We start from the raw sequence: 288,358 nt of genomic DNA, 5'->3' as shown, positions 1-288,358 counted from the left end.
CTCACCTGGAACCCTCAAGGGAATAGAAAAGAGGAAGGCCATGAAATACCTGGTGGAGAGGCCTCAAGGCTGACTGCAAGGAGATGGGTTACACCCGAAGTCAGATTGAATGAAAAGCCAAGGACAGAGATGGCTGGTGAGTCCTGGTTGATGGCCTATACCCCAGAAGGAGTAGTAGGCATAAGTAAGTAATGCTTGTTGTTGAATATTGCTGCTACAGTGCAGTGCTTGACTCTGCTGGTAAAAGGGTGGACTACAGACCAAAATATATGGAGACTAATGATTGGTGTCAGTGATTCTGGAGTTAAAGTGTAGCAGACTATATGTTACTCCAAATGAAGGTGTCTACTGGCACTTGTGTTAACAATCTTCTCTACTGTCCCATACCTGGGACTTCTCGCATCCCTATGAATGAATATGGTTGTTGGGGTGTGAATGATGTACACTTGAAGGACTGTGGTAATTACAGAAATTAAGTTGAAGGAAACCCAAAATGGTGGTCTCCTTTTGTGAGAAAGCATCTGGCTTGATCCTGTTTCCTTTTCTCCATATGCATGCTTGGTGCCCCTTTGTATTTTAGGGGCCTAACTCCCCTGTCAGAGAGTTTTTCTCTGGGCTTGGCTTTGCTTTGCTGTGTGAACACACAAAGCCTTTTACTAACAAGGAGGCCCCACAAAGCTGCATCTTTTGTGGAAAGGAGAGGATAAACATTCAGGGCCCTGCAACAGTCCATTACTGCAGAGACCTCAACTGCTGCATCTGTGGTAAAAACAATGAAAGGGGGCTGCAAAAGCCCAGAAAGGAATCAGACCTAATTTCCAGACTATACTCAAGGTAAGAAGTGAGAGCCAGGCCTCCTGGTCAATAAAGGTCATCTCAAGAACAGAAAGTTCCTGCAAGTTGCTCTATAGTAAAAGAGACCCCATTATGATAAGGATGTTGGGAAGCAGCAAAATATCCCCTATGCTCCTTCCTTTGAATTCAGAAGCTTAGAATGTGGCCCCACCTCTCTGATATATGTGTCCTCCATTGGATGATTCCCACTTATCTGAACTTCCTTTGATGTAATTTCTTACCTTGGGTGGGTCACAGGGTTTTTTTTAACCGTTGGCATCATTCCTCCCACTGACCCATTTCCACTGGATCACCATGGTCTCAATTTATCCCCAGTTACAGTTTGAAGGGGGATTCCAACTGCAACAATGTTTTATTTGATGCTCCTTTTCTCCTGAGGGTCCTTTTTGCAGTTAGAGGGGCATATTATCAAGGGCAGTATCGTCGCTTTAGCTGCACTTTTTGCCGCTAAAGCGGCGATATTCTAATCGCCCTATTAGGAAGGCGGTGCTAACATGCATTAGCGCATGTAAGCAGCCGAATTCCTAACGCCATGCATCTTAGCGATATACATCGCTAATGAGATGCAAGGTAGGCGTTCCCTCCTAGGACAACATGTGTAATGCTCGCTAAACCAACATCGCGCTATTACCAACGCTGCCCCTGAACAGCGAAGCGAAGAGAAAAGGCGCGCTAAGCCCCCATTATCGCCGGATTCTAACGCCATAATAAAACCTGACTTGTCATTAAAGCCTATGGGAGGTGGATTGTATGTTAAGTCCACACTCCCCAATTACCAAGCTTGACATTAGCGCTGTGAAATCATCGCAGGATTTCACACGCTAATGTTCAGTATCGCAGTCTATCACAGGATTTCACATCGCCTGTCAGCTAAGCGTTGCTAATACGCCGCTGACACGGCGATGAAATCGAGGGATAGCCGGCGATAATCAAAATCGCAGACTGTAGATAATATGCCCCAGTGTGTTTCGAGTCCTGCACCCAGAGCTCCTGACAGGCCCTTGAATAATTAAACCCCAAATCAGTCGTGCCTAGGAAAATGACTTGCACCCTCAATTGAATCGCCAAAATGTTGCTGTAAAACCAACTACCAGAAAATTATGATGGTAAGTATATATCGATAAGCATAAATGTACTGTCCTTAACCCCACAATTACATACCTTGATGATATATAAATTGTGAAGATGTATTTATGTAATTCCGTACACCATCTCTGATGGGAATGCCTCTGTTTGTCTCAATAAATAAAGAAGATGTCAAGTAAGAGGGATGGTTAACATTTTTATTACATTTCCGAGTATAGCATATTATTATGTATATGTTTGACTTCACCTTTCTATTACTCCTCTATGTAATGAGTGTATCAAATGGTAGAGGTTATATTTAGAGTGGGGCTGGGTATCCAGAGCAGCAATGGCTAAAATGCTCAAACCAGGTGGGCTTTGAAAATAGGCCTCCGATGGCTCCAGCTCACTGGATAAATGCCTTTGGGAATACAAGGCCAGTCTGTCTCTAGATGTGTCTTGTGACACCATTAACTTGTTAAACTTATAAAAACATGAAGTGTAATTTGTTTATATAATGTGAAATAGAACCACTACCACGACATCCCATTGGGATGTATGATATTACATCCCATGCAATTACAACGCATGCCTTTACCATGCAATGCCTTTACCATGTAATGCCTTTATCACACATATACCTTTACCACACATGCCTTTACAATGCAAGGTAAGTATGTACAAGTTAAGTAAAACCCCTACGTGTGTGTGTGTGTGTGTATATATATTTGGACCATGTGATTTTGGATTAAATCTTCTGCTTCTTGGAGTCTGTGCCTGTGTGATTTGTCTTTGCTGGTAACACTCTGGATTTTCTATTGACATATATATATATATATATATATATATATATATATATATATATATATATATATATATATATATATATATATATATATATATATATATATATATATATATATATATATATTTTTTCTTCTAATGATTGTATTTAATTTTTTATGGATCCCCCCCCCCAATCCCACCATTTTTTAATTATTGTACATTTAAATATTTTCATAATGTGGGAGACCCCTTAAACCCCTCATTTTTTAAATTATTAACTTTTCCACCCTATTCCCTTACCAACCCATAAACCATAAAAAAAACCTTGCCATCCTCTTCCCTTAGTCACCCTAAACCCTAAAATTACCCTTACCACCCAATACCTTTGCCCGCCCCTAAACCCTAAAAAACTCCCTAACAACCTTAAACCCCTACCCACCCCTAAATCATAAAAATACCCTTAACACCATATGCCCTTACCCACCCATAAACTATAAAACACCATTACCACCCTATTCCTTTACCCACACCTAAATCCTAAAAACACCCTTACCACCAGTACCCTTACTCACCCCTAAATCCTAGAAATGCCCTTAACACCCTATACCCTTACCCACCCCTATACCTTAAAACACCATTACAAGCCCAATACCGTTACACCCTTAATATATATATATATATATTTCCAAAACTTTCAGCACTCATTATGAGAACATTGGGACCGAAATGAGTTATTTATCTGGCAGGCCATCATGGTGCTTTCTGGGATTTGAAGTCCACCAATGTGGGCTTCAATAATGCTCCAATTAGAAGTCGGCCCAGCTGAACTACAATCAATGGGTTACCAGCAGAATTATTTAAAAGCAGCGTTTGGAGCCAAAACTGGTGTGAAGGCATTTGATAAAGACAATTACTGTCGAAACGCGTCATGCCATATTTCCTGCAATAAAGAATCTTCTTGATGCCCCCGCTGTGTCCCTCCGATTGCTTCCGAGTGAAGAGGTCGAATATTGGATATATTTGCGCGCTAGCCCCTGGCGCGCTGAGGTGACCCGTCCAAAGAGTGTCCGGAGATTCAAGGGCAACAAAGAAAGGTGACTCCAAGGTGTTGGATTTCTCCGTGACCGCCGCATCCAGGGATCGCTAAAGACTGCTGTAAATGCACAGTTCGTGACTTCACGGAGAGATGGAATCACTGCATAGCTATCTCCGGCTTAGCGAGACTTGGAATGATGTGGCAGAACGTCTGGGGGCAAAGGAGGATGAATTTTGCAGGGACATCGGGTTTGCATCTACATGCGCACAGGCAATGCTTTTAATTTCCAAAACCTTCAGCACTCATTATGAGAACATCGGGACCGAAATGAGATATTTACCTGGCAGGCCATCATGGTGCTTTGTGGGATTTGAAGTCCACCAATGTGGGCTTCAATAATGCTCCAATTAGAAGTCGGCCCAGCTGAACTACAACCAATGGGTTACTAGCAGAATTATTTAAAAGCAGCATTTGGAGCCAAAACTGGTGTGAAGGCATTTGATAAAGACAATTACTGTCAAAACGCGTCATGTCATATTTCCTGCAATAAAGAATCTTCTTGATGCCCCCGCTGTGTCCCTCCGATTGCTTCCGAGTGAAGAGGTCGAATATTGGATATATTTGCGCGCTAGCCCCTGGCGTGCTGAGGTGACCCGTCCAAAGAGTGTCCGGAGATTCAAGGGTAAAAAGAAAGGTGACTCCAAGGTGTTGGATTTCTCCGTGACCGCCGCATCCAGGGATCGCTAAAGACTGCTGTAAATGCACAGTTTGTGACTTCACGGAGAGAAGGAATCACTGCACAACTATCTCCGGCTTAGCGAGACTTGGAATGATGTGGCAGGACGTCTGGGGGCAAAGGAGGATGAATTTTGCAGGGGCATCTGGTTTGCATCTACATGCGCACAGGCAATGCTTTTAATTTACAAAACTTTCAGCACTCATTATGAGAACATTGGGACCGAAATGAGATATTTACCTGGCAGGCCATCATGGTGCTTTCTGGGATTTGAAGTCCACCAATGTGGGCTTCAATAATGCTCCAATTAGAAGTCGGCCCAGCTGAACTACAACCAATGGGTTACCAGCAGAATTATTTAAAAGCAGCGTTTGGAGCCAAAACTGGTGTGAAGGCATTTGATAAAGACAATTGCTGTCGAAACGCGTCATGCCATATTTCCTGCAATAAAGAATCTTCTTGATGCCCCCGCTGTGTCCCTCCGATTGCTTCCGAGTGAAGAGGTCGAATATTGGATATATTTGCGCGCTAGCCCCTGGCGCGCTGAGGTGACCCGTCCAAAGAGTGTCCGGAGATTCAAGGGCAACAAAGAAAGGTGACTCCAAGGTGTTGGATTTCTCCGTGACCGCCGCATCCAGGGATCGCTAAAGACTGCTGTAAATGCACAGTTCGTGACTTCACGGAGAGATGGAATCACTGCATAACTATCTCCGGCTTAGCGAGACTTGGAATGATGTGGCAGGACGTCTGGGGGCAAAGGAGGATGAATTTTGCAGGGACATCGGGTTTGCATCTACATGCGCACTGGCAATGCTTTTAATTTCCAAAACTTTCAGCACTCATTATGAGAACATTGGGACCGAAATGAGATATTTACCTGGCAGGCCATCATGGTGCTTTCTGGGATTTGAAGTCCACCAATGTGGGCTTCAATAATGCTCCAATTAGAAGTCGGCCCAGCTGAACTACAACCAATGGGTTACCAGCAGAATTATTTAAAAGCAGCGTTTGGAGCCAAAACTGGTGTGAAGGCATTTGATAAAGACAATTGCTGTCGAAACGCGTCATGCCATATTTCCTGCAATAAAGAATCTTCTTGATGCCCCCGCTGTGTCCCTCCGATTGCTTCCGAGTGAAGAGGTCGAATATTGGATATATTTGCGTGCAAGCCCCTGGCGCGCTGAGGTGACCCGTCCAAAGAGTGTCCGGAGATTCAAGGGCAACAAAGAAAGGTGACTCCAAGGTGTTGGATTTCTCCGTGACCGCCGCATCCAGGGATCGCTAAAGACTGCTGTAAATGCACAGTTCGTGACTTCACGGAGAGATGGAATCACTGCATAACTATCTCCGGCTTAGCGAGACTTGGAATGATGTGGCAGAACGTCTGGGGGCAAAGGAGGATGAATTTTGCAGGGACATCGGGTTTGCATCTACATGCGCACAGGCAATGCTTTTAATTTCCAAAACCTTCAGCACTCATTATGAGAACATTGGGACTGAAATGAGATATTTACCTGGCAGGCCATCATGGTGCTTTCTGGGATTTGAAGTCCACCAATGTGGGCTTCAATAATGCTCCAATTAGAAGTCAGCCCAGCTGAACTACAACCAATGGGTTACTAGCAGAATTATTTAAAAGCAGCATTTGGAGCCAAAACTGATGTGAAGGCATTTGATAAAGACAATTACTGTCAAAACTCGTCATGTCATATTTCCTGCAATAAAGAATCTTCTTGATGCCCCCGCTGTGTCCCTCCGATTGCTTCCGAGTGAAGAGGTCGAATATTGGATATATTTGCGCGCTAGCCCCTGGCGTGCTGAGGTGACCCGTCCAAAGAGTGTCCGGAGATTCAAGGGCAAAAAGAAAGGTGACTCCAAGGTGTTGGATTTCTCCGTGACCGCCGCATCCAGGGATCGCTAAAGACTGCTGTAAATGCACAGTTTGTGACTTCACGGAGAGAAGGAATCACTGCATAACTATCTCCGGCTTAGCGAGACTTGGAATGATGTGGCAGGACGTCTGGGGGCAAAGGAGGATGAATTTTGCAGGGGCATCTGGTTTGCATCTACATGCGCACAGGCAATGCTTTTAATTTACAAAACTTTCAGCACTCATTATGAGAACATTGGGACCGAAATGAGATATTTACCTGGCAGGCCATCATGGTGCTTTCTGGGATTTGAAGTCCACCAATGTGGGCTTTAATAATGCTCCAATTAGAAGTCGTCCCAGCTGAACTACAACCAATGGGTTACCAGCAGAATTATTTAAAAGCAGTGTTTGGAGCCAAAACTGGTGTGAAGGCATTTGATAAAGACAATTACTGTCAAAACGCGTCATGCCATATTTCCTGCAATAAAGAATCTTCTTGATGCCCCCGCTGTGTCCCTCCGATTGCTTCCGAGTGAAGAGGTCGAATATTGGATATATATATATATATATATATATATATATATATATATATATATATATATATATATTACCTACTGGCGGTCGCCATTAGGTAGTTATAGTTAGGACCGTGTTTCCATAGGAAATCCGCAACATTCTATTTTGAATAACTTTGGCGCCGATTGACGAATCCTGGAGAAATTTTCAAAATAGGTGGGGCGCTCCGCTCTGCTCCTACCCTGAAAGTCTCGGGGGGATTTGTCAAGTGGGGGCTGAGAAAAAGGGGGGTCCCAAAACGTGTTTTCCCCATGTATTTTTCCATAGGACATTTAGTCCAAGCTACAGCCCGAACGGCTGAAGAGAATTACTTGAAATTTGGCAGAGAGGTAGTCCTCAGGTCAGGGATGTGCCTTTTGTAGGTCTGGTGTAAATGAGTTCAGTATTTGCAGAGAAAATAGCATTTAAATCAATATATATATCTATAGGCGCGCTCCGAGCGCGTACGGTAAGCTTACTGTACGCGCACGCTGCCCTGCGCGAGCTTAATTCTGATTGGTGGTTACATGACTGTAAAAATTCGAATCGGTTGAAATCAGGAAGTGTCGGCCTCCAGTTTGTGTGTCTCACACTGATAAACAAAGGAGGAGAACGTGGAAAGGGGGCAACGAAGAGAGTTGCAGACCCCCTAGCATTTGTCAGGGGGTCCAAGAAGGTCATAAAAGTATGAAAAATAAATGTAATTTTTTTTTTTTTAAATCGCGTGGTGCGCGTACGGTAAGCTTACCGTACGCGTACGGTAGAAAAAAAACACAATAAAAAAATAGAAGTAAAAAACAAATTTAAGTGTTAAGATATTAGGGGGCTCTAAAAAGAGCCGTTGTGTTTATGAAGTGTTTTTTGGTACCTATAAGTAAGTACCGATGCAGAGTCTAAAGTTCAAGAGGAAGGCTCTGTTGCCTTCATCAGTGAAATGTACACCGTCTCCTCTATAAATGCCTTGCATGTTGTAACGCAAGTTGTTGTGTTATATGGAACCCATACCATAGTCTCTGAGGAAAGCAGAAACAGATTTGTTGACGTGCTTTCTTGCTTTGTCAATCTGTGGACAAAATTGGTTGGACCAGTTCCACTTTTGCCTTTGGCATATGTTAGAATATACAAAGGCAGATTGAGGAAAAAGCGACATCAATTGTACAAAGGTGTCCTTAATAAGCATTTCCAGACCTACACCAGTTAAAGTGCCTAGGTCATTTCCACCACAGTGCACAATAATAAGGTTAGGCTGTGGGAGATGTTGAAAGGTTTTCACCAAAGGCAATAATTGGTGCCACTTTAACCCTCTCTGACCAATCCCTTTAATGTCTACATTTGGCAAAGCAAGGTCTCTCACCATACCTCTGTTTTCTGCATACTTTTCACTCCAGAAGACATAGCTGTGACCTACAATCCACACTGTGAACATCTTTCAAGGAGATCTGGATGCACTCAGAAGGTGTCTTTCAGTAGAATGGCAATATGAAATGAAAGACAGTTGTAAAATGGAGGCTTACATACTTTTTTTAAATAAAAATAACTCATTGGCTGATTCAAATCTTTTTACAGTAAAAAGTAGGCTGTATGTGTACATTTGTAGAAGCATGTTTTGTATTGGTTCAGAAAATTGTGTTCCCACAGAAGATTAGTTTGGATTTGCTGTTAGGTTGGACAGGTGAAGCACTCTTGCTCTTTGTATTTGAAACATTGTGTGCTGAACTTCTGACCTCTCCCCTCACAGCAGTGTTCCATGAGCTGTTGCTATGGTAGCAGGCAGAAGTCAAGTTGGGGGGAAGGGTACATTTGGAAAACGGTTGAAGTTTTCAACCAATAGAAATGTGTGATTTCATTTGAAAAAAAGTGGGAAGCACTGAGATGTGTAATTAACATGTATATGTGTGAAAAAAGAGAGGGAAACATTGCCATTTACTGGTTCTGGAGAGTGGAGAGAGGTGTAGAGCTCTATTATTCTGACTCTGATAGTCTGCTGTTTGAGTGCCACATTTCTTTCTCAACTAACTAATTTTAAAGGTGAGTGATGAGTTTGAGAGGGGATGTATGTGGTGATTTTTTATATAAATATTAGAATTGTGATTCTTCTTTAAAAGTTATGTTTTACATTTTGTGGTTTGGGAGATATTTAAGTGTCTTTAACTAGTTAAATATTATGGAGTGTGTTTTTACCATAAGTTAAGGTGTACTGGTATCACTGAGGAATACTGTTTTGTGCCTAGAATCAACCCATGAGACTGTGTGCACACAGGAATTGTTGTTAGAGATTTTAATAGTGATGATCCGGTTCTGTAAGAATGGCATTTGTAGGAAAGGGGCAGCTTTCTTTTTGTAAAAATGATGGTTTCCATTCAGCATAAATCAGTAAGACACAAATGGGAGGCAAATGCTAACACATTTGAAATTGATATCGCAGATTTTGCTTCTAATCATGCAATTGCTGAGCTTGGTCATACATATACAAAACTGCAATTAAACCTTGCCACACATGTACTTTTACATACATTACTACAATGTTTAAGCTGTTATGGATGCATGCATGAATATGTCTCTTGCAACTGAAAATACACAGTCTGCATAAGCAGACTGTTAGCACACACCCAGCAGTTTATCCTGTAGAATCATGCTGAGTATTCACAAGTGAGTGGTGTTTCAGGTAGCAGTGAGTAACGCTAATACATTCAACATCACTAAGGCTGATTTCTTTTGCTGGAGTGTAGTTAGTCACCAAGGTCACACATGTTCATGGTCTCAAAAAGCTGTTTGCACATGTGCTCTTTTCTGTATCTGAAAACTGTAATGAAAATGTATGCGACAGTTAGAGTACTTAACACTTGCAGAAAAAAACAGTAGTAAGTGTGCTTTGAAATTGGCAAGCAAATTTCATTTTCTGCCTAAAATCACATAAAACAGTAGTAAGTGTGCTTTGAAATTGGCAAGCAAATTTCATTTTCTGCCTAGAATCACAGCATGAGTCTGTGAGCACACAGGAATTGTTGTCAGAGATGTATTTCGTGTCACTCTGGCTCTTTTTGGATGTATCCATGCATATGTCTCTTGTAACTGAAAATACACAGTCTGCATAAGCAGACTCTTAGCACACACCCAGCAGTTTATCCTGTAGACTCATGCTTAGTATTCACAAGTGAGTGGTGTTTCAGGTAGCAGTGAGTAACGCTAATACATTCAACATCACTAAGGCTGATTACTTTTGCTGGAGTGTAGTCAGTCACCAAGGTCACACATGTTCATGGTCTCAAAAAGCTGTTTGCACATGTGCTGTTTTCTGATTCTGAAAACTGTAATGAAAATGTATCAGACTGTTAGAGTACTTAACACTTGCAGAAAAAGACAGTAGTAAGTGTGCTTTGAAATTGGCAAGCAAATTTCATTTTCTGCCTAAAATCACAGCATGAGTCTGTGAGCACAGAGGAATTGTTGTCAGAGATGTATTTCGTGTCACTCTGGTTCTTTTTGGATGTATCCATGCATATGTCTCTTGTAACTGAAAATACACAGTCTCCATAAGCAGACTCTTAGCACACACCCAGTAGTTTATCCTGTAGAAACTTGCTTAGTATTCACAAGTGAGTGGTGTTTCAGGTAGCAGTGAGTAACGCTAATACATTCAACATCACTGAGGGTGATTTCTTTTGCTGGAGTGTAGTCAGTCACCAAGGTCACACATGTTCATGGTCTCAAAAAGCTGTTTGCACAGGTGCTGTTATCTGTATCTGAAAACTGTAATGAAAATGTATCAGACTGTTAGAGTACTTCACACTTGCAGACAAAAACAGTAGTAAGTGTGCTTTGAAATTGGCAAGCAAATTTCATTTTCTGGCTAAAATCACAGCATGAGTCTGTGAGCACAGAGGAATTGTTCTCAGAGATCTATTTCGTGATACTCTGCTTCATTTAGAATTGCATTTGTATGAAAGTGGAAGCTTGTTTTCTGGAAATGTGATGGTTAGCATTCAGCCCAAAACAGTTTCTCAAATAAGAGGCAAATGCTAACATATTTGAAATCAACATGGTAGATTTTTCTTCCACTCTTGCAATGGGTCATGTAGTTGCTACATACAAAAAACTCATATTAACCCTTACCACACATGTAGTCTTACATACATGTTTACAGTGTTTAAGCAGTTATGTAAGGGTCCATTCAAGTCTCTCTTGCACCTGACAGTAGACAGTCTCCAGAACCACACTCTTAGCAGAGAGCTAGCTGTTTTTCCTGTACACTCATGCTTACTAATCAGCACTGTGTGGTGTTTTAGATAGGAGTGAGGAACGCTAATGCATTGAACATCACCAAGGATCATTATCTTTGCTGGAGTGTAGTCAGTCAGCCAGGTTACACATGTACATGCTCTGAAAAAGCTGATTGGACATGTGCTCTTTTCTGCCTCTCTAAACTATAAAGAAAATGTGTCAGACTGTTAGAGTAATTAACAGTTGCAAAAAAAAAAGTAAGTGTGCTTTTGAATTGCAAATGAAATATCGTGTTCTGCCTAGAATCACACCAAGAGTCTGTGTGCACACAGGAATTGTTCTTAGAGAATAAATTCGTGTTGGTTTTGTTGTGTTTTTCACTTGTAGGAAAGGGGTAGATAGTGTTATAAGATTTGAAAAGATCATAACAAATATAGTAATATATTTAAATTACAAAAAGGTATTTTTTTTTAGTTTCTTTCAGGTATTGCTGCAGAGCAGTGAAGGAAATATAAGATGCCTATAAAATCAAGAAAGCGAAATCAACAGAAAAAACATGTATATTTGAAGACAACTGGAGGACCCAAGTTAGTTGAAGATGTTCATGTTGGGAAAAAGAAAAAGTCTCCTGGTAAGCAGACAAAGGAATTCTTTAAAAATATATTCAAAAAAAGGAAAATTTTTAAAAATGTCCCCATTGGAAAAACTGTTTCAAGTAGAAAACAACAGGACAATAATGAGAATTTACTAAATGCTAATGTAGAAGCACAAGCAATAAAAATTGACTTGAAAAGAAAATCAGCATTTAAAGAGATCCGTAGGAAAATGTTTCAGAGAAGAGTGATGTCCAATTTGCTAAAGGATGTGAAAAAATATAAGAAAAGAGCTACATTTTACAAGAGAAAAAAAGATATTGAAGCCATTGTAGCTAAGGCTTTATAATTAAAAAGAAAACTATTCATTTTAATTTTGAACAGGATGCGTACATTAGATAAAATGGTCAATGTAATGAAGTCACAAAGCAAAACGAAAAGAGTAGTGAAAAGAAATAACTTTTGTAAAGTGTTTTTAGTAAAATGGATGCATAGTTCAAGTTCTGAACCATTTTTTAATGAAGAGAGTTATTTTCAAAGTAATAGTTTGTTGCATGCAGTTGACACCAGTGGCCGAGCTTATGAAGTGAAAGATGGTTGTATAATGGAAAAGGAGAAAATGGTTCCAAGAAATGAGGAAAAAGTGATGGCGGCTGAGGTTATGGGGAGACGTCCTAAAGCCCCAGTGTACACTTGGAATTGTAGTAGTATTTGTACTGTGCGACAGGAATCTATTGATAAATTACGTGAGTTTCTAAGAGAATATAGTAAAAAAAAGTGTTAAACAGAAGATTAAGGTGCTTCAAAGACTAGATCCATGCAGAGTGAGAGAGAAATTTATTAACATTTCAGCATACATCCTCTTCATTCAAAAGAAGTAATGGCAAACACCATTGATCTGTTTCAAATGAAAAAAGCCAAAGGAACTCCCATAAGTGTATGGGAGGAGAGCTTGGAAGCTCGTTGTTTTCCCCAGCTGTTTCCTACAGGAGAAGGTGGACGATACGATGAACGCCCAGTGCAGATTCCTGCTTCTGAGTATCGGACTACAAGATTATATGCAGAAGATCCAAGATTTCGTCAAAGTATTCCATATTTATTCCATCTGTTATTTGAAAGTGACTTGTCTGCACTATCTTATGCAGTAAACCACATTTTAAAAAGTGGGACACATCTACATAATGTGTCTGCTAAGGATTTTATGAACAAAGTGCAGCAGCGAGATGATCATTTGGAATCACAATTGATTAATCTGATGGCTTGTCAGCGTGGGACGAATGAATATTGGTACCGACGCCATGGAGAATTGAAATGTATGTTACGGAATTTAGGAACTCCTACATGGTTCCTAACCCTAAGCTGTACCGAGTACGCTTGGGATGATTTACTGGATTTTCTAAGAGAGGCAAATTCAAACATTAAACACATCGAATACAAGACAGCAGGAGAACTGTGCTCATTGGATCCGGTTAATGTTTGCAGATATTTCAATCATAGATTTGAGGCTATGATGCCCTTCATCTGCAATAAAAAAAATCCACCTCTTGGAGAAGTTGTGGATTTCTTTTGGAGAAAAGAGTACCAAGCAAGAGGTGCTCCTCATATTCATATGCTGTTGTGGATCAAGGATGCTCCAAAATTTGGAACAGATGCTGATGAAGCAGTGTTATCTTTCATTGAAGAATATGCAACATGTGCTATACCTAAAAGCACAGAAGAGAAAAAGTTAAAAGAGCAAGTTTTACGTTTCCAAAGTCATCGGTGTGGAAAATACTGTCGACGAAAGTACAAGACCAAAGATAAATTCTACACAAAATGTCGATTTGGATTTCCTAGACCTGTTCTTTCAAAAGGAAGAGTCAACAGTTTTATGTCAGCTGTGCGACATACTATTACAAGAAAATCTCCCAAAAATACGTACAACCTAAGAAGAAAAGAAGAGTCAAAATATATAACTGACTACAACCCAGTCATTTTATCCATGTGGAATGCTAACATGGATATACAGTATGTGGCTGACAATTCTATTGCTGTTGCTCGGTATGTCACATCTTACATCACTAAATCTGAGAAAACGGAATTGAAGGAAATGTGGGAAGAGATTTCTCACGAGAAGACTGTCAGTAAGAAGCTGTACAGTTTCAGTTTAAAGATGTTATCACATCGAGAAATTGGACCCTACGAATGTTCAGATAGGTTATCATCTGCAAGTCTGTACTCGAAATCAAGAAGAATAATTTGGGTCAGTTTAGGCCTTGCAGGAATGCGAAATCGGGTACTGAAATCTGTTGGAGAAATTGAATATTTGGCCGAGAACGACCCAGAAAGTACAGATATTTTGAAAACAAACATGTTGGACACATATTACCCGAAAAGAAGTCATCATCTTGAGAACATGTGTCTCTATGAAGTGCTGCAGAACTACATTTTTTCACGGAAAGCCACAGAAGACATCAACAATGGAAAATATAAAGTCATTGGTGAGGAAGGATGTTTGGTGAAGCAAACACAAGGAAGTTTGATTAATCACAGGAAGCTGAGTTGTGACACTACTGACAAAATGGAATTTTACTACTTGGCACTTTTACAGCTGTTTAAACCATGGCGTTCAGAGGACGAACTACTTGGAGAATTTCAAAGCTATGAGGATTCATTCAATGCATGTAAGGTACCATTGAATGCAGTATTTTCAGGAATTATGTCCAAATGTTAAACGAAGAAATTGAACAGGAAGCTACAATTGCAGCTGAAGGAGCCAGAGACAGTTCTCAAGACAGCCAGAGTTCTGGAACGCTCAGTCAAGATCCACTAGGACAGCCAATCTTAGAAAATGAAGCTGCAATAGCCATGACTGAAGTGGAAACGGCTATGAATCAAGCTCAGGAAGATTTAATAGACTTACCAGATTTGGAACAACAACTGAATGAAGAACAACAACAAATTTATGAAGAAGTCAGAAAAAAAAATTGATCACGGATTACTACATGAAAATAAAGAGTGCACATGCACATCATTTGAACCAATTAGGTTGTCTGTGAGTGGACAAGCTGGAACTGGGAAAAGTTTCTTAATTAAAGTCATCAGAAGCCACCTACAGCAAAAAACTGATTCAAATTTATCTTGTGTTGTTACTGCTCCAACTGGGTTAGCAGCATATAATATTAAAGGAATTACTCTCCATCGCTTGCTAATGTTACCAGTGGAGCATGAGAACAAAATAGAATATCACAAGCTAACTGGCGAAGCATGTTTCGAAGTTTCAAGAGTGTTGAAGAAGATGCAAGTTCTCATTGATGAGGTAAGCATGGTATCAAACTTAATGCTTGCCTTTGTGCATTTAAGAATGCAGCAAATTCTAAAGAGAGACTATGACGTGTTATTTGGTGGAAAACATGTTATAGTTTTTGGGGATCTTCTACATCTTACTCCAGTTAAAGGACAACCAGTGTTTAATACTGTGACACATGAGGACACGAAGAAGTCATTAGGAAGCATTGGTAATGCGAATATCTGGTCATTCTTTGAGTACAAAGAACTCACTACCAATATGAGGCAAGCAAACGATGAAGAATATGGAAGTATTCTGAAAGATATCAGAATTGGACTACTCACAGAAGTTGGCAGAAAAGCATTACAGAGTCGGTTGCTACATAATTTATTTCCAAGTGAAGAAATAGTTGCAGAGAAAATATACAAGAACATTGCAGAAAAAAATACTGTAATCTGCTTAATGCCAACACTACGTGAATGCTCAATATTCAATGAGGAACTTTTGAAATTGGAAAAGGAAGAGATTAAGAAAATGGAAGCAGTGGACAAAATCCAACATGAAAGAATTACTATTACATTAACAGGCGAACTGAAAAATAAATTGGATTCTCTAGAGAAGAACGTTTCGAAAACAGCTGGATTAGAAAAAAATCTATATCTTTGCATGAACTGTCGAGTATTTTAAGGAGAAATTTGGATGTTGAAAAAGGTTTAGTAAATGGAGCTATGGGTAAAGTTGTGGGTTTTGTTAACTACCAGAAAAAAGAAGGAATTGAGTTTTTAAAAATAAAATTTGATCAGATTGAAGAGGTAAAAGACATTAGTCGTTGTTCAGTTCGTTTTTTGCTTGTGAAAGACTTATATGTACGTAGGAAGCAGTTTCCATTTTCTTTAGCATATGCTGTAACTATTCACAAGTGTCAAGGATTAACTGTTGATAGTGCATTTGTAAACATAGGATCTACCGTGTTCAAAGAAGGTATGGCATATGTTGCTTTGTCACGAGTGAAAACATTATCTGGTTTATTCATGATAGACTTTGATGACTCAAAAGTTAGTGCAGATGCAAATTGTGTAAAGGAGTATAATAGATTAAGAAGAACCTATGCTCCTCATTTAGGTCAGTATCCTGTGTTGGAGAAACGTGTTGTTTCTCGGAAAAGGAGATTTGAGAATATCTGTAATGAGGATGTAGAGAAGAGGAAACAAAAAGAGAGTCATGTGATTGCAAGCAAAAAAAAAAAGGACAATGTTGAAGAGGTTGTTGGTTGCCATTTTGAAAATAGCTCTGGTGCTAACTGCTACGCAAATGTAGTGCTGAATGTTGTATTTTATCTTGAAAGTTTGCAAGAGCAGATAATAGAAAATCATGAAAAAAGATTCTGTTCTGTGCTAAGTCTTCTTTATGAGAAGCTGAGTGTTGATAAAGCTAAAATAGAAAGTGCGACTGAAATTAGAAATCTATTAGATGTATGTTCAGGACGAACACAGTTTTCTCAAAATGTCCAGCAAGATGCACAGGGATTCTTGATGTACATCCTTTTGGTACTTGAAGATGAAGGGATAGAAATTGAAAATTTGTTTGGTCTCTGTTATAAATGGGAACATAGTTGTGAAAACTGTTTCTACACATGCAGCTCTAATGTTGATTCAGAAAGGTTTATCTATTTAACATTGCCAGAGACTAAATCAGTGACTTTTAGTAAATTAGTTAAAGATGCCAATCATAGCATGGAATGTTGTGAATGTAAATCTGACATGTTTTCGACCTTACTTTTAAAGAAATATGGACAGTATGTAATTTTAATGATGCAACGTTGTAGAGCTGATGGAACAAAATTGGACACTTTAATAAAGAAATTTACAGGACAGCAATTATCAATTTCTGGAAAAACTTTTGTCACAGTTGCAATAATTTTCCATGATGGGCCTATTGTAACTTCTGGTCATTACACAGTTTTTCTTAAATGTGAAAAAGGCTGGACACTGTGTAATGATTCTCAATTGGTTTTCAAGCAACGTTTGCCTTTTGATTTAGCAAATTCCTATTTAATTTTTCTGAAACCAAAATTTTAGACAGAAATTGCAACATCTGTACAAAACATTATTGCAATTTGATTGGATTACCATTGGAAATGTCATCCAAAAATATTTTAAAAATTACCATTTGGCCTAAAGGAAAGGTAATAATTTGCATTGTGGACTTCTTTGACACAAATTATTTTGGTGATTATGCTTATGCAACAGAATTTTCAGACGATATTTATTGGAATTAGTTATTGTTCTTAGGTGAGATTTTTATTGCAAATGTTACATTTCTATTACGGTATGTTTTAGTGAGAAGAGATTCTGGGCTTTTTTCAAACAATCTTTCAGATTGTTTTTTTTTTTTGCCCGCTGTTAAGTGATGAATGCAATTGCTTTTACGATTTACAGTGAAATGCAATATATTCTGAAAACAGCAAAAAAAGGGCAAAAAAATGTTTGTTGAAATGTGAAAATATGTGCACTGTATTCTAAAATGTATTGTTAAATATTAATACTTTTTTCTTTTTTTACAGATTGAGAAAGGAAAAATATGAAAAATAAACTTCTTTATAGAAAGTTAAATAAATCACTTATTTTTAATTAAGTTATTTTGATTGGCAGGTAAGTGTGAAATTTCTGGAATTATCACACATTTACTTTAATGCTCACTTTTTTTCACTACTCTTCTCTATGTTTTTCTCATTTCTGTAGTAGTCCCTCAAGGACCTTGTAGGTTGATTAAAAATGTTTTGTTTTTTAAAGAAAAAAAAAATGTGCGTACCATACGCGTACGGTAAAAAAAAAAAAAAAAAGTGATTAAAAAAATTTAAAATAAGTTAAGAGGTAAGGTTGGCTCTTAAAAGAACCGTTGTGTTCATAAAGGGAAAGAGGAAAGAAAGAATGAGAATATTAACAAGGACCACAGATGTGCTGGTCTATCCTATTGTTTATTAGGGAAACACTGGTCTCCGCATGAACAATTAGGCCATGACATCTTGTGCACCTCATTGAAACCCTCCCAAAACGAGGGTTTATATCCAGAGGAGCAGAAGAGGGTGATGCTCCCACCGCAGAGGAAGGGCTCAGCTGAGCTGCCGAAGATGTACTCGGCTGAGCTTCTGCGGGTGTGCTCGGGTGACTTACAGGAGATGTTTCTCCAGTATGTCGAGCATAAGTCCTGGGATGTTTATCCTTAATGTGTCTAACCATAGAGTGATTACCAAAGGAATACTTCTTCCTTGGATTCCCTCTAGATAAGACACGCTCACAAAGTGAGCAGGTGACTAAAGGAGCATTTACCTTTTTCTGCCCCTCTGGATAGGTAAAATATTCCCATACAAAAGAAGTCTTTCGTTTCCTCCATCTCTCTCTGACGATGCTGCTACCAGGCTCACTCTCAGAAGAGGACTGCTGTTCTGCCATCGTATCTCAAAGACAATTCAGCTCCTTCTCCTAAGGGGTCACAAGCAGTAATGAGGGGAATGGGTGTGGTGTAGGAAGGTTCTAGAACTGAAAGTAGTTTAAACCAATCAAAAGTGTTGTTTCTTGATCACATGACCAACCGTACGCGTACGTTACGCTTACGGAGCGCTTACGGAGCGCTTACGGTAAAAGTACGCATGCGCGTACGAAAGACACGCGCACGCGTGCATGCGCATTACAGGCACGCTCGAACACTTCCGCGTAACGTGCGCACGCGCGTGCGCGTGTAAAGCATGCGCTTACGCTTCGCGTAGGAAGTACGGACGCCTACACAAATTGCGTAACCATACGCAAACAGAGTAGAAATATTATGTACATAAAGCGAACCGTGCGCTTACGGTAAGCTTACCGTACGCGCACGGAAAAAAAAAAAATAATTTTTAAAAAGTTTGTTAAAGAGTTTCACTATGTTATACAACTATATCTTACCTTTTTAAAAAAAAAAGGTGAAACTTTATATATTGCAGAATGCATTAAATTTTAGCATAGTGTTTAAAGGGAAAAAAAGTAAAAAAAAAAGATGTAAAAAACCTTGCAAAGTTAAAAAAAAAAACGAAATGTTTCACACACGTTAAATTTAAGAATTAGCATTTAAAAAACCATACAAATTCACTGAAAAAACCATAGGTTTCACACACGTTATAGTTAGGAATTAGCATTTAAAAAACCTTGCAAATTCACTGAAAAAACCATAGGTTTCACACATGTTATAGTTAGCTGGACATTTCACTCGTAAAAAACCAATGAAATTCCCCCGTTATAGTTAGTTCAGCTAACTATAACTCGCGCGCCCACAATCCACTGCTGATGACGTCACATATTACATCACTCATGACATGGTCAGTGACATCACTCATGACATCACTGATGACATCTCAAATGACATCACTGATGATATCACTCATGACCTCATCCATGTGATAAATTACCACATCTTCTCACACCCTAATATAACCTTTAATACACCGACTCAAAATTTAAGAGTTCCATTCTCAAAACCATACATACTGCAATACCAATAACTACATACCCACTTATTAACTCTTAGGTCTACATACACCGCCACTCATTCACCTGTACAGTCACTCATACTTACAGTCACTCCATACAAAACTATCATATGCATTTATACACCTATATAGACACTCACACACTACCAATCATCCATAGAGGTACTCTCACACCTACTCAGTCATGCAAATAATCACACTCCCATTTACTCACCTATGCGGTTATACACACTCAAGTTCACTTAGTCATAAAAATAGTATCACATTCTTACGCTCTTATAGAATCATTGATACAAACACACACTCATCCATACAGTCACTCTCACAATCACAAACTCTCACATCTACCCACTTATATACTCTTACACGCATATATACTGCCTTTCACATATGTAGTTAGTCACAAATGTACCTCTGAGATATACATTCAATTCCTAACACACCCATACATACACTCACTCAACCATACAGTCCATCACAGATGCACTCTTAAAACCATGCTCCCATAGAATCACCCACTCACACATCTATGCATAGAGTCACACACACCCTACCCACACAAACACTCATGCACCCATACAGATACTGAGACAACCAATCAATAACCCATATAGACACATTCATATAGGTATTCACAAAACCATGCCACCACTTACACACCAACATACAGACACATACAAACATTTACACAGTTTAGTCACTAGTCTGCAGTAAGATACATTTAATGACTCACTTATAGAATCATGTTACGCACCACAGAAAATAATCCATTTACACACTTGTACACCCACTCATTCTTCAACAGGCCTTTTCCTATATATATTGAACAAATTAAAATTGTTCAGAAACACATACCCAATGGATGATGTCATCAGTGATGTCATTTGAGATGTCATCACTGTATTTAGACACTTATTTACCCATGTCTTCTTCCATTAATTTTTAGCTATACATATATTACAAATATTTTTTTTTCAGAAAGACACATATGTCATCAGTGATGTAATATCTGACGTCATCAGTAGAGGATTGCAGTCGCGTGAGTTATAGTTGCCTGCACTAACTATAACAGGGGAATTTCAATGGTTTTTCACGAGTGAAATGTCCAGCTAACTATAACATGTGTGAAACCTATGGTTTTTTAAGTGAATTTGCAAGGTTTTTTAAATGCTAATTCCTAACTATAACGTGTGTGAAACCTATGGTTTTTTCAGTGAATATATATATATATATATATATATATATTCACTCCCAACAATCTCACGTATCTTAGAGAAATACTCGAACTCCAAAGTAGAATGCAGAAAGTTTTATTCACAAGTGCAAAGCGACGCGTTTCGCCATTACGGCTTGTTCACGCTCGAAATCACAGTGAAACACATCAAGTTTAAATTACATAAATTAGATGATGGACAAGTCACAACAAAGTAAAGAAATACTTGCTACTGTCGCGGCCATTTTGTAACGATGTAGTTTTGTAAATAAACATAGTATAATAACATGAAATTGAGTACACAGTGGTCTCAAATGATACGTAGTATTTAAATATGTCAAATGAATACATTCCTTACTCTAAGGAAACCTCATAGTTATACAATATATTTATAAATCAAAACCTGATACAAAGTTACGTTCCGTATAAGGTTCCAATGAAGTTATCACCATCAATGTAGCCTGAGTGGGCGTTAATCCGATATTTATAATAGCACATCGTGGATATTATCGTACATATTTCCGTACAGGCCTTGTCGATGGAAATTCTAAACTTAGATGTAAAATACTTTCAATTCAAAGTCAGATACAAGTTTGTATTGCAAGCAAGGTACAATAAAGTTACCAACTTCAATAAAGCCCAAGTGGGCATTGATGTTTCAAATATTACGGCACATCGTAAATTGTGTTATACATGTTGTAGTTCAGGCTGTAACTATGAGAATCCTGTGCTAATATACATAAGGTAAGTTAATGACCCTGTGCTATCATCGACAAAATCATGCCCAAGTGGGCAAAGAGAAACACCAGTCCTGGCACACAAATTGAAAAAATAACAATGTATCGTTACTACTAGGATCATATGCATCTTCCATCATAGGTAGCATTCCTGTTGTACAACGTGTGACTCCATCTAGGATAAAATACAGAATTTAAAATGTAAGACTGCTTAAAATCACTACTGACAAATTTTAAGACATATTCATTGCAGATGTACTGCAAGTTCCTCACTCATATTTAACCCCTTAGGGGCTAGACTCTCAAAGTCCACTATATATCGGGATTCTAATTTTCTCAGGGATAGTTTTCTATTACCCCCTCTAATTCCCAGGTCAACCGAATCAATCACCACCATACGTGCCTTAGTCTCATCTTGCAGATGTAGGTCATAGAAATGTCTCGCTATGGGGTATGTTCTGTTGTTATTCTTGATCGCACGCAGATGCTCAAGCACCCTTTTCTTTGCTGTATGTTTGGTACTCCCAATGTACCATTTAGCACATGGGCAAATGAGAACGTACACACAGTAGGTAGTGTTACAAGTAAGTTTTTTCCTTATGGTAAATTCTCTTTTGGAATTGGGTACTTGCAGAATGTCACAGTCAATGCTGTGTTTGCAGGCTTTACATCTGCGGCAACACCTAAATCCCCCATTGTCGGCATAGATATTCGAACCCATCTCAGTGATGTAATTATGACTAAGTTCGTTTCTCAAGGAGCGCCCTTTTTCTGAATGTAATTTGGGGATTACTACCGAGAGCATTGTTAAGATGTTCATCGGTGAGTAGCACATGCCAGCGTTTTTTAAAAATTCTTCGTACCTCCTGAGCTTGTTCTGAAAAGGTGCTGATGAATCTGATGTTTTCCTCTGTGGTTACTTTGGGTTTGGGGTAAATGAGATCATTGCGGGATTTGCTTTCAACTCTGGACTTGGCTTCATTTATAATTTGGGCACTGTAGCCCCTCTCTTTGAACCTGTCACACATAACTTTCTCCTCGTGCTTATACGCCTCTGCTGTACTGCAATTTCTTTGGCGCGTAGCAGCTCTCCATAAGGGATGCTGCGCACTAGGTTACGAGGATGACTGCTGTTAGCATTTAGGATGCTATTACCCGCAGTTTCCTTGCGGAATAATTTGGAGGTCAGTTGATTATTCTTGACTTCCACACGAACATCCAGAAAATCAATTGTATTCGTGCTTATTTTCTCCGTAAATTGAAGATTATATGTGTTGGTGTTCAGTTTCTCAATGAATCTTTTTACTGATTCTTCATCGCCACACCAGATGAAAAAAATATCATCAATATACCTCAGCCACAGGGCAACGTTGGTAAATTCATGCATGTTGGCGACCACCTGCTCCTCCCACCAGCCCATGAACAAGTTCGCGTAGCTGGGGGGGAAGCAGGTTCCCATAGCGGTACCCTGTGACTGGCGGTATATGGTGTCATTGAAAATAAAAAAATTGTTCTTCAAACAAATCTCAATCATCTCAAATAGCATTTGAGAATGGTGTAAAAGTGAGATAGATCTACTCTTGAAAAAATGTAAAATACTGCGGAGACCCAAGTCATGTTGAATGCTGGTGTATAGACTACTTACGTCCAAGGAAACTAGGACGTAATTTGCTTCCCAATGTAGGCCATCAATGATAGTTAAAAAATGTGTGGTGTCTTTTAGATATGAGGGTAAGGCCACAACATAGGGCCTAAGAAAGTAATCTATAAATCTAGATGTATTCTCATACAGTGACCCTATCGATGATACTATGGGTCGCCCCGGCGGATTCTGCATGTCTTTATGTAACTTTGGAAGCAGATATAGAATCGGTAACCTGGGGTGTGCACAGTACAGGTAATTAAACTCTTCCTGTTCTAGTAGTCCTTTATCTTTCCACCCCACCAGTGTTTCTCTGTATATGGTTTTAGATTTTAATACTTCCGCCATATCTGTTTTTACATAACAATCCTGATCGTTAAGTTGTCTTAGTCCTTCTAAAAGGTATTTCTGTTTGTCTAAAACGACCACATTGCCGCCTTTATCTGATTGGCGTATGACGATATTCTGGTCAGCTTTTAGATTATCAATAGCCATAATACGCTTTGCACTTGTGAATAAAACTTTCTGCATTCTACTTTGGAGTTCGAGTATTTCTCTAAGATACGTGAGATTGTTGGGAGTGAATATTCTTGGAAATCCGGTTTCCAAACTCGGACCGCCGGCGACAGACCGAAATTCTTTTACCGGGATTTGTGGATATATATATATATATATATATATTACCTACTGGCGGTCGCCAGTAGGTAGTTATAGTTAGGACCTATTTTCCATAGGAAATCCGCAACATTCTATTCCCAATAAGTCTGGCGCCGGTTGACGAATCTTCGCGAAATTTTCCAAACTTTTGGCCAGCTCCGGTCCACTCCTATCCTGAAAGTTTTGTGGTGATTCGTCAAGCGGGGGCTGAGAAAAAAGGGGGGTCCCAAAACGCATTTTCCCTATGCAATTTCCCATAGGACCTGTTGACGCAGCTACAGCCCGAACTGCTAAACGGAATTACACCAAATTTGGCAGAAAGGTAGACCTTAGTTCAGAGTCGTGCCTTTTGCTTAAATGGTGTAAATCCGTTCAGTAGTTCCTGAGAAAATCAAAAGTAAAATCACATATATATCTGGGCGGAGCCTAACCACACATCTCATCGTGAGATCTGATTGGCTGTCAGCACTTCAACCAAGAAGTGTTGGCAGCCATCTTGGGACCAATATACATGATAGCACCTCATTAAAAAGCATTGCAGTTAATAGAAGGTTTTAAGACTTTAGTTACATTTTAAATCATTTGTTGATGGTACCATACTCATTTTAGGAATTGTGGTATGTTCTAAGGTGATTTTACCATGTGAAAAAGCCTTCTGCTGGGATATCATGAATCATGTTTGAGAGAAAACTATTTTCACAGGCTTTTCCCACAGAGGTTTGGAAGGTGATCTATAAGCTAAACTGAGAGCATATTTTCTGTAAATTCACATTATCTTTCTTAGTCATGTGAGAATGAAGTCTGACATTCTCAGTAAAACATGTACATCCAACAAGGGCAGTTGATTCCTTTGTGTTCTACTGCAGCTTCCCAGAGTGTTTTAAAGAACAACTAGAGCGCTAACAGTCTTACTTGTGACAAAAGTATGGCACACCTGAAGCCATCTTGATTGGAATAAAGTGGTAACACTTAAAACATTTAATTTGCAAAGGAACAAAATGAGGGGGTTCATTTTGCCATAGAAATTATGATTAGTACTGCAGAAAGAAAAATTAGGGCACATTTTGACTTCTCAAATCCTCTTCTATTTCATTAAAAAGTTCTGACATGCAGACTGAAACATGCACTTTGAATACCAGCAGCAGACTTCCCTGGTGAGCAGTAGCTTTACTACAGTGATCTAATGAGGAACTAGAGTGCTACCATTCAGAATTTATGGCAAATGTGTCACATCTGAATGCCTTCTTGATGGAACCAAAGTAAACAAGCATTGAAAATGCAATAGGTCTCGCCCTCGTTTAAGTTAAAGCAATTCTGTTGGTAATTAGGTGGCTTTTTAGCTTTGCTTTTATTAGTGGTTTTCAAAATTTCATGTACATAACATGCATATGCATATATGTATATGTATGCATGCATTTATATTTGTATTTATATAGATATGCAGATTATATATATGTTTATATATGTATGTAGATATATACATATATATAAATGCATATGCATATATGTGCATATGTGTGCGTGTAGAGAGAGGTAGAGCGAGGTAGAGGTGTAGAGGTAGAGAGGCAGAGGTAGAGAGGTAGAGGTAGAGAGGTAGAGAGTAGTAGAGAGAGAGGTAGAGAGGTAGAGAGTAGAGGATGAGTAATAGAGTAGAGAGAGTAGTAGAGAGTAGTAGAGAGAGTAGCAGAGAGTGAGTAGGAGAGAGTAGTAGAGTGAGTAGTAGAGAGTGAGTACTAGAGAGCAGTAGAGAGTGAGAAGTAGAGAGTAGTAGAGAGTAGTAAAGAGTGAGTAGTAGAGTGAGTAGTCGAGAGTAGTAGAGAGTGAGTAGTAGAGAGTAGTAGAGAGTGAGTTTCAGAGAGTGAGTAGTAGAGAGTAGTAGAGAGTGAGTAGTGGAGACTGAGTAGCAGAGAGAGAGTAGTAGAGAATGAGTAGTAGAGAATGAGTAGTAGAGTGAGTAGTAGAGAGTGAGTAGTAGAGAGTGAGTAGTAGAGAGAGAGTAGTAGAGAGTGAGTAGTAGAGAGTGAGTAGTAGAGAGTAGTAGAGAGTGAGTAGTAGAGAGCAGTACAGAGTGAGTAGTAGAGAGTGATTAGTAGAGAGTAGTGGAGTAGTAGAGAGTGAGTAGTAGAGAGTAGTAGAGAGTGAGTAGTAGAGTGAGTAGTAGGGAGTAGTAGAGAGTGAGTAGTACAGTGAGTAGTAGAGTGAGTAGTAGAGAGCAAGTAGTAGAGAGTGTGTAGTATAGAGAGAGTAGTAGAGAGTAGTAGAGAGTGAGTAGTAGAGAGTGAGTAGTAGAGTAGTAGAGTAGTAGAGAGTGAGGAGTAGAGTGAGTAGTAGAGAGTAGTAGAGAGCGAGTAGTAGAGAGTGAGTAGTGGAGAGTGAGTAGTGGAGTAGTAGAGAGTGAGTAGTAGAGAGTGAGTAGTAGAGAGCGAGTAGTAGAGAGTAGTAGAGTGAGTAGTAGAGAGTGAGTAGTAGAGAGAGAGTAGTAGAGAGTGAGTAGTAGAGTATTAGAGAGTGAGTGGTAGAGAGTAGTAGAGAGTAGTAGAGTGAGTAGTAGAGAGTAGTAGAGAGTGAGTAGTAGAGAGAGTAGTAGAGAGTGAGTAATAGAGAATGAGTAGTAGAGAGTGAGCAGTAGAGAGTAGTAGAGAGTGAGTAGTAGAGAGTGAGTAGTACAGAGTGAGTAGTAGAGAGTAGTAGAGAGTGAGTAGTAGAGAGTAGTAGAGTGAGTAGTAGAGAGTGAGTAGTAGAGAGAGAGTAGTAGAGAGTGAGTAGTAGAGTAGTAGAGAGTGAGTGGTAGAGAGTAGGAGAGAGTAGTAGAGTGAGTAGTAAAGAATAGTAGAGAGTGAGTAGTAGAGCGAGTAGTAGAGAGTAGTAGAGTAGTAGAGAGTGAGTAGTAGAGAGTGAGTAGCAGAGAGAGTAGTAGAGAGTAGTAGAGAGTGAGTAGTAGAGAGTGAGTAGTAGAGAGTAGTAGAGAGCGAGTAGTAGAGAGTGAGTAGTGGAGAGTGAGTAGTAGAGAGCGAGTAGTAGAGAGTGAGTAGTAGAGAGTGAATAGTAGAGGGTGAGTAGTAGAGAGAGAGTAGTAGAGAGTGAGTAGTAGAGAGTAGTAGAGTGAGTAGTAGAGAGTGAGTCGTAGAGAGTAGTAGAGAGAGAGTAGTAGAGAGTGAGTAGTAGAGAGAGAGTAGTAGAGTAGTAGAGAGTGAGTGGTAGAGCGCAGCAGATAGTAGTAGAGTGAGTAGTAGAGAGTGAGTAGTAGAGAGTGAATAGTAGAGAGTAGTAGTAGAGAGTAGTAGAGAGAGAGAGTAGTAGAGAGTGTAGTAGAGAGTGAGTAGTAGAGATAGTAGTGAGTGAGTAGTAGAGAGTAGTAGAGAGTGAGTAGTAGAGTAGTAGAGAGTGAGTGGTAGAGAGTAGTAGAGTGAGTAGTAGAGAGTGAGTAGTAGAGAGTGAATAGTAGAGAGTGAGTAGTAGAGAGAGTAGTAGTAGGCAGTGAGTAGTAGAGAGTAGTAGAGCATGAGTAGTAGAGAGTTAGTAGAGAGTGAGTAGTAGAGAGTAGTAGCGAGTGAGTAGTAGAGAGTGAGTAGTAGAGTAGTAGAGAGTGAGTAGTTGAGAGTGAGTAGTTGAGAGTTAGCAGTAGAGAGTGAGTAGTAGAGAGTAGTAGAGTAGTAGAGAGTGAGTAGTAGAGAGTAGTAGAGAGTGAGTAGTAGAGAGTGAGTAGTAGAGAGAGAGTAGTAGAGAGGAGTAGAGAGTCAGTAGTAGAGTAGTAGAGAGTAGTCAGTCAGTGTCAATCAGTGTCAGTCAGTGTCAGTCAGTCAGTGTCAGTCAATCAGTGTCAGTGTCAGTCAATCTGTGTCAGTCAGTGTCAATCAGTCAGTGTCAGTCAGTCAGTGTCAGTCAGTCAGTGTCAGCTAGAGCAGCTCTGCTGACCTGGTTCTCTGGCTCTAAAGCAGCTCTGCTGACCTGGTTCTCTCTCTCTAAAGCAGCTCTGCTGACCTGGTTTCTCTGGCTCTAGAGCAGCTCTGCTGACCTAGTTCTTATGCTACAGAGCAGCTCTGCTGATCTAGTTCTCTGGCTCTGAAGCAATTCTGCTGACATGGTTCTCTGGCTCTAAAGCAGCTCCGCTGACCCAGTTCTATGGCTCTGAAGCAGTTCTGCTGACATGGTTCTCTGGCTCTAGAGCAGCTCTGCTGACCTGGTTCTCTCCCTCTAAAGCAGCTCTACTGACCTGGTTTTTCTGGCTCTGCAGCAGCTCTGCAGACCTGGTTCTCTGGCTCTAGAGCAGCTCTGCTGACCTAGTTCTTATGCTACAGAGCAGCTCTGCTGATCTAGTTCTCTGGCTCTGAAGCAATTCTGCTGACATGGTTCTCTGGCTCTAAAGCAGCTCCGCTGACCCAGTTCTATGGCTCTGAAGCAGTTCTGCTGACATGGTTCTCTGGCTCTAGAGCTGCTCTGCTGACCTGGTTCTCTCCCTCTAAAGCAGCTCTACTGACCTGGTTTCTCTGGCTCTGCAGCAGCTCTGCAGACCTGGTTCTTTGGCTCTAGAGCAGCTCTGTTGACCTGGTTCTTAGGCTCTAGAGCAGCTCTACTGACCTGTTTCTCTGGCTCAAAAGCAGCTCTGCTGACCTGGTTCTATGGCTCTAAAGCACTTCTGCTGATTTGGTTCTCTGGCTCTAGAGTAGCTCTGCTGACCTGGTTCTCTGGCTCTAAAGCAGCTCTGCTAACCTGGTTCTCTGGTTCTAAAGCAGCTCTGCTGGCCTGGTTCTCTGGCTCTAAAGCAGCTCTGCTGACCTGGTTGTCTCCCTCTAAAGCAGCTCTGCTGACCTGGTTTCTCTGGCTCTACGGCAGCTCTGCTGACCTGGTTCTCTGGCTCTAGAGCACCTCTGCTGACCTAGTTCTCAGGCTCTAGAGCAGCTCTGCTGACCTGGTTCTCTGGCTCTACAGCAGCTCTGCTGACCTGGTTTTCTGCACTCACGATGCACGCATCCGACTTCGCGAAAATATATTTAAAAATAATATAAGTTTATTATAAGTACAAATATATTATTTTGATGAATATCTTACATAATCTCTTGCCTTAATATTTATATTACAGACACATACATATCATTTTGGAACATACATTTTTTTTGCGGGAGTCGCGCACCCAGCACGCCCCAGCACGTATATGATGTCACGCGGGAACCGCAACCGCGCAAACATCTCGTACCGTAATGTGCATGTGTCGCGAATGCATGGGAGCAGGAGTCACAGACTCCTGCTCCCATCGTATACCTGCATACCAATCGTGCATATCACGTGATATTAAATGTATATGATGTAACTGAAAAACACGCAGCCGTCGCACACCATACGCGGATCCTTCATGCCATTTCTAAAATGGCGGCTAGCATGCGCGCACCCACCGTGATGTGTACACTTTGAGTGCGCGACTCCGAAAAAAATTGGAATTTTTTTAAAGAAAATAATATAAATATATTAAAATAAAAAATGAAAACAAGAAAATTAATCAATATTTCAGTTTTAATTAAAAAAAAAAATTTTGTTGCCATTTTCAGAAAAATATATAATGTTATTTAATGAATAAAATATTTATAAATAAACAGTTAAAAAACTGTAGAAAATCAGTACAAAAAATAACTACTATCACACTTAAAAGTTAGCATTTAAAAAACCTTTGAAATTCACTGAAAAAAACCATAGGTTTCAGAGATGTAATAGTTAGAAATTAGCATTTAAAAAACCTTAGAAATTCACAGAAAAAACCATTGGTTTCAGGGGTGTTATAGTTAGCTGCCCATTTCACTCATACAAAACCATAGAAATTCCTCCGTTATAGTTTGTTCTGCTAACTATAACTCACGCGCCCGCAATGCACTGCTGATGATGTCACATATTGCATCATTCATGACATGGTCGGTGACATCACTGATGACATTACTGATGACATCTCAAATGACATCACTGATGACATCATCCACTTGACAATCTGATACACCTCATCATACACTAGTATAACCTTTCATCACTCACTGTAAAATACAGAGTACCATATTTGAAACCATTGACACACCAATACCAGTTACTACATACCCACTCACTGATTCCTAGGTCTACACACACAACTACCCATTCAACAACAGAATCATCTATACATGCAGTCATTAATTAATAAATGCACTTATACACATATATAGACATTGACACATCAGCAGTCATCTTAGTCAGTTATGTAGTGATCGTACTCACTCATGAAAAAAATGTATCGCACTTAAATTTACTCACTTACACAATTATCCAACAACACCTCATTTATTCAAACACATAGTAACTCATCGTTAATATGTTAAAAAAGCACCATTACAATTATACACTCATTCATATAGTTACTCTCACAATCACTGACTCTTACATATACTTATTTATATACACCAACTCTCACATACAATGCCTTTTATTTTTTTACTTTGTTGAAGATGTACAACTAAAACATATATTCGCTCACCAACACACAAATAAATACACTCAGTCACCCAAACAACTGCTTCCACAAGCACTCTTAAACCCATACACCTAGTCAATCAACCATTCACACATCTATGCATAGAGTTACACACACCCCATCCAACTACATACACACTCAGTGTCCCATACAAATACTCACCCAACTAATCAATAACTAATATACACACTTATGTAGTTAGTGACCAACTGATGCAGCATGTTATACAACAACAGAGACAGTGCTGCACACATTCACATAGTTTAGTTACTAATCCATGTATTAAGTGAGACACTTTTAATTACTCACTTAAAAAGACAGCTACTAAATCCTCCATCCAGACAATTATATATCTACTCAGTCTTCAATACAGATTGGTATATATATAATATATATTTAAATTTCAAACTAAACCACATTCGGTGGATGATGTCATCAGTGATGTCATCAGTGATGTCATTTGAGATGTCATCAGTGATGTCATCAGTGATGTCACTGACCATGTCATGAATGATGCAATATGTGACATCATCAGCAGTGCATTGCGTGCGCATGAGTTATAGTTAGCAGAACTAACTATAACGGAGGAATTTCTATGGTTTTGTATGATTGAAATGGGCAGCTAACTATAACACCCCTGAAACCTATGTTTTTTTCTGTGAATATATATATATATAAGAGGGTGGGTGGGTGCACACTGCCTCACATCCCAGCACTCAGTTTGCCCCGATGCATCATCGTAAATGCAGTGCATGATAACACTTACTTCGGTGACAGGCTTTAGTTGTTCACCCTTGTTGGTGCAGCCAGTGCTAGGTATCTTTAGACATGTGTATCAGGATAGTTGACCTTCTTCAGCAGAGAGCAACACATTCTTTTTGGTGGTGCTGGAAATGCTGCCCAAGTCTTCTCAGGTCTCTGTACCACTCGCTGGGAGCAGGTGTATCAACCAGAACTCGTCATCTCATTAGCTAAAGGGAGCCTTTTCAAACAGAAGGAGGGTGGGCGCACTCTGCCTCACATCCCGGCACTCAGTTTGCCCCGATGCACGCAAGGCAGCAAACATGGAAAAAGCAAAAACGAGGAGAAATAAAGCATTTCTCCTCCTTTCGCCAAGTTAAGACCAGGTTTTCCCTTAATTTTGGAGCTGCCTGCTATTTACAATACCCTTGTAAATAGGGGGAAGCGTAAAAATCAGTGGGTGTTGTGGTGGAATGCCCACTGCAACACCCACTGCCCACCCCTTTCACGCTAAGCATAGCGTGAAAGGGGGCCTTATTTACAAGGCAGCGTTAAGCCACGTTAAGTGTCTTAACGCTTCCTTTTTTTTTTTTTTTTTTAAATCCTCATTCGCCTCTGACCCCAGACCACTAGGAGACTAGTAGGCTGCCACTGTTACTCAATTACGAGATGTAGGCCCGCGAGATGTGAAACCCGCCTCTCTGTCACCCACCTACCAGTGGCAAGCAAACCCGCTCCTGTTGCTGCCCTCTCGTAGTCAAGGAAAGGGTGGTCATACTCTCTTCTGATTTCTCGAAACCGGTGCCTGATGCTGTGAGTCTGTTTGCAATTGAAAATTAATACTAAAAAAGACACAACACAGCCTCACATAGTCTGAGAGCTTTCCTGAGGCTTAATCATAGGATCAAGAAATTATATATTTGATATCGATTATCTTATGCTGTGAGGCAAATTGTCATTATTAACGTTGTTGGCCAGGAGACCAGTTTCACAACTGATCCCAAATGGCTTTCTTTCTGCTATTTCTCAGACTAGCTAAATCAGTTCTGGAAGTTTTATATAGAGAAGTCAGCCAATATGAGTGCGTGGGGGATATGGTCTCAGCCCATCTTTTGCAGATTTCACGTCTAGCTTACAGAATAGCATAGAATAAGAAACCTCTGCTTGGGCCTATAATTTCACTTGATATCCCAAAAATGATAAGCCTGAGGGAGATGCATATTAAGCGCCCTAAAATATCAGTAATAGTGATTTCTACTTTCTTCCAGAATTCTGAAATAGATGGACAATCCCAGAACATATGTGTGTCTGGAACACTTTCTATATGGCACTTTTTACAGCTGGCAGGAGGCCCCTTAGATATTTTAGTCAGTCTCGCCGGGGAAAAATAGGCCCTGTGTGTGGTAAAATAATGATTTCTTCTTAACCAAGCTGGTTTCACAGCTGTAAATAGGGTATTAAAGGAAATTTGCCACATGTCTGCCCAGTCTATATCCGGGATTGCATCCCCCCATAGTTCCTTGGGTAATCTGAAGTCTCCATCAATAGTCTCTTCTATAATCCAATAAAAGAATGATACTTCCTTCCTTCCTCCTTGCTTCTGTACCAAATGTTCTTCAAGGATATTGCCCATACCTATGGATTTTTCAGAACTCTGAAACCAACTCTTTAACTGTAAGTATTTGAATCTGGACATACCTTCCTCCATTCGCTCATTAAATGATGCCCACGGCAAAAGTACTCCCTCAGAGACCAAATCTCCCCATACCAGGAACCCCGCTGTGTTAAGGAGGGCTGCCAATTTGTCTTTCAAACAGCTCAGAGCTCCCGGATTATCCCACAAAGGGGCCAAGCTTGAATAGTAATCTAGGCCCGTCGATTTTTTAATTCTGGCCCAAATTTGAGCTGCACTCAGTAATACCTTCAGTCTTATTTTTTTTTTAAACTTCTGATCTCCGTATTTAAAAAGAAAGCCCTCACGTGATAGTCCAACTTGATCTAACATTGCAGAAAACATTCTCCCCCTTTCTGATAAATCCGGGCATTTTAATAGCATTCTGGAATGTGTTAGCTGAAAGGCCCAGGCATAATACTGAATATCTGGGAGTGTAAGACCACCTTTTTCTCTCCTGCGTCTCAACTTTTTCCATGCTATTCTTGTCGATTTGTAGGCCCACACAAAAGAATTAATAGATTGCTGGAATTTATCTATGGCCTGCTTCTCAAAGTATAGCGGGATGGTATTAAAAAGAAAAGTGACTTTTGGTAAAATTATCATTTTTATTAAATTAATTCTACCCATGATGGTCAAGGGAAGATGTGCCCAGAACTTCATGATTTTTTTACATTCTCTCACAATGTTTAAAAAATGTGTTTCTGTAATCTTATTAATGTCCTGTACAATTTTTACTCCCAGATATCGCATTTCATTTTTAACCTGATGTCGACATCCCGGTAGATTCCATGTCATAATTTCGGTTTTGTCAGCATTCATTTCGTACCCCGAAACCTGGCCAAAATCCTGCGCTAGACGGATAATATGAGGGAAAGATAGCTCCAGATTCCACGACAGAATTAGTATATCGTCTGCATACAGAGCCACCTTCCTCTCCCACACTCCACTCTTGAATGGTATAATATCTGTCTCCTCTCTTAGACGTATAGCGAATGGTTCTAAATACATATTAAATAGGAGCAGGGAGAGGGTGCAGCCCTGTCTGGTTCCTCTCTCAATTTTGAAGGGTCTAGTTAAATTTCCATTGACTACAAGTCTCGCTGAAGGATCACTATATATGAGATGGATAGTGCGGCAGAATTTTGGACCAAAATTGTACTTCTCGAGTGCTGCTGTTAAATAGTTCCAGTTTACCCTGTCAAATGCTTTAGTGGCATCCAGGGTCATTGTTGCCAAGGGAAGTGAAAAAGTTTAAGCAAAGTCGATGGCACCTATAAGATCATGGGTAAGGTCAAAAAGATTCCTGCCTTTCAGGAAACCCTTTTGGTCTACATGCAGCAAACTTCCTGCTACTCCACTCAACCTATCTGCCAATATTCTAGTAAAGATCTTATGATCGTTGTTTAACCTCTTCAGTGCCCATGACGAGATAGTCTCGTCATGGAGCACGGTTGCGCTGTGCCCATGACGAGACTATCTCGTCATGAACCCCACCCACTAGTGCAACGCCCGGCACAGGAGGGGGAAGGGCGTGGCACTGAAGGGGTTAAAAGTGGGATAGGTCTATAGGACCCGCAATTAGTGGAGATTTACCTGGCTTTAAGATCAAAGTTATATTAGCTTCACCCCATGAAGTTGGAGGTCTGGCACCTTGTATCAAGATTTTATTAAAGAGGGTTGTCATACATGGGATTATTATCTCTCCCAAACTCCTGTATAATTCCATGGGGAGGCCATCCGGCCCTGCAGCCTAACCTATTTTACAGATTGATAATGCCTTCCTAACCTCCTGCTGTGAGATCTCAGACTCTATGATCTCTCGTTGGACGGAGTCCAGTGAAGTAAGATTGATCTGATTTAGCCATTCACCAGCACTAATACTGTCTACATCCTTATCTTCAGTGTACAGATTTTTAAAGAAGGTGAAGAAAGCTTCTCCTATTTCGTCATCATTAGTTGTTGGTAATTTAGTATAGTCATCATCAATCTGTTTAATAAGGTTGCGGACTCTGTCAGTTTTGATCTTCCAGGCCAGTAATTTACCGGCTCCCTCACTGTATTCAAAGTGGGCAAGCTTACTGGCTTCCCATCGTTTAGAAATTCTGGTCTGAATAATTTCCTCCAATTGATCTTTCAGAATTTTCAGTTTATCTTCTATTGAATGGCGGGTAACCTGGTCGGCATCATCATTAAGCCTTATTTCTACCTCCTTCATTTCATTCTCAATAAATGTCATTTCTTCTCTACATTGTCTGTTCTTGTAAGAGGTCCTATTTATCATCAAGCCTCTCAAGTATGACTTCAGGGTGTCCCAAACCACTGCAGTCTCCGCTGAGCCTACATTTATGTTTAGAAAGACCTCTGTCTCCTGGGACAGATATTATCTCTCAACCTTATCTAAGAGAAGTGTGCGATCGCATGTCCACACCCTTCGTTGTTCTTTGTCAGGCAATTTAAGTTCTATCCAGACCACCGCATGATCCGAAAGGTGGGGGGGTCACATAGCCTATATCTATGAGTTTACTCCTTAAATCATTGTTAATAAGTTTGTAATCGATCCTTGATTTATGCCTATGTTTTTTTATTGTAGAAAGAAACACCCAGTTTGGTACCTGATATTTCTCTACAGATGTCTGATAAGGCGTTCTACCTCATCATCATCTTTAGGTATGTCCTAGATTTAGACAGGACGTTTACCCTGCTACTGGGTGATTTACATTTTTGAGGATCCAGCACTATATTAAAGTCCCCCGCAAGAATAACCGATTCAGGAAACCCCAGGAGATTTGAGAAAATAATTTTTAGTGTAGAAGGGTCGTCTTGGTTAGGTCCATAATAACCTACTACCGCTCTGGGTGTACCTTCCATAGCTAACTTAACAATGACCTACCTGCCACTTGAATCTGTCATAGTTGTCAAGAGGCAAGCGTTAGCTTGTTTCTTAACTAAAATAGCTACCCCCCCTAATGTTAGTATTTTGCTCAGAACTAACACAGTGATCCACCCACCTAAGCTTCCTACATATACCAGTAATCTCTTCCCTCAAAAGGTGTGTTTCTTGCAAGATGATTATCTGTGCCGGTGAATCTTTAAGATATTGGAGGATTTTTTCCCCTCCTGCTTTTGACCCGGAGACCATTTACATTCCAGGATAGATATTTTAACAGTCTCATGGGGGATTAAGATATTGAGCTCCAAACCATCTACTTTCTCCTGGGTGTCGACACCAGTTAAAAAACAATAGCCAAGAAAAGATAACACCAGGACAAAGACGTAAATGAGAATTTTCTTTTTTTTCTTTTTTTTCCCTATGCTCCCTCACCCGTGCCCACCTCCCCTTTTCCTTTTCCCCCCTGATCCCCTCCCTGGAGAACCCTACCCCCATTTACCTGGGCGTAGTCCAGATTGTGCTAACCGATGTGTCCCCTTTTTAGCCCTGAAATTAATCTTCTTCCGTTATCAGCGGCCATATATAGCTGAAACTCCCACTGTGACTTCCCCTATTTCTAGTGTTTACCCCACATCATATTATCCTATTACATATTATAAATTTTACGAATATATGATATATGTGGATCTAGAAAATGTACATAGACAATCAGCTATCTCTTATACTCTTAAAGATTTGTGGTGTAGTTTTCTCAAATTAGATGTTATTTTACAAATTATTTTAGATTTTCCAAAAGCTCTTCTGCTTCCTGCACTGTTTTTACATTATACATTTTATTTTTTAACATGATTTTCAATTGTGCTGGAAACTTTAGCAGGGCAACAGCCCCCAATTTCTTAAATTCTTAAATTTTTCTGCCCAACTCCCATTGATGGTCTAAAGTAGAGCGTGAAAGGTCCGATCGAATCTCAAAAGCAAAATCCCTGGGTTTCAGGGACTTTTGCTTTAGAGCAGCTGTTAATATTTTTTCCTTCAAGGAGAAGGTTAAAAAATTGACTAAGATCGTCCTGGGTTTGGTTCGATTTGGGTGTCTCCTATAGGGATCCCTATGGATCCTTTGCATGTCTCTCGATAGATCTTCTTCTGAGTCCTCAATCTGTATTGATTCTTTTATGAGAGTTATGATATAGGCTTTATGGTCCTCTCCTTCCTTACCCTCTGCTACATTCAAAATACGCAAGTTGTTGCGTCTGGAGTTGTTCTCCAAGGATTCCAGCCTATCTCAGAGCATCGCCTCATCCTTTTTAAGTGTTACTATGTCAGCTTTAGCTGCTCCCAAATCTTCTTTGAGCCCTTCTACTGAGTCTTCTAGAACCACCATCCTAGAGTCCAAAAGATCGAATTTCTTCTCCAATGACTCACAAAAAAGTCTGATTTCTCCTTGATTAGACTCCGATACAGCAAGCCCCTTCTTAATGTCTAAGGACAGAGTAGAAAATAATGCCTCCAAAGGGGCCACCGGAGGGGTTTCTCTTCTTATTTCTGTACTGCTCTTGCTCTGCCCATTTTCACTACCGTTAATCACATCATCACCCAGCTCTGTTCTTTCTCCTCCAACACACTCTATAGTTTTTAGGTTTTTCAGCGGTTCAAGTTGTTTGGCCAAATGTTTAATGGGGTTCGAAGGGAGAGCAAGTGAAGGTAAGGGTGCAGGTGTAGGTGTAAGTGTAGGTGTAGATGCAGGTATATGCACCGGGGCAGAAGCAGTGGTAAGGATGGAGTTATTCCCTGGCTCAGTACCATCCATCTGGCTTAGGGAAGAAGAACTTATTGCTTGCCTAGAGTCTTCCCTGAGGGCTTCCCCTTGTTTGGCCATGTCTAAAACCTGTGAGAGAGCCTTAAAATAAGACCTTAGCGACGTAGTTATTTTTATTTTGGCATCTACCAGATAGTTCTTCTTTCTGTTTATTTTGGTGCCCTTACCTTTATTCTCCCAAAAGCATGAGAGGTTGATTTCGTGGCTACTTTCGGGACTTATTGTAAAAAAGCTTTCTCCTTTCCCCTGTATATCTAGGAACTGCTTTGTAGTGTTTTTACAGGCTATGCCCTTTCCGGGCCCTTGCACAATAAGCCCCTGTGCTGTACCTCTTTTCCTGCCTTTCTTGTCAACTTTCGTTTTTGTGGTCTTATTTGCTTTTGAATTAGGTGCCAGTTTAGTTTTTTTAAGCTGCACTTGGATGATATCTAGGGTGTCTGGGGTGACCAAGGCCTCTCCTTCCTTATCCTCATCAACTAATTGGGGAGGACAGGAGGAACCCGGTGAGCAGGAGGTGGTAACTACTTCTAAGGGCTCACACGTACCCCTCTGGTGCCCCGATGTCTCACTTACTTCTGCTTCTTTCCTCAAAGCCACAGAGGTAACACAATTAATACCTGCCGTCTTGCACCTCACCACGGTCAGCCCCCAGTCCTGTGCCTCCTTTACCGTGGTCACCTTTATCTCTGTCTCCTTCTCGATCTCCGTCTCCGTTCTGCTCGCAATGGAGTTTTCTTCCGAAGCGCAAACAAACACAGCAGTGGCAGCACCCCTTGTGCTGTCTCTGCAGCCGACCGCTATGGAACCGCTTCGCGTAAGACCGCCTCTGAGGAGGCCGCGCGCCGCTAGCCTTCGGCCCCTCCTCAGCTCCAGGGCCACTTGAGACCAGCGAGGGAGATCCCCCGGCGAGCCAACACACATGCCCCTGGTAAGTTACAGGGGAAAGAATGGAGAAAAATACGGGTTTGCGAAATGTTAATCGCCGCTACAGCATGTCTTCGCGGGCAAAGCAGGAACACAAACGGCGGCAGCGACAGCTCTAACTCCCGGCCGCCATGTTCACCCCGCTCACTCTGTCTTAACGCTTCCTTGTAAATAATGCGAAGGCCCTATTGCCACGGAAAAGTCACTAAAAGTGACATTTCTGTGATGATAGGGGCTTGGAAACATGCCCCAGAGAGTGCTCATACACCCATTTGGAACAGAGATGCAGAGCAAGAAGAGAAAGGGGAGACTGTGGGGGAAATTAAATGTAGAGACACAGGAAGAAAAGAGAGAGGAAAGAAGAGAGACAGGGTGACACAGGGAGGGAGAGTAAGAGAGACTCGGAGCAAAATGCATTGAGGCAGTGTGCAGCAGGAGCATGACATGGTCAGTGACCTCACTGATGACATCACTGATGACATCTCAAATTACATCACTGATGACATCATCCACAGAATAACTCACACACCCACTCACACCCCATACAACCTCTCATACACCCACTCCCACAACCACTCACATAGACACTGACAGACTCATACAGCCACTCACACACCCACTCACTCACACAGCCATTCACACCCACTCAATCGCCCATACAGAAATTCACACAGCCACTCACTCACCCATCCAGGTGCTCAAACACTCACCCATACATCCATTCACACTGCTACTGACTCCTCATTACAGCTACTCACACACCCACTTATTTACCCATATAGCTTCTGAGACACCCACTCACTTAACCACACAGCCACGGACACAGCCCCTCACTCATCCATATAACCACTCAGACACACAGAACCACTTACATGCCCATTTACACATGCATAAAACCACTCACACATCCACTCACTCACCCTTACAGCCACTCACATACACCCTCACTCTCTAATACACTCTCCAATACAGCCCTTCACACCCACTTACTTACCTACACACACTTAAAAACCTACTCACTCACACTTACATCCACTTTCACACCCACTCCCTCACCTATATAGCCACTCAGTTACCTATACTGCCACTCACACACCTATGCTGCCAGTCACACAGCCACTCACTCTCCCATACAGGTACTTACACACCCACTAATATATCCCTACAGCCACTCACACACCCAGACTCATACAGCTAGTCAGACGCCCACTCACACACTAGTACAGACAGTCACACAGCCACTCAGGTGACATATATTAGAAATACTATCACTCATTAGCACTACAAAAAGAATAGTAGTTTAACTTATGCAGTAGCTTAGTATCTATCTTTAAGTCTCACGAATGCTTATGAAACACTAACAATCACTGGGTTATGTCATTTGAGATGTCATAAGTCATGTCATGAGTGATGTCACTGACCATGTCATGAGTGATGTAATATGTGAGGCCATAAGCAGTGCATTGCGGGGGCATAAGCTTTAGTTAGCTCAGGTAACTATAACTGCTAAATTTCTAAGGTTTTGTATGAGTAAAATCTGAGCCTAACTATAACGTAACTATTTTTTTTCCACAAAAAAAACAAAGATATATATATATATATATATATATATATATATATATATATATATATATATATATATATATATATAAATATATATATATTTATATACACACACACAGATAGATAGATAGTTAGACAGATAGATAGACAGACAGACAGACAGACAGACAGACAGACAGACAGACAGACAGACAGACAGACAGACAGATAGACAGATAGATAGATAGATAGATAGATAGATAGATAGATAGATAGATAGATAGATAGATAGATAGATAGATAGATAGATAGATAGATAGATAGATAGATAGATAGATAGATAGATAGATAGATAGATAGATAGATAGATAGATAGATAGATAGATAGACCTGCATACACACACACACACACACGTAGATATATATATATTCACTAAAAAACCATAGGTTTCAGGGGCGTTATAGTTAGCTGGACTTTTCACTCGTACAAAACCATTGAAATTCCCCCGTTATAGTTAGTTCAGCTAACTATAACTCGCGCGCCTGCAATGCACTGCTGATGACGTCACATATTACATCACTCATGACATGGTCAGTGACATCACTCATGACATCACTGATGACATCTCAAATGACATCACTGTTGACATCACTGATGACATCATCCAGTGAATGTGTGTTTTTCTGAGAATTACATATGTTTTATATATGTATATCTCAAGGTCGATGGAAGAATAAATGGGTATATAAGTGTCTAAATGGATGATTTGTTTTTGAAAAATTGATTGTATAACTGACTGATTAAGTGTATCTTAGTGAATACATGGCTTAGTGAGTAATGTTTAAATATGTAAATATCTGTATCAGTCTCTCACTTTGTGTATAAGTGGCTGCATGGGTTGGTGAGTAGCTGCTTGAGTGTCTATATAGGTTATTGGTTGGTTTTTGGAGTATCAGTATGAGTGTCTGAGTGTCTGTATGGTTTGGTGGGGGGTATTACGTAGTGCATAGGTGCATGAATGAGTGACTCACTGTTTGTATGTGTTGAAGACAGCATGTGTGCAGAACTGTATGGGTGGATGAGTGTGTGCATGGGTGTGTTAGTGAGTGAATGACTGTCTCAATAGTGGCTCTATGAGTAACTACATATGTTTTAAACTAGTATATGTGACTATTGGTGTATATAAGTGAGTATATGTGAGAGTGAGAGATTGGAAGAGTTCCTGTATGAATAAGTATGTGTTTCTATAAGTGATTGTTTAAAAGACTAAGTATGTGTAAGTTTCTGTAGAAGTAAGTGTGGTGGTGTGTGTATAACTGTATATGCAAGTAAATGGATGTTTGATTCTTTATTAGCATGAGTGACTGTGTGTGAGTAACTCTGGATGAGTGGCATTGTGTAACAGGATGTATAGGTATATGAGTACATATGATGAGTGAGTACATGTATGAGTGACTGTATAGGACTGTTGGTGAATGAGTGGATGTGTATGTGGATCTTAGAATTACTGAATAGGTTGTTGTAACTAGTATTGGTATGTCCATTGTTTTGAAAATTTTAGTTTCTATTTTTGAATGTGTGTATCAAAGGTTATATTAGGGGGAGAGGAGGTCTGCCACTCTATCACAAGGATGATGTCATCAGTGATGTCATCAGTGATGTCATTTGAGATATCATCAGTGATGTCATGAGTGATGTTACTGACCATGTCATGAGTGATGTAATATGTGACATCATCAGCAGTGCATTGCGGGCGCGCGAGTTATAGTTAGCTGAACTAACTATAACGGGGGAATTTCAATGGTTTTGTATGAGTGAAAAGTCCAGCTAACTATAACGCCCCTGAAACCTATGGTTTTTTAGTGAATTTCTAAGGTTTTTTAAATGCTAATTCCTAACTATAACGTGCCTGAAACCTATGGTTTTTTCAGTGAATTTCAAAGGTTTTTTAAATGCTAATTTCTAACTATGCCTACAGAGATAGGACATGTGAAGAAAGAAGAAAAAACGCACAGAAAGAAAAAAAAGAAATGCAGAAAGAAGCAACAGAAGTCCTCAAAGACGAAGAAAAGTGCAGGAAGAAGGATAACGTGCAGAAAGAACAAACAGAAGAGCAGAAAGAAGCCTTGTTGCAAAATCATCCTGTACCCTCAACTTTTTCAGACGGATACTGGTGGTAACTGAGTCTGACTAACCAGTCCTAGAGCCAGTGCTATGTTAAAAGACACTCAGAATACAGTGAAAACACCTACATACACTAGGGAACACTATGCGTTGGGGTCCCCCTGTGATTAGCATGACCTCCTCTGTAAGCCCCTAGTATATAATAGGGCAGGGGATTAAAACTACCTCTTAAAACGCGCCACAGGGCGTGTTTGCACATGTCACCTCAGGCCCCGTCCCCTCCCTTCCCCACTGTGTAAACACGCCCTGTGGCCGTTTTAAGTTGGGAGATTAAGTCCCCTTGAATTCTGAGGGTCCCTAGGGTTCAACTAGACCACTAGGTACCTCCAGTAAGCGCCACAGAGCTGCGTTGCAGAGAGATGTAAAAAGGGACACGGCCTAGACCACCTCTCTGCAACGCAGCGCAGTGGTGCTTACTGGATGCACCTGGTGGGCTAGTTGGCCCCCAGGGTCCCTCAGGATTGAAGGAGAATCCTTTCCCCAACTTAAAACGCGCCACAGGGCGTGTTTGCACACGTTAAGTCAGGCCCCGTCCCCTCCCTAAACACGCCCTGTGGCCGTTTTTAGTTGGGAGATTAAGTTCATTTGAATCCTGAGGGTCCCTAGGGTCCAACTAGCCCACTAGGTACCTCCAGTAAGCGCCACAGAGCTGCGTTGCAGAGAGGTGTAAAAAGTGGCACGGCCTGGACCACCTCTTTGCAACGCAGCTCAGTGGCGCTTACTGGAAGCACCTGGTGGGCTAGTTAGCCCCCAGGGGCCCTCATTATTGAAGGGGAATTATTTGCCCAACTTAAAACGCGCCATAGGGCGTGTTTGCACACGTTACCTCAGGCCCCGTCCCCTCCCTTCCCCCCTGTGTAAACATGCCCTGTGGCCGTTTTAAGTTGGGAGATTAAGTCCCCTTGAATCCTGAGGGTACCTAGGGGCAAAATAGCCCACTAGGTACCTCCAGTAAGCGCCACAGAGCTGCGTTCCATAGAGGTGTAAAAAGGGGCGTGGCCTCAGAACATACTGGAGATACTTGTTGGGCTAGTTGGCCCTCAGGGACCCTCAGTATTGAAGGGGAATTAATTCCCGAACTTACAACTGGCCAGGGGGCGCGTTTGCAGAGTGCTGCAAGGAGGGGGCGTGGCCTCCGGCGCGATGCTGGTCTTTTATTTATTTTATTTTTTTAAGAAGGAGGGCTGTGTGACCCCCCTTCTTTTTCTAATTTATTGGCCCTGGGGACCCCATCCTCCAGGGCCTGCACCCTAATTTCTTTTGTTGAAAAAAATAAATTTGGAAGGGGGCCGCATGACCCCCCTCCCTAGGCCTTAATCGGCCCCGGGGACCCCAACCCCCGGGTCATGGCTTTTTAAAAAAAAAATCTTTAGGAGGGGGGCTGCGTTGCCCCCCTCCTCAGGCCACTTATGGCCCCAGGGACCCCATACCCCGGGGCCGGCCTTTGTTTTTTATAAAAATATATTTATAGAAACACCTATGACATACTGGACAAACCGTATGTACCTATCACCATGACGATTTGCGTGATATTCATTAAAATGCGACTATGCATACAATGAATCCACGTGGAATGTATTTACACCACTAGTGAAGCTCTGATGTGTCTGACGCCCTACCGTGCCTAATCCCGGCACCCCCGCCGGTGGGTACTCTCCAAGTAGACACCCTTGTCGTTTATTTATACAAACATGGGTAGCTATTGACGGGCACATTTAATACACGCGCACACCAAGCCATTCAAAGGGGATTCGACAAAAATTCAACCAAACTATGCAAGAAACCCCCCTCATGGTTAATAAAACACACATCCACCGCCGGATGTGTAATACTTTTTATTTTACTCTCTGGAAAGGAGACAAACCTCACTTGAGAGTCACAGCGTGCTCCTGGCTAAGCCCAATGCTGTGTTACACCCACCAGTGCCTGCCGAGTGCCACACACCTCTGTGTTGTATTCCACCAGCTAGTGTGTATGCTATGACACTCTTTAGCCCATGTGCACTGTAACACCACCCCGTGAATATGCCATGCCACACTTGCCTTCGCACGGGTTATATTGCCCTATCTAACGTGCCTTCCTCGAGGCATATGTTATAACGCACAGTGCTATGCCATACATATTACAATCTGGGATCCATATCTTTGTCACAGTGCATATGCAACATTACACTCCCCAGCACATATTTTATATTACAACTTTAGAGACTAGTTAGGTTACACAACACTGCCCTGGGCATATTACACTACAAGGCGCATATCGCATAGCACGCGCTAGTGCCTGTGCTATCTCGCGCTCTCCAATGAATCTGTCATTGCGCACAATGTATTGCATATTATATTTCACGCCCCGGTTCATCTTATATCACACTTTTTGGTGCATAGTTTATACCATATACTATATCTAGTTTTCATTTTCAATCGTGCTCTCAGGACTATGTACTATATAACACTGCGTCCACCTACCCTTTTCACGGGCATTACATTTTGCGATGGGGGGTGGAGGGTCAGGGGGTGTTTCTGCCAAGTGAGCCCGGAGTCACAGTCACAAACGTCATCTTCTTCCTGAATAAAAGTGAGATTATGCTGCATACTTGTTCATATTTTAAGTAGTTCGCACAGACACACATTTTAAAAACAATAAAGTTCCTAATACCCACCTTCTCTGAACAGTTAGCTTGCTGCCCCATCCACCTCCTCCCTATCCTCTGTTGTCTGAATCCATGGACAAGCCTCCTCCCTCCTGCCATGCATGGTCTGATGTGCTGCCACTGCCCTCCATTTAGAATGATGTACCAGTCCACTCCTCCTGCCCTCCATTGCCCAATTCTATGGCCCATCATTGACCTCCTGCTTAGCCTCTGTGCTTAGCTTGCTGCCCCTATTGCCCTTCACCCTGCCCTCCAATGTCTTTGTGCATGCCCCTGCTCCATCCTTTTTGCCCACCATGTTCCATGGACCTACCACTCCTATCAACTCTGAGTGTTCTGTTGAGCTGCCATTCCCCTCCCACCTGCCTAGCATTGTCAGATGACTGTAACCTGTCCCTGCCACCTCCACCCTGCCTGTCCACTTGCCATGCCCCTATCCCCTTCCTCCTGTCCTCCATGGTCCATTTTACTGCCACACCCTTCTGCCCTCCCTGGTCTGTTGTGCTGCAACTGCTCCTCCTACCTGCCCTATGCGGTCTGTTGTGAGGCCCCTTCCCCTGAACTCTCTTGTCTGTGCCCAGGTCCTGACCCTCCCTTCTATCCTCCATGGTCCTTTGTGCATGCCCCCTGCACCCTCCTTCTTGCCCATCATAGCCATTGTGCTGCCACTAACTCTCTCGCTTGCCATGCATGGTCTTCTGTGCTGCCATGGCCCCTCCCACCTTCCATGTGTGGTCAGCTAGCTGCCCCTGACCCCCTCCCACCTTCCCTCCATGGTCTGTGTGTATGCCATCATAGTCTCACTGTTGCTCTCCATGGTGTGTCTTGTTTCCAGTGCCCGTCCTGCCTGACCTCCATGGTCATCTTGCTGCTCCTGCCCTTCCCCCTTTCCCCCAGCCCTCTGTTTCCATGTGCAGACCCCTATTCCCTCCCTCCTGGCTTGTCTTTTCCATTGTAATGCCCCTGATCCGTCCCTCCTGCCCTTTATGGTCTGTTATGATGCAGCTTTCTCTCCTGTCTGTCCATTATGGTCAGCTAGCTACCATTGCCTCTTTCCCTTCTGTTCTCTGTTGTCCATGCGCATGGTCCTGTCCCCTCCCTATTGCTTTCTATGGATTGTTGTGCTGCACTCCCGTCCCGCATGCCCTGTGTGGTGTATTGTGCTGCTGCAAACCCTGATGCCTGCCCTGTAGGGTCAGTTTGGTGCACCTCTCCATGTCCCTCCTGTCCTCTGTTATCCGAGTCCATGTCCCTACCCCAATTCCTCCTGCCTACCATGATCCAATGTACCATACTTGTGAACATTTTGAACTTGGTAAGAGGGAGATTTTGAAAAAAAACTGGGGTATTGATTTGATTTTCCCCTTTGAGTTACATTGAAAAAGAGGAGATTGTAGACAGGAGACAAATCAAATAAAGCCCATTTGAGCTTAAAATTATTGGACGTTTCCTGGCTGAAACAGGTCTGTTGGCATTTATGGTTGTACTACCACTACCTCTTCCTTCTGCCCACAATGGTCTATTATATTGCCACAGCCTCTCTTGCCAGTCCTGTATTGTTGGTTTGTTGCCCCTGCCCCCCTTTCCACTGCCCTCCATAGTCTGTTGTGCTGCCACTGCCCTTCCTGCCTGCCCAGTGTGGTCAAATTGTTGCCTCTGCACTCTCCTACCTGCCTTCAATTTTCAGAGTCCGTGCCCCTGGCCTCTGACTCTCAACAGTATCCCAATGAACAACTAGATTGCTAACATTCTATATTTATTACAAAAGTGTGGAACGCCTGACGTCATCTTGATGTAATCAAAACTGTAATACCTAGAGCATTTCCTTTAGAAAATACATGTATGAGAGGATCTTATTTGCATCAAAATTATGGTTAGTACTCTAAAAAACTAAAATGAGGACATATTTTCTGAGTTTTCAAATAGCGACAAAGTGGTGTTACTTCCAGAGCTGCAGACTTTGCAACTGGGGAACCAGGTTGGAGTTTCTGCTTCAGCTCAACATTCTGTGATTCTGGTCAAATCACTTAATCTCCCCGGGCCCGATTCACAGAACAAACTTAAGACAAAATCCTAAACTTAGTACCATTTTGGTATTCACAGAATGCACTTACTACTTCTGGTATTCACAGAATGAACTTACTACTTTTGCGATTCACAGAATAAACGTACTACTTTTGCTATTCACAGAATGGATTTACGACTACTAACTTTACGTCCGCACTCGGGCCAGAAATTCCGGCCCGGAGGCGGAGCTTCCAGGCCGGAGGTGGAGCTTCCGGCCCAGAGGTGGAGATTTTGGCCATGGCTAAATCTCCGCCACTGGCCGGAATAACCACCTCTGGGCCGGAAGCTCCGCCTCCGGCCCGGAAGCCCCGCCTCCGGCCCGGAAGCTCCACCTCTGGGCCGGAAGCTCCGCCTCCGGGCCGGAATTTCCGGCCTGAGTGCGGACGTAAAGTTAGTAGTCGTAAATCCATTCTGTGAATAGCAAAAGTAGTAAGTTTATTCTGTGAATCGCAAAAGTAGTAAGTTCATTCTGTGAATACCAGAAGTAGTAAGTGCATTCTGTGAATACCAAAATGGTACTAAGTTTAGGATTTTGTCTTAAGTTTGTTCTGTGAATCGGGCCCCAAATGTCTACAACCAAAATGAATTTGATCTTGTGTGATGTAACCAATGCTCATGTAAAGCACTCCAATACCTGACAAGTCTGCACTATATAAAACTGCAAATACACAAAAAATAAGTGTTTTGCACACTTCTGTCATTGGGCTACATGTGGGCTACATCTGGGTGATATTTGTGCTGCATTTCGGCTCTTTTGTCTCTGGTGGCCATCTTTGGAGATTTATTTGATATGAAGTTTCCTAATTTCCTCATTTACTGCAGTCTCCTCAGTAGGAAATACTTTCAGTGTTTTACTTTGGTTCCATCAAGAAGGCATTCAGATATGTCACACATTTGCCATAAATTCTGAATGTTAGCACTCTAGTTACTCATTAGATCACTGTAGTAAAACTACTGCTCACCAGGGAAGTCTGCTGCTGGTATTGAAAGTGCATGTTTCAGTCTGCATGTCAGAATTTTTTTATGAAATAGAAGAGGATTTGAGAAGTCACTCAAAATTGCCCTAATTTTTCTTTCTGCAGCACTAATCATACTTTCTATGGCAAAATGATCCCCCTCATTTTGTTCCTTTTTAAATTAAATGTTTTAAGAGTTACCACTTTATTCCAATCAAGATGGCTTCAGGTGTGCAATACGTTTGTCATAAGTAGGACTGTTAGTGCTCTAGTTGTTCTTTAGAACACTCTGGGAAGCTGCAGTAGAACACAAAGGAATCAACTGACAGTCTCTGCCCTTGTTGGATGTACGTGTTTTACTGAGAATGTCAGACTTCATTCTCACATGACTGAGAAAGATAATGTGAATTTACAGAAAATATGCTCTCAGTTTAGCTTATAGATCACCTTCCAAACCTCTGTGAGAAAAGCATGAGAAAATAGTTTTCTCTCAAACATGATTCATGATATCACAGCAGAAGGCTTTTTCACATGGGAAAATCACCTTAGAACACACCACAATTCCTAAAATGAGCATGATACCATCAACAAATGATTTATAATGTAACTAAAGTCTTAAAACCTTCTATTAACTGCAATGCTTTTTAATGAAGTGCTATCATGTATATTGGTCCCAAGATGGCTGCCAACACTTCTTGGATGAAGTACTGACAGCCAATCAGATCTCACGATAAGTTGTGTGGTTAGGCTCCGCCCAGATATATATGTGATTTTACTTTTGATTTTCTCAGGAACTACTGAACGGATTTACACCATTTAAGCAAAAGGCACGAGTCTGAACTGAGGACTACCTCTTTGCCAAATTTGATGTATTTCCGTTCAGCAGTTCGGGCTGTAGCTGCGTCAACAGGTCCTATGGGAAAATGCATGGGGAAAACGTGTTTTGGGACCCCCCTTTTGTCTCGGCCCCCAATTGACGAATCACCGTCAAATTTTCAGGATAGGAGCGGACCAGAGCTGGCCAAAAGTTAGGAAAATTTCGTGAAGATTCGTCAATCGGCGCCAACGTGTTTCCAAATAGAATGTTGCGGATTTCCTATGGAAAATAAGTCCTAACTATAACTACCTACTTGCGACTGCCAGTAGGTAATATATGTACAAACACACTTATCTTAATATATACTATATATGCTTACCTTTCATTGTAAAGACATGCGTGGTAAAGGCATATTCGCGGTAAAGGCATGCATGGTAAAGGCATTCCATTATAAAGCGTTATAAAGGCTGTCTCCCTACCATTGGGGCACCCTATTGAAAATTTTTGTCTATGCGAATAACTGCTATCAAGAAATGACCAGCGTGAGCACTTACACCTTCTCCTTTTACGCTTGTTGTGATTGTCACCGTGTATTCTGCTCTTTTGCGAAAGCAAAGCTCAGAATAACGTAAAACACAGAAATAGATTATTCTGAGAATCCTGGGTACATAATTCTGAAAGCTTGCATCAAATGATAATTACAGGTCTCTAGAGGCTTTGGAACCAAATGTTCTTTTAGGGGTCATATTCGTTATTTGTAGATGATGCTCAGCAAACCAGCGCAAAGTTAGGGATGATTTATGCGCTCAATTACTCTTCATGTATCTACCAGCCGAACGCAAAGCTGTCTCTTCAGCTTGTGAAGCATTAGTGTGTGCTTCCCCCTGCGTGCACAGTAGCAGCTGACTTCACCCTGCTTTACGTCACTCAAAAGCGCTTTATCCCTTGTCTCGCCTGTTCTTCAGAGGCGCAGATGTCATTGGTGGCGCAGGTACAGTGGCACCAGGCGCTGGATGTGAGGGTCCTGCTTCACCAGCTGCTTCAGCCTCAGCTGCCAAACGATTCAGATCATGACTGTCTTTTACTACCAGACAAGAGGGGTGAGGTGGTTTTGTTTGTTTCCCTACGACCAATAATGTACTATTTATGATGTGCAACTAACGTACAGCGCTGTGGCACAGGAGTTCATTGCTAAATAATAAAATTATGTTAAATAAAGTGTGCCCCAAAAGAGTCTGCTTCCTACTTGTATCAGGGCTTCAAGTTAGAGAAATGATGACGATGGAGGAAGATTTGAACAAAGGGGGATGTGTACAAGGAAGTGGCGGAGAGAGGCGTTACCTTCCTGGCTTAACGCCTCTCTCTGCCTCTTTTGAAACGCCAGGCTGCACCATAATTACAAGAATGTGGTGCAGCCTTGCGTTTCCCCCTGTGATGGCGCTAAGTTTAGCAACTTAGCGTCAACGCAGGCACCCTTGCACCTTAGTGCAAGGGTGTCTGCGTGCAGGGGAGGATAGTTTATGTGTGGGAGGGTGTCCCTTCTTGCACATAAACAATCCTAAAATGCCGTTCTGTCACTTTCATGTGTGCTGCTTCTTGCAGCACACATGAAAGTCACAAAATGGCATTTTTTTAAAGGATTGTTTATGCACAGGAAGGGACATCTTCCTGTACATAAACAACCCATGGCATTTTTGCTTTTTCCATGTGTGCTACACAAGGCAGCACACATGGAAAAAGTAAAAACAAGGAGAAATAATGAATTTCTCCTCGTATCGCCAACTTAAGGCAAGGTTTTACCTGGTCTTAATTTTGCACTGCCTCCTATGTACGCCACCCTTGTACATAGAGGGAAGCGTCAAAATGAATGGGTGTTGCGGTGGAACGCCCACCGCAACACCCACTGCTCACCCCTTTCACGCTAACCATAGCATGAAAGGGGGCCTTATTTACAAGGCAGCAATAAGCCACGTTAAGTGGCTTAGCGCTGCCTTGTAAATAAATTGCATATATTAATGCTTGACAAGGGGAAACCCGTAAGGTAGGAAGGACCCAGGGTACTTACTATTTTGAAAAACAAGAGGTCCTTCAAAAACAATGCAGCATGCGATAAATATAGACCAGAATCGGCTCTATATCACTTGTACAATGCCCAGCCGGACATTGAAGTTTTAATGATCAATAGACGTAATTTCTGACATACAATAGAATGTAGAGTGGGGTCGACGACGTTTCGATCTATTCAACCAATACATAGATCATCATCAGGACTAGAGAGAATATAAGCCTGAATTTACAATTCCTGTAAGAAGGAAGTGGGAGAAAATAAGGGAGAAAGGAGAGGTACATTAAAACCTAACAATACTGAGAAGAAACAATGGTGCCAGTTATCATGCACGGCATGCCATATGTGAGGAACACACCAGACGGCTGGTTGTTGAAGCGAAGGAATTGAATTTGTGAGAATAATCGGTGAATTGACCCGAATGTTCAAGGCAAGAACAAACCACACAGGCTGTGAGTTGACAGAGTACGCGTGAACATGTGCAAGGGGCTAACAATGGTACGTAGTGGAGCGTGTGGTGAACCGCAAAATAGTATCGTAGTTCGGTGAACTAGTGCATTATCGAGCTAGCGAACAGTCAAGAAGACGTGAGGACTGAAGGTGAGCCGGTAACGTCGTGACTATGAACGCAAGGAAGGCGGGAAACTAACCCATTTTGGAGACGAATGACTCCTTGAATAATTGCACACAGTCCCAGGTTGGGAAAGGGTTGCGCGGATCAACCGGCCAGGACAATACCATGGAGGTTCAGCTGAAAACTAAGGACGGGAAAAATTAAAAGGGAACTACCCAATGAGGGAAGCGCGGAATGAGGGAAGGGGGACTCACCAATTGTGCGCTGCAGCTTGTTGAGGGAATTAAGGAACGACCAACAACCCAGCGTGACGGCTTGAGAATCCAAGGTCCGCCTGTAGAAAAACGTAGCGCGGGAGTTAGGGGTGAAGGGAGCAGGGTTGTGGAGAGAGAACACGCGCCGCTAGAGCACTTACCAGCATCAAGGGGAACTGCACGATCGCTAGTTGGTAGTGACTGGCTCGGCTAGTTGGTATAAGAAAGCCCCAGGAGACACGTGACGCCCGGACCCTAGTCATGTGACAGGAAGTGCAGGTTGTGCTGGGACGTGATTGCGCGAGTGAATGGACAGCGGACATGTTGGGTCAGTGTTAAGTGATTAAAGTAATTGGAAAAAACAGAACAAGGTAGAGTTAAAACAATGCCGAAATTTCTACAATTGTTACAGGCAAAGAACAATGATCAAGTCACAGAATTTTCAGAAAAATTACAGATGGGTCTAAATGAGAGAAAGCCAATCCTCATTCCTGTTTAGACCATTGCGAATGGTGTCAAGTTGAATAATAAGTTTCAACTCTTCTTTATTCAAGATTTGTGCCAGATCGCCACCATTTGGTGGCAGCTTGATGATTCGTAGAACAGTCCATTTAATCTCATTGTCCTGGTGGTTAGCCTGTTTGAAATGTTCAACCAGTGGTGCGTTAGGGACATTACAGCGAATCCTGCTGCGGTGTTGACCGATCCTTGTTTTAATCTTTTGGGTAGTCTGCCCAATATAGTTCTTCTTGCATGGGCACTGGATCAAATAAATCACATTACATGTGTTGCAGTTTGAAAAACCATTAGAATTAATGACAGTGTCCCCAAACGAGAAAGTTTTGCCCTCTAACGTCAGATCACATAAATTACAATTGCCACATTTCGCGTGCCCCACCAGTGGCGTGAGGCCCCAATATGAATTGAGAGTTGTGGGAGATGTTTTTTTGGGGATTGCAGCGCGCACTAGGTGGTCTTTTAAATTGTGGTTTTTGCGGAAGGCAAACAATGGTCTTTCCAGATTGAGGCTGCCCGCATTCAGTATGGGCCAGTGTTTCAGAACAGATTTACGCACCTGGTTGGAGATGACAGAGAAGGTGGTGACACATACAATTCTTTTGGTTTCTTTTTGGGGTTGGGTGTGAGCAGTGTTTCCCTAGGGCAATACCAGGCCCGTTTCTGGGCGTTGCGAACAAGTCGCTTGGGGTAACCTCGAGCTTTAAGCTTTTCAGACAGGACTGAGGCTTCGGTAAAGTAGTTTTCTTTTGAAAAACAGTTGCGCCGAATGCGCAAAAATTGAGAGTATGGTAAAGAGTCCCTCAAGGCCCTAGGGTGATTACTCTCATATCTAAGCAATGTGTTCCGTTCGGTGGGCTTCCTATAGAGTTTGGTGAGGAGCTCACCGTCAGAGTGATATATGGTCAAATCAAGGAAGGGAATGGATGAGGAGTCGGTGGAGAGTGTGAACTGGAGACCTAAGCAGTTGTTGTTGAGCCAGTGTTGGAAATTGGTCAGTGAGTCAGTACTATTGTGCCAGATCAGAAAAACATCGTCAATATATCGACGCCATATTTTGACGCCAGATATGAAGGGGTTAGTGGGTGACAAAATGGTGGTAGTTTCAAGAAAATCCATGCACAGAATGGCCAGGTTCGGGGCAAAAATAGCGCCCATCGACGTGCCTTTCACCTGCTGGAAAAATACGTCATCAAAGCAGAAGAAATTCCTAGTGAGGCAAATTTCAAGCAATTTCAAAATAAATAACGTGGGGACTACATGTGGTCTCGGTCTCGAGTCAAGAGTTTGCTGGATCACTCTAAGGGCAAAAGGCTGTGGAATATTGGTATAAAGTGATTCCACGTCAAGGGTACAGAGGAGGTGCTCAGAAGGATCAAATGGAAGGTGTTCGATCAAATTGATCATGTCCATGCTATCTCGAATGTAACATTGAGTCTGGGGTACGAAGTCTTTTATGAAATAGTTGACATACTGGCCTAGCGGTTCTAAAATCGAACCGCAGCCCGAGACTATAGGGCGGCCAGGAGGAGAGGTAAGGTGTTTGTGTATTTTTGGAAGAGTGTAAATTACCGGTGTTCTGGGTGATTTGGCATTGAGAAATTGGAATTCTTTAGGGCTAAGAAAACCTTCATCTCTTCCTTCAGTGGTAATTTGAAGTATGAGAGCCTGTAATTCAATTGTGGGGTCTCTAGGCAGTCTACAGTAGTGTTCAGTGTTGTGTAGTTGGCGGAATACCTCTGCTTTGTAATCAGCCAGTTCTTGTAAAACAATGCCACCACCCTTATCTGCGGATTTAATGATAAGGGAGTTGTTACTTTTTAAGGATTCAATAGCCTTCTTTTCCTGAAGGGTTATGTTGAATGGAATAAACTTCTTTTTGTCTTTCAGAACGTTGAGGTCTTTGAGTACCATTTTTTCAAAGGTGACAATTTCCACCGGTACCATGTTTGACGTTGGAAAAAAGGTTGAAGGGGGGCGGAATGGTGTAAATGCAGTGGGTTGAGGTGTGGCATTATTCAAAAAATAGGCATACAGACGAAGCGTCTGAAAAATCTAAGTAGTTCAGCATGAAGGTCAAGATAGTTGGGATGTGTGGTGGGGACAAAAGAGAGCCCTTTACTAAGCAGAGATAATTCAGTGTCCAGTAGGTTGTGTGATGACAGATTAAAAATAGGAATAGTCGCCAATTGTGGGGTGGCGGTCGTAGCGGAGTTTACCATTGGTAAAACTTCTGTCTGGTCTGACGTTCGCCGGGTTGGTTGTACCATCTCTGTGCCCATTGTGCGGTTGTTCTTGCCTTGATCATTCGGGTCAATTCACCGATTATTCTCACAAATTCAATTCCTTCGCTTCAACAACCAGCCGTCTGGTGTGTTCCTCACATATGGCATGCCGTGCATGATAACTGGCACCATTGTTTCTTCTCAGTATTGTTAGGTTTTAATGTACCTCTCCTTTCTCCCTTATTTTCTCCCACTTCCTTCTTACAGGAATTGTAAATTCAGGCTTATATTCTCTCTAGTCCTGATGATGATCTATGTATTGGTTGAATAGATCGAAACGTCGTCGACCCCATGTACAAACATGCATTTTAAACGCATTTGTTAAAAATTGTGCATGACACTGTACCTTTAAGAAAGCTTGCCCTTGTATCTCGTACTGGCTATAAGCTTCATTCTTCAGCCTGATGTATGTTTCTTGTGTTTGACTGTCTGTACTTTTTGTTCAGTTGGTAAGGACACAGGACTGTGTTCCACTCTACATTCTATTGTATGTCAGAAATTACGTCTATTGATCATTAAAACTTCAATGTCCGGCTGGGCATTGTACAAGTGATATAGAGCCGATTCTGGTCTATATTTATCGCATGCTGCATTGTTTTTGAAGGACCTCTTGTTTTTCAAAATTGTAAATAAATTGCAGCCCCTATCAGCAACACAAAGGGGCTTGTACATATGCCCCAGAGTGTGGCGGTTGCAACTCTACACCTTGAGTGAAGTTTATAGGGTCGGAAGAAAAAAAACTTTATTTCATTCTAGGAGACTTGCCAGATACAGACAAGAGGGCAACACAACAGGTGTCTGCATTTCACCCAAAAGCAGACATACAGCATAAAAGAGCGATAAAACTTAAATAGCCGCTAATGCGCAGACAGTTATGTTTAATGAATTTCCCTAATTTACTTTGGCAACCCTTGTCTGACTTGTCACAGCAATAAAGTAGTAAGGGCAGATTTACTTATATTTGGCACAACGCAACATATCAAGACAATCTGCTGCGCTGCATCAAATGGAGAGGAAAGGAATGTGCCATATGTAGTAAGAGATGGCACATTCCTGCTCTCCCTCTGCACTAGTGCACTTGTGACTGCCAAGCGCCAGCACAGGCCCTCCTTACACAATGGGGCAAGGGTACCAGTATTACAGCCAGAATTGTTTTTGTGCAGGAAGTGATACCTTCCTACAAAAAAACAATCCTCTGAGGTTTTTTCCTCTTTCTATGTGTGCTGCAGAATCAGCGGTCGAATTGCATAAAAGAATGGGAACTGTCATGCTGTGCATGATGGAGGTGGTATAAGTGAGCTTGGCGGAGGGGTCAAAGTTGTGGCTAAAAAAATAAAATATTCTGGCCCTTATTTATGAGGGCTTGTGCAGCCGTTGCGTCACTTTTTCGTGGCACTGCAGCGGCGTAAACAATGCGCCACTCTGAGCACTATTTACAAAGTGACTCATCTAGGCAGATGCAACATTTTGCAAAGCCCTGTGCTACATTATACCTGTGTCAGGTATAATGTATGCTGGGTGGGCGTTTTCCCGTAAAAAAGCCTCCTAGATGTGGGGCAGTGAAATCTATGAGATTTCACTGCACCACTCGTATGACTTGACCCCATCAAAATGCTGACACCTGCTTCAAGCATGCGTAAGGAGTGAAGCAGGGCCTTTTGCATGGGACACGCCCCATGTGTAATGACTCATTGCTGGAGTTGCGTCACTTTACTGACACACTCAAGCAATGAGTCATTACTGCGGCACTAGATGCGTCAGGATTGCTGAAGTATCTGTGCAATCCTTGTGGAATGGAGCGCCATAGTGTAAATACAGCACATCCATGGTGTTGCAAGGATTTTGCGATGCAAAGTGTTGCATCGCTGCTGTTTTTCCCCAGCGATGCAACACTTTTCATAAATGAGTCCCTCTGTATTTTGTTTCGATCTTTCACCTTCAGGTAACTGTATATAAAATAATGCACACATTAAATGAAAAATAAATGCACCAATCCTTTAGGGGACCTCTCATCTCTTCCAATTTAGTCCAAGGAAAATAAATATCTGCAAAATATAAGAGATGTTGGGGCCCCTCATCACACTTTGCAAGGAGGGCCCATCATTTTGCGCTACGCCAATGAGGAAAGTGGCTTGTGTATGTTTAGTCCTAAGAGGTCCCAGTCTGTTACAGAAAGCACTGTAAATATTTAAGTCATTGTTTTAAACTTGCATTACACACAATATGTGATAGGGTGCTACAAAATGTGCAAAAAGGTTTAAGATAAAAAAGGGCTTCCAAAATATAGATTTTAATAATACACAGACTGCACATTGTGCATTTGTTTTATAACTGTCCTTTAAAAGCATTCACTTAACATCTAAGCTGGTAACTCTCTTGTACTATTTATCAAGAAAAATAAATGTGTGTCATTGATTCCATCAATTAAAGCCAATAAAGCTTCCAAGCACCTTTTACATTTGCAGATTGACCAGTTGTGCACATATACATTTCTTTCAGGCAAACTAGCACCCTACCAGGAAGGCTTGTTTAGTTGTCTGCCCCTCCCTCGATTTCACAGCACAGGAAATTCCCTGCTTTAGACTGCAGCTGAAGCATTTAATCTTTCAGAACTGACCATCCCGGGACAGTTGTCTTTTCACAAATAGTAGGGGAACTATGGGGGATATTCTCAAGGAAGTGGTGGTGAGAGGCATTAGCCTCTTAACGCCTCTCACTGCCACTTCGGAAATGCAAGGCTGCACCCTATTCTCAAGAATGTGGTGCAGCCTGGCGTTTCCCCCTGCGATGGCGCTAAGTTTCATGACTAAGCGCCAACACAGACATCCTTGCACCAGAGAGCAAAGGTGTCTGTGTGCAGGGGAGAGTTGTTTATGTACAGGAAGGTGCCCCTTCCTGCACATAAACAATCCCAAAATAACATTTTGTAACTTTCATGTGTGCTGCTTCGTGCAGCACACATCAAAGTTACAAAATGGCATTCCTGAAAAGGTTTGTTCATGTACAGGAAGGAACACCTTCCTGTACATGAACAAACCCTGGCATTTAGCTTTTTCCATGTGTGCTCCACAAAGCAGCACACATGGAAAAAACTAAAACGAGGAGAAATAAAGCATTTCTCCTCGTTTCGCTTCCTTAAGACCAGGATTTTTCTGGTCTTAAGTTCGGCGCTGCCACCTATTATGCCGCCCTTGATAATAGGTGGCAGCGTTGATCACAATGGGTGTTGCGGTGGAACGCCCACTGCAACACCCACTGCACGCCCCTTTCACGCTAAGTTTAGCATGAAAGGGGCCTTATTCTCAAGGCAACGTTAAGCCACTTAATGTGGCTTAAAGCCACATTAAATGGGTTAACGATGCCTTGAGAATAAGACGCTGACCCTATCGCCATGGGAACGTCAGAAAAGTGACGTTCCCGTGGCGATAGGGGCTTGAGTATATACCCCTATTTTCCTTAAATTAAAGAAGTATGGGCACGTCATGCCCCTCCAATCCTGCCCACTTCGAACACTGTGCAAAATGCATCTCCAGGGGGCCTTCTCATTAGGGGAACTCTCTCTATTTGACCTCTGTTTAGTCTATTTCTCTGAACCACTATGCTCCTTTCTGCTCAACTCTACCTTTGACTGTCTTTCTCTATCCAGTGCCATCTTAAGAAGTTTTTTCCTGGCCAAGACAGATAAAAACTGCTCTTTTGTAACCCTATTTCTAAAGGTTTTAACACTTAATTCAGTACTGTTTGTCATCAGGTAGGCTTGAATTAGCAGGGAATGCGGAACACAATGTAAAGTTGTGCCGAGCAGTGCCCCCCAACATATGTCTTGTCCAGGGCCCCTAAAATCTTTAAGATGACACTTAGTCCTCTGGGAGAGTTAGGAGCTTGTGTTAAAACGAACAGGCACAATTGATAGAGAAATCTGACCTATGGCAAATATTTTGGAAACTAAAAGTCTGCAATAACATCTGAAATGCTTAACAAAAACTGACTGTGAAAAAGGCTCCGGAAGCACTGGTGCAAAGACAGACCAAGGTTGTAATATTCAATATCATTTGAAACAGCGCTTTCCTATTCATAACATCTGCAAGAAAATCACCTACAAGATTATCTTTTTTCTAGGCCTGGGACTGAAATTTCAATTAAAAAATTCTCTGCATCATAAACAGTACCTCAATATACATCTAGATTCTCATCCCTTCCAACTTGGGATGTTAGTTTGGGTTCAAGGTCAACAAAGAGATAGCTTTGCCCTGGCAACATGCACTATAGGCACTGATTTTGCAACAGAGAATCACCAGCATTATATTAAAATATTGCAGTAGAAATACATCTTGTAGTCATTGATGCTCTTCCAGCAGAAATCCATTATTCAGACGCTGATGCTTGTGAACCCATTGGCACTGAGGAATACCCACCACATCTGCACAAGCCTTTTGTGAATTCTGAATAAGCTTTGATCTTGCATCTCAGATTAAAAAATATTTATCAGCTATTTAAATAATGCAAATTACAATTCTTGAGATGCATAGACACAACACGTTTAGTTGATGAGGCAAGTGGTAGTTCTGGAGTTCAATCATGTCCACCACCTACCATTCTGTCACAGTTGCCCATGACGTCACCAACACTCACCATGTTTTTTATTTTTTTGCAGTTTTACATAGCGCGAACTTGACCCGAATCCAATCGGGTTTCAGAGCACTTTACATAGCGCCAGTTACGTTACACGAGAACACACATTAATTTTGTATTAGGCACGGGGAGATTAAGAGATTTGCCAGAATCACAGGATGTTCAGCGTCATTACCAAGACTCGAACCGAGTTCCCCAGGTCAGAGGTCGAGCGCCATAGCCGTTAGGCCAACTCCTCTCCCCAGAAACATGTTTCTTTGGTTATTTGCTTGTTCTACTGCAGCAAACCAGGGAACATCTAGTAGTAATATCAGAACTTCACATCAATCTAATAGTACTGGATATAATAAAGTAGCTCAAACGTCAGAGCCCAACAATACCTTGAAGCAGTGCTATGCTGCCCTGTCAGTTCAGCAGCACACGTGATCGTGCTGATAAATATCCAAGATGTTCTCCATGAAGTCATACAATGCACCCAGATGGAGAACCTTCGTTTGAAATGTGCATGGATTGTGCCACTGTGTGAGAATGTCACTATATCTGGACATTAAAGGTGGAAAGACTAAACCAGCTGCTAAGTCAGAGATAGACTGGCCATATGGCACAAAGCTTAGCACTGTAAAAACGACAAACCTGGACACTCACTACAGATAGGCCTCATTCCTGAGAATTTAACTATTACAGAGAATGGCTTAGAGAATGGCTTACAAGGTTTTATTAAAACTTTATGAGAAATATTCTGAAACTATTCAATCCAGCAAATAAACAACCTCGGAGTGGAGAAACAGACTTTGCTACAGGGACACTACATTAATACACACACAACCCATAGTTGCTAGCCTGTGAAAGTCATGAGGAAGGCACAGACATTTGATGGAATGTGTATAGTAGTTGACCAATTAACAGAATATTAACCCTATAATAAGTACTTGGTCATAGCTATGCTTGCAGGCAAATCAATGACATCGTCATGAAAGTGCAATTAAAATAAATTTTCAATTGCCTTAGATACCTGAAATGATGAGACAGTAAGTTTAATCAATCAATCATGGATTTGTAAAGTGCGGCTACTCACCCGTGAGGGCCTCAAGGTGCTGGGGGGTGGAGGGGTGGAGGGGCTGCTAATCCGTCTGGGTTTGGATGTTCAGTCGATTAGCCAGGTCTTGAAGTACTTCCTGAATTGGGTAAATGACGCGGATTGCCTGAGGTGGAGACATAGGAGAAGGATATTGCTCCAGTTCTGGTCTTGTGGATCCGTGGGACGGAGGCCAGTGCAAGTTGGGCAGAGCACAGTTGTCTGGCTGATGTGTTGAAAGCGAGGCAGTGGTTCAGATATTCTGGTCCTACATCGTGGAGAGCCTTGTATGCGTGTGTGAGGAGCTTGAAGGTGATTTTCTTGTTGATTAGGAGCCAGTGGAGTTGCTGGAGGTGTTGTGTTATGCAGCTGCAGCAGGGGATGCTGAGGACCAGTCTGACGGCAGCGTTTTGGACGTTCTGTACTTTCCTAAGCTGTTTCAGGGTGATGTCGGGGTAGAGTGCATTGCTGTAGTCAAGTCTGCTGGTGATGAGCGCATGGGTGACCGTTTTTCTGGATTCTGTGGGGAGCCATCTGAAAGTCTTTCGAAACACACAGAGCGTATGGAAACAGGATGAGGATAGTGTGCTAATTTGGCTGTTCATTGAGAGCGAAGAGTCCAGTATGATGGCGGGGTTGTGTGCGTGGTCCATAGGGGTTGGAAGGGTTCCTTGTACGACGGGCCACCAGGAGTCATCCCAGGCAAAGGGGTGGGTCCCAGGATGAGTACATTGGTCTTGTCCAAGTTGAGCTTGGGGCAGCTGTCTTTCATCCAGGTAGCAACGGCCTTCATTCCGCTATGAAAGATGATTCTGGCGGCTGTGGGTTCATCGGTGAAGGAGATGACCAGCTGGATGTCGTCGGTGTAGGAGATGGTGTTGAGTCTGTGGCTTCTGACGATGGCTGCAAAGGGGGGCCATGTAGACATTGGAGAGGGCTGGGCTCAGGGGGGAGCACTGGGGTACTACACAGCTGATCTCTGTAGGCTCTGAGGGGAACGGGGCAGTCTGACTCGCTGTGTTCAGCCAGTCAGGAAGGAGTGGATCCAGTCCAGTGCCTTGTCGCGAATGCCAGCGTTGTGTAGTCTTGTGATTAGGGTGCAGTGGTAGATGGTGTCGAAGGCGACCAAGAGGTCCAGTAGGATGAGGGCTGTGGTTTCGCCCCGGTCGAGGATGGGGTGGATGTCATCAGTGGCGGCGAGGAGTACAGTCTGGGTGCTGTGGTTGCTTCGGAAGCTGGATTGGTAGGAGTCCAGGACATGGTTTTCTTTGATGAACTCAGAGAGCTGGGTGTTGATGGCCTTCTTGATGACCTTGACTGGGAAGGGAAGGAGGGAGATGGGTCTGAAGTTCTTGAGATCTGTCGGGTCAGCAGACGGTCCCTTCAGTAGGGGGTTGATCTCGGAGTGTTTCCAGTCGTCGGGGAAGGTGTGCGGTTTCAATTGAGCAGTTGATGGTGTGGCAAAGCTGGGAGGCGATGGAGGCGGCTGCTTTCTGGAAGATGTGGTACGGGCAAAGATCCACTGAGGTTCCTGAGTGGATGCTCTTCATGGTCTTGAGCGTGTCATCTAAGGTGAGTGGAGTCCAGTTCAGCAGGATCTGTTGGGTTGCGGCGTGCTCACTTGCGGTGGCGGCGGATGTAGAGGCAGGGTCTTGGGTGTCGAAGCTGTCGTAGATCTGCCTAATCTTGTGGTGGAAGAAGGTGAACGTTTGTGGTCTCACTTTTGGGCCTGACGAACTCCTTGACGATGGCAAAGAGTTCGTTGCTGCTGTTTGTGTTGGCATTGATTCTGTCTTGGAAGGCCGTTTTCTTTGTGATTTTGAGGAGAGTGGGTGTGCTTTGAGATGTATGGGAAGGTTGCCTGGGTTTCTGGGGTTTGTTGTTCCTCCTTCTCTCCTCGAATCATCACCAGATGCATCTGGACTCGTGGACGGTGGCGAGCTGGCTTTATTGGAGTGTTCCTTGCCTGGTGTCTTTTTGAGGGGTGCCAGAGTGTCAGCGCAGTTGGAGATCCATCGGTGAAGGTTGCGTGCTGCAGTGTTGGTGTCTGTTGGTGAAGTGGTTGTACTGAGGAAGTCAACCAGACATTTTCGGTGGCCTTTTTTTATCTGCAACATGGTTGGGGTGATGAGGGTGGAGATGAGTGGTGGGCGTAGCGAAGGCAAGATGTACGCAGTGGTGGTCGGTCCAGAGAAGTTCGGTAGTGTGGCTGCTGAAGATGTTCCTCCTGGCAGAGAAGATGGGGTGGAGAATGTGTCCGGCTGTGTGGGTTGGTGCAGTGACTAGCTGCTTGAGTCTGATGTTGGCGAGGTTCTCCTGTTGAAAGGTGTGTTCTGAGTGCTAGGGTTGTCCGGGTGGAAATTGAGGCATCTGAGTAGGATGTAATTGGTTGATGCGACAGCCTGGCGTGCGTTGATGTCTACGATGGCATCGGTGATGGGCGGGTGGGGGCCGGGGGCCTGTAGACCCAGAGTGCCACAGAGGGAGATGTTGGGGTTGGTCTGGATCTGGAAGTGGATGTGTTCCATGGTTGTCGTTGAGTCATTGTTTGATTGGAAGACATAATCACATATTAAATGTTGTCTAAAGCCAATGATCTTCAAGAATGCACTTTATGATGTTGGGCAAACGTAGGGGCAGATACACAAAGACCCATTCACAAAGAAGGATGTGCAGTTTACACACCAACTAGTTTGTGAAGGGATATACAATTTGTGATGAGGCCTATGTACTACTATGCTACATCTCAAGTTGTACATTCACAGGGGTGGGAAATGATATGCCTAATGAAAATTAATTAGGCAGGTCACAATTTGGGACTCTTGTGAAAGGCTAAAAATGCAGGGATGGTGGCCTCCAAGCGACAGAAGACAACTATCTTTGTATTTGCTTTCCAAATTGGATTTTTTTTTTAAAATAAAAGCAACCATGTCCAATAAAGGGGCATTTACAGTCTGGTAATTGTGGAAGATGACAGCTATCTTAACTGCCAAAATCATGTTTTGCTTGCTTACTTTAGAGTCAGGAGGAGCGTCATGATTCTGACGGCAGAGCCTACGGTGGTTTCTGGTGGAAACCTAGCCCATCAGGCATTGAGTCAGCAGTCAATGTACCTTAGACTGTCCATTCCATTTTAGGATGGATGTTCCAATATGAATTTTTCCTGTGTGGGATCACATGGAAAAGTCTGGTAGTACCGAACAAGAAACAAAAGGAATATCCCCACTGGAAATCTTCCAGTGTATAAGGGGCATTTCTTTTGTGTTTTTTAATAATAATTTGCAGCTTTGGGAGTTTGTTTAAAAAAAATAATGCTGAGTGGGCACATTAAACATTTTGCCCATTCAGCAAAGCGTCAGTGCCAACAGTGGCGCCACCACAATGGTGGATCTGCTGAAGACACAGAGTTCGCTGTCTGTCTGGCAAGATCGCAAAGTATAGGAGTCCATCTTCTGCCAGGACAGCAGAGCACATCCCTTCACTGCCCTTACTGATGATTCACCATTCTCTAAATAAAGCCATTACCCTTCAGAAATGTTTTGAAAGTCATTGGGTTAAGATGTGATGAAGACAAGGATCCACTAAAAAAAGGCTGCAATCCTGCAATCACAACACCCCCACTTTTAACCACTCTCCATCAAAATTAGCGCAACTGAGAAGGTGACATTTTTGCCAGGCCTGACATTAGGGAGTTGACATAATCAAGAATAGACAAGGCTAAGGCTAGTAATAAATCCTTAAATCGGATTGAGGGACATAAAAAATGAGTGAACAAACAAACAGATGAGCAAACTACTATACTACTTGTCTCTAGGCATGAAAATACTGGTTACAGGTGTGTCTGGTTAGTAGCAGTGAGATGAACCCGTAAGACAATAAAGTTTTATTGATGGCTCAGTAGACATAGGAGGTTAAAAGATAAATTCCTATTGAGTTTCAGAATTAACCTAGGCCTGGGAGTGATACCTCTATAATGTCCTTCAGGATAAGGACTTGCCATCGCAACTCACCATGTAGGAAGAGGAGAGGATCACGTTAATGAAGGTAGATCTACGTGTTACCAGGGTCTTGAGATGATAGTGAGTGCAGTGAAGGTGCAAAGTGCAGCAGAGTAGTTGGTGATTGTGGATGCCTTGAAGTGTATGTTAAATGGGGTATAGAAGTATCGGTAGGCATTATGGGTGGCATTCAATCCTATGTGGTGGTGGTGGTCATTGCCATTCTGAGTAAAAGGGGAATCCCAACCCAAGATGATCAACAGGTAGCAGGAAGTGAATGCAAGGGACAATGCCAGGTGATTACTGCCAGATCCACTGTAAAGCTGCACTAGGAACCTGCAGCCAGTGCTTAGCACTGTAGCGTTTTGATGGGTTTCTCACGTGTTGTTGAATTCATCACCAAGCCTTTCGCTTCACTTGTGCCTTATTAGTTTTCCTGCATTCCTTCAGAGTCTCTTTCTCTGTTATTAGTCCTGAAGTATGTGCTGCTGTTTTCAGCTGTTTTCCTTCTTGTTTGCTTTACCGTAGGAGTATCCCAGAATCTGCTGAGATCCATATGTACCTATTGTGATGTGATTACATTTAGGCCCAGGCAGGAACACCACCATTTTAATCGCTCACTTTTAAACTTCACATCTTTTTTTTAACGTTGACACTTGACACACTTTTTGATTGCGTCCTTGTATGGATAATGTTCCATGAAATAACTTTGCTTACATCTTTGTAAACACATTATCAGAGTCTTGAACATTCTGTATAAAAGCTAAAGTTCACATTCGCAAGATGATGTTTTTTATTATTGTTCGCTCTGCAACAGCCTTGTCAGGGTAGAATCAATAATGGCAGCCCAACTGGGACTTTCGCATGGCTGGGCATATTTACAAGCCCCTTGTGCCGCCGGTGTGTCACTTTTTTGGATGCACCGGCGGCGCAGTATGGTGCTCCATATTTACTAGGCCAAATAAACCCACCCTACATGTCTTTTTGTAGCCTTGTAAATACAGCCCCTTTTTATGCAGCACTTTGCGTGAAAGGGGCATGCCACGGGTGTTGCTGTGTGTGTTCCCATGCAACACCCATGGATTCTGCTGCATTCCCAGATTTACAATATTTCGTAAACCTGGGAATTCATCAGAATCCTACACGTCCCCAGGGGAGGCATGAGGAGGCGCAACGAGGAGAAATACTTTTATTTCTCCTTGTTTTTTTCTCTTTCTATTTGTGCACAAAAACAATCATCCCCACAACATCGGCACCCTTGCACCATGGTGCAAGAGTACCTACGTTGGCGCATAGCAGGCAATTGTGTACGAGCACTGGGGAGAGCTCAGGGATACGTCATATTGTTGTAAATAAGACGCATCCCTGTGCTTTGAAAGTAACACAGCGCAGCACAGCCAAATGTAAATAAGGCTCTTGATCACACCTTGTTTAGTTAGAGGAGCATTTTGCTGGCACTGTGAGGTTGCCCCATACATAATTCCAGCCCAGCTGATTACTGTTTACCTTCTGTGAGGGATGAAGCCCAGCTCTCTACCAAGACGGGTTCCCTGATGACACTTACCCACAGGTAACAGGGAAGGTTGATCACCCTTCAAGGATTCTGGCACATTCCCCCACCCTAGGCACAGTAGGATAGGTAGCACTAGCTGGGAATACAAAATATAACAGTACATATATGTGAGCATATATTCCCTGTAACAGCACCATGGGTGAATTGTTTTTCTTCTTCACAATTCTCGTAATGCTGATCACACTATTCTGTTTCCTTCTACTGATTATTGCAGTGCACGTATTTTACGCAAGAATCATAATGCTTCAATGAATATTGAAACGCCATGTTGTGCATTTCTTGTGTATTTCTTTGGGTATGCATGAGCTACCAAATGAAAAGGATCTAGATGTGTGACCAAGATTTCCTTTGGGAGTCAGGACTGTCATGTTCTGAGGTTGCACATTCCCCCTGCGACCTTGCAAGGTTAAGGGGACAGATGGTGAACTGTGAGCTAGCAGGACTAAGGCTAACAAAGACTGATGGTGTGCAGAGAATCAGTCGTGAACAGTTTTGACGTTTCTATTGTCCAACAAACGCACAGTTTTACTGAGAAAGTATAAGCCGTACGACACACTTTCATTCACCTCAGGGTCAGCTGTTCATAACTTGAATTGGGGTAAGTCATTATTTGGTTTCTGTTTAATGTTTCCTGGCAGTATGGTTTGACTATTTAGTAACACTAGGCTATTCCTTTACAGAAGGTGGCCAGAACTCCTGATGTATGGATGCAAAGTCTCTCTCTCTCTCTCTCTCTCTCTCTCTCTCTCCTTCCCATTTCTCATCACCTCCTCATTTCCACAGGATCTAGGCACACAGTATTTGACTTAGAAAAGTAACAGGAGGCCTTAGTCTTCAGGGAGGCTTTGGGCTGACAGCATGGGCTTGTGTCCAGTCATGCTCTTGACAGGAGCCAAAGCAGGGGCAGGAGGACAAAGAACATGCTTATGGTCACAATATGCCAAGCATAGAAAAACTGGCAAACAATACTTCCATTCAGGCACACTCTGCCTAATCATGTTACTAGAGGCAAGGAGCAGGAACGCGCGCAAGATGGTTGGGCAACGACATGAATGTAACTACCAGCACTTTTTAGGTTCTTATGTTTTTACAGTAAAATGGGGACATAATATTTTATATAGGAATACCTGTAACTGTCCATCCATACCTTACTAATCTTTGGACTGTCTTAAAGAAGGAGGATCTTTTTTTCAAGAAACCCCTCACTTGTTTTGCAAATCACACTGTGTAAGACCTGGGGTCTCCAGGCCCTAAGGGGGTAACGTGACACGAGCGGCTGGGCACCCAAAGGCCTGTGTGTTAAGCGACCATACAACACACGCATCCTCTGAAGCAGTAAACGCACACAATAAGGGACGCCACACAATAAGGTGAATGCAAATTAATCAGATTTTATCCAATCAAAGGAGCACACACGGTAATCTTGGAGGGCAATATATCTTAACTTGTACACATTAACATTTGCATTTCAGCATCTCATTACCTGTACACTTTAACATTTGCATTTCAGCATCTCATTACCTGTACACTTTAACATTTGCATTACAGTATTTCATTACGGTTACCTCAGCAATCCCTGCAGTATGAACTTCCCTAGTGCTGCGGGCCGGGGCCTGCACACGTGGCGCTACTGGTGTCTACGAAGAAACAAAGGCACATGAGCATAACTTGGGGTTGAATATTGTTTGCCTAGTACCATGAGCACTTCCAAGCCTACCCTGAGGATAAAGCGTTATGGGTACATGAAGCGCCTTGCACTTGGGACCTCAACTGGAGAAGGGAGCGCTTGAGACCACAAACTGAGGTTACACGCTTATTGGACTTAGCACGCTCTGAGCACTTGTGAATGCAACACGTGGGGTCAGCGCTCCTTAGACTTAGAACGCATTGAGTACTGGTGAATACACAGGAATGATAAGCGCTACTGAGACATAGAACGCATTGAGCACTGGTAAACACAATTGAACGATCAGCGCTCCTCCAACATAGAACGCATTGAGCACTGTTGAATACAAAGGAATGATCAGCGCTACTGAGGCATAGAACGCATTGAGCACTGGTACATACGATTGAATGATCAGCGCTACTGAGACATAGAACGCATTGAGCGCTGGTGAGTCCTGCGAACGGCAGTCCCCAGGAGAGGGTAATCCCACGGAGGGGAGACTCACAAATATGGAGGGAAATCCCACGGAGGGGGGAAAGTCACAATCTCTGCATGCTGTGTCGCTCCCACTTGGCAGGGAGCGCACCAGGCCTTCCCACGACTCCCGGGGAGCAGGGGGGTGCGAGTCCCAGGCCGCCACACAGCCGCGCTACCTCCCAGCCCCCGGGGGTTACCTTGGTCTCGTCGCTCGGTCCCACTCCGGGCCCTTCGTTCGAGGCACGCAAACGGCGCGGGACACTCCCGGACTCTCGCTCTTCCTTCTCACGCTGCGACGGCAGCGGCGGGGCCCCGGGCTTCTCCGCAGGCCCCGACTTGGTACTGACACGTCCCTGAGGCCTACGGGCCGCGGCGGTGACCGTGTTGCGTGTCCTCGCACCAGGGGGGGTCACAAATTAAGCGGGAGCTCGGCCAGCTCCGCGCTCGACAGTAGATCCGCGCAGGGGGTCCCAGGTCAGGTCTGGCAGCGCAGGAGACCCAGCGCCAGTACCTGGTCGATCCCCAGCAGTCAGGCAATCAGTCGTTTCAGGAAGTTGCATTATTCAGCTTTAGCATGAAGTTTCAGTATTCAGTCTTTGCGGCGCAGATGATACTGGCGCCCTTGGGGTTCTGTTCCTTGGGGGTAGGGGATGAGCTGGCGACTAGGTCCTTCCTAGTCAGGCTGGGCAGAGGTTCCCTGGGTCCTCCTACTGCTGGGCAAGATCCCTCACACAGGATCCCTCACTCACTTAAGAGGCAGCACCTAAGCCCTGTCACTCTCAGAGGCATAAGTCCCTGGATAGGCCCTACCGCCTACACTCCGGCATGGATTCTCCAGCTCTGCTTCACCCCAACTGGCCAACTAACTGGAAAAAGTTCCCTCCCTCACTTATGTATCCCTAGGTCAGGTGACCTCTAGCCAAGGCGGCAAAAGTAAAAACCACACCTCCCTTCTAGAAGGTTCCAGCACATTCCAGGAGCTTCCCCATTCTACCTATGGGACAAAAAAGGCGGGCTGGTGTCGCAACATTGTTGTGGGGTCCCAGCCAGCTCCTGGCAGCTAGGGTGCTACTAATAAAGACCACTCTGCAGTAGCAGGGGCCTGTGGCAGCCATCTTGGGAGATGGGAGCACCTGCACCTTAACACTGATTGGCAATGAAAAGGCGCCCGGAGACCTAGTCCAGCATAAAAATGAGGGTGGAAACAATGAGGCACGATCAAAAATAAATGGGGAGACCACCCTAGGGCTGACAGGTCTAACACGTGTCCCCCCCAGCCGAAAGAGGGGAGAGCTACCCAACCTCTAGGGAGTTCTCATCGCTAAAGCGGAAAAACCTGGAGAGACCGTCAGCATTGGCGTGGTCAACTCCGGGCCGATGTTCCACCCGAAAGTCCATCCCCTGTAGGGAAATGGACCACCTCAACAACTTGGGGTTTTCGCCTCTCATCTGCATGAGCCAGCGAAGGGGGCGGTGGTCGGTCTGAATGAGGAAGTGAGTTCCAAAGAGATATGGTCTCAACTTCTTCAGAGCCCAGACCACTGCGAAGGCTTCTCTCTCAATGGTGCTCCATCGCCGTTCCCGAGGGAGAAGTCTCCTGTATATGAAGGCCACTGGTTGATCTTGGCCCTCGGTGTTGAGTTGCGAGAGCACCGCACCTATGCCGTGCTCTGAGGCGTCTGTCTGCACAATGAATTCCTTGCTGAAATCCGGTGTTGCTAATACTGGAGCGGTACACATCGCTTGTTTCAGCGTGTCAAAGGCTTCTTGGCAAGCAGCTGTCCATATGAACTTGCGAGGTTGCTTCTTCGAGGTCAATTCCGTCACGGGGGTTACGATGGTACCATATCCCTTGACGAACCGGCGGTAATACCCAGTAAGGCCGAGGAAAGCTCGGACCTCTGTTTGGGTCTTGGGGGGCTCCCAAGTCAAGATGGTCTCTATTTTGGCCTGGAGGGGTTGCACCTTACCTCCGCCCACCAGGTGTCCCAGGTACACGACAGATCCCTGTCCAATCTGGCACTTGCTGGCTTTAATGGTTAGGCCAGCACGTTGCAGTGCCTGCAATACCTCCTGGAGGTGTTGCAGATGGTCCTCCCAGGTGCTACTGAAGACAGCTATGTCATCCAGGTAGGCCGCTGAGAAGGACTCCAGACCAGATAGTACCTGATTCACTAACCGCTGGAATGTGGCCGGAGCATTTTTGAGCCCAAAGGGCATCACTCGGAACTGGTAGTGGCCCTCGGGGGTGGAGAACGCTGTCTTCTCCCTTGCTCCTTCGGCCATGGCAATCTGCCAATATCTGGATGTCAGATCAATGGTGCTGAGGTACCGGGCTGCTCCAAGCCGGTCCACCAGCTCGTCTGCACGTGGGATGGGGTGAGCATCTGTCTTCGTGACAGAGTTCAACCCCCGGTAGTCCACACAGAACCGAAGCTCTGGCGTCGTACCCGGTGGGGCCGCTTTTGGCACCAACACCACTGGACTAGCCCACGGGCTGCTGGAAGGTTCTATCACCCCCAGCTCCAACATTTTGGCTACCTCACACTGGATGCTATCCCTCACTCGGTCAGAGAGCCGGTAAGACTTGTTCTTCACCGGGGGGCTGTCCCCTGTGTCCACATCATGGGTACACAGATGAGTGATACCAGGCGTGAGGGAGAACAACGAGGCGAACCGTCCCAGGACATGGCGACAGTCCCTCTGTTGCTCTGGGGTCAAGGATGGGGAGAGGACTACACCTTCCACCAAACCATCCTTCTCTTGTACCGCTAGAAGGTCAGAAAGAGCTTCACTCTCTTCCTCTTCGCTCCCATCCGTCACCATCAGGAGAGCAAGCTCTGATCGCTCATGGTGCGGCTTCAGGCGGTTGACGTGGAACACCCTGAGGGGCTGTCGGGGGGTCTTCAAATCCACTACGTAGGTGGTCTGGCCTCGTCGCTCCACAATGTCGTACGGACCAGTCCACCGGTCCTGGAGGGCACAAAGCTCCCCAGGTTCCATGACCCACACCTTCTGTCCAACGTCCAACTCGACCGTCCGAGCGTTGCGGTCATACCACTCCTTCATCACGGTCTGGCTAGCCTCCAGATTCTCCGAGGCCGCCTTCCACAGCTTGGCCATCTGGCTGCGGAACGCCAGCATGTAGCTGACAATGTCACGGGGAAGCTTCTGTGAAGTCTTCTCCCACCCCTCTTTCACTAAACTGAGGGGACCCCTAACGGGATGGCCATAGAGCAACTCAAACAGGCTGAACCCGACTCCCTTCTGCGGTACCTCCCGGTAGGAGAATAACAAGCAGGGGAGGAGGACGTCCCATTTACGCCTCAAGCCTTCTGGCAGGCTCCGGATCATTCCCTTCAATGTCTTATTGAAGCGCTCTACAAGTCCGTTAGTCTGGGGGTGGTAAGGAGTGGAGAACCGGTAGGTCACCCCACACTCCTTCCACATGGCCTGCATGTAGGCCGACATGAAATTTGTGCCCCTGTCCGACACCACGACCTTGGGGAATCCCACTCGGGTAAAAATCCCCAATAGTGCCCGCGCCACCACCGGTGCAGTGATGGTCCTCAGAGGAATAGCCTCTGGGTACCTAGTGGCGTGGTCCACCAAAACCAGAATGAACCGGTGTCCCGCTGCGGTCGGAGGGTCCAATGGCCCAACAATATCAATACCGACCCTCTCAAAAGGGGTCCCGACCACGGGGAGCGGTTCCAAAGGGACCTTCAATTTAGTCCCAGTCTTGCCACTTGCCTGACAAGACTTACAGGTCTTGCAAAAGGTGTCTGAGGCGATTCTCATCCTGGGCCAATAAAAATGAGGGACCAACCGCGCAAAGGTTTTGTCCTGGCCCAGGTGTCCAGCTAAGGGTATCTTGTGCGCTAACTCCAGCAGGAAGGCCCGGTAACATTGGGGGACCACTATGGCCCTCGAAGATCCATGTACCGGCACTATGGGCTCACTGTATAGGAGACCATCCTCCCAATACACATGATATCCTCCCATCTCCTGACTGGCCACTTGGGCTTCGGCCTGTCGCTGCATGCCTTCAAGCGTGGGGCACGCCCTTTGTGCCTGACAAAATTCCTCCCGGGTAGGCCCTCCTTCCACATGCCAGTCAGCAATGGTCGGCAAGTCCTCCACGGGAACGACATCCACCTCCACGGACTCCGGGGGCACCTCTGCGGCCTCCCCATCCATCTCACGGGGCGTGTCCTCTACCACCTTCTTCTTTCCTCTTCTGGCGTTGGGTTGGGCCATGATTCCAGGCTCCAACCCAGGGTGAGGTCCATGCTGGGCAGCCATGGACCGCGTGACTACGCAAGTCCACCCTGGTAATCCCAGCATCTCGGTGTGAGCTCGAAACTCAACATCTTTCCACTTGGTGTGCTCCAGGTCGTTCCCTAGCAAGCACCCCACAGGCAAGGCAGGGCTCACCGCAACTCTTAGTAGGCCTTTGACTCCTCCCCACTCAAATGGAACACGAGCCACTGGATAGTGACTCACACTGCCGTCAGCCAATACGGCCGGATGGAACTCCTCGGGGACTACTTGGTCTGAGGACACCAGCCGCCTCACTACAGTGGTCATGCTGGCACCTGTGTCCCTCAGAGCCTCCACCTCCTCCCCGTTAATTCTCACCCTCTGCTGATATTTAGCAGTGTTCGGGGGCAGGGACACTACGGGGACCACCTCTCTATCCCCGAGTGAAACCAGGGTCAGGCCTGTCCACTCCCCTTCCCTATCTAAGGGCAGCTCCACCCCAAGCGCTATACTACTCACCCCGGGACTTTTCCCGCCCGTTGGGGCTGGGGGTCGCTTGCGACACTTGGGATCTCCCTTGTAGTGTCCAATCTCCCCACATTCGTAGCACCGCACAATCTTTGGCTGCTGACTCCTGTCAGGGTAAGTGGGTCTTGTGGAATTGGACGGGGTGGGGTTCCTACTCCCTTCCCAAACTTATTTTGGGGGCCTTTAGAGAACTCCACCTTTTTATCTCCCCCCTCTTTCTTCTGGGGGAAACCCTGTCCGCCTTTCGAGCCATCTTCCACGGGGCCCTTGTGAGACACCCGGGTGCTCACCCAAATATCTGCCTCCTCCGCAAGCTCACGGGGATCCATCAACTTGCGGTCCACCAGATGTTGGCGCAGCTCCGGAAAGCACTTATCCAAGAGGTGCTCCCGTAAAAAAAGATTGTACACCCCTTGGTAGTCCTGCACCTCGCTGCCACGCACCCAACCATCTAGTGCCTTTCTCGCATAATCAAAAAAATCCACCCATGTCTGTGTGGACAGCATATGGCTGCCACAGAACTTCTGCCTGTACCTCTCGGGGTTAAGACCAAATTTTTTCAGTAAAGCCTCTTTCATGGGGGCATACCTGACCTGATCCGCCTTGGCCAAATATAGCAGGGTGTCCCTGACATTGGGAGGTATATACCGATATAAACCACCTCCCCAATTACTCTCGGGTACCCCATGGGCAGTCAAGGCTACTTCGTATGCCTCCAACCATTTAGCAATGTCGTCCCCCACTGTGAAATTGGCAATGACTTCCTTAGGTAGGTAGAATTTTGACTCGTGAGACTCTTTAGGTATGCTGCCACCATTGTCCTTATTGGACGCATTCAATTGGAGGGCGCGCAGCTCCAACTCTTTCAGCTGAAGCTCGTGCGCCAGCTTCTTTTCCTCCATTGCCCATCTCTTGTTCTCTCTTTCTCTTTCTCTTTCATGTTCCAATTTCGCTAGTTCCCACTTTAATTGCCTCTCTTCCCTTCTGTCCTCGTACTCCTCTGGAGACGCGGTCCTCCTAGACCCTGTCCTACTACTGGCCCCAGAACGTCTCCCTGGGGTCACATTTTCAGACATATCCACATTAAGTATGTCTAGTACTTCCTGGGCGCTCTCCTCCGGAGGTGCATCTGGCGCCTCCTGTCCCTCATCCTCTCTCCCTTCTGGGTGGGCCTCTACCCATGCCCTTATGGCGGTACGGAGTTCCGGTCCTTTGGCCCTCTGCACCCCAGGCACCCCCATCCCCTGCCCGAACTCTCTCAGTTGCTTCACCGAGTACCCCTCGAGGTCAGCTAACCGGAATTCCATCTTGACAGGTGGGGACCTAGATACTAAGGAAGAAATTCCTAGGATATGGGTGACAGTTGCCAGCTAACCAGGATTCTCTTACACTCTCAGCCTGGACAGTGGAATCAATAAATGCAGCAAATAATAGTTGCAGAGCTTTGAAACAACAGGTGTTTAATTGTGGCGCCCTCTGCTTCACGGAAGGGTGCTGTATGGTCACAGGTTCTAATTAATATCCCACCGCTGCCACCAATGTAAGACCTGGGTCTCCAGGCCCTAAGGGGGTAACGTGACACGAGCGGCTGGGCACCAAAAGGCCTGTGTGTTAAGCGACCATACAACACACGCATCCTCTGAAGCAGTAAACGCACACAATAAGGGACGCCACACAATAAGGTGAATGCAAATTAATCAGATTTTATCCAATCAAAGGAGCACACACGGTAATCCTGGAGGGCAATGTATCTTAACTTGTACACATTAACATTTGCATTTCAGCATCTCATTACCTGTACACTTTAACATTTGCATTACAGTATTTCATTACGGTTACCTCAGCAATCTCTGCAGTATGAACTTCCCTAGTGCTGCGGGCCGGGGCCTGCACACGTGGCGCTACTGGTGTCTACGAAGAAACAAAGGCACATGAGCATAACTTGGGGTTGAATATTGTTTGCCTAGTACCATGAGCACTTCCAAGCCTACCCTGAGGATAAAGCGTTATGGGTACATGAAGCGCCTTGCACTTGGGACCTCAACTGGAGAAGGGAGCGCTTGAGACCACAAACTGAGGTTACACGCTAATTGGACTTAGCACGCTCTGAGCACTTGTGAATGCAACACGTGGGGTCAGCGCTCCTTAGACTTAGAACGCATTGAGTACTGGTGAATACACAGGAATGATCAGCGCTACTGAGACATAGAACGCATTGAGCACTGGCAAATACAATTGAACGATCAGCGCTCCTCCAACATAGAACGCATTGAGCACTGTTGAATACAAAGGAATGATCAGCGCTACTGAGGCATAGAACGCATTGAGCACTGGTACATACGATTGAATGATCAGCACTACTGAGACATAGAACGCTTCGAGCGCTGGTGAGTCCTGCGAACGGCAGTCCCCAGGAGAGGGTAATCCCACGGAGGGGAGACTCACAAATATGGAGGGAAATCCCACGGAGGGGGGAAAGTCACAGTCTCTGCATGCGGTGTCGCTCCCACTTGGCAGGGGGTGCACCGGGCCTTCCCACGACTCCCGGGGAGCAGGGGGGGGCGAGTCCCAGGCCACCACACGGCCGCGCTACCTCCCAGCCCCCGGGGGTTACCTTGGTCTCGTCACTCGGTCCCACTCCGGGCCCTTCGTTCGAGGCGCGCAACGGCGCAGGACACTCCCGGGCTCTCGCTCTTCCTTCTCACGCTGCGACGGCAGCGGCGGGGCCCCGGGCTTCTCCGCAGGCCCCGACTTGGCACTGACACGTCCCTGAGGCCTACGGGCCACGGCGGTGACCGCGTTGCGGGTCCTTGCACCAGGGGGGGTCACAAATTAAGCGGGAGCTCGGCCAGCTCCGCGCTCGACAGCAGATCCGCGCAGGGGGTCCCAGGTCAAGTCTGGCAACGCAGGAGACACAGCGCCAGTACCTGGTCGATCCCCAGCAGTCAGGCAATCAGTCGTTTCAGGAAGTTGCAATATTCAGCTTTAGCATGAAGTTTCAGTATTCAGTCTTTGCGGCGCAGATGATACTGGCGCCCTTGGGGTTCTGTTCCTTGGGGGACAGGGGATGAGTTGGCGACTAGGTCCTTCCTAGTCAGGCTGGGCAGAGGTTCCCTGGGTCCTCCTACTGCTGGGCAAGATCAGTGGGTTTCACAGGATCCCTCACTCACTTAAGAGGCAGCACCTAAGCCCTGTCACTCTCAGAGGCATAAGTCCCTGGCTAGGCCCTACCGCCTACACTCCGGCATGGATTCTCCAGCTCTGCTTCACCCCAACTGGCCAACTAACTGGAAAAAGTTCCCTCCCTCACTTATGTATCCCTAGGTCAGGTGACCTCTAGCCAAGGCGGCAAAAGTAAAAACCACACCTCCCTTCTAGAAGGTTCCAGCACATTCCAGGAGCTTCCCCATTCTACCTATGGGACAAAAAAGGCAGGCTGGTGTCGCAACATTGTTGTGGGGTCCCAGCCAGCTCCTGGCAGCTAGGGTGCTACTAATAAAGACCACTCTGCAGTAGCAGGGGCCTGTGGCAGCCATCTTGGGAGAAGGGAGCACCTGCACCTTAACACTGATTGGCAATGAAAAGGCGCCCGGAGACCTAGTCCAGCATAAAAATGAGGGTGGAAAAAATGAGGCACGATCAAAAATAAATGGGGAGACCACCCTAGGGCTGACAGGTCTAACACACTGCAATGTAAGCATTGTCACTAGATTGAGTACATGAATAACCTTTCAACCCACATTTAGAGTGTGCAGTCTCATGCCAATGGTTTGATCCACTTAACTGTTCTAGAGATGTATACAGTACATGATATTTAGCCTGGCTGCTTGTAACCAGTGCATGTCCTTCAGCTACTCTTCCCTCAGTCCTATTGCTACTATTGAGTATTTATCATGGCTGCCTGTAAAACTGAAAACTCTTGGGCTGCTGCCCAGTTTCTCCTCGATGGGCCCTATAAACCATTTTTCTGGCTGCCTGTAACCAGTGCACATCATGGTGCTGCTCTGACTCCTAGGCAGACCTACTACAGCATTTATCTAAGCTAGAAGGAACCAGTACATGCCCTTGGGCTGCTATTGGGTCACTCCTGGCTGCACCCTAGCAAGAAAAGCCTGCCTATTCCAATATCACACAAGCAAGACCTGTATTTTGCTTAGCACTTTTAACTATCCATGATACAAGGGTGACTGTTATTGTACAAGCTCGGCATTAGACCACATCCTTCTGATTTGTGACTAGACACATTTTTTAGCTTGTTTTTGTTTGTGGGCCTGCACACACTATTTTGACGCTGGAACTCTCACTGCTTGTAATTAATGTACGCCTGCGGATTGCCCTGGACCATTGCTGGGTGGACTCTAAGACCATTCACTATGGCTTCTCCTTTTTATTTCTGCAATTTATGGTCATAAAATGGCTTCCTTTATCCAGTGCATGCCGTGAATGTGCTTCTGTCGCTCCTGGGTATCTGCTATTCTAATTCACAAGTTGTTTGTGAACCATATATATTTAGCAGTTCAGCTGCATACATGTAGAACATTTTATGGCTATTTCAAGAGGATATTTCAATGGAAAATGGGTGCTCAATAGATAGCAGTACCTTACCAACCCAAGGTGTACTCATATATTTGGGACAATGAGCTTCGAAATGCAGTACTGAACACATACTACAACCCCACCGCATAACTTATTTGGTGCACTTGCAGTGGTGTAACGCAAAATGAGGGGGCTCCCATGCAGAATGTTATGAGGGCCCCCTGAAACTCCCATAACTCACAGATATTCATTGACCTTGGGCTGAATGGGGCCTCCATGAAGGTTTAGAGGGCCTTCTGTAGTGTTGGGGCCCCCTGCACCGCTGGTGCTGCAATACACCTCTGTATATTTGTTCTTTATATAGCACTTTGATTTTCCACAAACCCTGTGACTTCGGTGACATAACATTGATGGCAGCAGCACCTACACTCTGAACCTTCTTCCAGCATTACAGCTACTTAACTGTGATTTTAATGAAAATGATAGCTGTAGTTTCCAAGTCAAAATACCCCATTCAGTCTATGTAGGTTACATAACTTATAAGGTTATTGTTAGACTTGGTAGCATTGGCATGAGTTCCCCCTGCATTATTTGTTTTTGCCTCCTGTATTTTTACCGTGTGATGGATTTTGTTTTGCTGGTCTAGATGCTTTGGGCACTTTTCCACTGCTGTTCAGTGCCAAAGTGTAAGTGCTCCCTTTGTAAATTGTTGTTATGGATTGATTTTTCCATGATGGGTCTATTTGGTTTACTGTTAAGTCCCTAGTACAATGCACTGTGTGTGCCCAGGGCCTGTAAACCAAATGCTGCAGGTAGGCTTGCAGCACTGATTGTGCTACCTACACATGCAGCATTGCAGCAAGGTCTCAAGCCTTCCATTGCAGTGCCTGTGGGCAGTCTAGTACTGCCATATCGACCTGGCAAGTGCACCTACTTTCCAGGCCCTAACCTTCACTTTTATTCGATATAAATCATCCCTAAGTTAGGTCTAGGGTACCTCTGTGGTCAGTAAGCAGTGTATGTGAAAGGAAAGACATGCCCTGATGTGAGTGGCATGTCCTGCTAGTGAAATACTGCCAATTTCGGGTTTTTTCACTATTGTAAGGCTTTCTGTCCCATAGGATAGAATGGGGAGTTGGCTCATAACATCTTATGAAAATGACTGCCCATGAGAAGAACAAGATAGGAAAATAAAGTTTGATATGCCTAAACTCAGAATGTTAAGATGCATCTTTTAGTGAGGGTGATTTTTACATTCTGGGTTTGAAAATGCCACTTTTAGTAAGTAGGTATTTTCTTGCCTAACGATCCAGTGTGCCTCTGCTAGGTTGTGTATTGACTGTCTGTCTTTGGAGGGACAGGGGCTGGGGATGTGCATTTTGTCCAGACAGCAACTTGGGGGTGAGGTGTGTCCTGCCTATCCAGGGCGAGTCAGGGCTGGGCTGAATAGACCTGGGCTGCATTCAGAGTAGGGGGAGGAGATTTCTTTCACACCTGAATGGGCCTGGTCTGCCTTAGACAATGCTGTCTCTACGTCCTGCCAGGAAGCTGCACCAGAGAGGACAGAACTGGTTTTGGCTGGACAAAGAGCTCCTCAGCCACAGAGAACAAAGGATTTTGTGTTATAAAAAGAGGGGCCCATACCCCAGACTTTTAGATTACTTCTGGAAATCAAGAGGAACTTTGCCAAGGAGAAGAGCTGGAGAAACTAGGGAGGAATTCTACCCCTGAGCTGTTCACTGTCTGGGGTTGGCCTGCAGTGGCTACTTTCTGCTAAGGAAAGGAGAAGGACTTTGCTGTGTGCTGTGTCTGCTGCTTGAGGAAGATCTCCAAGGGCTCGAAATAGAGCTTGCCTCCTCTTCTGCAGTCTCAGGGACACAAAGACTTCACCCCCAGTCCCCCCTGAACTCCTTTGCTGGGAGTTTTGACCTGCTGAGAGGTGCCTGTCAGTGTCTGGATGTTGTTTTGGGACTGGAAACTGCAAGAACTGTGAAAATCGATGCATCGCCTGTTTACGACGCATCGCAGCGGTGCAAGAAGAATTTTCCAACGCATCGCCGCTGCCAAAGAATCGACGCTGCGTTTGCTCTCGGCTGAATTGTCTGCCGTGCGACGAATCCTGTGCCCCGATGTCTGTCGTCCGAGATCACCACACCAATTCTGACGCAGGCCCTGCTGGGTAAGAACCAACGCATTGAGGGAATGCGGCTGGAATCATCGCAGCGTATCCCGGGTCTTCACTCATTGCATCGTGCTAGAGCTTCATGCCTCTCGGCGAAGCGTCAATTCTGTCGCATCATTGGGGGACGCAGTAAGAAACTGACGCATCACCTCCCCACACAATAAGAAACCGACGCATCAACACCTCTTTGGTAAGGAACCAATGCATCACCTCCCTTGCGCAGCAGCAAGGAACCGATGCATCACCTTCCCTGAGTGTAAAGAACTGACACATCATCTTCCCTGCGACCCTTTTGTTTGCTTTTTTTGATGCATCCAAGGTACTTTGTGTAAAAGTGTCGCATCCCACATTTTCTTGGAACAGAACTGTTTCTGCCTTTCAAGAATCATATTTTTAGTACTGTATTGTGGATTTTTGTCGTTTTGGTCTTGTTTGGTTTAGATAAAATTACTTATTTTTCTAAACTGGTGTGGGGTCCATTTGTAGTGTTTTCACTGTATTACTGTATGGGTGTACAAATGCTTTACACACTGCCTCTGAGATAAGCCTGTCTGCTCGTGCCAAGCTACCAAGGGGGTGATACAAGAACACAGTGAAAACACTACAAATGGACACCACACCAGTTTAGAAAAATAGGTAATCTTTATTTACACCAAAACAAGTCCAAACAACAAAAATCCACAACCTTGCAGCCGCACAGCAGGGCGGTGATCTTGGACTTCGGAGATCATTGCACTCGATGCGGTGTGCAGCGTTTTCTCGAGTCGCTGCAGGTACTGCGACGGTTTCTTCGGCAATGAGTCGGAAACAGGTACGGATGCGTAACACTTCTCGGTGTTGCGTTGATTTTTCAGTTCCCAGTGGAAAACAGCCTCTAGAGGTCCAAAACAACAGCAGGCACCTCTTTGCAGGTCATAACTCCCAGCAAGGCAGTTCAGTGGAGCTGGTGGTGAAGTCGTTGTGCCCCTGAGACTTCATACCAGGAGGCAAGCTTAGTTTTAAGCCCTTGGAGATCTTCTTCAAGCAAGAGACACAGCAAACAGCAAAGTCTTTTCTCCTTTACTTGGCAGCAAGTAGCACTGCAGGCCAACCTCAGCCCGCAAACAGCACCGGGGAAGTATTCCTCCTCAGCTTCTCCGGCTCTTCTCCTCGGCAAAGGTTCCTCTGATTCCCAGAAGTGATCTAAAGTTCTGGGGTCTGGGCCCCAATATTTATACTACAAATCCTTTGTTCTCTGGTGGCAGAGAAGCCCTGTGCAGGGTCAAAACCGGTTCTGTCCTCTCTGGTGCAGCTTCCTGGCAGGAGGTGGAGACAGCATTGTGGAAGGCAGACAAGTCCCATTTAGGTGAAAGTAAATCTCCTCCCCCTACTCTAAATGCAGCCCAGGTCTACTCAGCTCAGCCCTGACTCACCAGGTTCACATTAGGTTCACTGGAGCCACTGCTCCTTCCCAGCCCCTATCATCCAAAAGCCACACATGCAATACCCAAACCTAGCAGAGGCACACTGGATGACAAGCAAGAAACTATCTATTTTCAAACACAGAATGTAAAAATCACCCTCACCAAAAGATGCATTTTAACATTCTGAGTTCAGGCATACTCAACTTTATTTTCCTATCTTGTTCCCAGGGGTTGTTATGTTATAAGCAAACCCTTGATTTTATTCTATGGGAGCAGGTAGGCTTGCAATAGTGAAAAACCAAATTGGCAGTAATTCACTATCAGGACATGCCACACACGCCAGGACATGTCCTACCTTTCACATACACTGCACCCTCCCCACAGGCCTTGGGCCTACCTTAGGAGTGACTATCATGTAAGAAAAGGGAAGGTTAGGGCCCTGGCAAGTGGGTACACTTGCCAAGTCGACTTGGCAGTACTAGACTGCACACAGGCTCTGGAATGGCAGGCCAGAGTTACCTTTATAGGCTGCTTATGTGGGTGGCACAATCAGTGCTGCAGCCCACTAGCAGCATTTGATTTACAGACCCTGGGCACACACAGTGCACTGTACTAAGGACTGACTAGTAAATCAAAACAAAACACCAATTTACAAAGGGAGAACTTGCCCTTTGTCAGTGAACAGCAGTGGCAAAGTGCCCAAAGCATCTAGACCAGTAAAACACCCAGCAAAAACACAAGGGGCAAAGGCAAAAAATGCAGGGGAGCCCACGCCAATGGTGCCAGGTCCAACAAATATCATTCTTGAAAATAATTTGCTACAGTGCTTTAAGAATTACTTAATGTGTTAACCTATAACAATGTTTGCATATTTACATTTTTATGTGAAGCAAATGACATCTGAAATAAGTCTTCTTGGGGTCGAAGTTAGTAGCAGCATGAGAAAGTAATTCTAGAAGGAACTTTGGATGCATAAGACCGTCTTCTAATAAGAATGATGGGTTTAAATTAGTACCATTGCATAACATTTTCGAGTAATCATAGTGTGAGAAAAAGACTGGATTGCAGACAAATAAGTCTCTAATTTGTTGCAGGCAGGAAGTTTGACTCGATCGATAGGCCCTGCGAACCTAAACCAAACCTCATTTAAGTTAACATATTGGCTCATCCGAGCAAGAAACAATTACTCCAGAGACAGAAAACACCGTCCCTTAGTATCATCCATTTTAAGCACTGATAACGTAGCCTTCCCTCTTAGAAACCATTGTTCAAGAAAAGGCAACTCTATTCATGTTTCCATCTGTCCTCGAAGAAGCCATCTCTTCCTTCCACATTCCCTCCTGCTGACTCCTCAGTGAAATCTAAATACTAGATGGAGGAAAATGAGAGGTCTTCATTGGGCCCATGTGTAGAAGGTTGACAGCTCCTGATTCCATAGGGCTCTTCTTGGCCTTCCCTAATATGAACAGTCCCCCCCTGATTGTTACCTATCCTAAGCCCCTTCCTCTCACTGTCAGCCTTCGTTCTGAAAATACACCTCTTTTTCTCTTCCTCTTTTGATTCTACCTTCTCTTATCAATTCCAATTTTTCCTTAGCTCTGTACCTTTTGGCTAGATGCCTGTGCGAGGCTATATGTAAAACACTTTGAGATACCAATATACAGAGGAAGCCCTGCTCTATCCACAAGGCTCCTTCTCTATTTCCTCAGTCTTGTGTCCTACCTTTCTTACTCCATTTTTCTCTTTTTCAATTCCCCCCTCTGTCAGTGCTTACCAAGGGGAATACCAATAAGCTGCATATCATATAAAGTTCCTCTGAGGAACGGTAGTAACATTTTCCCAAAGTACACATTTTTCAAATTTCTCAAACTGCATAAAATTTCATCAAAGTTCATACCAAAGTTTATACAAACATATTTCAGTAAATAAAGGTAATATGGAAACTTTATATGCCAAGCGCTAGGTTCTCTTCATTGTGCCAGTTACCTCTCAGGCACTGGTAAAAAGAATTATGTATCTTTTTAATAATTACAACAAATAACGGCACAGATATCACTTAGCACATTCTTTGATTCACATTAATAATTGACGTGGAACACATGGGTTACTCTCAATAAATAATACTTCCCTTGGTTAGAGTGCTCCTGTAATTTAAGACTCTGGCTCATCAGGGGACAGTTGCGACAGTAAGCTGGGCAGTACTCATATGTCTCCCCTGTATTCCATTTGCCCCATATTTGCTTCCTCTTCCTCAGGCACTCCTTGAATACATACACTGTTTTCTCCCTAAACATGCACCAGTCCATGTCTTGTTCCCAGTCCATCACTGTCAGAACATCTTGTGCCCCCATTTCCTCGCTATGTTTCGCTTAGCGACCATCTGACCCAGCGACACCCATGTTTTCTCTTTATTATTCAAATCTGTCGGTTCCCATATGTTTAGCAGACATCTTTTGACCGCGAGTACCAGTCTCTCTCCCAGTACCTTCCCCATACACAGGATGACATCACTCCAGAACTATATAATGTGTGGGCACTCCCATATGCTGGCCCATGACGTATATTCTATGCAATATTTGCAGCTGCACAAATTTTAGTTAGGAGGAAATTGCTACCTCCTTTGGCAATGCCAGTGCTTCCAGCCAGTCCTCATCTTCCAGCTCCGACAAGTCACTCTCCCATTTTTTCGCAGATCTGTGGAAGACGATCCGTTGAATGGTTGATCAGTTTTGAATAAGTCAGGGAAATTGCTTTTTTGGCATATACCCATCGAGAAGCCTATCCTCGGGAGGTGAGGCCTCAGGAGGAGTTTCCCCCCTCGGGACCGCTGTCTGTAAGGCACTTCGTCCCTGTAGATACCGGAATCTCCCAGTTTCCGACAATTCATAGTCTTGCTATAGTGTCCACCCTAGATATCCCAATGGTATCCAATTTATCAAAACCCCTTGTGTTCCACAGTGAGGTGTTCCGCATCCCACAGCGGGGTGGCCAGTGTTATTTTCTATGTCCAACCCAGACTCCTATGCGCCACATGCCACACCTGAATCGAGTGTTTCGTGGGACCTGTCAGATGCAATTTCGTGGGCCTTGAATAAAGTGCACGGTGTGATTAGCCCTAGGTAAGAGCCACCTACCCATAGCATATCCTGGATAATTCTGGGGTCGGTATATGCAGTAGTTGATGGCAAGCTAGTTGTGCCCCCAGTAGTATTTTTTAATATTCTGCAGCCCAATTTCCCCAGCATACCAGCCATTTACTAGTTTTGAGAGTGATTTTCGTGGTGGACTACTTCCCCAGAGCAACGTTCTCTGTATACTTTCCAACGCCGCAAAGTAGGACGCGGGGACTGAATCCGGTGAATTATGGAGGACATATAGGAAGCAAGGCAGCGACATCATCTTAAAGAGTGCCGCTCTGCCTAATAGCGATAGCGAAAGAGTCCTCTAGTGCTCCACATCGTGCCTTAATCGCTGTAGCGGCGGCAGTAAATTTGACATATAGTACAATTTGGTATCTTTAGTGATGAACAGTCTGATATGTTTTAATCCATCCATGGCTATTGCCACCTTGTAGTCTTTGGGCAGGGGAGGTGGGTTACCTTGCAATACAAATATAAGGGATTTTGACCAGTTAATGTTATAGCCGGAGTAAGTACCAAAAATTTGTAAATATATTGAGAACGCTGTGCAGAGATCTCTCTGGAGAGTCCAGCTGCAACAAAATATCATCTGCATAGAGTGAGATACGGTCTTCCCATTCCTCCACCCACCGTAACCCCCGAATAATAGGGTCTTTACGGATCCAGTAGGCGAGGGGCTATAGCGTTAACGCAAATAAAAGCAGGGACAAGGGGCAACCTTGTTGTGACCCTCTGTGAAGATTGAAGATGGCTGACTTCATAATGTTGACAAGTACTTGTGCGAGTGGGTCAGTATATAGGTGCCTTACCCAGCTGATAAATTTTGGACCAAACCCAAGTTTTTTCAAGACTGCAAAGAGATATGGCCACTCAATGGTATCGAACGCCATGGTAGCATCCAAGGACACCACCACCGCATCTTCCCTTATGGTATCCACTCTTCCCATGACTCTGTGCAATCGACAAAGGTTTAGCGATGTATTTCTTGACGGCATAAAGCCCAATTGGTCAGGGTGGACGAATCCATAAATAACCCGAGCCAGCCAGGTGGCCAGCAATTTGCCAACTGCATTCAACAGTGATATAGGTCGGTAGGACGAGCATTTATTTCTGGGTTTTCCCTCTTTATGTATCACTACCAGAGTAGCTATTCTCTGGTCTTGCTGAAGGTGTCCCTTCTCAAGGCTTTCTTCATACATTGTCTTAAGGTAGGGGGCTATTCTATCAGACCTCAACTTGTAGAAAATGATCGGGTGGCCGTTTGGGCCCATCACTTTCCCAGATTCGAGAGTTCATATGGCCTGTGCTATTTCTTCCAGTCCGAAGTCGTTATCTAGCAGAGTTCTATCTTCTTTCGCTATCACCGGAAGTTTCATTTCGGACAATAAAGACTTTACTTCTCTCTCCTGCCTAGTGGTCTGGGATGTGTATATTAGCTTATAGTACTTGGTGAATTCATCAGCGATTTCCTGCGTATCCGAGAGACTGTCCCCAGAGTCTAAGAGTAGCTCTGTGACCAGCCGACTCGTCAGTTCTCTCTTATTTAGCCAAGCCTGCAGTTTCCCGGCTTCATCCCTAGCTCGTATATCTGTCCTAATTTGTGTCTACTTAGTGTTTTCACAATTTCTCTTGCCTCACTCCTATACTCCTCTTTTTTTAGGTTGAGAACGTATATCTTGTTCTGCTCTCCTGTTGTAGTGAGTTTACCCTCTAATTTCAGTATCTCTTGTTCTAGTCTGATTAGTCCTGTATTTTTTTCCTTCCTTGCTCCAGCTATCTGGGACGCCGCGTGTCCCCATATTACCATTTTGAAGGCTTGCCAGAGGATCTGGGCCGAGTCTACAGATCCCTCATTCTCTCTAAAATAATGTTCTCATTCCTGCTCAATGTACCTTCCTGTCTCTATCTATAATTTTCTCAACTTCAGTGGAGTCACTTATCGTTTCCTGTTCAAAACAGTCCAGCAGCGATACCAAGTCCGACAGTCCCTAAGCTGTATTTGCCATTCCCCTTGGTCGCTTTTGTCAATGGATCATGCCATCCTCCTTGTTGTGAAGATTTATTATTTGAGAAGTGTTCTTTTCGGTGATTGTGCTCTCTTCCCGGTCCCCATCCCTCCAGCCAGTCTGCCGCTGATTCCGGGGTTTCAAAGAACCAGGATCTTCCCTCTGCTTCATCTCTGAGCTTTGCTGGAAACAGCATCGAGTAACAGATACCTTTGTCTCTCAGTTGCTTCTTGACCTCCAAAAAAGTTCTCCTTTGTTTCTGCACAGTGATCGGGAAGTCTGGGTAGAAGGTGACTTTGCTATTTTCATACTTGATCGATTGGACCATGCGGGCAGTTTGCAATATAATGTCTCAGTCCCTTAAATTCAAGAGCCTCGCCTGCAGGGGCTGTGGGGGGGGGGGTGTCCGGTTTTGGCCTACCTCCGGGGATCCTGTGCACTCTCTCAACTGTAAAAAATGTTGACAAGGTCTTTGGTTTCAGATAATCGCAAATTCAAATTTCTACAAAAAGGTCCGCTGCTGGCCCTTCCATCTTCTCGGGGACCCCAAATTTCCTGATATTGTTCCTTCGCGATCGGCCGTCATAGTCGTCCAATAGTCTCTCCATTTTCTTACTGGCAGCTTGGAGCTCCTTGATTTCTCGTATCATCTAATTTGACTCTCAGCTTAACTCTGCGGTGACCAATTCCACGTTTTTTACTTTTTCGCTTATTTTATGCATGTCCGCTATTATCAGCGTCACCTCAGCTATTATCAAGTCCATTTTATTTTCCAGGGATGTACGAACACCAACAATGGCCTCCATCATATCTTTCAGTGACGGTTCCCCGCAGTCCGACATCAGCCCCGCATCTTCTCCTCCCTTGCCGAGAAGGTCTGGCTCAGACCGCTTCTGCATGATAAATTTATCCCATTTGGTCTGGAGGGTTCCCTTTGCCCCCCAACATTGTGGCCAGTTCGCTGGTGACCTGCCGGGGCCCAAATGGGTGCTACACACTCCTAAGCCTGTGGCCTCTTTGTGGCCCCTTTTTTGTAGATTGGCTTCTTTGCCTGCTAGCCTCCGCACTCTTCAGTTTCCCGCACCCCTGGTCGTGGCCAATATTTTTTCAATCGAGCTCCCCCATTCTGACCAACTCTGCTGAGCCTCAATCAGTGATCTCATATACCGCCTTTTGTTGCTCAGGCTTGACTTGTTGCCTCGTTAGGGACCTCTTTGCCGAGTATCAGAGCCCCACCTTTGATCCCGGTAGCCGAACAACCTGCTTCTATTGTCACTAAGACCTTTAAAACCACTTCCCCACCTCCTTCTCAGCTGCGGAGTGCATGCCCTGGTTCTCCTTAACTGCTCTCTTCCGGTCCTCCACAGTGCCTGGCCCCTGTGTTGGCAGCTTTAGAGTCTGCTGTTGCCTTGAAAATGTTTGGGTCGTTGGCTTGGTAAACCGATCTAATGTGCGAGGGTGGCTCTCACTCGCCTGCTTTCTCACACTGGAATTGTCATTTACCTGCCCCGGGTTAGTGCTCTCTGTGCACGACCTACGGCGCCTCTCTATGCCAGTGCCACCTTTGATATTTGGGGCCTTTCGCCCTATTTGCCCCCATGCTGGTGTCTTTCAGTGCGGTATTTGTGTGTCCTGGCCGAAACCACTGATGACGGGTCCTCAACCCCCGCGCAGACTCACCGAGGGCTGTCCGCTCAGTTCCACAGCTTCCTCTGCATTACCTCTGGAAGCGTCCGTTCTTCCTCGGCATTGTTTCGTCCACTGTTCCGCTGCCACTCTCTTGCGTCACTCCCCTGCTCTCGATGATCCGGGCTCCGTTCACGGTCCCGTGGCATGTATTGCACTTTCCTATTAGTCCTACATGCAGCGACTGCCGCCTTCATGTTTTCGGGTCTTCTGCGTCCCTCACCAGTATTTCCAGCGTTTCCGTTCAGGCACCAACTCAAATTTAGTCCAGGGCCTTAATCTCCTCCCTAGGCCGCAGCTCCAGACCCGGGCAAACTCCACCCTCGCTGTCTGTTTTTTCACAGCATTACCTTCCGCTTGGCCTCCGATGCATATTTGTATTCCTTCGACATGAGTTGCGGATATTCAGACTGATTTATTACGGGCAGAATCCAAGGGAATCACGGAGCCTCACCGGAGCGCTGCCATCTCGATCAGCGCAGAAGCCATGCCCCCAGGCACTGGTAAATTAATGTAAAACCAGAAAAAATATTTTAGGCACACTAACATAGAATTAAGAAAGTAGTAACTACATCTGCAGTTAATTTTGGTGTTTACATTTATTAGTTCAGATTCAAAGTAGGATAAACCCACAGTATTTACTAAATTGTAATCTTACTCAAGATCTAAACAATTATTTGATTAGTAACACAGAGAATTACTATTGATAGTTGCTTCGGACTAAGCACATTTATAGACTCTGTCACATTTTAAGGGCTTTTCTTTTTTTAAACAGTCACCTTCTAAGTAGTCCAAATAAAAAGTTATAATGTCAATAGTCATCAAGAATCATCAAGGATAATGAGCAATGATTCAGGTAAGCAATATGAACACTTTCAAGGTGACAAGAAACAATTGGTCTTCTCGATTTTACTGTCATAAAGGTGCTCTTAAGGGAATCTCTAGAGACCAATTTAGTCAATTAAGTAGTCTTGAAGCAGGTTGTAGATCTGGGAAGTGCATCCTACTAAAGCATATTAAATTAAATATTAAAATAAAGATACATGATAAGGTCTAAAGGCAGCAGGGTTCGCTGTGAAGTTTGTCAATGAGCTGAATTTCATAGTAAAACCTTAAGCATAGTAGGATTCATATCTATAACCAGCTTTTATCCAATCAGCATTAATGTAATGCAAATTTTATTGTATATAGTTAATTAAAACCTTTACAATTTTTGTGCTAAAATCATCCATATAGCGTTTAAAATGCACAGGTAGTATATGGTATCATATTAACAAAATTAACATTAAATTAGATGTTGTGCAGTGATTTGCTCCTTAATCCTTAAATTATAAAAACTTGATTTCATACTCTGAAATGTACCACAGTGTGCAGATCCTTAAACAACAATATAATGTTTACATGATAAAAAATATCTAAAAAACAAAATCGAGGGAAAAGAGAACTGTAAATTCTGCATCATTCTTTTCACATGCCTCAAGATTCAAAGATGCTATTTTTCAGATTTCTGTAGTAAGGAACTGACTTTCTGCAGGAATCTGGGGGCCCTACATGCTACCTGTAACAATTGGCTATTCAGTGCTAACATTACTGCTGGCCGGTATGATCTGATTTGATATGTACGAAATGCTTGTAATAAATCATAACGTCTCAGATTGTTCACGGTTGGACAAATGCACAGTAAATGAATCAGAGTTTCTTTCACTTGGCCCCAGATTCTACAGAGTGTTGTTGGCCATGTTTGTTTCCATACTGGAACCTGATCTTTTGAGATGAAAGCCCCCAACGGAATTCGAAGTAGCAGTTGTTGAATTGCTGTTGTTATATGATCGACTAAGTATGGTTGAGGGGAACATCTCTCATATGAGGATAATACCATCCAGCCGTGTTTTTAATTTGCTAGGGCGGCTTTGTCCATGATCCAGGCTTTTTGTTTTGCCGCATTATTAGCTATGTTTTTTTAAAGCTGCAAAGCTGTAGTTAGTGTTCCAGGCTTCTTGTATTTTGAGGGTTACCAATGCTTCTTCTAATACTGTGTTCCAGGCTTTTTTTCCCTTTGTTTGGTTCTTTATTTCGGTCCAACAGTGCCCCATCAAGGAATCCTCTTGTGCTGCTTTTAGTTTGCAACACGTTTTTATTATTGCTGCTTGTCTTACTGGGTACTGATTTGATAGCCCGAATTCCAGACGTACTTTAGCTTGGGATACAAACTGTGGGATCTGAAAGATGTATTTGAATAGCCCTGATTGTTGGAGATTCAGGAAGTTTGCATCTTGTCCTTTGAACAGTTCAGAGCCGTACGTAGGAGTTGGAAGGAACTTAGCAGCAATGACTTTTAATGAATATGAGTTGGATGGGCACTTCAGTTTTGTTTTTAGTATATATAAAGCAAAGCATTTATTTGCCTGTGCTTTTCTGTTTAATAGGTGATCTTTCAATGTAAACCTTGGGTCTACCACTACTCCTAGGTTAAATCCAAAGGTGGAAGGTGCACTCATTGAGTTCGGACACATTCAATCAAATAGTCCAAATAGTATGGTATTTCTTTTCTTTTTATTCTTGTAATTCTTTCTATTCTGGTGTTTTACACACGGACAATGCACAGCCAACGCGTTTTGTTCTGTTCAGGAACTTCATCAGGGCTGTAATAATCACAAACAGGGAACAACATTTAAAAAACATATATATATACGACGATAAAAAACACAACCATATCATACATGACTATTCAGTCTTTAGAGGAAAAAGGCACATAAAAACCACATACATATAAAAGCTCCTAAACATGTAAATATACATGAAAATGACAAAAAAAAAAATTCATTACAAAAACACATACTTTAAAATACATTTAAAACAACTAAGCAATACTCCATATTGGCGAACAGTATATGTGAGAGTAACACAAATTAAATATATAACAATCATAAGATATAGAGAAGAGAAAAGAGTAACGACATAAAAAAGAAACAGCAAAGGGAGAATAACAGAAAAAAGAAAGAAAACACCTTCAAACACAAGTGATTAGCAGTACAATATACCCAACAGTTGAAAACGATGATAATTATAGAAGCAAATCTGCAAAGGTCAAAAAACATCTCACCTCTTCAAGGCGAGTGGAATATATATAAATAAAATACTCCGATGGATAGTATGTATGCTCCTTTTAGACTCGTATCGTCTCAAGTAGAATCAATAATCTATAGGAAAAATGTTACATTCCTATTAAAAATGAGACACATAGTCACTGAGAATTAAGGAATTCCTAAATGGAGAAGAATCCTAAGTAGTAAGAAGAAAATTTGATGAAAAGATTAAGACTCTAAAACAATGAAAATCACATCTCAAATATATAAGATGCGGTGAAGATAATTAAATAATCTTTAGCCAAGGAGAAGTTATGATAGCCAAAGAAAGTACCACTCAAACTAATATTCTCATTACACCACGAGTAACCAATCAATATAATGAGACATAATCCAATAAGATCACCATGAGGCTAAAATGTATAAGTAAAAACATATATAATAAGTAATACAGAGAAGATACATTCCATTTCTATATTCATAACCAAGTGGTAGAAAGTACCCTATATCGGAAAGAGACAGCTTGCAATGGGGTTCTCCATGCAACTAGTGCCCATTCCCGTTCTGTCATTAATAACATCCCCTTTGGGGAAATGACCAGAATCCGCAGAAACTGCAGCCAGGATGACACATACCATAGGAATCTTGATGGATGTGAACAAAGGTTCCTAAAAAGGGGATACACACAGGGAACTCTTTCTAAAGCTCTCATTAAGGCAAATCGCTTAACACGAGAAGAAACTTTAAAAGAGAGGCTTCCCAAAGTGAAAGAGAGTATCCGAGAAAGGCCAGTAAGCTTGATCACAAAGTACAACATGAACAGTGGTAAGATCAGAAATATCCTTAAAAGGAGGAGCCTAGCGCGCAACCAAGATGGCCGCGTAGGTGCGAGGCTCCCGAGGACCTCCGCAACCTCCTACATTTATCCTGAATTCATCCTGCCTCGATTGAGGGGACTGTGTTGGTGAGCCTGAGCTGAGGTGGAACCCGTTTTCCGTTCTCGAATTGGACCTCGGGTGCCGGAGTGAGCACCGATTGAGGTTTGCGGCCTTCTTCTCGCCGAACCCCGGATTTGCGTTGGGGGGTGACCCAGTGGCAAAGTGAACAACAACGGCGGGCCGGGCCTGGCGAGTCGCGTACCCCGCACTTTCGCTTTCGCTTTCTCGCCGTTTCTGCAAGTGAGATCGCGGAGCCTTTTGTGTTGGTGTGGCCTCGCTGGGGGACCCGGCCTGCCTGCCTGCTGTGGCCCACCCCGCCGATCTGGGGTGGCCCCCCCGGAGCTTGTGGCCCTGATTGCCTGCCCTCTACGGCGTTGCTGGTTCGATTGTGGGACCAGCGGCGATGGCCACGAAAACAAGATGGGGATCGGTCAAAGACCAAGTCGACCCGACGTGGCACCGTCCATCCGGCCAACAGCATGGACAGCTATACCCTCCAGAGGGGATCTCCCGGCGGACCGCACAAGTCCCCTGAGGGCCCTTCTGATGCCCCGGACTTGCCCACGGATCTGACTCTCCACGACGTCATGGGCGCCATTTCCGAGATGAAGGCCTCGGTGGGCCAGCGGTTCGACACCCTGGCACAGAAGATCGATGCGGTCCTTGTAGACGTTAGCCTGGTGAGGGCCGATCTTTCCAAGACCAACGATCGAGTTGACTCTTTGGCCCACACCGCATCGGGCCTTACGACTGAGGTGGCGGCACTACAACTGGAGGTACGCCGGCTAAGTCAGGCGAGCGCACTTATGGATCGGTGCCTCGAGGATTCCGAGATTCGGACCCGGAGGAATAACGTCCGCATCATCGGAGTACCCGAGGGACGGGAGGAAGCGGCGGCGGATCTATTTGTGCAGGACCTGATTGCTACCCATCTCCAGCCTCGGGGCCTGAGTAAATTTTTTGCTGTGGAGAGGGCCCACAGGGTTCCCGGGGGAAGGCCGAAGGTCGGAGCCCCTCCGCGACCTCTCATTGCCCGGATTTTTAACTTTCGGGACAGAGACGCTATCCTGCAAGCTTCCAGACTACATGGGCCGGTTAAGTTGGACAATATGGAGGTGAACTTTTACCCTGATTTCACCCAGGCGGTCCAGAAGCAAAGACTGAGCTTCCTCGGCGTTAAACGCCGACTCCGGGACCTGAACTTAAAGTACGCCATGCTCTTCCCGGCCAAGCTGCGAGTGGAGGCGGATGGTCGCACGCACTTTTTTGATCGTCCCGAAGCGGCAGGGGACTGGCTGGACACTCTGTCTGGGGATCGTGATCGAGATGGCGGGGGGGGGCGGCGGGAGGAGGCGGCCCACTGGATCGGGACTGAGGGGTCAATATTGGGCCTCACTCTGGACAAATACGATGCTACTTTCGATCAAGCGTCTGTCTTTGTACATTCCCCTCCCATGGAGGTTGTGTGGGGTCTAGAAGGGGTACTCTTTCCTCCTCTAGGGGGTCTAGCTAGTTTCTTTTTATAGGGGCGACAGGCACACTGCAAGTTGGGGGGGCTGTCCGGGCTCATGCAGGGGTGCAGGGTGGGGGGAGTTTTGTTGGAATGGGTGGGTTGGGGTGGGGTGTTGTTCGTTTCCACCACAAGGCAAACGTATCTTTGTGTTATCTCTACAGTGCTCTCTGGGGGACGAGTGATGACTTCTGTTTATGATGGGGGGTAGGGGACTGAGTTTGTTGTCCTGGAATGTTAATGGACTGGGGGACAGGATAAAACGAGGTGTGGTCCTGCAGTTCTTGAAGCGAACTTCGCCCGATATCGTTTTTCTGCAGGAGACGCACCTTATTGGCAACTCCTTTTGCGCTATGAATCGACGGGGCTACCGCCTTGTGGCCCATGCGGGCTTCACGTCCGGTTCAAGGGGTGTGGGCATTATGGTTAAAAACTCGCTCCCGTTGGAGATTGATGAGGTGCGCCATGACGATAGGGGACGTTACACGGTTTTGGTGGGCAGACTGGAGGGCAGAGTGGTCGTTTTTGTGTCAGTATATGTCCCACCGGGGCTGCAGACGACCACCTTTGCGGACCTGGGGCACCTCCTCCTTGGCCTTCCGGAGGGGATTCTAGTGGTGGGGGGGGATTTTAATGCTGTAGTTTCCGGAAGTGTGGATCGTCACCCCCCTAGGGATCTCCCCCGGGCCCAAGAGTGGTTATCTGGCCTCTTGGATACCCTGGGGCTGGTGGATTGTTGGCGTCTAAAACATCCCACGCAGCTACAGTACACCTTCCATTCAGGGGCCCATGGTAGTCTCTCACGGCTAGATTATGTCCTGGTCCCAGCGGCTTATGTAGGGAGGGTGGGAGAAGTGCGCCATTTGGCACGGGGTATTTCGGACCACTCCCCGCTCTTGTTGCACTTTGATGTTTTGCCGAGGGGAGAGGGTAGAGTGGCCCCGATCAATCCCTGGTACCTGCGTGACCCCACCATTCACGCAGAGCTGATTAAATCCCTTAAGCGCTATTTTGACGAGAATGTGGGGTCTGTGTCATCGGCGGTCTCACTGTGGGAGGCGTTCAAGACAGTACTCCGAGGAGAAGCCCTGTCCCTTATTTCCCACTCCCGGAGGCGCGAGCGGGAGGAGGTGACCCGTGTTGAAGCTGAGATAACCGAGTTGGAGGGGGATCTAGAACGTGGGGTGACGGAGGATAAATTACATGTTCTCCAACTCAAGCAAGCGGCCTATAAGGCCCTCGTCACGGAGGCGGCCAGGGGCCTCAGTAGAGAGCAACAGGGGAGACTGTATGATGTGGGTGATAAGGCTGGTAAATTGATTGCGTGGCTGGATAAAAAAGAGAGAGCGAGTCGTGTTGTCCCGTTGATTGAGAAAATGAATGGTGTGTGTGTCACTGAACCGGAGGAAATTGTCTCCTGCTTCGCGGACTATTTCCGTGGGGTATATTCCCCAGTGTCTTCCCGCTCTGAAGAGGATTCCCATGCCCTGCTCAGAGATATCGCGCTGCCTTCCCTTTCTGAGGAGGACAGAGTGTTGTTGGACGCCGCTCCAACCTCCGAAGAAATTGCCCTCGCCATACGCTCGGTCGCTTCCGGCAAGGCCATGGGTCCTAATGGTCTTCCCATCGAGTTGTATAAGCTGCGACCGGATACGCTGGCGCCGCATCTCCGTGCTATGTTCCTTGCGGCCCACTCGGTGGGTTCCCTCCCGCTAGACCAGCGTCTGGCTACCATCGTGGTTATCCACAAGGAGGGGAGGCCACGGGACCGGGTCACATCCTATCGACCCATTTCGTTATTGAATGCGGAGCCCAAAATTCTCGCCAAGGTTCTGGCCAATCGGCTGGTCGGCGTGGTGTGTGACTTGGTCCACCAGGACCAGTCCGGCTTTATTCCCCATCGTAACACAGCGCTTAACCTGCGGCGTTTGCATGGGGTGCTCGCACGTGTCCCGTTCATGCGGGAGCCGGCCATCTTGGCATCCTTGGACGCCACTATGGCGTTTGACACACTTGAATGGCCATATATTTGGGCGACGCTCGCGAAATTTGGGTTTGGCCCAGGGTTTATCAGCTGGATTAAATTGTTGTACTCTGGCCCACTGGCGTAGGTGGTTGTGAACGGTAGAGTGTCGGCTCCGTTTGAGTTGGGCAGGGGCACGCGGCAGGGCTGCCCGTTATCGCCGCTTCTTTTTGCGCTTGCCTTGGAGCCCCTGGCGGAGTGGCTGCGGTGGGAACCTTCTATTTGTGGTCTCCGCTGGACCCCCGAGTATGAGGACCGCGTGTCTCTATATGCTGACGATATTCTCCTGTACTTGGCTTCCCCACGTAAATCACTGATAGTACTGGTTGATGTATTGCACTCATTTGGTCGTAACTCCGGCCTTGTCATCAACTGGGCTAAATCGTGCGTGTATGTTCTCTCTGGGGAGGCTCCTATCCTTCCGCGGGGCTGTCCTATCCAGATCGCCCCGCAGGGATTTAGGTACCTGGGTATCTTCATCACCCTAGACGCGGAGGCCCAGTATGATCGAAACCTGCTGCCCCCCCTCCAGCGCCTGAAGGAGGATGTCGTGCGTTGGCGGCGTTTGCCGCTCTCGCCGCTCGGCCGGGCGGCATTGTTTAAGATGATGTCGCTGCCGCGTTTCCTGTACGCTCTGCAGAATACAATGGACCTCGTCCCGGCGCGCTACTTCCGCGAGGTGGAGAGCTTGCAACGCCGCCTGTTCTGGGACGGGAGACCGCGTATCGCCCTGGCGAAGCTGACGCTCCCGTGGTATGACGGGGGGATTGCCCTCCCGGATATTAAACGGTATTATTGGGCCTCCCAGCTGGCTGCGATTAATCACGGCCTATACGGGCCCGTCCTAAACCCGGCCTTTGAAATGGATAAGATGCTACTGCCGGGTGGTGACTATAATCGAGCGCTCTACTCCAGCTCGCTCGACGCACGTCTTACGGGCCCCACGCGTGTCATGGTACGAGTGTGGCACGCGGCTAATGTAGCGATGGGGTGGAAGGATCGTTTGACCCGGGCGTCACCACTGTATGCATCTGAGCAGTTGGGCTCCCTGTGGACCTCGAAGGGCTTCGAGAAGTGGGACATGATAGGCATTAGCAGGGTGGGGGATCTCTGGACGAGGGGGGGATTCAAAACGTTCGGGATGCTGCAGACGGAATTCCAGTTGCAAGACAGGGAGTACTTTCGGTATATGCAGATCCGTCATGCACTATGCTCCGCCTTCCCGGACGTTGCCTCCATCCCGGAGTACTCCCCTCTGGAAGAGAGAGTGCTGGATGGACATGTTCCGGAAAGCACGATCTCGTTAATCTATAAAAAACTGATCAATGACCGCGTGGGATTGCTGCTTGATCTTCGCGAGGCTTGGGTTGCCGATGGATTGGAGCTGGACGACGAGGACTGGGTCTCTGCGGTGGCCTCCCCGAAAGAGGTGGCCATACCGGCCCGCCTTCGCTTCGTCCAGCTCATGATACTCCATAGGGTCTACATAACGGGGCCAAGGCTATTGCGTATGGGCTATGCTGTGGACAGGTTGTGTAAGCGTGGGTGTGGTTCTTTGGGGACCTTTCTTCATATTTTGTGGGAATGCCCAGAGGTGGAGCGATTCTGGCGTGGTGTGCATGAGGTCCTGCGGGTGGTTACGCGTGTGCCGCTGCTGCCCAAAGCGAGGAGATGCCTGTTGAACGTGTGGGAACCAACCGACTATTCGGCGCCACAGACGTGGTGGGTGACTCTGGGATATATGGTGGCCAAGCGCGATATTGCTCAACTGTGGGGTTCCCAGAGGCCCCCGACTGTTTCGGCCTGGAAGGAAAATATGGACTGGTGCATGTTTCGGGAAAAGGTGGTGTATGTAGCGAGAGGTAAGCCTGGGACATGGGTGAAAGTGTGGGGCCCCTGGAACGCCTACCGTGGTGGAATCTGCGCCCCGCCGTTATTGCCCGATCCATCGCCTGCCCCGTCCCCTTAGCCGGTTTAGCTCTCCGGTACCGGTCACTGAGTCCACCCAGTCCCTGTTCTGACCTTCTCCCCCCCCTTGATACTCCTATGGTTTGGTAGGGTCCCCCTTCTAGGGGAGCACATGCTGCTGTTTTCGATCGTGGGTTGCCTTGTGGTTGGATTTTGTTTGTTGTTATTTATGTTTAAAAGAAACCGTCATGTGGGGTCCGTATGGTGTGGCCATCAACGTGGCTAACTCCTGTATGTTTCCCTTTGCCGCTGCCTGCGTTCTACTGTGTGTATCTTATGCTCCTCTTGTTTGCTAGCGGCCGGCCTGAAGGTTGTAGGCCCATCTTTGTATATTCTTTGAACTTTGTAATAAAGAGTTTAAAAAAAAAATTACAAAAAAAAGAAATATCCTTAAAAAGAATTGGGATTTACTCTTAGAGGTACCTGGCCTAAGAAACAGTATTACCGAAACCCCCATGTTAACATATCGTAAAGGAAGAACATTACGGGAATCGCTATGCCCTAGCTATGTAACGAATGAGCGGAGGCTGACCACCTGGCTTCCATCTAGACCTATGGGTTTCTATACGTGTGGTTCATGTAATATGTGTCCGTTTGGACGCAACAAAATAAGTTCCTTTTCATATAACAATCCCAAATCTTTCAAGATTAACCATTTCATAAACTGTAACACAACACATGTGATATATGTTTTGGGATGTGACTGTGGCATTATCTATGTGGGCAGCACCATACGCCCTTTAAAGATTCGGTTGCAGGGACATCGGAGAGCCATCATTAATAGTGACAGCCGATATCCCCTTACCGATCACTATAGGGAAATACACCCCAACAACAATGGTTTTTGGTTTCATGGGATTGACCATGTTCCTTGCGGAGAAAGGGGTGGGAACCGGGAACTTTTGGTAAGGCAACGAGAGGCCAAATGGATTTGTCGCCCCCAGGCGACTCTAAGGGGACACAATACGGATAGGGAATTACATTACTTCCTATAACCAACTATGAGAGTCTCTTCTATCCTTTCAGACTGTTTATTATTTCAATTGATGATACTGCTCTTGTACATGTAAATTACACCTGTAACATGTTTGTGTCTATATACATATATACATCTGTCTTTCTTCCCTCTTTCTTCTTTCAGACTGTTTATTATTTCAATTGATGATACTGCTCTTGTACATGTAAATTACACCTGTAACATGTTTGTGTCTATATACATATATACATCTGTCTTTCTTCCTTCTTTCTTCAATAAGTATGACATGGCTTGCCTATTTATCTGTAACGGCTACGCTTAGGCATACTTGTTTGATCATATTATGCCTTGCTTTTTTATTTGTTTTCTAATTGATTTTGCCGTTACAATATGGCTGATTTTTAATTGGTACGTGCCTTTCCTGTACCCCTGTGTACTTACTTTGCAATACATTTGGTTTTAGGATGTCAGTTGTCCTTTGGCGCTGAGACTATCTCTATTTATCTCTTGACATTATATCTATTGCTTTGAATCTTATTTGACTTTGCCATCATAATTTGGCAGTATGTTTGGTGGTTTTTGCTTTTCCTTATACCTCTATCGAAGCTCTCCACAATGTGGTGTTTGTTCATGAAATTCCTGTTCGCGTGTTTTGATGATACAATCAAAACGCAATTACAATATTGGTGAAAGTTATAATCTTGCCCCCTCCGTTTGTTGTTCTTAGACATTGCTGTCCTGTTATCGTTCCATTTGTTACCATCACAATATGGCTGCCATATAGGCTCTTTACGTTTGTTTTAATTTTTTATCATTAGTATGCAATCTCGTGATGCAATCTCACGTGACTACATTTATCGTTGAAATATGGGAAGTCATATCTAGGAGTTTCCTGGTTCGCATATTGTGAAAGCGTAATGGTAACGTAATCACAATGATGTAGGCTATGACTTTGCCTTTGAGCGGTGCTCGGGACCTATCTGTCCTCTTATCGGTCTATCTATTACCACTGTAAGATGGCTGCCATTTATGCGCTCCACGTCCTTTGTTAATTTCCAGTACGCTACTTTGCTACGCAATCACACGTGACCATACTCAATGTCCAAACGCGGGATGTTGAAACAAGGCTTTAAATTGAGAGCCCCTACACTTGGACTAGTTGATACTTGACAGCCATACTACTAGGACCGGACGCAGGATATAAGGTAGAAAGTTTTATCGTGTCTTTGTTGAGCACGTGTGTTGATATCCTTAGGGGGACGTTTTTGATTTGTTTTGTTATGTTAGCTTTGTGAGGATGGACGCGGGCGGAGGAGGCTGGTTATATATGTTTTCCAACCTCTCTCCGTGTAGTGTTACATGTAGGTCTCGGGAGTCCTGAATATGGGGAGAATATTGCTCTTAATAATGCTGCGGATGCGGAGAGTATAGTGACGTTTATTTGGTATATACGGGACATGAGAAAACGGCATTTTATATATATATATGGATGGAATTTGATCATTTGCTATTTTATGACGGCCTGACACAGGACCATATTTAACATCCTTGTCAATACCGTTAAGCTATGATTGCTTGCGAGGGCTTGGGGTGTGTGTTTTTTTGGTGTACATGTATCATGCGAAAAAAACACTCAATGTAACTATGACTTATCATTATTGACACTACCTACTATTCTTACACAGGATTACACTGTACGTCCTTTATATTTTCCGCCGCTTGCAAGTCATCTCACCATTAGGATCATATGAGGGTCTTGTTTTTGGATATAACTTTACATATGAGATGACGATACATAAGGTGAGCGCATTGGCCCTTCTGAGCTTATTATATATGTTTTTACTTATACATTTTAGCCTCACGGTGATCTTATTGGATTATGTCTCATTATATTGATTGGTTACTCGTGGTGTAATGAGAATATTAGTTTGAGTGGTACTTTCTTTGGCTATCATAACTTCTCCTTGGCTAAAGATTATTTAATTATCTTCACCGCATCTTATATATTTGAGATGTGATTTTCATTGTTTTAGAGTCTTAATCTTTTCATCAAATTTTCTTCTTACTACTTAGGATTCTTCTCCATTTAGGAATTCCTTAATTCTCAGTGACTATGTGTCTCATTTTTAATAGGAATGTAACATTTTTCCTATAGATTATTATTTTTTTTTTTTTTTTTTTTGAAAACCTTTATTGACAGTTCAATAAGAACAAGTATGGGCCTACAACCCCCCGGGGCCGGCCGCTAAGCAATCAGAGCAATAACGACAAGTATAAACACAGGCAGCACTTCAGGGAGCAAAATCGTACTACTAATACTGTGAACAGCGTAAGTAGGGCACCAGGAGAAAAAGGTTTTCATTTTATGATGAAACAAGGCAGAAGGATCAGGTGACAAGCAATTTTAAAACAACGATCACGGATATGCAGAGTAATGAACGTTAGCGATTTACAGCAATCTATTCGGTCAATGGCGCAAACACAAGAACATCAGGATGGAGAAAAACATAGTCTACAGCTGCGCCCACAGTCCCCTGCCAGAACTCCCCAAGAACACCCCGGAAGTTGTGAACACATGGAACGGCAACGAGGCATAGCAAAAGGAGGTGTATCACGCTGATCCCAGAAAAAGAAAGACAAAAAGAATCAGAGAAGAAAAAGGAGGCCATGGAAAAAGATGAAGGAATACAGAGTCCCCTCCCCCAACCCCCCACTCTGCACCTCTGCAGATGAGTACGGCCCCCCCCCCCAGCAGTGTGCCTGTCGCCCTGGAATCAGACCCGAAATGTAGGAGAATAGGGAAAAAGAAGTAGGAAAGGACCCCCACCAGACGGGGGGTAGAGAAAGTATTTATAAACTGGAGGAGGGCCTTCATAACAGACCCCCGGCTTCTCCCTCCCGCACGGTAAGGTTCCCCTAAAGTGAACAAGGAACAGCACAAAAACAATCTTCTCAAACCACGATGGGGAGCATTATGCGTCTATTGTGCCTGTAGCCATGTCAGGAGAGCACACCACCCCAAGCCCGCCCGTCCACTAGGCGACCACCCCCGAGGGGCCAGCCTCATCCCTGACCACTCAGTGGAATTCTGCCCATGCCAACCCCTCGACCCAGCACCATACCCAATGTTCCTAGGCAGAGGAATGTCCAACAACGACAGAGAAGCGACGCACACAGGTGGGGTGGAAGTCTCTGAGCATCAACACAGTCCGCCGCGTGAGGAAACAGGCTTCCAAGTGCTGCCCTAGGATCTGCACTGCACGCAAGGTTCAGGAAGGCAGAAGCAGCCAAAAGAGACATTAGTTGCTGGAGTTGTCTCTGGGTCGCAGGAGGGCATGCACGGGATGAGGCCACCACATCCCACTCAGGTCCAACGCCTCCGGGACAGATCAGGCCCTCAGAAGATCGAACACACTGTAGCATACTGGCCGGGGCGTCCAGTCGTGTACTAACCTCAGGGGGGGCCGCCACAGCGTCCTCCTGCGCGCAGTGTGGGTAGACTCTGTGTTCGTGCGGACAGGCGGGCCGCCACTGCCCCAACTCCGACGCCACACCATCGAGCTTACTCCCCAAGATCACGAAACCATGAACCAAGGAGGAGTGAAGAGTACCAAGAGCCTCGAGGAGGTCGCCGTACCCCAGCTCAGCTCTCTGTGATCTCGCCGCCACACTCCCAAAAATCGTACGCTCACAGGCCCGCTGCGGCCCAGCGGACAGGATGGTAGGCTTCATCGACCCAAGATGGCCGCCAAGTATGCCCGACCCTCACCGGGGCCGGGACCCCAGGGCAAGCGTCGCGATGTCCCCGTCGCGGGTGACCGGGTTCCGGGGGCAGGCAAAAAACTATCCGTGGTCACGGGCAACAGTCGTCCCCACCACGGACCAGCTCCCGTAGAAATCCGGGGGCGGCCCGCAATGATCGGGGCAGGATACGGACGGCGGCCGGGCAGCTCACCAGCAAGGCAGGGGCAGTCACCGGAGGATCTAAGATTTGCACCCCCGGTCATGCACTCGGTCAGCTACACTGGGCAGTAGAAGTGACCACGCCGAAATGTAGGCCGAGTTTGGCACCGCTCCGGTGGGCCGACTCCACCCAGTCACCACCGGCCGCTGTTGTCGCACTGCCACCCGGCCACGGCGTCCACTCGATGTCCCGGCTCCAGGGCCGCACAGGCCGCAAAGTTCAGATGCAGTTTTCTCCGGCGATAGCACGGCTAGAAACCTCGGAGTCACACAGTCGGGAGCCCCTCTCCTTCAGAAACACGACCACGTAGCACAAGTTAAGGATCTCAGGCAGGATATCCGTGCGGGATGCGGAGGCTCACGGAGCCGGGGGTCTACGCTGCCGTCCCGGTCGCCATCTTGGCTCCTCCCTCCTATAGATTATTGATTCTACTTGAGACGATACGAGTCTAAAAGGAGCATACATACTGTCCATCGGAGTATTTTATTTATATATATTCCACTCGCCTTGAAGAGGTGAGATGTTTTTTGACCTTTGCAGATTTGCTTCTAGAATTATCATCGTTTTCAACTGTTGGGTATATTGTACTGCTAATCACTTGTGTTTGAAGGTCTTTTCTTTCTTTTTTCTGTTATTCTCCCTTTGCTGTTTCTTTTTTATGTCGTTACTCTTTTCTCTTCTCTATATCTTATGATTGTTATATATTTAATTTGTGTTACTCTCACATATACTGTTCGCCAATATGGAGTATTGCTTAGTTGTTTTAAATGTATTTTAAAGTATGTGTTTTTGTAATGAAATTTGTTTTTTGGTCATTTTCATGTATATTTACATGTTTAGGAGCTTTTATATGTATGTGGTTTTTATGTGCCTTTTTCCTCTAAAGACTGAATAGTCCTGTATGATATGTTTGTGTTTTTGATCGTCGTATATATATATGTTTTTTAAATGTTGTTCCCTGTTTGTGATTATTACAGCCCTGATGAAGTTCCTGAACGGAACGAAACGCGTTGGCTGTGCATTGTCCGTGTGTAAAACACCAGAATAGAAAGAATTACAAGAATAAAAAGAAAAGAAATACCATACTATTTGGACTATTTGATTGAATGTGTCCGAACTCAATGAGTGCACCTTCCACCTTTGGATTTATGCTCTGATTCGTTTCACATCTTTGAATGACGGATGTAGGAAGTGTCTTTTGCACCTATTTGCAAGATTGTTAACGAATACTTGTGTATTGGTTGAGCTGGACCTTGGTCGGTCATTCTGGTTGCATTTGTTTCTTACACTACTCCTAGGTACTTATATTCCACACTCTGTTCTATGGTATTTCCTGCTGCGTGCCATTTGAATTTTTTGTTTTGTCCTATGTGTGATGAAAAACAGATGACCTACGTTTTTTTGTAGTTGATGAACAAACCATGCTCCCTAGTATATTTATTCGAGCAGCATTGTGATGGAGCGCTTTAGGCCCATTGGGGTCTGACTACATAGGACAATGTCGTCTGCGTATTGCATGCTTCTTATTTTGCAGTGTGCTATCTTTGGAGGATCGCTTTCGACTTCTGTTAGCCTCTTATTCAGGTCTGCAATAAAAATGTTAAAAAGAGTGGGGGCCAGTACACATCCCTGCTTTAGGCCAATGTGCGTTGGGATCTTTGCTGTTGTTTTTTCACCATTTCCTAATTTTATCTTCACCCAGGTAGATGTGTACAGGTTGATGATGACCCGCAGTAACAGTGGTGGAATCCCCCAATTTGCCATCTTTTGCCATAGGAGATCCCTAGATACCGTGTCGAAAGCTGCTTTTAAGTCGACAAAACAGGTGTACAATTTAGTTGATTTGTCCTTAGCTTTTTCGACAAGAAGGTTCAAGGCTAGCAAATTACACAGCGTGTTTGTTCGCGGCCTGAACCCGGTCTGTGTGATGGGGAGGATCTTGTTCATGGAGACCCATTCTTCCAATGCTGTCAGGAGATTTGACGCGTATATTTTGGCCTCTACGTCGATGAGGGTGATCAGCCTATAATTCGCCAGGTCCAATCTGGCGCCTGCTTTGAAAATTGGATGCAAGATGCTCCCTCTCCATAACGATGGTATACTTTCCGTTTGAAAAGCGTGATTGAACAGTGGGGTAAGGTATTCTGCCCAGACTAATTGGTCATGTTTAAAGAGCCCATTTGGTAAACCGTTTGGGCCAGGGGCGCCAGTGGACCTTAGTTTTTTTATGACCATTTGTACCTGGTGAGTTTTAATCCAATTTTCTTCAAAACATTTTTCAGGTTCTTCGCTTATTTGTTGGTATTGGATAGTGTGATCTTTTTTCATTGCTAGGTGATTGCTGTTGTTCCCTTGGTTTTGCGCTAAATAATGTATCCAATCTGTCTCTAATACGTTTGCATTGTGTTCACGGAAGGATCCATTTGCTATTTCGTTACTTTCTGCCCAAAATTTCCTGTTGTTGTTTGATTTACTTGTTTCCAATAATTTGACCCAGATTTCAGTTTGTTGATTATTCTTTGCTATCCAAACCTCTTTTTTACATATTTGCCTTAATTTGTGAGTTTGTCTCTTTCTGTCTTCACCCGCGATCTGATCTTTTCCTCGTAACTTTCTGATTTCCTGATTTAAAGTCCTTTTTTTACACACTACGGAGCCAAGGGGCTCTGAAGTTATTGGACTTGGTTTGCTTCTGTGGTTTTTGTTTCGGGATCTGAATTTGTCAATTAGACTCTTTTCCCAATTTGCCCAATACTCTGCCAATCTTTGTTCTTTTCCTTTTATCTGTACATTTTTTAAATGGGTCATAATTTCTTCGGCGTTCTTTCCATTCCACGCGAGTCTTTTTAAGTTATATGGGCTGGGGATTTCCAACAAGTCATTGCTTGCTGGTGCCCTAGCGATTTGAAGGCTGAAGTCGATTGATTGCGTGCAATGGTCGCTCTCCAGTCTGTGGATTAGTTGCAGTACCTCCAGGTTCACTATGGTGTAGTCTAGTATAGAGTGCGCCTGTTTGGCTATTCTGGTCGAAACCGCTGGCTGGTCCTGTGGAAAGCGTCCATTTAAAATGATCATACCGATTTCGGCCAAATTTGAGGCACACTGCTGGCCGTAACTATCCTTTATTCTAGGGTTTGTTATTAGTGGAGGGATTGGTTTGCCTTTAAACTTTTTTTGTTGTTTGTATTGTGTATGTTCTGTTTGTAGTAAGAACATATTGAAGTCACCTGACACTACCATTCCCGCCTGTGGGAAAGTGGATTGCAAAGATTTAACCAGTGCTTTGAGGGTCACGATTTTCTCTTGTTTCGTCTTTGACCCTGGGTGAATGTAGGCATTACGAATTACCATTGACCGTGCATCTTGAAAGTCTTGTGCACCAGCGGAGAGATCTTGTGGTAGTACTATTTTGATGCACTGAATCAATGTTTGCCCAGATCCAATCAGATCATAAGTCCATGGTATACTTGTACTAAGGTAGATTGATAATCCGCCGGTGGCCCTGCCAAGTGGGCTGCCTTTGGTGGCATGTTGTTGAAATTCTTTAAAACCATTTATCTGAACAGGTGCTGTTGCCCAAGTTTCTTGGAGTAATAAAATATCAATTTTTTTTAGGAATACCAGTAGATCTGCATCCTCTATTTTGCTGTCTAGACCATTTATATTCCACGAGCATAGTTTCAAATTGCTTTTTCATGCTTCGTTTTTCCTGTATTCCATTGAACTCCGTGTTGGGGGTAGCACTTTCCGAGTTTGAGTGGTTGCTCCTGATGATCCTTGGTGGATGACACGTAGATTGGTCCATCCTTCCTTGGTGCTGGTAGGACCTACAGCCCCTCGAAGTAGTCCGCTGTCCGTTTGTAATCTTGACTCGGCCATCGGGCATAACGGGCCTGGATATCTTTCTGTTTCCGTTACTCTAATTTCGATTTCCCATTTGGCAAAATCTTCTCTACGCTGCCAAAATTCCATAGCGTTCTTTCGGTCGCTCCAAGTTACCACAGTCTTTTCTTTCCCCTTTACATTTGGTAGTGGTTTGAATTGGATGCTTTCTATATCATTTGTTTTCAGATGTTTTAATGTTTCGATCGAGTTGGCAAGTTTTAAAATGACACTCCAGTTGAGGATGTCATAATTTCCTCTGGAGCTGTAATGCGGGATAATGTCTAGCATTGTTAAACCTTCTAGATAATTTTGTTCTTCATTATGAATTGAACCTGGGATCCTTCTATTTTTAAATTCCCCTATGTATTTTTCCTCTGCTAGTGTGTTTTGAGCGCTTGTTTTTAGCTTATTGACTGAGTTGAACTGGTCGGTTTTTTGATCCTGTGCTTTTGCCTGGTTGCCTGATACCGGCAAATGGACTGTCAAAGTCTCTGGCCACTGTGTGATGATCAATGGTTGCTGTGCTTTTGTCATGGTGTTTCCATTTTGAGCCTTTGTAATTTTGGGGAAGTATTGAGATATGATTTTTTGTTCTGCTCGAGTCTTGTGTTTAAGTGAACAGTCTACAATTTTATTTTTTTTGTGCAACCATATGTGGGCTGGGAGTCTTTTGGACTACTTAACTGTGCTGTTGTTAAGCCCGTAGGGGACATATTTGATCTAGTATGGTCGAATGCAAGTCTCAATTCCCCTAGTTCTTCCATTAGGCTTATGCTTTCCTCTTTTCCCTTTGGCCCCTTTTCGGGAACTGTTCCGGGCGAATTAGCATTCTGGCAGCTTACCTGTGGTGTCTCTTGGGCCTGATTTTTTTTGTTGAAACATTTTTTTATTATTTTCCAAATCAACAATTACTGCTCATTACACAACGAGTCCCCGTGTCCCAATGGAGTACCGTCCCTCCTAACCCCAACTCGTTCCCCCCCCTCCCCGCCCCCATGTCAGTGTGCCCCTGTCCCCTACCTCACCCCCGATGTGCCCCCCCTTCCAATGGAATCATGTACGGACGCTCAATCCCTCTCTGTGCAAGCAGATCTTCCCTCTCGTCCAGTCTCTTGGGCCTGATACCGAGTAGAGAGTGCTGTGGCTTTGTTTCTTTTTTGCTTGTTTTGCCTTGCTTTTCTCAGTCTCTTTCGTTCACGTTTTGTTAAAGGGTTATGAGATTTTTGTTGCTGGTTTATATGTGGCCTTGGTTCTTTGGTCAGTCGATCGTCATATTCTTGTATTTCTTTATAATTATTTTGAATTGGCATGCTTGGTAATGTTTCTACCTGGGTATCTGAAGAAAGGTTATTAGACATGCCTTTCATTGCATCCACACTTGTTTCCGTATTTACTGAATTGGCCTGGGTGTTAGTGGGCTTCTGTTGGTCTGAGGCATTTTCTATGCAAATATTTGTGATAGTATTGTGATGGTTGGTTGTTTTTTTTACCTCTGCCAAGATATCTGTTAGGATTGTGGGCAAGGCCTTTAGTTGGTTCATTATTCCGGAGCATTGACATTCGTGGTACATTGTATGAGGGTATTTTTGTACTCGCCCGATGAGTGAATTTAAATCTTGTATTTTTCTGTCTATGCCAACCAAATGAGATGCTAAAATTTGCAAGAGATCGATTTGTAGCTCTAGTTTTCCAGTGCTGGAGTAGTGCTGAGGATATGGTTTCCATGATGCCAATAAACAGCTGCCACAATGGGGCCTGTGATGGTAGGAGATTTTCTGAATGATTAGCGCCTACTTGCTGGCTTGAACAAATGTCCTCCCCTGGATTGTTCCAGATGTCATCCTCTAGTTTTCCTCCCGGGCATGCGCCTGATTCAGATTTTGTTGGTTTATCACCTTTTGTTTGGGAGCAAGGGCCGTTCGCTAGTTGGACCTTGATTGGTGAAGGGATGGTATGATAGTCATGTGGAGGCCCTATTGGTACAATTGGTGGAATTTTGTTTGACTCATAGCAACTTATTAAACTTACCAAACAATTCTGTGCTTCTTGTGTTTCTGACGCTGATTTTGTTATTTAAGCTTCAAGTGGTGGCTCCTGACTGCTTGTTATGCACTTCTGAAATTGGATTTACAGTGTTTTGGGGCTGGACCGCTGTTTGGTTTGCTGAGATTTCTTTATTTTGTAATCCAATGTCCATTGTATCCATACTTGAGGCTGACAGCAGGCCACCCCCGGACTTCGTTCCCTGAGCACAAAAGAATGACCCAAGGCTTATTGTTTGTCGCTTTGTTTTTCCCTCTGAAGCCTCTGATGTTTTAAGCGGATTTGATTGTCCAATGTTTACTGCTTCGCTTGCGTTTATTTGGGATGTCACGATTATTCTGTTGGCAGTCATTTTGGGGGTCTTCGGAGGGCTTTGACTGTTTTCTGATGAAATATTAATCTGTGTCTATAGGAAGTTGGACATAGAGCCAGCTGAGTGGGACGTCTCTTTTTTAGTGATCTCGGTGCTCGTGGCAATTAATGGTTTCTGAGCTCGTTGCGCTGGTGAGACTGATGAGATTAAAAAGTCTGTGATCTTTGATTTCTTGCCTACGGATGTTTTTAATGGCGTTGTGACAATATTGATATTGCTCTCCAGCGCTTTATCTTCTTCAGGAAAAGCATTTGCTCCTTCGCTCATCTTGCCACTATTCTGTCGGTTTCTTTTTTTTGGTTTGGGTTTAGCCTCTGCTCTGTCTCTCCCTGATCTCATGGTGGACATCAATGCAGTCTCACTCCTGAGATACCTTTACGGTGCCTCTCTTGACACTTGACACTTGACATGGGGTGGGTATGTGTGGGAGGGTAGATGGGGAGTGACTAATTACTCACGCACCTCCTACTCCTGCTCCTCCCGTGCCGCTACAGCTGCTGTTGTGGTCTATTATGGTCTTGAGCGAAAAGTGGGCTGGACTTGGAGATCATCCGATCAAGTGGAGTAAAGCAAAAGTCCTACCTTGCCCGCCGTGTAAACCTGAATCCGGGTGCGGGAGCTGGTTCCAAGATCGGTGGTGTTGTTAGCAGTATTTGTATACTGTATTTTATCATTAGTATTGCACTAAGATGCTTCTTTATTCCAGGCACCCTTTTTGTATGGTTTCCAAGAGGTTGCTGCTTCTGAATACGAATCTCTTCTCACCTGCTTCTCATCTATGTCTGCCTTCTTTTGCTTGTTCCTATTGATATAGAGGCCCCTACCAACAATCATTGACAGAATATTGAGCATAAAAATATTTTGTGGACAGAATATTGTGTCAAAATATCGAGGATTGAAATATCAACAATGGAAGTGCAAATAGGTAAGTATGGATTTACTATTCCTAACTCCACATGTGCATACATTGAAAATATATATGTGGAGTTTAGTATAGTAAAACGTTGCAAGCCGTTAGAAACTGACCTTCACAATATTCTTGTCCTCGATATTCTTGTCACAATATTTTGGACTCAATATTTTTGTCCAAATTCCCCATACTAAACAACCCCATAGACATGGGCACCATTCCCTATGTGACTCAATGCAACAGCCTCTGTATTCTGAGAAACTTGAGCAACTACGAATGTCCAACCAAAACTCAATCTAGATTCTTCGGGTCAAACTCAAGACTCACCATCTGCCATGAGTCTTCAGAACAACACATTGTGCTGGACAGACTCTGGACACAATTGTTTCCAAACAAAAACTCAGTGATTGGACAGTCAATTGTCCCGTCATCTGGAGAAACCACCAACTCATCTCCTTCAACATTAACCTGCCCACCATTACCACAATAACAATATCTTCTGCAGACTTAGTTCAACTTCATCACACTCAGCTTTCACCTCACTGCATCCTTGGTATCGGAATTGCATAACAGAAAAAAAGTCTACCTAATGGCTCAAACAGAAACTACTCAACACCTCCTAATTTCCTGAAAACCAGACCAAAGATACTGCTGCTCAATATAAATGCACAAAATATAAAAGAAGGAAAGCAAAACCGAATAAGGTCACATTAATGCAATGACACATTGCACAACCTAGCCTATACAGTTACCAAGGTCACACTATAACAATTACTTTGTGATGCACCTGCAGACCTTCTTGTCATGATAACCGATATCCTGGAACATTGCCTCAGACATAAGTCGCCCAGTAGCCTCCATCCTCAGTCCACAAAGTACAAGACAATCTGTGCTGGTGGACAACAACTCCCTACCCAGTTCTAGGAATTCTTCAATACCACCCTCCAGATATCTCCCTCATCAGACACTTGTGCACCTCTAGAGGACATCCAACTTTCCACTAACACTCCTGCCCAGCCCTGAACCATTACTCCTCAACTTAGACATCTTCTTCTCCATACCTCTTGCATGAAGCCAATCATGCAAAAGATGAACCTTAAGCTACTGATCAGACTCTAATAGTGCACTCCTGTGCAAACTGAAAGAAAGAGCTGCTTTCACTTAAATATGCAGCTTCCTCTTTCTCTAATTGTCACACTGACATCCATTCTGGAAGTGGATCACATACTCCCCCATATCCACCTGAAAATCACAGCTGATATGAATGGAGTTGCCACATACTGCCGTTAGGCCCATCTGTCACCTTTAATTTAGCCTGTTGCTCCAACCTACTATAGACTACAAGATCATAGCATGAAAGTAATCATTTTATACTGAACTTCCTCTTAGCTTTCTAGTAGATAAAGCATCATTTCGTGCCCACTAACTCAGTGAAGGTATTCCCCACTAACTCAGGAATGCCGCAACGTTCAATTATCAACTCCCCTCGAACGATTTCCTCAGCCCATTAACAGGCCTCATCCAGTCCTTTAATCTAAACTATTACAGCTGCACAGATGACTTCCAGATAATCTTTTGCTTGAAAACCTAGAGTGATCTCGCATAGACCATTGCCTATAAGCCATGGACCATTAAATGCTAATAAACCAGTTGAAACAACTTGTTTGAAACCAAGATACTTACAAGTAGAAAATGGATGCACCATTCTACTACTCATTAGACTTCAAAAAAGCAGTAGCAAGGTAATTACTTCACCTCAACCTCAGAGACCCCTTTACTCCAGGTCTCATAATGCTTAATCAGATATTCCTCTTTCAAAGCACTTTTTATTACCTACAGAGGAATCTAAACAAAGCTTCAGTGATGCACACAGACAAGAACGCTGGCCTCAAAACTGGCATCCCAGCACTCCATCCTTTTCTACAGGAAAATGCTCTCTGATGGAACTTCCTTCTATGTCCACAAAGCAACATTTTAAAACTCAGTCCCAGCAATAATAAGAAATATCCCATACCACCTCATATTCAGGGATGCAGTAAAGACCTGGTTATTCTATAAAAGGTGACACCCCTACTGCCAACCAGTCCCAGATCTTAAAAATCCCACACAATTCAGTCAGTCACCTATGTACTGGTGGTAGGTATTCACATTTCTCACTCCTCTTGGCTCCAATCCAAGCTTAAGTGTATCTGAAATATTACTTGTATTATAGCAACCCTCTAGTCATCATACCCCACACCAAAATGCCTCCTTGCTAGGGAAAAACAAAGCATTTTTTCTAAAAGCATTGCCAACTAAGGGGCATATGAACAAGCCCCTATCGCCACCACAACGTCACTTTTACCGACGTTGTGGTGGTAATAGGGTCTGCACCTTATGTACAAGGCAGCGTTAAGCCACTTAATGTGGCTTAATGCTGCCTTGTACATAAGGCCCCCTTTCACGCTAAAGTTAGCGTGAAAGGGGTGTGTAGTGGGTGTTGTGGTGGGTGTTCCACCGCAACAACCATTGTATTTGTCGCTGCCCCTATGTACAAGGGTGGCGTACATAGGAGGCAGTGCCAAAATTAAGACCAGGAAAACCCTGGTTTTAAGTTGGCGAAACGAGGAGAAATGCATTATTTCTCCTCGTTTTTGCTTTTTCCATGTGTGCTGCCTTGTGCATGGTTTGTTTTTGTGTAGGAAGGTGTCCCTTCCTGTAAATAAGCAAACCTTTAAAAAAATCAATTTTGTCACTTTCATGTGTGCTGCATGAAGCAGCACACATGAAAGTGGCAGAATGGCCTTTTAGGATTGTTTATGTGCAGGAAGGGACAACTTCCTATACATAAACAATCCTCCCCTGCACGCAGACACCCTTGCACTCTGGTGCAAGAGTGCCTGTGTTGGTGCTAAGTTTAGGTTGGCGCTAAGTTGCTAAACCTAGCGCCATCGTAGTGGAAAAGGCAAGGCTGCACGACATTCTTGTAAATATGGTGCAGGGATGTATGACGTTACAACGCATGCTGTTACAACGCATGCTGTTACAACGAAAGTTTTACAACGCGAGTGCATTGACAACGCAGGACATTACAACGCAAGTCTTTACATCGACTTGCACTAGATGGCGTGCTAACATTAAAAAAGTGTAATTTACTATTCCAACTCCAGTCCACGTAACAGTAGGGAAGGTGTTGGGATAGTAAACTACACTATTTATAATGTTAGCACGCCATCTAGTGCAAGTCGATGTAAAGACTTGCGTTGTAATGTCCTGCGTTGTCACTGCACTCGCGTTGTAACAGTTTCGTTGTAATGGTAGTGCGTTGTAAAAGTTGCGTTGTAAAGGTTGTTCCCCATGGTGCAGCCTTGCATTTCAGAAGTGGCGGTGCGTTTCGTTAAGCCAAGGTGGCTAACGACACGCTCTACCACTTCCTTGTACATATCCACCTATATGTCTTAGTGATCTCCGCTTCACCCAACATACATATCAGCTGCATCACATCAGGAGCACCCGAGGAGTCCGCAGGCCTGACACCAATATTTCTTTTGTTCAGGTCACACTATAAACCAATAGTTTTACAACAAAGCACAAAAAACGGAATAACTTGCTAACCGTCCGCAAAGAAGCACTTCGGGCCACAAAACAGTGCAATTTGTCTAGTACTTGTCAAACTGAGCATAATTCAATGTTTGTTTCCTCAAACTAATGAATATCCGGAAAGGTAAATGTGGATCAATTCAAAATAATGACCAGGTAAATCAACAAAGTTGATTTGAACCTGTGACTATACAATTGCAATTAAAGAACAAACATTTAGATCAGTGACTGTCCATTCAGATTAAAATATGTTTTCGGAAAATACTGGCACAGCAGCACAAATGTATGGGGCAACTAAACAAGTACGAAGTAAGCAGGGTATGAAAAAGCCATGGTCATTCAGAAAAAAGAATATTGAATCCATATATTTTTCTGCAAACAAACACTGAAAAATATGTTGATTAGGAAGGCCCAATTTTGTACTGTGCACTACGTATATCTAATTAGGCCCCAATTACAAATGCCCCGGAGGAGAGTGTGATATCTATTGCACATGTTAAGTTAGATACTAAGGGGATCTGAATTTATCAGGTGTGATTTTTGTCTAAAAATAGGACATAAGATACCGATTTTAGGGGCATAACATCAAGCCGGCGCAATAAAATTATCGCCGCTTTAGCGTCCGTTTTCGGGCGAAAAGCGGCGATAATTTTATTGCAGTATCAGCAAGGTCACGCTATCGCGTGAATCCTTGCCTTAGCGCCCTTTTTCCCAACGCCCAGCTATGCATCTCTAATGAGATGCAAAGTGGGCGTTCCTTCCCAAAATAACTGGAGAAATGTCGCTAACCGACATTTCTCCAATTAACAAGGGAATCGCTAACCTGCTTAGCGATTGGAAAAGAAGCGCTAACCGCGCTTAACGCAGGTTCCTCTGCGCCTGCTTTCAAGCTGACTTAGCCATGTAATCCAATGGGATGTGGATTACATGGCTAAATCCACCCTGCCCTATCAGCAAGGTATCGCCTGTCACAGTGCGATTATTGCTGGATTTCCAGCGATAATCGCACTGTATTGTAGCTAACGCATGGATTTCTATCGCTTTGGAGATAAGCGTTGCTGATAGTACGCTATCTCCGCGATAGAATCCAGCGATAGCCGGCGATAATTATCCTAGGGCTAAGTGCGCTTAGCGATAATTATCGCCGGTTGTTGCTGATATGCCCCTTAGTGCTCTCTGCACCAAAACCTGCATGCCATTGTATTTGCAAGGCACTTATCCCCCAATAAAGTTATTCACAGGTAAAGTTTGGCAAGGCAAACGTGGTGAAATTTACCTGGGAAAAATGTCGTGGTTGTGGTGCTTGTGATGCCGATATGTGGTGTCGCAGGAGTCACCATACGGTTTGAAATTAAATGGGCCAAACATAATCGGGGGCTTTAAACACTTAAGTTCACCAACACAAGGTTTTATGCATGATGCAACGATGTGCATTACAACCAACAACACTTAAAAAATATATATCAAAAGATTTTGAAATACATCAATGAACGTAACTAATTCTAAATGACTACCCTTACTTCACAGCAGATTACATGATTAAGATAACTGTCAAGTGCTGTGATTGTAAAAAGCAACATAAGTGATGCTCTTCTGTACTTTTGAGGCTTTTATTTATGGAGGGTCTGGTATGCAATACATTGTAACCTTAGCATTTTTTGAAGACTGTTTAATTTAACTATGTAATTTGTGGTTTATGTTAAACAGGCTACAAAATATTTAGCAGTTTTGCAGGATTGTAACTGTCCGGAGGTGTTAGGCATTTTATCAATCTCAAAAGGATGAAAGGGTAAGATGCTACATGCATAATAAGAATCTGGGCTGCATTTAACCTATGCTGCCCATGACAACTGTCTTGCCTCTTAGTTCACTAATGGCATTGCCTTTAAGGTGCAGGGGGCATAAATGTTGTCTAAGTTCATGATTAACACTATCATTTGTAATGTATACTCCTCAATGCAATGATATAATTTGATGTACTAAGGTGAAACACTTCTGCATTTTAAAGAACTTCGGGGCATATCAACAACAACCGGCGATAATTATCGCTCAGCGCTCTTAGCGTGAGGATAATTATCGCCGGCTAGCGTGAATTTTTATCGCTGAGATAGCGTGCTATTAGCGACGCTTATCTCAATAGCGATAAAAATCTACACGCTAACAGGCTAACGTGAGATTATCGCTGGAAACCCAGCGATAATCACACATTACCTTGTTGATAGGGACAGGCAAACTTAGCCATGATATCCTCCTTCCATAGGATATCATGGCTAAGTCTGAGAATTAGCAGACGTAAAAAAGCAGCGTTAACCGCGGTTAGCGCTGCTTTTTTTGTCTCTAACAGGGTTAGCGACATTCTTGATAATAGGAGAAATGTCGCTTAGTGACATTTCTCCTATTATTTTACTCTGGAACGCCCCCTTTGCATCTCATTAGAGATGAAAGGGGAAGCGTAGAGTAAAAGGGTGCTAACATGCAAATTTGCGTGTTAGCACCCTGTTGTTGATAGGGTGCTAGTTTTTTCTCTGCTTTTTTGGCTTTTAAAGCCAAAAAAGCAGAGATAAAGCCCTTGTTGATATGCCCCTTCATATTTTGAATTTTCAACAACTTTACCATATTTTTGCAAGATGTTTTGCTGCACAATTTAAATGTCAAAAATGTCATTGCGTGGCTCGTGCACGGGCTCTTAGTGCCATGCCATACCTTTGGCCCAGCTCTCCCTGTTAATTTGCCGGCTCACCCACCTCTGTGTAAAAGCCAATTATATCAACATACATATTTTTGGCATGTTTTGTCATTGAATTTAGATACCACTCCAGATCCCTTTTGTGAGGATCCTATATATTTTTTAACTTGTGTGGCACTGCACATTATGATTGGTCTCACGCCACTAAGAAAACAAAACAAACTACTGCACATTTTTATGCTGTAATGTTATGCACGGTTCTAATTTCCTATGTTTTCTTCCCAAAGGAAAATGCTTGAGGCATATTACTGACACTGTCTAAATTGCCCTGTGATGGGAGCTTATAATGCAGCTTTTATTGCAATGGGAGTGTTGCAGGGCACCCCTGTTGTGGATGGGAGCACGAGCTGATAACAGCAGCTGTCATTCCTGCTGCCGCTTTCACACCTCTTCCATGGGCCCATTAAGCATCACTTAGGCAGAGCAGGGAGAGTGAGAAGTGAAAGGAGAAAGAACAAAAAAACATATGACGGTATTTCTCGCTGGAAATATATGTTTTAAGGTGAGGTGAATGCTTTGCAGTGACTGACTTGAAGGCTAGGTTGGCAGGCAGCAATCCCAGCCTAGCCCACAGCTGCTGATGGGTATGAGGGGGAGGCTGAAGGCTGTTCAGTCCAATGGGTGTTGCGCGCCTGTTGTCTGACTGGTACTGTAGCCTATCACAAGATAACAGAGTCGTGGGGCTGACATCACATCAACTGTGCACCAGTGCAGTTCAATCTTGCACTGATATGTGTACCAATCCACACACACGCTGGGTGAAAAATCCCAGCATGCCATGGATGTTTCCCGTCTGTTTTTCAGGAACAAACCCAGGGAAGTTAACAGGTTTTCACAAATAGATTATGCCCTTGCTAGCATCTCTTTAGCCCAGATGCCTGCAGTCACGCGCCCATTCTGTTGAGTCTAAAGGCAGAAAAAACATGTAACACTAGATGGTCATTAAATAAATCACATCAGTCACATCGTCAGCTGGTGCGTTATGTTGTCAAAAAGATAACAGAATTCCTAGATGCTAATTTAGGATCAGCATCCAAGCAAGGGCCTGATGTTTCAAAGCATTCTGTGTCTATGGGAAAATGCATGACTACATTTAAAAGTTTAATTGGGTGCATTTAAGGCAGACTGTGGAGGTTTTGCATAGAGTTTTTGTGTCATAAGCAGATAATTCAATTTGAAATCGCAGAGTTTCAAGCATTATTACACAATGAAGATCAACACTGCTAGTAGCAAAACGTAATCATCAGCTGGCCAAGCAGTTGAGTTCTTAAGAACTTAAATCAAGGATCACCTACAGAGAGCATCTTAGACAGGGGGGAATCGAGTAGATCTCAGATTTTTGATCATGCAAAATGAGTGCTTCAATTATGGAAATACTGGCAAAAAGGAATCAAATAAAACGATCTTAATAAGATCCTTAATGGAGTGTGCAACAGTGAACAGCAATCAGCACTCTCAATGCCAACTCCAAAGGAGATTATTGATCAGACATGTATTTTACCTAAATTGTAGGAATTAAAAGACTGATCTGAAGGTAGATTTGAGGAGCTGATTATTATTAAAGGAGATTTATCATGGGTAAGATGACATGACCGGGTAAAATTTGCAAAGAGGTCTGTTAGAAATTGAGGTTTCTGGTTGGCAGAGTATAACCCTATCCAAGCAGGAGCCACCATCCTAGTCAGGGTAAATCAGAAACAATCTAAATTAATCTGTGCTCACCCTCTAGTAGGTTGGTTCACAGTAGTCAGGCTTAATTTAAGAGGCAATCTGTAGAGTACTTGTGCACACTTTAATTGCAGTAACACAGTGAAAATACCACAAAAAGACTCCACAAAATAGAGCAAAATAAGACCAAAACTATCAAAATTCAATAGGTAGAACTTGAGATATGCATTTTTAAAGATTAAGTTAGAAAATAGTGCTGAGAAGTCACTAGCAGTCAAAAGGTGGGGGCACGAGAGACCGGTACACATCCAAAGTTCAGGTGGATATTAAGAGAGGGCAGGCTGGCTACAGTATCCACGCAGGGTCTGCTGAAAAAGTACCACGTATGCGGCAAAGCATTCATGTCGAGAGCATGATGTGTCAGTCTTTTCCAAACAGTAGGGTAGTGCGTCTGAGTCAAGCCTCACAGACGGTGTTGAAGGTTCGGCACTGTGTCGTCATTGAGCCTTGCAGACAGTGTCAAAGGATCAGAGCTGCGTCGACATCAAAACCTCGCAGTCGGGAACTGCTTTGTCATCGAATCATCACTGTGTCAGCGTCGGAGGACACCGGGTCTGTTCCAATCGGCGCAAATTGGCCACTCGTCAACGTTTGAAAAAACAGCTGTAGAAGCCACTTCTGAGGCCCAGGATTAGAGGGGGCACCTGAGGCACGGATAGGACTTAGATATGGCAGATTCCATAGATGTAGAGAGCAGGTACAGTACCTCTGACTTCCAGGCAAGAAGCAGCAACAAGCAGGCCAACACAGCAGAGCAGGTATCAAAGTGGTAGTCCCTCCTACAGCACAGCAACCAGCAGGCCAACACAGCAATGCAGGTAGTAAAGTGGCAGTCCCTCCTGCAGCACAGCAGTCCTTCTTCTAGGCAGAATGTCCTTAGTTCCAGTAGAGTTCTAATTTGATGGTGTCAGGGTTCCAGTACTTATACCCAAATGTACCTTTGAAGTGGGGGAGACATCATAGAAACCTTTGAATATCACAAGGTCCTTGCCTTTCCTGCCCTGGCTCCAGAATCACTACAGGGAGGTGTGCAGCTCTTTGTGTGGGGACAGACACAGCCCTATTCAGGGGTAAGTGTCAGCTCCTCCCTCCTAATCTACCTCAGGTAAGCTTGTCAGACTGGTAATACACCATCAGGATGCAAATGTCACACCCCAGCTCCCTGCGTGGGACTATCTAGAGGGAATGCACAGAGTCCAGCTGTCACCCAACCCAGAAGTGTATTCAGAGACAGGCAGAGGCACAGAATGATAAAAGTAAAAGTAAGAAAATGCTAACTTTCTAAAAGTTGTTCTCACTACGCTGGGATGGGCCCTAATACTTCAGAAAGGCAGGGCCACCTTAAATATATTTCCAACAAAAATTGTCAGTACTGATAACTCTTTACCACACTCATTCTTTTCTGAACACTCACATACAGGGACATAATGAGGACAAACATAAATGCACAATTTTTACATCAAACAATTATTTTGGTACCCACAAAACATTCATATACACAGACTGTACAAAACAACATATAGATTATGTTTGAAAATCAATTAAAACATGTTGCATTGAATCAAAACCTTGACAGTTCTACCTTGTTAATGCCCAACCAGGAAGACACATGTAGTATTATTCTTTGAACCCCTTGTAAACTTTCTGGTATGAATGTGCTACACAACCAGAGGTTTGCTCTCCCTTCCACACCATGATCAGTAACCAAGAACCTGATTATCTCAGATCTCTCAAAGTGGGGCTTGAGGAGATTCACATGTAGGAGCCTAAAGGGTTCCTAGGAGCCTTGCGGTCCACCAAGTAGGTGACATCACTCTTGAACTTCTTCACCTCATAAGGCCCAGACCAACAGTGTTCCAGGGCCCGGTGCTCCACTGGCTTCAATACCCACACTTTTTGACCATGTTGAAACTTAACCAGGGTGGTATTCTCGTCATCCCATCATTTCATGTCCTCTTAGTTCACTTCTTGGTTCACCTGTGCGGGCATCCGGAAACAGGCTGAGAGGTCCTCTCATAAGATGTCCCTATAGAAGCTCAAAAGGGCTGAAGCCAACCCCCTTCTGTGGAACCTCCCTATAGGTGAACATAAGACATGGCAGAAGGACGTCCCACTTATGTCTCATGGGTTCAGGTTCACCCATGATCATGCCTTTGAGGGTATGAAACCTTTCAACCAACCCATTGGTTTGGGGATGGTAAGTAGTGGTGAACCTATGAGTCACACCACACTCCTTCCACATGGCCTTCATGTAGTTGGAAATGAAGTTCGTACCCTGGTCAGATACCACCTCCTTGGGGAAACCCACATGGGTAAAGATCCCCATCAGTGTCCTGGCCATGATGGGCACAGCCCCTGTTCTCAGAGGGATAGCTTTCAGGTACTGGGCAGCATGGTCCACCAAGACCAAAAAGAATGTGTTGCCCATGGCTGTCTTCGGATCCAGGGGTCCCACAATGTCAATGCCAACCCACTCAAAAGGGATTTTAACGACAAGCAAAGGTTGCAGGGATGTCTTGCACCTCCCTCCAACTTGCTACTCTCCTGGCCCGATAGGACAGGACCTACAGAACACATCTGAGGCCTACCTCATTTGAGGCCAATAGAAGTGGGTGACAAGCATGTCAAAGGTCTTGTCTTGCCCCAGATGATCTGCTAATGTCACATCATGAGGCAGACCCAATAGGAAGGTCCTAAAGCGCTGGGGTACCATCAACACACATCTTGCATCAGGCTTAGGAACTTTAGTCTCACTATACAGGAGATTATTCTCCCAGTAGATCAGGTGCTACCCAGAGGCATCGCCAGCTGCCTCCGAAGACCCACAAGAGTAGGCCACTCCTTCCGCTCCTTATAGAACTTTTACCTAGAGGGACCTCCTTCCTGCTTCCAGTTGGTCAGCCCAAGCAGGCTCCTCAGTTCAGCCACATTGTCCCCTGTAGGTACCGGGGCGTCCCCCTCAGGTTCTGCCTCCTCCAGGACCATGGGAATTTCAGGAGTGGGTTTCCTGTGCCCCTTGCCCTTCCTCTTTTTGGCAGGTACCTGGGCCACTGTTCCTGGCTCCATGTCCTTCTGAACACCCTCATGCGCTGCCATGGACCGTGTGGTCATGCACACCCACTCAGGCAACCCCAACATCTGAGCTCCACCTTCTTCCAGATGGTGTACTCCAGGTAACAAGCAACAAGCCATGTTGTACTTGTACATGTTCCAACCCAACAAGCCGCGGTGTACATGAAATTCAGTCTTCATCTATTTCACCTCATCATTGCAAGCCACAAGGAATTAGAATGTTCAGCCTTTAAAGAAATTGTGATTCATGATTAAATAATTGTGATTCCGTGTAGGCTACAAAAATATAATTCAATATAATTGAAATTTGTATTTATAATTGTCTACATAGACATAGAAGAACTTATTTGAATATACATATTCAATAGGCTTGTTTTTTCCATACAAACAATTGAAGAAATATACCTTTATAACAGAAGGATGAGTGTTGAAGTGTGACTGAATACATAGGGTTGTTCCATTATATTTCAGATGGAAGAATACATTGTTTTAAAAAAAAATACTTAAAATAATGAAAATATCTTTTTAGATTTTGATTCATGTATATTGATTATGCCCTTGCATTTCTAGTTTTTTTATATTAAAAAATAGTTTTCAATTTGGCTTTTGATCTGGGTTTCTGTATTTAGATTTTTTTGCCCATGTTTGCATTAGTTGCCTAAGTGGTTATATATACAATTGTTGTTCATGCCCTGACTTAGGAACGCATCCATTGACAGGGGAAGCCCTTGTGTGTACAATTGTGTACTCCAGGTCAATGCCCAGCAGACAATCGACGGGGATGGAAGGATTTACAGCAACCTTCAGCAGACCTGAGACCCCCCCATTCAAAGGGAACCAGTGCCAAAAGGTAGTGGCCCTCACGGTTGTCATCAGCAACAACTTGGTGGAACGTTTTAGGGACTACCTGCTCTGATGACACCAGATGACACCTGACCATGTCATGCTGACTCCTGTGACTATCAGAGTTCCCACCCCCTGCCCCTTTATGTATACCCACTGACTGTACTTCCTAGATTTTGTCAGGCATAGGGGTTTTCTGTATCATCTCGCCATCACCCAGGAACATTAGGGTCAACTCCACAAGCTCCAAAGCCTATCCACAGCCATCTCCTCCTCAAGTTCTATGGTAGCCAAACCCAGTGACTGCCAACCGGTGGGGGCTGTGCCTACTTGGGACATTTGGCATCCCCATTGTAGTCCCCTTCCTGCTAGCACTCATAGCACTCCACAGGAGTCTTCCCTGCAGACTTATTGGCAGGGAGCCAATTCTTCTTTTCAAATGGGGGCTGCGAACCCTAACCAACAAAACTATTTTGTGGCACTTTAGACAACTCCTTGCTCTTTTTGACCCCCCTCTTTCTTCTGTTGGGGACTCTGTCCAGCATTGTTGTGATCTCCGCCTGATACCTTTCTGTGGACCTTGGTGCTTACCCAGTGGTCCGATTGTTTAGCAAGCTCTCTGGGGTCAGTGAGCTTAGTATTAACAAGGTGTCGGTGCAGATGTGGAAAGCAAAGTCTGAACATATACTCTGTTACAAACAAATTATGCAACTCCTGATAAACCTTTACCTTTCTGCCTTTCACCCAATCATCCAGTGCCTTGCAAAAAGAATTCACACATTCCACCCAGGTCTGTTGGGAAATTTACTAAGTATCCCTGAATTTCTGCCTATATTTCTCTGGGGGTCAGACCAAACTTTCTGAAAAGGGCGTCTTTCATGGGGATATACCTCATCCTGTCACTCCCTTCCATGGCCAGCAGAGTGTCCCTCCCCTCGCTAGGAATACATCTCCTAAGAGTAGCCCCCCCAATCTGCCTCAGGGACCAAGTGAGTTGGAGTGCAATTTCAAAGACCTCAAACAATCTGTCTATGTCATCTTCCACCACAAAATGAAACACCAGACCCAGGGATATATGGACCCTCCAGTCAGAGGACATGGAAGAATTGCTGCCACAATCACTACTGAACTCTGCCTTTCTAGCTTTGATGTCCAACTCTCTCTGGCTCAACTCCTGAGCCGACATAATCTTCTTTTACTCTATGGCAAACTGTTTTTCCTCCAATGCCTTCTCCTCAACCAATTTGAGCTTAGACAGCTCCGGTTTTAATTTCTTCTCCTCCCTCCTGTCCGTGAGCTCCTCTGGGGTCAGATCTTTAGAGGAAACATTGCTCCCTGGCCCAGGAGACACCACTGCTTCTTGCATGGTATCAGCCCCCTGTCCCAAAGACAGTCCCAGATTCTCCACTGAATCCTGGTCCTCCTCCTCATCATCTTCTATCACCTTATCAGCCTCCTCCTCAGGCATCTCATGTGCTGCACCCCTAGCCTCTATCCATGCCCTCAGCACTTCTTGCAGCTCCACCTTCTTGGTGAAGCCTTTAGTAGAAACCTATAACTCCTTGCAAAAATCCTAGAGTTGGTGTACTGTGTACTTCTCCAGCTTGGACAACTCAAAATCCATGCCTGCAGGTGCTGTTATCGGGCCTCCAATCAGAGACATGATTTAGATTAAAAGCCAAAAATCCCAATCAGGGAGAATTGAAAAATAAAAAGAGTAGGGAAAAATACCAATGGGGATCAGAGACAATGATTCCATTTGGTACATATGTGGATAATAGTGTACACCAAATTACTGTAAGGTAGTGCACAAATAGAAGACCTATCCTCTCCTCTGGTCACCAATGTTAGAAATTGTGGTTTCAGGTTAGCAGAGTATACACCCTTTCCAAGCAGGAGTCACAATCATTGTCAGCGTCAGTGAGATATATAACCTAAATTTACCCGTGCTCACCCTCTGGTAGCTTGACACAGAGCAGTCAGGCTTAACTTAAGAGGCAATGTGTGAAGAATTTGTGCAGACGTTAATTTCAGTGACACAGTGAAAACACCGCAAAAAGACTCCTCGCTAGTTTAAAAAACATTGCGAATATTTAAAACAAGACCAAAATGACAAACATCCAATAAGTAGAACTTGAGATATTTATTTTTAAAGATGAAATGAAAGGGGGCGCTAGTGAGCCCGCAGCAAGATGGCTGCACGTTAGTGCTGCTCTGCTGGTCGGGGCATTAATCCGATCACAATCCTTAACTCCTCCTGGCTATCTATGTTGGAGGGACAGCGCGCTGGACACTACCTCACCTGCAGTGCTAATTGCGGTCCAATTCTTGAGCTGCTGTGCAGGGGGGGGGCTGGAATCAGCCCCCCCACGGAGCACCAGACCGCCCTGCGGCCTGTGGGACAAAATGGCGGCCTCCGGACCCTGCACTAGTCGTTTTATCTCTTGGTCTGCAGCGTGGTGATTGAGACGGAAGTTGCAGCTGTGGACGGGGTGAGCAGGCTGACCGCTGAGGGAGTCGGGCCATTGCTGTGTGCGCCCACTAACGCCAGGCAGCTTCTGGGACACTGTCGCTCAGAAAGCCGGGCGCTGCCGTCCATTGTGGTTGGCCTCCTCTGCGATCGGCGCGGCCTGCGCTGCCGCGGTTCCGGGAGCGTTGGATTTGGCTGCTCCGCCGTGCCGCTTCTGTGGGGGCAGTCCGGATCTGTGGAGGCGAGTGCTGAGCGGATAAAATAAGAGGAGGAGCGGTGTGATTGCGCTCGGCCCGGGGGCGGAGCCCCGCGCCTGCCTTGAGCTCCAGAGGCTGGAGGACACCCCTTGCTCTCCATGGAGGAGGCGCGCTCCGGCTCTTGAGGTGGGTGCTGTTAGCTGGCCTCCTCGATACTCCTGCTACCCCCCTGCTGGGAGGGTGCCTTTGCCGGGGCACCACTCGGGCGGTCTGGTGCTCCGTGGGGGAGCTTGAGCCTGCCTTTCTGCCTTCTGAGCTGCCGGGGTGTGGATCTTCCTGACCGTTGCTGACAGCTTGGATTGCCTCTTCTGGCTCCGTGAGGACAGTATGTTCTTCAACCCTTAAGTGGAGATGGTCCTGATTCGCTATGGGGAGTGTTACTGGCTGGCCCCTGCATGTGTGATGTCCCGCGGCTGGACCTGTGTGGGGGACATTTGAGACGACCTGCTGCACTAGCGCTATGGATGGATAGTCATCGCTGTAGTGCTGTGTTGCGACTCTGTATTGCTGGCGCTGCGGGGGCTGGCTGCCTGCTCTGTGGAGGGTCCTGGTGAAAACGCAGCTGTTCGGCGGTGGACTGCCAGTTTAGGGTAAAGTCGTATTGCTATCCCTGGTGCGTTGGGGACTGGGGTGTAGAGGACCTGGCTGTGCGTCTGGGCCTGTGTCTGACAGTGGAACAATGGGTAAGCCTGACAAGCATTTCCAGTCTACGCTCTCGTTTGACTCTAAACGTTCAAAGAAAGCGCAATCGCAAGCATCGTCTGAGCCTGATTTGACTATGGATTCTGGCAGTACAAGCAAGTTGGAACAATTGATGCTGACAATACAGAAAAGTCTCCAAACTATTGATGGTAAAATAGATAACTTAAACTTGCGTATGGACACCATGTCTGCGAAGCTGGATAGGCATGGCGCATGTCTAACGGAGGCTGAGCAGCGAATTTTGAATGCGAAGGATAAGGTGGAGCACGTCACGAAGTCCTGCATGGAAGTGGAGAGGCTTCTGGAGGTTATAAAAGCCAAGAGTGAGGATTTGGAGGCGCGGTCGCGGCGCAACAACTTGCGCATTACAGGTGTGCCTGAATCGACCAATACAGGTAGATTGGAACTTTACGTGGAAGACATGCTCAAGACTATGCTGGGTGCGGAGCATTTTTCCAACGTGTTGGTGGTGGAACGGGCACACCGGTCCCTCGCTCCGCGTCCTGTCCCGGGTGCGCGTCCGCACCCGATTATTGCAAGGCTTCTTAATTATCGCGACAGGGACGTTGCCCTCCGCCTCGCGAGAGAGATGGGCACCACAAGATATCAGGGGTTGGAGGTGGGGCTCTTCCCGGACTTTACGGTGGCAGTGCAACAGGCCCGCCGCAAGTTTCAACCTGCGAAGAAAAAGCTGCAGGACATGAAAATCTCCTATGCCATGCTTTATCCTGCACGCCTCAAGGTGATGTGTGGGAGTAAACCTCGTATCTGCATGACTCCCAAAGACGCTATGCAGTTTGTTAAGCAACTGGAGAGGCGCCATAAAGCTGGCCTGTCTGGTGCTGAAGCAGAATCCGATGACTAGGGTACCATTGCTGGCACATTTTGCTTCTGCTTCATGTGGAAGTGTGCGGTCATAACTTTGTTGTTTGGTGCTCCATTTGGGTAGCAGCGTGGACGGGCTGATATCTGCCGGGGGCACCAACTGTGGAACGGGATTGGGACATATCCCTTTGAGAATGGATGATGGGTGGGGCATATTGGCTCTATTGTCCTGCCTTGTATTGTTCCTACCGCTGCCTTTATAGTTCCACGGGGGTGCTGCCTGTTGTACAGTTCTGCATGCACCTGGCGTGATAGCCTAGGTATGTGATGTGTGGTGAGTGGCGTGGGCTCATGAGCAGGAGACTGGTTGTTCGCTCACGGAGTCATGTCTGATCATCTTTCAGGATTCGGCGCTCGGGGGAGCAACTGATATGTTACTGACTTATTGCTATGTGTCTTGCTGTGCTCTCTTGATTGATGGTTCTGAGAATGTCTTTGGGTGCCTCATCTTTATTTTGCATCCTGGTCCTTATATTGACTGTGTGCGACTGGGGCGTCCACTGAGTAGATATGCTGGGGGTACAATAAATATGCCCCGACCCCCCCTTTTCCCAACATGGGGGTCGATGTGTGGCTGGTGTCCCTCCTGAGGGAATAACCCACACGGTTTCTAATGGGGATGGGGTGCGGTGAATGGTTTTTCTGTTCACGCCAGGATGGGTGGGAGTTCTTGTTGGGGATTTCAGGTATTTTGCGGTACCTTGGCATGATTGGGATGCTTCAGTGGGTGATGGGGGTGGTTGGGGGTTGCTATTGCGCGCTTTGGGGGCTGGGGTGGGAGGGGTGTTTTCTTGCAGGGGTGTTCTCATGGGCAGCTGTTCAGTTCTGGATGCGTAATTACTACTATGTTGTCCTGTGTGCCACATGGGGGGATGCGATTGTCATATATTATGTCTCTATAGATGCGAGGGATGGCGGGGACTGGGCAGCTTAACTGGCTTATCTGGAACATCAGGGGACTCAACAACCCCAAAAAAACTAGGCAGGTCTTGGCGCATTTAGATCGTCATCACGTGCATGTCGCGTTGTTGCAGGAGACGCATCTTGATGGACATGCGGCATCTACTGTGGCCCGCAGGTGGGCTGGCACACGTTTTGCCTCTACATACTCCACATATGCACGGGGGGTGATGGTGCTCATAAATAAACGTGTCTCCTTTGTCAGTAGTCATGAAGATATTGACAGCCATGGCCGATATGTTATAGTGCAGGGTAAGCTGTGTGGTGTCTTGATCACGATTGTGAATGTGTATGGTCCGAATGTGGACGATCCGGAGTTCTTTAAGCTGTTATGGAACAAGCTGCTTCGGCTGCCACCTTCTGCCATTATCTGTGGGGGGGATTTTAATGTTGTGTTGCTTCAGACGATGGACAGACACTCTTCTGCGTCTCCTGTTCCTAAAAAGGCTGCGCAGGCGGTCCGTGATGGTATGCATGATCTCTTTCTGCAGGATGTTTGGTGCTTACGCTATCCTGAGGTGCGGGAGGGAACGTGCTATTCCTATACTCATAATACTTGGTCGCGATTGGATTATTGGCTTACCACAAATGACATCAATGCCTGGACATCTCGGGTAGTACATTTACCGCGAACATTATCTGATCATGCCCCGGTCCTGCTCACTATGCAAATCCCTTCCTAAACATCTGCCCCATTTCAATGGAAACTACAGCCGTCGGCGCTGCTAGACCCTGTCTTGAAAGAGGGGGTAGGCGTGGCCATAGAGCGGTATTTTACTGATAATGTGGGCTCGGTGCAGAGCCACTGTACTATCTGGGAGGCTTTCAAGGTGACTATACGTGGGGTGTGTATTGGTTTGCGGGCGGGAGTGCTCAAATCCTTGCGTGATTCCATGGGCAGAATTGAACGTGACCTGGTGGGCTTGGAGCGGCGGTATGAGAGTTCTCCGGACAATGCTACATTGGCGGCTATACGTTCACGAGTCACTGAGTACAATGATCTGGCTGAGCGGGAGGTGCGGTTTCTCTCAAGGCGCTCTACAGCTAGGTACTATAGTGAGGGTGGCAGGCCTGGGCGTGCGCTGGCTGCTAAACTTACGGAGCCTTGGGCACGGCATTATACAGTACAGGCGATTTCGGATGGAGACGCATCGTATTCTGACACAGCTGGTATTCATGGTCAGTTTGTTAAGCATTACAGAGACCTGTATGGGAGTAGGGCTACCGCTAGTGCAGATGAAATAGCGCAGTATTTAGATGATGTTGCTCTGGTCTGGCTGTCGAAAGCTCAATAGGATTTCCTTATGCATCCGCTGACGGTTGAGGAACTCAGGGATGCCATTAATAGTCTTCCCTGTGGAAGGGCGACGGGTACTGATGGACTCCCTGCGGAGTTTTATAAAGAATACATTGATGTTTTGCTCCCGCATCTAGTTGATATGTACGATGAGGCCTTTGAGCGACAGCGATTGCCTGCCACACTCAGGGAAGCTCTGATTGTCACGCTATTGAAACCAGGTAAGCCATCAGATAGGTGCGACTCCTATAGGCCGTTGTCGCTTATGAATACAGATGGGAAAATTCTCACTAAAGTTTTGGCGACGCGGCTGAATTTGTTGCTACCAGTGATGGTGCTGCCAGATCAGCCGGGGTTCATCCCCACCCGTTCCACGGCTCACAATCTCCGCACATTGTTTGCTGTAATGCATTCCTTGAATCCTAAGCTGCCAGCTGCTGCGGTTCTTCTAGATGCCGCTAAGGCGTTCAATTACATTGCCTGGACTTATATGTTTACGGTGTTGAATCGAATGGGTGTGCCGTATTTTTCACCAATTGGATTCATTTACTGTACACGGATCCAGTGGCCCGTGTCCGTGTAAACGGTCATGTATCTGACACTTTTCCCATCAACCGCGGCACTCGGCAAGGCTGTCTGTTATCGCCCCTATTGTTCGCGGTTGTCTTGGAACCTCTAGCCTGTGTGTTGAGACAGAGACATGCGGGGACAGCACTGCGTTTCTTGCAGCGTCCATTGGCCATATCCATGTACGCAGACGATATGGTCCTATATGTAAGGGAACCTGCGGAGCACTTAGAGCAAGTGATTCGCGAATATGTACGGTTTGAGTGGTATTCTGGCTTAGCCATAAATTGCAACAAGTCCACCATTCTTTCACTTACAGAGTGCACTGACCGATTTGACCTTAATTATCCCCTAGAGTGGGCTACTGACCCTGTTAAGTAGCTAGGGGTTTGGGTTCATAGGGATCATCAAGAAGTCATCAGATCCAATTACGGCACAGCAATATCTAAGCTGGAAGATCAGGTGGCTAGATGGATACGGTTGCCCTTGTCGTTTTCCGACAGAGTTGCACTGATTAAAAGGGTAGTGCTACCGAATTTTTTTTTTTGAAACCGTTTATTACAAAATTCAAAAAATATACAAAGATGGGCCTACAACCTTCAGGCCGGCCGCTAGCAAACAGAAGGAGCATGTGGTACAAACAATAGCGCGCATGCTGCGGCAAAGGGAAATGCACAGGAGTTAGCAGCGTTGATAGCCACACCATCCGGACCCCATATAACGGTTTCTTTTTGATATAAATAACAACAGGAAACAAATCCACAAGGCAACCCACAATCGGAAACAGCAACATGTGCTCCCCTAGAAGGGGGACCCTACCAATCCATAGGAGTATCAAGGGGGGGAAAAGGTCAGGACAGGGACTAGGTGGACTCAGTGCCCGGTACCGGGGCGATAAACCGGCTAAGGGGACGGGGCCGGAGACGGATCGGGCAATAACGGCGGGGTACAGATTCCCCCGCGGTAGGCGTTCCAGGGGCCCCATACTTTCACACATGTCCCAGGCTTACCTCTCGCAACATACACCACCTTTTCCCGAAACATGCACCAGTCCATGTTGTCCTTCCAGGCCGAGACGGTCGGCGACCTCTGGGAACCCCACAGTTGGGCAATGTCGCGTTTGGCCACCATATATCCCAGAGTCACCCACCACGTCTGTGGCGCCGAGTAGTCGGTTGGTTCCCACACATTCAGAAGGCATCTCCTCGCTTCAGGCAGCAGCGACACACGCGTAACCACCCGCAGGACCTCATGCACACCACGCCAGAATCGCTCCACCTCCGGGCAGTCCCACAAAATATGAAGAAAGGTCCCCAAAGAACCACACCCACGCTTACACAGCCCGTCCACAGCATAGCCCATACGCAATAGCCTTGGCCCCGTGACGTAGACCCTATGGAGTATCTTGAGCTGGACGAAGCGAAGGCGGGCCGGTATGGCCACCTCTTTCGGGGAGGCCACCGCAGAGACCCAGTCCTCGTCGTCCAGCTCCAATCCATCGGCAACCCATGCCTCACGAAGGCTAGCTAGCAATCCCGCGCGGTCATTAATAAGTTTTTTATAGATTAGTGAAATCGTGCTTTCCGGTACATGTCCATCTAGCACTCTGTCCTCCAGAGGGGAATACTCCGGGATGGAGGCAACATCCGGGAAGACGGAGCATAGCGCATGACGGATCTGCATATACCGAAAGTACTCCCTGTCCTGCAACTGGAATTCCGTCTGCAGCATCTCGAACGTTTTGAATCCCCCCCTAGTCCAGAGATCACCCACCCTGCTGATGCCTATCATGTCCCACCTCTCGAAGCCCTTCGAAGTCCACAGGGTGCCCAACTGCTCAGATGCGTATAGTGGCGATGCCCGGGTCAAACGATCTTTCCACCCCATCGCTACATTAGCCGCGTGCCACACTCGTACCATGACACGCGTGGGGCCCGTCAGACGTGCGTCGAGCGAGCTGGAGTAAAGCGCTCGGTTATAATCACCACCCGGCAGTAACATCTTATCCATTTCAAAGGCCGGGTTTAGAGCGGGCCCGTACATGCCGTGATTAATCGCAGCCAGCTGGGAGGCCCAATAATACCGTTTGATATCCGGGAGGGCAATCCCCCCGTCATACCACGGGAGCGTCAGCTTCGCCAGGGCGATACGCGGTCTCCCCTCCCAGAACAGGCGGCGTTGCAAACTCTCCACTTCGCGGAAGTAGCGCGCCGGGACGACGTCCATTGTGTTCTGCAGAGCGTACAGGAAACGCGGCAGTGACATCATCTTAAACAATGCCGCCCGGCCGAGCGGCGAGAGCGGCAAGCGCCTCCAACGTGCGACATCCTCCTTCAGGCGCTGGAGGGGGGGAAGCAAGTTCTGACTATATCGGGCCTCCGCATCCAGGGTAATGAAGACACCCAGGTACCTAAATCCCCGCGGGGCGATCTGGATAGGACAGCCCCGCGGAAGGATAGGAGCCTCCCCGGAGAGAACATACACGCACGATTTAGCCCAGTTGATGACAAGGCCGGAGTTATGGCCAAATGAATGCAGTACATCAACCAGTACTATCAGTGATTTACGTGGGGAAGCCAGGTACAGGAGAATGTCATCAGCGTATAGGGATACGCGGTCCTCATACTCGGGGGTCCAGCGGAGACCACGGATAGAAGGATGCCACCGCAGCCACTCCGCCAGGGGCTCCAAGGCGAGCGCGAAAAGGAGCGGCGATAACGGGCAGCCCTGCCGCGTGCCTCTGCCCAGCTCGAACGGAGCCGATACTCTACCGTTCACGACCACCTGTGCCAGCGGGCCAGAGTACAACAATTTAACCCAACTGATAAACCCAGGGCCAAACCCAAATTTCGCGAGCGTCGCCCAAATATATGGCCATTCCAGTGTGTCAAACGCCATAGTGGCGTCCAAGGACGCCAAGATGGCCGGCTCCCGTATGTACGGGACACGTGCGAGCACCCCATGCAAACGCCGCAGGTTAAGCGCTGTGTTGCGATGGGGGATGAAGCCGGACTGATCCTGGTGAATCAAGTCACACACTACGCCGACCAGCCGGTTGGCCAACACTTTGGCAAGAATTTTGGGCTCCGCATTCAATAACGAAATGGGCCGATAGGATGTAACTCGGTCCCGCGGCCTCCCCTCCTTGTGGATAACCACAATTGTAGCCAGATGCTGGTCCAGCGGGAGGGAACCCGTCGAGTGGGCCGCAAGGAACATAGCACGGAGATGTGGTGCCAGCGTATCCGGTCGCAGTTTATACAACTCGATGGGAAGACCATTAGGACCATGGCCTTGCCGGGAGCGACCGAGCGTATGGCGAGGGCAATTTCTTCAGAAGTTGGAGCGGCGTCCAACGACACTCTGTCCTCCTCCGAAAGGGAAGGCAGCGCGATATCTCTGAGCAGGGCATGGGAATCCTCTTCAGAGCGGGAGGACACCGGGGAATACACCCCACGGAAATAGTCTGCAAAGCAAGAAACAATTTCTTCCGGTTCAGTGACACACACACCATTCTGTTTCTCAATCAAAGGGACAACTCGACTCGCTCTCTCCTTTTTGTCCAGCCACGCAATCAATTTACCAGCCTTATCACCCACATCATACAGTCTCCCCTGTTGCTCTCTACTGAGGCCCCTGGCCGCCTCCGTGACGAGGGCCTTATAGGCCGCTTGCTTGAGTCGGAGAACATGTAATTTATCATCCGTCACCCCATATTCTAGATCACCCTCCAACTCGGTTATCTCAGCTTCAACACGGGTCACCTCCTCCTGCTCGGAAATAAGGGACAGGGCCTCTCCCCGGAGTACCGTTTTGAACGCCTCCCACAGTGAGACCGCCGATGACACAGACCCCACATTCTCGTCAAAGTAGCGCTTAAGGGATTTAACCAGCTCCGCGCGAATGGTGGGGTCACGCAGGTACCAGGGATTAATCGGGGCCACCCTACCCTCTCCCCTCGGAAGAATATCAAAGCGCAACAAGAGCGGGGAGTGGTCCGAGATACCCCGTGCCAAATGGCTCACCTCTCCCACCCTCCCCACATGAGCCGCCGGAACCAGGACATAATCTAGCCGTGAGAGACTACCATGAGCCCCGGAATGGAAGGTGTACTGTAGCTGCGTGGGATGTTTCAAACGCCAACAATCCACCAGCCCCAAGGTATCCAAGAGGCCAGGCAACCACGCCTGGGCCCGGGGGAGATCCCTAGGGGGGTGACGGTCCACCGTTCCGGAAACCACAGCATTAAAATCCCCCCCCACCACTAGAATCCCCTCCGGAAGGCCAAGGAGGAGGCGCCCCAGGTCCGCAAAGGTGGTCGTCTGCAGCCCCGGCGGGACATATACTGACACAAAAACGACCACTCTGCCCTCCATTCTGCCCACCAAAACCGTGTAACGTCCCCTGTCGTCATGGAGCACCTCATCAATCTCCAACGGGAGCGAGTTCTTTTTTTTTTTTTTTTTTTTTTTTTAAACCGTTTATTGCAATCTCAAGAATATACAAGTATGGGCCTACAACCTTCCGGACGGCCGCTAGAATGACAGGAGCATATGACATACATACAAAAACACTTGGCGTTGCAGAGAAGCAAAATCAGGAGGTATCAGCGTCGTGGGCCACAGCACTCTGACCCCACAATACGGTTTCATTTTATACAAACAACACAAAAACCACACCCGCAAGGCAACCCGCAATCGAAAGTAACAGCACGTGCTCCCCGAATGGGGGACCCCAGCCATCCACAGGAGTCTAAAGAGGGGAAGGGGAACAGATCGAGGACTGGGGGAACTCCGTGCTCGGGGCTATGGAAAGGAGTCAACTAAGGGGACGGGGCTGGTGAGGCCGCAGGCAGCAGTGGCGGCGCGCAGATACCCCCGCGGTAGGCGTTCCAGGGGCCCCATACTTTCACCCATGCCCCAGGCTTACCCCTCGCCACATACACCACCTTTTCTCGGAACATGCACCAATCCATGTGTTCTTTCCAGGCCGACACCGCCGGGGGCCTCTGGGATCCCCACAGTTGAGCAATGTCACGCTTAGCTATCATATATCCCAGAGTCACCCATCGCGTCTGCGGAACCGAGTAGTCAGTTGGTTCCCACACATTCAGCAGGCATCTCCTCGCTTCAGGCAGCAGCGCGACATGCGTAACCTCGCAGGACCTCATGCACACCACGCCAGAATCGCTCCACCTTCGGGCATTCCCACAAAATATGCAAAAAAGTCGCCAAAGCACCACACCCACGCTTACACAACCCATCCTCAGCATAGCCCATACGCAGAAGCCTTGGCCCCGTCATGTAAACCCGATGGAGTATCTTAAGCTGGACGAAGCGAAGGCGAGCCGGTATGGCCACCTCCTTCGGAGAGGCCACCGCGGAAATCCAGTCTTCGTCGTCCAACTCCAGCCCGTCGGCAACCCACGCCTCGCGGAGGCCAGTCAGCAAGCCCGAGCGATCATTAATCAATTTTTTGTAAATAAGGGAGATCGTGCTGTCCGGAACGTGGCCATCCAGCACTCTATCCTCCAGGGGGGAAGACTCCGGGATGGAGGCGACGTCTGGGAAGACTGAGCCCAGCGCGTGACGGACCTGCAAGTACCGAAAGTATTCACTGCCCTGCAGCTGAAACTCCGTCTGCAGCGTCTCGAATGTTTTAAATCCCCCCCTCGTCCAGAGGTCCCCCACTTTACTGATGCCGATCGTGTCCCACTTCTCGAAGCCCTTCGAGGTCCACAGGGAGCCCAATCTCTCAGACGCGTACAACGGTGATGCCCGGGTCAAACGGTCCTTCCACCCCATAGCTGCGTTAGCCGCGTGCCATACTCGTACCATGACACGCGTAGGTCCCGTCAGGCGGGGTCCGGGCGCGCCAGAGTAGAGCGCTCGATTATAGTCGCCACCAGGCAGGAGCATCTTGTCCATTTCAAATGCCGGGTTTAAGGCGGGCCCGTAAAGGCCATGATTAATTGCAGCTAGCTGGGAGGCCCAGTAATACCGTTTAATATCCGGGAGGGCAATCCCCCCGTCGTACCATGGGAGCGTCAACTTCGCCAGGGCAATACGCGGCCTCCCGTCCCAGAACAGGCGGCGCTGTAGACTCTCCACCTCACGGAAGTAGCGCGCCGGGACTAAATCCATAGTATTCTGGAGAGCGTACAGGAAGCGTGGCAACAACATCATCTTAAACAATGCCGCCCGGCCGAGCGGCGAAAGCGGCAGGCGCCGCCAGCGCGCGACGTCCTCCTTCAAGCGCTGGAGGGGGGGAAGCAAATTCCGCTCGTAGCGGGCCTCCGGGTCCAGAGTAATGTAAACCCCCAGGTACCGAAACCCCTGTGAGGCAATCTGGATCGGACAGCCCCGCGGGAGGACGGGAGCCTCCCCGGAAAGCACATACACACATGATTTAGCCCAGTTGATGACAAGGCCTGAGTTGCGGCCGAATGAGCGCAAAACATCAACCAGGACAATCAGTGATTTACGCGGGGAGGCTAGGTACAAAAGGATATCGTCAGCATATAGGGACACGCGGTCCTCATACTCGGGGGTCCAACGGAGACCACGGATGGAAGGGTGCCACCGCAGCCACTCCGCCAGGGGTTCCAAGGCCAGCGCGAACAGGAGCGGCGACAAGGGACAGCCCTGTCGCGTGCCCCGTCCCAGCTCGAATGGGACCGAGACTCTTCCATTCACCACCACCTGCGCCAATGGGCCCGAATACAACAATTTGACCCAGCTGATGAACCCCGGGCCAAATCCAAACTTCGCCAGCATAGCCCAGATGTATGGCCACTCGAGCGTGTCAAACGCCATGGTGGCGTCTAAGGACGCCAATATGGCCGGCTCCTGCAAAAACGGGACACGCGCGAGCACCCCGTGCAAGCGCCGCAGATTAAGGGCCGTGTTGCGATGGGGAATAAAGCCGGACTGGTCTTGGTGGACCAAATCGCCCACCACGCCGACCAGCCGGTTGGCTAGCACCTTGGCGAGGATTTTGGGCTCCGCATTCAAGAGCGAGATAGGCCGGTAGGATGTAACCCGGTCTCGAGGTCTCCCTTCCTTGTGGATCACCACGATTGTAGCCAGACGTTGGTCCGGCGGGAGGGAGCCCAGCGAGTGGGCCGCCAGGAACATCGCACGGAGGTGGGGTGCCAGTACATCCGGTCGCAGCTTATACAACTCGATAGGGATGCCGTTCGGGCCCATGGCCTTGCCGGATGCGACCGAGCGTATGGCGAGGGCAATTTCGTCGGAGGTAGGAGCGGCATCTAACGACACCCTGTCTTCCACCGAAAGGGAAGGCAGCGCGATATCCCTAAGCAGGGCATGGGAATCCTCCTCCGAGCAGGGAGAAACCGGGGAATACACCTCGCGGAAATAATCCGCGAAACAAGAGACAATGTCTTCTGGCTCGGTGACACGCACACCATCCATCCTCTCAATCAGCGGGACCACACGACTCGCTCTCTCCTTTTTATCCAACCATGCAAGCAGTTTACCAGCCTTATCACCCACATCATACAGTCGCCCCTGTTGCTCTCTATAGAGGCCCCTGGCCGCCTCCGTGACGAGGGCCCTGTAGGCCGCCTACTTAAGTTGTAGGACGTGTAGTGCAGCGTCCGTCACCCCACCCCCTAGATCACCCTCCAATTCAGCGATTTCGGCCTCCACCCGGGTCAACTCCTCCTGCTCGCGCCTCCGGGCATGGGAAATAAAGGAGAGGGCCTCCCCTCTAAGAACTGTTTTGAAGGCTTCCCACAGGGAGATAGCCGAAGGGACGGACCCCACATTCTCATCGAAATACCGCTGCAAGGATTTAATCAAATCAGCGCGAATAGTGGGGTCGCGCAGGTACCAGGCATTGATTGGAGCTACCCTGCCCTCCCCCCTCGGGAAGATATCAACGTGCAACAGGAGCGGGGAGTGATCTGAAATACCCCGCGCCAAATGGCGCACCTCTCCTACCCTCCCAACATAGGCCACAGGGACAAGGACATGATCAAGCCGTGAGAGGCTACCATGGGCACCCGAGTGGAAAGTGTACTGCAGCTGCGTGGGATGTTTTAAGCGCCAGCAGTCCACCAATCCCAGTGTATCTAAGAAGCCGGACAGCCACGCCTGCGCCCGGGGGAGGTCCCTAGGGGTGTGACGATCCACGGTCCCAGAAACCACCGCATTGAAGTCCCCCCCAACCACCAGAAGCCCCCCCGGAAGGTCAAGGAGGAGGCGCCCTAAGTCTGCAAAAGTCGTAGACTGTAACCCCGGTGGGACGTACACTGATACAAAGACAACTACTTTACCCTCCATTCTCCCCACTAAGACAGTGTAGCGTCCCCTCTCATCATGGCGCACCTCGTCTATTTCCAACGGGAGCGAGTTCTTCACCATAATGCCCACCCCCCGTGAGCCCGACGTGAAGCCCGAGTGGGCCACCAAGCGATAGCCACGCCGATTCATGGCACAAAAGGAATTACCAATAAGGTGTGTCTCCTGCAGAAAGACCACATCTGGCGAAAGTCGTTTCAAATACTGCAGGACCACACCTCGCTTAATCCTATCCCCCAGTCCGTTAACGTTCCAGGACAATAAAGTCAGGTCCCTACCCCCCATCACATACAGAAGCCATCATTCGTCCCCCCGGGAGCACCTTAAAAACACCAATACAATAAAGGGTTTGCCTTGCGGTAAAAACGAACAACACCCCACCCCATCCCACCCATCCCAACAGAACTCCCCCCTCCCTGCACCCCTGCATGAGCCCAAACAGCCCCCCCAAAGTGCAGTGTGCCTGTCGCCCTATGAATGATTAAACTAACTAGTCCCCCAGAGGAGGAGGGAGAGCCCCCAAGAGACCCCGTACCACCTCCACAGGAGGGAGACTTAACGAACAGTCGAAAATGACGATAATGTTGTCCAGAGCGAGGCCTACTATTAATCCCTCAGTCCTGATCCGGCGAGCCCCCCCCCACCCCCCGGCCCCGATCCCCGGGCAAGGAGTCCAACCAGTCCCCGGCCGCCTCGGGACGATCAAAAAAGTGCGTGCGGCCATCCACCTCCACCCGCAACTTAGCTGGAAAAAGCATCGCATACTTGAGGTTCAAGTCCCGTAGACGACGTTTGACTCCGAGAAAGCTCAGTCTCTGCTTCTGGACCGCTGGGGTGAAATCAGGATAGAAGTTTACGTCCATATTGTCAAGTCTGACCGGTCCTTGTTGCCTAGAAGTCTGAAGGATAGCGTCCCTGTCCCGAAAGTTGAAAATCCGGGCAATGAGAGGCCTCGGAGGGGCTCCGGCCTTAGGTCTTCCTCCGGGAACCCTGTGGGCACGTTCCACCGCAAAGAATTTACTCAGCCCCCGGGGCTGGAGATGGGTGAGAATCAGGTCTTCCACAAACAGGTCCGCCGCCGCCTCCTCACGTCCCTCCGGCACCCCGACAATGCGGACATTGTTCCTCCGGGCCCGACCCTCGGAATCCTCCAGTCGACGATCCATCAGGGCGCTCGCCTGGCCAAGCCGGCGCACCTCCTTTTGGAGGGCCGCCACGTCCGCTGTAAGGCCCGAGGTGGTGTGGGCCAAAGAATCGACCCGGTCATTGGTCTTGGATAAATCAGCCCTCACCAGGCCAACATCCACGTGGACCGAGTCAATCTTTTGCGCCAGTGTGTCAAAGCGCTGGTCCACCGAGGCCTTCATCTCGGCGATAGCGCCCATGACATCTCGCAGGGTCAGATCCGCGGGCAGCGCAGGAGCATCAGTCGGGTCCTCAGGGGACCTACGCGGCACCTCGGGAGATCCCTTCTGGAGGGTGTAGCGGTCCATGCTGTTGGACTGATGGGCTGCGCCACGGCGGGTCGATTTCACCTTTGCCCGGTCGCCATCTTGCTTTGTGGACATGGTTGCAGTCCCCAAATCGTGCCAATCACCTCGGAAAAGGCCGACAAACCAGTTCACGGGCTCCGGGGGGGGGGGGCAACCACAGGTCCGCAGGACGGATCACAGCCGGCGGGCCAGCAGGGCACCCCAACGAGGCCACACCACCGCACACCGCCCCGCAACCCAACCTCGCCTACACAGCAAGGAGGGTGCAAAAGCGAAAGTGAAAGTGCGGGGTACGCGAGTCGCCCAGCCCTGCCCGCCGCTGTTGATCACTTTGCCTCCGGATCGCCCCGCAACTCCAATCCGGGGGGCCGGCGTGGAGAAGGCCGCAAACCTCAATCGGTGCTCCCGCCGGTGTCCGAGGTCCAATTTGGAAGCGGAAAACGGGTGACACCTCAGCTCGGGCTCACCAACACAGTCCCCTCATCTAGGACAGGATATTTTCAGGATTTATGTAGGAGGTCACGGAGGTCCTCGGAAGCCTCGCACCTACGCGGCCATCTTGGTTGCGCGCTAGGCTCCTCCCCCCGGGAGCGAGTTCTTAACCATAATGCCCACACCCCTTGAACCAGACGTGAAGCCCGAATGGGCCACAAGGCGGTAGCCCCGTCGATTCATAGCACAAAAGGAGTTGCCAATGAGGTGTGTCTCCTGCAGAAAAACTATATCGGGCGAAATTCGCTTCAAGAACTGCAGGACCACACCTCGTTTTATCCTGTCCCCCAGTCCATTAACATTCCAGGACAACAAACTCAGTCCCCTACCCCCCATCATAAACAGAAGCCATCACTCGTCCCCCAGAGAGCACTTTAGAGATAACACAATGATACATTTGCCTTGTGGTGTAAACGAACAACACCCCACCCCAACCCACCCGCCCCAACAAAACTCCCCCCACCCTGCACCCCTGCATGAGCCCGGACAGCCCCCCCAACTTGCAGTGTGCCTGTCGCCCCTATATAATGAAACTAGCTAGACCCCCTAGAGGAGGAAAGAGTACCCCTTCCAGACCCCACCCAACCTCCATGGGAGAGGAAAGAACAAAGACAGAAGCTTGGTCGAAAGTGGCATCATAGTCGTCCAGAGTGAGGACCAATATCAACCCCTCAGTCCCGATCCAGTGGGCCGTCTCCTCCCGCCGCCCCCCCCCCCGCCATCTCGATCACGATCCCCAGACAGAGTATCCAGCCAGTCCCCGGCCGCTTCGGGACGATCTAAAAAATGCGTGCGGCCATCCACCTCCACTCGCAGCTTGGCCGGGAAGAGCATGGCATATTTTAGGTTCATGTCCCGAAGTCGGCGCTCGACGCCCAGGAAGCTCAGTCTCTGCTTTTGGACCGCATGGGTAAAATCAGGGTAAAAGTTCACCTCCATATTTTCCAGCTTAATCGGCCCTTGCAGTCTGGAGGCTTGCAAGATCGCGTCCCTGTCCCGAAAGTTAAAAATCCGGGCAATGAGAGGTCGCGGAGGGGCTCCGACCTTCAGCCTTCCCCCGGGAACTCTGTGGGCCCTCTCCACGGCAAAAAATTTACTCAGTCCCCGAGGCTGGAGATGGGTAGCGATCAGGTCTTCCACAAATAGATCCGCCGCCGCTTCCTCCCGTCCCTCGGGTACCCCGATGATGCGGATGTTGTTCCTCCGGGCCCGACTCTCGGAATCCTCAAGGCGCCGATCCATAAGTGCACTCGCCTGACGCAGTCGGCGCACCTCCGTTTGTAGGGTTCGCCACCTCAGTCGTGAGGCCCGATGCGGTTTGGGCCAAAGAATCAACCCGGTCGTTGGTCTTGGAGAGATCAGCCCTCACCAGGCCAACATCCACGAGGACCGCGTCGATCTTATGTGCCAGGGTATCGAACCGCTGGCCCACCGAGGCCTTCATCTCGGCAATGGCGCCCATGACGTCTTGCAGAGTCAGATCCGTGGGCAAGTCCGGGGCATCAGAAGGGCCCTCAGAGGACTTGTGTGGTCCGCCAGGAGATCCCCTCTGGAGGGTATAGCGGTCCATGATGTTGGCCTGATGTACGGCGCCACGCCGGGTCGACTTGGTCTTTGATCGATCTCCATCTTGTTTCGTGGCCATCGCCACAGTTCTCACACTCGCACCAGCGACGCCGTAGAGGGCAGGCAATCGGGGCCACGAGCTCCGGGGGGGGCCACCCCAGATCGGCGTGGTGGGTCACAGCCGGCAGGCAGGCAGGGTCCCCCAGCGAGGCCACACCAACACAAAGAGCTCCGCGATCTCACTCGCAGAGAAGGCGAGGGGGTGCGAAAGTGAAAGCGAAAGTGCGGGGTACGCGACTCGCCAGGCCCAGCCCGCCGTTGTTGTTCACTTTGCCACCAGGTCACACCCCAGCGCAAATCCGGGGTCCGGCGAGGAGAAGGCCGCAAACTTCAATCGGTGCTCACTCCGGCACCCGAGGTCTGATTTGAGAACGGGAAACGGATACCACCTCAGCTCAGGCTCACCAACACAGTCCCCTCAACTGAGGTAGGATGAATACAGGATAAATGTAGGAGGTTGCGGAGGTCCTCGGGAGCCTCGCACCTACGCGGCCATCTTGGTTGCGCGCTAGGCTCCTCCCTCGCTACCGAAATTTTTATACCTGTTTGTGAATGTCCCGATTGTTCTGACGCTGCATTTCTTTGCTCAATTACGATCTTTGCTGATCACGCTTACATGGGGGGGGAAGAGGTCGCGAGTAAGTTGGGACACATTAACTAAGCCCTATTGGCTGGGTGGGTTTACAGTGCCTGATATGTCTCTTTATTATTTGTATGCACAGGCGCAATATGCCTATTATTGGCAAAATGCGCCGCCGTTCACGCCGCATGTTGCGGTTGAAGCTGGGGCTTTGCATCCGATCCCCCTAAAAGCAATGATTGTGAACACACATACGGTGTTTGAGCCAGATGAGATAGACACGGTTCAATGCACAGCTCGCGCATGGCACTCTCTGGGGAAACGCGCTCAGAGGCTTCCACTCTACGTACCAGCTATGCCGCTATTGCACCATTCAGCGCTTTCCGTGACGGGCGAGGCGGGCCCTCTCCGTGAGCTGCAGGGCGTCGGCTTGCGAACCATGGGGGAGGTCTTTCCCAATGGGACATTTATTGCCTTGCAGGACTTCTTGAAAGAGGCGGGGAACGCTACGATGTTGACGTTTGTTTATGCAAGGCTACGATCTGCCATACGGGCCTTATACCCCAGTTTTCCTGATGCACCTGTTGCACTAGGCGCATTGCAGCTTATTTGCACGGCGCAGTCTACGCGTAAAATTATCTCGCGTTTGTACTCAGCTTCGCAGTTGGATGAAGGCGCACCTGCATCGCGCTCTAGGGATAAATGGAATGCCATTCTTCCGCAATCGCTTACGGATGATGAGTGGACAACATGTTGTGGTTTGACTGGTCGTTTCGCGATTAATGGTAATTTCAGGCTCATACATTATAAATTCGTCCATCAAATGTATTATACACCAGCGCAGTTATATAGATATGGCTTACGAGATTCGCCTTGCTGCAGGCGATGTGGTGCTGAGAGTGCTGATTTTCTTCACTTAGCCTGGGAATGCCCCAAGGTGGCTGCATTCTGGGGAGAGGTTGTAACAGCTCTGACTGACATGGTGGGTGTGGAGGTCGCTTGTGATATGAAGATGTGCCTGCTGGGGTATGTTCTAACTCTACCACCCGGTGTTAGGAAGCTTGTGGCAATGTCTTTGCAGTTGGCTAAGCGTTGGGTTGCGTTCAATTGGGATGGGCGGCCGGCCCCTAGGCTAGCGCAGTGGTTGCATGATCTCGCCTATTGTCGTGACCAACTTACCTGCTACGCAGAGGAGATTCCAAGTGCCTCCAGACCACGGGATGTGTGGGGTCCGTTCACAACGTACATGCTTACTCATACTACTACCTGACGTATTTCATTATGTAAATAATGTTGATATTGTGGGAATGTGCTGCCTTTCTGCTCTGATATTGTTGACTGTATATGTCCCGCCGTCCCTGCATATTCTTCTCTATGTGGCATGGATTGTATTCACTCTGAACAGCTGTGGCATGTTTTTCTTTTCTTCTGTTTGAAAATGCATAAATAAAGCATTAAAAAAAAAAAAAGATGAAATGAAAAACAGTGCTTAGAAGTCAATAGTGGTCAAAAAGTTAATTGTGGTTGCAAGGGACCAGTACAAATCCAAAGTTCAGGCCGACCGCGATGGAGGGAAGGCCGGTTACAGAACCCATGCATCATGCTCTATGACATCATTTAAGACATCACTGATAACATACCAAATGACATAGGGCCTGCATTACTTAAAGGCGAGTGCCTTGGTGCCCACCCAGAGCGCTCCCCATACACAACGTTGGGGGGGGAGGGGCACCACAGGACCTCTACAGCCCCAGTGGCTCCTCACATGATGTAAGAACCATTATTTCTCCTGCCCGGGAGGTGCAGCTACTTATGCTGCTCCCTCTCAGCAGGAGCAATATATTGATCTGTTTCCCTGCCCGCATAAATGCAGGCTGGAAAACAGATCAAAAGTCTGCTCTCGGCTCCCCCGCACTGGGAGCTGACATTGTGGTTGCTCATGAATGGCAGGAGATTCAAAAAAGCTCCAGCCAAGCGGGAACAAACACAGGTTTCCTAGTTGCTGTCAGGGAAACCACTGTGTCCAAGGACACAGCATATTAACCAGCCCGGGAGTGGGCTCCCTGCGGCAGTAAAAGGCTCAGGTAAGTGGTCCACATGGCCCCCCTCCCAAAGGGCTCGAATGGCTCATGGAGGGGGTAGGTGCAGCCCCCTTCCATTTTTTGACGATTTCAGCCCGGAGGTGTGCTCTCTGTGGGCTTTCTGGGTCCTATAATGGCTCAGGGAAGGGGACTGAAGAGACCCCTTCCCCTTATTGAATATAGTCCCGGGGTAGGCTCCCCGGAGCCTATAATTGAACATTGTGGCCAAAGCTGTCATTTTTTTCCAATCACTCGGGAGGCCAGCCAATTTTATTTTGGTTTTGACCCCAGGGGTGTCCCTCTGGGTCCCCCCCCATGGGAGCTAGATGGTCCAGGTATTCCTAACCAGCCACCTTATAATATTTAAGGGTATATTCACAAGAATGTGTGATAACTACCCCAAGAGTAGCGTAATGCAACTTTCAATATTGCAGCCTATCGTGGGAAAATAACCCTGTGACAACGTGGGACTCACAACAAGGTGGTACCATGTGATAGTCACCAGATAACGCGCCAAATGTCCGCGTCAAAATCAACGCCACGCTGCATAAATGCAATACGCGAACACAAAAAAAATACGATGAGGCCAACCGTGGTACAAAAAGTAGTGAAAACCAGCCACAGGCCTGCAAATCTGCTTCTGGCAGCACAATGCACCATAAAAACCACAGAAAAAATACACCAAAAACAATCCAAAATGCGTAGTAACATGGATGCACCCTGACACAGCGCAGGGGCCAACCCGAACCCCACAACCCCCACAGACTACCAGCAAGGAACAACGGGGCCAAGGAACAAAGGGGCCAAGGAGAAGAGGGAGAGGAAGACGGGGTGCAGACAATAGGAAAACAAGTCCAGTGACCCGGAGGTGACAGAACACTACCAGCAACTGACCCACAAGCAGACCACCTGGATTGCAGTCAGAGTGCCGAGGAGGCCAATCCAGGAGACCAATAGGCGCCGGCATGACGTGACTACCTAAACCAGGCACAACCCCGCTGCCAACAGGAAGGCAGCAATGGCGACAGGGGGTGGCAGTCCTGCGCCAGCAGAGGAGCTGAAGGAAACCCAGGCCACAGTCATCAGTGTGGAGACGGTGCAAGGAGTAGGGAGTACGGACACAGCTCAAGAGGAACTGACACAACATCAACAGGGAGTGCAACGAACAGGGACTGGGGGGACGGGGGAGTGGGCACAATGGCATACATGCACAACGAGGTGTAGCACACTGCACACCCACAATCACCCAGGTCCATGGCCCCGATCCCCTCGGCACACTGCAGCTCACACAAATAGCATGAACAGCACACCCACATTGACGACAACGAGGAACAACGCGCATAGCCAACACTGCAGAACAGAGCACACAACTGGGTCCGCACATGCACAGAAACATGCCTACCACATCTGACTGACCCGGAAACTGTGAAATGGAAATGTACGCGTTCGACATCACATCCGTCATGTAGACCAAATGTACACTGTCCCGCCGAAGAATCCAGCACCCCCCAAACAGTCACAATGTACATTGCCATACAGTCTGCATGCAAACCTGCACAACGCGCCAACATACATGCCAACGCAAAGTCAATACGCACCTCCCCTTCACATCGCAGAGGGGCACACAACACCTTCAGCAGAGCACAGAATACAACACATCAGCGATGCTGGAGAGGACCACCACACCATCGACACCGACACCCTACAATAGCACATGGATATTCCACGCAACCCCCCACCAGGACCCGGACAGCCAAGCTACTCAGAGGAGAACACCGAGCATGCAACAGACCACACAGAAGGAAGCACCTGCAAGCACAGCTGGCCCACGACACTTCACCCACCCACACATTGCACCCCAATGCCATGTTCCTGCACACCGAAATGAGGTGACTCAACAGGTGTGGGTGGGGGGCGAACCCATGGAATGTGAACCAGGACACATACATAGGTGTCTATCACCCTTCAGGGGCCACCAACACCCCACTAAGGAGACCCACACTGCCATAGAGACACATGCAGTTGCACATTCACAGTACAAAACCACGGGCAGGGGCGCTCAAATATCAGTTACACACCCATGTTGGCTCTGTGTACGACGGCCCTGACCACTCCCCTTACGAATTGAGTGGGTGACGACAAAGCTACATGTCCAAGCTCCAACCCGCTGCCTGCGGTGACACATCTGCATCCGATGTACACAGCACAATGTAATGGCGTAGAGCCCAGGGCCCTCATACATACAACAAGACCACAGGGACACATGCAGATATCATGTTGAACTGGCTACTGGCATGTGCGCCCGGCCCCTTTATTGGCAGGGCTACATGTACAGGGACACACGGAGTGCTTGGTGCTGGCAACAACTTGAACAGTGGACACCAGTGCAATGGAAACAGAAAACACCAGCATAACAGAGTCAACTGCAGAGCAACATAGAGGGAGCCGGAGCAAGGACAGAGGTCACCTAATATTCATTCAGGAGGTTCCGTGAGTTGCAGTGCACTGAGGTAGGGGCCTTAGAGATGAGCGCGCTCATGTGAAGAAATTGCTACGACTGTGTCCCTTCGGATTAGTCCTGATGCAGATGCAGTGGGGTGTGTTACAACTGCATCAACTTCCTCATTAACGTCCCAGGTCTCCCACACTGCCTGAGATGACAGTTGCATCCGCAGTCCACAGCGCAATTCCCAGTAATAGATCAGGGTGTGTAGCTTGACTTCCACCTCCAGTCTGCATTCCTGCCTTGGGGTTGTTGCCTCCTGCCTTCCCATTGTCTGTGCCTTCTCCCATCCGCACACTTGGCACATCTTTCTCATCATAGTCCCATGTCTTCCCCACTGCATGAGGCAACATTGTTGCGTGCGCTGTCCACAGCACAGTACTCAATTAGAACAGGTCCATGAGTTGTGATGCACAGAGGTAGTGGCCCCGGATGCAGTGCGGCTGGCACAGGCACACCGCCAAGGGACGGTGACTTACAGTGCAGTGGGATGGGGACACATGAGCTAAGCGGGACCTAGTCGATGTCCAAGGTGAATGACGCAGAGTGTTTCAGGGGACAGTGGAAGGTGTTCTTCCAGGGCCTGATGCAGAGGACAGAACCAAGCAGACACAGGGAACATGTAGGAGATGAATGCTACGGACACCTACTTGACAGGAAATCATTATCGGCTTCATGATGATGATGACAACACCCAGGCCATAGTCTCACACGCCAAGTTCAAACAGGGAGTGTACATGGATCATGGGGCACAGAGTCAGTGGCACCAGTGCTGAAAGGGGATGCAGTCTGCGAGGATGCGTGTACAATGGCATAGAATGTGCCATAAATAAATCATGTCTCAGTTCCACATCTGTGACCTACTTGTCCGCAGTGCAGTCCAGAGCCTTAGCTCAGCAGAGGCCCACAGACACGTGTCGTTGGCTCGCGATGCAGAGTTAGTGACACCAGGGCAGTTGTCTGTAGTGTTCGATCACCTCCGTAACGATAATACTATTCCCTCTAGACTGCAACTCGTCATGCTCTTACGACTCGCCTTACGTGCAATGACATGTATTCTGCCTTTGAATAATCGATGTCCACTTCCAATTCTGTGAGTTACTCGTACGCAGCGTAGGCCGAGGGCAGTTGTCCACGTATGCCCACAGACATGTGTGGTTGTAATGCTATGCACAGACTTGTTGGCACCACATCGAAGTGAGTTTAGTGACTTGTCCTATGCCTTAAATGGCGTTCACTGCCATGGTGTAATCAAGACTCAGTTGCAAATGTGTGACCTACTGGACAGCAGTGTAGGCCGGAGGCAGCCGTCAGCACGGGCCATTCACTGAGTGTTGCCGGTATAGGTTGGATGACCCCACCGGCCTGCGTAGTTCAGGTTCAGTGGCACCACGTGTCGCAGGCTGGCGTTGAACAGGGTTAGTGGCACCATGTGTCGCAGGCTGATGTTGAACAGGGTTAGTGGCACCACGTGTCGCAAATAGCCCATATGGAAATATGCCTCACTGATCGGGGTGGGTCTGGTGCTGTGGCCGCTGTCCCGGAATTGGGGTCACTGCCATTCATGAATCTGGACACATTTTTGCACATGTGACCAACTGGGCCGAAGAATAGTCCAAAGGTGGCAGTAGAGTATGTCAACGAGAAAGGACTAAAGTGGGCCTGTGTTGTGGAGGCCGTGATGGACTGAGGAGGCTGCCAAGGTTGCGGCCCTCGGGCTTGGAGCTTGCGGCGGAATGTGGTGGGCCCTCCTTTACACATGCCGTTGTCGGCAGGTGATCAGTGTGGCCTGGCTGCGCAGGGGCGGGCCTGACGGGTTCGGGGTCCGGCAGGTGCACGGCATTGTAGGCAACTCCGCTCACGAGGACGGTGTCGGCCTCGTGGCGGGGTGAGAGGCGCCGCCCTAGCAGAGGCATTGTACTTTCCAGAAGAGGGCCACGCCCAGCGCTACCTGCTTCTTTTTCACACCCATACATTGGCGTGGCATATGCCGGGCCATCCCACTCCGATCTCGCTTGGGGGGGCGTAACAGGCAACATTTCCGCAAGGTCCCCCACTGGCTGGGGTGAAATGGTTGTGTCCACTGTCCACTAGACTCCATACACCAGAGGTGTGTGTCACCATGGATATGGGTGTGTTCTGCATACTGTGGTCTGTCCAGCACATATCCACCACTCTTGGAATTGTGTACTTTCCCAAACATGGTTCTCCTGCATCCTTCACACATGCCTGGTTGCCACCTCTCCCCACATTCGGATGTTGTGTGGCTGAGGTGCCATGCTGTTGATGGCTCATGTTCACGGCTTGGCCAGGTAACCATTGTGAGTTGTTCTGTCGTGTCTGGTGGGTGGTCATGTTGTTGTGCATGTTGGTAGTGATTTTGTGACATATGCATTGCCAGAGTGGTGAGTTGCATGGTTGTGGAGTTGAGGTGAGTAGGCTGTACATTTGAAACTTTCCAATGGGGCTGTACATTTGCATTGTTGCCATCCTGGGTAGGCTGGTTGATGATGGACTGTCGGAGGGTGAAGGAATCATGCACACTGGCTGTGTTTTTGGAGGCGACATTGTTGGAGGTTCTACGATATTCTGATGTTGCCTGCACATTGATGTGATACGTGTGCTTCCTGTTGTGGTGATTGTGTGCTGTGTCCGCAGGGGGCACAGGTATGACATCTGTGCTGTGGATTGCCCCGAACATGTGCGTGCATCCTTCAGCCACGAGGACCAGGAGGTGTCGAGGATGACCAGGAGCTGGATTCGAGCTGTCCCACAAAGGATGTCAAGTGCTGCAGCATCGGTGCCCGGATTGGACACAACAAGCCTTGGCAACAGCAATCCACGCAGAAAGGAGAAAGATGCTTCGGTGCAGACCAGCAAGGTCTGAGGGACTCACCACTTGGTTGGAAGTCAGGGCACGTCTGGAGCAACCAGAGAAGCCCAAGGAAAATCAAAGTTACCTTCACAGGGACCCACCAGTCGACGGACCAGGGATCGCGAAGGGACCTCAAGAGGAATCACAAAATGGTGGCCCACGGGTCACTCGGGGTGACTAGGCTGACGATCTTCAGTGGATTCTCTGCTCGAAGAGGGGGCTAGAAGTAACCCCAAGCACGACTTCAAGAGACCTCGAGAAGTCAATGCACTTGCAAAATTGTCCGGTGACCAGGAGTTCCCGTTCCATGCTACTCACAAGGGCTGCGGGTCTTAGCTTTACTGGGGACTTGGGTCAGCCTCTGAGATGTCTGGAAATTCTCTTCCTGGGCTGCAAATACTTTGGAGTCCGACGGGAGCTTCAAAAATGCAGACTGGCAAAATGCTTCATTGGTGCCTGCCAAGCGGGGGAGTCACTCCTTGCCTTGATCCCAAGGGAGATTTCTTCAGTCCTCTAGTCTTTAGTAGAGGTTGAAGTTCCAGGATTCAGCTTCAGAGTTTCATCCAGGGATATCTAAAGTTCTGGTTACAGAGGTTCCTTACTTATACCTAAGGAAGGGGTTGGACTAGCTCTGGGGACCCACCTATGGGAGGGTTTGGATAGAGGGGTGGCTATACCCATTTCCTTAGTCCAGTTTCTCACCAGAGCAGGGACAGGAAGCACCTGAACCGGTTTGAGCTGGACTATGCACAGGGACACCAAATGTGCCCCCGGTGCAGGACTTCAAAGCACCCAGAGAGTGCTCCCACCCAGCCCCAATACACATCAGTCTGTCTGGGAGGTGGTTACACCTCCCTGTGACAGGAAACCTATTTTCCAGGCCTCCCTTTCCGGAGTTTCGGTCAGCAGCAGGAGGCCAGACTTGTGTCTGTGGCTGCAGCATCCATTTTGTGATGCCAGGGCTCTGTTAGATTGCTACCGGGTATAGCAGTACTGCCATGTCTCTCCCTCTTGAAGGGTGTGATCATATTCTCACATCATGAACTGATGTGGGGGTATGATTCCAAGGTGCTTGACACCAAACATGACATGTTTCCGTGCAGCCAGTCCAAAGTTAGCATTAACCGTTTAAGATATAATGCACTTAAGAGTATATGGTCAGGCTGCACCACTGACGACCCCGGAGTAGAGATTCCGAAGGCTGCAAAGGGGCTCAGCTCATGCCTGGGCACCCTCTCACATATAACCAAGAACTCTGCCTTCAGGATTGTTAAGGCCTGCCATAGGAGTGACTGATAGGATTGTATGTGCAGTGATAGGTGAGGTATAGTGAACCTGGGGTCCGTGGACAACCTACAGTGTATGACCAACATGGGGAAAGCTGTTAAATCACAAACCAAGCAGCAGTTTTAACCGTGCAGGGCTGTTAAATCGAGAGATTCGGATGTTGGTGCCACAGGCTTGGGCCCGAGACCAGCAACCCCTCTGGAGATGGAGACCTAAAACAAATACTGGCAGCCCTGCAGCGCAGCTTAACAAAAATGTATGGGAACATCAACGCCCTCCCATTTTGCATGACAGAATGTCAGAGAGACTGGATAAACACACGGAGAGATTAGGCAATCCGGAGACAAGAGTGTCCGATACAGAAGACACAATCAATGAGGAGTCAGCACAGAACAAGAAGAATGGACAAATTGCTACATACACTACAGGCGAAGGCTGAAGATTTGAAAGCGCGATTCAGGCAGAACAACATACATATAGTGGATGTAGCAGAATTCACCAATATAGTGAACATTGAGCAGTTTGTTGAACGCATACTTGTGGATATGTTGGGCAGGAAAACTTTTTACAAATCTTCGTGGTGGAGCGACCCCACCACTCCTTGGCACTGAGACCGGTCCCAGGTGCTAACCCTCACCCAATAATAGCAAAACTTTTAAAATACATGGACCGAGATGTGGCTCTGCAAAATGCTAAGGGGCATATAAACAAGGAACAGGGAAAAATAACGCTAAGGGCGCTTAGCGTCAATTTTTTTAACGCCCGCTATCGCTGGATAATATCGCCTGGTTATCACGTTATTAACAGCGCTAACCGCCTAGGCGACAAAAAATCCAGCGATAGCGGCATTTTGGGAGGTTATCGCTGGTAATGCAGCGTTAAAACTACAAGGATAGGGATCTCCTTGTTGATAGCCCATGGTGGACTTATCCATGTAATCCACCTCCCATTGGATTACATGGCTAAGTCTGAAAATTAGCAGATGTAAAAAAGCAGCGTTAACCGTGGTTAGCGCTGCTTTTTTTGTCTCTAAGAGGGTTAGCGTGAAGCTTGATAATAGGAGAAATGTCGAAATTTCTCCTATTATTTTGCTCTGGAACACCCACTTTGCATCTCATTAGCGATGCAAAGGGAAGCGTAGTGAAAAAGGGTGCCAACATGCGATTTTGCATGTTAGCACCCTGTTGTTGATAGGGCGATATTTTTATCTCCGCTTCTTTGGCTTTTAAAGCCAAAAAAGCGGAGATAAAGCCCTTGTTAATATGCCCCTAGGGAACTACTGGAGTTGCGCTTCGAGGGCACTGAGTTATCTATTTACCTGGACTTCAAACAGCAGGTCCAGGAGGCTCACTGCCAATTGGGACCAGTAAAGAGAACACAGCTCGAGCTTAAAATAGAATACAGTATGATGTATCCTGCCAAGCTGCGAGTTATGTCGCAGTGGAAGGTTAATTTTTTCACGGACATCAAGATGGTACTCCAGTTTATCAAGCGGAGGAGGGAAACAGGTGACAAGGTGAGTTCCACCAAGAATACTTCCAACGATGAATATGACACATCGGATATCGAGGAGCAACGAAGCACTGGGTGTGACCTGGGGCGCGGCAGGGCTTTGCTCCTGCTACTGCAGATGGTGAAAGTTGCGGGGGCAGTGACATGGATTGGGACAGGTGCAGCGCTTGTGGACTGTGGCCCCCTAGCCAAGATGTAGTCGCGCTACAGAAATACCTGAAAATATGACAAGGGGGTTTGGCCTCTCGTTGGACCCTGGACCTGGGTCATTGGTAAGACTGCATCAAATTGTATCCAGACTTGCCCCGCTGGTAGTGGAGCAGTGTTGGGGGGAAGGCTCCCTCGCATGTGTGGAGCGCTTGCTCCATGCACGCCGGTCCCAACCAATTATCCGAAGTGGGGAAAACTGGCCTCTGCAAGGGGACTATACAGAATTAACCCATTGTTGTCGGAAAATACATGTGGGATAGCGTCTCGAGACGATGGTTGGGACTGGGGCGGAGTTAGTGGACATGCAACATCCCCCCCTATGTGTGCACCATAATGCGTAGTTTATAGCTTTTTGAGTTTTTTTTAGGGGTATAAGGTAGGGGTAGGGGAGGGGTGTAATACTGCTATGCAGAGTTAGGGATTGTTTAGCGTGGGTGGGACCAATAATGGGATTGTTGTTTTTGGTTGTATGTTGTAGTATACGCATTGATTGTCTGGCTGCTCCTGACCGTCACATACAGACAAAAGGGTGCACTGGAGGATATAGGGGGAGTAATGAACAACCAACCCACCAGGCCGCATATTAGATTCCTCATGTGGAATGTGAGGGGATTAAATGGTCATAGGAAAATTTGAAAAGTGGTAGTATACATCAAACGTCCCAGTGTGGAAGTGGAGATCCTTCTGGAGATGCACCTGGCTCCTAATAGTGATGTGTTGATACAGCACAGGTTGCAGGCCAGTTTTGTGCATCAGGTTTCACCTCACATGCAAGGGGGGGTTCTCATTTGGGTAGATCACAGGGCGGGTGTTAAGTTGCAAGAGGTGCATACTGACCCGGGAGATAGATTTGTGTTATAAGGTGCACTTAGCAGTGCTGCTTGTGGGAGTTTGCGGCCCAAATTATGATGACCCACAGTTCTATCTCTCACTTAGTGCTTGTGTACATCAGGGTGGTGACCTTCCCCAGATTTGAGGGGGAGACTTTACTTGCGTCCTGGATCCTGCACAGGATCGATACATAGGCCCACCGCTCAGACTGTCTGCAGCAGCGAAGGCAATTCTAGACATAACAGAGAGTATGGGGCGTGTGGACATATGGTAACATCATTCTCACAAGGGAGGGGGTACATCCATTATTCAACCATTCATGACATATACACTCAAATAGAATACTGGCTAACATCTAGGAGCCTGGTGCCCAGGGTTACCATGTCGGACCTCGGCCTTCACGTGGCGGTTCCCACCTCTCTGTTGGGTTCGGCCTTCAAAACGAGTTAGCACAAAGCCATTAGCGAAGTCAACCATATGGGCAAGTATGCGGTCGCAAGGACAGACGGGGAGGGTGAACACCCAGGGGCCACATTAGCTGCATTGGTGAGCCCCAAGAGGGAAACAGAGGTGATTCTGGAAATCCAGGATGAAAATGACCAACCACTACACAATGCGGATCAAATTGCAGAGAGATTTCTCAGGTATTATGCTGTTTTGTATCGGTCCCATATACTCCCAGATGACACTGCCACAGCGGATAATCTGGAGCATATGAAAAATGACATGGCACGCCCCGGAGCATAGGGAGCATTTGATGGTACCCTTAGATCCCGCGGAAATACAAGTTGCGCTGGCAGGTATGCACACCAGGAAAGCACCGGTGATAGACGGACTCACTGTGGCCTTTGTAAGGCCTACCAGGATCTTCTTATACCGCACATAGCCACATTGTATGAAGATATCAGGCAATCTGCAGTAATGCCACTATCGATGCGTGGAACCCTGATTTTAACACTCCTGAGACCTGTAAAACAACCCAAACAATGTTCCAAGTATAGGCCTTTGTCTTTATTAAATGTTGTTTCTAAACTGTTTGCTAAAGTATTGGCCAACAGATTAGCTCCGATTTTACCGGGGGTAGTGCGTCCAGAGCAGTCTGGTTTCGTTCCAGGCCGCAATTTGAATACCAATCTTAGAACATTGTTTGGCGCGGTACAGCAAGTTGACCCGGAAGTGAAGGCAGCAGCAGTCTTCCTAGACACCGAAAAAGCATTTGACTCTGGTGAGTGGGAGTTCATGCGTGTGGTTTTGAGGCGGATTGGGATGGGGGGTGTGTTTTTAATGTTGGTCAAGATGCTATATAATAAGCCAGTGACCACGTTTGCGTTGGTACAGTAATCACATCCCAGATTACAATTACAAGAGGCACCAGTCAGGGCTGCCCGTTGTTACCCCATATATAAGCGTTAGTGACAGAACCGTTGGCATGTGCTCTCCGAGAGTAACATGGGCATGGAGGGCTGCGTTTCCCAGGTTATAAACCTGTCATATCATCGTATGCTGATGATACATTTCTGTATGTTCACGACCTGGAAAAAAGTCTCTCGCCCATGTTGAGGGAGGTGGTACGATTCGGGGGCCTCTCAGGTCTGAGTGTCAACTTGGATAAATCCATAATTTTTCCACGCACCCCCTCCATGATGCCACTGACACTAGAGTTCTCTCTCTGATGGACTACAGACTCTGCATTATCTGGGGATACAGATTCATACGGATCCGGCGGTAGTTCTATTAGACAACAATTGGAAGGCGATATCCAAACTGGAAGATGATGTGAATCATTGGATCAGTTTGCCATTGTCTCTTATGGGGCGCATAGCCCTTATGAAGTTGGTAGTGCTTCCAAGATCCCTCTCTCTATTCCAGAATATACCTATGCTTTTGCCAAGAACAGTCTTTGTTACTTAGAGCTATTTATTGATCAGACTGGCATGGGCTGGAAAACAGCCAAGAGTTTGATGTGAAGTCCTTACTTTGCCAATTATATGGCAGGCTTAATACACCAGATCTAGAACTGTATTATAAGGCAGAGCAAAACTCATCCGCCTATTACTGGATCTATGGCCCACAAGACCTGCCTAATCTGTACTAAGAGAGAGATGCTGCAGACCTTAATACACTTCCTCAGGTATTATTTAATGCCCCAACAGGCCTACATGGTGTCTTTGACCTGTTGAACACTACAGCACATTTCTGGCAGAGCCAAAAAACAATCTGGTGCATTATTGTTTTTCCCCCTGCCTCAATAGAATGGTGCTCCTGGCACCCTGTTGGACTAGAAAAGAATGTAAGAGCTGCCTACATACACTGGGGATAACTAAGATGGGGGAGTTCTTTCAGGATGGGGTGGTGGGAGAGTGGGTGACCACACAAGGACACAAGCACACGTCTTCAGCTCTCACACAATACAGAGACCAACATGCATTACGGGACCTACTGGGGTGTGATCTGCAGAAACCCCCAGACATGCCATTGCTTTCATTTTTGATAAAGAAACATGCCCCTGATAAGTAGCAACACTATACGCTCATGCACAAGAAGCATGCAGGCCAGACGTGACCAAGGCGCGACTGGAGTGGCAAGGAGATCTGGGCAGAGCCATAGATGATAACGTATGGGGATATTGTTGCGCCAGGACAAAAGAGATATCTTTGAATAGGAGACACCGGTTAATACATTTTAAATATATACACCATGTTTATTATACACCAGAGAGACTGTTCCAATATGGTTTGAGGGACATTGCGGACTGTCTGCGATGTAACATGCATGAGTCCGGGTTTCGGCATGCTGCCTGGTATTGTCCCGGGATATATGAATATTGAGAAGGGGTTTTCCTGGAGTTGGGTGCTATAATCGGCTCCCTAATTGAGATTAATCCAATGTTGGCTCTGCTGGGTTATTACAAGGACATAGATAAGTCAGTAAGGGAGCTGGTAGCCATTGGTTTACTGCTGGCTAAGCGCGGAGTGGCGATGTGTTGGGCCAAGGGTCCCATTCCAACCTTTGGAGAATGGCATTCGGACAGGATATACTGTAATGTGCAAACAGACATCTTCAGCCGCCACAAAGTCGCCCCAAGGATTATTGGACCACATACCAGACATACATAGCAGGCAAAGGCACAGAAGATACAGAGGGAGGACAGGAGTAGAGATAGTACTCATCGAAGAGCAATGGGGGAAATGCAGTTTACAGCCTAGGAGGCTGTATAGTATAATTGTTACGATATAGCGGTGATACATTAGACCCCTTGCGATGATTACAGGATGCACATTTCCAGAGAACTCACCGCTTGGTTGGCCACCTGTAGATGCGTTGGGGGTATACTATTATACTATTCCTGTCCAAGCGCCCAAAATGTTATATTGGCTGGCAATGCTGTTCGTTAAATGTTCTGCATCGAATTTACATTGCATGATATGAGACCGCAGAGTGAACTTTGTGATGCATTCAGACGGTTTGTGAGATTTCTGAAAAATGGCAATAAAAAAAAAATATATATTATAGTCTCATTCCTTTGCTTGTGGCTTCTCAACAGATTATCAGAATATCCTCTGATGCCTGACAAAATACGGGCCTTTGAAAGAAGGACTTTGTGCCATCTATTCTATTTAGAGTAACATCTGGCTTTAATGAACGGTTAAAAAACATAAGGGCTCATCACCATGGGGAAAAACTTCCAGCATGTGGGACCATTTGTTTTTTGTTTTTTCAACACAAAACTCCTGCTTCTGGAAATAGCCGACCATCATGTCTAACTGTACTGTCCTTCAAATGTTTCATGCAGAGACAGCAACTGCTATGACAGCAGTTCCAGTCAATGTAGAGAGTTGCCCACAGGGCTAGCAGACAACTCAAAATTTGCCAGCGGAGGACCCTCACAATGTTGGAAGTATTGTCCTCCGCTATTCTGATGGAGATAACTTCATCCTTGAAACTCTAATTCAGGCCCATAGGATTTCTTACTACTGTCATGAAATTGGAATAAAGCCTCTCAATTATACTGTATTGGTCACTTCATAAGGGGCCCTATGCAATTGCTTCTATTTTGATAAAATCACCCTAGATATTAGATAGCTCTATGTTACTGGGATACTAAGTTTACATTTCTGATCTTTGCTTTTACAAATCTTTGTTTTCAGGTGTTTTAGTCTAGTTTGATTAAACTGAACCATAATGAATAATTCCAGGGTGCACTGATTTCCTGGAAAAAAGGTGTTCTCATAACATGGAGCCTTTTGCTAATCCTATATCTGGCCCTTGTACATTACCATGGCTTTATGAGTAAGAGTATATAGCTTTAGAAGAGTAAACAGCTTTAACTGGTCTTGCGAAGGTTGTAAATATCTTTTGTCATTAGTCATATCTGCAAATAAATGTCAAGGAGTAAGAGCATTTGTGGAGCACGAGACAGAAATGTCTTGGCCCACCGTGTAATGGAGTGGCATTCTGTGCCATGTCTGTCAAAATAACTTAGAAACATTCAAACATTTGTGACATTTAGACATATATGTTAGTGCCTACATTTAAGTCAGTTTTAACACCAAGGGCCTCATGTCTCAAAATAACAAATATTGTGACCACAAAAGTACTTATCGTTATGTACAAAACCTGTTTTATGAGTTGAACATTTATTTAGACTAGTAAAAGGACTTTTGCTATTGTTTCTGAATTACAAATAGGAGGGTAAATGAAAGTGGTTTCCTCCCTCCCTTTTTCCAATTCGGAAAGGAATTCATTGATAGTTTGGGACTGCAATTGATGGTCGCAAACCACTGATAAGCTAACGATCCTCAAGTTAGCGTATTAACTAATTTGGAAAGGAGGAAGGAGTTTTCTTAGGACAGGATCTTGGCAGCCTCGGGTGCAGGGTGCTAAACGTGGTCTAAAAACTGCTGGCAGAACAGTGCAGAATCTCTACTATTCAGCCAGCAGCCAGGTAAATTTCAGGTTTCCTGCTATTTGCACAGCTGCTGGACGAACAGTGCAGAATCTCTACTATTAACCAGAGGCCTGGTAAATAGTGACATTTCTCTGTGTGGCTGCCAGCCACACAGTGCAGGATCGCTACTGTTTAGCCAGCTGTGGGTTAAATAGTGATGTTTTTCTACTATTTTTCCGGCCGTTAGCCAAACAGTGCAGAACCTCTACTATTAAGCCAGCGACCAGGTAAATAGTGATGTTTTTCAGCTATTTGCACTGTAGCCAGTCAGACACTACAAAATCTCTACTAGTTAGTCAGGTAAATATTTAAGATTTCCTGCTATTTGTACGTCCGCCAATCAGACAGTGCAGAATCTCTACTATTTAACCAGTTGCTGGGTAGATAGTGGAGTTTTTTTGCTATTTGCAGGGCCACCAGCTGAACAATGCAGAATCTCTACTGTTTAGCTTGTGGCCAGGTAAATAGTGAAGATTTCTGCTATTTGCACAAACCCTGGATAAGCAGTGTAGAATCTGTACTATTTAACCACCAATCTGGAAAATAAAAATAGTTTCTCTGTTATTTTTAAGGCCGCCGGTCAAATAGTAAATAAATTCTACTATTTAGCCAGTGGGCGAGTATATAGCAGAATGTTTTTTACTATTTACTCGGTAGTCGGCTAAGTAGGCGCTACTGTATGTATATATATATATATATATATATATATATATATATATATATATATATATATATATATATATATATATATTACCTACTGGCGGTTGCCAGTAGGTAGTTATAGTTACAACCTAGTTTCCACAGGAAAAGCATTTTTTATATTTGCTAATAACTTTGGCGTTATTTGACGAATCTTTGCAAAATTCTCCAAAGGAAAAGTCTATCCAGGTCAGCTTCTATCCTGAAATTTTGGGGGTGATTCGTGAAGGGGGGGCTGAGGAAAAAGGGGGGTCCCCATGTTAATTTCCATATGAAATTTTGCGGCGAGCTACAACCCGAACTGCTGAATGGAATTACCCCAAATTTGGCACAAAGGTAGTGCGTGGGTCAGAAAGCGACCTTTTTTTTAAATGGTGTAAATCCGTTCAGTAGTCTGTGAGAAATTAGAAAAATAAAAGTTGCGATATCTGGGTGGAGCCTAAGTCCCGTGCACGAGCTTCACTGTGATTGGCTGCCAACACTCCAAACCAGGAAGTGTTGGCAGCTATCTTGTGGCTCGGTAGAAGCGAGTCGCTAGAAAACAGAGAAACAAAGGTAGAAAACAAGAGAAGGGGACAGGGTAGAAACACCCTGACTCCCTAGGCTTGCTCAGCTCGGCTCAATTCGCGCTGCGGTCGCGAGTTCCCGTATTTTATTTTAATGAGACCCCAGGGTGGGCTAGTCCCGGGGGCATTTCTTAAAAAATAATAGCGGGGCTCACTGGGGCTGCGGCGGCCTGCTGGGTTCCCCGCAGTCTCAGGGCTTCACTCATGTTGGGAGCAGGGTTACACGGCCCCCCTCCTGAAGCCCTCCATCTGCTTATAACTTTGGCATCATTTGACGATTCTTTACGAAATTTTCCAAAAAGTTTCTCTTTTTTGATCAGCTCCTATCTTGAAAGTTTAGGGGTTATTGGTCAAGGGGGGGGCTGAGAAAAAAGGGGGGTGTCAAAACGTGTTTTCTCAATGCATTTTCCATAGGAAACTTTAGACAAGGCTACAGGTCAAACTGCTGAACGGATTTACTCCAAATTGGGCAGGGAAAAAGGTCTTGGTCCAGAAAGCGCAGTTTTTTAGAAATGGTGTAAATCTGTTCAGTATTTTTGAGATATTAAAGGAAACAAATATATATATAGCTGGTCGGTGCCTAACTTCCGAGCACAAGCTTGCCTCTGATTGGCTGCTAACACTTCAAAGCAGGAAGTGTCCTCTGATTGGCTGCTAACACTTCAAACCAGAAATTGTTAGCAGCCATCTTGAGCCTCGCATCAAGTGAAAATATAAAAGGAAGGTTCCGGGGGCAATTTAATATAGCGGAGCTCTGTGTAATGATGATTTGGACGCAGTGAAGGTTTAAGATTTATTAACAATAAAGGAGAAACAGGTGAGCGCCAGGCAGCATGACTTCCACTTCAGGACACCAGTAGGAAGATAACCTTTTCACGCTCCCTGTGCCCAACATCACCACTTCGCAGCTATTCCTTTAGAAGCCAGTCCATCGGCTCGCAGCTGTCTACCTTTGCGAGCTAGTATGCTGCTGTGCCTCTACCTCTGCGAGCTACTACGCTGCTGTTCCTTAGGGAGCGGATGGCTTATAGTTATGCCTCTGTGAGTCGAGCGGACGGGCCGCAGTTGTCCCTCTGCGAGCCTGGGTACGAACTGTTCATAAGTCACACTATATGAGCACTGAAAAGCCATTTTGTGATTCAGTCCGTCAGCTGGCATCTGTCCGAGGCATTTCTGAAAACATACCGGAGCTCTTTCTGTGAGAGATACGCCTTTCACGCTGCATCTTCCTAAATTAGCAGGTAAAGCACCCTCTTCCCACATCACCAGCATACCCCCAACAACCTTCTCGGGCCCGGAAGTGTCCCTCTACGAACTAATAATAAAAAGATGCTTGTGAGGTTAGAGAAATAAGAATCTTAGTCATGTATAGATTTACATATAAAACATTTCATTAAAACAAAACAACAACAAATAAAACTATGTACAGCCGTGGCGTGTCATCGCTGGTCCATTTGTGATTCACAGCCTGCAAGACAAAAAGAAAGATTAGATGGTGCGTCATACATCCAGCAAAGGAGATAGAGAGAGAGAGAAAGAGTGAGAGAGATGAAGAGAGAGAGAGGAAGAGAGAAAGAGTGAGAGGAAGACAGAGAAAGAGAGAAAGAGTGAGAGAGAGAGGAAGACAGAGAAAGAGAGATAGAGTAAGAGAGAGAAAGAGTGAGATACACAGAAGAAAGAAAGCGAAACAGTGTGAGAGAGAGGAAAACAGAGAGAGAAAGAGTGAGAGAGAGGAAGAGAGAGAGAGAAAGAGTGAGAAAGAGGAAGAGAGAAAGAGTGAGCTACAAGGAAGAGAGAAACAGTGTGAGAGAGAGGAAGACAGAGAAAGAGAGAGAAAGAGTGAGATACGGGGAAGAGAGAAAGAGAGAATCAGTGTGAGAGAGAGGAAGAGAGAGAGAAAGAGGAAGAAAGAGCAAGAAAAAGCGAGAGAGGAAGAGAGAAAGAGTGAGAGAGAGGAAGCCAGACAAGGAGAGAAAGAGTGAGACAGAGGAAGAGAGAGAGATAAAGAGAGAAACAGTGTGAGAGAGAGGAAGAGAGAGAGATAAAGAGAGAGAGAGAGGACGAGAAAGAGAGAGAGAGAAAGTGAGGGAGGGAGAGAGAGAAAGATTGAGAGAGAGGAATAGAGAAAGGAAGAATGAGAGAGAGAGGAAGAGAGAGAAAGAAAGAAAGTGTAAGAGAGAGAAAGGAAGAGATGGAGAGGGAGTGGTGACACTGGAGAAAATCTTCGCAGCTCACCTTTGTGCCACCGGTGTATCTCCAACCACGTGCCGGGACATAGTGCACCGTCAAGTTTAGTGATCTGAAAGATAGTATAGAATTAGTTATTGCGGAGTACATACAACTGCACACGCGTTATTCTCTGTTTCAAGGAAGAGAGAAAGAGTGTGTGAGAGAGAGGTAGAGAGAGAGAGAAAGAGTGAGAGTGAGGAAGCGAGAGAGAGAAAGTGAGAGAGGAAGAGAGAAAGAGTGAGAGAGAGGAAGACAGACAAAGAGAGAAAGAGTAACATACAAGGAAGATAGAAAGAAAGAAACAGTGTGAGAGAGAGGAAGAGAGAGAGATAAAGAGTAAGAGAGAGGAAAAGAGAAAGAAAGAATGAGAGAGAGTAAGAGACAGAGAAAGTGTGAGAGAGAGAAAGGAAGAGATTGAGAGGGAGTGTTGACACTGGAGAAAATCTTCGCAGCTCACCTTTGTGCCACCGGTGTGTCTCCAACCACGTGCCGGGAGATAGTGCAGCCCTCAAGCTTAGTGATCTGAAAGATAGTATAGAATTTGTAATTGCAGAGGACATACAACTGCACACGCGTAATTCTCTGTTTCGCTAATACGCAATGATACTGGTGCACCCCTACCACTCCCAGTGATCGGCGGTGTCTCTGCGCTCTTGTGCGCCCAGACTGCTGCACACTATCCACTCCCACTGCCCAGAGGTGACTGCCCGCCGCTGTGAAAAGAAGTCTCTCTGCTCACCTTCTGCCACCGGCGTGTGTGTAAGAGGGTCCACCACGTGCCGAAGCAACTTTGCTATGCGTTCAGGATGGCCACGCATCATCGCAGATGTTTTGCGCATTCAGCTTTGGTGGTGTTGGGGGGGGTTGAACGTCGATTCGTGATTCACAGCCTGTTAGATAAAAAGCAAGATAAGATTGTGCGTCATGCGTCCATCAAAGGAGCGAGGAAGAGAGAGAGAAAGAAAGAAAGAGTGAGCAGAAGACAGAGAGAAAGAGAGAAACAGTGAGAGTGAGAGAAAGAGAGAGAAAAAGAAAGAAAGTGAGAAGAAGACAGAGAGAAAGAGTGAGAAAGACGAAGCGAGAGAGAGAAACAGTGAGAGAGAGGAAGAGAGAGAGAAAGAGTGTTAGAAAGAGGAACAAAGAAACAGAGGAAGAGTGAGAGAAAGAGAAACAGAGAGAGAGGAAGAGAGAGAGAGAGAAAGAGACAAACAGTGTAAGAGGAAGAGGGAGATAGAACGATTATGAGGGAGAGAAAGGAAGAGATGAGGAGGAACACTGAGTGCCCACACTGTGTACAAAACTGTCACAGCTTACCTTTACACCACCGATCTGTCTCCAATCACATGCCACGACCTAGTGGAACTCTCAAACTCCCACATCTGAAAGATAGTACAGAATTAGTAATGGCAGAGCAGGGTTGGATTAGGATTCAAAATCGGCCCGGGCATGCTTAACAAAAAAGTGGCCCACATTTACATATTGCCTTTCCTCAAAACACTGCTTCGGTGAAATTTTATTTCACGGATTCGTTTACACTGGTGACTTAAAAACAAGTGAGGCCACTTCTGCTCAGGCACCCTGCCCTGCTAGGTATGCATACATTAATGGGTGGCCCTGCAAGAGAAAGAAAGTGACACCTCTGCCTGTTGCTAAACGTGAGGTAATGACGCCCATCTGCCTCCAGAAAGGCCATTCAGACACCCACTAGGCCACTGGCTGTATCCAAACAGCAGCTACACCGCCCAAATCTGCCCCCCAGACTGCTCCAAAAAGCAGCCCACATTTGGAACTCGGCACCGGCTCCTTCGGCATTGCACCAGTGCCTGCGTTACCAATCCGACGCTGTGGTAGAGTATAGACGAGTGCGTACGCCTAAATCGCTCTGCTGTCTTCCTGCATTCAGGCTGCTGTACCCCAACCACTCCTGTCGCCCAGAGGTATCTGCCCGACCTGCGCACCAAGGCCTCACTGCTCACCTTTTCACGGTCACGGCACCCTCCATATCATGCAGCTCCGTTCTGCAAGCTAATAGGTCTCACATTTGGTACTGAGTCTTGATATCGCCATGGCAGAGGACATACTAGTGAACCTATCATCATCGCAGGGTGTACACCCGCTCAGTGCTTGCGGTGCTACTAACTCAGTGAGAAGTGAGGCCACGTACGTGGAGGTAGGCCCTCGCTGTTGGTCTCAGGCCTACACTGCGGTGCAGCAGAGCACACAAATCATCAAGTGTCCAGACCACCGGGATGGGCCATCACCGTGGTGGTGTGACTGTGCCGGCTGCCGTGGATGCGTTGCGAGCAACTCTAAAATGGCGTAGAGCACGTGCGCCCGGTCTTTTTTATTAGTAGGGTCACGTGTCCTATGACGCCTGTGCTGGATGAATGTGGTGTGGGTGTATACCAGCCGTGAGGAGCGGCTGTGGCATCAGTGTTGCCAGATTGGGCTAGATCACACATAATTGGGCTATATTTTGCCGGTTGTGTGTTAAAAGTTTGGTTTGTGCTAGTTGCCAGATTATAAATATATATACAGCGCTCCAGCAAAGTAGCATGTTAAAGTGCTTTTTTAGACAAATATTTACTTGGCATCCAGCTGCAACATAAATTCCAATGCATTCACCGCCTGCTTGACGCTGTCCCTGCCCCTCCTTCCCTAAAGTAGCAATATTGGGCTACTTTGGGCTACGTTTTGGTTGGTTTTGGGCTATAGAAAGCTTAAAAAATCTGACAACACTAGATGCGGGTGTCCGTGTTGGAGTGCTACCATCACCCGGGTTGCAAAAGCCAAAGTGTCACTCTGTGAGCCAAGTCCAACAATATGGCCAACATGGAAGGTACGGGGAATTACTGACCCTATATTCATCCATAGTTCCACACAAGAAAGATGGTGGACATGAGACATCTGTGTGGATATGAATGTTTATTGCACATTCAGTGGAGTGTTGCAGCTGTAGCAATACAGGGGCATGGAAAGTTGAAGTTTCAGTTTTTGGCACATGGAGGGCAGCTAATTAGAGACAAGCTCATTGTCGGAGTTATGCTGCGCCAACATATGTACTTTTACAATTACTGCGACGATCTTCACGCACTTATAAATTCACTATACACTCTGCTTGCAGTACTCTAATGATGCAGTCTCTACATACGTACTTGTACGATGACCGAGACAAAGTTACATAACTAAAGTTTTCCCCCACTGTCAAAGGTAAGATGGTTGCATACTCTGTCCAGAGCGCTATGTAATGTGGTAGGGCCTAGGTGCAGCATGTTGCATACGTAATGAACACACGGACACAGATAGATAGTGGAACTGGGTACGGGCACGTGCGCTCGACTCCTTTTTATTACCAGGGTCACATGTCCAGTGACGTCTGTGGTGGATGAGTGTGGGGTGATTGTAAGCCAACCCTCTGGGAATGGTTGGTGCTGGCAACAAGTACAACAGTAATCATTGGATCAGACACAGAGATTCAATCATAAAGGGTCAATGATTTGTGCTGCGCTAAGGTACGGGTACCAGATATGAAATCATACAGAAAAGATTCTATCGTAAAGGGTTCATGACTTGTGATACACTGAGGTAGGACAGCAGATGTGAAATTATACACAAAGTTTCGTATCAGAAAGGGTGCATGAGTTGTGCTGCACTGAGATAGGGTCATCAGAAGCATTTAGCATCTGCGCAGCCAGAGATGATGCGTGGTGTGGTCGAGCCACAGAATCGCAACTCGATGTGAATTGTGAGCCCTGCTATCGCTAGTGTACATCGAAGGCAGTAGTCAGCACAGACATCGAGGAATGTTTTTAGTCACTTCCTCTTGACAAAGTTCGAGGACATAGAGTACAATTCTCTCTAATAAATAAATCATGTTTCAATTTAAATTGTGAGCTCTGCTGTCCGCAGTGTGGGTGTATGGAACAAAAGATGAAACATTTATGGAATACATTGAGGAAATCTTGGTTGTTCTGAGTACAGTTGTAAAGTACGGTATTCGGAAGCTAGAATCTGAACTGGTCGTTCATCATATCGTCTACCTTTTTCAGTAGGGAAGAGCTGTGGAAAACAACGAGCTTCCAAACCTTTCTTCCCACACACTCATTCATTTTGATTTTTTCATCTGGAACAATTCAATAGTATGTCCTATCAGTTCTTTTGAATGTGGAGGATGTATATTATAATGTTCATAAATTTCTATAGTAAATATTGTTTTGCACCAGATATAATGTTGCCTTTTGGACTTTCGTGGCGTGTACTAACTCTTGCCATATTTTTCGACTCTTTGTGGGTACACCATTAACAAGAATGACTACAGGTTCAGTATCGTCTCTTTCTACACTAACAGTTTCAACATTTTTCTTAACCCCTTCCATGCTCATGACGGAACGATTCCGTCATGAGCATCGGTTGAGCTGTGCTCATGATGGAACCGTTCCGTCATGGCCCCGCCCGCGCTCGAACCCTTCAGCACCGCGGGGGAATCCGCGCAGCGCTGAAGGGGTTAAAATCTAAAGGTAAATACACAACTCCTCCTTTTAAACCTCTTTATAGATCTGTTGAAGGCAGCTTACCTGTTTTAGGCTGCATACGACTTTTAGCCTGAAAAGGGTGCACCTTCCTGCACTAAAACAATCACAAGAGGCTTTTCCTCTTTCAATGTGTGCTGTAGAATGCAGCACGCATTAAAAGAGGATAAAACAAGGAGAAATTAAAACATTTCTCCTCGTTCCGCCTCCCTACGCCACCTCTAGGGTGGCGTAGCATTCACACGCATCTCCAGATTTACGATTTGTCGTAAATCTGGAGATGTGTCTTATTCCATGGGTGTTGCGTGGGAACATCCACAGCAACACCCATGGAACGCCCCTTCCACGCACAGTGCTGCGTGTGAAGGGGCCATATTTACGAGGAGAGGAAAAGTCACGCAGGGTGGCTTTTCCTCTCCTTGTTAATATGGAGGAGCCACCTGCGCCACCATTACGTCACGAAAAGTGACGTACTGGTGGTGCAGCGGGCTTGTAAATCTGCCCCATAGTTGGGATTTTCAGCAGAAACTACTTTACACTTTGTTATTTCTTTTTCAAACTTCACATCAGTATTATCTTCCATCTCTTCTTCAACAAGTACACTTATCAAACTGTTATTTTCTGTACACTTCCCTTGACTAGCAAAGAAACGTAACTCTATATCATCACAAACTTGTTTTATATCATTTGTATTAAAACTCGATTTCGTGCCGCAGCAAGACCTAGACTTAGCCAGATGATTCCTCTTTGCTTTGACTATAAACTTGCAGATGTCTATTGATCCAAACATTCGTAGGATCCAATTTCTCGATGTGAAAGCATCTTCAAGCTGAAGCTGTACAATTTTTTGCTAAGTGTCTTCTCCTGTGAAATTTCTTCCCACATTTCTTTCAATTCTGTCTTCTCAGACTTGGTAATATATGACACGACATAGTGAGGGGGGCGTGGCTTAGCTAACCGCAATGGCGGCCGTTTTCTGAGCAGGCTCCTAGCGAGGGCCCCGACAAGCGGCGATCCACGGTGCCGATGGGGCATAAACGGACGCAAAAACAGATCCCGCTAAGCCCCCGATGTCCAGCAACAGCAGGGAGAATCGCCCGACACCCGGAAAGCAGCAGAGACAGACACGCGCTACCAAAGCCGTACCGGCGCGCCTAATCCCAAAATGGCGCCTGTGCGTTGAACAGCAGCACTCCGACCAGCAGCAGCAGAGCCCTGACCAGCAACAGGTCCCGCTATGCCCCGAGTACACAGCGATTGCATGGTAAATCACCCGATACCCAGTTCGCGGTGGGGGACGGACCCAAGCTGCCTAAGCCACACCGGCGCGCCTGACTCTAAAATGGCGCCGGCGCCGTGAACAGTGGAGCTCCGTCCAGTGCCCCAGAGGTGCGGTGAACACAGCGTGTCTGGCAGCAAGAGGTAGAGAGCACCGAACAGCCTAGAGGGCAGAGACCCCACAAACAGCGTGAAGACACCGCGCAGAGTGCCTGGGGAGGCCAGGCAACAATACTTCACCAGCGCGCCTCCTGAATTCGGCTGGGCGGGAAGACAACAGCGCACCGAAGACTGCCCGTCACAGCGAGAAGACCCCACAACACATGTAAGGAGAGGCGCCTGGGGCGATCCCAGCTGGGTGGATATTGGGCCCCCCCCCTCAGAACACGAGGTGACCTCCTGGAATCCTGTGGGGTATGGGGGGGCCAGGTGTGTTAGTCCCCCTCCGATACCAGTGTGACACACACCACGATGTCGATCCCACGAAGAATAGAGTCCTCCACCTACCGCTGGACCACCGGTGGGATCCAGCATCCTGGTCTGACGAGGGAGGGGTGACACAAAGCGGAAAGACAGCACCCTGTCGCCTGGTGGCCCCCCAGACCAGTGCCCACCGAGACGGCCGAAGAGGATGGAGGGGAGAGATGAAGCAGCCCACCAGGTGGGGGAAGAGATAGGAGCACGTGGAGTGACAACCCAGGGCCCCGCCGAACACACAGGGGACACACCGGGGGAGCTGGCACCTGGAGGCGCCTCAACGGTCCGGTGGACCCCCGCCCCCCCTACCCATCACACACCGGCCAGCTCCGCCAAGGGACCCCAGCAGCGTACCGGTGGGCAGGCGACGAGCACCCGGCGGCGTCTGGCGAAGACACCCCTGACGGAATACCCGGGGGGACCCGCGGGACCGGGGACTGGGGCTTTCCAACCCCCACGCAGACCCTCAGGCTCCGAACGACACGCACGCCCAGAGAGTCATATAAGCCCGGAGAGCCATACACACATGAGAATGGACCACTGCAGCACCAGCGACAGGCAGTCTTGAGACCTCTCCCCCTGCGGAGACAAGAGACCTAGACTGGCACCTCGCCTAGTGTGGACTCAACGACGAGCAGGCCAGGGTCGGACCGGGGGAGCCAGGTAGTCTCCCCCCACAGGGAGGCCAGACCTAACGGCCCAAAGCAGCGGGGATACGGCGACACAGCCACGCCGGATTCACATGTAGGACAGTGCACACTGGTGGACACCAGAAACCTGCGGATCGGAGCGGAGGGACGAACTGTGCCACTGGTGGACAAAGTCTCAGAAGGAGAAAAAGTACTCACCGCACTACAGCCTCAATCCAAAACACACCAAGATTCTATTAAAGACCTACAGGTGCGTGTGGCCACCCTGGAGGGCCGGGCAGATGACCTTGTGGGGCGCTCCAGGAGAAGCAACCTCCGAATACTGAACTTACCTGAGGGGATTGAGGGGAGAGACCCGATCGCATTTATGGAACCCTGGCTTCAGACCTTTACACCACGAGAGGAATTCACTCCCTACTTCTCCATTGAACGGGCGCACAGGGTGCCGGCGCGCTGCCCCCCTCCAGGCTCACCTCCCCACCCCATGCTTGTCAAGCTACTTCACTTCCAGGACAAAGACGCTGTCCTGCGGGCCGCCAGAGAGCATCATCCCATCATGGTGGAGGACACACGTGTCATGCTCCTCCCGGACTACTCCAGATCGGTTCAGCAAAAACAGGCATCATTCCTGGAGGCAAAGCGACTACTTCGCAACCAGAATGTTCAATACTCGCTTTTATTGCCAGCCCGACTCAAGATAATCTACAAAGACACTACACAATTCTTCACCGATCCACAAGAGGCCATTCAATGGATGGAACTGTGCCTGCGACATGGCCCGTCATCCGGCAATCCTGGAACGCCCAGACCCCGGAAAACTCCACGTCGCCGCACCCAGAAACCGAAGGGTTGCCCCACCACACATTTTGCAAATTGCTGGCCTCTCCAGACCTAGAGCAGATTATAATAGACCGCCGGAGGGTGCTTCAAGCGGCAGCGGAGTTGGCCACGAACATCTCCATGTCAGACCATGAAGGCACCCCACATATCTTCACACCGGAAGAAGATCCGAATGATTCCAGTGGCTCTGATGAGAACTCTGACACCTTGCCAACAGTCACGCCGCAGACAGCGGACACCCTCATTTGAATCTCCCGCAAGGCACTAACTTTGAGGATTGTAGAACCCATCCATACTATGTGGCACTGTGCCCTGCTCTGCACCATGCGTTACTCTGCCACCATGTTTGTCCCAGTGCACAACGTCTCGCCGATGCACTATTCACTATACACCAGGGACCATCCCGCTAGAGAGTCTCGGAGGCAAGCGCGACCCCGCAAGGCAGCCCCCCCCACTGTTCATTTAGTTCTTTGGTACCAGGTAATACCAGTTTGGATGTGTTGCCCGTTGCCGCAGATCCCCTGTATTGGGTTTCAAACCCCGCAGAGTTCTTGTTTACCCTCCCCTGCACCATGACCTTCCAACACTCCCAACACGATGGGTGGGGGCCCTCACTCACAGTTCCACAGCAGCTATCAGACAGCAGTTATTCGCTAAAGAAGGGTGGCTCCGTAACCTCTAAGTTCCCTTATCCCAAGAGCATAACCCGCCAACCGCCATGACTACTACGACAGAGCTCACATTTCTCACTCTAAACGCCAGGGGCATACATACGGCTCGGAAACCCTATGCGATTTATGCATATATTAAGCACAAGCCATTTTATTGCAAGGGGAACTGAGCAGACTCCAGTAGAAATGGCGGGGCATTTTTTGTGCCACAACCTTTTCTGCATACGAACGGGGAGCTTTGATCTGGATCCGGCCAGGAGTCCCCTTTCCCAAAACCGACCGGAAGGTAGATCCTGAGGGGAGATACACACTACTAGAGGGGCTACTGGATGGCCAGCCCATACTAATAGGCAGCATATACGCACCCAACACAGACCAGGCACCGTTCTGGGAGACCCTGACTCTGAACCTAGCGCAATTCACGCCTTCCCCATGGATCCTAGGTTGGGACTACAACTGCTCCCTAGACCTCACACTAGACAGATCTCACCCCCCAGCCAAAGACTCCCAGGCCACGTACACACAGCCCGACTCCGAGCTTCGGCCACACAATGGTCATTAACGGATGCTTGGCATCATGCACATCCGACAACTAAGCTCTACTCCTTCCACTCTATCCCTCATAACCTGCGAGTCCGCTTGGACCGCTTCATGTGCACACAGACAATTTTCCCCTTGCTTCAACACTCCGACTACTTAGGCAGGGTAATATCGGACCACGTTGTAACCCTCCGGTGGCACCCACCCATACCCCCGATCCCCACGTGGCGACTCCCCAGAGACTGCCTCACAGACCCAGTGTTCCAACACGAACAAACAAACACTATCCAACATTTTTTTTTTAGAAAACACGGACACCACACAATCCAGAACACTCGAATAGGACCCCTTCAAAGTGGTCTTAAGGGGTGCATGTATTCAGCAAATCACAGGGGTGCAGCAAACACTAGAAAGAGCGGTGCAGACCGCCGAGCGGCAAGTAGCGCGTCTGCCTAAAGCGGCGGACCAGCGAGAGGTCCCCCCTGTGCAAATAGCAGAAGCCAAAACTAAATATGCGGAAGCATGCTCAGACCTGCGGAGATATAACTTTCGCGCATACGCTTCTAGAGCCCATCACGAAGGGAACCGTGCCGGCACCTTACTGGCCTGGCTCGCTAAACAATACACCCAGACACAACCGATCACTAGCATCAGAAACGCCACCGGCGAGATTCTATCCACTCAAACAGACATATTATCAGCCTTCCACAACTATTACGCCATGCTATACAGGAAACCGACCCAGGATAGAGGGGAACATATTTGCATCATGTTAGACACTGATGCCATAACGCGGATCACAGATGAAGAAAGGGAGTCCCTAGACAAGTCGCTTACGGCGGCACAGATAAAAACACGCCATTCACCACCTGGCCAAAAAAAAGGCCCCCGGTCATGACGGCTTCCCCATTGAAATGTACGCCACTTTCTCCCGACAACTAGCCCCACAGCTCGATACAGTCTTTCAAGTGGCGCTAGAGAGGGGGTTGCTTCCCCAGTCCATGAGGGAGTCCATATTGGTAACGTTCCTTAAACCAGACCGAGACCCCATGCTGCGGGCCTCGTACTGCCCCATCACTCTCCTGACCTCGGATTGTAAAATTCTAGGGAGGATCCTTGCGGACAGAATCACGGAAGTACTCGCTCGTCTAATACACCCCGACCAGAACGGTTTTGTGCCTGGGAGGAGTACCTCCCAAAACCTACGCCGCTGTTCCAGATCCAGGACGGGGTACGGGGCAGGTTCCCACGCGCGGCGTGCCTTGTACTGGATCTCGAGAAAGCCTTCGATACGCTTACATGGCAGTATTTATTTGAGGTTTTACAGCGGGGAGGCATGGGCCCCCAAATTATAGCGTACACTCGACTACTGTACACCGGGCTCACTACGCGGGTTAGAATAGGCAGACACATTTCATCCCCTATCTTGGTCATGCGTGGAACGCGCCAGGGCTGCCCCCTACCCCCGGTTATATTCGCTATAGCCATGGAGCCACTGGCGATAAGGCTACGGGAGGTGGGCGAACTTTGGGGTAAACTGTTGGAGGGCCGCACGCATAGCTTGTCCCTGTACGTGGATGACCTCCTCATGTATGTCAGGGACACAAAGGCAGACCTCACCACTCTTTGGACCACGCTCAGTGATTTAAAAAATGCGGCTGGGTTGAAGGTGAATTGGGCCAAATCCTCTATTTACCCCCTACATCCAGACGCACCTCACTGGGAGGTTGGAATAGGAGACGCTACGCTATCCTGGACAGGGGACGCCCCAAGATACCTAGGGATTAGATTTTATCACACACCACAAAACCTTCTGGAGGGCAACCACTACCGGACCCTCAGAGGGTTAAAAAGCCAAGTGAACTTCTGGTGAACACTCCCTCTGGCCCCCATAGGAGGGTAGCCCCAAGAATGTCGCTAGCCCTGTTAGAGACAAAAAAAGCAGCGCTAACCACGGTTAACGCTGCTTTTTTACGTCTGGTATTTTTCAGCCATAATATCCTATGGAAGGAGGATATCATGGCTAAGTTTGCCTGTCCCTATCAACAAGGTAACGTGAGATTATCGCTGGGTTTCCAGCGATAATCTCACATTAGTCTGTTAGCGTGAGGATTTTTATCGCTATTGAGATAAGCGTTGCTAATAGCACGCTATCTCAGCGATAAAAATTCACGCTAGCCAGCGATAATTATCCTAGCGCTAAGTGCGCTTAGAGATAATTATCGCTGGTTGTTGTTGATATGCCCCAACAATCCTAAAACCCTGCAACAAATTAGCTTAACGAAAAGAGTAGAACTGAGCAATTTAAGTTCATGTTCTTCTCCCAGAGGGCTACACTAGAGAAACCGTGTACAGAACAAGAAGCCCCTGCTCTCCAATGTCGACAGGATTTACAGTTTAGATGTTTTAAATTAAAACAAAAAACATGCAGGTAAGAAATGGTAGGATTCAGTCATGGAGAGAACACAGGCACTCATTCCATTCTGGGAGGAGATGGCAAGCTACATTCTGAGGAAGGGTTGAGGCAGAAAGGACGTGGGGGCATATTATCTGCAGATGCTGATAAATATCGCTAACCGCGTTTAGCGCAGTTTCATTTATCGCCGTCTATCGCTGGATTTTATCACCCGGTTAGCGCGTTAACAACGCTTATCACCAGGGCGATAAAAAATTCAGCGATAGCGGCGGTATGGTGGGAAATCGCTGGAAATCCAGCGATATAACTACAGAGATAAGGAAATCCTTGTAGATAAGCCATGGTGGACTTAGCCTGATGATCTACCTCCCATAAAGGAGGTAGCTAAGTCAGGATTTTAGGAGGTGTTAGAATCCGGCGAAAAGCGCGCTTAGCGTGACTTTTTACATTGTTAGGAGGTTGCTGGACTGCATTGTTAATATGGCGATGTTCAGTTAGCGACCTTTTCCCTGATGGAACGCCTACTTTGCATCTCATTAGCGTAGCATCACTGAAACAGCTGCTAACATGCGCTAATGCATGTTAGCGCCGCATTGTTAATAGGGCGATAGGATTTTTGCCACTTCAGCGGCAAAATGTGCCACTAAAGCGGCGATTAAGCCCTTGATAATATGCCCCGTGGGGAGTAGAATCATTTCACATTAGCAGGGCACTGCTTGAAACCTGCTGCAGAAGCTCTGACCCTTTGCGTCACATTTCCAGACCTTGGGTTTTCCCCATTTCCTCTGGGCATGGCTTTAAAAATAAACCATTAATGTTTTAAAAAATGCAAAGATTGCAGATTTGTCCATGAAGCTCCAGAGAGAAATTACATACAGCTGTGAAGAGGCGAGACCAAAAGACAGAGCATGAAAAAATCCCACCTGAAGAAAGACCAGGAAATTGGGGAGGAGGTAGGAAGAGAAAAAAAATATTTGCTCTTAGATGAAGAATTTCCACTTTTAACGAAAAGCAAAGTCTTTTGTTGAAGGACCCTTTCTTGCTGCCTGGGCAGACGGAGGCCAATTTGAAAATACAAAAAAAAGTTAATGTAAAAAAAAAAGTCATCCTATAATTATTTTAAGATATAGTGACAGAACTACTATAAATCCACGGCCAACTGCTCAGATGTGGAGCTTGCGAAGAGTCCCCACACTCCACCGCGTGGGCAGCAAGAGATGCTGGTATTACTGTGGTGCACCAGCAGTGGCTGCAACCGGCGTCGCCAGGCTGTTGGAGGCAGAGGTGACAGGTGATCCTGCGAGAGGTCCCATGGGTGATGAGGTTGGCGCCGTAGAAATTCCTGGCATCATACTTGCATTGCTGACAGGTGTGCTCCCACTTGGCATGGTGGAGGAGCCCATACGGGCCTGATCCTTCATAATGGGATAGAAATATGGGTGGTCCATGGCTTCTCTTGCTGTCAGTCGCGTCTGGTGGTCGTATCGAAGCAGTTTGTCCAAAAAATCTAGGGCTTCAGTACTCACAAGGTGTTGGTTTTCACAATGAACAAAACGCTCCCATCGCTTCCGAGAATGTCTCCCAAGGATATTATTGAAACGTGGGTCCAGTTCTATGTTGTATTTGCCAATGTAGTCATAGAGATCCTCTGTGCCTAATACCTTGGCTATTCTCTCCAACTGATCATAGCTGTCGTGCCCGTGGAAAAATGGCTCCTTGCGAAAGATCATGCTCAGAGGTGGACCCAACATCATAACGCTGGCAGATATAGTTAAAGACCCAGTGTCCCGAACTCCAGCCCTCGTCTTCGAACACGTAAACAACACAGACTTTAAGCAGCTGTATCAGACTTTAAAGGACTATGACATCCGCTTCTACATGTATGAGATTCTTAAGGCTCTAGATTATTGTCATAGCATGGGGATCATACACAGAGAGGTCAAACCTCACAATGTAATGATTGATCATGAACACAGAAAGCTTAGGCTAATAGACTGGGGATTAGCTGAGTTTTACCATTCTGGCCAAGAATATTATGTCCATGTGGCATCCCGGTACTTCAAAGGATACAAACTTCTTGTATACTAGCAGATGTATGATTACAGTCTGGATATGTGGAGCTTGGGTTGTATGCTGGTTGTTCTCATTTGTGACAAATTGTTTTTTGTGGAAGCTATTGCTGGAAAACCAGGGATATTGATTTTCACTAGGTTGACAATTCAGTGATAATTTAAAATCACTGAAAAATCTATAGATTTAAAGAAGAAAATAATTAGAAATTAGCATTTTAAAAACCTTTGAAATTCACAGAAAATACCATAGATTTCAGGGACGTTATAGTTACAAATTAGCATTTAAAAACCTTTGAAATTCACTGAGAAAACCATAGGTTTTCAGGGACGTTATAGTTATAAATTAGCATTTAAAAAACCTTTGAAACTTCACTGAAAAAAACATAGATTTCAGGCACGTTATAGTTAGTTCGACATTTCACTCATACAAAACCATAGAAATTCCGCAGTTATAGTTAGTTGAGCTAACTATAACTTGCGCCCCCGCAATGCACTGCTGATGACGTCACATATTACATCATTCATGACATGGTCAGTGACATCCCTGATGACATCACTGATGACATCTCAAATGACATCACTGATGACATCATCCACGTGACAATCTGTTGCACCTCCTCACACCCTAATATAACCTTTGATACACCCCCTGTAAAATGCAGACTATCATTTTCAAAACCATCGACACACCAATACCCGTTACTACAAACACACTCACTAATTCCTAGGTCTACAGACTCATGCACTCATTCATCCATACAACCATTCATACATGTAGTCACTGATCAATACAACACTATCATATTCACTCATACACCTATACAGACACTCACACGCCACCACTCATCCTAGTCAGTCATGCACTTATCCTAGTCAGTCATGCAAAGAATCAATCACAGTTCCATTTACTCACCGACACAGTTATTCACACACCATCTCATGTATTCATACAGATACTAACACATACTTACTCTCTTATATAATCACCAATACAAGTATACACCCATCCATACAGCTACTCCCACACTCACTGACTCTCACATATAGTCATTTATATACTCCAACTCTCACATACACTACCTTTTACTTTTGTACTTACTTGGACATCTACCACTGAGACATCCATTCACTCACCAACACACCCATACACACACTCACTCACCCATAGAACTGTTTCCACATGCACTCATAAAGCCATAAACGCAGTCAATCAACCACTTACACATCTATGCACAGAGTCACACACCCCCACCCAACCACACACAAACTCAGTCTCCCATACAATTACTCAGGCAACTAATCAATAACCCATATAGACACCAGTGGAGCTACTGACCAACTGATGCAGCAGGTTATACAACAACAGACAGACTGATACAGACATTCACACTGTTTAGTCACTAACCCATGTATTCTGTAAGACACATTTAATCACTCACTTAAACAGTGAGTCACACACCTACTAAATCCTCCATCCAGACCCTTATACATCCACTCATTCTTCAATACAGCTTGGTATTTATATAATACATATTTAAATTTTAAAGAAAAACACATTCACTGGATGATGTCATCAGTAATGTCATTTGAGATGTCATCAGTGATGTCACCAGTGATGTCACCGACCATGTCATGAGTGATGTAATATGTGATGTCATCAGCAGTGCATTGCGGGGGCGCAAGTTATAGTTAGCTCAACTAACTATAACGGCGGAATTTCTATGGTTTTGTATGAGTGAAATGTCCAACTAACTATAACGTCCCTGAAACCTATAGTTTTTTCAGTGAATATATATATATATATAGTTAGCAATGGTATTTCTGGTTGGCTAGGGCGAGCGCCTAAGCCAGGCAGAAACCACAACTCAAGTCAGGGCAAAGAAGTTACACACTGAAGATAACCCCTGCTCACCCCTTGGTAGCTTGGTACGAGCAGTCAGGCTTATCCCACAGGCAATGTGTAAAGCGTTTCTGCAACACTCACACAGCAGCGACACACTAGGCACACCAAAAAAGAAACTCCACACAAGGTTATATAAAAATAGCCTTTGTATTAACCCTACAACACATCATACCATAATCACATATGTACACTGTGCCACCTGGTGCTAGGTATTACTTTACAGGAAATTATATACATTACAGGGCCAATCGGGCCACTGTCATCACCATTAGAACACACCATTAGTGAAAAGCACAACCAGTAACTACTGGTAACATTTAATGTACTATACTCATTATGCAAACATCACCTTAGGGCCTTACGCCCCACCAAAACACAAGGTGACCTCCATGCCGACTGTCCTTCCTCTGGGACCTCTCTGGGCTGCCCCGTAATGCCCTCTGTCCAAAGGTTAGGGCTTTCTGAACACGTGGCTTTGGTCTGCCACCAGGCTGCCAATGCAGCAGGGTACGGGCCCCAACAGGCCGGTACCAATAATGGGGGCGAGGGTGCAGCTCATCCGTGTCTCCTTATGACACCAAAATGCCCCCCCCACTTTGCACCTGCTGCGATCTGGCTGTGCAGCTGTGTAAATTGCAACCAGCACCAACAGTGGCTTGGGAGCCCCCCTCACTGGGCTCCTCCTGGTAACCATGTGCACTCTCAGCCCCACTCACTGGGACTTCTATTGTGGGCCAAGTGACCCAGCAGGCTGGATGCGGTCACGGGGGGAAAAATGACAGGGGAACTCAGCCCCACTCACCGGGGCCTCTCTAAACGTTTCCGGTGTCCTCCCCATGCCCCACGATCTCAGGTGGAGCCCTCAACTCCGGCTACACACAGGCTCTCTCCGCAGGCCCCTCGGAATGGGCATGCACGGAGAGAAGTCTCCCCCTTGCCCATTCTTGGCCCAGGAACGCGGGGTCTCCGGTAGGCCTGGGCTAAAATTTCGTTCCGTTCGCGGAAATTGCGATAATTTGACATTTTCGCATTCCGCGGAGAGCGCGAAAATGTCAAAATTTCCGCTTTCTGCAGCTTGGCGATAATTTGTTTCTTGCTCGCGCTGTAAAATAATACATTCTCGCGCATGCGCGGTCGCCTTACCTGAATCCCTGCGTTCGCCAACAAGTTTTCTTGATCCGGTCGCGTTCTCCATGAGATGTCGTATTGTTTTTAGCCATTTGCGCTGTCTCGCGACAGTTTGCGCCCGCAGTGACGTCATGCGTCGCGCGATCACATCTTTCTTCTCGCGATCATGCACCGCGAGACAACTCAAAACAAGATGGCCGCGCCCGCGAGCAACCAGATGGGTAAGTTGGCGACCCGCAACCATGCAGAAAATCTCGCGAACATGCGGGAAAAAAACTTCTGCATCTTCGCGATATTTCCGCTTGTTTGCGATAATTTTAAACATTTTCGCGATAATTTGCGAAAGTGGATTTCGCAAATTCCGCCCACCCCTAGTCTCCGGCGGCTACCCCCTGCCACAGCAGACAAGCGGGCCTCGTCTCTCCTCAGCCAGTCACAACCCTGGTCAGGCTTAGTTCCTGCCTGACTTCTGGCATTCCTCCTCACGCTGCTGCATTCTGGCAGCTTTCAGTGTGTGCGAGCCCTCGAGGTTCAGTTTCGCTCGTAGTGAGGGCCCTGCCCACAACCAGACAGCCCGCCTGGCTTCCTGGATGGCGTTTGTGGTGTGACTGCTCTTGCCGTTTCCACCACAAGAGCCCTCTCCTCAGGCTCAACGAGCAGCTGGTGCAGCGTCTCACAGCGATGTGAGGCAAATAGCGGCCCCCTTCCTTGCCTTTGGTTCCTGGGCCGAGCCAAAGTGTGCCACAACATCGCAATCAGTGAGGGGAGGCAGAAGCACAGCGCTCCCCTAATAAAGATCTCTTCCCCAGTCCAGAGGCCAGAAACCAAAGCAGGGGCATGAATCAAGCGCTCACCATGCACTGGATTTTAGACCATACAGGGCAGAGCTGGGCACAGGCAGGCCAGCATGTAGAGACATCCCAGGAGACAGCAGCTGGGTCCCACTGCGGTTCCTCCTGATGCCCAGCAGTCCTTTAGCTCCAAGCAGGTACAACAACCATGCCGTCATAGCCCCAATATTTATACTAGGAGTGTCTTTTGTTCTCTCCCTGGCACAGGGCTCAGTGCCCGGTTCAAACCAGTTCTGGGGGCAAATAACATTTTATTTACAGTACACAATAACCTCCTTTGCAAGTGTAGTCTCTGGCCCCAGAAACACCACAGGGGGCACAGCCAGCATTGTACAAGGCAGGCACAGATCTATTCAGGGTCAGGGGCTACTCCAAGTGCATATCAGCCTATTCAGCCCAGCACTGACTCACCCAGCCCCTCTGGAGCCACTGCACCTCCCCAGTCTCTGTCACTCCAGAGCCAGACATGCAATACACAACAGGCAGGCACAAAGACACATAGCACACAGAAATACCCACTTCTAAAAGTGGCATTTCTTAAATAGTGATAATAAATCTGCGAACACCATTACGCAGCATTTATTACCACTATTCCAAACATACCAAACTTGACAACGCTACTCCTCTCATGTCAGGAATTTCCACTGAAACACATACCAGAGAATCCCCAATGCATTCCTATGAGAGGGCAGCATCACTGTAGTGAGAAACCAAAATGGCTGTTTGTCACTACCAGGACATCCCACACAGTTAAGGCATATGTCCTACCTTTTGCCTACATTGCTCCCTGCCCATAGGGCTAGCTAGTGCTTACCTTAGGGGTGACTGATATGTAGTAAAAGTAGAGTCACGGACGTGTCAACCACTTTATGTGCCATGTCGCAGTGGCAGTAAACTGCACGCGCAAGCCCTGCAATGGGAGAGGCCTGAGACAGTTTGAAAGGCTACTTTGGTGGGTGACGCAATCAGCGCTGCAAGCCCACCAGTAGCATTTAATTTACTGGCCCTGGGCATCTGAGATACCACTGTACAAGGGACAAGACCAATCTTACCACGTTTTACCATAGAGAGCACATGCACTTTACACTGAACAGCAGTGATAAAGGGCCCAGAGTCCTAAAACCACCAACATCAGGTCAGAAAAAATACCAGGAGGAAGGCAAAAAGTTCAGGGATGACCCTGCAAAAAAAGGTTACAGGGACATTCTAGTTAGACTCAGATTTCACTTGCACGAGCCCAGTGAAATTCAACAGTTATAGTTAGCTGAGCTAAGTATAACTTGTGGCCCCAGCAACGTACTGCTTAAGATCTCACATATTACATCACTCATGACATGGTCAGTGACATCACTCATGATATCATCCAGGGACTGTGAGTGTTTTTAAAATGTGCTGAGTGTTAAATATATATACCCAGGGCCGGACTGGCCATAGCGGGCACCAGGTGTTTCCCCGGTGGGCCGCTAGGGTGGGGCCCAGTTTTGGGCCCCTGGGGGGCAGTTTTTGTTACCGGAGATCAGCAATATCGGACCCCTGTAACAAAATCGTCCGAAACCGGCCCTCACAAACTGCTCGGCTGCACTCCCCCTCACCCCACGGGGGGCTGACTGAGCAGTTTGCCAGGGCCAGTTTCTGTTCCCAGTCTGGCCCTGTATATACCAAGGTGTATTGGTAAATCAGTGGGTATATGAGTGCCTACATAGATGATTCAGTGGGTACCTGACTGACTGTACAAGTGAGTGATTAGGTGTCTCAGTGACAGTGTGGGTTAGTGACTAGTGATTGTATCAGCTTGTGTCTAAGTGGCTGTATGGGTGTGTGAGTGGGTATGTGAGTGGCTGTAGGGTGAGTGATTGGTTGTACCTGTATGGTTGTCTGAGTGTCTGTGTGGATAGGTGAGAGGGTGTGTAACTGCCTGGTATGCAGAGTGAGTGGGTGAGTCAGTGGATATATAGGTTGGTGAGTGTGTATGTGAGGGGCAGTGTAGTTGAGTGTGTGTATGGCTGTGTGGGTGAGTAAGTGAATGAGTCAGTGGTATATGAGTATGTAACTGGGTATGTGAAAGGCTGTATAGGTAAGTGATGGGGTATATGAGTGACTATATGGGTGAGTGAGTGCTTGTGTCAATGACTTTATAGGTGAGTATCCATAAGTATCTGTATGAGTAAGTGAGTGTGTGTGTGTCTGTATGGGTGAGTGGCTGTGCGATTGACTGTATGTGTGAGTGACTACGTGTATGATTATCTCTTTGGTTGACTGACTCAGTGTGTGAGTGGTTGCATGGGTGTATGAGTGGATATGTCAGTGGGTGTATTAGTGGCTGAATGCGTGTATGAGTGGCTGTATGGGTGAGTGAATGGATGTGTGTGTAGATCTATGAATCAGACATGGGTGCGCAAGTACTGGTATGGGTCTGTGAATGTGTTTGTGAATGGTTGTATGGGAGTGGGAGTGGGTGTTTGAAAGGTTCTATGGTGTGTGAATGGGTGGGTTAATGATTCTGTGGATGATGTCATTAGTGATGCCATTTGAGATGTCATCAGTGATGTCACTGACCATGTCATGAGTGATGTAATATGTGAGGTCATAAGCAATGCATTGTGGGGGTGTGAGTTATAGTTTCACTGGTTTTATACGAGTGAAATCTGAGCCTAACGATAACATCTCTGTAACCTTTGTTTTCTTCAGAGAATTTCGAAGGTTTTTTAAATGCTAATTCCTAACTATAACGTCCTGTAACTTTATTTTTTTCAGTGAATTTCTATGGTTTTTTAAGTAGTTATCACATTTGCAGAGTGGTGATGAAAGGGGGCTGTGCCTCCGACCAGCTTTCAGGAATCCTGTTGTGTAGAACTTACATGAGGTACCAGGTGAGCTTCTAGGCCACCAAGGTTCCTCAGGAGTAAAGTGGACTTCATCCTCCAACCAGAAGTGTGCCAGGAGGCATGTTCGCTGAGTGGTGGTGAAAGGGGGCATGGCCTCTTTAGACCTCTTAGCAACTCTGCAGTGTGGGACTTACTGGGGGCAAAAGGATGGGCCAACTACCCCTCCTGTTACCTCCAGTAAGTTCCACACAGTGGGTTTGCTGAGAGGGTTTCAGTGGCCATGCCCTCTTTCTCAACCACTCTGCAAAAGCACCTCCTGGCGCTCTACTAGTTGGTGGTTGAAGTCTAATTTGAAGGTATTATCAAACATCTTACTTTGAAAACTGTATGCTTTATGTCCAATCCACTAGTGTTTGGTGGTCTTACTTTTCTTTGAATACTTTGCCCAAGTTATAATTACAATGAGACATGTTGGAATATTATGCAACCTTCCATCACTTGTTCCCCTACTCACGTCTTCTTTTGGGCCTTTCCCTCTTTCTTTTCACGCATTGGGGTATTTATATCTATCTTCTGTAACATGGTTTAGGTCTGGTTTTTGTCTCTATCACGCACTCTTTCTATGTTGTTATCTCAACGAATCACTCTTTTCGGTGGTTGTATTAACACCAGCACGAATGGGTTAAGATGCGGAGAATAATTTCTTTTCCATAAGAATCCCAAAATGCTTAGGGCACCATTATGATGTTGTGCGGATCGCCACCGCCAGGCCGGCGTTGGCGGGTGCTGGCGATCCGCACGCCATCACCCCACAATTTACCCCCTGCCATATTACTATGGCGGGGGTACCGCAGCAGATGGAAAGTCTGTCTGCCGCTTTTCTGCTGGTCGGCTGTCCTCACGATTGTCGGCCAGGCAGAAAAGGCCCACAATAAGGTGGTGGTGCACTGCCATCCAAATTAGGATGCCTGCGGTGGGTATGCCTTTCCATGGACGACACTCTGCTATGGAAAGGCATAAGGTAAATGACTTTGGGGGCCCATTGCCGGCCCCCCTGGGGGGTGGGTGGCTGCACTTAGGGGGTACCTATGGTACCCCCCTTAATTGCCACACACAAGGTGGCAGGCACCACGCGGTGCCTGTCATGTTGTGCATGTCAATGCACTACATGCCAATTCAACATTGCGGCGGTTGCTGCTTACAGCATCGCCTGCCGCAATGTTGAAGATGTGGGATGCGACCGCCATCCTAACGGGCCTCGCGGTGTGGAAATATGGATTTTTCTGATCAGTTATGTCCCCTATCTTGGACCCCAACGGTTCCATGTATGAATCACAAGTACATGTATGTTCCCTCCAGTTCTAGTTCTGAAGACGCAAACACATGTGCGTCCACCGTCAACATGTCCTCTGTCAGATCCGCCATGAATAGGCCGGATATTCCATTCCTAAGTATGAAAGGCCACCGGCTTTATATGGTTCACTTATGCCATTTTACAGTCCAGGCAAGTAGGCCCTGATTCTGTCATCAAACTCTTCTTGCCTTCTGCCTCTGAAAGCTCCAGTCTGAGCCTGCATCTGTGACCATGAACTTTGTCTCATTCTCTGCGCGGCTCACGAAGCCTGACATCAGCCTATTCTCTGCCAAAAACTGTATTTCACCTTCGAAATTATCTGCTCCGTTCCCTGCCCAATGCATTCCTGTCTAGTAGTTTAAGTAAACATTCTTCCAGCTACCGAGCAAAGGGCCCGGCTTCTCTGTCTTTATGCAAGTAATTCATAGCCCTGTTACTATGGAAGATTCCTGCCCTCGCATCTAGTGTAGACACTTAGACGCTTGTGCACGCACACACAGTCAGTATAGAATAGATTTTGTCCAAGAGTCCTTCCTTTGTGGATAACATAGTTCTTTAAACATAGGATGTTAGATATGATTTGGGATTAGGTTGACTTGACCCCCTAGACTTCTTGTCTCCACATGTAGAGCTAAATGTCAAGTCCCCCTCACCCCCTAGTTGCACGTCAATCACACGCCATGCTGCTGCGCGTGCATCTATGCCAAGTATAATCTTATAGATCCACCTATATATGACATCATAACCAATTATGTTCCTTTTTACTCCTCATTACACCCATTTTCGGTTACGCATGTGAATCGTCACCTTCCTTATCAATTGTTACGCCTCCCGCATCTATTTCATTGTAATGTATGTTCTATAAAAGTCATTTCTTGTCAATAATGTATGTACTTCACTTCCTGAACCTCCGTGGTGATGGAACTTGGAGCAACCGATTATAATCGATCATTGGAATAAAGCCCATTCCGAACCTCTAATACCACGGATTCTGCCTCTTATTTACTGAGCTATTTTATTATGTTTCCGTATCAAATTAAGTCCCGGTAATTAAATTATTTACCACATGAATGGCGCCCGAACAGGGACACTTTCTCATCTCACGCGCCGGCGGTGAGTTGCAGGCCCGGTCTCCTGCCACAGCTGGACGGACAACTACGCGTACCAGCAGGATTTCCTGTATCTCCCTCCGGTCAAGCGGGGGCGACTGAGGCTGCGATCAACACCCAGACGAGGCGGTGAGAAGTGCGAAGTATCCCGACCAGAGCCTAGCTGAGAGAGCAAGATCCGAGGTATACAGAGGCCCACCAGTTCCCGAAGTCCGAAGTCGAGTCCAGTTTCCGAAGTGTTCGAGTCGAGTCGAGTCCAGTCCGGTTCAAGTTCAGTTCAGTTTCCGAGGCCTTCCGTTTCCGAGCTACCCGGTGAGTACCATTACTGGGGAGGCATTCTGACGTGCACATAGGTTGTGCCGGTCAAGACGGGTTTGGGTACACAAATCCGGTCTGCACTGTTTCAGCAGTGTATCTGTACTGTTTAGCAGTATATCTAGTATATCAAGTATATAAATTCAGAATAATTCAGTTAAAGTCGAGTATTATGTTTTAGTGATTAAGTTTTCTTTAGACCATCATCATTATTGACTGTTCAGGTAAATGTTAAATGTTAAATGTTTTAAGTACGTTCTGCATATTGTGGTATGAATGACTGTTCATTATCGTGTTTACTGTATTAAGTTTGTTCAAAATCGAGTATCAGATCAGTTCTCAATATGCCGCTCTTTTCGAAACTAAGACAGATCACAACAAGAAAAGGGGTACTCGAAGAAGCCGTTCCTATTCCTCCTAGGGACACTCCAGGGTACTTCATGTATCATAAACATGGCTTAGATGCTATATTATTTCTTGATTTATGGGTAGACTACACCAAGGAATTACCAGAAAGTCAGAGGTGGCCCACAGCGGGAACCTGGGATGCAGAATGCATCATGAAAGTAGAGGAAGAGTTATGGAAAAGGAAAGTCAGACAGTCACAGAAAGATGCCGTTGAGTTATGGCGCAAAGAATCTCATAGACGTACCGAAAAAGCCCTCCGACAGGAAGAGAGGAATAGAGAGAATTCAAATAAAGTACGAGAAAACCTATTAATTGAAGAAGGTACAAGAGTGAAATCAGAACAAGTAGACAGACAAAGACATGCCCTTATGAATGGTATGTATCCCCTTCTGGCCGAAGGATTACCTAAGGCTACTCCAGAGATACCAAAAGACTTGCCACCCCCATTATTCCCAATAAAGGTACATCCTAAGGGGCATCCTAGAACCGCAGAAGATGTTTTTCTTTCCTCATATTTAGATGACGCAGCTCCCGAGTATGCTAATTCCGCCCCACATAGACCGCCTGCCAGGGAGGTTCAACGCCAAGATCCAGTACCCGTATCTCTACAGCAACAAGTCCTGACACAAGTTCCGGCAAGCACATCTGTTTCTGCATCCGTTCCTACAGCTACTTCTATAGCTGTGTCAACACCTATAGTTGCTGTATCGCGTTCAACGAATCCTTTCACGCCCGATACCCCAGACGGGGCTACGGGAGGTGCTACCAACATTTTCTCTACGCCACCCAGAATGAATAAACTTACCTTTCAAGAGTCAGCACATTCACGTACCCCCAAACTCATAAACGCCCATACGCTTAAGGAACTTCTTGTAGATTGTAGATATGACCCTGTGCCCGGCAAAGAGGACGAAATGATCATGGCATCATTACGCATCCGACGAGCCGCGGTGTATTTAGGGAAGTTACCAGGAATGACTGCGCATCTAGATAATATATACCATTTTGTTCAAACAGGGCGAGATTCTGAATGTATTAACAGAGCTATGGAATATCAGAAAGTGGAGATACAGGGGGAACTGTTACGTTTCCTCATAAATTGTGTGATCAGAAATCAAGACCGACCAGGGGTAGACCCGGAAGCAATGCAAATTCTTACCAGATGGAGTCAGAATATATCAGAAGGAAGACATGATAAGCAGAATTGTATAATAGCCATGTGCCGAAAGATCCGAAAAGAAATAGAACGCCTACACGAAGAAAGATTAGCGGTAGACCAGTTCGAACAAAACGAAGAAGAAGGATCAGGACTGCCCACAGGACAGTCAGACACCATAGCCTATGTAGGTAGAGGAAGATCTTGTAATAGTAATAGATGTCTTATTGACCCGATACGTCCGATATGTCCAGATAATAACAGGAGTTTCCCAACACCCATAGTCCATATAAGGTCTAACGAGCATTCGTTCCAAGCCGCTGACAAATTACTCCGAGAACGAAGGGGTTATCATTTTCTCGATTCTATGGATGAGCAAGAATTAGCCAGGTCTGCTGTCCATTGGGTTGACAGTCCCGGAAAGTACAGTGATGATACAGTAGCACGCACGTTTTTGAATCTCACCCCAGATGAACAGCGTTTAGCTGGAATTTATATGATTCAACAACTCCTTATACTATATCAGAGTCAACATTCGGACCCTGGTCCCTTACCTGATACATTGACTGAATTACTCATGAATAGATGGAGAGGTTCAGGTACTAAATTAATTAAAGAAATACTAGAATCAAGAAAGCAGTACATTCTTTTTGTATGTTCAGAACATGTTTCACTACCCATTAAGGAAAGAACCACGTATTACATGGACAGACAGAATCCTTTACGAGAAGTACACCCAATAAAGGGCGAGGACAATGAGTTTAAACGCGTATTTGTATACACGCCCATATCGAAAATAGAATTGTTAGAAATGAAGAAAGTGGTACCCAGTCATGACAAAGACCCAGCGGGTTTCCACCGAGAAATTAAAGACATGTTACTCATGGGAGAGTATACCTATCCCGACATTATGACAATATTAAAGGTATTGATGCCTGCTGGCATTTACGAAAAACTCAGGGAAAAAGAGTGGGAGGTAGGAGACCAAAAGATAGAATGGTCAGCTTTAGAAGCAGAAGAAAGGGCCCGAACTGCAGGAGCAGGGCTTGGGGATAAAACTAAAGCACTACCAGGTTTACTAGTACAGGTACTGCCACGTTTATTAACTACGAAAAAGGAAGATTGGGGTACTATTTCAGCCTGTAAACAGAAGCAAGATGAAGACACTAGTGATTACTATGCCCGATTTGAAAAATGTTTTGGTATAAATAGTGGCATAAAAGCAAGTAGCGAATCATACCCACATCTGTTTGTGACAAAATTAGTGGAAAATGCCTTGCCTCAAGTAAAGAACAGAGTATTAAAATTCGAGAGTACTTGGCAAGGTAACACCCCATCACAAATGTTACAAATGTTACAGTACCATCACAATAGAATTAGAGAGGAACAAGAACATGAACACAGACGCATGAAAGACACGAAAATGAAAATGCTAGTTTCTCAGACAGTTCCAGCTGAAGGACATAAAAAGGGTGTGACACATTCCGGTGATTCCGCAGGACCTGTAAAAGGGACATGCAATTATTGTAAAAAGCCAGGTCATTACGTACACGATTGTCCAGTTTTGAAACATAATATCGCCATAGGTAATACAAAAGAAAGACCACGGCCACCTAGACAGGATCAGAATGAACAAGGAGCCCCGCAGCATGCACAGTCCATGCCAGCTCCACCACAGTCTGTACAGTTTGTGCCAGCTGCACCAGCGCTGCCTGTTGCTGCCACACAAACCACGACACGACAACTGTACCAAACCGCACAGTACGACTATCCTGATTATCAACGATACGCATGAACCAGCCTAGAGAGGGAAGTTGACTTACCCCTTATCGAGATCCCGGTAGACCAAGAAGGACCTTATGTACATAGTGAATTATTAGGCCAAGACAGAAAATTTTTACTCGATACCGGGGCAAGTCGAACAACCATAAAACGTAGTGAAGTTCCAGGGGCACCCCTCTCAGGCTCACAGAATATTTCCCTTGGTTTTTCAGGAAAACCTATTGTTAATGAAGTGTCACAACCTCTTCCACTTACGATAGGATCTTTGACCCGAACTACAGATTTTTTGCTTACTAAATCATGTCCAGAAAATTTGTTAGGAATAAAAACACTGAAAGCTCTAGGAGCTATAATATGTTGTTCTCCGGAAGGAGTAAGATTGTTTTTACGTGATTTTAAAGGTCACTATGTATCTAGAGACATGGATCCCCGACTGCAGACTTTACCTACACATCTATGGGCACAAGGCCCTACTGATGTTGGTCGCATGAATATTACACCATATCGAGTCACATTAAAGGCAGGAGTGGTACTACCACGAATGCGACAATACAAGTTACCACCAGATGCTGTAGTGGCTTTGCTGCAAATCATTGACGAGCTCATTGCCCAAGGAGTAGTTGTGGAAACAGACTCCAATGTATGTAATTCACCAATAATTCCGATTCTTAAACGAACAGACCCGAAGGCCCCGCCAGTATATCGATTGGTTATTGATCTGCGCGAATTAAACAAGTGCATTGTGCCACAATTCCCTGTGGTCCCTGATATCTCGTCATTATTAGGCCTGGGCAAAAATATCGTTCCGGTCGCGGAAATTGCGATAATTTGACATTTTTGCGTTCCGCGGAGAGCGCGAAAATGTCAAAAATTCCGGTTTCCGCAGCTTGGCGATAATTTGTTTCTTGCTCGCGCTGTAAAATGATACATTCTCGCGCGCGCGCGATCGCCTTACCTGAATCCCTGCGTTCGCCGACAAGTTTTCTTGATCCGGTCGCGTTCTCCATGAGATGTTGTATTGTTTTTAGCCATTTGCGCTGTCTCGCGACAGTTCGCGCCCGCAGTGACGTCATGCGTCGCGCGATCACGTCTTTCTTCTCGCGATCATGCACCGCGAGAACAACTCAAAACAAGATGGCCGCGCCCGCAAGCAGCCACATGGGTAAGTTGGCGACCCGCAACCATGCAGAAAATCGCGCGAACATGCCGGAAAAAAACTTCCGCATCTTCGCGATATTTCTGCTTGTTTGCGATAATTTTAAACATTCTCGCGATAATTTGCGAAGGTTAATTCCGCAAATTCCGCCCACCCCTAGTCATTATTGACAGCCATTGATTCCGAAGCAACATTCTTTACTGTAATTGATCTTAAAAATGCCTTTTTCAGCGTCCCAATAGATCCGGAAAGCCAATATTTGTTCGGATTTAGTTTAAATGGACGTAGCTTTAAATTCTCACGCGCACCTCAAGGATTTACAGAAAGCCCCAGCATCTATAGCCAAGCACTGAAACGAGAACTTGACAGTATCCACATGCCAGTTAACACTGCCTTGCTTCAATATGTCGATGATCTGTTGATCACCGCTAGAAGCGAACCCGAATGTGAGAAAGCATCACTGACAGTTTTAAAATTTCTAGCTGAAAAGGGTCACAAGGTGTCCCCTTCTAAGCTGCAATTCTGTGTCCAGCGAGTTGTTTATCTTGGACACTCGCTGTCCAAGGAGGGAAGGCAGCTTACACCCGACCGCATTCAGTTAATAGCTAACATGCCAATACCCAAGACACAAAAGGAAGTACGAGCCTTCATAGGCCTCACTTCATACTGTAGGCAGTGGATCCCTCAGTATGCATTTCTAGCAAAATCGCTCATTCAGTTGACAACACAGGAGGCAGCCACATCGACTGTCCTCCCTTGGACTCAGGAACATACACAAGCTTTTGAAAGCCTAAAGAAAGCTTTATGTCAAGCACCTGTTTTAGCAACGCCATGTTACAGAAAACAGTTTACACTCTTTGTTACAGAACGCGAAGGTACTGCCTTGTCAGTACTCACTCAGGAACAAGCAGGAGCACACAAACCATGTGCTTATTTTTCTAGTACATTAGATCCCGTAGCTCAGGCTTTGCCTGCGTGCCTGAAATCAGTGGCAGCGACAGCTTTAGCAATCAGACAAAGCGATGCCATAGTGTTAGGACATCCATTGACAGTTCAAGTACCACACGCAGTAGAGGTTCTTGTAAATAGAACGCAAACACAACACTTGACTATAGCGCGACTTACAGGGTACGAACTTACATTGTTCCAGCCACATATAGATATCAGACGCTGTAACACATTGAATCCTGCCACACTTTTGCCAGTAATCGGAACAGACCCACTAGCCCATGACTGTATTGAAGTTATTACAATAACGACGAAACCCAGACAAGACTTAACCGATGTCCCATTGTCAGATCCAGACCTGACATTGTATGTAGATGGTTCATGTATGAGAACAAATACAGGAGAGTTAGTGGCTGCTTACGCAGTCACAACAGATACTGAAGTCATTGAAACCAATCGTATAAATACTTTGTCAGCTCAAGCCGCAGAGCTCATCGCTCTGACACAAGCCTGTATTCAAGCCACAAATAAAAAAGTCAACATATACACTGATTCACGTTATGCATTCGGAGTTGTACATGACTTCGGCGTGCTGTGGCGAGAGAGAGGTTATTTAACTTCCCACGGTGCCCACATTCAGCACGGACCCCTCATTCATGCCTTATTAGATGCGATACATCTACCGACTGCAATATCAATTATGAAATGTAAAGCTCATACGAAAGTCACTGATATCATTTCTCAAGGCAATGATCTAGCCGACAGAACAGCTAAACAGACTGCTCAAACACAAACATCCGACATGACAAAGACAATAGTCCCGACGCCGACACATTGTATGACAGTTAAAGATCCTACTTTTGACGTAATTGACATCCAGACACATGCTACACCAGATGAAATAAAGAAATGGACCGAATTAGGAGGGATCCAAACGGATCAAGGATGGATGATGAAGGAAAAGTCTGTGTGGTTCCTTCCTGATTCAATGGTCCAAGTTATAATTAACACTATACATAGTCCAGCACATCTAGGAGAAAAAGCTATGCTAGATAGCATTCAACACATTTGGTTCAATAAACATTTACGAGCAGCAGCCAAACAAAAGGTCCGTACCTGTATGATCTGTTGCCAGTTCAACCCAGGAAAAAGTGTTCCCGTAGAACAGGGTGGATTTCATCCTCCTGATCACCCTTTTGAAGTCCTCCAGATGGATTATATCCAGATGGAACGATGTCGAGGATTCAAATATGTTCTCGTAGTTGTTTGTGCTCTTTCCCGTTGGACGGAGGCATACCCGGTTTCAGATTACACTGCCCCGACTACTGCCAAACAGTTGGTTCGAGAATTCTTCCCACGATACGGTTTACCACGTGTTGTTCACTCAGATAACGGCCAGCCGTTCTCATCCGAATTAATGAAACATGTTTCACTTTTGTTAGGTTATCAGTGGAAATTCCACTGTGTCCGACACCCTGAGGCAGCAGGTCTCGTAGAAAGACATAATCAGACCCTGAAAATTAGATTGTCCAAAATATGCAGGGAGAAAGGTGTCGACTGGGTAGTATCACTACCAGTTGCACTCTTTTACACGAGAATGGTAGCACACTCTCGAACAGGGCTATCCCCGTATGAAGTGATCTTCGGCAGACCACCAAATATGTGGGGGACGCCCATACCACGTAAAATAACTGATATTGACTGTAATATGCTGACAGATTACTTGGCTTCCTTGATGTCTGCACTACAATCTTGTCGTTCACAGGTAGCTGCAGCTTTTCCCGACAACACCGAGGTGAAACCCCATGACGTAGTTCCGGGAGACCTGGTCCTCGTGAGGAACTTTGATCGAAAGACTCAGCTGGAACCTAGGTGGAGGTCACCTCAGCTGGTGTTGCTCACCACAAGAACAGCCGTGAAGATCGAGGGCAGGAAAGGCTGGATTCATTCAAGTCATATCAAGAAATTCCATGGACTATCAGCAGATGTGAATACCGCACCTCGTGTGTCTTCACCCATTGACTCAAAACTTCCTTTTGTTGAAAAAAGTAGTCCTGAACTTTATAAACTAAAGCTTAGGTCCAACCAGTCAAGCAATTTGATTGTTTAAGTCCTCTCCAAGGTGAAGCGGTTGAATTGTCTCTGACATGTATCCCTTGGACCTAAGTAGAGAAAGCACCCGAAAAATGTTGAAACGACAGGCGTACTGTAAATCACTGCGTAGCCATTGCATAATGACGTTATTAATTTTGTTTTTCTTGAGTCTTTTAATAATTACTGCAAGTATATTGTTGCACATATATTATCCTATTTCTAGACATGTTTACAATGTTACTGCTGAACATTCTTTTAGTGAATTACCTCCGCTTGAGTTGTCTTATAGATTTGCGCTGCGCAATAACACTTTTATTAGTATGTTACATCATTCCCATCAGGTTAGCAATGCTACAAATTGTTGGATATGTGGCCGACTCCCTCCCTATCAGAATTATAAAGGAATTTTACCTCTCTTTCCATACCCGTTCACACACAACGGCTCCTGTGGAGCATGGTTTAGTTTAATTAATTCTCTAGATTCGAATTCTGCAGTTTATCAAGATAACTGGGTATGGGGAAATTTGAACTTAATTTTGCTTAAGGTCTGCTACCCCAACAAGGAGGGACTTCCCCAGAGAACAGGAACTGATCTAGAAAATGAAGTGTATGGATTAGGTAATTTTACACTTAATCTTATGATTCTAAATGTCGAATCCGAAGCTACTCCAATTTTGCCCGCTATGTCAATATTTCCAGTAAAGGGTGAACTATGTGTAAGGAAAAATGGTTCCATACATATGGGCCATAGTAAATGCACCACTGTAGTAGAATTTAGTGATCAAGGCAAGTCTACATTTAGAGCTTCTCGCCATTCTTATTTCATATGTGGTCAAGACGGCATATGTACGTTTGCCTCTAGATTGGGATGGTACTTGCTACATTGGATTCCTTTTGCCACCTGTTTTTCTAGCTCCCCCTGATTATCACAGAAACACTCATTTAGTAAATAATAGAGTAAGGAGAGATCTCCCAATAGTCGATTACACTGAAACAGCATGGGAAAAATACACAGATTTCAATAAAGGTCTCTTTCCCTATATAGGTACTGTTACTAATAGTAAGCTGATACGTAGATTAACTAGAACCCTTGAAGCAGTAGTGAATGAAACTATTTCCGCTTTAGGAAATTTAACAGAAGAGCAGTCTGCTATGCGGATTGTTGTGCTTCAAAATCGTCTTGTCCTTGACGTCATCCTGGCTGATAGGGGCGGAGCTTGTAGGGTCATCGGATCAAGCTGTTGCATTTTCATACCAGAAAATTCGCCATCTGTATATAAGGCCATAACTCGCCTTCATAAGATTGTAAGCCAGATACACCAGAACCCAGGCACCTGGACTTGGTCCGGTTGGTTTTGGAGTGTACTATCTACCTTTGGATGGAAGGTCCTATCTTTCCTAGGTATTGGCCTTCTCATACTATTCAGTTGCTGTCTATGTCTACAATGTGGACCAGCGATCTGTGGTCTGTGTGCCACATCGTGTATTCCACCACCAAGATTTCATTCGTCACGGAAGAAGAAAGAAGAACAAATGATGTTATATGAACAGATCAATGGATTGATGAAGATTGATATCTCTTAACGGGCAAGTAGGGGACAAGGAGGGAATGTGGAAATATGGATTTTTCTGATCAGTTATGTCCCCTATCTTGGACCCCAACGGTTCCATGTATGAATCACAAGTACATGTATGTTCCCTCCAGTTCTAGTTCTGAAGACGCAAACACATGTGCGTCCACCGTCAACATGTCCTCTGTCAGATCCGCCATGAATAGGCCGGATATTCCATTCCTAAGTATGAAAGGCCACCGGCTTTATATGGTTCACTTATGCCATTTTACAGTCCAGGCAAGTAGGCCCTGATTCTGTCATCAAACTCTTCTTGCCTTCTGCCTCTGAAAGCTCCAGTCTGAGCCTGCATCTGTGACCATGAACTTTGTCTCATTCTCTGCGCGGCTCACGAAGCCTGACATCAGCCTATTCTCTGCCAAAAACTGTATTTCACCTTCGAAATTATCTGCTCCGTTCCCTGCCCAATGCATTCCTGTCTAGTAGTTTAAGTAAACATTCTTCCAGCTACCGAGCAAAGGGCCCGGCTTCTCTGTCTTTATGCAAGTAATTCATAGCCCTGTTACTATGGAAGATTCCTGCCCTCGCATCTAGTGTAGACACTTAGACGCTTGTGCACGCACACACAGTCAGTATAGAATAGATTTTGTCCAAGAGTCCTTCCTTTGTGGATAACATAGTTCTTTAAACATAGGATGTTAGATATGATTTGGGATTAGGTTGACTTGACCCCCTAGACTTCTTGTCTCCACATGTAGAGCTAAATGTCAAGTCCCCCTCACCCCCTAGTTGCACGTCAATCACACGTCATGCTGCTGCGCGCGCATCTATGCCAAGTATAATCTTATAGATCCACCTATATATGACATCATAACCAATTATGTTCCTTTTTACTCCTCATTACACCCATTTTCGGTTACGCATGTGAATCGTCACCTTCCTTATCAATTGTTACGCCTCCCGCATCTATTTCATTGTAATGTATGTTCTATAAAAGTCATTTCTTGTCAATAATGTATGTACTTCACTTCCTGAACCTCCGTGGTGATGGAACTTGGAGCAACCGATTATAATCGATCATTGGAATAAAGCCCATTCCGAACCTCTAATACCACGGATTCTGCCTCTTATTTACTGAGCTATTTTATTATGTTTCCGTATCAAATTAAGTCCCGGTAATTAAATTATTTACCACAGCGGGACCGCCGTACCTCTGGCGGTCGGTCCCATTTTCCGTTACTGTGGCGGCATCGTAATGGGGCCCTTATTGTTGTATCACATATTTCTACCTACAGCCTTGAAAAAGTCGTCTACATGACGAAACACATGTCGGCTGTCTGCATCCACGCTACAACTTTGTGATAACAATATCAAGAGCTTTCACGTCTTGCATACTTGTATTTGGACTGTATCACATCTGGTTCATCTGTGGTGCTGTATTTGAAATTAAATTTTACTGACAACAGGGTCAGTTCATAAACTATTGTTGCTGGGCTCTGTATTATAATTTTAGATTGTACGAGTTCTAGTTACTTAAGATAACTATACCTATAACTGACGAATTTCTATGGTTTTGTGTGTGTAAAATGTGAACTTAACTATAATACCCCTGTAACCTTTGTTTTTTCAGTGAATTTCTAGGTTTTGTTTTAACGTAAAGTAATATTTAATTACCAAATGTTAATCTAACTTTCAGCACTCATGGCGTCTTGCAGTGCATGATGGGGGCTGGCTACAGGGCCTGACCTTTCAGGCAGGCCCTGCGGCCAACCGGTATGCAGACATAATATTGATGTTTAAATATTGACATACCAGAATATCGATGTTTAAATATCGATTTGGCACAATATCGACCTGCAAGAATATTGTCGACCAAAATATCGACATTTATTTATTTTAGTGTATGTGTTAAAAGTATGTGATTTAAATATTTTATATAAGTATAGCTTATTTTTGTAATGTATGTTTGAAATTTTTAGAAATAATTAATTTTATGATAAAATCTTTTTTGCATATTTTAGTTCTGTAGCGTGTAGTGGGTTTATAGGGGAATAGGGCGGAAAGTAATTTAATTATAATTACTTAATTAATAATTTTAATTAATTAATATTTCCGTATTTAATCATTTATATTGTTAATTGTGTTAATTAATTTGTTATTAATTAGTTATTAATTGGTTGGTAATTATTAATTGCCAGGTTGGTCGCTCTCCCACCACACAGCTCTGCCTGTGTTGTCCTGCCCGCTGCTGCTGCTGGTAAGTTCGCCCTCTCCCTGTTCTCTCTGTGCCCTTGCCGGCTGTCCCCCTCGCTGCCTCCGGTTTCCTGTGCCCGTCTCTCTCTGCTTGTTGCCCTTTTTACCTTGTGTACCCCTCGTGTGCCCCTGACTCTGTGACCTTTCTTTTGCCTTGTGTACCCCTCTTGTGCCCCTGACTCTGCGCCCGTTTTTGCCTTCTGTACCCCTGATCCTGTGCCTGGCTGTCCCCGGTTACCTCGCCGCTCCCGGTTCCCGCTGCTGCATCCCCTGAGGCCCCGCCCCCCTCACTGACCATTCGCTGCCCCTGCCTCCCGCCTCCCAGCTGTTCCTCCCTCCCACCTCCCATATATGGCGGCCGCGGCGCTGTGAGGAGAGCGACCATTGACCTTGCCAGGTAGGTCGATCTCCCACCACACAGCTCTGCCTGTGTTGTCCTGCCCGCTGCTGCTGCTGGTAAGTTCGCCCTCTGCCTGTTCTCGCTGTACCCTTGCCGGCTGTCCCCCTCGCTGCCCCCGGTTTCCTGTGCCCGTCTCTCTCTGCTTGTTGCCCTTTTTTGCCTTGTGTACCCCTTGTGTGCCCCTGACTCTGTGACCTTTCTTTTGTCTTGTGTACCCCTCGAGTGCCCCTGACTCTGTGACCTTTCTTTTGCCTTGTGTACCCCTCGTGTGCCCCTGACTCTGCGCCTGTTTTTGCCATCTGTGCCCCTGATCCTGTGCCCGGTTGCCACCGGTTACCTCGCTGCTCCCACCGCTGAGTCCCCTGCGGCCCACCCCCCTCACTGACCATTCGCTGCCCCTGCCTCCCGCCTCCCAGCTGCTCCTCCCTCCCACCTCCCCATATATGGCGGCCGTGGCGCTGCCGCACAGCGGAGGCGGGCAGCGGGCGCGCCGCGGGCGCGTCAAAGCACACCTAAGGCTAGCCCGTCTGCGCCTGGACCGTGCCCAGCGCCAGAGCCCCTGGTCCTCGTGTCCCCCACGCCCACCACGACGACTGCCACCGCTACGATGCCAGCACACTCCACGCACTCAACCCCGGACAGACCCACACCTGCTTCAAGGTGGCCCCGAAACGCACTCATGGTCCCTTCACCTGCTGGAACTGCAGCTACACCAGCCTCAGAGCTGCCGAAGCACCCCCAAGAAAGGCCTCAACCACCTCCGATGTATCCTACTGAACACCCACTCCGCACGCAAACACGGCATTGAGCTCTGGGACCTGCTCGACACATCATTACCAGTCGTCGCCTTCCTGACAGAGACCTGGATGAACGACTCCTCCGCACCCGACATCGCCATAGCGATCCCAGACGGCTATAGGATCACCCGTACAGACCGCACCAACGGAGTCGGAGGAAGAATCGCCATTGTCCACAAGAACACCATCAGGGTCTAGACCAGCACCGACGACACTCTCTGCATCGCCGAACACATGTACTTCCAGATCCACACGGACCCCAACACCACCCTTAGAGGCACCCTCGTCTACAGACCCCCGGACCCAGACCCCAGTTCAGCGACTCCATCGCTGACTTCATCAGCATGCACGCCCTGACCTCCACCGACTACATCCTCCTCGGAGACCTGAACTTTCACCTGGAGAACAACAACGACAGCAACTCCACCACTCTGATCGACAACCTCGGACTGAGACAGCTCGTCACAACGCCGACCCATTCCGCCGGCCACACGCTAGACCCCGTCTTCTCCTCAAGCTCCCACGTCTCCTTCAGCCACACCACCGACCTCCTCTGGACCGACCACCACTGCATCCACTTCACCTTCCAGAAACCCACAGGCAAACCTCGCTGTCAGCGCACCCACCGACCCCTCCAACACCGACGACGCTGCCCACAACCTCAGACGATGGATAGACGACTGCGCCAACACCCTCGCCCACTGAAAAATCCCACCTACAGAGACACCAGCAAGAGAGCCAGCTGGTTCATCCCGGAACTCCTAGCATCCAAGCGTACCTGCCGGAAACTAGAGAAAAAATGGCAGAGTGAAAAGACACCAGACAGCCACGCAGTCCACAAAGACGCCATCCGCAGCCACCATCACCTCATCAGGTCCGCCAAGAGGATCTTCTTCAAAGACCGCCTCGACAACAACGCACACAACAGCAAGGAGCTCTTCAACATCGTGAAGGAAACCTCCAACACCAACGACATCCCGCCGTCGCAAGCCCTGTGCGATTCCCTCGCCACCTTCTTCCATCGCAAGATCACCGACATCCACGACAGCTTCAACACCCAGACAGCCCCAACAGACACCGACACACCACACTCGCCGCGCACCATCGACCACGTGGACCTGCCAGCGTGGACCAACGTGAACATCAACGACATAACGTGATGATCTCGCTAGATTCTTTCAAGATAAAGTCATCCACATTTACTCCAACTTCTCAGCCCTCTCCGCAACAAATAAACAATTTATTACAACCAACATAGATTCTTCTTCAAGCGACCTTTTAACATCGCACGCCACTAATCATGACCCCTCCCTCTCCTTCTCCGAATTTAATAAGATCACAACACAAGACATTATTGACCTCATATCCACTTCCAAATCTGGATCCCCGAATGACCCCTGCCCACCTAGCATAATAAAACGTATACCGGAAATCATAGGTCCCGAATTAGCTAACATCTGCAATTCAATGTTCTCAACAGGAATATATCCTTCCATTTGAAAAGAAACCGTTATCAAACCTTTGCTCAAAAAACACAACCTCAATCCCACAGATACCAAGAACTATAGACCAATTGCAGGTCTTCCTCTCCCTGCAAAGATCATCGAAAAAGTGATGAACACTCAGCTAGCTGACTATATAGAGAACAACAATTTCCTGGACGACACACAATTTGGTTTTAGGAAAGGCCATGGGACAGAAGCAGCTCTCCTCAAAACAGCTGACGAAATAAGGAAGACTATGGACAAGGGAGGCGCCGCGGTCTTGGTGCTGCTGGATCTCTCGGCAGCATTTGACACGGTCGACCATTCAATCTTAATCGATCGTGTCTCAGCCATAGGTATCAAAGACAAAGCTAAGGCCCTACTAACATCCTTCCTGTCCAACCGTAACCAACATGTAAAACTTGGTAGCTACAACTCCCCTTCTTTTTCCCTGCCATGTGGAGTCCCTCAGGGATCCTCATTCAACCTATATGTTTCAGACCTTGCTAAAATAATCAAGGCACACGATCTGAGGCTCACGTCCTATGCTGACTATACCCAGATTGTGTTGGAAATCCATGATAATGGCAAGCTAATCGCTGAAAATTTTCAGAAGGGAATGTCTACCATCATTACCTGGATGACAAATAATTGTTTAAAGCTGAATTCCGAGAAAACGGAAGTGATGATCTTCGGAAACTTATCCCCTAGCTGGTCTACCTCCTGGTGGCCAGAAGAACTAGGTCCCCCCCGGTCCCTGTGACCAAGGTCAGAAACCTGGGAATCTTGTTTGATAACAAACTATCTTTCATCCATCATGTCAACTCGGTTATCTCATCATCTTTCTTCACAATTAGGATGATAAAAAAACTCTTACCCTTTCTTCCTTCCAACGCAGGTAAAACACTCATCAGCACTCTCGTTATGTCAAAAATAGATTACTGTAACGGCCTACTTATTAATGCACAAGAAAGAGTCCTACATAAACTGCAGATGGTATAAAATGCTGCAGCTAGGATTCTCTTGGGCACGCCTAGGTTTACTTTAAACCCATTTCAGGAGTGATTCGACAGCTACACTGGCTACCCATCAAAAGCAGAACAAAATTCAAGGCCTTGTGCATCGCTTATAAAGCAATGCACAACTCAGGTCCTGAAGTTCGCAAAAAAAACATATGCCTTTCCAGACCAAATAGAACCTTAAGTTCTTCATCAGATTATCTGCTAACTGTCCCCAGAACTAAGAAAGTCACCTGGGGAGACAGAAGATTCACTGTAGCCACGGCTAAGCTCTGGAACACACTCCCTTTACACATCAAAACCTCCCCTACCTTGTTGTCCTTCCGCAAACAATTAAAAACATGGCTATTCAGTAAATAATCCCTCCTCTCCCTCCTTTCTCAACTAAGCTGTCCATAGCGCCGAGACACCTTAGGGTATTTGTGCGCTCAATAAATTGCTTAAATAAATAAATAAAGACACCATCAAGACCATGAGCACAATCCACTCCGGCTCCCCGTCAGACCCTTTCCCGCACCACATCTTCAACAAAGCCAGCAGCTCCATCGCACCCCACCTGCGCAACGTCATCAATCTCTCCTACGAGACTGCGACCTTCCCAGAGAGCTGGAAGCACGCCGAGATCAACACCCTACTCAAAAAACCCAAGGCGGACCCGAGAGACCTCAAGAACTTCCGGCCCATCTCCCTGCTCCCGTTCCCAGCCAAGGTCATCGAGAAGATTGTCAACAGACTGCTAACCCGATACCTCGAAGAAAACAGCATCCTGGATCCATCCCAGTCAGGGTTCCGCAGCAACCACAGCATAGAGACTGCCCTCATCGCCGCCACCGACGACATCAGGACCCTGCTGGACAATGGTGAGACCGCAGCCCTCATCCTGCTGGACCTCTCCGCTGCCTTCGACACGGTCTGCCATCGAACTCTACGCGCACGCCTCCATGACGCAGGGATCCGAGACAAGGCCCTGGAATGGACCACCTCCTTCCTCTCTGGTAGAACCCAGAGAGTCCGTCTCCCCCCATTCCGAGTCGAAGCCTCCAAGATCATCTGCAGCATACCCCAGGGATCATCCCTCAGCCCGACACTGATCAACATTTACATGGCCCCACTCGCACGCATCACCCGACAGCACGACCTCAACATAATCTCCTACGTCGATGACACTCAACTGATCCTCTCCCTCACCAAGGACCCCCTCACTGCCAAACCCAACCTCCGCGAAGGAATGAAGGTCGTCGCCGACTGGATGAAGAGCAGCCAACTAAAGCTGCACACGGACAAGACGGAGGTCCTCATCCTCGGCTCCAACCCATCAGCCTGGGACGACTCCTGGTGGCCAACGGCACTGGGGGCAGCCCCGTCACCCACTGACCACGCACGCAAACTGGGAGGCATCCACGACTCCTCCTCCTGCTTCAACACCCTCCGCATGCTCCGCAGGATCTACAGGTGGATCCCGATGGATACAAGAAGAACAGTCACCCAGGCCTTCGTCAGCAGCAGACTCAACTATGCAAACGCCCTCTACGCAGGAGCCCCGGCCAAGCTCATCAAACGACTGCAACGCATTCAAAACGCCTCTGCACGCCTCATCCTCAACGGACCATGCCACAGCCACATCACCCCCCACCTGAGAAGCCTGCACTGGCTCCCCGTCGACAGGAGAATCTCCTTCAAACTCCTCATCCACGCACACAAGGCACTCCACAAGACTGGCCCAGCCTACCTCAACAGACGACTCCTCTTCTACATCCCGAACCGCAATCTCCGCTCCGCCGACCTCTCCCTTGCCACCGTCCCGCGCATCCGAAGAACAACCACCGGTGGCAGATCCTTCTCCCACCTCACTGCCAAGACCTGGAACACCCTTCCACTCAGCCTACGACAGGCCCAAGACCTGCTGACCTTCAGGAGGCTACTCAAGACCTGGCTGTTCAACCAGTAGCGGCACCCCCTCCCTTTTTTCCCCCAGCGCCTTGAGACCCTCGCGGGTAAGTAGTGCGCTCTACAAATTCTGTGATTGATTGATTGATTGATTGATTAATTGGTAAATATGTTAATTGTGTCTTTTTTTTAGGAGCGGGTTGTGGGTTTATAGGGGAGTACGGTGGGAAGTAATTTAATTATAATTAATTAAATAATAATTGTATTAATTCATATTTATGTATTTGATCATTTGTATTGTTAATTGTGTTAATTTGTTATTAATTAGTTATAAATTAGTTATTAATTAGTAATGATTAATTGGTAAATATGTTAATTGTGTTATTGTTTTAGGAGCGGGTTGTGGGTTTATAGGGGAGTTGGATGGGAAGTAATTTAATTATAATTAATTAATTAATCATTTTATTATCTAATATTTATGTATTTACTATTTTATTAATTGTGTTAAATAATTTGTTATTAATTAGTTATTATTGGATATCACTTTTTAATTATTAATTGGTAAATATGTTAATTGTATTATTTTTTTAGGAACGGGTTGTGGGTTTATTAGGGAGTAGGGTGGGAAGTAAATTTGTATTCATTAATATTTGTGTATTTAATATTTTGTATTGTTAATCGTGTTAAATAATTTAATATTAATGAATTATGAATTGGTTATTAATTATAAATGATTAATTGGTAAATATGTAAATTGTGTCATGTTTTTAGGAGCGTGTTGTGGATATATAGGGGAGTAGTGTGGGAAGTAATTAAAATGTAATATAATTTTTTATATAATATTTAGTTATTGCTATTTTATAGTCTTAATAGTGTGAATTAATTTATTACAGATTGTTTTTAATTTGATTGTTCATTGTTATTAGTTAATTAATTAATTGTTAAGCAATTATGCTAATTGTGTCATGCTTTACAATATTGGTGGTGTCATTTATAGGGGGATTTGGTAAGACGTAAATTATTTTTTTATTATTTAAATATTTGTTAATTAACGTTTATTATTTTGCTGGAGTGGGAATAGTAAATTATTCCACTTCGCTATCCAACACTTTCCCTACCGTTGCAATTGTTGGAGTGGGAATAGTAAATTATTCCCCTCCTCTATCCAACACTTTTCCTACTGTTGCACTCGTTAGAGAGGGAATAGTAATTTTATCCCCTACGCAATCCAACACTTTTCCTACTGTTGCACTCCGTGGAGTGGGAATATTAAATTATTACCCTCGGCTATCCAACACTTTCAATACTGTTGCACTTGCTGGAGTGGGAATAGTAAATTATTCCCCTCTGCTATCCAACACTTTCCCTACTGTTGCCATCCATGGAGTGGAAATAGTAATTTTATCCCCTCCGCTATCCAACACTTTCCCTAGTCTTGCACTTCCTGGGGTGGGAATAGTAATTATATCCCCTCCGCTAGCCAACACTTTCCCTACTGTTGCACTTGCTGGAGTGGGAATAGTAAATTATTCCACTCCGCTATCCAACACTTTTGTATAGTTGCACTTGCTGGAGTGGGAATAGTAATTTTATTCCCTCCGCTATCCAACACTTTCTCTACTGTTGCACTTGTTGGAGTGGGAATAGTAATTTTATCCCCTCCGCTATATAACACTTTCCCTACTGTTGCACTCCATGGAGAGGGAATAGTAAATTATTCCCCTCTGCTATTCAACACTTTCCCTACTGTTGTACTTGCTAGAGTGGGAATAGTAAATTATTCCCCTCCGCTATCCAACACTTTCCCTACTGTTGCACTTGTTGAAGTGGGAATAGTAAATTTTTCCCCTCCGCTAATTAACACTTTCCCTGCTGTTGCACTCTTTGGAGTGGGAACAGTAATTGTATCCCCTCCGCTATACAACACTTTCCCTACTCTTGCACTCCCTAGAGTGGGAATAGTAATTTTATCCCCTCCGCTATCCTACACTTTCCCTACTGTTGCACTCCGTGGAGTGGGAATAGTAAATTATTCCACTCTGCTATCCAACACTTTCCCTATTGTTGCACTCGCTGGAGTGGGAATATTAATTTTATCCCCTTCGCTAGCCAACACTTTCCCTACTTTTGCCTTCCCTGGAGTGGGGATTGTAATTTTATCCTCTACGCTATCCAACAATTCCCCTACTGTTTTAGTTCATGTAGTGTAAAATTTTGTTTTTAAAATTAAATAATGATTGTAATATTTTAATTTATTATATATATTTATTTTATTTTTATATGTATGTTACAGGTGTATGTATATATATATGTATTTATAATTTTTATCATGTTTCTAACATTTTATAATTTAATACAATATTCATCAATAATATTAAGTAAATATTTATATAATAATTTTTATATATGTATGTTTAATTGTTTTTATATTACATGTATTATTTATATTTTTTAATTACCTATGTTTTTATTAATTATATTTAATATTTAGTTTATTTTATATTATTTTTAAGACATTTAATAAAACGATATTTTGAATAACAATATTTTAAACAACGATATTTTGGTTTTGATATTTTGGACTTACCTTTGTAGAGATAGGATGTTGATATTCTTGACATTGATATTCTGTACACAATATTTGTGTACCTCAATATTCCTGTTGTCGATATTCTGTCACTGATGCCGCCAACCACCCACATGCAGCCGACCCCAGCCCTGTGAACCCAGGGCCGTTTTTTTTCGAAGAGGAGAGGGCCCACTCCCCAAGCTTGGTAATGCTCTGGAGACCCCATCCCCCATGGCCACTAATTAAAACTAAGGGGAGAGGGGACTGGGGCTCCACTCTCCGGGTCGAAGTTTGCACAGGGGACCCCATTCCCCGAGCCTGGGGCATTTTTTAGGGAGAAGGGGGCATCCCCTGTAGCCCAGCAATATATTGGAGGGGGGTACATGACAGCCCTCCCAGGGCGGATTTTGGCACCGGGGATCCCATTCCCGGGGTCCAGGCGCCATATTTAAGGGGGAGGGAAGCACTTGGCCACCCTCCCTGGGCTGATTTCGGGGGAACCCATCCCCTGTAACCTGGCTAACAAAGGGTGGGTGCCTTGGTGCACATCCATGGCACCCACCACACTCGTTGGGGGCCACCGTGGGGCTTAAAGGCCTCTGTGGCCCCAGCAGGCCCTTCGCAACCTGCGAGGGCCAGCATTGCTCCCACCCGCAGGGAGCAGCTAAAATGCTACTAACTATAGGTGGGAGCAATCTTTTCCTGCTTCACTGAGGGCAGGGAAACAGATCCCAGCGGGCATGAACATTTTTCAAGCTTCCGTCTGCTGGGCGCAGACTGGGTGTTTGTTCCCGCTTGGCGGGTGATTTGGAATTGCTCCCACCAAGCGAGAGCAAGCACAGGTTTCCCTACCTAAGCCATTATGGGCAGGGAACCCGCTATATCCCAGGGGTGGGACATAGCCTGAGGGATAGAGTCCACAGGGCCATTAATGGCTCAGGGAGAATGGCCGCGAAGCCCCCTCCTCTTTCCAGATGCAGCGGGGGATGGGGTCCCCAGCGCTGAAATTGGCCCTGAGAGAGGCGACTGCGTGGCCCACATGCCCCTTTGCAGATTTGGCCAGGCCACGGGGATGGAGTCCCCGGACTCGAAATTGACCCGGGGAGTGGGGCCAAGTACACCCCTCCCCCATTTCGCCAGGCCCCAGGAGATGGGGTCCTCGGTCTGAAATCACCACTGAAAGGAGAGCTGCGTGCCCCCCTTCCCCTTAAAAGCATGGCCTCGCCCGGGGAATGGGGTAGCCAGGGCGAAAAACAGCATGCACCCCCACTCCTAAAATATAAATATTTGTTGCCCCGGGACCTGGTCCACCCAGGGGGCTTTAAAAACACAAGCACAGAAGACCGTGCTTGGCTAGTTTTCTACATTTTGCTGTGGTTTTGCGGATCCTCCACGAATTCTCAGGAAAAATGTAAATGTTTTTGGCCCCCATCAGGCCTAGTTGTTCAGGGTGTTGCAACCCAGCCCTGTTAAGTCTTTTTTAAAATTGTTTTAGGTCTCGGGACCGGTTGAGGTAGTAGCAGCCAAGCAGATCTCAGTTTCAGATCTGTTGGATCTACGAACCCTTAGTGTCTCTAGATATACATAATCTTTTTACTTTAAGTACTTAAAAAATACTGAACAGATATACACCAAATTACAGAAAACACTCTATCTGGACCAAGATCTAGCTTTCTGCCAAATTTGGTGTAATTCCGTTCAGAGGTTCCGGCTATAGTCGTATCTAAAATCCCTATGGGAAATTGCATGGGGAAAACGCATTTGGGACCCGCCTTTTTCTCAGCCCATGCTGGACGGATCACCCCAAATCCCCCTTGACACCTGCAGTGACAGGCAAATAAGTATTGAAAATTTCACGAAGATTCGTCAAACAGCACCAAAGTTATTAGGAAAACAAAAGTCTCTCTTCATACGCAAACAATATACCCATATTTTTAAATTACTGCCGTAATCACATGGTAGTGGTGCTCAAGCGCCCACCCCATTGCACCCCAGTAGCGAGCAAGCTTCTCCCGGTAGGGTGGAAATTTCAGAAATTACTCCCACTGGAGTACTGCAGTACCTCATAGGACAGCAGCATTGGGTCCTCTGTGAGTACTGCGATATCTGCAGAACAATTTCTTTTCACATTTTGGCCCAAAGGACCCTCTAGGTCCCTCACACAAGCACCAGGGAATTCCTACCAGGCCCACATATATGTTTTTTAAATACAACTTCAGGACAAGGGATCCTGTAACGGTGACTGCAATATTTTGCTGTGGGTTGCGGCAAACTAATCACATCATTCAGTACCACAAGACCCATACCGGTCCCACAGTACAGTAAAAGGCTGCCCAGAGAAAAAGCTCCCTCAGCCAATCAGAGTGCCCTTTTTTAGGTCTCGTCTGACCCAGCGCATGCGCTGGTCTGGCGAGACTTATTGAGAGAGCTCCAAAAAGTGCTACCAGGCCAGCCTAGAGCTACAGTGCATGTGCGCGGGCGCGCGCGCCGCGCTTTACTTTCACTTTCACCGCACAGCCACTTGGCATAGCCAATAGGTCTCGCTTTTGGGACCTTATAAGTGTTTAGTTGTGCAACTGTTGCATGGCTAAACACTTATAAGGTCCCAAAGGCGAGACCTATTGGCTACGCCAATGCTTGTTTGTTTTTGATACCGCAGGAATTCCACAGGACTTCCACAGAACTCCTTTCCTGACCTTCCCGGAGCACATCTTTAAAGGTAATCCCATAAATCTGCTTTTTCTGCATTGGATAGAAAAGTTTCCTTTGGGAATTAACATAGGAAATCAACAATTTTGCAAGCAATCATGTTTCTCCTGCCCCATTTTTCATGACCTATGCTTGACCGATCGGCACAATCTGAGGTCAATCAACTTTTTTAAGAACGTTTCATGCAGATTAGTCAAACGGCACAAAAGGTATTAGCAAAACAAAAAATGCTCTTTCTTTGAAACCTACGTACAACTTCGAGGTGGTGGCTGCCACTGTGTAATATATACCTAGTAGGAACACACAACCTGCCCACCTCACTCTTCTGCAACAACCAGATGCACCATCTCCTCCATACACCTCTACCAACACCAAGCTAACCACCCAAATTAAAAAGCACACTCTATAACAATCTCACCTTCAGTATTTTGTAGGTGGAGTAGTAAGATAACCGCCCAAATTACTTTTAGTTTGTGAAATGTCTCATCTCTCTCCTTAACACCCTCGCTAAAAACATTTTTGAAAAATAGAAAACTGTATACCTTTTTAATTATTAAATCTGTGCCTAGCTTTCATTTGTGTTACAGCATAGGAAAATGTGACCTTTGTTCACCTTCAAAGTGTATTGCATTTAAAAATGTCATTATGATCTTGATAGAATCTTCTAAATTATTAAACATTTCCTTTGCCTGACACACAATGCATTAACCTGCAAATATTTGCAGCAAGTATTCTGATATGGACAGGGATAGCCTAAGAGTGGGCTGTAGGTGAACCAAGCTCCTGCTCCCAGTCTGCAGCCATGTCAAAGATCACCTCATATGAGACGTTGTGTCTAGCAATGACTGCTTACCTGGACATCCAAATAAGTTTGATCGTTTGCCTGTACAACCTCTCTCTCCTCCTCAAATGATTAATTCTCAAAATGAGAGGCAAATCAACAAATACATTCAACAACATAGAGAAGACAGTAACAGCTGTCTGGTGTGTGAATCAATTTCTCAGGTGGGCTACCTGGTTGTGGCTGGCTGGTGTTGGGATGTGTTTCACTTGCAGATGGGTAGTGGAGTTCAAACAATTATTCCTTGCATTATCAGATGTTTGAACGCGTCGTGAGCCTTGTTATAAAATTCAACATTTCAAAAAAAACTTGCAATCACCCCACATAGGATTTTCTAAAAAGTTTACAAACTTTTTGGATCTTAAAATAAAAAAACAAATTCAGGCTTCTTTATTTTCAAATAGACTTCTATAATTATAAATGAGTGTGTGTCAGTATCAGTGGTTGCCCATATATTGTGCTAGACTTACTCCAAGTCTGAGGTGGAATATATTTATGGCTGTAGTGGCTCTTTTTTGCTGTTGTAACTTTAGAAGTGCAGTTTGTGTATAGCATGAGCTTGCTCTTTTGTGGGTGGCTGTTTGTTCCTCCCGACACCCCTTCTTAACTCTCCCTTAAACCCTCCTTAACCCTTCCATTTTCCAGGAAGTGTTTCCCATTTTCGAGTAATTCCCTCACAACTGTGGCGGAAACCTTTGCATAGAAAAGATAGAAGCAGCGGAGGCTAGGACCTCCACACTTAGGTTAATGAATACCATTGTGTAGTACATGATTAGTACTATTGTCATACTGATAAACTGTAAGAAATCGGATTAGTGGTTGACTGGGGTTGGAGTCCTGATCAAGCAGCAACCACAATTCTTGTCAGGGTAAGGCACAAGCACACCTCAAATGAACCTATGCTCAACCCTCTGGTAGCTGGCACAGAGCATTCAGGCTTAACTTAGAGGCAATGTGTAAAGAATTTGTGCACCACTTAAAGCAGTAAAAAGAGTGTAAACACCACACAAAAAGATCCCCAGTTTAATAAATTAATTAATACAAAGATCCCACAATTTACTAAATAAAACAAGACCACAAGGACCAAAATCCAACAGAACCGAAGTTATTCAATTTTAAAGGATAAAGTGAGAAATAGCACCTAAAATAATAAAGTACCAACCGTGGCTATCTAGGGTGCTGAAACAGGTCAAAGTAAAAAATTCAGCCCGAACGTGATGGAGCACAGGTTGGATACAGTCTCAGGTTGGTCCAGCTGAAGGTTTACCTCTCAAGGCTTGTTCCGTGAGTCCCATTTGCATTGGAGAGGGCATTGGAGAGGGCCGCAAGGAGAGCAAGGAAAGCATCGTGGGAGGATGTAGGTGTGGCTGGGCAGGCTGAACTTCATGGACGGGCGGGATTGAGCATCGTGTTGGCAGTCCCCTGCAGCAGTTGGTGCTGCAGTGCAAAGAGACGGACTGGTGGAGGCTTGCAGTCTTTGGTGTTAGCTTTGGTGCAAGCTGCGCAGTCTAGGTGTGAAAGGACCCGTTCACAAACACTTGATTTAAGAGGTCATGAGCAACACCAAGGGTCCATGACCTGAAAGGCACCACTTGGGGGTTAGAAACTCACTGCAGCTTAGTCCAGGAGCTCTTTGGGGAGCATTTTCTATTCCTGAGGTTCAGATCAGGCGGCCAGCAGATTAGCCATTGAAGTCACTCTGGGGTCCTGGATTCAAAATACAGTAGCAGGTCCAGTTTTTCCTCCCCAGGCAAGAGGGCAGTAGGTAATAACAGCAGGGTAGCACTTCCTTTAGAGCAGTAGTTCAACAGAGTGTCAGTCCTTGTGGGAGCACAGATGTTCATCTTCCTTTAAGAGTATCCACAGGTTCAGAAGTGTACTGAAGAGTTAGTGTTTGAGGTCCAGTATTTATACCCAGATGTGCCTTTGAAGTGGGGGAGAATCTTCTAGATATTTCTCTCTGAAGTCCTCAGGCACCCTGCCTTCCCTGCCCTGACTCCAGCTTAACTACAGGGGGTATGCAGCCCTTTGTGTGGAGGCAGGGCGCAGCCCCAGGTGTAAGTGGGGTTGTGCCCTGCTACTCTCTCTAATACTGCCAGTGGTGGCCCATTCAGACACATCTAAGCTCCCTATTTTGTGTGGCTGCCTAGAAGTAATACACACATCTCAACTGTCAGCTACACCCAGTCATGTGACCAGAGACAGGCTACAGGCACTAAAGGGCATATTTATGAGTTTTGTGGCACAGGGCAGCAAAGCAAGTCGCCTTGCTGCGCTGTCTGGCGTCACAGGGAAAGGGCAGGAATGCGCCGTATTTATCCAATACGATGCATTCCTGTCCTTTTCCCTTGTGCTGGTGCAGTTTTGGCAGCCTAGCGCCAATGCAGACACCCTTGCACCATGGTGTAAGGGTGCCTGTGTTGTAGGCAGGATTGTTCTTGTGCAGGAAGGGGCACCTTCCTGTACAAATAAAATCCTGAAAGGTTTTTTCTTCTTTCTATGTGCAATGCAATGCAGCATACATAGAATCCAGTGGGGCTGATTTATAAGAAACTGACACATCTGTAGAGATGTGTCAGTTTCCCTGCGCCAGCCTGCGATACCATTGCGCCACCATGGATGTGTCGTATTTACAATGCGGCGCATCATGGCGCAAGGATTGACAAATGCATCAGACATTCTGACGCATCTATTGGCCCAAAAGTCACACAATGCTGGAGTCGTGTCGCAAGCACAACACTGGAGTTGTGTCGCAAGCACGACACAACTCCAGCAATGCATGTTGAGGCCTATACTTATTGTGCTGTGTCACTCCTTATGCCTGCTACAAGCAGGCGTAAGGTTTTGACGCAGTAGTGTCCAAGAAGTAGCGCAGTGAAATCTTGTAGATTTCACTGCGTCACTTTTACAAGGCTTTCCTGCGTCGGAACGCCCACCCATCATACATTATACCTGACGCATGTATAATGTGACTCAGGGCTTTACAACGTCACGCATCTTCCTAAATGAATCACGTTGTAAATTGGCCGCATTGGTTACCCTGCCGCTGTGTCACAAAAGTGTCGCAAGGGGCTTGTACATCTGCACCAGTGTATCTAAAGTGTGTAGCATCGGTGTAAGCACTTTCAGAATCTGTTTGGACAGCTCTATTAGAGTATGACAAAATAGATTCCATGATAATTTATAGCTTGATTTTCAACTGAGTTTGATTGCATTCTCGGAGCTGGAGTAGGTTGCATGAGAGCTCACAAATTATGGCGGCCATCTCGAACTTACACAAACGTAAAGACACTTACTACATGTTCTGAGCGGCAGCATCTATGAATTTCCAGAGTACTCACCTGCAGTTCCTCTGATTGCAGTATGTGACTTTAAGATGCTTACTTTCTATAATTTCCTAGACTTGCTCCTGTTAAGAATTGTAAAGGGACAAAAGACTCTTATATCAGTAAATATATTTTTCCTGTACTTAGAACAAACAATTTTGATTAAAAGTCCATTTTTAGGTCGAGCATTCGAGACCTCTTTCATATACTTTACTTTTATGTATATGTACTTTGTGGGCTCTGGAGATGTGCCCTTGGACTTGTCTGCTTCCGCTTAGGGACTTTTTTTCTGTTCAACTGCCTCTAGTTAACTGTTTTGATAGAAAACGATCAGTAGAGGTCAGTACAATACCAAAATTGCTTTCTGCTGAGGTAATTTCTTTGAAAACAAATTCTGGCCACTGCCTCTATTTAACTTTCTTGATAGAAAACGACCAGCAGAGGACAGTAAAATACCAGGATCACTTTGCATTCCCTAGATTCCGGTCCATAGAAATTGTCTTCCACGAGCACCTGTAGAAAATAATATTTTTTGCAAATCTTGTCTTTTCAGTGATATGAAAACCAAAGGCCCTGATTTTATCTTAAAAACAGAGCTTTGGACTATACCATTTTCTGCTGAAAACCAATATTTCTCTCCATGTGTTCCCATACCTGGCATGTCACGCAGTTTTGTGCTTACTTTCCCTCCATGTTAAAGAACAGTAGATGTTTCAGCACCCAGGCTAATGTGCTGCATAGCTAAATACAGATAAGGTCCCAAAGGCGAGACTGATTGCATTGCAAATGCTTGTTCTTAAAAGTCATGCATGCATGAACTTATCGTCTACTTAAGAACTTGACCAAATGTTTCATACAATTGCTTAAAGATTACAATTACCGAGTATTATTTTCAAGACGGAACCTCCTGTGGAGGCACCAGGAAACACCATATGATGAACTGGTGAAAATTAACAAAATAACTGCTTAATCGGAATTACCAGGGATTAAATTAAGTTGGTGAAGTAGCAGAACATTCCTTATGATGTAATTATATTTGTAAAGAGTCTGACATTGAAAAGAATGAATGATGCGATAAGCTTGATAACAAAACTAAAGTTAGTCCTGATTACCGCTATCCAATGAGACTATGGGGTCTATTATAATGGCGGGCGGATCGCCACTGCCCGTATGGCGGTGGCGATCCGCCCGCCATTATCCACTGCCCGCATGTAATTTACCCTCCGCCTGATTATGTTGGCGGGGGTACCACCGTCAGCTGCTTTTCCGCCCAGTCGATGAGTCGACCGGGCGGAAAAGGTTTGAATATGGTGGCGGTGTCTGTTAGACACCGCCATCCATATTACTATGCATACGAGGAGCAGCCTTTCCCTGGCGGCGTTGCCCCCACAGAAAGGCATGCGGATTTCGCAGTTGGGGGCCCGTTGCAGGCCCCCAGGATGTTGTGGGAGGTGGGGGGTAACTATGGTACCCCCCTGCATTTGCATGCACAACGTGGCAGGCACCGTGCGGTGCCTGCCACGTTGTGCATGCAAATGCACAGTGTGCAGCCACATCATTGTGGCGGGTGGTGTTGTGTGCACCGCCCGCCCCAATGATGTGGATGGGGGATGCCACCGCCACTGTGGTGGTGGCATCCTAATTGCCGGTGCGGGACCGCCGCACCACTGGCGGCCGGTCGCAGCACCGCAAGGGTGCCCGCAATTCCTAATAGGCCCCTATGACTTCATGACAGAATTGTTTATAGAAGCTATTCACATGTACTGAGTATATATTGACATGAGATGTTAGATTGTTGTCAACATTCCAGAAACTGTGATATCTTTTACTTGTATATGTTAATGATCATTAGAGATTCAAGAAAAGATCATCATCACATTAGAAGTCCTGGTATAAAAGAATCTGGGGCTCAAAGTGGGAGGTGCCGACTGGACCAGTGTCTCTTTCTCCTTCCCACTCCCCTTTCCCCCTAGGGATGCCCTGTTAGCTGTGTTGTACCTGTTAGCTCACAGGGCATCCAGAGGCGGTGAGCTGGAATAGCATCCCCCCTGCTGGATTGGTGAATAAACAGACTGAAGTTGCTGCTGTTTTTAGCTTGACATTGTCAAATATCCAGCCTGAACAAGTGAGCAGGAAGTCCAAATATCCAATCACTGCCCTCCTAATGGTGCCTTTCGAGCAGAATATTAAACATTGAATAAGGTATCATTGGCTGTTCATCAGTAAGTGGCAGGGTTAGCATAAACCATCAAACTCAAAACACCGATCTAGTCAAAATCCACGAGACTTACCTCAACAGTTAAAAGAAGTATGACCACCTCTGGCTTCTAACACATCTTCTATCACACAACCACTCCCCCCAGAAGATTATAATAATAATACGAATACACATTTATAAAGCGCGAACAATCACCCGTAAGGGTCTCTAGGCGCTATCGGGTAGATTAAGCAAACTATTGTCCAGAGTCACATGGTGCTGGACTAATCTGCCGCCGGCGCTGGGGACCGAACCGTGATTCCCAGATTTCGAAGTCAGTCGCCCTGGCCGCGGCACCACACCTCTTCCCAAGATTATGTCCGCACCTTAGGGACGCATTTTTCAATTACCTTAGTACCACCAGAGCATGTTTATGGTGACCCAAAAGGTTTGCAGTATTTAAAAAATAAGTGCCTTCCTGACGATAAAATCAAAACAAAATTCATGCTTTGTCACGAAGTTGGAAACAAGGTTAATTTGTCCATGTCATTGATTGAAATATTTATCCTTTATTTTGTAACTTCGGAGCATTTTATAGGGAAATAAACATGTTGTTTGCTAGAAAAATACACGCTTTGTTTCTGCACAGAGAATTGCTGACATTAAAACTGGGGTCACAAGATGTATTCTCATAAATAACCACGTTTAATAGATGAGTACTTAAAACTGGATGACGAGCCGTAAAACATCTTCCAGAATTAAAGGATGAAACAGAAGGTGCTTTGGCACAGGTTACTAGCCACCCCAAAGATGAGATGAGTTAGTCGATTTAGTTGTGCAACTTAATCATTATTTAAGTGGAAGTGACGCATTTGGGTAGTGCGCGGGTTCCTCTCGCAAAAGAAGATGACCTTAAAAAATGTAAATGATTTATATATATGTTTTGTGGTCGCTGTGGTCATTATGCCAAAGATTGTAGAGCCAAGAGAAAAAGTTCATGAAATAATATGTTTGTTAAATGAGTTGACAGGCAATTGTAGCTGAGGGGATGAGGAGTCGGAAAACTGAGGCCCTTATAGAAAAGTGAGGCAAGGTATTTCAATGTTTGTGAACATCATTTGGGGGTTGCGAGAGTTGCGGCTGGTACCTTGTTATAAAATTCGTGAGCCTTGTTATAAAATTCAACATTTCAAAAAAAACTTGCAATCACCCCACATAGGATTTTCTAAAAAGTTTACAAACTTTTTGGATCTTAAAATAAAAAAACAAATTCAGGCTTCTTTATTTTCAAATAGACTTCTATAATTATAAATGAGTGTGTGTCAGTATCAGTGGTTGCCCATATATTGTGCTAGACTTACTCCAAGTCTGAGGTGGAATATATTTATGGCTGTAGTGGCTCTTTTTTGCTGTTGTAACTTTAGAAGTGCAGTTTGTGTATAGCATGAGCTTGCTCTTTTGTGGGTGGCTGTTTGTTCCTCCCGACACCCCTTCTTAACTCTCCCTTAAACCCTCCTTAACCCTTCCATTTTCCAGGAAGTGTTTCCCATTTTCGAGTAATTCCCTCACAACTGTGGCGGAAACCTTTGCATAGAAAAGATAGAAGCAGCGGAGGCTAGGACCTCCACACTTAGGTTAATGAATACCATTGTGTAGTACATGATTAGTACTATTGTCATACTGATAAACTGTAAGAAATCGGATTAGTGGTTGACTGGGGTTGGAGTCCTGATCAAGCAGCAACCACAATTCTTGTCAGGGTAAGGCACAAGCACACCTCAAATGAACCTATGCTCAACCCTCTGGTAGCTGGCACAGAGCATTCAGGCTTAACTTAGAGGCAATGTGTAAAGAATTTGTGCACCACTTAAAGCAGTAAAAAGAGTGTAAACACCACACAAAAAGATCCCCAGTTTAATAAATTAATTAATACAAAGATCCCACAATTTACTAAATAAAACAAGACCACAAGGACCAAAATCCAACAGAACCGAAGTTATTCAATTTTAAAGGATAAAGTGAGAAATAGCACCTAAAATAATAAAGTACCAACCGTGGCTATCTAGGGTGCTGAAACAGGTCAAAGTAAAAAATTCAGCCCGAACGTGATGGAGCACAGGTTGGATACAGTCTCAGGTTGGTCCAGCTGAAGGTTTACCTCTCAAGGCTTGTTCCGTGAGTCCCATTTGCATTGGAGAGGGCATTGGAGAGGGCCGCAAGGAGAGCAAGGAAAGCATCGTGGGAGGATGTAGGTGTGGCTGGGCAGGCTGAACTTCATGGACGGGCGGGATTGAGCATCGTGTTGGCAGTCCCCTGCAGCAGTTGGTGCTGCAGTGCAAAGAGACGGACTGGTGGAGGCTTGCAGTCTTTGGTGTTAGCTTTGGTGCAAGCTGCGCAGTCTAGGTGTGAAAGGACCCGTTCACAAACACTTGATTTAAGAGGTCATGAGCAACACCAAGGGTCCATGACCTGAAAGGCACCACTTGGGGGTTAGAAACTCACTGCAGCTTAGTCCAGGAGCTCTTTGGGGAGCATTTTCTATTCCTGAGGTTCAGATCAGGCGGCCAGCAGATTAGCCATTGAAGTCACTCTGGGGTCCTGGATTCAAAATACAGTAGCAGGTCCAGTTTTTCCTCCCCAGGCAAGAGGGCAGTAGGTAATAACAGCAGGGTAGCACTTCCTTTAGAGCAGTAGTTCAACAGAGTGTCAGTCCTTGTGGGAGCACAGATGTTCATCTTCCTTTAAGAGTATCCACAGGTTCAGAAGTGTACTGAAGAGTTAGTGTTTGAGGTCCAGTATTTATACCCAGATGTGCCTTTGAAGTGGGGGAGAATCTTCTAGATATTTCTCTCTGAAGTCCTCAGGCACCCTGCCTTCCCTGCCCTGACTCCAGCTTAACTACAGGGGGTATGCAGCCCTTTGTGTGGAGGCAGGGCGCAGCCCCAGGTGTAAGTGGGGTTGTGCCCTGCTACTCTCTCTAATACTGCCAGTGGTGGCCCATTCAGACACATCTAAGCTCCCTATTTTGTGTGGCTGCCTAGAAGTAATACACACATCTCAACTGTCAGCTACACCCAGTCATGTGACCAGAGACAGGCTACAGGCACTAAAGGGCATATTTATGAGTTTTGTGGCACAGGGCAGCAAAGCAAGTCGCCTTGCTGCGCTGTCTGGCGTCACAAGGAAAGGGGAGGAATGCGCCGTATTTATCCAATACGATGCATTCCTGTCCTTTTCCCTTGTGCTGGTGCAGTTTTGGCAGCCTAGCGCCAATGCAGACACCCTTGCACCATGGTGTAAGGGTGCCTGTGTTGTAGTCAGGATTGTTCTTGTGCAGGAAGGGGCACCTTCCTGTACAAATAAAATCCTGAAAGGTTTTTTCTTCTTTCTATGTGCAATGCAATGCAGCATACATAGAATCCAGTGGGGCTGATTTATAAGAAACTGACACATCTGTAGAGATGTGTCAGTTTCCCTGCGCCAGCCTGCGATACCATTGCGCCACCATGGATGTGTCGTATTTACAATGCGGCGCATCATGGCGCAAGGATTGACAAATGCATCAGACATTCTGACGCATCTATTGGCCCAAAAGTCACACAATGCTGGAGTCGTGTCGCAAGCACAACACTGGAGTTGTGTCGCAAGCACGACACAACTCCAGCAATGCATGTTGAGGCCTATACTTATTGTGCTGTGTCACTCCTTATGCCTGCTACAAGCAGGCGTAAGGTTTTGACGCAGTAGTGTCCAAGAAGTAGCGCAGTGAAATCTTGTAGATTTCACTGCGTCACTTTTACAAGGCTTTCCTGCGTCGGAACGCCCACCCATCATACATTATACCTGACGCATGTATAATGTGACTCAGGGCTTTACAACGTCACGCATCTTCCTAAATGAATCACGTTGTAAATTGGCCGCATTGGTTACCCTGCCGCTGTGTCACAAAAGTGTCGCAAGGGGCTTGTACATCTGCACCAGTGTATCTAAAGTGTGTAGCATCGGTGTAAGCACTTTCAGAATCTGTTTGGACAGCTCTATTAGAGTATGACAAAATAGATTCCATGATAATTTATAGCTTGATTTTCAACTGAGTTTGATTGCATTCTCGGAGCTGGAGTAGGTTGCATGAGAGCTCACAAATTATGGCGGCCATCTCGAACTTACACAAACGTAAAGACACTTACTACATGTTCTGAGCGGCAGCATCTATGAATTTCCAGAGTACTCACCTGCAGTTCCTCTGATTGCAGTATGTGACTTTAAGATGCTTACTTTCTATAATTTCCTAGACTTGCTCCTGTTAAGAATTGTAAAGGGACAAAAGACTCTTATATCAGTAAATATATTTTTCCTGTACTTAGAACAAACAATTTTGATTAAAAGTCCATTTTTAGGTCGAGCATTCGAGACCTCTTGCATATACTTTACTTTTATGTATATGTACTTTGTGGGCTCTGGAGATGTGCCCTTGGACTTGTCTGCTTCCGCTTAGGGACTTTTTTTCTGTTCAACTGCCTCTAGTTAACTGTTTTGATAGAAAACGATCAGTAGAGGTCAGTACAATACCAAAATTGCTTTCTGCTGAGGTAATTTCTTTAAAAACAAATTCTGGCCACTGCCTCTATTTAACTTTCTTGATAGAAAACGACCAGCAGAGGACAGTAAAATACCAGGATCACTTTAGCATTCCCTAGATTCCGGTCCATAGAAATTGTCTTCCACGAGCACCTGTAGACAATAATATTTTTTGCAAATCTTGTCTTTTCAGTGATATGAAAACCAAAGGCCCTGATTTTATCTTAAAAACAGAGCTTTGGACTATACCATTTTCTGCTGAAAACCAATATTTCTCTCCATGTGTTCCCATACCTGGCATGTCACGCAGTTTTGTGCTTACTTTCCCTCCATGTTAAAGAACAGTAGATGTTTCAGCACCCAGGCTAATGTGCTGCATAGCTAAATACAGATAAGGTCCCAAAGGCGAGACTGATTGCATTGCAAATGCTTGTTCTTAAAAGTCATGCATGCATGAACTTATCGTCTACTTAAGAACTTGACCAAATGTTTCATACAATTGCTTAAAGATTACAATTACCAAGTATTATTTTCAAGACGGAACCTCCTGTGGAGGCACCAGGAAACACCATATGATGAACTGGTGAAAATTAACAAAATAACTGCTTAATCGGAATTACCAGGGATTAAATTAAGTTGGTGAAGTAGCAGAACATTCCTTATGATGTAATTATATTTGTAAAGAGTCTGACATTGAAAAGAATGAATGATGCGATAAGCTTGATAACAAAACTAAAGTTAGTCCTGATTACCGCTATCCAATGAGACTATGGGGTCTATTATAATGGCGGGCGGATCGCCACTGCCCGTATGGCGGTGGCGATCCGCCCGCCATTATCCACTGCCCGCATGTAATTTACCCTCCGCCTGATTATGTTGGCGGGGGTACCACCGTCAGCTGCTTTTCCGCCCAGTCGATGAGTCGACCGGGCGGAAAAGGTTTGAATATGGTGGCGGTGTCTGTTAGACACCGCCATCCATATTACTATGCATACGAGGAGCAGCCTTTCCCTGGCGGCGTTGCCCCCACAGAAAGGCATGCGGATTTCGCAGTTGGGGGCCCGTTGCAGGCCCCCAGGATGTTGTGGGAGGTGGGGGGTAACTATGGTACCCCCCTGCATTTGCATGCACAACGTGGCAGGCACCGTGCGGTGCCTGCCACGTTGTGCATGCAAATGCACAGTGTGCAGCCACATCATTGTGGCGGGTGGTGTTGTGTGCACCGCCCGCCCCAATGATGTGGATGGGGGATGCCACCGCCACCGTGGTGGTGGCATCCTAATTGCCGGTGCGGGACCGCCGCACCACTGGCGGCCGGTCGCAGCACCGCAAGGGTGCCCGCAATTCCTAATAGGCCCCTATGACTTCATGACAGAATTGTTTATAGAAGCTATTCACATGTACTGAGTATATATTGACATGAGATGTTAGATTGTTGTCAACATTCCAGAAACTGTGATATCTTTTACTTGTATATGTTAATGATCATTAGAGATTCAAGAAAAGATCATCATCACATTAGAAGTCCTGGTATAAAAGAATCTGGGGCTCAAAGTGGGAGGTGCCGACTGGACCAGTGTCTCTTTCTCCTTCCCACTCCCCTTTCCCCCTAGGGATGCCCTGTTAGCTGTGTTGTACCTGTTAGCTCACAGGGCATCCAGAGGCGGTGAGCTGGAATAGCATCCCCCCTGCTGGATTGGTGAATAAACAGACTGAAGTTGCTGCTGTTTTTAGCTTGACATTGTCAAATATCCAGCCTGAACAAGTGAGCAGGAAGTCCAAATATCCAATCACTGCCCTCCTAATGGTGCCTTTCGAGCAGAATATTAAACATTGAATAAGGTATCATTGGCTGTTCATCAGTAAGTGGCAGGGTTAGCATAAACCATCAAACTCAAAACACCGATCTAGTCAAAATCCACGAGACTTACCTCAACAGTTAAAAGAAGTATGACCACCTCTGGCTTCTAACACATCTTCTATCACACAACCACTCCCCCCAGAAGATTATAATAATAATACGAATACACATTTATAAAGCGCGAACAATCACCCGTAAGGGTCTCTAGGCGCTATCGGGTAGATTAAGCAAACTATTGTCCAGAGTCACATGGTGCTGGACTAATCTGCCGCCGGCGCTGGGGACCGAACCGTGATTCCCAGATTTCGAAGTCAGTCGCCCTGGCCGCGGCACCACACCTCTTCCCAAGATTATGTCCGCACCTTAGGGACGCATTTTTCAATTACCTTAGTACCACCAGAGCATGTTTATGGTGACCCAAAAGGTTTGCAGTATTTAAAAAATAAGTGCCTTCCTGACGATAAAATCAAAACAAAATTCATGCTTTGTCACGAAGTTGGAAACAAGGTTAATTTGTCCATGTCATTGATTGAAATATTTATCCTTTATTTTGTAACTTCGGAGCATTTTATAGGGAAATAAACATGTTGTTTGCTAGAAAAATACACGCTTTGTTTCTGCACAGAGAATTGCTGACATTAAAACAGGGGTCACAAGATGTATTCTCATAAATAACCACGTTTAATAGATGAGTACTTAAAACTGGATGACGAGCCGTAAAACATCTTCCAGAATTAAAGGATGAAACAGAAGGTGCTTTGGCACAGGTTACTAGCCACCCCAAAGATGAGATGAGTTAGTCGATTTAGTTGTGCAACTTAATCATTATTTAAGTGGAAGTGACGCATTTGGGTAGTGCGCGGGTTCCTCTCGCAAAAGAAGATGACCTTAAAAAATGTAAATGATTTATATATATGTTTTGTGGTCGCTGTGGTCATTATGCCAAAGATTGTAGAGCCAAGAGAAAAAGTTCATGAAATAATATGTTTGTTAAATGAGTTGACAGGCAATTGTAGCTGAGGGGATGAGGAGTCGGAAAACTGAGGCCCTCATAGAAAAGTGAGGCAAGGTATTTCAATGTTTGTGAACATCATTTGGGGGTTGCGAGAGTTGCGGCTGGTACCCCTGGTTTGCCCCTGGTACTGCAGATAAGATGCCTGGTCTCAGAGGTGGCAAAATCAGTGCCAGGAACACAGGGGCAGCTCGTCCTACTGGTCATCTGTTGTTTTGTTCCTTCATTTTATTACACTTTTAGTGAAAAATATATTGTTTACTATAAGTGAAATAAAAAAATGGAGCAGAATTAGCTGGAATAGGACCCTCCCTGGGAGCAAAAGAAAGTAAAAAATGCTTTCAAATGTATGCTGTGTACAGGTGAGAGTGTATTTATGTGAGAGAGCATGTGTATGTGTGATTGTGTGTGTATGTGTTAACATGTCTGTGTGTGAACTTAATGGTCAAATGGCATTTGTTGTCACTTCCACTTCAAGAAAGGTCCCTGTGAGAAGGGGATTGGGCACGCTCAAGATGGGTGACTCCTGTTAGCTCTCACATTTTTCGAGCTATCCCATCATTTAATTCAAGGGCATCAGCAGCTACTTGACCTCCTTGATGCATTATGCCACCGGTGGAATGCCTTGTGATCAACCTCGGCCCATCCGTCTGCGGTGAGCAGTAGCAGCTCCTGGAGGGAGTGTTGCGGGGTGATGCAGGGTGCGCAATGTAATTCGTTTTATTTATTTATTTATGTACTTACCTCAGTCGGCCGTATGCTGGAGTTTACTACCCCCTACCCGCCCCGCCCCAACACCCCGCAGCACTCCCTCCAGGAGCCGCTACTGGCGGTGAGATGTCCTGGTGAAGACCTAGGAAGAGTGACATGGGGCCATGTGGCCTCAGTTCTGATCAGCCTGTGAAACACGAGCACTGGGGAAAATGGGGATTCCACTTACTGATTACCAGAAGGTTTCTGGACACATCTGACAATTGAAAGAAGAGACTGGTCCATTCAAAGAATGGCGGGCTGATAGACAGCAAACAGAGGGGGAAGCAAATCAGAAGGAGAGGAATAATTTGAGATCTTCCCCGAAATCATGAGGTGAAATAACCACTATCCATTGCTATTACCTCCTATTGCCTCACCCACAACTTGTTCAGATGTACTGAATGGGCTGCTCTCTCCCACCCTGTGAACTTTCCTGCTCTGGGAGAAATTGACTTGAAGGTACAATGCGGTGTTGTTATAATCGATGCAACATCATAGGTTTATATGTGTGTCTACCCCCAAGTGTAGGGGAATGCTTTCCATGTAGTTTACTTTTATTAGGTCAAATCTATGAACCTGAGTGCCCATTGTCCCCGCTCCTGTTCATTATGGCGATGAACCCTCTGATCCGACACCTCCAAGAACAACACTTGTTCCGTGGCTTACAATTCCCCGCCAGTCCGCTATTGATGTCCCTGTACGCAGATGACGTCTTGCTTTTTGTGCGTCACCCGCAAAGCAATCTCCAGCCTCTGACCGACAAAATAGAACATTTCGGTTCCATTTCGGGTCTTAAAATCAATTGGGGAAAGTCGCTATTGTTTCCCATAACCGACGCAGCAGCAGCAGAGGAAACGGACTACCCTCTGCGAGTGGATCGGGAGACTACCAAATACCTGGGGATATAACTACACCGGGATAAGGGACAAGATATACAGCTGAACTATGGACCAGCTATTGATCAGTTTTCCTCACAAATAGATAGGTGGATACAACTGCTTCTCTCTATGGCAGGATGTATCGCCCTTTTTAAAATGAAAGTACTACCGCATTTTCTTTATTATTTTCGCACTATACCCATCCCGCTCACCAATGCGTTTTTCACCCACCTGCGTGGTCTTCTTATCCGTCCGGTATGGGCGGGCCGCAGACCCCGTGTAGCCTGGGGCACTCTTACCCTCCCGTATGCCCGGGGAGGATTCGCAGTCCCGGATCCTCAACTGTATTTTCTGGTGGCACAGGCACAATTTGCCCACCACTGGTTTCATCCGGATGCCAGAATACCTTACACAAAAACGGATAAGGAGCTGGCTGCCCCAACACCCTTAGCGTCCCTACTCCCAAAGGGAAACCCCCTTGATGCCCATGACATTCAACCTCTGGCCACTTGGTGTTGGGCTTGGCGCAAGTTGAATCAGTTATATGGGTCTGGTCCTCTCTACTCGCCTGCACTTCCGCTTGCCAATAATCCCTTTTTGCAGTTAACAACTGATAGAGGGGTGCTTGTAACCTTTACCAAACTGGGGCTAGACACCTTTGGCTCCTTATTCCTGGACGAACGGGCGTGTAAGTTGTCCGATTTGACACAACTTCCTGGGCTCACCGGAGTAGATATTCTTAATGTGGCTCGGCTCCGCGCTACCTTCTCTACTTACGCGGAGCTGCAGGATGGCGTGAGACGAGGCGAGGACCTGTTGACCATTAAATTACAGTGGCAACCTCCTTCCCACCTGTAAACAAGGCTCATGGAGCACTGACTTCAACCAGTTCCAGCTTACATTTCAGAAATACTGACTGGGCTCACATATTAACGATACCGACTGGGTACTGTATTTAACATACATTTTTTTGTATATAGCACATTTTATTCTGCACCATTTGATAGCAACATAGTGAACACTGAAGGGATCATCTTTAGTCCTGATGAAGAAGCCTTGACGCTTCGAAACATGTTGACTTGACCAGGAGTATCCGCACATTAAAACGGAAATCCCTGAATCACCATTTTAACAGTACCAGCCTATGACCTATTAAATTCCTTAAGTCTACAAGGCCAGGTGCTTTTTAATCCACTCACCTCATCCATCCCTGACCCTTCCTCTCACTACCCATACATCACATATAGTACTACAATAACAGTGCTCCACTGTAGTCGCTAGTCGTAGCATGCCCCATCCCGCAGCGGGGCGGGAAGACCCCTATGATGAAGCATGACACCAAGGGCCCTTTTGTTGCATGAGGGGTATTTAAGCAAACACTGCGTGTGCCCTACCAAGATTGGGAACACATTCCATTGAACCTCTTTGAGGTGGATCATTTTGTTTTGAATAAAAAGAAAAGGGGCCAGCACACAGCCTTGTCTGACACCTCTCCTAATGGGAAAGGCCTGGGTACATTCCCCCCACAAACCATACCACACAGTTGCGGTGGCTCCACTGTACAACCGTCTTAGAAAAGCGATAATTTGAGGATCAACCCCTACTGCCTCAAGGACCTCCCACAGCCTATTGTGTCTTACAGAATCAAAGGCCGCGGTGAGGTCCACAAAGGCCTAAAAGAGACTACCTTTTTTTGCTCTAGTATACTTGCCTACCAAGATAGCCAAATTCAGACTCTGTTCTATTGTGCCAAGCGCGGCGCCAAAGCCGTACTGTAAGTCCGATAACATCTGGGTGTCTTCTGCCCAATCTTGTAGGCGCTGCAGGATAACCCGCCCCGCCACTTTGACCATGGAGTCCAAAAGGGAGATCGGTCTGTAGCACCATGGATCATTACGGTCCCCCTTTTTAAAAATTTGAATATTAATTGATTGCGCGCAAGTCTTAGGAAATGTTGACTTGATACTGGCGTTAATGACTTGGGTTAAATTGGGCCCCCATAGAGGAATATTGAATTTAAACATATCAACTGGATCCTCGTCAGGCCCAGGAGCTTTACCACCTAAACTAAGTGCGAAAGCTCTGTTTACCTCTTCTAAAGTAATTTTCAGATAAACCCGATCATTATTATTTGTAATGGTATCAGCCATTTGCCACCCCGGGTTTCCTTGGTCACTATATACTTTGGAGAAGTAACTAATCCAAGTTTTTTCAGGAATTGCTATTTCTACGGAGGGGCCATCACTGGAAGATAGAAAGGGAGTCCTCAGAACCTTCCAGAATGCAGTGTTATATTTCAGCTGGGCCGTACAATGACGGGCCTCCCAAGCTTCATTTCGTAAAGTATACTTCCTCTCTTTAATAGCCCCTCTATATTCCGCTCTAGCCTATCTAATTTTGGTTGGCGATCTGGGCTGCCTATGCAGTTCTTTTTTTAAATTGGAATAGGCACTTGTACATTTCTTATTAAACCACCCAGATGTTTGGTTTGTTTACGGTGCTGAGCCGTCAACAAAATCTTAACCTCCTTGGAAATATCGTTAAAGGAGTGCACAATACCAGTGTCAGTTGCTGAGTCACTCAGACATGTGTCGAATGCGGACTTACACTTCAATATTACTTTTTTGATCACTGTATCAGGGTCTATGTTTGCCCACCTTGAACCATTCGCCGTGGGGGTAATTCCCCCACGGCGCGGGGGGAGGAGGGGGTCACGGTGCTTGTGACGAGCCCAACTCGTCATGAGTCACAGTGGAGCTGTGCTCATGACGAGCTGGGCTCGTCACAACCCTGCCCACTGATTAATTCTCCCACACAGGCGGGGAATCAATCGCGTGTGGGCGGGCCACGGCCGTATGACGAGCTCAGCTCGTCATGAGCACCTCTCCACTGTGACTCATGACGAGCTGGGCTCGTCATGAGCATGGAAGGGGTTAAAGTATAGCCATTTGTTTTATTCAGTACAATATTCCCCAATACTTGAGTAGGCAAATTGCACTTCTTGGGTCTGCAAGTAGGTAACCTGAGCAATAAACAGAGAGGGAAATGATCACTTAGACTAATGTCCCCTACCCTAAATGAGAGAACTCTGTGTGCATGAGTGTGTGAGGCTAATATGAAATCAATGGTTGTTGCAAACCCTCTCCCATGGAAAATGTGTGGCATACAGTCTGATTAAAGTTGAGCTTGGAGAGGGTTGGAAAGGGTTCTGCCACTCAATGTATATCACACATGAAGGTTAATTAGTTCCTCCTAATCTCATACTGTTCCTGTATTTCTTAGTCCCTTTCCATCCCTCAGAGGCCCCTTGTAAGGACTTGATTGGTATCACAGCTGTCTATAAGACCTATTCCCATTAATTCTTTAAAATATAGAGTGGAAGTTGCTGCCTGGAGAAGCATTTTTCCCTCATCTCATGCTGTTCATTGTTTGGTGTATCATTCACCTCTTCTGGAATGCTTGCATTACAATGCAGGAGGAACTATTATACATCTCCAAAGCACACTCACAATTAATTCTTTATCTTATGGGTGCACTGTGTGAAGAAGCCACCCATTTATTTTGTTTAGTTTTTTTCATTGTATTAGGCTTTTTCAAAAATATTTGAGCCAGGACTTAACATTTTAGCCTTGACCTATTGGTTGTGCCAATGTTTGTTTATGTTTGAGTCTACTCTCCACTGGTGTTAAACCGGCCTATTGTTTAAACTATTCTGGGGGTCAAACACCTGTATAACCTACCCCCTGTCAGCATGTTGCATTTTCACCTCTTTGATTTTCTACTTCTTGCGGCGAATCTCTGCCAATAGGCTACAATCACTGACTGCTGATAGAGCGCCATGTTGTTTCAAAAATTGTTGGGGTGCATCATAATCACGTATAGTCCGCACCTACATATGTAACTTATGTTGTATTAACAGAAGATTATTAGAGGCCTAAATGTAATAATAAAAATGTGAATGTAACGTTAGAAATGTAATTCGTGTTAGCTGAGAGGGTAAAATGACTTTTAAATGTAACTGTCTAGTGCAAAGTGCCTAATGAATTAATTTATGAGCAATGTAATGCCTTTGATTTAAACGTGCACAATATTAAAGATTGCATGTGTAGAAATGATTACACATATATTGAATGTAATGAAAAAAATGCTTGTAGATGCAATGTTTATTAACGTGTGATTTATAATGTGTGAAGGCCTGATTGAAGGTTCATGTATTGTAATGAAAGACCACTTCTTGGCAGCAATGCACCAGGGTGTAACGGGTAGAGTGCGGTATGGTGTCAACGACGAGCTCACCGCCCCAATAAAGATGGATCGCGGGGTCCGTCAAGGTTGTGTCCTCGCCCCTTTTTTATTCTGCCTCTACATCAACGACCTGGAGAGTAATTTGCTCAATGGGAATATGGATGTACCTCAGATAGGCTGAAGACCCTTTCCAGCACTTCTATATGTCGATGATTGTGTTTTAATGTCCAGAACAGGGGTGGGGCTGCAGAGGCTTTTAACTAGTTTTAATGGTTTTATGAGTGATCTTGGACTGAAAACAAATGTTACTAAATCCCATGTTATGGTGGTGGGCAAACCTCCCATGAGCACAAAAACATGCTTTATTAATAATGAAAAATTACTTTGTGTACCCACCTTCTCCTACTTGGGCATTCTTTTTAATAAAACAAATACATGGTCCCACTTAGTGGAGGCAAGAATTGGAGGTTTTAATCATAACGTTGAGGCTATATTTAGGTTCACAAAAAAACTAGGCTCCCGGCCTATAAAAGTCATTACCGACATATATAAGGCTCGCACGTGCGCCATTACTATGTATGGCGCTGGTGTCTGGGGGTTATGTAACATTGCTGGTCTACAGAGAGTTGAAAATATGTTTTGAAACAGTTGTTAACAGTGCCTAAAAGTACTGCCGTTACTATTTGTCATAATGAATTAGGTGTAACCCCGTTATCTTTTCGTCTTCAGTTATCACCACTTCTGTTATGGCGTAGTATTTGGGTGAAAGAAGAGACTGTCCTAAATCGTGCTATAATCACTGATTGTTTGAAACTGGACTGTGTCAAGAAAATTCCCTGGATTATGTATATACAAGACCTACTAGGGAAGTTGGGGCTACCAGACTGTATTGACACTCCTGGTAATATAGTCAAAATTTCAAGAGTCAAATTGAAAAGAATGTTTATGACATATAGCTATGAACTTAGAGATCCTGCAGAATATAGCAAGAAATGAATTGTCGAACACTCATTGCTGGTTTTTTCTTTAGGTACTGAACCCTATCTCTCTTTCTTTTTTAATCACCCTAATATGTTTTATCTTATAAGATTCAGGATGGGTATTGCCCACTTATTGGTTTCCTATCCGCGTGATGCACATTGTGATGCAAAATTGGATTTGTGTGCTTGTGACTCAAAATCAGCACAGAGCACTTTACATTTTATGTTTTTCTGTGGACTCTATATTATTCCAAGACGTGCTTTTTTAAAACCACTGTTAAGATTTTTAAATAGAAGAAAGTGCAGGGCTGCGTTTGCAATATTTGCTCCTCTTGAAAGATGAATTTATTTGCCTAATGATTTATAAATACATTTCCACCGCGATGCGCCTTCGGAACATGGTGGCCAAATGATTTTATTTTGCTTTAAACAATCTTTTATCATAAATTTGAGTATATTAATTGTATGAAATGTTTTTAGTATGTAATCTTTTATGGTTGATTTGCAGCTAAATAAAGATTTATTGATAATGACGATGAAAGGCCTATTCGTTTTTTATGTTAGCTGAATATCGTAGGCCCAAAATGTATTTTCCTTGGGAAGGCTCTCATTTAGAAAGTCAGCAAGAATGATGTGCGTACAAGGATTTTAGTTTCTCAAGCTTCTGTTGCAGGTGCAAGGACATCGTCCTTGTTAGCTAAGACTAACCTTTTGATTTAGGCGTTAGGTATGGAGGAGTGTTTGCTACAAGAGTCTCCAGGAATGCAGATAATGGGAAGCCAATACTTTTGGTGCTGAAGGAGCCTGGGACTCAAGGACGTTTCAACTGTTATTGAACGCCATACAGGTTTCAATGGAAAATTACCTCCAGGAGGTGCCCAGCCAGAAGAGGTGTAACAAAGGCGTGTCTTCCATGTTGTGCATTTTGTATTAGAGACAGTGCCCCGAGGGAAGAGTTAGGAGATGAGACAGAGAGGCGTTAGAGGGCAGAAGTAAGGAATCGATACAGAGAGAGAAGACTTAGAATGATGCTGTAGTTTTGGTAATTGACCCATGCAAAGTGAGTGTACTTCTTAGTAAGTCTTCACAAGCTGACACCTTTTCCTCAATCTTGTCCTGGGAAATGCTAAGTAGGGATGTCGCTTTAGTGGCAGAGTAGGGACAGACTAATCAATTTCTTTGTAGGTACCCATGAAGACTGATTTAGATATTGGAGCAGTTATCACTTGTTTGATATTTTTAGAGTTCAATATCATTTTTATGCTTCATCAAATTAGATTGCTGCGTAGATTAAACTTTATATTAGTTCCCATGTACTTCCTTAACCTCGTCATGAGGTGCTTGTATGTCCAGTTATTTTTGGCTTTGTAATAAACCCCCTAACTTAACTCGGAGTTAGTGATTCTTCAGCGTTGAATTGATTTGGTCTACTGGTTTAACATTGAATGAATTGGTTTCTCCCCTTTACACTTCAAGGCAGGTAAAAAGGTCAAGTCGACCAACGATTCTTAGAGATGGTAAGATAAGATAAGAATCCGGCGTTATCACTGCTTTACAGGATAAACATTCATTGATACTCCCTTGCTCCACCTATAAAACCCATGTCCTCCCAACCTAGGAGGAAGACTCTTAAACTATTCTTGTGAAGTGCAAATGGACATATACACCACGAAAAATGAAAAAATGTACTATTCTATCTTTTCTCAAAAACACCCTGGCATTGCCAGTTGAACGGACACAGCTTGTACCAAGAGAATTAGAACAAGCCTTCTCAATGGAATAGGTCTTACATTTGCGAGAGTTTCAGCAATAGGCATTGTAAATGACAAAGCCTTTTATTTGTGTGTTTTTAAAAGCAACACATATATATTTGTAATACCAATAACTCAAACTTACGCAAATGCGAGATCACTTTAATGGTGGCTGCGCCCCTTTCTTTAGACACTGCTTGCCATATTCAGGTTACAGTGAGCAGCGTCTAAAGGAAGGAGCGCAGCTAACATTAAAGTGAAAGCGCGGTATGGGGCGCTTTCACCCAAAAAGAAAAAATAAATAAATCGAGAAAGGTTCTGTGGCACGGCCGCTAAAGTGAAAGCAGACCGTGCTGTAAATTAAGTAAATAAAGAAGCGCTGCTGCTAAAGTGAAAACGGACAGCTCTGTAAAATAAATAAATAAATAAGCACGGCCGCTATGGTGAAAGCAGACCGCGCTGTAAATTAAATAAATAAATTACTAATAACAATATAAATGCGGGCGGCGTGCTGCGATGTCGTGGGTGGGATACGGGAAAATCATTAAAGAAAATAGTGCTCACCGATTACATAAAGCAGACCGTGTAACAACACAAGTAAACAGTCCAGTCCTTATGGAAGGTTACAAATGCAGACAAGGTGGTACCAAGGAGGGACTACTAAGCCTATTCACAAAAGAAAAGCAACGATTTCAAAAGGACAGTAACAGGAGCCAATTGAAAAGCTGGGCGGGAAATGGGTGGAGTTTCTATTTTATACCTCAATACAGCATGCCTCGCAGAGCACCGCATGCGTGGCCCAGGCTCGACCTAAACACTGAAAAGGGACCTAGTGAGACAAGTGGTCAGTAGCTGCCCGAAGCTGAGGCCTACTAGCACCCTCTCAGTCTTTCCCTACTTTTAGCGAACAACGAGGAGAACGTATTCTGTACCAAACATCCCTGCAATACTCCAGCTAAAAGACCTGGATAGACTTGTTAAATTGATACATGTTTCTAAAAAACAGACTCTCTTGGAACTAAGAGCAAGGTGGGTTCAAGTCATGCCACACACTCATCAAAGTGACAGTTTTTTTTTCGAGCCTCTCCAGAGTCTTAACATAATTTGGATGCACAAGAGTAATAGCAGAAGGAACGGGGACGTGACAATAATAGACCCATATTAGATTTGCCAGACAGGGTCATTGCTGATGACAGAAGCATCCAGTGTGTCTTTGTGGGTGGCCACAGATTCATTGACCTTGGTGCCTCCTGCATCCCAGCAACAGAGAATACACCTTTGTGTTGTGTGTACGCGGCACTTGTACTAGAACTGACCATGTTTTGACATCTAAGTCAACTCTCTCGGAGATTGCCCGCTGTTCTACACTGGAGGGTGAACTATCCAATCATGCTCCAGTTATATTGGACCTTGACTTGGGATATAAAGCACCACCATGGAACTGATGATGGCTGAAAGTGACCAGATACAGATTCCTGAAGCATAAAAGGCCTGTCTGAGAAGCCACCTCAAGACCTACATGGACCAGAATAAGAGAGCTGTGTCATCTGAGCGGATGTTGCGGGCATCTGGCAAGTCTGCTATTAGAAGAGAGCTTTGGCTAAACCTGAACCGTGGGGTGCCCGAGCCGTCATGGAGGGGGAAATTAGGGATCTAACTACTCAATATACAATAAACACGATATATGACCTACGGAGGTGACTGAACAAAGGAATATGATCTAAACACTCTGTCCATGTCAAGGGCAGAATACGCTCTCCATCAACTGAAAGAATGACAATATAAACACGAGAAGGCGGGCAGCCTGCCAGCGCCTCTGCCTCTCAACAGAAGGATCCTAGGTGTGGCATCACTGCCATTAGGCCTCCATCCCTCACTTACATTTCTCCCCCACTGGATATAACAGAGACTTTTGCCTCTTACCTCCACAGTCTTTATAACTCAGACAAGGCACCAGCTTAGCGGAGGAAGAGTTATTCTTGTGGGTTTCCATGCCCAGATTGCTAGACAGTAAAATCACTGAATATGAAATATAAAAGCCTTACAATAACACATCCAAAATCTATTTTTTATTTCTATTTGTAATATTGCTGTGTTCCTGTATCCCTACATGCCTGCACTAAAATATACTATTCCATAACATTTACCATTATAGATTTAAATGGACTTAGATCGTGTGCAGTAGTGGTTTAGCGCAAAATGGGGTTGTAAATAAAGACTGTGCCCTGGACCTGGGTAAAGAATAGGCGCATCTGCACTCAATATGTGGGTCATTGGCAGCAGTATCAAAAGTGAGGCTCAACTTTGTGTACGATCTGATGCTCTTAAGGGCTACTCAGTTGCATTTATAAACTTGGAAGAGCTGTGATGTGTGCTGATAGAGCTAAATCAAGGGCACGAGACATAGACGATTAATAGTTCCTCTATTTCCTGTGCTTGACAATATGGCATCGTCCGTATTAAAGGGATGGTCCTACTTCTTACACTGAAGGAACTGCCTGTCCACTCGTGAAGCCCATTCATATATAAATGAAAGAGTGGGGCCAGTACACATCCATGCCTCACTCCTCTCTCAGAGTAAAAGCAATTAGTAAGCACTTTATTTAACAGCTGGAGTGAGGCGGGAATTCATATGTGATCATAAGTGCAGTAACTCTTCATCGACCCCCACTTTGTTCCAAATGTCCTTTAATTAGATCTATTAGCCATGTGGACGGCTGAGTAAAAGTTCCGCAAAAGTGAGGCATCCACTAATATAAATTCAAGCACATGCCTTGCATAAAAGCATCTTGATTATAGGCCAAGATCCCATCATCTGTCCATAACTGCCGTCTGTCCATTAGCATTCTCCATGCACTTTCAACAAAGTAATGCACCCAAAACGCCAGCGAGAAGCAGTGTACAACCGCCCACGTGAACACAGGTGACGACATGATTGTGGTATCATATAGGTTTTCATTTTGACATTAAAAACGCTTATCCAAAGCAGGTCCATAAATCCTAGATTAAGATTAGAAGGTTCCATTGACACCCCATTTGAGGCGAGGCTCTTAAGAGGCGGACTCAGGCTGATGGTAGTTTAGAGACCATCAAGGGTGGGGTCAGAAATCCTATGACCACTAGTCGGAGGCTTTCCAACCAACATGGTGGGTTTAAACTCCGACCGCCGCATTAGGATGATGGTGTCGGAGTTTAAACCAGCAGGTGGATCCGACTCGGTTCCCACGAGCCCCTCGTAACTGCACCGTAATCCCTTAAGGATTATGATGTCAATTTCTGACAGACAATTCATGTCGGCCTTTTATTCTGACATGGATTGGCTGTCGGAAACAGACTTTGGGGGCATAACAGGGCCCCCTGGCCCTCTGCGTTTGCCCTGGGGGCTAGGTGCCCCCTTTGCCTGCCGTACAGTGCAGGGAGGTGTAAAAACTCCTGTTTTTCATTTGGAGCTTGTGGTGCAGGTGGTTTCAGTCCACTGCACAAGCTCCCATTGAAAAATGGAAGCTTGCGACCCCACCATGTACGGTCGCATCCTTATTGGGGCTGTTGGAATCGTCATCTAAGGTCGGGCGGTGCCTTCCCCGAAACAGTGTCGGTCGGAGGCAACTCCAACCTACATCATAATTAGGCCCATAGTTATTAGTATCGATAGTTAGGGCCTGATACACGAAGGTACTTACGTGTAGTAAAGTTACGAGTACGAAGTCTCTGCCGTGGCAGAATCTCACCACTCGGAGTGGAATTACTGCACTGAGAACTGCAGTGCAGAGATTCAGGAACGCTCCTTACTTTTGCGACTCAGGCCCAAAGCATGCTTTTTGGCTACAATATCCCTCCTATAAAAGTTTTGAAAGTGGGTAGACGTGGGAATATTTGAAGCAATGGCCAACTACAGCAACACACCTGTTTCTAGACGATCCCAAGTCCCTTGGCAAACATGAGGATTCATTCTCTTCCCAGGCCTTTTTGCAGGGCTATTTTACAGTCTTATAAAAGTTCAGAGCACCGCAAATCACCTTATCATTGTAACTTTCTTTTTTGAGCTCCTTACACAGGGACTTTCCTAGCTCCCTGTTAGCTTTATGAACAAATACTTTAACTTCTATGTGGAAAACCTCGGGAATATTGTACTAATCGGGGTTAGACTCCTAGGCAGAGATAGAATTGCTCTCTGGTTCAGGGAGTCATTGCATTATGTTTATCCTGGAAGCTGTGACGCTGTGTGCAAGGGATAACACAGGATCTAGGGTGTCCCATGCTAATCTCATGTTTGTAGACACTGGCTTCTCTCATTATTTAATCTGCTCTCTCTCAGTTAGGGTCATGGCTTGTCTCTGTAACCAGCTATTGTAAACAAAAGTTTGCACACATCCTAGATAATAAGTAGTTTCTAGTTTTTCAATAAAGCTAGATCGATGCTTTATGCACGGGGAATTATTCAATTATTATAGAAATTTACAATTAACAAGCGATTCCCCTTCAGACATTCAGGACAATTAGGGTTCTGTAGTCCCCTGGACACTCAAGCAAAGTGTATAAATAGGTGTGTGTGATAAAGTAAAGATGACTATTCATGAGAAGCCGTGTCAACTTTGGAGGACCTACAATTGAATCCCTACCTGATTATCCTCAGGTAAGTCACAGGCACCCCACACTACCCTGCCCAGACGTCTCAGAACATTTGCAGGGCCTGGATACTAACCTAAATGCGAGGCCCCACTTCTTCAATGTATGCCAGGTGGCCTCAACGCCTGATTCATTGTCCTTCCTAGTTCAGCATCTGGAACCCATTTCTGTAGTAGATGCCTCATCATTACTATTGAAAAAATGGCTTACTTTATACATCTATAAATACATTTTCAAGGAGGACCATGAACCTTGCCATAGTGTGGAACCTGGGCATATGTCCCCCTCCTTTCCCTCGTGTGTTGATCACCGAGATCCACCTTTATAAAACTATGCTCACACAAACATACACGCAAACCACACCCTTCGTCACAAACTACCGACCCTCATTCACAGGCAATCTAGGCCTTCTCCAGACCTCCTCTCCTCTTCCCCAGTCAGGAATATAGCCTATGGAACCTTTGCAAAAGAACCACTGAGGAGGTGATGCACCCATCAGACCAATGAGTGGAAACCATCTGATCAGAGCCTTTGAGGTCTGCCCACTTTGACCTACACAGCACTGGTTAACAATGCCATCAACCAACAAGAACATGCAATTCCCTGGCCAAACATCAAAGGGCTGAAAAGAGATAGGGCTGAGGAATAGAGAGCCTGTACTCAGAAATTATGATACCAACATTTAAGTACAAAAAAGAAATCTTATCTTTATCACTCCTAAACAAGTCTGCTTCTCACTACATACGGTTTAGGGAAGTGTGTTCAGATGTCCAAACTTTGTGCCACAGTAATATGGGTTGAATCTTAAGTGAGTCAATGAGAAACGGTGCTCCCAGCTCTGCATGGCACACAAACGTGGGAACACTTTTAGGTGTAGCAAGCAAGTGCCTCAGAAACTAATTTTACACGAGCTGGAGTGCCATACAGTTTGTATGCCCACATATATCCGCCACATATAGTGCTTTGTTGATGCATTTAGCCTTATAAAGAGTAAGCATCTCTCGAGGGGGATTTGTGTCTAACCTAATGGCAAATTGTCGTAGAGCCATACAGGCTCTTCAAAATAATAATACTCTGGTCTTGATAGCACGATTCCATGTGCCTTCTTCATCAAATAAAACTCCCAGATACGAAAAATTGTTGGTAGATTCTACATTGGTGTCCCGGATTTTGATGGCACAACAATTCCCAGTTTTCCTTCCGCAGTTCATTATAAATGTTTTGGTTTGGTTCACTTGCAGATCAAGGTCCAGCCTATAGTCTACAAAATTATTAAGTACAGACTACATCACAAGGGGGGCACAGGCCAGTAGAACAGCGTCATCAGCATTGAGGAGGGCAGGCACGGGACGGTGACCCACCTGAGCGAGATCTTTGGAAAGTTCAGTTAGAACAGTGCCTACATTGTTTATTTATAGCAAAAAGAGAAAAGGAGCTAAGACGCAACCCTGTCTCACCCTTCTCTCTATTCTGAAAGGCTGAGTACATTCACCCCTGGTCCCATGTCTAACCCTTGCTTTTATTCCAGAGTACAAGTCCCTCATGTATGTGATAATCGAATGTTCCACTCATATATCAGTCATATTTGCCCATAGTTTAGAATGATTGACACAGTTGAAAGCGGAAGACAGGTCTACAAATCTAAGGTATAAGTTCCCTCCCTTAGTCTTGGTATATTTTCCCATTAACATACTCAAATTAAGGTCCTGTTCTATGGTCCCTACTCCAGTGCGAAACCCATATTGGAGGTCGGACAGAATACCCTTAGATTCAACCCACTCTTGAAGCATATTTAAAATTATTCGGCCCGCTATCTTCGCTAGAGAGTTGAGCAATAAGATCTGCCTGTAACATTCAAGGTTATGTCGGTCTCCTTTTTTATGGATTGGAACTATTATGGATTCCGACCATGTGGTGAGAAATCCCGAATTACATCAAGCCCTTAACACAACCGTTAAAATATGTCCCCAAAAGGCAATGTTGACTTTACACAGATCCACAGGGAAAGCGTCGGGACCGGGTGGCTTTCCCCCTCTACTGACTTTTATAGCGTTATTAACTTCCTCTAAGCTAAATGGTGTAACAATGCTAATTTGTCCAAGAGCAAGGTTATCATTAAATTAAAGTATCTGGGCAGGGTCTAATGGAATGATGGGTACAAAGTAGATGCTAGAAAAATATTTTATCCAATCATCCTCTGGGATCGCAACCACGATCCCAGGACCACATCTTCTCTCAATGGTGCCGAGTTGACTACCTTCCAGAATGCCTTGTTATCGTTGTTGGTACTTGCTTTATGTAAGGCGTCCCATGGCTCTTCTCTTAATTGTATTTTCCTGCCTGCTTATAGGCTGATCTGCAGAACTAAACCTCGGCTCTACACCTAGGGTTTTTGTGTAATGCCTCCTTTAACCTTTTATTGGCGTTAGTGCACAGTGAATCGAACCAACCACGTCTCTCCATTTTGGTTTTTTAGTTATATGAAGGCTATCCTATACAGCCTGAGTGATTGTCAAAAAAGCATTCATGAACTCCTTTGGCTGTGAAGTATCATCTCAGCAAGTCTCAAAGGCCACGTTCGTGTCACAGATTAGTTTTCTTAAAACTAATCGGGGGAAATCTGTTGTCACTGCAGGGAGTAGCTGTTGAGAGTAGCTAACTCAAGTTCACCTGGGTGTCCCAAGTCATGATAGTGCTGTTTTCTAGTAAGTAACGCTGGTGAAATTTGTACAGACTGCAGAAGATGATCACTTAATGGAATCGAGTGGGTGGTACAATTAAAAACATAGGTGGCAAAGTTATTTGATGATAGGACAAAGTCAATAATAGTATTGGAATTTCTCCCATTAAAGGTACACCTAAATGGGGCATATGGAGATGAAATTTCATTCAAGAACGATAGGTCATATTTATAAATGAGTTTGTTTAATTTATCTCCATATTGATTATGATTAAAATGTGTTTGGCCCACCTAGTCTGGATTATTCATACCACATACTCTGTCAGAGGGTGAGCTGCATAATTGGATGTTAAAGTCACCACCCCACAGATAGAGAGCTTCGTTCTAATACTATTGTCCAAATGTTCCAAATACTCATCTAATTTATGCAGGTTTGTAATGATTTCACTGCTTGAAGCATTATACAAATTAATCACTGCTAGCCTGTCTAGACCTGAACCTTCACACAGAATGACTTGGTAGTAGGGATTAATTTGTTTTCTAACTATTCTTACAGATGGTGAGTTATTAGAAACAAAAATAGATAAACCCCCTATTGATCTGTCATGTGTAGTTAAAACAGCAGGGACATGATATGTTCTGAACCCGTTCATATGGAGAGGTTCCGTGAGCCAGGTCTCTTAGAGACAAATGAAGTTAAAGCCCTCAATAAATTCTAACCATTCTGGTTTATTAATTTTGTTCCAGAGACCTGCTACATTCCAGAACAGAAAACCAATGTTATCAGAGGAAATCTGAGAACAATACCCTGCACTGTTGTTTGGTGTTATATCTGTAATAGACCCTGCGGGTTGGTGTAAAGAGACAGAAGTTGATAAAGTGCTTGATCCGGGTAATTCCTGGGTAAGTGCCCTCTCTCCCGAATTGAACAATGCTGTAATTCTCTCAAGTCTTCCATCAATATCCTTCCAATGCTCCACTTCGGGTCAATCTATCCCATTGAGAGTTGTTAATTCCTGAAACCTATGGAAAATTGGAACATTAGATGATCGATTTGTCGATGGTAAGAGAGGAACTATGGGCTCAGAACAGTTGGTGGCCCCAGGTAAGCTTGGTTGATATAAATAACTTAATGGGAGAGCAGAGATGGTGTTTTTGGTAACATGAGTGGGCCTAGTTCTATTTAGGACAGCCTCCACCAGTCTTGGTGTTTTGAAGGACAGAACCAAACAGTCACCTGGTAGTGATTTCTGTATTCTGGCCACCCATTTAATTAACCTTGCCATCTTTATGTCCTCAAACAAATGTTTAGTCAGGCCTGTTCTAACCCCTAACCAATTCAATGCCTTATGTCTGAGCGAAGCCCATGATTCCGTGCTCTGAGGAGGTAAATATGGAACATTTTCCAGGACAATTACATATGGGGTGGCAGCCGGGGGAGATCTAAAAATTCATTAGGTTGTAATTGTGTAGCTTGAGTAGATCTAATAGTAACTAATGGAGACAAACCGTTGTCTAGTTTTTCCCCTGCAGTGGAACCTAGTCTAGAATGGGCACGAGATCTTATGTCCTGGGTTCTCTGAATGCATGCTGGATTTGGTTGCCTCTATACTAGTTGTGTGCAACTTGTCGCTACAGGCTACATTCCCAATTCGGGTGTTCAAGAGATCTAGACAAGTCGGACATTTAATTTCCATTTGTTTTAGTCTAGAGTTGATAGTTTCTAAGGTGCTTTTCACATGGTGTTCTGAAGATTTGACTGCCATACATAATGCATCAAGTTTTTGGTTATTTACATCACAACTCTGTTGGATGGAGTCAGCACTTTCCGCCATTGTCCTACGTGGAGTCTTATTTTGGGGTTTGTTTTTTTTGTTCCGGGTTGCCTCTTTATTTAGGGCACTAGTTATAGTACAGACATGGGATCCCCCCCCTTGTCAACCCTACCTTACCTCGAACTTAAACAGAGGACACAACTGAAGGTCTGGAGTCTAATCAGGAGGGCAGATCACGGTCATACTTATGGAAGTTTATGAAAGATGTTCTAGCCATAACACATAACAGTCTACCAGGCCCTAAAGGGCCACCAACCTGAACCTTCTGCCTAACCAAAAAAAGCCAGGTGCAAACGCTTTGATGGTAGGGCCCCTTCTGTTCAGTTCTCTACACCCTAAAACACACTCCATGCACGTCTTAGTCCTGGTTGAAAGTCACTTTCATCTGACAGGAGACTGAACACTCACCTCTTTCACTGCATTTCTTTTCCCATACACCTCAATATCCTGATCCATTTTGCTACTGGCTAATTCAATTTCGCTTCATGCTGACAAAACTCCTGAGGCCTATCCCAGCCATATTATTAAGGGTGCAGCAAAAAACCTTTCAATTTACTACCCACTAATGACTCTTTGACATTTTCTACGTCTACGGAGTCATACACACATACATACTACTGTCTTGCACCCCTTCGCTAAAAAGCGCTCTCGCTTGGCTTTAAACCATAATGCAAGTGATTGGCATAAACTCCTAGTAAGTAAATAAATAAATAAAACAAAGACATGGTATGAAAGTTTTTATGGTGTTTGGTCGGTGGTGAAGGTGCTGGGTTCCACAATCTAGACATACTCTGGAACCCCTGGCCGATGGCTCTTTTGTTACCTGCTTTGTAAGTGTGGAGGGGAGAGAAATTCAATTGTCGATTATACATTACCAATGCCCATGACACCGAAGAAATACAAACTCCTTATAGAGTTTAGTATATTTATTACAGAAGCAAGAAAAGTTGAACATAGAAACACCTTATGATGAGTGTGTAAAGATACATGGGCACTAATACAAAACCAAATCTATAAACTAAATTTAGATGGTGCAACAGGCACAAAATCACCAATTTCAGTATCAGAACACAAATTATTATAGAAACTTCATCAAGAGATTTCGTCATTGGCGGATCATAAGTAAAAAGCATTAAATCTGTCCCTACACTAATTCTAATGTGACATCCCTACTTAGCTGTTCCCCAGGCAAGTTTCCTGAAAGGTGTCAGCACCTGAAAACTTCCCAAGAAGTGCACTCACGCCAATTTGGGTTGAGTAGCGTAAAGCTACGGAGCTCGCTCTAAGATGCTCTCCTCTCTTCAGGTAAGGCAGAAGTGTGCGGACTCTGTCCCTAACCCTAATACAAAAAGTCAAAAATCACACCCCTAAATACATCAGGAGATCAATTCATCCTATTAGACCCCTCTTGTTAGGTTACCTTCCATGAGGTAATGAACATCCAAAAAGGAAGAAAAGGGCCCAAGTGCCCCTGACTCCAAGAGTAAACCTCTTAGTACCTAGAAGGCACACAGGTGGGTCAGGTACTGCTTAGGACATTGAGGACAGCCTCCATGAAGAGGGCATCCTGCTAGCCAGGTTGACCAAAAGATTAGACCTAGAGACCAGACTCCTGGCTCTAGAAAATAAAGAGCAGAGATGGGCCTAGGACCCATCAATGGTGGCAGCAATTTAAGAAATGTAGAAAAAAAGGATCCTATGATCTCAAAATCCCCAAAGGGATCGTCACTAAATTTGAGGAAGGTTATGATATCACCAAGTGGTTTGCAGCTTTTGAGAAGGCTTGTGAAGCCAGAAAAGTGAAGAAAACTCATGGGGGCACTCCTTTGGGAACTGTTCTGTGGTAAGTGCATAGACAGACTTCTGACCCTTATTGTGGCAGATGCTGGGTCTAATGACCTCATGAAGAGAACTCTGTGGGATTTGGACTCACAACTAAAGAGTATGGAATTAGATTCAGGGGGGCTCAGCAAACCCTGAGTCAGCCTTGGGTGGAATTTGTAGACTACTCAATGAAAACAAGAGCTGGTTGACTGGAAGCAAAGTGCAAGATTTTAATGGTCTATATAATTTGTTTATGATAGAACACATAATAAGTAATTGCATTGATGAAAAGGTGCATCAGTATCTGGAAGACCTAGGTTCAATTTCTCCCCATGAATTGGGAAAGAAGGCGGACCATTGGGTCAAGACAAGGGTGACTAGGGCGTCCACTGGGGGTGACCAAAAGAAAGGGGTTACAAAACCTCGCCAGAGGAAAGACAGTGAGTCTTAAAGATAAAAATAAGTGTCTCAGGTCGCCCCCCAAAAACCTTTCCAGGAGGGTGGGCCCAAAGATACCTCACAAACCAAAACTGGGTACCAAGATAAGAGTTGGGATCCCAACAAGGTATGGTGTCACAAGTGTCAAAAGACAGGACTCCATACCAAGGACACCAGCTGTCCTAAAACAATTACAGTCCCTAGCGTAGCTCCAGGGGTGTGCTAGTGTAGCTTTGGAGGGTAATTCCTTAGATGAGGAAGTTCTCCTAGCCTTTTACTGGAATCTGGGCCCAAAAGGTGAGTTGCAGATTCCAAAGGGAAGTAGACACTTCCACCATCTACTTGTGAATGGAATCCCAGCAACTGCCCTGAGAGATACCTGTGCCAGTCACACTGTGGTGCATGACAGGTTGGTTCTCTCGAACCAGTATGCCCCAGGGGAAACAAAAAGAGTAAGGGCTGTCCCAGGGGGTGTCACTGTTAGGCCAGTGGCTGTAGTGCTCCTAGAAATAGCTGGGTCCCTCAGATGGAGAAAGGTGGTAGTCAGTGAAGACCTCCCCCTTGATTGTCTCCTTGGGAATGACCACCCAGAGGTTGGTCTGAGCCAAAGAGAGGTACTGGTCCAATGCCAGAACTCACCCAAGAGACCTGGGGGCCTCAACCTGCAGTTGGTGCAGCTAAGCCCCAAAAGAAAAAGAAGTGACAGTGTAGGAAAAGTGGACAACTGTTAGCCACAGTTCCAGTGGGGCAGGGAGATTCTATCCCAGTAAGGGGGAACTCCAAGATTGGCACTGGTGAAGTGCCCCCCCTAGCCAACAAAAAGACCTGTAGTCAGGGAACTGTCCAGCCTGAGGTGGTGGCTCCTCAGCTGGCAGAACAGAGGGTGGAAGAAAAGTGTTCACTACCAAGTGTAGTGACACCCTACCCAAAAACAGCAAACATGCCACCAGAACCCAAAGAAGCCTGTAAGTTAGCCACTTTACCTACTAGTGAAGGGCTAAAGGTGTGGTTCTGGATTCTGACAGCTGTCAGTAGCCTCTGCTGGGTGTTAGCCTTCATGGCAGCACTGTCCTTGGCATGGTGGCGTAGCCCCCTGCCAAATAGCATGTTAGGCCCCATGACCCTATTAGTCATGGTGGGGCTCCTCAACCTGTGGGTAACCTCTGTGGGTAAGCTGGGCTTTGCCCTAGCTAAGCTAGAATTTGCAGAGGTAGGCACCTCTGAACCCAAACTATAAAGGTGGGGTGAAGACACTAAAGAGCTAGGAAAGGAGAATTTGGAATTAGGGCCTGAAACTGTTGAGGTAGGCCAGCTCCCCAAAGGAACTGACCTGGACAGAAGGATGTAAGGCAGAGTAGGCCCTGCAACTTTCAACCCACTTCCTCTATTCTTCCTCGCCTGAAAGACTAGAAAGATTCTCCCAGGTTTGGCTGAATCTCCTGGCCTTTGGGGGCTTGTGTGAGAAGCTAGGTTTCTGTTGCAGTAACCCCCCCCCCAAACTACAGATGCACTTTTGACTTGATGTGCCCATGGTCCAGGGCCTGTGTTCTTTCCCCCCAAACTGTTCCCGAACCCAATTGGAATCTCTGGCCACAGGCCAGCACCTGGTAAATGGTACCACAGGTACCCAGGGCACTGTGACCAGGGAAGACCTCTAAGGGCTGAAGCACTTATTGTGCCACCTTTGGAGGTATCTTTACACACACACACTGCCATTGCAGGATGAGTGTTTTGGTGCAAAACAAAGTGAAGAGTCGACATGGCACCCATCCCTGTGTGCCATGCCTACAACCCACTGCCCTGGCATGGATCAGTCACCCCTCTAACTGGGTGCCCTATACCAGTAATGAGGGTACAGGTGCATTAGCCCTGTGTCCCTACAGTGTCTAAGTCCATTCTTAGACATTGCAAGTGCAGTGCTGTCATTAGGAGTATCAAACTTCTTAGCACATTAAACCCACACTGATACCAGTGTGTGATTTCATGAAAAATGCACTCAGAGGGCATTTAAGAGATGCCCCCTGAAAAACGACCAGCTTCTGGTGTGTTCCCTGACTGGTAAACACCAGCCTGCCACCACGATACATTTTTACCGACCCCTAGGGTGGGAGCCTTTGCTCCCTATGCCCAGAAACAAAGCCTTTCCTGGGCGGAGGTGTTCACAACTCCCCCAGTCCAGGAAGAGCCATCTGTGGCAAGGGAGCTTCAAAGGCCTGGCCTGGTAGCCTCTCCTGCTGTCAGTAGCAGGCCCCCTACCTGTCTCCCCTCCTTTTCGGCAAGAAGACAGGCGAGAAAAATTAGCCAGCTCAGAGCGTGTGTCCCCTCTGCCAACCCCACCCCTCAGGTGGGGGAGGCAAGATTAAGCCCACTCTTCAGTGCCCGCCATCTTGCAGATGGCAGGCACTCCCCAACCAGGAATAGGGATTGTGCTCACTCCCGCATGTGGGGTGAGCACACCAAGGGTGTAGTCACCCTAAGGTTAGTAGCCCATTGGCTACTAACCTTGGGACATCTAAAACACCCCTTAAATACAGTATTTAGGGGACAGCCCTGAATCAAGAACTCAGATTCCCGCAACCTAGGAGGAAAAAGGACGAAAGAAGACACCCAGCAGAGGAGACTGCAGAGAACAACTGACTTGGCCCAGCCCTACCGGCCCAGCTACAGTTTCCAGAGATCCTGTGCCAAAAATCGTCTTGTCCTGCAGCCAGTGACCTCCAGAACACCTGGGAGGACTGACTGCCTTCAACAAAGACCGGATCTCCTGTGAACAGCATCTCTGTTCAGAAGAAACACCTAAGAAAGACTCCGAGTATGCTGAGGAAAAAGAAACCCGAAGCCTGAAACCACCACTGCACGCGTCGCCTATGTCCCACGTTTGAGTGGCCTACTGGTCCCAGCAAGGTCCCCCAGCACCCAAGAGTCCGAGTCCACTGTGGGTTGACCCTTCCAGGACTCCCCGACAATGCCTGCAGCCTCTGCACGGAGAACCCCCCCAACCGCGAGTGGTCCGGTAAGGTGAAATCCGACCTCAAAATACACCCCTGCATCCAACTGCCCTGCGCCCTGGAGAAAAGAACCCGAGGTGCACCTACGTCCTCTAGGCCTCCAACTTACCTGCCCAGCTGTTGGTTCCTCCCGGAATTCTTTCTGGACCGAGCCTGCAGCTAAAAGACCCAAATCAAAAATCCCCATTGAAAACAACGGAGCACCCGATGCCAAAACAGCACCCTGCACCCAGCCGCCCCTGCACAGCTGCGGGTGCACTTTGTGTGCTATATCGGATCCTCCTTTGCCCTGAGCCTAACACCAGGAGCTTGGCTCACACAACCTTGTGGCCTGCTTGCCAGCAGCCACCAACCAGAGGCCCCCTATGCCCCATTGGATAACATTGGGCCTCAACACTCTGCACCCGGCCGCCCTAGTGCTGCTGAGGGTGTAACAAGAGTGCATCCTTGACCCTGGGGGACCCCTGAGTCTAACACCAGAACATCAACTCTCACAACAAAGGGGTCTATTAGGATGGCGGGCGGTGGCACCACTGCAGTGCCTGCGGTGGCGGCAAATGCCTTTTTCCGTACACCAGCAGTGGGCCTCACGCCCGCCATATTAGTATGGCCAAACACAGCCCATTTCCCATCCGAAATGGTGCGACGTGCAACGCCATCAAAGTGCGCCAGCCACCGCGGTGGTGGGAACCAATGGAGACTCAACGCCGTGCGGAATGACATCCTGTCCGCTGTACAAATCAAGATGCCCCAAAAAGACAGTTGCACCGTAGCGGAGAAACCGCCCAACCAGAGAGGGGAGCGCTAAACCTGATTCCTGGCCCTGACTCAATGGATCCAGCTCTTCACGTCTTTCCGGTGCTGTACCTGATACATCACCAGCAACTCATGGACCGTCGCGGACACCGCCGCCGGTACGCAACAACAAAATCCCGCACACAACCACAACACACAACTCATGGGCTGATACAGGGACCCTGGCCACATCAGACACCCTGGTGGGAACAGGAACACATCCACAAGTGTACCCACACATGTCCTACCTGCCACCAAGTCACTCCTCCGCAGCCAGGTCACACAGTAATGTCCCGGTCACGTCACCGCAGCGATGAAGACAAGGGAAAACACGTGCACAATGCAGAAGGCAGGGCCAGCGCCAGGCATGGGCAGGGCATAAAGTACACAGAGCCATACCTCAACACTCCACACACTGCCCCCCCAACATGAAGGGACATGCCATGTGCACCCCCCTGTGCACCCCCATGCCAACACCATGCTAGGTGAATCCACACCCTGCACCACACAACAAACAACTAGGGAGACAGCCACAGCAGGAGTGGCGGCAGAGGAACACACCGCACAGAAGCACAGGCCCCTGGCAACCCACACACCACAACAACACCACATTCATGGCAAGAAAGCTGAGTACAAGCACCAAATGAATACACACACATACAATGAACACACATCCTACTGGACACACAGCCTGCCAAGTCACACAGACATACCCCACACTGACACACAGCCACATACACAGACCACATGCCACCGGCAATGGAGCACAACATATAGGAAAGCCAAAGTGAGATGTACACAAATGGAAGGCCAAGGAGACAACCAACAAGCATGTGTACATCACATGCAAGACAAGAAACAGAGAACAACACCCTCACCCCATCAAAGCACACATGGCTGGCACAGTGAGTGAATTCAACGACAGTCGCCTCAGTGCAACAACTCAGGGAGACAGCAAGGCAACCTATGTATAGGCACAGGGATGAAAGGAAGGCCCTGAAGTCAAACTGTGAACAACCTCACATATGTACACAACAACTTCACAGAAGTATGCCAGCAGCACAACACACAGGGCACATTGACACACTCCATGACTGTCAAACAAAAGTAGGAATCTTCACACATACCCCCCTCACACCTGCAGCACACAACCCCAGTGTCAGACACACAGAAGGGTGTCAATAATGTTCAGTCAATACACAGACAAACAATCACACTCCCTGGGGGTATCCACAAACATCACACACACACAGGGATGCCAGAACCAATCTCTGCACAAAAACAACAGCCAAACACATAACTCAACAGAAACACACACAGAACCACAACAAGACCACATATGACCTGTGCAGCCAAACTGGGAGAAGGCAATGGGAGCACAGACACAACAGGAGTGCACAGCCTCATCAGTCAGGAACAATGCACAGACAACATACCACAAAACAGACAAGAAGTGCACCATCAGAGAACAACACAGCCACATCAAACACACAACAGATGCACATAACAATAAATCACATAGCAAACACAGCAGGATATCAGGGGATGCACACCAGGCCAGGACAAGGCAACATGCACCCACAGCACTACATGCACAACAAGCAGTATGTGCACACAAAACATAACAGTCCCACACAGCCATAAGTGACACACCATGAACACCCACAACAACAATCAAAACAGCACAATGACAACATCACACTTAGGAAGTCAAGCAGTACCGCAGCATACACACATATACCTAACACAACACCCACAGATGCACAAGTCAGGGACACAAAAGTGGAAACAACTTGAACAGAGGACTGGGCAGCACAAACAGTTGAATTGCACATGAGCAACCATGACTGTTGAACAGTACAAGAACAACACAGATAACTAATTTGGGAAATGTCATGAGTGGCACAGTGCTCCTGGCCAAAGATCTGCACTACAAAGCACAGTGTCACAAATGAACTGATGGGGAGGCACACACACTGTGTAGGAGAGTAGGATCTGCACTTATGTTGCCCCCACTTTTTTTCTGATGTTAACACTGGTTTCTGGCTATAGTCTGGCTGGGTCCCTTCTAATCAGGGCCCCAGTCTCTCTGTTCTCTCTAAACAACTTGGAGTGCATATTAGATGCACTAGTGATTGGATACTGTGGTGCCTTATGAGCCCCTAGTATATGGTACCTCAGGTACCAAGGGCATAGGTACTTCACAGGCCTACCAGGGGATGAAGCAGGTATTATGCCACCCCTGGGAAGCAGACTTAATCTGACACCACAGGCCTGCTACTGCAGCCTGGGTGAGGTAGTGTTAGCACTCCTCACAGAGATATAGGTACCCTATATCTCACCTTACACACACATATACACCTATCAGTCACCCCTAAGGCAGGCCCTTTCAATCCTGAGGGCTGGGTGCTTGGTTTCCATGTGAGGGGGTGCCCCTGCCTGAGCAGGTCCCCTCTGCAGCTGGCAGAGTATATAATCTGTGGCTGTTTGTGGAAGCGGTTAAACCATATACTCTTAAGTGCATTATAACCTAGCGGTAAATGCTAACTTTGGGATGGCTGCATCAAAACATGTCGTGTTTGGTGTCAAACGCCTTGGAATCATACCCCCACACCAGTAACTGGAACGGGAGTATGATCCACCCTTCTAGAGGGGAAGACATGTACCCACTGTGGAAACACGGTAGAATCCTAAAGAGTCCTGGCATCACAAAATGGATGCCACCAGCACAGACACTGGGCTGCCCTCCTGCTGCCAACTGAAACTCACAGTGGAGGAGGCCCAACAATAGGCATCCTTTCACAGGGAGGTGTCACCACCTTCCAGACAGGATTTAGTGTATTGGGGCTGGGTGGGTGCACTCCTAGAGTGCTTTGAAGTCCTGCACTGGGGGAGCAGTAGGCTCCTCTGTGCATATGCCAGCTCAAACCGGTTCAGGGGCTACCTGCTAGTCCCTCCCTTTCCTTTAGTATAAGATAGGGAACCCTTGCCATTGCAAACTAGATATCCCTGGACGACGCTCTACAAGAAGAATCCTGGACCCTCGACGTTCCACTACCTTTGGAAGACTGAAGAATCTCCCTTGGAGTTAAGGAGTGACTCCCCTGCTTGGCAGGCACCAAAACTTTGAATCAACGGTTGCAAACTTTTCTGCTCCCGCCGAAGTCCGAAGTCCCTGCAACCCCAGAAGTAGATTTCCTGACTTCTCGACGGCCATTGTGAGTCCCCAGCAGAGCTGAGGCGAGTGGACCCTACGAGTGGCGAGGAACAGCAATACCCGGGTACCGTGCACTATTGTCGAGTGCAATCCCTTCACGATGTTCTACGAACTTGTGCATTGGACCACGTGTGGTCCAAGCCTCCAGCAGGATTTCCACCAAAGATCAGAGGCCTACCTTGTCCCGAGTGACCGTGGACTCCTGTGAAGTTAATCCTCATGAGGCATCTTTGCGATCCTTGCCCATTGGCTTGTGAGTCCCCTGAAGACTTTCTCATCAAACCAAAGCACTACCCTGGTTGCTCCAGGCCTGCCCTGACTTACCCTTGCTGGGTGAGTCCCTCAGACCTTGCTGGTCTGCACCGCTGACTTTCTTCACTTTCCACAAGATTTGCTTTTGCCAACGCTTATTGGCTCCAATCCGGTTGTCGACACCTCAGTAAGCTGCAAACTTTGTGGGACAAGCCGAATCCAGCTCCTGGCTGCCATCGACACCTCCTGGACCTCGTGGCTGAAGAGTCAAGACACCCGTGAATCACCTGAAATCATCCGACTACCGTGGGCATCCATCTTCCTGGCCCCGGGTCACTGGCAAGTGACTGTGAACACTGTCCCTTCTGCTTTCAGGTCTTCTTTCTTCTGAATCCAGCCTTGGATTCCACCGGACACTTCTCCAGTCTTCACAAACAGCAAATCTTCTTCGGCTTCCATTGAAAACGACGCCGCGACCCGACACCAAAAGACACCTATGCACCCGGCTTCCCTGGGTGAGGTAACTCGTGCACTCCGGTGCTCCTGTGTGTGTTGGCCCTCGAAGTACTTACCTTGTAGGTGGCTTGCTTGCAGACTCTCTCGAAGTACCCTAGAACTTTAAAAATCCAACCGTGACTTGCTCCATTGAAATCAATAGGGAACCCGCGGCTGTGTTCTCACACTGCACGCGTCTCCCATGGGTCCTTTACTTACCTGCCTTGGGTGGATTAGTGAGGTCCCAGCAATTCTAAAGGCCCTAGGCCTTGTCCCCTTGCAAGTCGACATTCCTAAACCTCTTTTTTAGTATATGGTCTGGTACGCCCCTAGGGCCCCAGCCATATTTGTGCTTAACTTATTGTGAAACGTTGATATTTGCATATGTTCCTGACTTCTAATCTCATAAAGAGATTAGTAGAGTGTGTCTAGTAATAAATACATATATATTTGATATATCTACCTGTGTGGTGTCCATTCATTTGGTTATTCAAGAGATTATAAGGTAAAACAAGCTGCTTTACATTCCTCAGAGACTTAGCCTGAAGGCTGCTCTCCACAGCTACCACTAGGATAGCTTTCTTTAAAAGGTTGTCTTAAACCTATCTACCATAAGAGTCGAATTGGACTGGTGCAATGTGGCCACTATAACTAGTGACCAGCATATGCCAGGCCAACTTCTCACATTGGTGGGCAGCGTGTGGGATTCCAGCTTGCCATTGTTTTACCAGCAAATCTCTACTTGAATTACTAACTGAAAACCACTAAAGGTACTCAAGGTACATATAAAGTCAAGCTTAGTATCAATAAGTTCTACTGAACTTAGATCTGTGAGTGAAGGGATAGCACACCCTTGCTACAGCTCAAGCTAGGATCAGTAGGCCACAAACTATTGTTGGTAGTACAACACTGCACAACACAATATAATGTCCTCCAAGGGTGGAGTCAGTGGGTCCACTCAGCTTCAGTATAAGGACATGACCTTCTTTGACTTGAAGGCCATGTGTGTTGCAAGGCACCTGAAGCTAGGACAGAGTCCCTCCACACTAGGCCTGATAGATCTGCTGACAGCAGATGATCTGAGGTTGGCTCTAGGAGGTAACAGATCTGAATCAGTGAGTGGATCAATTACAGTCTTTGGGTCAGATGATGAAAATCAAGATGACCTGGACTCTATAGTTAAAGGGCCAGATCCAAAAGGATCTTAACAGGACAGAGGAATTCTCCCTAAGAGGGCTGACAGGGTGGAAGAGAGGCATGCGCATTCGTGAGGAAGAAGCTAGCCAGGAAGTAGGAAGATGGAGCCCCGGGACGCGGCAGCTCAGGCAAGTAATTTTCTTTATATGTAAGGTTCGAAGTAATTGTAAAATGAGGGCGGGAGGGAGGCGGGTGGCGGGCAACTCTGCTCCGCCGCGGCGTGTGCGTAGTCTGTCCCTGCTACGCCTACTTTTGCGAAGCCGAAGTAGGCAGGGCGGGCGGAGCGGAGCACTGGGCCCACCCTTAGTTGGTAGTAGAGTTACTCATTTTAAGGGATTGTATAATCTTATGATGAGAGAACAGATCCTTAATAATTGCCAAAACCAGTTGTTGCATCAATACTTGGTAGACTCTGATCTGACCTCTCCCCAAGAATTGGGAAAGAAGGCAGACAAATGGGTCAGAACCAGGGTGAGGCAGAAAACCCAGAACCAAGGGGGTGACACCAAGAAGCAAGATCCGAAAGGCTCTGAGAAAGGTGGGGATAAGTCAAAAGACCAGAAGTCTTCACAAGGGCCCCAAAAATCTGCTTCTGGTGGCAGAGGATCTTGTGGACCCTGGGCAGATCATCCTGGGTGAAATGTACCAGGTTACCAATGCACGCAATGTCAGGACCAACCATAGTCTGGCAGTTGTGAATTTCTCCTGGGAGGGGTAACTGGCCTCAAGAAAGTAGTAGTCAGTGCAGACCTCCCTGTCGAATGTCTATTGGGCAATGATCTAGAGACTCAGCCTGGTCTGAAGTAGAGTTAAGGACTCATGCTGAGATGTTGGGCATACCTGCAGAGGTATTTGCTGTGACCAGGTCACAGGCCAAAATGCATAAAACTGAACCTGCTCTGGATCCTGAAAATATGGACCAGGTGCTACCCAAGAGGAGGAGCAGTAGGGTTAAGGCAGTGCCTTCCCCTCTGTCTCAGATCTCAGATTCCCCTCCTGAGGAAGGAGAAGCAGATCCTGAAGAAGGAACTTCCCCAGAGGTACTTGAGCCTGATCAGGTTGAGTTCTTGGGGGCAGGGGGACCTTCCAGGGAAGATCTGAGCAAAGAGCAACAGTGCTGCCCCTCTCTTGAATGCCTCAGACAGCAGGCTGCTGCTGAGGCTGCTGGGAGTGCTAGTGGGTCCCATAAAGTTTATTGGGATGAGGGACACCTATATTCTGAGGCTAGAGATCCTACCCCTGGAGCCCCCAGGAGGTTGGTAATACCTCAGATGTTTAGGGGATTCCTCTTGACCCTAGCACATGACATCCCTTTAGCAGGTCACTTGGGCCAAAACAAGACCTGGGACAGGCTTGTTCCACATTTTCATTGGCCACATATGTCAGAAGACACCAAGGAGTTTGGTTGCTCCTGTGTCACTTGCCAAGCCAGTGGCAAGTCAGGTGGCACAACAAAGGCCCCCCTGATACCACTACCTGTGGTGGAGGTTCCCTTTGAAAGGGTAGGGATTGACATTGTTGGTCCCCTTGACCCTCCAACAGCATCTGGGCACAGGTTTATCCTGGTGGTAGTGGATCATGCCACCAGGTACCCAGAAGCAATTCCCCTGAGGACCACCACAGCCCCTGTGGTGGCAAGAGCCCTCATTGGAGTTTTCTCCAGAGTGGGTTTCCCAAAGGAGGTTATATCCGACAGAGGTACCAACTTCATGTCAGGGTATCTAAAAGCAATGTGGAAGGAGTGTGGTGTAAACTATAAATTCACTACTCCCTATCACCCACAATGCAATGGGTTAGTTGAAATGTTCAACAAAACCCCAAAGGGAATGATTAAAGGCCTCCCAGAAAAGCTTAGGCGAAAATGAGACCTTTTAATTCCCTGCCTTCTGTTTGCATACAGAGAGGTTCCACAGAAGGGGGTTGGCTACAGCCCATTTGAACTTCTGTTTGGGCATCCTGTAAGAGGTCCATTATGTTTGGTGAAGGAGGGCTGGGAGTTACCTCTCAAACCTCCCAAACAGGATGTGATGGACTATGTACTTGGTCTCCGCTCCAGGATGGCTGAATACATGAAGAAGGCAACCAAAAACCTGGAGGCCAGCCAAGAACTACAAAAAACTTGGCATGATCAAAAGGCTGTGCTGACTGTATACCAGCCAGGGCAGAAAGTGTGGGTGTTGGAGCCTGTGACCCCAGCAGCTCTCCAAAACAAGTGGAGTGGCCCCCATACAATTGTTGAGCAAAAGGGAGAAGTCACATACCTGGTGAATCTTGGAACTCCCAGGAGCCCCCTTAGGGTGCTCCATGTCAACAGATTGAAACCATATGTTGACAGGGCTGACATGGGCTTGCTCATGGCAACTGATGAGGAACAGGAGGAGGAGAGTGACCCTCTCCATGACCTGCTTTCACAGAACCCTGATGATGGGTCAATAGATGGTGTTGCTTTGGCAAGCAGCCTCACTGAGCATCAGCAAACTGAATACAGGCAAGTCCTGCAGCAGTTTAGACATATGTTTAGCCTGTCCCCTAGTCAGACTTCCTGGTGCACCCATGAGGTGGACACTGGAGACAGTCTGCCTGTCAAGAGTAAAATCTACAGGCAACTTGACCATGTCAGGGACTGTATCAGGACTGAAGTACAGAAAATGTTGGAGTTAGGTGTAATTGAGCCTTCAGATAGCCCTTGCTGTGTCTTAAACACAGCAAAACCAAGGGGGATGATGAACGGAGTGTTGAACAATGCAAGCACTCACCCCCAGTCAACTGATCTGGGTTTAATCCATCATCATTCTTTAACTCACTCCCCCACCCCAGTTCAGACATGGCCATATGCAAATCAGTCTGACCCTGTGCCTCATGGGAACAGCCCAGCCCGAACTGCCAAGCTATGTCTTCCCTGGACCGGAAACAAGCATCCTGGGACCAGTTTCTGGCTAATCAGCCGTCATCAGCCAGGCTAGCTTGAATCCAGTGGCAAAGTGAGCAAGGGACCCACGTCTGGGCATACCCTGCCAACTTAGGGCGAATAAAGCAAAACCAAGGGGATGATGGACGGAGTGTTGAACAATGCAAGCACTCACCCCCAGTCAACTGATCTGGGTTTAATCCATCATCATTCTTTAGCTCACTCCGCCACCCCAGTTCAGACATGGCCATATGCAAATTAGTCTGACCATGTGCCTCATGGGAACAGTCCCGCCCTAACTGCCAAGCCATGTCTTCCCTGGACTGGAAACAAGCATCCTGGGAACGGTTTCTGGCTAATCTGCCGTCATCAGCCAGGCTAACTTGAATCCAGTGGCAAAGTCAGCAAGGGACCCACGTCTGGGCATACCCTGCCAACTTAGGGCGAACAAAGCAAAACCAAAGGGGATGATGGATGGAGTGTTGAACAATGCAAGCACTCACCCCCAGTCAGCTGATCTGGGTTTAATCCATCATCATTCTTTAGCTCACTCTGCCACCCCAGTTCAGACATGGCCATATGCAAATCAGTCTGACCCTGTGCCTCATGGGAACAGTCCAGCTCGAACTGCCAAGCCATGTCTTTCCTGGACCGTAAACAAGCATCCTGGAACTGGTTTCTGGCTAATCAGCCATCATCAGCCAGGCTAGCTTCAATCCAGTGACAAAGTGAGCAAGGGACCCATGTCTGGGCATACCCTACCAACTTAGGCTTTAAGTCCAGATCTCTTGTTTTTGCATTTGTCACCCCGAGTGGGAAGGGTATGCCCAGACGTGGGTCCCGTGCTCTCCAAGCCACTGGAATCAAGCTATCCTGGCTGAAGAGGGGTGAAACCCTGAAACCGGTCGTAGGGTGCTTGTTTCCAGTCCAGGTAGGACCTGGCTTGGTAGTTCGGGTTGGACTGCTCCCATGAGGCACAGGGTCAAGACTGATCTGCATATGGCTGGGTTCAAACTGGAAGGGCATGGTGAGCAAAAAAACTATGGTTTTAGGCCCAGATCTCTGTACTGGGGGGAATGAATGACATTGTTCTGCATTCTGTCCATCAACTGTTGTTTTTGCATTTGTCACCCCGAGTGGGAAGGGTATACCCAGACGTGGGTGCCGTGCTCTCCATGCCACTGGAATCAAGCTATCCTGGCTGAAGAGGGGTGAAACCCTGAAACCGGTCCTAGGATGCTTGTTTCCAGTCCAGGGAGGATCTGGCTTGGCAGCTCGGGCTGGACTGTTCCCATGAGGCACAGGGTCAAGAGTGATTTGCATATGGCTGGGTTCAAACTGGAAGGGCATGGTGAGCAACAAAATGATGGATTTAGGCCCAGATCTCTGTACTGGGGGGAATGTATGACATTTTTCTGCATTCTGTCCATCAACTGTTGTTTTTGCATTTGTCACCCTGAGTGGGAAGGGTATGCCCAGACGTGGGTGCCGTGCTCTCCATGCCACTGGAATCAAGCTATCCTGGCTGTAGAGGGGTGAAACCCCGAAACCGGTCGTAGGGTGCTTGTTTCCAGTCCAGGTAGGACCTGGCTTGGTAGTTCGGGTTGGACTGCTCCCATGAGGCACAGGGTCAAGACTGATCTGCATATGGCTGGGTTCAAACTGGAAGGGCATGGTGAGCAAAAAAACTATGGTTTTAGGCCCAGATCTCTGTACTGGGGGGAATGTATGACATTGTTCTGCATTCTGTCCATCAACTGTTGTTTTTGCATTTTTCACCCCAAGTGGGAAGGGTATACCCAGACGTGGGTGCCGTGCTCTCCATGCCACTGGAATCAAGCTATCCTGGCTGAAGAGGGGTGACCGAAACCGGTCCTAGGATGCTTGTTTCCAGTCCAGGTACGACCTGGCTTGGCAGTTCGGGCTAGACTGTTCCCATGAGGCACAGGGTCAAGACTGATTTGCATATGTCTGGGTTCAAACTGGAAGGGCACGGTGAGCAAAAAAACAATGGATTTAGGCCCAGATCGCTGTACTGGGGTGAATGTATGACATTGTTCTGCATTCTGTCCATCAACTGTTGTTTTTGCATTTGTCACCCCGAGTGGGAAGGGTATGTCCAGACGTGGGTCCCGTGCTCTCCAAGCCACTGGAATCAAGCTATCCTGGCTGAAGAGGGGTGAAACCCTGAAACCGGTCCTAGGATGCTTGTTTCCAGTCCAGGGAGGATCTGGCTTGGCAGTTCGGGCTGGACTGTTCCCATGAGGCACAGGGTCAAGAGTGATTTGCATATGGCTGGGTTCAAACTGGAAGGGCATGGTGAGCAAAAAAACGATGGATTTAGGCCCAGATCTCTGTACTGGGGTGAATGTATGACATTGTTCTGCATTCTGTCCATCAACTGTTGTTTTTGCATGTGTCTTAAACTCAAGCATATTTTCGTATACTTTGCTTTATGTTTGAAAGTGACCAACAATATGTGCATCTGGAAGCCGTCTTACGGAAGTGCCCCGGGGGCGCAACGGGCATATTCAGAAGGGCCCGCAGATGCTTGTGCAGCCCCTTCTGTAAAACAGATAGCACTGGTGCATATATTGCGCCAGCACTATCACCAGAGGGTGTTCCTTCATTTGCATGGGGGTGGAATGCAATGAAGACTGGTTTTGAATGTTTAGTTTGCAGTTACACGCAGATAAATAAAGACATGTAAAATTAAGCTCCGTGTGTGGCATAGTCATTGGCGGTTACCCAGGCTGTAAAGGAAGCTAGATGTTGGAATAGGAATTTCCCCCTGGATAGTAAAGGACATCTGATTCTGCCTTGAGTGACCCAACTGTCTCTGAATATGGTATCCAGATTTTATTTTGGCCTCAGCATTCATCAAATCCCATACATGTGCTGCAGGCCTTGACCTGAAATTGGCAATTAGGCCCAGAGATTTACTCTAAAGTCATGGAAGGGTGATAAAGTGTACCCTAGGCTTGGAATGAGAATTGTTTCTAGCCCTGGCCATGTACAGTGGGTGGTATTGGCAGTGCACACAGTGTTTTGAGATCAATAGACCAAGAGATATGAGCATGATAAATAAAGGCCAATTGGTATTACCATTCATGTGTAATGGCCAGACCCTGCTCTTACATCCCTGTATGAATGTTTTATGCATGTGCATGTATGATGTATCATAACAGGAATCATTTTTTTTACAAGTGTGTATGTAAACAGAATATAGAATAAAATAATGACCTACCCTGTAACCAGTGTGATGAATTTTGGATTGCAGTGGTCTGACATGGCACAAGATGGAGATTTGTGAGACAGGACTGCCTTTAGAAATTCTATGTGCCTTTTTAAATACGGGGATTTCAGAGAGGTCCTAAGTAAGCACTGCCATTTGGTTACTGGAGGAAGAATGGGAGGAGGTTCTGGGAAGAGTTCGAGTTCCTTGATTTCCTTTGAATGGCCCATGATGAGAGCCAGGTAGAAAGCTTCACATTATGGTTCCCTATGTTTTTTGTTCTCCTATTTTAAGGCAGCACAGTCGCACAAAGAACATGTCTGCACTACAGAGGAAAAATAAACTTTGAAAAGAAACCTGGACAAACTGGTTTCTAAAACGAGACAGTAAATACATATCCCCTATCTGAAAATTCAGTAAAAAAGTGGATCCCACACTCCCCTCCTTATTTCAGATCAAGATACTTTGCTCCCTGGGGAGGCTCCATGCTCCAGGACTGTATTGATGAGATGATAGCTAGTCTCCAGAAGGCAAAGGAACATCCCCTGGTTTCTGTAAGCCTTCCGGGAAGAAGTTGTGGCTCTGCCAGTGATCCTTAAAGATGCTTGTCTGCTAAAAGAAAAGAGCCTTGTCTTCCTGGGGCTGCATTACACTAACATCGCATTATCATTGTTTGCGCAGGGCGCACAATTAAAAATGGTGCGCCTTGCACAAACAATGAAAATGCACTGTATTACCATAAATGCGCTGCCGCAAACTCAAGCTGCCCTGGGGGCATCGCATTCCTGTGAAAAATGGAGCGACTGCTTTAAAGCCGCTCTGTGTTTTCACAGTGCAGGTGGCAATCCTTTTAGAGGGATTAGAGACCCCCTGGCAGGCGGGTGCAGTCAGATACCTGCACCTGCCTGCAAGGGGATATATGGTGGGGTCCATAGGAACCCTTTTCTTCCCTTCAGAGATCTGCCATCAGGGAGCCCAATGACAGTGCACCACATTTTAGGTGGTGCACTGTCAGTGTGCCTCCTGAGAGCATCTTTGCCATGTGCACCCGTGTCTGTAATATGGTGCCGGTGCAGAGGCAAGGGCATCCCCTCATTTGCATGGGGCACGCCCCCATGCAAATGAGGGAATGCCCTCTCAAGGTAGTGCTGGCGCTCTAAGCACAAGCATCTGCAGCCCCTTCTGTAATTCCAAAGTGCCCCTAGGGCTCACAAAGCGGGCTCAAACGCCTGTTGCGCCCCCAAGGAACCTTGTATAACACAGCCCCTGGAGTCTGTCTTCCCATGGATGAGAAGCCAGGTGCCAAGCCCAGTGTGATGAGTGGCATAGAAGGAGAAGAAAGACATAATAGAGTGCAGAGAAGTCTTGTGAAGTGCCCCTAAGTCTCCTTGCCTGACTGCTGAGTTAAGTTCAACAGAGAAGTTATTGTGTCCAACAGTGCCCTTGGTACCCATGGTACCTTTTACAAGGGGCATGCCAGTGACTAGAGATGTGCCAATTGTGGGTACCAAGGTACCATTTTGGGACAGAGCACAGGCTCTGGGAACCTGATTGGCAGTGACCCAGGGCACATCGTCAGGTTGCATCAGCTGTCAGGCAAAAAAGTGGGTGGCTGCTCGATGACATATCTAGATGAACTCTTGGAAAGCAGATGCCTCCCAGTACTATTTGATATGCATCTCCCATTTACTGGAACAACATCTGTGGGTGTCCAATTAGAGGATATGGTTAAAAAATCCACAAGACATTTGCAAATTTAGGGCTTCTCTCTCTGGAAATCCAAGGTCCAAAAGAAAAGGTCCAAAAGAAAAGTTTCTTCAGTGCTAGAAATTGTTCACTGTTATATGTCTGTAGGTCATGACATCAGGATATCACATACAGTTTATGGAACTCTCATATGTTTTCTTCTGTCCAATTCCCTTCATCAATAAACTTTTCTAAGAGAACTACAAGAACTACTAGGAAAAGTGGTAATAATCCTAGTGCCAAAGTCAAAGTTCTGCAAAGGATTTTACTGCATCTACTTCCTTTTTGTCAACATATTCCCTCTTCCTTTCACTGTTCCCAAGTTCTAATGTTGCCAGTAGTCTTTCTTTAATTGAGGAAGTTAGTCGTTATTATCTGGATGTTCTTTAAGCCCTGAAAATTTAGATTACTGATACTTCTCGTTGTATTACGTTTGTCTCTTTATTACTTACCGTTTGTGAGGTAAAAGAAGCTGTCTTACTACAGCAATCCTCAGCCATTGCCTTTGTTTAGCCATTTCTCTTTCCTATCCAATGGCAGGAGTAAAAACTCTGGGTCCTGTGCAGGGCTGTCACTAGGGGAATGGCCACCTTTTGGGCAGCATTCAAGAGGACTTCTCTGAAGGACATATGTAATGCCACAAACTGGATGTCTCCTCATATATGTACTTCTCTAATTTGAAATTAGGTGCTGGGTTTCATCATAGTTTGGTTCACATGTACTTGCATCTGTTAAATCTAAGCATTGTTAATGGTTGCTCCCATCTTTCTATTATGTTTGGTACAACCTCATCATGTTAGAACTGGGATGAGGAATATGGAAGAGGAGGTTATGACCCAGTTATTTACCAGTAATTTTCATTAGTCTGACCCGTAATCTTCCTGATAACAGCTCTAGGTTTCACCCTGCCAGCCCAGAAGTGGGCAGTGGGCATTGGTGCTCACAGTGCCTACTCTGATTGTATTGTAGAAGTTGTGATAGCTAGTCCTTCATTTTAGGGTGCTAGGCAGGAGATGCTCCTAACAAGATAGTTAAATAGGAAACCATACTTTGGTTAGCTGTGGCATGCAAACTATGTCTGCTGTGTGAAGTAAAGCTTCATCATTTTAGGACTGTGACAAGGAATACCAGGGCTAGGAGTAACTAAGAATACTGGCACGAAACCAGGCCACGAATGTATATCACACCATTGTCTTCACTGGTGGTCTGAAAATAGTCTCCTGGACATATGTGAGTAAGGTCCTGGGAATTGTTTGTGTAGATCAACTCATCACTACTTTCGCACACTCATTAGTTAATGTGGTTTTATTGGCATAGCAGTGAAATATTGTGCAGAGGGGCACACAGAATGGTGATTGAGATGACTTGCACTCTGCAATGGCAACCAGGGTGGAATGTAAGCCACAGCAGGACACAATGTATTATCTGCATGTAAAGAGTAAATGTGCAAGGGAAGGTTGTTTGATACTGGCAAATTGATAATCATGTGGAGAAGTGGTTTATTAGTAGTGATAAGTAGTGACTTACCATTAGTAATAAGTCCACAAATACAATTGAAGTTTCAGTTAGTGTCCCAATAAAGTATTCCCTTGCTCAACCCTTGGTAGCGGGCAACAAGCAGGCAGGCTTAACTTAGGAGACAGATTAAAAACACCAATACATTAAATAGGTAAGACACAACACACAATAAAACTCCAACACCAATTTATATAAATATATTATATTCCATAAACAAATAGACCCCAAAAATGACAAAAAGACAATGTTGGGAACCAGAGAAATGAATAATTAAAGAATAAACACTTTCTACTGCTAAAAAACCTATAGCACCAAATCGGGACATCTAATTGCACTTGACCAAGACAAAGTCAAAGTTTGAGGCGGACCACGATGAAGCCCTGGTCGGATACTCTAAGTGGGAGGCCTCAGTAAAATTGTTACCTCCGCACTCAGAAATTTTTCTGGAGGATTCTCTCTCGACGTCGAGCGGGCGTCTCCAGCCGGCCGGGTGTGGAGTCGACAACGGCAGCTTGGCCCAGCGCAATGCCTCGGTCAACTCTTCAAAGTTTCGATGACAATAGACTCCGGAGCTTTCAGCGGGGCATACCTGGATTTCAGACTGAGTCACGGTTTGACATCCTCAGCCTGATTCTTGTCGACTAGCGGTCACGGTCACCTCATGGAGCTTTTTTCCAAAGTTCTTCCAAACTTCTGGATCTTCTTCCAGAAGGTCTCCTTGAGGGTTCAAATAGTCCACAACACAGATCCATGGGTCTAGAATCTCTGAGATGGTCCTTGCGATGTTGGGACCACAATTCCCACAATTCACCCGGCCAAATCCTTCCACTCCACTGGACGCACTCCAGGATGGGGACTTCTTGATGGAGATGATGCAAGTGGGCTCAGTTAACCTGTAACTTGCAGGGAGTCCACTCCTTAATCCTTCTAGAAACCTAAAACCTTTGGTGCTGTTGTACCAGAATATGCAGCAGGTGCAGTCCTTCAGAGTGAAGACCATTGGTATTCAAATCAGGTTTCTAGTAGGGTTGTCCTTCTCCTTGTAGTTTCAGGAAGCAGATCTGAGTTAGCATGCAGCTCTTCCATATTTATGCAGTGATCCTTGGCGTCAAGCAGGGGGGCATCCCTGACCAATGGGATGCAGGGTGCCACCCAAGTATATGACCACTTCCTCCAAAGTGTGGCATATTATTGCCCCATAAAGCATTATTCTTCCAAAATTGAGAAATTCTCTCCTTGGAGGTTAGATCAGTATAAGACAACCCACTGGTGTGGCTAGGATTCCCTAACACTCCCCTTCCAGCCTTCTCGTTAATATAATTACATGGGGCTCCTGTGTGGCTGAGGGTGCAGGATATGGGGGTGAGCCTATGCTTTCCTAAGTGTCATTCTCCCTTTGAAGACCAGTTTGGATGCCACTCCCTCATCCTGCCTTCTGAACCTGCAGCTCTCCACCCACAGGAAATCCTTTGTCTCTCTAGCAGGCCACTTCACACCACATTATGATTGCTTGGCTCAGCCTGGCAGAGGCTAGCCAATCAGAGAAGGGCTGCTGGAAGACTGGATTTTAGCTCATAAAAAAGAAATATTAATAACTTTTTTTCTGTGATAGTTATTAGAAATACAACAGTGGAAAGTTGTTGAATGTATTATAACTATCATGTTAAATCCCTAAATGCATTTTTAGCTTGCTCCTGTCTACATTTATACTTACATAAAATATTCCAATGTTACCCTATGGAGCTAATTATCTACAATGGGGGGCGGAAACAGAATTGTCAGTTTTTCCCTCACCATGGCATATAAAACATCTTTTATAATGTATTTACAAAATGTAGTAGTAGTTTAATTGGGAGCACATCATTCCATATGTGCATTGATTGTCAATATATAGTATTGGTGCCCCTCAAGGTTATAGATTACACCCTACTACCGAAGGTGTAGTTCACTGTGGTTGAAAACCAAGTGAAAGTATCAAAAACTGAAGATAAATCACAAATAGGGGTAAAAAAATTAAGAGATTCTGACAGCAGCACGTGGGCTTTGATATGCCCCTGTTCTTTTCAAGTTGTTAAGTATTCTCGATCGTTCCTGAAAAAGCAAAAAGAAATTACTGCTGTCAGATTCTCTTAATTTTTTACGCCTATTTGTGATTATGGGGAATCACTCTTAACATGGAGATATTAATCCTCTTTGGAAGAGAGTACACACTGCTGCCAGAAGACTGAAATTGTAAAAAGAACAACACATCTTTAGAGCTCGCAGATTACTTTGCTGAGCCTTGAAAAAGTTTCATTGGAAACGAAACACGTGTCGGCTGCCGGTCCATCGCTGAAGTGAAAAGATTAAACCAAGCTTACCAACTTTGAAACATATATTGTTTGTCTTCAAATATAGCATCTCAATGTATTTGAATGATATGTTTAGTACACTGAACGAAAAGTAATGTGTGATGCATACTTGTTAAACATAATAAAAAAATTGTTATGCACAACTTAAATTTGAACTAAATTGAGTGCCGAGTTCTATCTTTTATAATGTCCCTGCTTATAGTTACATGACACCCTACCCCTGGGGCATCTAGGGGAGGCCTTAAGGGTGACATATGTAAATATAAGGGAGATTACTACTCCTTTAATTCTGAAGTCAAGTGCATATTATTTAATTTTAAAGGCATTCTGCAAGGCAGAGCTGCATTTAAAATTACAGCAGGCAACACAGTAGGGCACAATCCAGTGCAGGAAATCTACTGGAGGTCTAAACCTCCCTGCTCTATTATATACTAGGGATTTATAGGTAGTTTTAATCCCCCTTGCTTTATTATATACTAGGGACTTACAGGAGTCTGTCATTGCCAATTGTAATTATACCTAATTACCATATACTTTTGATCAGAGCACAGGCCCTGGGTCTGGTTAGCAGGGCACAGTCAGAGTCAGAAAACCAGCACCTAGTAGTCCAAATTGGGCAAAACGTGTGGAGACACTGAAAACAGCTCCTGGCTTTTGACAACTTGTTACTAAGGGACAGTTTTATCAATCTTTCACGCAGTGCAACACAGCAAGACAACTTGCTGTGGTGCATGAAAGGGCAGGAGTGCGCCATATTTACCAATATATGGCACTTTCCTCCTCTCTGTTTGCGCTAGCACTCAATCCGATGACCTTGTGCCATGATGCAAGGCACGATTGTTTTTGTGCAGGAAAGGAAGGATACCTTCCAGCACAAAAATAATCCTCTTAAGAAGCCTTCTTTTTCTAAGAGTGCTGCACAATACAGCACACTTAGAGGAAACAATGAGAAGAAATGAAGATATTTCTCCTCGTTGTCATCCTCGTCCCCATACATTTTGTAGTAATTCACTTCAACTGGATGTAGTTTAAGTAGTTTATATCCAGAGACTACACAGCTGGCAGGTCCATACATCACCAGGTCCAGCAGTAACTGACATTAACAATTCCAACTCTTCAACATCAACATTCTAAGAATGCACATTACTCCTATGACAACTTAGAATCTGAGACAGCAAATGCAGTAAGTACAACACACCTCAACTTGAAAGGCGTAGCATTTTGACGCATTCCCAGGTATAGCAATCTAGGTAAATTTGGGAATGCACCAAAATCCATGGGTGGATGCAAGAGAGCACCCACGCTCCACCTATGGAACGCCTTTCCAGGCCAGAGGAATACAAGGCAGCGACCTGCGCTACTTTGCGTTACTCCAGATTTACCAAGCAGTGAAGGGCCATGCAAGGTGGCATTAAGTTGCTTGGTAAATCTGACTTTAGCATTGAGTTGCACTTGCAACACCTTCCGTGATGCAAGGGCAATGAAATACTATGATAAATCTGGCCCACATTTCGGAAAGGAGGAGGAAGAGAAAGGTGGAAAAACAGTCAAAAGGAAGAAAGCAAAGACCTTGAACCATGAGATAAAGGGTCAGGGAGAGTCTGATGGTGGATTAAAGGGGCATGGATAAAATACTACCAGGCTCTGCATTTGCAGCACCAAGGTTTAATTGATCGCGGACTTCTAAGCAGAGATTTGGGCACCGGCACTCTCTCTTTTACAAATTAAGCGCTGACAAAGACAGGAGCCAGTGCAGGACAGCTAGGGTAAGTTATATTCGGGTTCACTCCGTAGGTTCAGACACGTTCTGGCCACCTTGTTTTGTAGACTGTCACGACTTTCATTTGAGTCTTATATAAAGAATATCGTTATAGGCTGAACATTTGGCTACCAAGAATTTACCAGCACAAGCCCAGACGAATGGCGTGGTATCCAAGAGGGAAACAAACTGCAAGTTGATATATTTCAACACTGTTTTTCATTTGGGGAATGAATGAGAGCTAAGAGTCAAAAGCACAGAAAATTATTTTTCAAAAATACTGTATATGGGTTATTCTTTTGTGAATAAACACTGCTTTGGTAATTCTGGGTGGTAAATGGAAGAACTCCCCCCGGATGTTCTCTTTGCTGATGGTGATGGCAAACAGGGATCAGTCTTGAAGCAGTGGGTAGTTTAGGATCTTCTCCTCCAGCCAAAGCTTGAGACAGGGGTCCTGACTCTAGAGCGTGGTGTTGTGTGGAGAAACAAGATGGAGTGGGACATGGGGAAGGGAGAGATTAGCACGGCTGGGACATGCACCACACAAACAGACAATGACATGCGATTAGCCACAGAACATAACCTTAAAGGCGACATTTCCTGTACAAAGAATTTCGAAATAACAATATATTTATCTACAACCTATGGCCAGATGATACAGTTAGATTATCAATGCCATATACATCTAGATCCATAGTCAAGGCCCCAGTGTGACGATGGGAAAGGTAAGCGTTACCTTCCTCAAGAGGACATCCTGATACCTTCATTGGGATGCGATGATGGCAAACATACAGGGCATTGTCCACAGAGGTGTAAGATATTGCCCACGCCTATTCGGGGTTGACGGCATGATGGGAAGGTGTTGGTAATGCTGCTGATGGTGTATACACAACTGCAGTTGATGCTGGCAGGATCTGGAACATTAAGATGCAGATGCCTGGTACTGAGATGGCACACAAGAACCAATAATACACCTTAAGTGGAATGTCGCACAGGGTGAATCATCACTAAATAGATATGAATAATTTGCTCCTTAACAACCAGCCTGGATCCAAACCCGCAAGGGGCATCGTATCAGCCGTAGCAAACAGAATGGAGGAGCTCCTTTACAAGGAGGAGCTGCCTTATTCATGGATGAGGGCAAGTTTGCAGTCCTTATATTCCTTGACCTCTCCACTGCATATGAAACTGATGACTAATCAATAACAATAGGTGGAGGCTCTGGACCTGCTCTATCATAGATCCAATCCTTTGTTACAAACCACGGCCAATAAAATTACGGATGGAACAGTAGATGTCCAATCATAGCTCGCCGGAGTCTCTTGTTTCTCCACAAGGATCCTCTCGCTCCTTTCTATTGTTGAACATCTAGGTGCTCCTCGTGTTACATCTACTTGAGCAGCCCCGGATGAACTTACAAATGTGGCATAAAATAAGCAAATCCATTTCCAGCTGGATACAATTGCATACAATTCTTGTAAAGTTTTCTCATGTTTAGACTATGTGCTCAAGCAGAAGAAGTGGCGCTTTTTCTGCAGCAATAGAGACATGACTGAGATCTCAATAATGGGAGAAACAGAGTCATTCACATTACATATTAACGCATAAACAGACCTTGGAATCCATCTATTAATAATTTTATAAGTGAAGAATCTGCAGAACTTCTTCCACTCTAGCTCTATTCACATCAACCGGTCTCCAGGCCTTGGACTCTATTGATTAATAATCGTATATGTGAGGAATCTGGAGGTCAGATCTGGCTCTTGTTCTTTTCACAAGTCTATAAAATGGTCAAGAGTACGAACATTGACCTCTTCAAATTCAAAGTTTGCTGCTCCATCTATGAAGCGTCTAGGGGCTGAGGTTAGGAACACCTGCCGAAGCTGGCATCACAATACACCCAGCTAGAAGCCTTTACTCAGCCTCCACTCCCCAGCAATCTTTCAAGTCAGTGAAAAGAGAGAGAAGTCCTTGAGTTACAGAATGTGAGATGTCCTCAAAATGAACTTCAGATCTGAGCCCAATCACAGCGGTTCAGGCAACCCTGAAAACCAGACTCTTCAAGCTCGCTTTCCACTAGACCTGGGATCACAATGATGAAGATCAGGTGCAGGTCTTAGCCCATCCATTGGACTATATCTTATCATCTCCTTTAGCGCTTTGAAGGAACTGAAGGTTCCAGAAAGAGCGGTCTCCCACAAAATCCTGGCCATGGTGCGGATCATCTTCTCCCTCCCTCCCGCTTGAGGACGAGGCTCAACTAGAGGTTGGGAAGCCGAGAGTCTTGCATCTTCACCCGTCACACGTAAAGCCTCTTGAGTGTAATCGAAGATCCCGCCTCACACCAGCACGCCACAAAGTGGGTGAGCACAGATGAGAGTTTCGCACTCGCTGTCCTGCACCCTTGATAGACAGACAGGTCCAAGAGTGAACCAGGCTTGAGAGGTTGAGAATGAGGTTCTGTTTTTGCAGTGTGTTTCGAGTGGTGTCTGTGTGAGGCCCGGTGTCCATTATCCATCGTTTGATTTGTTTTGATTTCCGCCCAAGGAGATCCCTGCACACGAACAAGATGCATTAATCAAAGCCGAGGTGCCCTTTCTTCCTGTGTCTGTGTTTGGGGACAGCCTTAATTGCAGTCACTGCTTCATTTCGAGAAAAAGGGACTAACTGTGCAACTGCATAGAAATGGATGAGAGAGTGGAGGCTGAATTGTGTTGATACTAATAACGAAATGAAAGAATTAAACTGATCACGGTTCACTGCAATCACCGCATTAGGGTCATTAGGTAAGAATATTCGCCCAATTTGAGCAAATGTAAATATCCTCACAGGAGGCATATGTTTACATGAATTTACATTCATTTGCAATGAATTGAGCATTATCTTGAGTTCGCAGGCAGGGCCTGAGAGGGGTAATGGCACCTCCCAAACTCGAGAAGGTTTCCCTGGGGGACATGCCCAGAGTAGTATGCAATGCGGGAGGGGGCATAGCGCCTAATCAGATATTCAGAGGACAGCACTAGCTTTGACGTGCAATGCATAGATTATTTTGTTTCCTAGTGGGAATGAAGGTGAGCAGACTATGAAACATGAGAGTCATTAGCGTTACTAGCAGCTGCAATGTTTCTGTTCTCGTACACTCGAGGTTTCTCACTGGGATTGCTTTATTGATTTTATGTGGGGTTTCGAAAACTAGTAAGCTCACCTGTGGAACACTTCTTTAGCATTTGGTCGACGAAGTGTTGTTATTAATTGTACTGCTCACCACACGACTATTGTACAACTCTCAGATGCGTACATTAAGCTGATACAGACGCAAACACTTGGTTACCCAACGAAATGGTGATAATTTTGTCGACCCCGGAAAGATGAAAAGCGGAGTGGGTAATTCGTTTTGAGTGACGCAGGAGCCTAAGGGGCACATTTGATGGAAAGGCTCTCAGCTTAACATATTTTGCAATCCGAACAAGTGATGCCTAGGGCATTACTACAGCAGTCAGAGGGCCTGCGCTTCCTGGACAGGACACATGGCTGTAAGAAATCCTCCAGTGCAGGTTTATGGCCATGCACTAAATGGGCCGGCAGCAGGGCAGACATCCTAAAACTCGCCTCAGGCAAGAAGGCATACTTCACCCACCTTCAAAGAGGACAAAGGTTGCTGACTTTCCCAATTTCATGGGCAAAAATTGAACTGTGTCCAAACTTAGGGCCCCATTAGGATGGCGGGCGGACTGAAGTCCGCCTGCCACCCTAGCGGTGCTGGGACCGGCCACCATGGGTACAGTGATCCCACTCCACTGATTAGGATGTGACCGCCACACTGGTGGTCGCATCCCGCATCTCTAACATTGCGGCAGGTGCTGCTGTAAGTCACGCGGTGCCTGCCACCTTGTGCATGGCAATGCAGTGGGGTACCATAGGTACCCCCCAAGTGCAGCCCCCCACACCTCTACCCCCCCCAGGGGCCCACAACTGGCCCACTACCACCACCGCCGGCCCTGCAGTGGCGGTCCTTCCGCCATCCTAATCACCCCCTTTAGCCCTATGTATTCCTAGGCAAGGTTATCACTCTCTCTGCTCTCTTGTACAGTTCAGGTGGTTCACATACACCCACTTGTGCAGTCTGAAATTGGCACTCGCCTTCTGTGTGTGGGTACTGCACCATCAACACATGGGTGAAAGTCATGAGTGATGTCATCAATGGTGTAATTTAATATGTCATGAGTGATGTAATATAAAAGGTCATAACCAGTGTATTACGGTAGAGCACGTCACGGAGAGTTCACTAATCCACAACTGATACATTTCTATGTTTTTTTGTCTTTTAAAATGTTCAGTGAATTTCTTTTTTAAAAAAAATAAATTAAAAGTTGAGCATATACTGCCAACCACAAAGTTGAGTGGGAGGTTAATCGTAGGTTTGGACTTTGGCCAGGCCCTGCAGCGAACGCCCCTATGGGTGGCCAATCCCTTCTACGCACGGCCTTTGGCAGTGTGCAGCAGGGAGTCTGCCCAGACATTCGCCCAATCCCTTTGGCATTGACAGAGGTTTGGGCCACTGGTCAGGCCCTTCACCACTCCCCATCAATGCAAAAAAGTGGGTTAATATTTGAAAGGGTCTGGGTTCTTCTCAAGAAATAAGTCTGCAATGCTCCGTTTACAGGAACCCGTTTATACCACTTAATTCTCAGGATAGAAAGGCAAAGCAGCTCAAGACCTACTCAGAGGAGGTGGTGTGGTCTAGTATCCCAGTCCACAGGTGTGCAATGAAAAACACCCACAAAATCATTGTCTACCCCGTGCTTTTGCTTAAAAAAAACAGCATTTTATTACGCACACACTACTTAATAATATGTACAAGTAGGCAGGTGAAAATACCTAGGTGTCACCCTCCTAATAGTCTACACCCGTACCGAACACTAAGACCATGTGTCCTGAACTCCCAAAGTCAGACTCCATTTTGAAAACGTTTAGCAAGCCTGCCTGCTTTTGGTCCACATTCAGCATGCTATAGAATTTGTGAAAGTGTCATTTCATCTAAACACTAATTTGTTATACCATCAGGTGACATAAGTCTGCCACAAACTACTCATATCTACATTTCAATGTTGAAAAATACACATGAAGGTAAACATGTAGTCTGAGTTGACATATTTTCATTTTACTAATTCAGACCTGTTACATCTGGGATTTTGAAACAAACCTTCTAGATTTTGCAATGTAGACTTAAAGTCATAGTCAATATCCAGTAAAAATCCCCTTGAATTGACTGTTGAGTTGGAGAGGCCTGTGCAGCACATTATCACAGGAGGTCCTGCCAGACTGCTGGAGCATCCACTCTTAGGTCAATAGTCGATCCAGTGATGAGAGGAGCTGAGCCCAGATGACTGTGTGTTTTTCTTCTGAAGAGACCCTCTCTCCTGGCTGAAGACTGATAAACACAGCTGATGCACTGTGATCAGGTATGCAGTGCAGAGGGCCCCAAGCAATTCTAGAGGCAGGTTAGCTATTCCATGCTCTCATAGTGTAGCACACTGTGATTGTGTTGGGGTGGTAGGCAGTTAGGAAACTTTTAAATATGTTTGAACTGTTCATTTTACTCTCCCTGCTAGCTACATGCACAAGTGCTGTTTTAATTATATTCTGTGTGGTATTAATAATGTACTAAGCAACAGAATGAAACCGTTGGAATACACACGTTAAAATATATAGTATCTTTCCTAGGGCTATGCTTGAGTGTGCTATTCTAAGAATGAAATTTGCGTTGAATTACTACTGCGCCTCTGGACCCTTTCACAGGACTGTTAGTGACTCAGAAAGCACAAGTACCACAACTGCAGGAAAGCTCAGTTGGTTGTGTGGGGCTGCAGTTAACCTGGATTTAATTACTCAGATGGTGCCCTGAAGTCCGTACACCCATGGGTTATGAATTTAATGAATCCAAAACCTGTAGGCCTGGGCCCTAGACCCCAGGGTACGCAACACGTTAACCCTACATATACTAGACATAATCTAAGGGGTTGTGGTTATCTAATGACAGGCCTAGGGTGTCACCACATTCATAAAAGCGGAAACAAATCATAATAGACCAATGCAACACCATTAAAACTGTTAGGGATTAGACTATTTTACATTGGCATTCATTAGAACATATAATGACTCACTGTTAACCATGTGATAATCAATAAAACATTGCCATGTCATGTAAAAAATCATTGTCAATATTAATATTGGACAATAAAGCAATACAATGTAAAATGAGTCTTTCTTCTACTTCCAACATTCGCTAGCACAGCCCTAGAACCCACTAACAAGAAATTTACACATCAGAGACTCTGAACAAACACCCAAGGTCTAAGTGTGATTGACAATATCTAAAACCTCTCATGGGTACATAGATTTTAACCCCTAGGAGACATAGGGAGACTTTTACTAACACTTTAGTGGGGGCTCCTGTAGAGACTGCCACACTCCTGCCAGTTCACAAACCTTTATGAACACTTTTTTGGTGATTATCACCCACTCTAGGGCACTTGAAACAGAATATACACATTTTATATCAGCCTCACAAGGCCTTATGGGGCGCTCCAGGCAGCAGCTGATGGGAGCTCACTGCGACCTTTTGATGTGGGCACTACAGGAAATTGAATTTTTACTTTTTTCATTATTTGCAGGGTGCGCTGGTGCCACCCAAGGCATCCACACCCTTTACTTTAATTGGAGGGCATCGGGTGGAAACCAAAAGCCTCTGCCACTTCTCACATGCTTGGCACAGCTACTCTGTGCTGCACGAGAACCGACACCATCTTCTGCTCCTCCTGGAAACAAAAATCCATCTCTCTGCCCATGGTCAGCAGAGACAGAAGATTTAAGGCCGGACAACTCTGCACCTGCCATACACAGGTGCACCGGCAAGAGGAGCACCTGGCTGATCTCCTCCTTGTGGTACCCGTAAAGATGGGGATCCCTGTGGATAGAGGGTGGTGGTACCCATTTTGCCTTCCATTGTTCTGGGGGAGATGGGGGCCCCTGGGAGCATATCGACTTTTGGGGAGTGGGCTCCATGCAATGCCCATTCATAGCCTCCATTTTTGTTTCTTCTGCACTGACCCCATGCCCCTTGGCTCTCCCTAGGGGTTCAAGAAACCCACAGAGTGGAGCACTCCTTGCACCCTGACCAAGCTTCTTTCACTGTTTTCTCTGTCCCCAGTGGGACCTTTTGGCAGCTTTTGTTGTGCTTTTGTTCCTGGTGGCCCACTCTAGTCACAAGGAAGGGTCTCCACCCAACAGGGCCCTGAGGATCAGGGTATGCACAACCTGCCTCTTTATGTGGCCTTTCCTTTTTTCAGAAATCCTTTAATGGATACTACACATATTGACAGATTATATCTGGACATCAATGGTCCAGATACTACTATCTTTTTTCCAGTGTTATCCCCTTCATGCTCACCCATGCAGCTTTAAAATGCTCATTTTTGAGTAAACTTGCTTAAAGTTAAATGTTTTGACAAATTTGGTGTAATTCTGTTCAGTTGCTTTTTCTGTATTGGAGAGCAAAGTTCCCAAATGGAATTAACATGGGAAATTGCACTTGTGGAACCCTCTTTTTCTTGGCCCCGTCTGGACGGTTCAGCACAAACCTTTCCATGAAGCAGCTAAAGTTAATGAACTCTTTTATGGAGAATTTCCTGCAAATTGTCCAATGTTACCAAATTTATAAAAGACCTTTCCTATTAAAACTTTGACCAAACTAAAACTATGCAGTAGCACATAAAATAGAAAGTCTAAAGAAAAATTATAAGACACATGTGACATGAAAAGTACAAAAAAACACAAGAGGCACTTAATACAGTGAAACCCCCAAACATTTACAACATCACACATAAATTGGACTTCAAATAAAGAAAAGCTCCAGGAGCGGCTCCTCCATGGGGCAGAGGAGCATCGCCCCACTGATTTCTCACAGTGCAAGTAGCAGAAACATAAAATGATATTATAAATACCAATTTCTGTTTCAGCTTCTCGCACTGCGAGAAAGCAGAAGGGTTTGGTTGGGGGTGAGCAGGTGGGCGGTCCTGCTCCACGGCAGGAGAGGAGTGGCTTGCCCACTGTTGTGGGCGCTGATTATTTGGTTAGCCCCAGGGCCAACCAAACCAGCCATACGCACTCTCCCTTTTCTCCGTCATGGAGAAAATGGCCTCCCCAGAGACGCCTGTGTGGTTGGCGTACCAGGCAATCACAACGTTGCCGTTGGCTTGGTGTAGGGGGCAAGACTGCCTGAGGCTGCTTCCTGTTGTAGAGAGGACGATGCAGATCGACGACGCGGGGCCATGCCAGCAAAGGTGAGTTAACTTAACTTTTTTTAATTTTTATTACACCTCCCCCGAACCCCTGCCCACACGCACCTCGCACACCTCCACCCGCCAGTCATACCGGCCGCGACTGAAAAGCACCATAACAGAAAACAACATTTTCCCTCGCTCGACCAGCAGATCAAGCTGTCCTTCATCAACCACATCTGAACAGAAAGTATTCTAAAACAAAATAACAGTTGCCAAAAAAATGAAACACGTCAAATTAACCTTTCCTGGAAGAGAATCGTATTTTCACCCCAAAAAATTTGTCTATATGGATCTGTCTTGTTCAGCCTACCCAAAACTCACAAGGCTGCTGGATGTGGCTTGACTACACATAAACTTGCGAACTCAGTACTTATATAGCAAAATTTACTGAATCTTAAAACTATTCCCAAACCTCAAGCAAGTTTTCCCAAGATTCCCAAGAAGTCCAAACTAGCATGAAAAGTTCTAGGAGCAAAAGTAACCTGCAAATCTGCTTGGTGAGCTTTGTGAAAGTTTGTGGGTCTCTTTTTAGAAAAAAAGAAATCACCTTGGCCTTATCCCCACTGTACAATCACATCAATTTTGTGTCTTGAGCAAACCGCACATCTTGGATTCCCAACTATGGTGCCGATTCCGATCCTGGAAAAACCGGGTACGAACCGTCGGTCGGAGCGTTTTCTCCGTCCGACTCGTACCCGGGAAAAAAACATTACAAACATGCAAGTACGATTCGCACGGAAACACCATTTCCGTACGAATCGTAAAAATCACCGACCGACGAAAATATACATACAAATGTGATCCGGGAAAGCGCCGACGTGATGTCGGGACGCATGCAGGCTGCGTTTCACAAACCAGGAAGTACGATCCGCACCGACGTCACCCCGCACAGATAAAAATCTCCGCCTGCCAAAAACTGCCGGGAAATCAGGACGACGCGTGCAAGGAGCACCTGTATGCAACGGACAGCCATGGACCCGAACCTACGTGTCATCCCAGCCCTCATAGCAGTCCACCTGCTCTACAGGAACGACGCAGACGCCGCAGAAGGTCAGAACAACACCCAGGGGCAAAGGGGGGGGCAGGGGCAGGACCCAAAACCCCCACCCAAGTCACAAATCATACATGCCCTGGACATACCTGACCTTCAGGGCCTGGTCACTTCGAGGGGGTGGGGGCGTGTCCAGTAACGGAAGTGGATGTACACGCGAACCGGCAACACAACAAGTCCGGTACGTACCGTACCCACGCCTTAAGAGCGTGGGTACGAGTCGTACCACGCCCACCCCTACGTCACCCCAATAATGGCGGTACGGCCCGTACCCATGTTCCAAAGGCCTGGGTACGGGCCGTACCCCACCCGTGTATGTACGGCGCGTACCAACACCCCACCCGTGGATGTACGGACCGTACCCACACCCGCGTACGTATGGAGCGTACCCCCACCCCAACAGTGTATGTATGGAGCGTACCCCCACCCGTGTATGCATGGAGCGTAACCAGACCCGCGTATGTTCGGAGCGTACCCCCACCCGTGTATGTATGGACCGTACCCACACCCGCGTACATATGGAGCGTACCCCCGCCCCAACAGTGTATGTACAGACCGTACCCCCACCCATGTATGCATGGAGCGTACCCACACCCGCGTACGTATGGAGCGTACCCCCACCCAACAGTGTATGTACGGACCGTACCCCCACCCATGTATGCATGGAGCGTACCCACACCCGCGTACGTATGGAGCGTACCCCCACCCCAACAGTGTATGTATGGAGCGTACCCCCACCCCAACAGTGTATGTATGGAGCGTACCCCCACCCATGTATGTACGGACCGTACCCACACCCGCTTACGTATAGAGCGTACCCCCACCCCAACAGTGTATGTATGGAGCATACCCCCACCCCAACAGTGTATGTATGGAGCGTACCCCCACCCGTGTATGTACGGACCGTACCCACACCCGCGTACATATGGAGCGTACCCCCACCCCAACAGTGTATGTATGGAGCGTACACCCACCCCAACAGTGTATGTATGGAGCCCACCCGTGTATGTACGGACCGTACCCACACCCGCGTACGTATGGAGCGTACCCCCACCCCAACAGTGTATGTATGGAGCGTACCCCCACCCCAACAGTGCATGTATGGAGCCTACCCCCACCCCAACAGTGTATGTATGGACCGTACCCCCACCCGTGTATGTATGGAGCGTACATGGCCAGACACAGGAGGGGTGGGTGCAGAGTCCCCCCAGCAGTGCCCAGACACAGGAGGGGTGTGTGCAGAGTCCCCCAGCAGTGCCCAGACGCAGGAGGGGTGTGTGCAGAGTCCTCCCAGCAGTGCCCAGACGCAGGAGGGGTGGGTGCCTATCATTCCCAGCAGTGCCCAGACACAGGAGGGGTGGGTGCAGTGTCCCCCCAGCAGTACCCAGACACAGGAGGGGTGTGTGCCTATCACTCCCAGCAGTGCCCAGACATAGGAGGGGTGGGTGCCTATCACTCCCAGCAGTGCCCAGACACAGGAGGGGTGTGTGCAGAGTCCCCCCAGCAGTGCCCAGACACAGGAGGGGTGGGTGCCTATCATTCCCAGCAGTGCCCAGACGCAGGAGGGGTGGGTGCCTATCATTCCCAGCAGTGCCCAGGCACAGGAGGGGTGGGTGCCTATCACTCCCAGCAGTGCCCAGACATAGGAGGGGTGGGTGCAGAGTCCCCCCAGCAGTGCCCAGACACAGGAGGGGTGGGTGCCTATCATTCCCAGCAGTGCCCAGACACAGGAGGGGTGTGTGCAGAGTCCTCCCAGCAGTGCCCAGACGCAGGAGGGGTGGGTGCAGAGTCCCCCCAGCAGTGCCCAGACACAGGAGGGGTGGGTGCCTATCACTCCCAGCAGTGCCCAGACATAGGAGGGGTGGGTGCAGAGTCTCCCCAGCAGTGCCCAGACACAGGAGGGGTGGGTGCCTATCACTCCCAGCAGTGCCCAGACATAGGAGGGGTGTGTGCAGAGTCCCCCCAGCAGTGCCCAGACAAAGGAGGGGTGGGTGCCTATCATTCCCAGCAGTGCCCAGACACAGGAGGGGTGGGTGCAGAGTCCTCCCAGCAGTGCCCAGGAACAGGAGGGGCGTGTGCCTATCACTCCCAGCAGTGCCCAGACATAGGAGGGGTGGGTGCCTATCATTCCCAGCAGTGCCCAGACACAGGAGGGCTGGGTGCAGAGTCCTCCCAGCAGTGCCCAGACGCAGGAGGGGTGTGTGCCTATCATTCCCAGCAGTGCCCAGACGCAGGAGGGGTGTGTGCAGAGTCCTCCCAGCAGTGCCCAGACACAGGAGGGGTGTGTGCAGAGTCCTCCCAGCAGTGCCCAGACGCAGGAGGGGTGGGTGCCTATCACTCCCAGCAGTGCCCAGACACAGGAGGGGTGGGTGTAGAGTCCCCCCAGCAGTGCCCAGACACAGGAGGGGTGTGTGCCTATCATTCCCAGCAGTGCCCAGACATAGGAGGGGTGGGTGCAGAGTCCCCCCAGCAGTGCCCAGACACAGGAGGGGTGTGTGCAGAGTCCTCCCAGCAGTGCCCAGACGCAGGAGGGGTGTGTGCAGAGTCCTCCCAGCAGTGCCCAGACTCAGGAGGGGTGGGTGCCTATCATTCCCAGCAGTGCCCAGACACAGGAGGGGTATGTGCAGAGTCCCCCCAGCAGTTCCCAGATGCAGGAGGGGTGGGTGCCTATCATTCCCAGCAGTGCCCAGACGCAGGAGGGGTGGGTGCCTATCATTCCCAGCAGTGCCCAGATGCAGGAGGGGTGGGTGCCTATCACTCCCAGCAGTGCCCAGACATAGGAGGGGTGTGTGCAGAGTCCTCCCAGCAGTGCCCAGACACAGGAGGGGTGTGTGCCTATCATTCCCAGCAGTGCCCAGACACAGGAGGGGTGGGTGCAGAGGCCCCCAGCAGTGCCCATGGAAAGAAAAAGGGTGGAGTACCCACAGATCCAATGGCCACAATTGTCAGTCAGGTGCACAGAGACCCTGCAGTACATGTAACACATGTGTGCGAGGCTGGGAGTACACACATGCATACTGCCTAAAAGGGAACATGTCCACATGAAGTCATGTCAACAGACTACATACACAAGTACAGTGATCACCAAGGATGCCACGAATGATGCAGGTGGAGACATCGCTCTGCATGCATGGCCAAAGTTGAAGGGGTCCGTCACACACCCAGCTAATGTAGACACAGCTCAGCACAACATATTGGAAACACACTGCAGGGAAGATGTCAGGGTACACAGAGGAAGGAACACACCTTGGGACAATTTCACCATGCAGTAACTGCTTACATGAACAAAGAAACTTAGCTAACACCTTGTGATGGCACACAGATACCAGGGTACCCCCTATGACCAGCACACTACTACATTTCCCACACACCCAACACATGATCACCACCCAAAATCATGTAGCAGCCCCACCAACAGCAATACCAGAAAAGCAGTAGTGTTCTAAGGAAAAAAAAATGGCTTTTTTCAGCATTATCAAAAAATGTTTGTGTGGATAAAGTTCAATATTTACAAAGCCCATAGGGCAGTCCATAAGTCACAGCTGGATGGGGGACACAGTGGGACGCGTGTCCCCTAGCTTGCCTGCACAGTTCAGACCACCCTGTCGTCCAGAGGGGGGGGGCATCATGTGGGGGGGAAGGCCCAGGCACCGCAGGGACAGGAGGGGCAAGGGCAGGCGTTGTGGGTGCAGGGACGGAGGACTCCACCACAGGCTGTGGGGCAGTGCCAAAGGAGGTGGTGAGGATGGCGCTGCACACGTCAGCAAGGTCCCCCAGCGAATCCCCTGTACCCGAAGGAACCACAGGCCCCAAGGAGGGGGGGGGCGGAGGAATGGGTCGCAGCGCCACTGGGGGAGGGTGTGAACAGGGGGGGGCACTCAACTACCTTGACCGGGGACTCCATTGCCCACTTGTGGGGTGGTGTCACTGTTGGGCTCAGGGACAGAGCGGCCATGAAGGAATCCTTGCTGGATTCGTGCCCAGGAGAGCTGAGGGGAGTGGATTTGGAGGGAGTGGATTTTGCGGAATGCGGACTCCCACTCTGGCTGCGTGACTTACGTTTGCCCCCCGACCCAGTGGGTGTGCCTACCTCACCCTGTGTGTGCGTGCCAGGAGGTGTTCGCTTGCCTTGCCCTGCTGGTGTGGTGCCTGTGTCTGGTGGGGTGCGTGCATGCTGACGTCTGGGTGTACGTGGGACAGGCATGGGAGTGGGAAGTGTGGATGGGGCAGGGGTAGGGGGTGGGACGTAGCGCTGCAGGAGACCCACTGCTGCAGTCAGTGTCGAGTCTATGGACCTCAGCAAGTTGCGTTGGTCAGACTGCGCGGCTGAAATGCCCTCCAAGTATGCCTCCATCTGGTTGAGCACTTGGCTGTGGCCATGGAGGACATTAAGCGTCGCAGTCTGACCAACCCGCAATTGCCACAGGATGTCCACAGACTCAGCATTGGTGGCAGCAGTGGAGACAGGGGCAGGGGGTGCGGTGCCTGGGAAGAAGGAGACACGTGCTGACCGAGCACGGCGGGAAGGGACACGAGCAAGTGGGAGGCCGGTTGTTAGAAAAGGTAGACGGACCGGGAGGGTCGGCCGGGGTCAGGAGGAGAGGTCTCCGGGGAGAGCCGTCTCCAGCGATCGTACAGACAAGTAACTTCCCCCCCACAGACAGATATCACACACGGATAAGGTTCAGTGATCTTTATCGACACTTATTTAAGGTACGGTAAAATGGTACAAGGAGGTCTGGACTCAGGGGTCCCCTCGATTAGAGTCTCGTAAGGTAGGGAAGGGGGTAGCGGGACAGTCTATTTACCAATCAGGTAATTCGGATGAGATGGTGATGAGCTCACAATCCTCGAGCTTGGTGGTTAGGTGGTATGGGCCGCGGCAGCGCCAGCAGGTCCCGGTGCGGATGGTCGATACAACGGGCCGCGGCAGCGCCAGCAGGTCCCAGGAAGATGAAGGTTGCAGAGGGCCGCGGCAGCGCCAGCAGGTCCCGGTGAGGATGGTCGGTACAACGGGCCGCGGCAGCGCCAGCAGGTCCCAGGAAGATGAAGGTTGCAGAGGGCCGCGGCAGCGCCAGCAGGTCCCGGTGAGGATGGTCGGTACAACGGGCCGCGGCAGCGCCAGCAGGTCCCAGGAAGATGAAGGTTGCAGAAGGCCGCGGCAGCGCCAGCAGGCAGGACGATGGTTCGCAAGAGCGGGCTACGGCAGCGCCAGTAGACCGTCAGGGTTGAGTTCACTCGGTGTCTCTCGACTCCAGGATACAACTGCCTTCCTGCTCCGGAGCTGTCTTAGTTATAGGGCTGGTGCCCTTTGATGTCCGGACCCTCGCACTTGGAGGTCGGAGGGTCCGGGATGAAGGTGTCCAGACACCCAGCAGGGGGTGGAGCCAGCGCCTGGGGGCTGCTGGAGGCGATCGGCACCTGGCGGGGGAAGAGCTCTTGACGCTTCGTTCTCCCATTGACCTGCCAAGTGGTCCGCTCACCTCCTGGGTGGATGGTGGTGCCGGGATGTCGGGGCCGGCCAGGCCCGGGGTTAGGGTCGAGGGGAGGCCACGCGGCCGCGTGGTGCCGGGCCCAAGATGGCGGCTTGACCTGGCCGGGGAAGCCGGTGGGGCTGGACCCCGTGATGAGTAGGGGTCCGAGGGCAGAGGGTCCGTCGGGAGACGGAGTACAGGGGCTTGTCACGGGGGTATGCTGGGCGGGCCGGAGCTCGGGCCCTGTCGTGCGGGGGGGAGCCAGCCCTCTGTGTGGCCTGTCCAACATGCGTCCCCCCCAGCTGAAGGCGGGGAGAGTCACCCATCTCCTTGGGGACTCTCTTCGTCGAGGCGGAAAAAGCGGGACAGGCCGTCCGCGTTGGCGTGGTCTTGGCCTGGCCGGTGCTCCACAGTGAAGTCCATTCCCTGCAGGGAAATGGACCAGCGCAAGAGTTTTGGGTTCTCCCCCCGCATCTGCATCAGCCATTGCAGGGGTCGATGGTCGGTTTGTACCCGGAAGTGGGTACCGAAGAGATAGGGCCGGAGCTTTTTGAGGGCCCACACTACTGCAAATGCCTCCCTCTCGATTGTGCTCCAACGCTGTTCTCGGGCCAGGAGACGTCGACTGATGAAGGCCACCGGCTGGTCATGACCTTCGGGGTTCAGCTGAGAGAGGACGGCCCCGATGCCGTGGTCGGAGGCGTCGGTCTGTACTACAAATTCCCGACTGTAATCGGGGGCCTGGAGCACCGGGGCGGTGCACAGGGCGGCCTTCAGCTCTTCGAAGGCCGCTTGACAATCAGGAGTCCAGTGGACCCGCTTCGGTTGATTCTTGGATGTGAGTCCCGTGAGGGGCCCCACGATGCCGCCGTAGTCCTTCACGAACCGCCGGTAGTAGCCGGTGAGCCCTAAGAAGGCTCGGACCTCGGTCTGGGTGACGGGGGGCTGCCAGGACGGGATGGCAGCAATCTTAAGTTGTAGTGGGGCCACCAGCCCGCTTCCCACTTGGTGCCCCAGGTAGGTCACAGACCCTTGGCCAATTTGGCACTTGCCGGCTTTAATGGTGAGGCCGGCCCGCTGGAGGGCTTGGAGGCCCTCTTGGAGGTGACGGAGGTGGTCGGACCAGTGGCGGCTGTATACAGCGATATCGTCCAGGTAGGCAGCGCTGAATTCTTCGAGCCCTGCCAAGACCTGGTTCACAAGACGTTGGAATGTGGCGGGGGCATTCTTCATGCCAAAGGGCATGACCTTAAATTGATAGTGGCCATCGGGGGTGGAGAAGGCTGACCGTTCCTGAGCCCTGGGTGTGAGGCCGATCTGCCAGTAGCCCGCCGTCAGGTCGAAGATACTAAGGTAGCGGGCGGCCCCCAGCCGGTCGATCAGCTCGTCTGCTCGGGGGATGGGATGAGCGTCGGTCCGGGTGACAGCGTTCAAGCCCCGGTAGTCGACGCAGAATCTCAGTTCAGGGGCGGTGCCGGGGGCAGCGGCCTTGGGAACTAATACAACTGGACTGGCCCAGGGACTGTCCGAGGGCTCGATGACCCCGATCGTGAGCATCTTGGCCACTTCCTCCTGTATGCAGGTCCGTACCCGATCTGGTACGCGGTAGGCCCGGTGCCGGACAGGGGGACTGTCCCCGGTGTCTACGTCGTGCAAACACCAAGGGGTGACCCCGGGGGTGAGTGAGAACAGGGCAGCGAACTGCAGCAGGAGGTCCCGGCAGTCCTGGCGTTGCTCCGAAGTGAGGGCGTCGGAGAGCCGGACCCCATCCACGGAGCCGTCCTTCTCCTGAGTCTTTAAGAGATCCGGGAGGGGCTCGGAGTCTTCTTCTGTACCACTGTCGGTCGCCATCAGGAGGCTTAGTTCGGAGCGCACAAAGTGTGGTTTGAGCCGGTTGGTGTGGAGGACCCGCAGGGGGTTCCGGGTGGACCCCATGTCGACGAGGTAAGTGACGGGGCTTTTACGCTCGACCACTTTGAAGGGCCCCGTCCACTTGTCTTGCAGGGCACATGGTTCGGTGGGGGACATCACCCATACTTGCTGCCCAGGCTCGAACTCAACGGAGGAGGCATTGTGATCATACCACCTTTTCATGTCCTCCTGACTGGCCTCGAGGTTCGCCTTGGCCATCTCCCTGAAGCGCCGGGTCTGGTTTCGTAGGGCCAGGAGGTATTTGAAGACGTCTGGAGGGGTCGTTAGGGGGGCCAACTCCCAGCCCTCCTTCACGAGGCTGAGGGGCCCTCGCACAGGGTGTCCGTATAGGAGTTCAAAGGGGCTAAAGCCGAGGGACTTCTGGGGTACTTCTCGGTAGGCGAAGAGGAGGCACGGGAGTAGTACATCCCACTGGCGACGGAGAGGCTCTTCCAATCCCCCAATCATCCCTTTGAGAGTGCGGTTGAACCGCTCCACTAGTCCGTTTCCTTGGGGGTGATAGGGGGTCGTGAATCTGTATGTGACCCCGCATTGTTGCCAGAGGGACTTCATGTACTTCGATATGAAGTTCGTACCTCGGTCGCTGACGACTTCTCGGGGGAAGCCTACCCGGGAGAAGATCCCCATCAGGGCCCGGCCAACCACTGGAGCGGTCACGGTCCGTAGGGGCACCGCCTCGGGATAGCGGGTGGCATGGTCCACTAGTACCAAGATGAACCTGTGTCCTTGTGCCGTGCGAGGGTCCAGCGGCCCCACAATGTCTATCCCCACCCTCTCGAACGGGGTGGTGACCACCGGGAAGGGTTGTAGAGGAGCCTTAAGCTTCCGGCCACTCTTCCCGCTTGCTTGGCATGTGGGGCACGATCGGCAGTGGTTCAGGACGTCATTCCTCATTTTTGGCCAGAAAAAGTGGGTCACCAGTCGACTGTACGTTTTATCTTGGCCCAGGTGCCCAGCCAGGGGGACATCGTGGGCTAGGTTGAGTAGAAAGTCTCGGAAGCGGAGCGGTACCACCAGAACTCGACTGGCCCCCAGCTCGGCGATTCTTTGCTCGCTGTAGAGCAGGTCGTTATCCCAGTAGACCCAGTGGGTTCCGGTGGTGTCCCCGGCGGCTTGGGTGCTGGCTTGTTGGCGAAGCCCCTCGAGGGAGGGACAGGTCTTTTGCTCCTGGCGGAACTGTTCTTGGGTGGGCCCCCCTTCTTGCCGCCACTGAGCCAGATCCGGAAGGTCCTGGGGTTGCGCGTTTTCTTCGGGGGCCGGGTCTGGGAGGTCGGCCTCGCCGTTGTCCTCTACGGGGGCAACCGGGGGCGGAGGTGCCGGCCATTCGGTTTCTTCTGATCGGGGGGCGGCCCGGCCGGCCATGGATCGGGTGGTTATGCAGGCCCAGTCCGGGAGGCCCAGCATCCCCAAGTGCTCTCTTCTCTCGACGGTGGCCCACGGGGAACTCTCGAGGTCATTCCCCAGGAGGCAGTCCACGGGGGCATCGTCCCGGACCGTCACTTTCAGTAGGCCGGAGACCCCTCCCCATTCAAACGGGACGCAGGCCATCTTGCACATGCTTTCAGAGTTATCTGCCGAGCGGACGGGGCAGAGAATGTTCGGCAAGATCTGCTCGGGCTTCACCAGGTGACAGCGGACGGCCGTCACGCTGGCGCCGGTGTCGCGCAAGGCCTCAGCTCTCTGTCCATTAATGGTCACCCACTGACCGTATTTCCTGGTGTTGGCGGGTAGGGGAGCCCGCGGAACCATGTCTCTTCCCCCTAAGCATGCCAGGACCATGGCGGCCGGTTCCCACCCTTGCTGGTCCGGCTCACACTCCTCGGGACCCTCCAACGACTGCTCCTCCCCCAGGGCAGCGGCCGCTACCTGGCGGGGTTTGGGCGTTTGGTTCAGCGGGCAGTTCGGATCGTTGGCGTAGTGGCCTAGTCGCTGGCATCTGTGGCACGTGACGTTGGCTCGGTACCCAGGCCGCAATGGGGGGTTGCCCCGGCCGGTCGGCGGCGGGGTGCTGGCCACGGTTGTTGCTGGCAAGGCGTCTCTCCCCCGCCCCTGGCCTCCTCCTCCTCCCCGAGGACGGTGCTGGCCTTGGTTGCTTCTGTTCTGGTCGTGTGGCCCTTTCCGGCCCACTCGGGTGCTCTCCCACCGGTCAGCTTCGGCGGCGAGCTGCCGGGGGTCAGTCAGCTTACTGTCGAGTAGATGCTGCCGGAGCTCGACGAAGCAGTTGTTTGACAGGTGTTCCCATACCATGAGGTTGAAGAGCTGTTCGTAGGTGGTGACCTGACTTCCCTTGATCCAACCCTCGAAGGCCCGGCTGAAATAGTTCACGTATTCCACCCAAGTGGTACCTGGGATCCGGGTGCAATCCCTGAACCTCTGGCGGTACATCTCGGGCGTGAGGCCGTAGCGGGTGAGGAGGGCAGCCTTCATGTGGTCGTAGGACGACATTTGGTGATCGGGGAGCTGCAGCAGGGCATCGCGACCCTCGTTGATAAATCTCCCCCAAAGTCCGGCTCCCCAATCACTCCGGTCGATCCGGTGGGAGGTCATTGCGAACTCATAGGCCTTAAACCATTGTTGTATGTCGTCTTCTCGGACATACTCGCGGACCACATCCTTGGGGATGTGAACTTTTTTCTCAGTTGGTCCCGGGGTGTGGGGTCTTTCAGGCACCCCCAAGTCCTTATGTTGTTTGCGCAGTTCTATCTCTGCCAATTGGCGCTCGTGCTCGAGCGTTATCTTTTTCTCTTCCAGCTCTCTCTGTCTCTGTTTTTCTTCTCGCTCCTCTCGAATCCGCATCTGCTCGAGGTTGAGTTTCTGTTCAGCTAACTTGAGCTCCCCATCCATCTTGAGTCGTGCCATCTCTAATTCGTGCAGTCTGACTCTGTCTCTTTCTCGTATCTCCTCCGGTGATAGGCCCGTTCCCCGTTCCTCGGGAGTCGTGGCGTTCCCCTCTGGTGTGACGCTGTTTTGGTCGGAGGGTCTTGCGACCCCCGTTTCTGTCCACGACTCAAGGGCGTGCTTTAGGTCATCCTTGGTACTCAGGCCAGTGGTAGCAATGCCAAGTTCTATGCAAAATTGTCTCAGTTCGCGGTGGTTGTACTCCTCTAGTTTCTCCATTTGGAACTTCTCGGTGGAGCTGCTATCTTTGGTCGACATCGTGCTTTGTCGTGGGGTGAGCTACTCTCTGTACGATTACGCGTTGATTCGGATCGCGCCGCTGGCCACCAATGTTAGAAAAGGTAGACGGACCGGGAGGGTCGGCCGGGGTCAGGAGGAGAGGTCTCCGGGGAGAGCCGTCTCCAGCGATCGTACAGACAAGTAACTTCCCCCCCACAGACAGATATCACACACGGATAAGGTTCAGTGATCTTTATCGACACTTATTTAAGGTACGGTAAAATGGTACAAGGAGGTCTGGACTCAGGGGTCCCCTCGATTAGAGTCTCGTAAGGTAGGGAAGGGGGTAGCGGGACAGTCTATTTACCAATCAGGTAATTCGGATGAGATGGTGATGAGCTCACAATCCTCGAGCTTGGTGGTTAGGTGGTATGGGCCGCGGCAGCGCCAGCAGGTCCCGGTGCGGATGGTCGATACAACGGGCCGCGGCAGCGCCAGCAGGTCCCAGGAAGATGAAGGTTGCAGAGGGCCGCGGCAGCGCCAGCAGGTCCCGGTGAGGATGGTCGGTACAACGGGCCGCGGCAGCGCCAGCAGGTCCCAGGAAGATGAAGGTTGCAGAGGGCCGCGGCAGCGCCAGCAGGTCCCGGTGAGGATGGTCGGTACAACGGGCCGCGGCAGCGCCAGCAGGTCCCAGGAAGATGAAGGTTGCAGAAGGCCGCGGCAGCGCCAGCAGGCAGGACGATGGTTCGCAAGAGCGGGCTACGGCAGCGCCAGTAGACCGTCAGGGTTGAGTTCACTCGGTGTCTCTCGACTCCAGGATACAACTGCCTTCCTGCTCCGGAGCTGTCTTAGTTATAGGGCTGGTGCCCTTTGATGTCCGGACCCTCGCACTTGGAGGTCGGAGGGTCCGGGATGAAGGTGTCCAGACACCCAGCAGGGGGTGGAGCCAGCGCCTGGGGGCTGCTGGAGGCGATCGGCACCTGGCGGGGGAAGAGCTCTTGACGCTTCGTTCTCCCATTGACCTGCCAAGTGGTCCGCTCACCTCCTGGGTGGATGGTGGTGCCGGGATGTCGGGGCCGGCCAGGCCCGGGGTTAGGGTCGAGGGGAGGCCACGCGGCCGCGTGGTGCCGGGCCCAAGATGGCGGCTTGACCTGGCCGGGGAAGCCGGTGGGGCTGGACCCCGTGATGAGTAGGGGTCCGAGGGCAGAGGGTCCGTCGGGAGACGGAGTACAGGGGCTTGTCACGGGGGTATGCTGGGCGGGCCGGAGCTCGGGCCCTGTCGTGCGGGGGGGGAGCCAGCCCTCTGTGTGGCCTGTCCAACACCGGTGATCGGAATGGAGGGGGCGGGTAGTGATGGAGTGCTGGTGTCAGTTGTGGGACCAGCCACCGCCCCCTCGGAGTGCTCAGCCTCGGACCCGTCTGCGTCATAGTCGGTGGTGGATTGACTGGACTCCCATCGGCCTCCGTGCCACTCGATGTGCCAGACAACTCTGCTGGCACTGGTGCTCGCTCCCTCCTCACGGTCCGTGCCAGTGTCTCCCTCGGTGTCCCCCGACGATGCTGCGAGCAAGGTGAAGAGACAGGAAATAATCAGACACCTGTATACATATGTCACATGAGTCAAATCCACATAGGTCACAGTGCATAGCCTGAAAAGCAACATGAGTAACATCTACAATACAAGGCACATATGTAGGCCCTGCAACACACAGTTGGTTGACCCACCATGCCACTGACCAACTATGGAGAGCATGACACAATAGCAAATAACATGATATGGATTTGGACAGAGGAGCCAGGCACTGGGGACAATCCAGCACAGCATCTGTAGCACACAGCGTTGGCGTAAAAAGGGATGAGCAGGAACCATGTCTATTAACTGTAGGCACATGCTGCAAAGGCAATACTTAAAAACATGCCCAACATTAATGGGTCACTGCACCTTGAGTGTATGTCCAGACAAACATCACACACTGGCCAGACCTAGCAAGGAGACTTCAGGTCTAGACATGTAGGCCTTGCCCGCACCAACCACCCCCTACATGAGACAATTTATTGAGACACAGGAAGCACTTACATCTCTTAGTCTGGAATAAAAACACATGGCCTGCAAGAAATCCTGATTGGACACAAAATACGTAAACAACAAGTGACAAAGCTGTTCCTAAAGGGATTGGGAAAGGAGGTACCATGTGAGAAGATATCTGTTATGGATATTGGAGCCCTCACACAGCCATCGGGATATTGTGAATCACATACCCTTCAGGATGTAATGTAACATCATCGGGCTGCTCCTACGTCGAGTCGGCTGGTGCAATACCCGACGGGCTCTTGTTTAGAGAGCACTCTTATGGAGATCTTCTATATCCACGATAGCCGGTTGTTCAACTGTAAGGAGTGTGGGGCTTGGTGATAGTGTAGATGAATGTTAAAAAGGGGAGGGAGTACTATCTAAACAATTTTATTACGATGTCTCCTCACCTGATTAAAAACATGAGGTGAAGTGATAGTAGCTCAGATCTATGTTCTGGGTTAACTATACTGCCTCGTCATGGTCAACATGTTTCTCACTATTGCTGAGCTGTACTCAAGTGATTCGTCAGGACCTTGAAATTCTATCTACAAGTCTATCCAGGAGGATTAAGTGATAGACAACAAGCGTTAATATGTAAAACTGGTATTGTTACCTGCGCCTCGGTCTACCTGTATGGAAAGTTGGAGACCAAAAACGTTAAAGAACGCTCATTCATATAACAGTTATCGTACATGGTGCCGGTGGAGCGTGCATTTTCATTCAAAGTGCACATTCTGTGTAGGGATGGGGGGGGAAATTAAAAACACACAAAACCACGTGAAGTGATCACTCTAGAGAGAGTTACATCAGCACTAGTTGGACTTACCCTATCTACTCCATAGGATAAACCACAGCAGTTCCTGGTAGGCTTGCGCAAGGAGTTCCTTGCGTTCTGTATTGGTGTATAGGGGCAGTATTAAAAAGGTTATGTAAACACAATACTCCAGGGTCATTAACACCCCTTCTCTTGGATATCACGTTATTCATAACCAAGTGGAAGAAAAAGAAAAAGATTGAAATAGATATGGAACTCCAGGGTCATTGAAACCCCTTCTCTTGGATCCCTATCAATCACATATTACAGTTGTAGTAGCGATCAATGGCTATAATTGAAGTCTGTTTCCAGTGAGATTAATCAGAACAAACGCGTTATATGAAAATGCGTTATATGAAAAAACAAACGGAAAATAGGAGCGTATCTCTCATACATGTTTAATGTGTTACTCTGTTGGTTCCCGTATGTGTGGGCCGGTCTCAAACCAAATGAAGACGAAGAACTAGTGCCTAGGCGTGAATTAGCTATGTAATTCTTAATATGCATAGTGGAGTTTGCGATATATAAAATAGAACCAGTAAAGACACGAGGGTTTTTTAACTTACTGACACGCCGAGTACGTGTCACTCGTAGACCTACCCCACACTACCAGGACTTGGCGGTGGGGTTCTACGATCTCGTGAGTGTTTAAAGCGACTAAGCGTCTCGGTCCATGCTGGTCTAGGAAGTAATATCCATTCGAGGAAGTGGCTAGAGTTGGCCACCATGTAGGGTGTAATACGAGTAAAGGAGTGGTTTCAAGCTAAATAAAGAAAGACGAAGAACTAGTACCTAGGCGTGAATTAGCCATGTAGGTGTTAGTATGCATAGTGGAGCTTACGATATATAATCAGAAAAGACATGGGGGTTTTTTTACTTACTGACACGCCGAGTCCGTGTCGCTCGTAGACCTACCCCGCACTACCAGGACTGGGGGGTGGGGTTCTACGATCTCGTGAGTGTTTAAAAACGACTAAGCGTCGCGGTCCATGTTAATCTAGAGTGTGATATTCAATCGATACAGTGGCTAGATTTGGCCGCCATGTTGGGTGTAATACGAGTAAAGGAGTGGTCGATAACCAAGTGTTGGCTGTGATGTACATGGTTCCTGTTTAATAAGCATTGTCTATTCTTAGGTAACCGGAATAGTACTAGAGTTTATCGGAAAAAGTACTAGAGTTTATTGGAGGTTACCAGATCTAGTCTGTAGAAGGTTGTAGGTTAACGTACTACAAATAAATAGACAAAATAAACCATGGTGACTGGGTCTTAAAAAGTATAAACCACACGTGCAGTGAATGAGTAGGTTGTTGTCTCCATATGCTGCCTGAATGTTAAAGCTTAATAGTATAAGTGTGGAAATCGCTATACAATTGAGCTAATCGGGAATCAGGGTGGTGATTTCAGAGCATAGTCTACGCTATGTCTTAAGGTGGTATGTGTGGCCTAAAGGATGGTATAATCCAGTACAGTGGCTGAGCTACCTCTATATGTTAGGAGGCAAGAGTGGTGGCTCAGAAGCTTGGTGTATCCTAACTCTCAAGGGGGTTTTAAGGAACACCATGGAATGGCATCATTGAGTCCTGTGGTATCTGTGCCAATTTTATACACCCACCGTTGTTCTTTGATTAGTAAGGCTTCTTTGGTTATGTTTGGAAATGTTTCCAGAATAAGCCAACTAAAGGAGTCGGGGGGGTGTCCGTTCTCTAGAAAGTGCGTGCACATTTTAGTGTTCGTTCTTTTGCAGCGGAAATTGCTGCGATGTTCTATGATGCGTGTCTTAGCAGAGCGTGTTGTCATGCCTATGTATTGGAGTGTGCATGGGCATGTGATCATATAAACACAGTTGGTGGTATTACAATTGGTGTGGCGTCGTATTTCCCACTTGAAATTGTCGTTGATATCAACTGTCTTGTGTATGTCAGTGAGGTGACATACAGAGCAGGAGCCACACGGGTGATGCCCGGTCACAGGAGTCAGCTCCCATAGTGTTCTTTGTGTTATCTGGCTCTGTGTTCGTGGGCGAGTGTGTATTATAGAGTCCCTCAAGTTCCTGGTGCGTTTGAAAGAGAACCTAGGTGTTTCTAAGGACAATGAGCCCGTGTTAAGTATCTTCCAGTGTTTTTTGATCACCTTGGTGATCTGGTTAGATACCGGGGTGAACGAGGTGACACACGTGATGTTCTCTGTTTGGCTCTTGGTTCTTGGTTCTAGCAGGGCCTCTCTAGGGTTATTGCGAGCCCTTTTGTTGGCTTGGGCAATCTGTTTCGCTGGGTATTCACGCGCTTTCAGATTCCTAGTTAGTCTTTCAGCTTCAGTCTTGTAGTCATTTAGATTGCTGCAATTACGTCTTATCCTCAAGAACTGTCCCACGGGAAGGTTATCTCTCAAACTTCGCGGGTGATGGCTGGAATACAGTAACAAACTGTTACGATCCGTTGGTTTTTTATATAGTGAAGTAGAGAGTGTACCTTCGTGGAGGTTGATGTTCAGGTCTAGGAAAGGGATGCTCCTGTCTGACACTGTGTGTGTGAATTTAAGGTGTGGATCCAAAGTATTGACCCATTGGCAAAATTCTAGACAAGTTGACATGTCTCCTTTCCACAGTATCAAAATATCATCGATGAACCTCTTCCAGAGGTAAACATCGGTGTGAAAGGGATTGGTTTGGTTAAAAATGTAGCGGGACTCGAAGTCGGACATATACAGACAGGCCAGACTGGGCGCAAAGGTGCTACCCATACAAGTGCCTTGAGTCTGTCTGTAGACCTGTCCTCTGAATTCAAAGAAATTCTCTGTCATGGCTAAGGTAGCACAGTCCATAATAAAGCTTATCGGGGTGTTGTGTTGCCAAGGTTCAAGTTGAAGGATGTTCTCCACCACTTCGAGTGTGGCTCTCTGGGGTATGTTGGTATAGAGGGCCTGCACGTCTAAACTCAACAGTAAGGTGATTTCATCTGTAGGGGGTAGAGATGATAGAAGTCTCAAGAGATCTGAAGTGTCTTGTATGTATGAATTTGTCTTGTGTACAAGCGGTTGAAAAAAGAAATCACAAAATTGTGACAAAGGTTACAACACTGAGCCAATGCCTGATACAATGGGTCTCCCAGGTACAGGGAAAGTGCCTTTATGGATCTTCGGGAGGATGTAAAAGTAGGGGGTGCGTGGGTTCTTTTTTATCAGAAAATTGGCTTCTTTCTTACTGATCCAGCCTTGGCTCTCGGCCGAGAAGACCAAGGCTGTGATTGTGGTAAGGAGACGTGGGGTTGGGTCAGTAGGGACAGGGGTGTAATAAGTTTGGTCACTCAATTGTCGTCTACATTCTAATTCGTAGTCCACTGTATCCATTATTACTGTGGCTCCCCCTTTGTCTGCCTGTTTAATGGTAATGGAGGTGTCATTGGACAAGTTGGAGACTGTGTCTATTTCAGCCTTAGACATGTTGTTAAAATGTCTAGAATTGGTGATTTTCGCTAGATCCTTAAGAACAGCCTGTTCAAAAGTAATAACCTCAGGTGGAACCATATTGGTACTGGGGGTGAAAGTGGAAGCATTGTGTAAACCACTATCTGTCCGTTCAGGAGCCTCAGTGTTGGTAAAAAAGGCTTTCAATCTAATCTTCCGAAAGAATTGTTGGACCTCACATTG

The 288,358-nt window shown here is 46.7% G+C and overlaps 1 long non-coding RNA gene across 1 annotated transcript; it reads left to right on the top strand.

The window, feature by feature from the left end:
- Window positions 1–98,953: 98,953 nt before the first annotated feature.
- Window positions 98,954–226,258, top strand: LOC146858444 (uncharacterized). The gene is made up of 4 exons (XR_014979695.1): window positions 98,954–99,074; window positions 99,555–99,669; window positions 102,252–102,348; window positions 226,021–226,258. It is a non-coding gene; the product is annotated as an uncharacterized LOC146858444 (long non-coding RNA).
- The last annotated feature ends 62,100 nt before the right edge of the window (window positions 226,259–288,358 follow it).

This window comes from Triturus cristatus, chromosome 3_2 (genome assembly GCF_964204655.1).
Source record: "Triturus cristatus chromosome 3_2, aTriCri1.1, whole genome shotgun sequence".
In the NCBI taxonomy this organism is placed as follows: domain Eukaryota; kingdom Metazoa; phylum Chordata; class Amphibia; order Caudata; family Salamandridae; genus Triturus; species Triturus cristatus.
This window is presented reverse-complemented; position numbering and strand designations above follow the sequence as displayed.